The sequence below is a fragment of the Lutra lutra genome, chromosome 3, assembly GCF_902655055.1.
Source record: "Lutra lutra chromosome 3, mLutLut1.2, whole genome shotgun sequence".
NCBI lineage: Eukaryota > Metazoa > Chordata > Mammalia > Carnivora > Mustelidae > Lutra > Lutra lutra.
In genome coordinates, this window is record NC_062280.1 from 140,818,725 (window position 1) to 141,107,082 (window position 288,358).

General features: G+C 37.5%; 1 protein-coding gene, 1 long non-coding RNA gene and 1 other non-coding gene across 7 annotated transcripts; 1 reads left to right on the forward strand and 2 right to left on the reverse strand.

The window, feature by feature from the left end:
* Positions 1-2,111: 2,111 nt before the first annotated feature.
* FNDC3A (fibronectin type III domain containing 3A) lies at positions 2,112-182,343 on the reverse strand. Of its 5 annotated transcripts, none has more exons than XM_047723391.1 (26): positions 182,086-182,343; positions 150,279-150,416; positions 122,728-122,803; positions 84,586-84,662; positions 72,081-72,318; positions 67,745-68,014; positions 65,704-65,762; positions 56,912-57,069; positions 48,210-48,269; positions 46,766-46,904; positions 36,528-36,581; positions 33,229-33,353; positions 32,681-32,855; positions 31,113-31,199; positions 24,447-24,585; positions 23,705-23,773; positions 22,542-22,660; positions 20,665-20,770; positions 20,402-20,577; positions 17,890-18,003; positions 17,012-17,161; positions 16,626-16,909; positions 16,313-16,525; positions 13,428-13,594; positions 11,901-12,028; positions 2,112-4,648 (listed from the first exon to the last, which is right to left on the reverse strand). In XM_047723391.1, the coding sequence occupies exons 2-26, from the start codon at positions 150,375-150,377 to the stop codon at positions 4,334-4,336; spliced, it is 3,597 nt and encodes a 1,198-aa protein (XP_047579347.1). In that variant the 5' UTR covers positions 150,378-150,416; positions 182,086-182,343; the 3' UTR covers positions 2,112-4,333. The 5 variants fall into 5 exon arrangements, with proteins under 5 accessions (XP_047579347.1, XP_047579348.1, XP_047579351.1 ...); XM_047723392.1 differs by lacking the exon at positions 182,086-182,343 and adding an exon at positions 181,393-181,979; XM_047723395.1 differs by lacking the exons at positions 150,279-150,416; positions 182,086-182,343 and adding exons at positions 130,979-130,981; positions 134,802-134,809.
* Positions 79,062-89,836, forward strand: LOC125096417 (uncharacterized). The gene is made up of 3 exons (XR_007126180.1): positions 79,062-79,213; positions 83,042-83,285; positions 89,224-89,836. It is a non-coding gene; the product is annotated as an uncharacterized LOC125096417 (long non-coding RNA).
* Positions 182,344-255,525: 73,182 nt separating the features above from the next.
* On the reverse strand, positions 255,526-255,628 carry LOC125096617 (U6 spliceosomal RNA). Its single transcript, XR_007126292.1, has one exon. It is a non-coding gene; the product is annotated as a U6 spliceosomal RNA (small nuclear RNA).
* Positions 255,629-288,358: the final 32,730 nt, after the last annotated feature.

The following is a 288,358-nucleotide window of genomic DNA, read 5'->3' on the forward strand; positions in this document are numbered from 1 at the left end:
CTATCTGATAAAGAGTTAGCACTTAATATACACAAGAACTTATAAAACACAACACCCCCAAAGTTAATAATCCAATTAAAAAATGGGCAGAAGACATGAATAGACATTTTTCCAAAGGCAGCATATAGCATAGAGATGGCTAACAGAAACATGAGAAGATGCTCAATATCACTGATCACCAGGGAAATGCAAACCAAAGCTACACTGAGATACCACTCCACACCTGTCAGAATGGCTAAAATCAACAACACAAGCAACAAAATGTGTTGGTGAGGAAGTGGAGAAAAAGGAACCCTTTTGCACTGTTGGTAGGAATGCAAACTGGTGCAACCATTCCAGAAAATAGTATGGCGTTTCCTTACAATGTTAAAATAGAACTACCCTACACTTCAGCAATCCAACTGCTAGGTATTAACCTAAAGAATACAAAAGAAAAACAAATATAAATATATATGATGGACTATTACTCAGCCATAAAAAAGAATGAAATCTTGCCATTAGCAACAACATGGATAGAACCAGAGATTATTATGCTGAGCAGAATCAGTCAGAAAAAGACAAATACCATATGATTTCAATCCTATGTGGAATTTAAGAAAAACAAGCAAAGGGTGGAAGGGGGAAAGAGAGAAGCAAACCAAGAAAGAGACTCTCAACTATAGAGAACTGATGGTTACCAGATGGGTGGTGGGTGGGAGGATGGGTTAAATAGGTGACGGGGATGAAAGAGTGCACTTGTGATGAGCAGCAGGTGATGTACTGAAGTGTTGAGTCACTATGTTGTACACCTAAAACTAGTAGTACACTGTACATTAATTGGAATTTAAATAAAAACTTTAAAAAAGGGGCACCTGGGGGCTCAGTGGGTTGAGCCTCTGCCTTCGGCATGGGTCCTGGGATCGAGCCCCGCATCGGGCTCTCTGATCGGCAGGGAGCCTGCTTCCCTCTCTCTCTCTGCCTGCCTCTCTGTCTACTTGTTATTTCTCTCTGTCAAATAAATAAATAAAATCTTAAAAAAAAAAAAAAAACTTTAAAAAAGGGTGCCTGGGTGGTTCAGTTGGTTAAGCGACTGCCTTTAGCTCAGGTCAAGATCCTGGAGTCCCAGGATCCAGCCCCACATCCGGCTCCCTCCTCATCAGGGAGTTTGTTTCTCCCTCTGACCCTCCCCACTCTCACAGTCTTTCTCTCAAATAAATTTTTTTTTTTTAAAGATTTTATTTATTTGACAGACAGAGATCACAAGTAGGCAGAGAGGCAGGCAGAGAGAGGAGGGGAAGCAGGCTCCCTGCTGAGCAGAGAGCCTGATGACCTGAGCGGAAGGCAGAGGCTTTAACCCACTGAGCGACCCAGGCGCCCCTCAAATAAATAAATCTTAAAAGGGGCGCCTGGGTGGCTCAGTGGGTTAAAGCCTCTGCCTTCAGCTGTCATGATCCCAGGGTTCTGGGATCAAGCTCCACATCAGCCTCTCTGGCCGGCAGGGAGCCTGCTTCCTCCTCTCTCTGCCTACTTGTGATCTCTGTCAAATAAATAAATAAAATATTAAAAAAAAAAAAGGCAATGTATCCCCATTTGAGATCTATGGATGGAAATTTTAGCAAGGGGTGAGAAGGGACATTGAATTTTCTGACACGTGAGAATTTTCAGGCATAGGTTGAACTTTCTGGCATGGTACTGTAGGTGTATGTGCTGCCGAAGCGAGCACTGGCATGGTACTGTAGGTGGACAAGTTAAACCTCCTAGTGGAGGGCTGACCTGGGGTCACATAGCAGGAAGGTTCTAGGTCCCTGAAGGAGAAGGAAGATACTGGGAAACAGATGAATGCAGGTACGGAGGTCAGATTTCCTTTCCAATGAAAACTTCACCTCAGAGCTATCTTTATTCATATATGTGAAAGCAGCAAGATATCTAGAGAACTGCATAAAATCAAGTCACTAGGATAAAACTTACTTCATTCTTTAATCTACTGGATATTATCTTCTTGAAAATGGGTCCTCTCACACTGAAGTTTTGAATACTGCTAAAAAACCTGTTGTAAGCCCACCGCAAGGAGACCTTAACATTTCATTCTCTAAGAGGCAGCAAATAATGAGTGTATAGGAATACAATAAACATATCTCAAAAAAGAATGATACAACTTTTATTTTCCATGGATTTTAAAGATACTTTTGCTACATAGTTATGTATTTTTATGAGATTATATTTTTTTCATTTGTATGAAGTTCAGCCTTATACAATTTTAAGATGGTATGTTTGGTAGTGTATCTATAATCTTTAAAAAGTTTAGAGTTTTTGGAATGTACAGTATATGAGGTAAAATCAAGATTACATTAAAAATTGTTTTCTCCTCTGCATTGATTTTGCAGTGAGGCTCAAGTGGCAAGTACACTATTAAATGACATTTACTATCAAAAATAGGAGTTCATTTGAGTTACTATGAAAAACATAGGCCACTGTAACTCCCACAGCGGCAATATTTTACCATTTTAGACATTCAACTATATAGAAATCTCTGGGCTATTACACTCAAACTCATTTGTACTGCCAAATGTGGCACTTTTAAGAAGTTTCTAGAAAATAATCGCAATCACTGTTGTTTTGGGGGAAAGTTAACCTATACATAAGATATTAAATTTAAATAAAATGTAAACATACAGTATATTATAGTGACAGATCATTCTTACCACTTGGAAAGGCCAAGTTTATCCGTTTCTTTTTTGAACAAGGGTTAATGTTTTTTCTACAGCACAGATCATTTGACATAAAACAATTACAATACATGCCCATTCTAATATAAGAGAAATTCTTCAGAGATCTTCAAAGCACAAAACATATGTCCTTTTTTCAAAGACTGACAGAAGTGCTTAGTAATCACTAAAATGCTAACTTCAGCAACTAAAAATTAGTGATTCACTATCCTAAAATTCAAATAATAAATTAAAAAGGCTAGTTACAAGTGTTTTACAGATAACAGATGTGATAAAACAAGAATTTTAGATAGTTTCATTACAAACTGTATTACTGGCAGTCATCGACATCTATGCAAGATGTACAATGTGATACTTGACAAAATTCAATCTGATCATCCAATAACTCACAAATGCAAGCTCACAAAACATTAATGAATTATGCAATTGCAAAGTGCTCTAATGCAACATTAACCACATGCAATCAACAATTTGGAACAGTATCCAGACAGACATTACATTAAACATTAGTTTTCCAAGAAAGAAAGCAGCTTGAAGTTTACTGGTGCAAATTAATTTTGTCTTCAGATTTGGTGTCCCAAACAAAAAGGTTAGGTTTGATTATGAATTCTGATGGTGATGGCAGTAGTTATGGGAGAAGCAGCAAAACTTATGGGAGTTCTTCAAAAATCAGTCTATTCCAGATAGATGGAGTGAGTGTATGTGTGTGTGTGTGTGTGTGTATATTTCTACACTTGGTAGGTATAGTTTATATATATGCCATATATATATATGCATGTCCTTATACACATACATATAGTTCAGAGGCTCACAAAAACCAAATTAAATAGGTTAGAAATTCAGAGTTTAATATGACTACTTTTAAAAAGTATAATCCCCTCTGTTCTTTTCTTTTCTCAAGACCTGAAGAAGTGCTTTTTGAGTAAACATTAAAATATTTTTAGGCCAAGTAAACTGTCTGTGCTTTCTTTAAGTGATTTATCTGTGAATTCATGAATATATACTTGTAATGAAGAACTCCACATTTATCAAACAAGAAGTTTCTTTTTTCATGCATATTCTTTCATCCAGTTTTTGTCTGCTAAGCCCCTCCAGTTATTCATCATAATCCCACTTACCAAATAATTAAGACAAATGAGGAGGTAGAAATATAGCACTAGATTGCTTTCACAGCATCAGACTTTAACATTTTTTTAATAGCATGTTAGTGTAAATTTTAATCATTCTGACTTTTTCACTAGGTAATATCTTTAAAACAGATCAGGTTGTCACTGTTACACTCATGCTGACTGGTCAAAATTATCAATTACATATTGTTGCCTCTTTGAAAGTTTGTTTTACAAGAAGGCATATTAAAAAAAAAAAGGGGAAAAAAAAGAAAAAGGGAAAAAAAGGAAAGAAAAAAGTCCCAACCAAACAAAAAACCAAAAATGTCTATTTCTGTGGCTTGCATTCTAATAAGGTGCCAGCCTCTACCTAATGATATAAGCATGGAAAATGGCAAAAATGATGTATTATAGTCTCAATGCCAGTGCTAAATGCCACTGTTTTTGTAAAAGCAATACAGAAATAATTTTAGTACATGACAAAATAAAATGTAATACAGTATTAAAAATAAAGTTATATTTTCACTTGATTACAAAGTACTGAATGATAAAGGCAATCAAAATGGAAAAGAAAGCAAACAGCACAAGGATGACGGCAGCACACTGCTCGTCACTTAGTGCGCGCCGGGTCCTTGTGCTTTCCACAGTGTCTCTGTTGGTACTGGCTGGTGGGTCAGTCCTCTGAGAGATGAAGAGCACTGTTGTGCTATACGGACCTACTAGGTCCTGATGCCCCACAGGGTCTTGGCACTGGCGAATGGCACACACACGGAAACGATATTCACAGTTCAGCTGAAGACTTGAATACCGGAATGAAGAGTCAGGACCTTTGTAAATCTATTAATAAGAGAGTGGAAAAAGAATTATGTATGAAGGACAGGCAGAAAATATTTTACAACTGGCTAGTTTTAGAATTATTTTTGACATGGAAGCTAGTGAGTGCCACTGCTTTTATTATTATTTTTTAAAAAGATTTTATTTATTTATCTGACAGAGGGCGAGAGATCACAAGTAGGCAGAGAAGCAGGCAGAGATAGAGACGGGGAAGCAGGCTCCCTGCTGAGCAGAGAGCCTGATTCGGGGCTTGATCCCAGGACCCTGAGATCGTGACCCGAGCCAAAGGCAGAGGCTTAACCCAGTGAGCCACCCCGGTGCCCCTGCTTTTATCTTTTAAATGACATTTTAAAAATACCTATCTTTACATTAAAGAGCTTATCTGCTGTATAAGGACAGGAGAAATTGGAAAAGTGAGGATGTGAGATATATGGTCACAGAGCAAGCAAAATCAGCCCACAGGCATTTCCTTGGTTTTCTCAAATGTAAGAAGTCAAACTTCTGTGAAATCATTCCGTGAAAAGAGAAACTACATCTAATTATGTTTCCACATTATATATAAATCTATGTAAAACTGGCTTCTGTACAATTTCAAACATCTGCTGAAACAATGAATGAATTAATAAGGGGAGCTTTCTACAGCTGTCTATGGCAAATTATTTTATAAACTTTAAAGAAATTACCTACAATCACAGAACTGGATTTTAAACCCAAGTCCTCTGCCCATCCCTTAGAAAGGAAATAACAAGAATGGAATTCCTTGAATTTTCAAGAGAGTGCTAGCAATTAAGAGTGGTCACTCCTGGGTCCAAGCACTACTCTGCCAGTTCAAACTTCCTTTATCTTAGACCAATTAATTACCTTAGTACAATGAAAATAATAGTTATGTTGTATGGTAATTATGAGACTGAAATAAATAAATACTTGTTGAAGGACTTAACACAGTCCCCAGCACATGGCAACTGTTCAGTATATGGAAGCCATAATTTCTGTTAATGAGCACCCCCCACCCCATTCTATAAATAAGAAAATGAAGGCTCATAGTGACTGCTCAGTTGAGTTCTTCCAGCTAGTTGGTGGGCTATAAGTGAGATAACTCAAACCTGGGCTAGTCTTCTTTCAAGCAATTTTACCTGCTTTTACCTGTACAACTGTGTTGTACATCTGAATTTTTATATACTGGTTTGCTCCTGAAGGAGCAAGGTTAAGAGCTTTGTTTCATTTTTTGTCTTCAGAATCCAGCATATAATTGGTACTTAAGCCACTAAATTAGTGAATTATTGACTATGTATATGTCAAAATGTGTGTCAGTGGGTGGTGAGAATATATAAAGAAGCTTTTACTGAAGGAAGTAAAACTTATAGTGAAACAGAAAATGGTAAATATGCATTTGTTCTGAGGATGCAGTCCGGGGAGTGGGAATGTAGTAATGTTCACATCTGGAACATGGTAAAAGCAGTGATGTCAGTAAATCAGAAGGCTGTATTAGAAAGCAGTGTGAAAGAGTACACATACAATGAACCCAAAATAGAAAAATTAAAAAAAATGTATTTGTCATACGGATGTAGTAGGTGATATTTGTCTTTAAAGTTTTCTTCACTTTACCTCCAAATGGGCATGGTAACCTCAACAAATGGTATGAGGATGATAGGTGAAGAGATCTGACAGAGGGGAAGAATATGTTCCTAATACTGATTGGAAATTTAGGTCTTACTTCACAGGGGCCACTTTAGGTGTGTGGTATTTACAACAGTGTCTAAGGAATCCTGATCATAAAGCTGAATGAGCGACTGAGGAAGTTGGGTACAATAGGGGCTCCGGCTGTATAAAAGCACAAGGATATGACGCTTTGGTATAGGTTTTATGGATCATTTTTAAAAATGATTTTTATTTGAATAAGTAGGCAGGCAAAAAAAAATCTTTCAAGAGTTTAAAGCTTGGGGACCAAAACGATATTAGCATTTATGTCACCGATGAAGTAAAGAGTTTGGAGAGGAGAGATTGGGAGGGAAGATAATGAGGTCAAGTTTTCAGTTTTGTGTTTCAGATGTTGGAAGGCAAACAAGGAGACACCTTAGATAACTGTAGGTACGGACTTAAGAAAACAGATAAACTTGCTAAAGCTAATTTATAAAAATGATCATACATCTAAGCGAAGCTATTCAAAACAAGCCTCAAGCTTGAGATAAGGTGGATTTGGTCTGAGACTGAGAAATAACACCATTTCCACTCCTCCATTTCATACTGACAAGATAAAATTGTTGCGATCTTAGTAAACAGAAAAGGGCAAATAACACTCTAATAAATTCATAATTTTTTTTAGCTTGTAGCTATTGCTCACAGATGACTTAGAATTACATATAATTAAAACAAAACAAAAAATAAAACAGCTCTTTATATTTGCTACCAATCAACTATCTATTTATAGGCAGGGTATGGCAAATACCAAATAAGGCAGATTTGCAGATAAGAGATTACAATTTTCACTTTGCATTTTAGTAGAGAAATGCAGACTAAACTTATGTTTGTCAAGTTTGTGCATGTTTAGCTAAGAACTTTGAAATAGTATGCCAACTGTAACAGAATTTTATAGGAAAACTTTAAAAGAAAGTTTAGATTTTTATACATTGGTATTTGTCCTTATTTTAGTTTTTTTTTTTTTAAAGACTGTATTTATTTGAGAGAGAGAAAGAGAGAGAAAGAGCACGAGCAGCAGGGAGAGGCAGACGGAGAGGAAGAAGCAGACTCCTCACTGAGCAGAGAGCCCGACATGGGGCTCAATCTCAGGACCTTGGTATCATGACCTGAGCAGAAGGCAGACGCTTAACCGACTGAGCCACCCAAGATCCTCGTCCTTAAATTGTGAATATGTTACAGCATGAAAAAAATAGTAAGTGTAGAAGAGGGGCCAATAAAAATGAAACCAGTAACTTACCTATTTCTCTCTCTCCATATCCACACATTCTAGAAACCTATTTGGTTGGCTAGATTAATTTACCAAGTACTCATACAAAAAAGCAAAATAGTCCTTTTTTATCCTTTAAGGATAAGTGAACATGTTTACTATCAAGCATAACCACTTTGAAGTTGTCAAAAGGAACAAATTCCGTTTAACTATTTCTACTTTCAGTGTATGTTTCACATCCACATCTAATTTTACAATGAGTAATATGCACCGTATATATTATTTATAGCAGTTAGTATAAGAATGATTTTAACAATATGTTACTTTTAGACTAAGTGCAGACTTGTTTATACCTTAAGGTTTATTCTGCATTGATTACATTTAAAAGTAATGATTCATTATGATATATAATAAGGCATATCTTGTCACATAATATATATGTAATATGACACATATGGTCACACATATGTACATAACATGGCGCATATGGTCATATATCCTCCTTCTGTAATTTATGAATATGTTATTGCAAATACTTATTTCATAGTGATCAATACATAAAAAAAAAACCCTCAAAACAATGGAATATAGACAAATAGCCGCATGGCTCTTGTCTATACCATTCTTTTTGATTACTGCTAAGGGAGTTATATATGAACTTGGAATTTTAGAGCAGTTCTTAGGTTTATTGTGCATAAGCAGCACTAAGAACTTGAAAAAAGAAGAAACAATCATGGGCCCTCTTCTTAGACATTCAGGTTCATTAGGTCTGCAGGCCACTCAGAGAGGCAATGTTTTTGGAAATCTAAGTTCAGAAGTTTAAGAAAAAAAAAAAAAGTTGTAGAGAGTCCAACAAGCCACTGTCCCTGTACCCATTCTCTGACACTGTCAACAGTACTGATTTTTGATGGGGTATCAAACTCTCCCTTACCCAATTCTTGTATTTGGAAAAGCTTGCCTCGTTATTATACTGCAGAAGAGGCCTCTGCTCTGGTTGGCTTAAATCCTGAAATAATCATTGGTTCAGGGATGGGTTTGCAATCTAAGTGCTTTCTCTTCTCTGAAAGTGAATGAGGTAGAGTAAGTTCCTCCTGGCTAAGGGGAGTGACTGAAGACTGCTGAGAAAAACCAGGTCCCTGAAGAATTCACAGAGCTTCTGAATCAAGCAATCCTGAAGCATGCTTATCTTCAGGCTTCTCCCTAAGAGGATTTACACTTAATTGTGCTAGTCTGAGTTGTTTTTTTTGGTACTTGCAACATATTGAGCTGTGACACAGAAGTGCCTTAGGTACAGATTCCCAGATGGGGTGATCTGCTTTGATAATGGCTTTATTGTCCACCAGTATTTTTACTTCACCTTTCTGTACTACTTGAAATGCCATTTTGGAAAAAAGGACTTGCTTTTTAAAATGTATACACTTCCCCGAGGGGATTATAGAGCCAGTAGATGCTTACCTTTGGTATGAATGTTCCCATGCAAATAGTCTTTCTCTTAATGCCAATAAGGACAGTTATACTTTGTATATGGGAGCTATGATGTGTCAGATCCGGAGGCAAGAGTCAAAGGGAGAGCGTGACTTTAGAGAATGTGGTCAATTTTAGGTGAGGTTTTACAGAACGGTGCATGGGGCAGCGAGAAGGCAGCAAAGAATTTTCTCAAAGCGGATCAAAAAGGGACAAAGGAAGGACAAATGTAAAGAAATCAATTTGTTTCTATTTTTTCCTTCTATGTCCCTCCAACTTTGACCCAGGATCATGAGTCCTTGCTGCTGCCACGGGAATTTGTTTCCAGATCCCTAATACCAGCAACGTTATAGGTTAAACGGGTTTTTATAGGCTAGTTTAGAAACTCTACCACCAACTTATAAGAACTAACCCTGTTTTAAAAACATCAGCCATTCCTACTACTATGGAATACAGACCACAGGACCTGGCTTCCTTAACTACACACTCCATTTGTGAGGTTTACTCAAGTCACACTTCAGAGTTCATGGCTCCTTCTAAGCTCACCAGTGCCACCATGTTCCCCTCTGCCTGCCCTCACTTAAATGGCACTCCTTTTAGAGAACATTCCAAGGTCCAGCTGGAATAAATACTTCCTTTTCATAAAGTAGGTTTTATATTTATTATGACCTTTTGTTTGGCAATGTAAAGTGTCACAATTATAAAATTTCTGCTTGCTTGTAAAATTCTAAACAACTTTGAAATCAGAACAGTAACTTATTAATATTGTAGCTCCTATAATTCTTTATATATGGTGTTTAATAGATGTGTGCTGAGTATTAAATAAATTTTAAAACATTTAAGAGATTTAGATGAGCAAATATACTATGAGGGTCTAAGGAAATCAGTATTTCAAGTTTTTTTTTTTTTTTAAAGATTTTATTTATTTATTTGACAGACAGAGATCACAAGTAGGCAGAGAGGCAGGCAGAGACAGAGGGGTAAGCAGGCTCCCTGCTGAGCAGAGAGCCAGATGTGGGACTTGATCTCAGGACCCTGGGATCACGACCCCAGCCAAAGGCAGAGGCTTTAACCCACTGAGCCACCCAGGTGCCCCAGTATTTCAAGTTTTATGGCATGCTTACAATCTTAAGTGAAAGTGATGACAGGGTTAATTTAGCTTTTAAGTTAAATTAGAATTAGCATTTGCTGTTTCATGTAGTGATACGTTTATTAAAATTCATATACTACTCAAATGTGGGGTCCCTATTTCCTTTAAACATGTAATGCAATTACACTTTTTTAATAGTAATTTTGTTTCCTCCTTGGAAGGAAACGTGCTTATCTATAAATTATATTCAAATTTGATTATGTCAATTTGCAGATGGCTTAATAAAGAAAAACAACTACATGCCAACTTTAATCTGACTCTTTGGGGCTTTTTGTAATTTCACTTAAGAAATAACACTTCCAGGGACGACTGGGTGGCTCAGTCGGTTAAGCGACTCCCTTTGGCTTGGGTCATGATCCCAGGGTCCTGGGATCCAGTCCCACACTGGCCTCCTTGCTCAGCTGGGAGCCTGCTTCTCCCTCTGCCTGCTGCTCCCCCTGCATGTGCTCTCTCTGACAAATAAATGAAATCCTAAAAAAGAAAAGGAAAGAGAAGAAAAGAAAAAATACTTTCATACTTAACAAAATGAAAGAAAAAATTATATTGAAAAATATTCTATTCTTAATAGCTATAACAGCATGAGAGTATAATAAAACAGATGAATGACTGATTTCCTAGTGGGAAAAGAAAATACAAGATGCTCAAATGAAAACCACCCAGCTTAAAAGCACTCAAGATCAAGAAGGTTGACAGAAAAAAAGGGAGAATCAGATGAAATGTTTATAGAAAGTAGGTTTTTGAGTTGTATAAAAATGATTTCTTTACAAAAGATAGTGAATACTGGGAACTTCCTGCTTCATCTCACTGCTGTTTACCCTCTACAAGAAAGCCTTCTCTGAAACATTTTGGCCAGGTAGGTGAACTTCTGCTAGGCTTCCATAATGACTATTATCATATTTACAACACTACCTTATAATTATGATCATTACTAATATTGTGAAAGCCTCCTTCATGCTCTCTGCTTCTACCCGTGTCCCATTCTAGCCAAAATGACCTTGTGTCTGATCCTGTGACTACTCTGGTAAAAATCCTCTACTGGTTTCTCATTTTACATGGAGTAAAAAAGTTACAGTGTGGCCTATAATGCTCTACGTGACCTTCATACCATTCATAGATCTTCTTCACAATTAACTACTTGACTTCATATACTATTTTCCCCATTGCTCACACAACCCCATATTGGTCTCCTTGTTGTTCATTAAATTTAACAAGCATGTTCCTACCTCTGGGCCTTTGCACCCATTACTTCTTAGAACACTATTCTCATATTTATCTCTTTTGGGTCTCTGACTGTCACTTCACTGTCCTATATGAGATAGCACTAGCTTTCTCTACTCCCAAGAGTACTTATTCCTTTTACCCAGTTGTATTTATCCTCCACTGTACTTATCACTATTGTATGATATACTAATGTATTTATTTGCAGTATCTTTTTCTACTGAATATAAAAGCCATAGAGGCAAGAACTTTTCATTCAGTGTTATATATCCTGAGTGCCTGGCACAAAGTTTAATAAATTCTTGTCAAATGAATGAATCATCTGTTAAATAAATAGCTCATACTTAAAAAGATTTTGAATCCTGAGATACTGTGTAGTTACTAATCTTTAGAACACAGTAAGTACTGAATAAATGTTTTTGAGTTAGAAAGATAAAGACAGTCAAATCTTGCACTGCAAATACATAAAAATGAGAAAGATAAAAATAAGTATCCACAGAATTAATCTCTGCACATACCTGTTTAAATTCTGAATCTTTTCCCAACATAACTTGAAGACTGTAAATAACTGGATCACCTTTCATTGGCTGTAAACATTCCCATGTAATTTCACAAATATGGTCATTTATTTTCTCTATTTTGGGGGCTGCAGAGAACAAATACAAATACTTGATTTTTAACTTGGCACGTCACATAGACCCTTGTTTCAACAAACCTTTAAAACTCAGTTAAATACCTGGATTTTTGAGATTCGCAGAGACATGATTAATGGTTCACTTTTACTATCTACAGACCATATAATCTACAGGTGCTACAATGGCCAGATTGACTAAAAGATCTGCCAAGGTAAGCACTGTTTTCATTGAGTTAGAAAGCCAAAAGGAGTTATCTCAGTTCTAAAACAACATTAATGGTGCTTCTAAGAGTATACCTAAAATATGAAATTTTGTAATTTAAGAAATCTCCTAAATTGAAAAAGAAGTTGAAAAATACCCCTTTCCTTGATATAAAACTGCTTCACTCAATAGTGGGGTACAAAGGGTTAAAATCAGCAATAATCATAAGGCTAAGAGACATTAAACTGGACCATAAAACAGAAACAGGACTCAGTAAAACTCCATCAACATTATTAGAAAAGTATTCAAGAACAGTCCTACTAACTGTGGATCTGCTTAACAAATGACACATTTTAAGTACACAATCCAGGACACTGTACTAAATAGAAGTCTCTTTGATTTGTCTTCAGTGTGAGGAATGTCAGTGATTTTGGCTAAATATACAAATTGCAATCCTTGCCAGGGTCATTTTAAAATAAGAACCCCTCTAAAATTAATTTTAAAGATATCTGTATATACAAACGTGTGAATGTGTGTGCAAATTTGATTAAAAAATTCAAGTTAACTAATGGGCGCCTGGGTGGCTCAGTGGGTTAAGCCGCTGCCTTCGGCTCAGGTCATGATCTCAGGGTCCTGGGATCGAGTCCCGCATCGGGCTCTCTGCTCAGCGGAGAGCCTGCTTCCTCCTCTCTCTCTCTCTCTGCCTGCCTCTCTGCCTACTTGTGATCTCTCTCTGTGAAATAAATAAATAAAATCTTTAAAAAAAAAAAAAAATTCAAGTTAACTAAGAAAGTATTTATGTTTTCCTTAACAGGCGACCTGGCTTTCTCCCTGAAATCTGAATGAATGAAATATTAACAACTCAAAACAATTCAAGTTTATGATTTTATTCTTTAAGTAACAATAGCAGAAACTGCAAGTGACCCTATTAGAAAACCAGCATCATCTAATCAATTTAGTGTTTTTATGTTAGATTAAAAAGATTAGTGACAAAATCCAGTACTTGCCTGAGTATCAATGAGCTAGATAAAATAGCTTTTATTATTGAGTGAAACTCTCAGTAGATGGGTTTGTCTATATAATTTTTTATAATTTAAATGTATACATACTGGATGATAAATTACAATAACAGCACATAAAGCTATTTATGAAGATGCATTTAAAATTAATTTATTATTAAAGAACATAATTTAAGGATGTATAACTTACCTTTCAAGGCAGCTGGGACAGATTTTGGAGTAGTAAAAATATATTCTTGGGAGAGAGGACCTTCCCCTGCTTCATTACAAGCTTGAATACAGAATTTGTAGGATGTTGACTCATTAAGTCTTTGTACTTTGTATGTATGACATGGACCTCTGTATAAGGATACAAACCTAAAATGGAAATGACTCTTGTTAAAAAAAAACCTTAACTATCTTATGAAAAATATTCAAAACTATTTAAAAAGTACAGCTTGGGGGTGCCTGGTGGCTCAGTGGGTTAAAGCCTCTGCCTTCCGCTTGGGTCATGATCTCAGTGTCCTGGGATCGAGCCCTGCATTGGGCTCTCTGCTCAGCGGGGAGCCTGCTTCCCTTCCTCTCTCTGCCTGCCTCTCTGCCTACTTGTGATCTCTGTCAAATAAATAAATAAAATCTTTAAAAAAAAAGTATAAAAAGTACAGTTTGGACATTATTTAACAATATAACTTATTCACAGAATTCAATGCCAGGAATGCTTTGTCACTCCAAATAAGTCTATTTTTTTTATGAGATGATGAAAATCACAGGACTGGTAAATTTCCTAATTTGTCATGGTTTTCTGAAAAATTACTGCTGAATTTTGTGTCTGATCATAGTAACTTTTCATGCTTTTGGTAAAGCTTTGTTTCGGATTGCTATCTTTTAATGTTCATACATTTTTAAAAATACTCAGAATACCACAATTTTCATTAGTCTTAGGCATACAATTTGTTATATTTAAAAAGAGAACCCTCAATTTCTAGGCATAATTGCAGCTGATTTGGTGATGTCTTCTAGAGATTTACACAGCAGTATGAAAGAATGTATAATTTGCCATAAATTATCCACCTGAACTGTTCAATGGAAAGTTTGACTTCATATATGTCACCCGTAAGTTCAATTGTTCCCCAATACTTTTGATTGGCTATTTTAAAGTTTTTGGAAATTGGGGAATGAGTAATGGAATAAATGCTCACATGGTTCTAATAGTCTGAAAACTATAGTCAGGTTAAAAATGAAAAAAATAGTTAATGACCTGCAGTAACAATACTTCCAAGAAGCAGTAATTAGATAAGCCTTGCCTTTTTAATCTCCCCATTTTTTTTTTTTTTTAAAGGATAGGAGGAAAAAACAACCACTACTGAAAAAGCTAAATAATGACAATACCTGTGGTCAAAAACAGCTGAAATAGTATTAAGATATTGGGGGACCTGGGTGGCTCAGTGGGTTAAAGCCTCTGCCTTTGGCTCAGGTCATGATCCCAGGGTCCTGGGATCGAGTCCTGCATTGGGCTCTCTCCTCAGCAGGGAGCCTGCTTCCCCTCTCTCTCTCTGCCTGCCTCTCAGCCTACTTGTGATCTCTGTCAAATAAATAAATAAAATCTTTAAAAAAAATAGTATTAAGATACTATCCCACAGCAAATGTAAATAGTTGTGAAAAATCAAAGGGAAAGAGTGTAACTACAGGTATTATTACCTTGATTTATTAACTTTCGATAGCAAACTTATAATATCATAGGTTTTAATTTCTTTATTTTCCACAGCCAGTACCTTACCATTCTCTAGATGATAGCTAAACACTAATTAAGCTTAATGTTCTAGCCTATTAATATAATCTATATTTAATGGAATCTTTATTCTATTACATTTCAATCAAACACGAATTAGACCCATTTCTAGTAAACCTTCTTGCAGTACCCCAAGTGTAAATGCTACAAAGGGGATGAAAATAATTTACAGAATTCACTCACTCAATGATAATAACATGTATTAATAATAATAATAATAATTAATAATAATAACATCTGTAGCAAGGCAAAGAATCTCCTTTTAGAAATAAGACTTTACAAAGTGAACATAAAATTCTGCCAATGGCAAAGGCTAATATTCATAGAGGCATAGATTTCAGAAAATGATCAATATTGTTTGCTCTGCATAATGCTCTTACTGGTGATATAGTATGCTTAATTTCGTATGTTATTTTAAATATGTAAGTACCTCTGAGAGTACTTATGTACAAGTACCATGAATATTCCATTACTGAATATTTGGCTAAGATGCAAACACAACACAAAAAACAAAGTGGGAAAACTTAGGGAAGAGCTGCTAATAGCACTCTGAATCCATAAGATATACAAATTGTTTCTCATAAGCTGAATGAAAAGTAGAAAAGTAAAATTTGAATTCTTAAAATATTAGGAGAATAACACCTGTGGAGGGTATATGGCATTGTTTACATGGGATATAATGTCAGTAAGCGGCCTCAGATTTGCATCTGAATAACTTATATTACACATATTTTGATTTATAATTAAAAATGATTTAGTGGGATAATATATGGCATGGATGTAATGAAAATGTAAAAGATGGCAGCAAAGACAAGAACCTGAGTAGCAAGGGGACTGGCTAATAATCAGAGAGTAAACAAGATCTCACAGTGAGGAACTGAACTGTATTTACTGTGTGCAGGCCCTATGACAGGGTGTGGTGGAAAGTGAGACATAATCCCTACCCTCAAGGATCTCAGAGGCCTTAAACCAATCAATCATTTACTAACAAAACTGCCTCTGCTGGAAATAAGGGTTGAAGAACTTTGTTGTAGCAAAGATTATGTTTCTTTTACCTGCATGAAGAGAGTAAATGGGTTAGAGAAGAGAGCCAAAGAATAGCCCACTTAATTTTTCTCTTGGCATCCCACTCACAAGTTATGAACAGGAAATTGTCACTATATCTTCTGGTGTTTTGAAAACAGCACATTTAAAATTATTTCTTATCAGAATTTTAATCTTGTTTTTGAAAACTAATTTTATTTACTTCTACTGTTAAAACTGATACGCGTAAGAAACTATATAAAGAAGCAATTAAGAACACCTACCTTCCATTCTTATCCTCCATCTGAAGGTGGTACTGAATAGAATCTGTTGACAGTGTTTTTGGGGTTCCTTCCCCCCATTTCAGCTTAAGGTTCTGGTGGCTGAAGGCAACACATTCCAGACGAGGTGGATCAGGAGGGAGGGGCTTAGTTTTTAATTTTATCATGTGGCTGAAAGGGCCAGCTCCAAGGCTATTCAAGGCTTGAATTCGTATTCTAAGTGCCACATTAAGAAAAAGAAAAATCAATTTATGATTATTCTATTTAAAGTTTCTCTCTGGATTAGGCAAAAATTAACATAGTTTGTAGAGTATACCTGTATGTTGTATCTGGTTGCAAATTGTCTATAATATAGCTTGTAACCTTTCCAACTGCTAAGGGCTGTTTATCTCCCAAGTCTATGCTGTAGGCAAGGATTTCTGAGCCATGGTCACAAGGCTTTTCCCAGCTTATTGCAAGGCATGTAGAAGGTGAATAATGGGGATTTTCTATATCATCATCATTTATTTCTTGAAGACAAGTCACAATAGCAGGAACTGATGGTGGAGTCACACAAGCTACTACATCACTGAAAGGCCCTGCACCCACAATACTCAGAGCCTACAAATAAACAGAGCCCGTAAATTAACAAAAACATGACCAACAAAATGCTCACAGAACACAAAACTCCGGCTAGAGTAGAAAGGCCCTGACCACCTTTACCTGGACTCTGCAATAATAGGTAGTTGCTGGTGAAAGTCCTTTTAATTCATAACTGAGACCGGGCCCACAGTAACACATCTGCATACTTCCTTCCACACCTCCCCACTCCAATCGATATTCAGTGACATCAGTTCCATTACTCAAAGGGACCTTTAAATTAAGAAAGGGAAAAGGTTAAGTCTTGACATTGATTAAATGGGTTTTGGGTAAAAATGTTCTTTGCCTGAGCATATAAAAAACCGAATTGCTTTTGAATTTCTTTAAAATGTTTAAGTAGAATTAAAACTGTTCAATATTACTTTTTTATTCATTAGGGTCACCTGAATGTGAGATTGGCCAAAAATATATATATTGGCCAAAAAAATAAAACTCTTTTCAATTAGAAGTCAAAATATGGCTGAATCACTTCAGAAAGAGAATTTTAATGTAAAATATTCTTCAAAATAATCCTATCAAGTAATATAAATGTTAAATCACGTAAGGACATTTTCTTTGTTAAATTTCAAAGGTAACTGAAAATTTATCATTACTATGATTACTATATATGATAAACAAGTGGAGATAATAAATATAAGAGAAATAGTATTATACTGATACCTACAAATGTTTGTTCTTAACATTAAACTCATCAGTAGCTAAATAATGAGACACAACCTTTGAAAAAAATACGAAGCACATCATGAACAAGAAACTACATACTTGTAATGCATATATACCTTACTTAAATGCTTTGAAGAGAAAAAAAATCCACTTTTTACCACATGAATTTTACAGGACTTAACTGTTTGCATAATTTAGGAAATGAAATAAAGAGGATCTCTATTCCTTTATATGAACTATTCTAATCATTTAAAGTAAGTCAATGGGAATTACAATACCTCCCAATTTACTTGGGCACAAGTTGCAGATCTGCATGTAACCTGAGGAGGCTTGCATTGATCTGGTGGTCCAGGGGCTGTAGTAATATCACATTTTTCTGAAAATGGTCCAAACTAGAAAACAAATATAGCCAGTGTTTTCATTTTTTACACACTGATTGCATAGCTCTCCATAAATATTCATAAAAATACGTAAGTACATTATCCATCTTCTTTAAGACTAACTGGTCATAACTCTAAAAGCATTCACAGAAAAAAAGATTTAATGATCATGGAAGTCACTGTGGGGTGTTTTAAAGTTTTGATATTTACTGTGTTTTCTTCTGCTCTTTTTCCTTCATGAACTGTTTCTGTAAGAAGGGCAGGGTATCAGGGAATTAAGAATGTGGAATGAGTCAGAAGAAATTATATGAGTAAAGACAAGGATGCCAATTAAAGGTATGGGAGATGGTAGGCATAAATTATATCTTAAAATTCAGAATAGTTTTTTTTTTCCTTAAGATGTTATTTATTTGAGAGAGAGAGTACACTAGGAGTGCAGCAGGGGGAACGGCAGAGGGGGAGGAGGAGGCAGGCCCTCTGCTGAGCAGGGAGCCGGATGTGTGGCTTGGTCCCAGGACCCTGGGATCATGACCTGAGCCGAAGGCAGATGCTTAACCAACTGAGCCACCCAGGTGCCCCAAAATTTAGAACAGGCTTTTTTTTTTTTTAAATTTTATTTTCAGCATTGCACCACACCCAGTGCTCCATGCAATCCGTGCCCTCTCTAATACCCACCACCTGGTTCCCCCAACCTCCCACCCCCCGCCGCTTCAAACCCCTCAGATTGTTTTTCGGAGTCCACAGTCTCTCATGGTTCACCTCCCCTTCCAATTTTCCCCAACTCCCTTCTCCTCTCTAACTCCCCTTGTCCTCCATGCTATTTGTTATGCTCCACAAATCAGTGAAACCGTATGATAATTGACTCTCTCTGCTTGACTTATTTCACTCAGCATAATCTCTTCCAGTCCCGTCCATGTTGCTACAAAAGCTGGGTATTCATCGTTTCTGATGGAGGCATAATACTCCATAGTGTATATGGACCACATCTTCCTTATCCATTCATCCGTTGAAGGGCATCTTGGTTCTTTCCACAGTTTGGCGACCGTGGCCATTGCTGCTATAAACATTGGGGTACAGATGGCCCTTCTTTTCACTACATAGAACGGTTTTAAAAAGAGTCTAAAATATATAGTCTCTGGAAATGCAGAAAGCAAATATTTATTTGACAAATTATCAGAATCCTGAAAATACAGATTAAGTACACTAGTATTAAAGATGCTATCCCAGTGTACTGCAGCCTTGTTGAGGCTGACAAGATGTTGACTTCAGACAGGAAACAATGACTTATGTTAGAACTGCCAACAAAGTATTGACATAAGAAATTTTAAAATAAGTTTACAGATACAGATACTGCAATCAGTTGGAGAATGGGACTAAAATATAGTTCACTAAAATATGAAATAATGGGAGAGACTTGTCAGTTTAATTTTGTGGAACTGTAATTACAGAGTAAGAAAACAGAATGTTACTCAATTGAGACAACAAACTACTGTTTTGTCCTTAGAGAACCTGCTTTAATGCAGAGATGAGATATGTCCTGGTTGAATGGAAAGGGCTTTGGTTCTGGAGTCTGACAGCCCTGAGTCTGTGGCTTATTTCTATCACTTCTTATTTGTGCGACTGTGGGCAAGGTATTTAGCTTTTCTGAGTCCTAACCTCCTTAGCTGTAAAATGTAGATTATCACCTATTTTGTCCATTTTATGGAGTTGTACAAATACATAGCTAATACTTTTAAAAAAGCCTCACAAAACAAGAAATGCTTAATGTTTTTTTTTTTCCTCCCTTAGGTAAAAATCACCTGAAAGTAAATGCTGATATAATCGGTCTCAAAAAACTTAATTATTATTCTAAGTATTTCATCTTATGGTCTTGTTTCTACTTTTAAACTTACTAAAAGTAAAACCTACTAGCACCACTGGAAAGGCAAACTTCAGGCCAGCTGAAGTCCAGAGTGTCACAAATTATAAGTGGGGTTTGAAAATATGGAGATTCTAGAACAATTAAGTTACTGTATACACTGACCTCTCTCTTCTTTATCGATATAGGCTTATTAAAAACTGTAAAATTTGGGGGCACCTGGGTGGCTCAGTTGGTAGAGTGGCCAACTCTTGATTTTGGCTCAGGTCATGAACTCAGGGTTGAGATCCAGCTCTGTGCTCAGCAGGCTCTGTTTGTCCTTCTCCCTCTGCCTTCCCCTGCTCTCTATCTTCCTCTACCCCCTTTCCCCATGCCCTCTCTTTCTCCTAAAATAGATAAATAAATCTTAAAAAAAGCTAAAAAACAAAAAACAAAAAATAACTGTAAACTTTGGAATCACATATTGAAAGCAAAATGGCTAACTAATGGGTGCAATCATATATGTCATATGAAATACCACTGTGATTATAATTCAATCAACAGTCTTCCTACCCCCATTTTGTTAGCTGCGTGCAATCTGAAGCTGTAAGTCTTTCCAGGAAGAAGGTTGCTCACTGTACATTCTACTTCAGAACCTTGGTAAACTTCTCTCGGTTCATCTTTTTCTACAGGAGACATTTCTACACCATAGCAGAAAATGGGTGATCCACCATCGACCAGAGGGGGTCCTAAAGGTGGAAAGATTTATGTAGTTTAACAAAAGGAGTATATTTAGTGCTAACTTAATAAAAATTTATTACCAAAATGGAAATTACCCCATCGTAACTGTATTTCTTTTGCTTTGGGTCTACCCTGTAATCTGGGAGGGAGGCATGGGCCAGGAGGCACAGCTGGAGTCTGCACAAGTAAAGATTCAGATACCTGCCAAAACAAAAGCAATACAAAACAAAAATGCCCCAACCAAATAATCAGACTGCTTTTGTTAAAGGAAAATAACGTGAACACAAAGACTGCACCAATAATTTGAAATTCTACTTGACTTTCAACTGAAAAGAAATAAAGTTCTAAATAAAATAAAAACCCAATTAAATCATTAAAACTCTAACTTTATAGAGATAAAGACACATTCTATGTGACAATTATACACAAAGAAAGTTACCAGAACCCCCCCGCAAAACTCCTTCTTTTCGTCTTTTCATAATTAAACAACAACAGCAAAACAGCCTTCAACAATCCTAACGGACATTATTTTTGACTCTGTCCAAATGGATTCACATACCTCTTCTAAAGAAGGATGTTTTAACATTCTGTAAATACTGTTTGCTATGTTTTCAGGAGGTTTAGACTGTTTTGCTTACTTTACCGTATACTGTATTTTTAACGTACATACTAATTATGTATATATAATCTTTCCTTTCCTCCTAAAAATAATTAAAAAATTAGGTAAGATTTTCCAAGTATTTGGTATCTCCAGGTATTTAGTATTATTTTAGTTTCTATACTATCTAAAAATATATACATTAAGTTTTACTTTATTTTTTTTTTTAAGGATTTTATTTATTTATTTGACAGAGAGAAATCACAAGTAGGCAGAGAAGCAGGCAGAGAGAAAGGAGGAAGCAGGCAGAGAGAGGGGAGGAAGCAGGCTCCCTGCTGAGCAGAAAGCCCGATGCGGGGCTCGAACCCAGGACCTGGGATCATGACCTGAGCCGAAGGCAGCGGCTTAACCCACTGAGCCACCCAGGCGCCCCCATTAAGTTTTACTTTAAAAGACTTCTCTTAAAAACACTGACACACAGTGCCATATTCCTTATCTGCACTGTATTAATTTTCTTTCTAAGCATAAAATATATCTGATCATCACCTTATTCAGAAAGGTATCTTATACAGAATGCTATAATGCTGAATCAGAAAATTAGAAGCTCTTTTGGGGTACAGTGGATTTCCTTTTTTTAATCCAAGAAGATTTTATTAGATAAAATAAAGCAATTGGATCCCAGGGCCTGTGGGCAGGACTTGCACTCAGTTTCATAATATTCACATTTTCAACACAATACTTATAAATTTATTTTTTAAAAAGGTACCTTCAAAAAAAGAGGTACCTTTATTGCATCAAATTCCATTTGAAAAATTAATATGTGTGCTCCATGAACACATTCTTGATTAAATTCATTAAAAAAAAAAATCACTCCTATGAAAAAACATACCTCTCCAGAACATGACAAATATCTCATATATAATCAATGGCACACTGAATCCATTTTGGTTAGTGGATCTCTAATAATAACTAAGAACTTTTCTGCAATAAGTAAATATCAGAATCTGTGTTTAAACAGTAAATTCTATTTTATGGTTTGTCCTGATACACATAATTTATGAAGCAATCACTCTACAATTATTTCTATCTCTGTTAGGTATGGTTATTAAGCATCATCCTAAAATTTATCTTTATAAGTTTTTCTGCAACATTTTTGTGTATTTGTTTTTCCAAAACTAAACACTAACCAGTCAATACATATTCACTGAACATGGATTATCAGCCAAGTACTATTTTTAGAAATCCTGGTCACTATAAAATTAATCACCTGGGTTACAGAAATTACTTTGGATACATTTCAAATTTTGAGGCAGCATCTGGTGATCCCATCTTATGTGACCCAAACTTGAAAAAAAATCTACATGTAAGTATTACCGCACTCTGTCCTCCATCGCTGATGCAGTAAACTCGTAAACGATAGAAACAACCTGGATTCAGTCGATCACAAAGATGTTCTCTAGTAGCTCCACTGTATATCATATCCCATTTGTTTCCTGTAAGGTGAAGAATTATGTTCAATCAGCCATGTTCAATCAGGTAATGTTTAACGTTCTGGTATCACAGACACAGCAGGTATCCTAGCTTCACTAAGTTAAGTGTTTATGTAATTTGTCAGAAACGATTTAAACTTGTTTCGAATTTCCTGGAGATAATCTAATTTTCTTTATTTTACAGCCTCCTAGACAAATCTGCATGGCTTTGTTGAAATGAAATATCTCTGTAACTCTGTACAAACTTTGGCTTACATTCATAATTTGCTTTTAATTAAGCATTTTAAATGTGTTTACTGGTCCAGTAATGACATTATAACACACAAAGAGTAGAAAAAACAAATAACATAGGAAATTTAGCCTTAATTAAAAGACATTATTTTGCAGGAAACAGTTCATTGCATAGAAATAAAGAAATAAAGAAATAAAGACTGTTAAATGTGTCATTCAAAAACAAAGTTCACGAGGCACAGAGAATATTACTAAAAGTAGTACAATGTAAGTTAAATTTTACAAGATAATTTTTCTCTGATATGTCTGGTTATAAATCTAACTGAATAAACCTTCAGAAGACTTTTTAGTTCAGATATACTGGAACTGAGCAAAGCAAACAAATGAGAAAGGAAATAAAATGTAAATGTAAATTTAATAATATAGGTGTACAGCAGTCTTAGAGATTATAACTTAAAGTGGATCATAACAGGCAAAACACTAACTGCTATAAACAAAGGAAAAATAAAAAGTGAAAGAAAAGATATATAAAATGCAAAGTCATGAAGAGCAGAGGCAGACTGGTATAAATAGAATAAATCTATTCATTTTTTTTTAAAGATTTTATTTATTTGTCAGAGAGAGAGAGAACACGCACGTGCTGAGAGAGCAACAGGCAGAGGGAGAGGGAGAAGCAGGTTCCCTGCTGAGCAAGGAGCTCAATGCAGGACTCGATCCCAGGACCCTGGGATCATGACCTGAGCTGAAGGCAGATGCTTAACTGACTGAGCCACCCAGGTATCCCTAAATCTATTAATTTTTAATAGTTATTCTTACCATTAGAACCTTCTGCCATCTCCACTACATATTTATTGATGGCTGCACCTCCACTGTCTTTTGGTGGGTCTATTCAAAAAAGTAAAAAGTGGTATTAGGCAAAGTACATATAATTAAACAGTGACAGAAATCCTAATAAACAGAATACCAAACCTCAGACTGTAAAAAAAAAAAAAAAAAAAAATCACCTGTAATGTTTTTTTTAATTAGTACCAGCATTTTAAGTAGTGTATAAACAGATGTTCAATAAATGTTTTATTTTTTTTTTTTCAAGTTTTATTTATTTAACAATCTCCACACCCAACTGTGGGGCTCATTTGGGGCTTGAATTCAGGACCATGTAAGATCAAGACTTGCATGTTCTTCTGACTGAGCCAGACAGGCACTCCAACAAATGTTTGTTTTAAGTGAATAAGTGATTTTCATTTTTCATGAGAGCTAGGATGACCCAAGTAACTTTTTAAGCTATAATTTTAGTAATCATTCATTGCACACAGTGCTACCTCTGCTCATAGTCTTAACTGCAGGTTCCAAGTTCTTCCTATAACAAATTTGAACTCTGTATTTGTGTGAGTGCAAAGTCTTCCACAAAAAAAGATACCCAAACAATGAAAGATTCTCACATTTCCTATTGAACTTGCTTGAGCTAACAAATGTACCCAACTATCCTAAGAATTATCTTAATATTCAAATCAGTTTAATCAAATATAAAAGTAATGATGTACAAATATGCATATCTTACCCCAAGTTATTTTAAAACTGTGTGAATGTATCTTTCCTTTAACTGAAGGCTTCACAGGTACTCCTGGTTTATCAGGGCATGTAGTAAATTCTACTACTTCACTTGGATTACTTTTACCTTCTGAGTTGTAAGCAATAACCTGTGACATAAAAAAAACAAAGACTTAAAACAATATTTGATACCTAATGATAATGACTTAGTGAACAAAGTGTTGAGAGATAAATAAGCTCAATCAAATTATAAAGGTAAGTTTTTAGACTGTGATGGCTTGGTATGTGAGAACTGCTTGTCTTCAACAGGGACTCAGCATATATGAAGAATATTTAGGTACAATCCCCTTTTAGAGTCAGTTCTGGGAATGTAAGTTTAAGTCTAAAATTTTGAAACTAATCAAGAATCATAGGAATAAGCTATAATCTGATGATACTTGATAGGCTTTGGGCTTGATTTACTTATTCTTTTACTATTCTTTGAGTTTTAAAAAGACGTCCACGAATTCTTTGAATTTCCTTTATTCATGTAAAGACAAATTCCTCTTACCTTTGAACTGTTCTTAATAACTTGCTTCCAATATAATGTAACAGAAATGAGAGTGTGTAGCTTCCCTACACAAAAATCCATTTGGTGACGAACTAAAGCTTCTGACCAAAAGTCAGAGAGGAACTGAGGGCTAACAACCAACTTGAGTGAACTTGGGAACAAATCCTCCAGTCCCTGTCAAGCCTTCAGATGACTGTAGCCCTAGCTGGCATCTTGACTGTAACTTCACATAAAACCTTCATGAGACCCACTCAGCTAAGCTGGTCCTGAATTCCTGATCCGCAGACCCAATACTTGTTTTTTTCAAGCTATTAAGTGGCACAGCAATAAACACAATTCATATCTAAGTCTTTTTATATCTGACTTTAGAAATTCAATATATATTTTTACCTTATCTCGTCTACTGAACTTAAAGCTCCTTAAGTCAAATATCCAACTTGATATGATTTTCTCTTTTCTAAACCTGCTCCATCTTTGCTCTTTCTCATCAGCAAAGTCTACCTAGTTGCTCAAGTCAAAAATCTAAGAAACATCCTTGATTCTTCCTTCTCTAAACCTACAACTTAAATCTATTAGCAAATCCTGTCAACTCTACCTCTACTTTTCTGTTTTCTGCTACTACTACCTCCTTAGTCAAGGTCTCTTTTATTCTATCTTTTCTGAATGACTACAATATATTACTAACTAGTTTCCTAGCTTCCATTCCTTCTCTGAATTCTATTTTCTACACAACTGCCAAAGGGACTTACTTCTTAGCTTAGAACCTTCCAACAGCTTCTCATTTTACTCAAAATAAAATCTAAATTCCCTATGGTCTACAACACCCTATGTGATTTCACCCCTGCCTACCTCCACTTTACAGTCTTCTGCATTAGCAGTTATTCGCCCTGCCCAAAATGTTCTTTTTGTTATTGACATGCTAACTTCTTCTGGTTATTCAGATTCAAGTGTCATTTCCAAAAGCACTTCCTTGACTACCCAATCATTCTGTTACCTCATCCTAATTTGATTAATCCACGTAGCACTTATCACCAACTGCTATGTGCTTGTTTACTGTCTATTCCCCTAACTAGAGTATTAGTTATTTTGATTACTGTTACATTCTTAGTGTTTAGAATTCTTATATTCTTAGTGTTTAGAATAGTGCTTTATTATAGAATAAATGCTCAATAATTACAGGATGAATGGATGACTCAAGACAAGCTCCATTATGATAGACATGATAGTATACACACGGATGTAAATAAATCTACCCCCAAATAAATCATGCAGCTCACGAGAATGCAGTAAAATTCAGCTCAATTGTTCAATTTTGCTCAGCCATCCTCAGTCCTCCCATGCACGACAATGCATTTTATTTGCTGCTTTACAAACTGGACCACAAAGAGTCAAAACACTTCTCAATATGGTACACAGTGTTTACTCAAACCTAGAACTAGAAGAAACTATTAAAGTAAGAAGAGACTCCCTAAAAACGAGAAAGATCCACTAATTATATTTTTAAGACTATATATTTTGGCACTGCCTCCTTTTACTTCAGTTAGCCATGAAGGTATTAAAGGTTATAAAGCCATATACTTATCTCCCCACCCCCACAATTTTACAAATAATCAAAAAACATTCATTCAGTTCCCCACCATAGAGGGAGCACGGTGCTGGGAACTCCAGGTTTGGTGCACTCTGTATCTTCAACAAGTTTAGAATCTTTATGCAGAAGACAAAAAAGATGTATATGAAAAGATTCAGGCAATAGGAGAAAGATTACTAAGGCATAAAATGGTCCACAAAGGCTTCTGAAAAGGTAAATAGAAGTGATATGAGGTCTTCATGGGCAAGAGCAATAAAAGGGCAAACCTGGGTAAGAGAGAATAGAAAGCCCTGGGTATAGAGCAAAAATAATAGTAAATAGCGAGTTCTGATCAAGGAAGAATAAGTAATCCATCTGGTGAGATAGCCAGTTCAAGTAAGGAGTGAAAGACAGTGCATTTTAAAAACTGAATGTGTCAGAATATAAAAAATCTTATATGAAACTAAGGGAATTATTTGTTTGTTTGTTTGTTTGTTTTTAAGGGAAAGCTGTATTTCGGAAAGATTAATCTAGGTATAAAATGGTAATTAGAAAGTAAGAATAGCTTGATAACAGCACAGAACAGGTTTGGAGATTTAGTATTCTTCAGAACAAAAAATGACAGCTGGCAGAAAGTAAAGAGATGATGTATCCAAGGGAGAAAGGGGCATATAAGTTAGGACTAAATTTGGGCACACTTAGATTAGGGCAAAGGAGAAAGGAAGACCTCATAAAATGACACTGGACAAGATGAGGAGGAGGAAAGTTTATGTACTGTCACTGATGCTGACATGTAAGTGTATAAGTGAATTTCAAAGATGGAAGACAGGAGAAGCTGATGGATCCCAGATGCTAACTGACTGATTTCTCTCCATCTGAAAAAAAAACCTCAAAAATAAGTAATAAGCTACAGTGTAGTATTTAAGGGTTCTAAGCTCAAGGTACTCAGAACTTGATCTTTAGAAGGCTTGCTGCTTAAAAAACTATTTTCCAGGAACTTTAGGAAATAAGAAATCAGCCTCCTACTGGCCCAGAGTCATAGGGAGTGGCCACTAGCTTCTGAAGCTTTAATAATAAGAAATATTATAATTATTATCATTTTAAATTTGGACAACAGGTCTCAGTCAGCTTCTAATGAACCATTTGATAGAGTCGGCATTGTACACTTGTTAACCACTCTGAATTTTAACTGATTTTAAGAATTTTGGCTGCCTTCTTATGCTTTAGATTTTTATTTTCATTTTTCTTTTGTCCTTTAAATTTTTTCATTGTTCTAATTTTGTTTTAGTATTTTGAGTGTCCTAGGATTGTCTGTAGTGTAGAAACTAGAAGTCTTGGCATTTGGTAAACTTGGTCATATTACAATTTTATGTTAATTATGTCATTATTTCTTTATAATCAGTAATATACTATCTAGTCATTGCTTTCCGGATTATAGTATTTTGGACTAGATTATAGATTTATAGTATTTTCTGAGCTTTTGCTTAGTATTCTAAGATTTCTTTAGTGTTAACAGTTTATTTTGATATGTTTTGCTTGAAAGAGGAGTCTGCAATGTCAAAATAGAAAAGAAAGTCTGAGACAGCAATAGGATTTAATGATTCAAAAGCCTGTCAGCTGGCACCCAGCACAAGCAGATTCAAAATGTCCAAGCTTCTAGAAGACCACATAGTCATCATTTTCTATTTTTTTCCCCCTTTAGATCAGTGGTTCTCAAATTTCAGCAAGCCTCAGAATCACTTGGACAGTGCTGAAACACAGATTGCTAAGTCTTATCCCAGAATTTTTGATTCAACAGAACTGAGGGGGCCAGAAAATTTACATTTCTAACAAGTTCCCAGGTGATACTGATACAATGGTCTGGTGATCACACTTGGGGAACTACTATTCTTGGTTATCACTATTACAATTGATTATTTAATAAGCTTTTATATAATCCCTTCCTATAAGCCAGTGATTTAGAGACATTGTTTTCCTATCCCCTCTCTAGTTACTTGGGGGTACTTTTTGTAAACGCCTACTGTCTCCTTGGAGATTCTGATTGTATACCTTGCAATCTGAATGTGACTGCCACAGTGAAACAATTTTAAATAAAAATCTGTAATTTTTTAAAATAGTGGATCATAAGAAATTTACTCCCTTATATGTATATATAACATTTTTGTCTCTATGTGGAAATAACACCATGGTGTTACAGGACAGTAGAATTCTAAGAATTTTAATAAACTTTACCAAATTATAAAGATCTTAACATTTCCCCTTAGAAAATGTTAATCATTTTCTAATCATTACTGAATAATCATAACAATAATCATTACTGAAGCAAAATATAATCCAACATCATCCTAAGAGGAAAACTGAATGAATGTACTTACTTCTTAAGCATTTCATAAATCTTGTAAAAATATGAAAACTCAATTTGGAAAAAATTAAAATCACTCAGTGTTATCATAAGTTTTAAAAATGAAGCTGATATATAAGACAAAGCATAATAAAGATAATTATTATGCTCTTCATAATCAAATCTCATGCTTAAAAATTTTCTAAGGTTCTCAAGGGATAAAATTTATCTTTGCTTTTTAATAGTGAAAACAATTTACAGTAGCTTCTATCATTTATTTGAAATGATTTTATTAAACAAGTACTGAGAAGACAATTCCAATGTTGAATGTATCAACTAATAAGCATCTTGTTGTATTTTTAGAAAAACTTGGGTACAAAAATGTAGGCTGGCTTATATTAATTGGTATATTGACTAATTCAAGCACTGTCTCCAAGAAATAGCAATGTATATCCCTGATCAAGTCAGAGTTAAAAATACCCAGAGAATGGATGCTATACTATGAAAGAAAGAATTTCTGGAATCTCCACAGTACATGAATTTTCAAAGCTTGCTAGTGCTTCAAGTGAGCAAGAATGATACATATAGTTTCCATGCCTCAAGCAAGCAATAAATGACATGTAGAGTCTGTCTGCTTTACACCAGAAATAATTCAGTGTAAAGGCCAAGAGGTGAGCTAAACAAGGCAAGTATCTTTGCTGGGGGATAGGTGGGTTGGCTGGAGGCAGCAGCATTTGCCTAGTAGGGACTCAAGCACCCCGTATAGAACTTTATGGGAGGGGGAGGAATTTGTTCCACAAACTAAATATAATGGACATAACTGGGGCAAAGTTTCTTTCTGATGATGAAGGGAGCTAAAAATAAGAAAAAGGAGAAAACCAGAATTAACCTGTAGTATTGGATTAAGATTGAGGTACGTGTGTAAACTCTGGTTTAAAAAAAATAGATATGTAGAAATATAGATGTAAATGTGTTTGTGCATATAAATTTTGTATGTGCACATACACATATATAGCTCATAGCTCTGTCCACTGAGAGGGTGTCCAGGAGTAGCAAAACTGTTATAGCAATAAGTATACTTACTTCCCAGATTTTGGCTTATAAATACCATTGTCTATTGAAAGGACCCAAGTGCTTTGAGAAACAAAACAATCTCAAGGCTGAAGAAGGGAAAGTACAAGATGAGACTGGAATATCATGTGCCAGAAAGGAAAGGTTTCAAAGAATGATGCGGGGCACACTTCAAAAGGATCTGAAAGCCAGCCTGAAGGGGTTCCTAAATCTCAAACAATTTGAGTCTCACAACTGACAATCATAGTAACAAAAATAACCCACTCAGTAAACAGGAATCCATGAGTTCATATTAATATAAATGAGAAAAGAAAGCTTTTCTTTATAGTATAATGCCAAATAATAAATGTAGAAGGCATAATAAAATTGAAAAATTTTATTTTTATTTTATTTATTTTAGTTGCCACTTGGCAACTACTGATCAGTAATAATGGACTCAGGCAAGAATTATCAATGGATGTTAAAACAAGTACATGAAAGTCTGACAAAAACCAAGATGTTTACATAGTATTTAGAAAATGCTATTATTAGAAAGAGAAAAGGAAAACCTTACAGTGAAGAAACATGGTAAAAATAACCTTCATCAAGTGAACACCAATAATGAGAAAATGAAATTATGTATCGCTTGATATAATGTACTTAGAAAATAAAAGCATTACTTTTTCAGATATTGCTAACAAAAAAGCACATTCTGAATGTGTTTAACAACATCTACATTTTAGAAGATGTTTGCTCACGTTATACAAATAAAACATTAAAATTGATTTGAATTTAAATATATATAGTTTGACAATGTTACATAGTAAGAAAGCAGTAATGCTCATTAGAAAAGTCAAAACTATTTTAACTTTTTATGTTTTTTTGAGTGCAGTGACTGACCATGAGTGGGGAGAGGCAGAGGGAGAGTGAGAATCCTAAGAAGGCTCCACATCCAGTGCAAGGAGCCTGATGTGGGGCTTGATCTCACAATCCCGTTATCATGACCTGAGCCAAAATCAAGATTTGGATGCCCAACTGACTGAGCCACCCAGGCTCCCCAAGCCTGAAACTATTTTAGATTTAAAACCAAGGAGTGAGGTGTATACTTAGCTTTAAGACAACAGGAACAACAAGAATGACAAATTTTATATGGGCTTTCAAAGCTTACCTTAAATTTATACTTTGTACTACGTCTGAGATTCTTTACTGTGTAAGCAAGATCTTCTCCATCATATTTAGGCTTAAAACCATATCCCTGGAAAGTGAAAATAAGCCTTTCTTAGATGTCTAAAAGCAGAAGTATGGGGAATAACAAACATGTAAAAAGACCCAGGTCTTCTTCATCTTCTACTGTGTAAAAGGTGATTAATGCTCTCTTAAGTGTAATACTCACCTTGATACTTCTATCTTGAATGGACAGATCCAGAAATGTTAATGAATGTTTGTAGGGGGATGGAGAACTCCTCCATAAATATAGTAACCAAGAGAAGATCTTTGTGTTGAAGGTAAAGTCAGTCAATGGTAACATCACCATCAGTAAGCGTATCTCTAAAACTAACAGACTTTCCTACACAGATGTTCTAAGAGCTAAACAGAGTTATAACCATTTGACATACTTAACTTGCCCTGTGATTAAGTAAATAGATAAATGGTTGGCTGTGCTGGCAGGAAGGCATGTCACTTAGGTATTGGATTGCTATTTATAGCTCCAGGGACAATGCCTCACTACTTTCCCATTGTTATTTTTAAAAGTTGATATATAATTCACATACTATAAAATTCCCACTTAAAGTATGGAATTCAATCATTTATAGTGTATTCACTATACAATTATCATTGAATCCTAATTCTACAATGAAGCCTGTACTTTACTTTTTGGTTGGCAGTCACTTCCCCTCTTTTCTCATCCACTAATATACTTTCTAATAAATTAATATACTTTCTGAGTATTCATGTTCATTCATGTCATGACTAATTCCGTTCCTTTATATGGTTCAACGATACTCCATTGTAAGGATATATCACACTTTGTTTATCCATACACAATTAATGGACATCTGGGTTGTTTCCACTTTTTGGGTATTATGAATAATGCTATGAACACTCACATACAAATTTCTGTATAAACATGTGTTTTCAAGTTCTCTTGGGTATACAGCTGGGAGTGGACCAATGTATTTTTCACTCAAATTGCTTTAAAGTAGCTCTGAAAAGCTATGAAACTATGTAGAACTAATAGAAGACACCCTAACTCATGTTAGCTACATTTTAGCTCATAGAAGACAAGCCACTGGAAACCTGATTCTGGTGGCACTATATAATGTCATGTGATGCTCTGCATATCTTCTGTGGTGCTTGGGAAAGCATTGTATGAACACAGCTGGAAAAGGTGGACATATTATTTCCTTATTTTTTAGAGCTGCTTAGGCTGAAAGGCTGTGGTGATCTTCCCCCTCTTTATTTTCCCTAAAACATATATATTTAAAAATGCAGTCTATGCTGTTCCTAGGCACAAACATATACAAACAAACATAAAAAAACAAAACTCCCTCCCACACATCAGGAAAAGACAAGACTGAGTTCTTCCTCATTCCCAATTCCTCCTAAATAATAACCAACACCAAGGACTCAAGGATCTGGGAAAGAATCTAACTACTGTGGCACTATTTACTTGTAAGGATTGATGTTACCTGAAATAGGTTTTAAACACTACTTAAAATACATATTTATACTTACTGAAGTTTCTTCCTCCATCTCTAAAATGTAAGAAATTCCTTCATCTGATGGTGTTCCTGAGGGCTTACTCCATTGTAAGGATAACCAAGTAACACCAGCCTTAGTTAATACAGGACTTGCTGGCATGGAAGGGGCACAGCCTGAAGTGTAATATAAGACTTCTTCACTAAAACCACTGTTGAAACAAATCATTTTTAAGAATGAATGAAAAAGAGCTGTTTTTATAGCTAAAGAATTCAATTTGATAAGTGACATTTTCTGAAAATGACAATTTTTGATAACTAATTATAATCCAAATAATGTGTCTTGGAGTTGATAATATTTTCATGGTTACCAGATCAGAACCTAAAAGTGTATTTACTAATACACTTTTAAAACTGTAGTTTCTGTAACTAACATCTTCTCTTACAGCTTTTGCTATGATAGTTAATATCTTTACTATACCAACATAAACTAAAGCAGAATTTTTAGTGGATAATTTGGATTCTGCATAATTTATATTAAGTGAAGTTGACTAAATAATATATTTGCATTAAAATGTATCTTACCTTGTGCCATACTCATTTTTGGCTGACAGTCTAAATTTACAACCCATTGCTGGTGACAGTTTAGTAATTTTAAATTGCTTCTGTAAGCCCATATAACATTGACAAAATTCTCCATTTCCTTTTCCCTAAAAAAAATTGGCTGATTATTATATATCATGTACATTACTGTAAAAAGATAAATCCACAAAATTCCTGCTTGATGAATGACGACATATGAGCTGGTATACATTAAAAGTCATTTTGTTACATGAATCATGGATCTCAAGAGAAAGTAGAGATAACCTACATCTTTTAAATGGTACTTACTGTTCATTAAATGCAGAATTTACAAACTAGAAAGTAGGTATCTCTGTATCTACCTTCTTGAACTAAGTACCCTGTTTTAACTGATGCTAAATGTCTGGGTTTAGTAAAAGAAATTCTTTCCATGTATGGACCCCACAATCTCTATGGGGGGACTGGTAGTAGCAGAAATAGGGTGATCTTTGATATACACAACTAGCAGTGTTCTCAATCTATGAAAAGTTCTGCACAGTTTTAAGGTCCCTAAGTGATTTCCAAACGTCCACCTTAACAGCTGCTAACATTCTATAAAATAAAGATTCTGGAAACACAACAACCTAGGTTTAACAGTAACAGAATATAAGCAGAGAGAAAAACCCGATTATAGGCAAAGAGAATGGGAGAGAGAAAAGTCTGCAGCTCAGGACAACTAAAGAATGTTAGAAGTTTAGGATGCTACATAAAGTAGACACATTTCTTATTCTCCATCCACTCTTCTCTACTGTGTTGGTAGAGGTAAACGGTGGTTTTAAGGTGACTTCTTCAAAGAAAACCTTCAATCTCTATTTGGCTGCTTTACTACACTTTCCTGTTTTAATGGTGTTTACAGTTGATTCTACTGAGTTGTCTAAACAGAAAGTTATATCATCTCTAAATAATAATAATTTTGCCCCCCAGCCCAACCATTATTTGGCTGTACCTGTATGTTCCAAAACATACTTCATTAACGTTAAGTAAAGGTGGGAATGACTGACAACTTTGTTTCAGCCTTGACTAGAAATGCTTTTATTGTTTAGTGATGGTACTTCACTTAATACAAAAATAACTATCAGATAAGGAATTATCTTCCTTTCCTAATTTAGTTTTAATTAAGTGCTAAATATTATCAAATATCTTTTCATAATTTATCAACATATTTTTTTTCTTCTAAATTACTAGGATAGATTTCCTAATTCTAAATTCTCTTAAAACTTCTGGCATAAAGCCTACTTGTTTGTGCCTCATTACTCTTTTAATATAGGCATACCTTGTTTTATTGCACTTCATTTTACTGTGCTTTGCTGATAGTGTTTTTTACAAAGTTTGGTTTGTGCAACCCTGCATCAAACAGTTCTACTGGTACCATTTCTTCAACAGCATTTGTTAACTTTGCGACTCTGTGTCATGTTTTGGTAGTTCTTGTAATATTTCAAATTTTTTCATATTATTGTATTTGTTATGGTGATTCATGGAAGAGGCCAACATATTAACATTAACAGGAGTTTGGCAGAAGCAGATTCCAACCCTCATGAATGATTTTGTGGTTTCCAAGACTTCAACAGAGGAAATAACAGCAGATGTGGTGGAAACAGCAAGAGAACTAGAATTAGAAGTGAAGCCTGAAGATGTGACTGTATTGCTGCAATCTCATGAGAAAACTTTAGTGGATGAAGAGTTGCTTCTTAAGGATGAGTAAAGAAAGTGGTTTCTTGAGAGGGAATCTACTCCTGGTGAAGATGCTGTGAAGACTGTTGAAATGACAACAAAGGATTTAGAATTTTATATCAACTTAGTTGACAGAGTAGCAGCAGGGTTTTGGGGGACTGACTCTAGTTGTGAAAGAAGTTTTAGTATTGGTAAAATGTTATCAAACAGCATCTCATGTTACAGAGAAATGGTTCATGAAAGGAAGAGTCAACTGATGGAGCAAACTTCACCGTTGTCTTATTTTTTCAAGAAGTTGCTGAAGGTACCCCAACTTTCAGCAAGCACTACACCCTCATCAGCCTGCAGCCATCAACATCGAGGTAATACCCTCCACTAGCAAAAAGATTATGACTCATTGGAAGTTCAGATGATGGTTAGCATTTTTAGCAACTAAGTATTTTTTTTAATTTAATTTTTTCAGTGACAACAAAGTATTTTTAAAATAAGGTATGTACTTTTTTTAAAAAAAGATAATGCCATTGTGCCTTTAACAGACTTACAAATATTGTGTGGTATATAACTTTTATATGCATTGGGAAACCAAAAAAATTCATGTGGCTTGCTTTGAGATATTTGCTTTATTGTGGTTGGCTGGAACCAAACCTGCAATATCTTCAAGGTATGCCTACATACTGCTGAATTCCCAAATTATCAATGGAATTTCTTCTATACTCTCTGGCTACTCCTCTTGGCTGTGGTATAAGCAGTAGGAAAAGAGAGAATGTAATAAATGATAATAAAACGAAGTACTACATAACAGAACTCAGTGTGCTTGCTGTGGTAGGCTGAATAATGGCCTACAAAGATATCCAAGTCCTAAAGCGTGGAACCTGTGAATGTTACTCTATTCAGGGACTGTACAGATGTTATTAAGTTAAAGCTCTTGAGATGGAGAGATTATCCTGTATTATCTAGGTGGACCTTAAATGGAATTGCAAATGTCCTTTTTAAAGCGAAAAAGATGTGAAGACAGAAGAGGAAAAAGGCCATGTGATAATGGCAGGAGGGGCAGAAAAGGCTATCTGATGAGGCCATGGGTTCATGGTAATGACAAAGTAATGAAGAGAGCCTCCAGAAGCTGGAAAAGTTAGGAGAATGGATTCTTCTCTAGAGTCCCTAGAAGAAGCATGGCTATAGCGACATCTTGATTTTGGACCAGTGAGAGTCATACTGGATTTCTGCCTTCCAGAAATATAGAAGAATGAGTGTGTGTTGTTTTGAACTATCAGGTTTGTAGCAATGTGTTAAAGTAGCCATAGTAAAAAATTATACTTGCTTTTAAGGCTGATGTGAAAAAAAAATTTCCTTCATTAAGGTAATTACCCAAGAGAGAACTTTGAGGGGTTTAAGTCAAAAACAAAAAATAAAACAAAACAAATAGGGAGGTCCAGTCAGTAATGTTTTCTAGGAACACCATTAATTCGCTCATGCACCACACCAAAAGCATTCATAATGTTTTTAAAGAGGAAAAAACTATTAAAACAAATTATTTCTGCTTGAGGATATATACACATAAATTCCCCCTAATTTAAAAGATCCAATTTACTTACCTCATCCCATTCTAAAATAAAGCTTTGGATTTTAGAACCATTGTCACTAGGTGCCTAAAAGAAATACCAAAAAAAAAAAAAAAAAAAAAAAAAGCACAAATTATTAGAATGTTTGTAAAAGTTACTGTGAGAATCTAATCTGAGGAATCTACTGTGTTGTAGATGTTCTCTGTGGCTTAACTCTGCAAAAATTGCACAGGGAATACAGATATATATGTATTATATAACCCCACAATCCCTTTAACTGCAAGGTAAGAAAACAAAGCAGAGTCTATTCAAGTTTTTCTGAACACTGAACAACTTCCTGTAGCAAGAACCATCTTAACTTTTTAATCCATTTAAAAAATCACTTTGCCTTTTGTCAGAAGGTTTTATCAGCTTTAAGTTCCTAGGATTGACCCTGTCATTTTCATTAAAACTCACTTTACAATCTGTAAGTAATACTGTGTGATACACCAGAGAAGGAAAGAATCAGGAAGCTTAGAAGAACTTCAAGAGGTCACACTGTCTGGATCTTTGCTTCTAGATACCATGTGCCCATTACCTAATATTGCTCATTCAACAATCTATTAATCTCCAGTGGTGAAAATTTTTCTCCCTTAACATTTTATTCTAGTATTTAATCACTCTAGAACTCAAGAATTTCAACCTTATTTCTACTTGAATTTTCTACCATTTCAACTTGCTTCCTCTTTATTCTCACTTTAGATGCAGAACAATGGATCACTTCTCTCCTTATAATAGCTTCATCCATTTGAAGACAACTGACTCTAAGACTCCTTTTATCAAAATTAAATAATCTTAACTTTTAAAATTGTTCTCCAGAGAATTCCTATAATTCTCTGGACTCTATTTGGTTTTTATATAATATTGCCAACCATATATTTTTAAAAAGATTTTATTTATTTATTTGAGAGAGGGAGTGACAGAGAGTGAGTGAGCATGAGTGGGGAAGAAAGGCAGAGGAGAGGGGGAAGCAGACTCCCCACTGAGCAGGGATCCTGATGTGGGTCTCAGTCCCTGGACTCCAGGATCATGGCCTGAGATGGCAGGTCTGCCTTAAGTGAAGGCAGATGTTTAACTGACTGAGCCACCCAGACGCCCCCATTGTGAACCATGTTAAGAGCAATCAAGAGTGGTCAACTTTTTAATAAAGAACTTTTTATAACATGGAGGTCCAAATTATTTGTTGGCCATTAACACAGATCTTGTGTTTAAAAAATTTTTTAAATTATAATTTTTAAGTGGTGAATATGACTGGAATTTGCTATGTTAAGTTACAGGTGTGGTAGTTCAAAGTAACTACAGTATGGATGGGGCAGAAAAAGAAACCTTGGGAAATTCAACTCTTATAGAGCAAAGGAAGAGAATCCCAAGGCAGAGAAGATTGCAAATCTCAGCAAGAAGTGTGTGGTATAAAAATATATTTCCCCATGATTAATGCCTCCAGATTGCTCTAGTCTAGCTGCTAAGGTTGCACATTTATTTTCCTTAATTTTTCCTACTTTATTTTGTGAGGCTTTCCAAGTCAAGGAAATGGATTCTCTTCAACTCCCTGAAGAAGCATGGCTATGGTGACACCTTCAACAACCTGTGACCATTTCTCCAAGTTAGAGGGGAAACTATTAGGTGTAAAGTGTTATTAAAGTGTTTTTACCTTATCTCATTTAATACTCAAACCAACTCTTTGTAGTATTATTATCCAAACTATACAAAAGAGGAAATGGAGGCTTTAAAGAACCCAAATAAGTTGCCCCAGATCACTCAGTCATTAAGAGAACAGAGCTGAATTTATTCAGACACAAAACCAGTGTTCCTACCCAGCAATATTCTAGAAGCTGAGCAACAGGAGGTCTGGTAGGTATTAGTAATTATGAGAGAGTAGAAGACCAAGTTCAGTTAGCTTTTTATCATCACCATGCACTGGCAACTCTAAACAATGTCAGCTGATTCAATACTTCTCTCAAGCTGCTACCTCACGTGCCACCCATGCCATGATTCTGATGCCATGTTAACCCCCAGATAATATTTTCAGATTGTATGAAGCAACAGAGTCAAAAGATCTGATACTTAAGTCATAAACTACACTAAGCCAGTTTTCCTCAATTTTAACATTACATAGCAACAATAGGTATTATGTTTATTATGTTCCAGGCACTATTCTATGGGCTATATAGGTATTATCTGATAATCCTCCCAACAACTCCAGGTATACAATACTATCCCCAGTACCAGTACAAATGATTCTCTCTTTCCCCAATCGTGCTATTACTATGGACATACAGGTCTATTTCTTGAAGAGTATAAGCCTGGGTAACCTGAGTAGGCAACTAAGAGACCTAGGGCATAAGGGCACTTTTTACATCTTATGCAGACTTGCTGGGCTACTGTTAAAGACAAATTTCAAAATTCAATGTTATTTTATCTTCAGAATAAATAGCAGTACCCTACTGAAGTCTGAACCTACATGAAAGGCACCAGGCTGCTACCCTAACGGCCCTACCAATAAAATGCTACTCTAAGTGACATGAAATAAAATTAGTCATACTTACCACAAACAAAAATGTATGTATGTACATACTTGTCTGATTTACTTGTGCTAATAGTACTTTTTAACTGTATAAACCATCTAACAAGGGACTAATAAGCCCCAAACAAGTTTTCAGAAAGAAAGCTAGCCCTGAGTTTTGCTCCTGGGGTAAGAGTAGATAATTAAATCAAGACTAGTACTTATTTTCTTAATATAAATCAACAGTTGCTAGGAGGGGTGGTACTCCCTTCTAGGGCATGTTTAGAAATTTTGTGGGGGTGTTTCTGACCATCACAATAATGGCAGGGGGAGTAAAGGCTGCTTTTTACAAGTGGGGATCAAGGATGCTATCAATTCTGCACAGTGTGGGAAAATCAATACAATGAAGAATTTTTCTCTTTCTCTAGAACTTTTGAATGTCCTCTTGGACATCCATGTAGGTGAAATATATGTTTAAAATTATCAGAGCCTAGAACCCAATTCCATTTTACAAGGTATTTTTTCTATAGTTTTAAGTTACTGGATTTTCCCAAAATGTAACTACTCTGCAATCTGAGAAAGGCTGTATTACATTTGTTTGGAAATTTACCAAGACCATATATCATTTCAGTAATTCATGTCTCCCAATGACAATGCTGTCTGTGCTATGTGAATTATCGATTCTATCTGTGGTGTGTGTTCATTTCATCATATCTTCTTGTGCAGCTGGGCACAAAAAATTTACACATTAGCAAATCTATTATTCTATTCTATTATTCTATTAAAATAGAGAGTATTTAATAGAGTATTATAAAATTATATTATTATAAAATAGAGTATTTAGTGGAATATCCCTTAAAATATTATATATATATATGTGTATATATATATATATATATATATATATATATATATATATTTATTTATTTATATATATATAAAATTAACATATAATGTATTATTAGCCCTAGGGGTACAGGTCTGTAAATCGCCAGGTTTACATACTTCACAGCATTCACCATAGCACATACCCTCCCCAATGTCCATAACCCAACCACCCTCTCCCTACCCACCTCCCCCAAGCAACCCTCAGTTTGTTTTGTGAGATTAAGTCTCTTATGGTTTGTCCTGATCCCATCCTGTTTCCTTTTTTCCTTACCCTCCAAATCCCCCATGTTGCCTCTCAAATTCTTCATATCAGGGAGATCATATGATAATTGTCTTTCTCTGATTGACTTATTTCACTCAGCATAATACCCTCTAGTTCCATCCATGTCATCGCAAATGGCAAGATTTCATTTCTTTTGATGGCTGCATAGTACTCCATTGTATATATATATATCACCTCTTCTTTATCCATTCATCTGTTGATGGACATCTAGGTTCTCTCCATAGTTTGGCTACTGTGGACATATAAATTGCTATAAACATTCGGGTGCACATGCCCCTTTGGATCACTACATTTGTATCTTTAGGGTAAATACCCAGTAGTGCAATTGCTGGGTCATAGGGTAGCTCTATTTTCAACTTTTTGAGGAACCTCCGTACTGTTTTCCAGAGTGGTTGCACCAGCTTGCATTCCCACCAATAGTGCAGGAGGGTTCTTCTTTCTCCGCATCCTTGCCAGCATCTGTCATTCCCTGACTTGTTCATTTTAGCCATTCTGACTTGTGTGAGGTGGTATCTCATTGTGGTTTTGATTTGTATTTCCCTGATGCCAATTGGTATGGAGCACTTTTTCATGTGTCTGTTGGCACTCTGGATGTCTTTTTTGCAGAAATGTCTGTTTATGCCCTCTGACCATTCCTTGATTGGATTATTTGTTCTTTGGGTGTTGAGTTTGATAAGTTCTTTATAGATTTTCGATACTAGTCCCAATAGTTCATTTTTGCCCTTGCTTCCCTTGCCTTTGGCGATGTTTCTAGGAAGTTGCTGCAGCTGAGGTTGAAGAGGTTGCTGTCTGTGTTCTCCTCAGGATTTTGATGGATTCCTTTCTCACATTGAGGTTCTTCATCCATTTGAAGTCTATTTTTGTGTGTGGTGTAAGGGAATAATCCGGTTTTATTTTTCTGCATGTGGCTGTCCAATTTTCCCAACACCACTTGCTGAAGAGACTGCCTTTTTTCCATGGACATTCTTTCCTGCTTTGTCAAAGATTAGTTGACCACAGAGTTGAGGGTTTATTTCTGGGCTCTCTATTCTATTCCACTAATCTATGTGTCTGTTTTTGTGCCAGTACCATACTGTCTTGATGATGACAGCTTTGTAACAGAGACTGAAATCTGGAATTGTGATGCCACCAACTTTGGCTTTCTTTTTCAATATTCCTCTGGCTATTCAAGGTCTTTTCTGCTTCCATATACATTTTAGGATTATTTGTTCCATTTCTTTGAAAAAAAAAAAAAAAAAAAAGGATGGGATTTTGTAGGGATTGCATTAAATGTGTAGATTGCTTTAGGTAGCATAGACATTTTCACAAGATTTGTTCTTCCAATCCATGAGCATGGAACATTTTTCCATTTCTTTGTGTTGTCCTCAATTTCTTTCATGAGTACTTTATAGTTCTCTGAGTACAGATTCTTTGCCTCTTTGGCTGGGTTTATTCCTAGGTATCTTATAGTTTTGTACAACTGTAAATGGGACTGACTCTTTAATTCTCTTTCTTCTGTCTTGTTGTAGGTGTATAGAAACGCAACGGATTTCTGTGCATTGATTTTATATCCTGACACTTTACTGAATTCTTGTACAAGTTCTAGCAGATTTGGAGTCTTTTGCATTTTCCATGTAAAGTATCATATCATCTGCAGAGTGATAATTTGACTTCTTCTTTGCATATTTGGATGCCTTTAATTTCCTTTTGTTGTCTGATTGCTGAGGCTAGGACTTCTAGTACTATGTTGAATAGCAGTGGTGATAATGGACATCCCTGCCGTGTTCCTGACCTTAGCGGAAAAGCTCTCAGTTTTTCTCCACTGAGAATGATATTTGCTGTGGGTTTTTCACAGATGGCTCTGATGATATTGAGGTATGTACCCTCTATCCCTACACTTTGAAGAGTTTTGATCAAGAAAGGATGCTGTACTTTGTCAAATGCTTTTTCAGCATCTATTGAGAGTATCATATGGTTCTTACTCTTTCTTTTATTAATGTATTGTACCACGTTGATTCATTTGCAGATGTTGAACCAACCTTGCAGCCCTGGAATAAATCCCACTTGGTTGTGGTGAATAATCCTTTTAATGTACTGTTGAATCCTATTGGCTAGTATTTTGGTGAGAATTTTTGCATCTGTGTTCATCAAGGATATTGGTCTGTAGTTCTCTTTTTTGATGGGATCCTTGTCTGGTTTTGGGATCAAGGTGATGCTGGCCTCATAAAATGAGTTTGGAAGTATTCCTTCCATTTCTATTTTTGGAAGAGTTTCAGGAGAATAGGAGAACATTCTGGAGAATGTTCCATGTGTACTACAGAAGAATGTGTATTCTGTTGCTTTGGGATAGAATGTTCTGAATATATCTGTGTTGTCCATCTGGTCCAGTGTGTCATTTAAGGCCCTTATTTCCTTGTTGATCTTTTGCTTGGATGATCTATTTCAGTGACGGGGGAGCTAAACTCCCCTACTATTATTGTATTATTGTCAATACGTTTCTTTGATTTTGTTATTAATAGAGGTTTATGTAGTTGGCTCCTCCAATGTTAGGGGCACAGATATTTAAAATTGTTAGATCTTCTTGTTGGACAGACCCTTTAAGTATGATGTAGTATCCTTCCTCATCTCTTATTATAGTCTTTGGCTTAACATCTAATTTATCTGATATAAGGGTTACCACCCCAGCTTTCTTTTGTTGTCCATTAGCATGGTAAATTGTTTTCCACCCCCTCACTTTTAAATCTGGAGGTGTCTTTGGGTCTAAAATGAGTTTCTTGTAGACAGCATATTGATTTTTTTTTTTTTTTTAATCCATTCTGATACCCTGTGTCTTTTGACTGGGACATTTAGCCCATTTACATTCAGGGTAACTACTGAGAGATATGAATTTAGTGCCATTGTATTGCCCGTAAGGTGATTGTTACTACATATCATCTCTGTTCCTTTCTGGTCTACTACTTTTAGGATCTCTCTTTGCCTAGAGGAACCGTTTCAATATTTCCTGTAGACCTGATTTGGTGTTTACAAATTCTTTTAGTTTTTGTTTGTTCTGGAAGCTTTTTATCTCTCCTATTTTCAATGCTAGCCTCACTGGATATAGTATTCTTGACTGCATGTTTTTCTCATTTAGTGCTCTGAATATATCATGCCAGTTCTTTCTGGCCTGGCAGGTCTCTGTGGATAAGTCTGCGGCCAATCTAGTATTTTTACCATTGTATGTTACAGACTTCTTGTCCCGGGCTGCTTTCAGGATTTTCTCTTTGTCACTAAGACTTGCAAGTTTTACTTTTAGATGACGGGGTGTGGACCTATTCTTATTGATTTTTGAGGGAGTTCTCTGTGCCTCCTGGATTTTGATGCTTCTTCCCTTTGCCATATTACGGAAATCCCCTACTATAATTCGCTCCAATATACCTTCTGCCTCCCTCTTTCTTCTTCTTCTGGAATCCCAATTATTCTAGTATTGTTTCATCTTATGGTATCACTTATCTCTCGATTTTTCACCTCGTGGTCCAGTAGTTGTCTCTCTTCTGCTCAGCTTCTTTATTCTCTGTCATTTGGTCTTCTATATCACTAATTCTCTCTTCTGCCTCATTTATCCTAGCAGTAAGAGCCTCCATTTTTGATTGCACCTCATTAATGGCTTTTTTTTTAATGTTGTACACGTTTTTTTTTTATCATTTTTTTAAAATTTATTTTCAGCATAACAGTATTCATTGTTTTTCTACCACACCCAGTGCTCCATGCAGTCCGTGCCCTCTCTAATACCCACCACCTGGTTCCCCCAACCTCCCACCCCCACTTCTTCAAACCCTTCAGATTGTTTTTCAGAGTCCATAGTCTCTCATTGTTCACCTCCCCTTCCAATTTCCCCCAACTGCCTTCTCCTAACTCCCCATGTCCTTCATGCTATTTGTTATGCTCCACAAATAAGTGAAACCATATGATAATTGACTCTCTCTGCTTGACTTATTTCACTCAGCATAATCATTAATGGCTTTTTAAATTTCAGCTTGGTTAGATTTTAGTTCTTTTATTTCTCCAGAAAGGGTTTTTATTTTTCCAGACAGGGTTTTTCTAATATTTTCCATGACTTTTTTGAGCCCAGCTAGCACCTTGAGAATTGTCATTCTGAACTCTAGATCTGACATATTACCAGTGTCCGTACTGATTAGTTCCCTAGCCTTTGGTACTGCCTCATGTTCTTTTTTTTGTGGTGAGTTTTTCCACCTTGCCATTTTATCCAGATAAGAATGTATGAGCGAGAGAATAAAATACTAAAACGGTCACAAAGACCCCAGAAAAATGTGTGTTAACCAAATCAGAAGAGACGCCAAATCATGGGGAGAAGAAAGTGGGTAAAAAGAAGTTAAAAAAATTAAAAAAATATATATATATATTTGACTGGTGAATAGAACAAAGCCACCCACTTGATTTTGGGTGTATTTTGGTCTCTCAGACGAAACTACCTCCCAAAATCTGTATGTATGTGTATGTGTATGTATATATATATATGGAGAGAGAGAGAGAGACACACACACACACAAAAATGAGGGTAAACATGATGAAGGGATGGAATAAGACTGTAAAGATGAAAATTTAATAAAAATTCTACAAAATGAGTTGATAAGGTAAGTTGGTTGGGGAAAGAAAGAAAAAGAAGGTAGAGAGAATCTGCTCAGGCTGGAGACTAGAACAAAGCCCTGTGCTAGATTCAGGGTATATTTTGATTTATTAGAAGAAGTTTTATCACAAAATTTTTTAGAAGAAAAAACCCTGTATGTATACAAAAAATAAAGTTAGATACAATGAAGGATAAAATATGACTATAATAATAAAGGTTCCAGAAGGATTTCTTTAAAGAAAGGTATTGTTAAGATAAACTAGTTAAAAATGTTAAAAGAGGAAAGAGTAAAAGTTAAACAAATTAGGATAAGAAAAAAAATAAAATTTAAAAATTTAATTAACTATGCAAGACTAAAGAATCACAGGGAGAAAGCCATGAATTCCATGCTTTGCTTTCCCCTCCTCTGGATTCTGCTGTTCTTGATCAGTGAGCTTGGTCTGGGAAGGATGTTCAAGCAGATCTTCTCGGGGAGGGGCCTGTTGTAGTGATTCTCAAGTGTCTGCCCAGGCGGAATTGCACCGCCCTTGCCAGAGGCTGGACTAAGTAATCTGCTCTGGTTTGCTCTTAGGAGCTTTTGTTCCCTGAACGGTTTCCGGTTTCCATAGAGCTCTGGAGGATGGGAATGAAAATGGCGACCTCCCAATCTTGGGCATGGAGGAGCCGAGAGCTTGGGGTCCCGCTCCTCAGTGCGCTCTTGGAGAAAAGTGCTCAATCACTCCTGTCTCCCTGGTCTCTGGCCACGCTCCGAGCTCACCTGGCCTGTGATTGAGCGTTTCTGTCTCTGGCTCAAGGCCCTGTTTGGAGTCTCCAAACCCAGCAGATTCCTGCTGCTCTGCTCTTCTGGGGGTTCTCCCTGGATCTGCCACTTATGGGGTCCCTACTTAAAGAGCAGTGGCCTGACTGTGCCACAGATCAGAGTTTAAGGTAGAGAGCTCACTCCTCGGCTCCATCTCTGTAGCCAGCTTCCCCACTCTAATACCTGTGAGCTCTGCTACACTCAGACACCCTGATCCTTCTGTGACCCATGGGACCTGAGACCATGCTGTCCCCGTGAGGGCTCCAGACCCATTTAACCTCTGGAGTGATGTCCCTCAGTGGAGCACTTTTAAAAGTTCTGATTTTGTGCTCCACTGCTGCACTGCTTGCTGGAAGCCAGCCCCTCCCCTTGTGGTCTATCTTCTAGTCGGTTCAGATTCACTTCTCTGCATGTCTTTCCTTTCAGAAAGTGATTGATTTTCTGTTTCTAGAATTGCTGCTCTTCTTCTCTTCGATCTCCTGTTCAATTTGTAGGTGTTCAGAATGGTTTGATAACTATATAACTGAATTCCTGCAACCTGATGTCATCTCAGCCTGCTATTCTTCTGCCATCTTGACTCCTCTCCCCCTATATTTTTATTTTTTTATTTCTTATTTTTTAAAAGTTTTTATTTATTTATTTGACAGACAAAGATCACAAGTAGACAGAGAGGCAGGTAGAGAGAGAGGGGGAAGCAGGCTCCCTGCTGAGCAGAGAGCCCAATGCGGGGCTCGATCCCAGGACACTGAGATCATGACCTGAGCCGAAGGCAGAGGCTTAACCCACTGAGCCACCCAGGCGCCCCTCCCCCTATATTTTTAAAACTATGAGTCTAGTTACTATGAACTTCATTTTATGGTAAAATTTAGGATATAAAGGCATTGTAATGAACTTCAGAAGCACTGCTGAGACTCTCAATGCCATCCCATGTCCAGTATTGTAAGGACTACTAATTATATAATAGTCTTTTCTACTGTATTTACACACAGTAAGAAAAAATCATTAAGAGTATTATTTTAAGATTTAGTATATGTAAAGAAGAAGAACAAGTTATCTTAAAGTTCTTTTTTGTCTCTAGACAAGAACAACTGAAGTTGGGGAGGAGGGAGGAAGGAGTAAATGTCCAGTTGGAAAGTACTCTAAAGAATATTCTTACCTTCCATTGCAAAGTGAGTGAATTTTTGGTCCGATTGGCTATTCTGGGTGGATTAGGTATGTCAGGTTCACAGCTTAAGGTGGTAAAGCTTTCAGCTTCTGAAGGAGTTCCCTTCATAGAATTGTATTCTGCCTGGACTCTATGGTGATAAAAAGAAATAGTTTTGAACAGTAGAATAATTGTATTCTAGCTTCAATAGGCATCAACTTTAAGTACTTCCAAATCAGTAAGGTGTCTTCCAAATGTTCTATCAAGAAAACAAGGGAGGGCACCTGGCTAGCTCCGTTGGTAAAATATGTGACTCTTGATCTCCAGGCTGGGGTTTCAAGCCCCACGTTGGGTGGAGAGATTATTTAAAAATAAAGTCTTTAAGAGAAAAAAAAAATGCGTGTCAAAGTAAAAGATGGCTCTTTAAAAAAGAAATACAGAATAGACCAGAGGCTTCATCCTATTTCTTGACTGTAACACAAAGTAAGAAATACATCTTAAGTTGTGACAACATATCACAACTATATGATATGTACTTGCTCATACACACACACAAGAAAGAAAAGTATCCTGCAACTATCCCTAAGGGATATATACAGATAACTTCTATTTTATTTGATTATTTAATTAAAAATGCTGACTATAACCCCCAAATTTCATGATTTAATAATGGTTGCAGCCTACAGTTTGAAAGTGCTAAGTTGGACAATACTTCGGCTTTATCCACAGAAAGTATAATTGAAGACTTAATTTAATAGTTTAATAGGAATAATCCCAACCACAAATGGGGTGACTAACCAAATATAGATTAATGAGTCCTAGCTGGGGAGGCTTTAGTATGTAAAATGTTGGTAAATTATAATAGAACTATGCAGAATAAAACAGTATTTAAGTTACCTCTCAGTTAAATGTTGTGAATTTTCTAAGAAGATTTTATTTTTAAGTAATCTCTATACCCAATGTGGGGCTTGAACTCACAACCCCAAGATCAAGAGTTGCATGCTCCACTGACTGAGCCAGCCAGGCACCCCTAAGTGCTGTGAAAATTTTAATTTAATATCCCAAACTCTTTCTAAAACACAATGTAGTAAAAATACATTAAGTACAAATCAACAATTATTAATGCTTCTGTTCTGCAAAAATTTCAAAAGCGGGGAGTTTTCCATGTGAATATAATATGCAGACATATTATACTTATTATCTGTATATTCATTCCAATCCCAAGGTCCTACAAACAGGATAACTAACCGTTCAACATAACATTTCAGTTAAATGTTTTTGGTTTTTTTGGGAAACGTGTTAACAACTGTACCAAAGGAAAAACCAAAGTCCACAAATTCACGATTTTAATCCAAAATTAATAATTATATTATATTCCAGGCTTTTAATGAAATTATTTAAAAAACTACCTATGCTCTATCATATCATACTAAGACAACATGTAGACATTCCTTACTTTGCATGGTAATCTGTAGCTGGTTTGAGATCATTTAAAGTGACACTTGTTTCTTCTCCTCTGGGGGAAAAAAAAGGAACATTTAATAGTCTGATAAAGAAGAATTTCCACAGGATTTACATCATATACGCTTCAGTTTGTGGCAGTTTATGAAATTACACTGTTTCTTTCTTTACCAGTTGTAACCATATTCAGATTCCATCAATATAGAATTTGTGTAATAAGAATATATACCAAACTTAAGTTATATACCTGCATACCACTTTTAAACAGAAAGGTGTCCAAACAGTGGGTGCACAGAGGAGTTAAGATGGTGGAGGAGTAGGGGCTCCTAAGCTTGCCTATTCCCTCCAATATGGCTAGATAAATATCAAATCATTCTAAACACACAAAAAATCAATGAGGACCGAGAGAACAAAATGGCCACCTTGTGGAAGGTAAGAGCTGTGGAGAGTTCATCTGGGGAGAGAACAGCTGTAGGTGCTGTGGAGGGGCAGGAGCCCTGATCATGGAAAGAGGAGAGAGAGAGAAATGAAAAAGTGAAGCAGCAGGTAGGAGACTGCACAAGAAAAAAATCTTCCCCCAAACCAGTGACTAAGAAAAGAAGAGGTGCTGACTATGGCAAATTTTTATAAGCAGCAGAGCTCAAAGTCTTTGATAAGTCTGTGCTATTGGTGGGGTTGTGCCTAGCAGACTTAGCAGTGCTCTGGTGGGGAAGAAGGGCACAGACCTGGGAGTGGGCAGTGTGGTCTAAGGATGCCCTGGGTCACACAGGGAAGAACAGTTCCCTTTTTTGGAATGCATTTGGAAATGGTGGATGGCCTCTCTGGGGGCGAAAGAACTGGCAGCACCAATGTGCATCCCTGTTCACTGGCATGGGAATACAGACACTGGCTGAGGGCAGCAAACCTTGGTGATGCTTTTTGCTGCACTTTACCATAAATTCGGAGCCACTGCAGTTGTGGGACTGCTTTACTGGGGCAAACTGGCACTGGCCACAGCATGGCAAGACCCTCCCCCAGAGGATCAGCATGAGTCCATAAAATTGGGAGTTTTGAAACCCAGCCCCGTGCCCGAGATAAAACATAGGAGGTACTGTGCCACCTGGGAGAGACAGGGTGAAGGCAGGGATCTGACAGAAGCTGAAACACAAGAGGGGTGACTGCTCTTCTGAGAGGGGTTCCTGAAGAGTGGCAGACACAAACTCCCCAGTATGGGTCAGAAAGCAGGGCAACACCATTTCCCCCATACCCATCAGCACTAACCAACTTCAGTGAGCAACACAGCACCACCCCATGCCCTCCTAGTAGAGGCTGGAGCTACTTACACCAAGCACCGCCCCCCCACCCCAGGCCCCAGTACCCTCCAAGTACATCTCCATTAGGGCAAGCCTGCCTGAGAATCAGTGCAGCAGGACCATCTGTCAGAAGACTAGCACAAACCCCACCAAGTCTACTAATCACAGAGTGCTGCAAAGCTTCAGCTCTAGGGAAAATAGGATCTAGGATCTCATTTCTTTCTTTCTTTCGTTTTTGTTTTTGTTTTTTTTTTGATGGATCTAGCTTCTTTCAACAAGCAGACCAAAACACACCTAGTTAAAACCTGCCATTTGGTAGACAAGGTCCAAATACCACCTACTGCAGGCAAAGAGAATTCTGTAGAGGACTGACATGTAGGAAGAAGCAGCCAAAACAAAACTACAGAGTGCGCACTCTGAAATACCTCCTGAATCACCAGGCCCAAGAGAGTATAAAACCTTATTTTTTCCTTTTTCTTTCTTTAAAAAAAAAAAAAATATATATATATATATATATATAGCCAATTAACTCTCAGGAGCAGGAGTACAAGAGGCTTTCCTAAGAATCACCCCCAAAATTGATAAAACAGAGGAATTCACCCCAAAAGAAAGAACAGGAAGAAGTAACAGTCAGGGACTTAACCAATACAGATATAAATAAGATGCCTGAATAAGAATTTTTTTTTTTTTAAGATTTTTAAAAAAATTTATTTGACAGATCACAAGTAGGCAGAGAGTCAGGCAGAGAGAGAGGAGGAGGAGGCAGGCTCTCCGCTGAGCAGAGAGCCCAATGCAGAACTCAATCCCAGGACCCTGAGACCATGACCTGAGCCGAAGGCAAAGGCTTCAACCACTGAGCCACCCAGGCGCCCCCTGAATAAGAATTTAAAACAACAATTATAAGGATACTAGCTGGGCTTGAGAAAAGCACAGAAGATACTAGAGAATCCCTTACTGCAAAGATAAAAGAACTAAAAACCTGTCAGGCCAAAATAAAAAATGGTATAACCAAAAGGCAAAATCCACTGGATGCAATGATAATGAGGATGGATGAAGCAGAGAATACAGATATAGAAGATAAAATTATGGAAAATAATGAAGCTGAAAAGAAGGAGGAAATAAAGGCATAGGATCATAAATGTCGAGTTAGGGTATTCATTGACTCCTTAAAAACATAGTAATATTTGATCATAGAGGAGTCCCAGAAGAAGAAGAAGAAAAAGGGCGTAAGGTTTTATTTGAGCAAATTATAGCTGAAAACTTCCTTAATCTGGAGGAAGGAAACAGACATCAAAACCCAAGAAGCACAGAGAACTCGCATTAAATTCAAGAAAAGCCAGCCATGACTAAGACACATCATAGTCAAATTCACACACACACAAAAACACAGACAAGGAAAGAACCCTCAAAGCAGCAAGGGAAAAAGAGTCCTTAACCTACAAGGGAATACAGGGTTGCAGCAGACTTGTCCACAGAAACTTAGCAGGCAGAAGAGAATGGCAGCATATATTCAACATGCTGAATGGGAAAAAAATGAAGCCAAGAATACTTCATCCAGCAAAGCTGTCTATCCACAATAGAAGGATTTCCCAGACAAACAAAAACAAAAGGAGTTTGCGACCACTAAACCAGCCCTGCAAGAGGTATTAAAGGAAACTCTTTGAATAGGGAGAAAAAGACCAAAAACAACAAAGTCCAGAAAGCAACAGAGGCCATCATCAGAAACATACCTTTACAAGTAACGCAACAGCACCTAAATTCCTTTCTATCAATAATTACTCTGAATGTAAATGGACTAAATGCTCCAATCAAAAGACACAGTACCAGAATGGATAAAAAAGTAAGACTCATCTATATGCTACCTACAAGACACTCATTTTAAACCTAAAGACAGCTGCAGGTTGAAAGTGAGGGAATGGAGAATCATCTATCATGCTACTGGACACCAAAAGAAAGCTGGAGTACCCAAATTTATATCAAACTAGATTTTGAACCAAAGACTGTAATAAGAGATGAAGAAGGGATTATACCATAATTAAGGGGTCTATTCATCAAGAAGATCTAACATTGTAAAGACTTATGCCCCCAACTTGGGAGCACCCAAATATATAAATCAATAACAAACTTAAAGAAACTCATTGATAATATAATAATAGTAGGAGACTTTAACACTCCACTTACAAATGAACAGATCATCTAAGCAGAAGATCAACAAGGAAACAGGGCTTTGAATAACACACTGGACGAGATGGACTTAACAGATACATTCAGAGCATTTCATCCTAACGCAGCAGAACATGCATTCAAGTACACATGGAACGTTCTTCAGAAAAGATCACATACTGGGTCATAAATCAGGCCTCAAGTGGTACAAAAAGACTAGGATCATACCATATGTATTTTCAGACCACCATGCTATAAAACTTGAAGTCAACCATAAGAAAAAATTTTGAAAGAATACAGATACATGGAGGTAAAAGAACACCCAACGAAAGAATGAATGGGTTAACCAGGAAATCAAAGAAGAAATAAAAAAACTTCAGTGAAATGAAATAAAAATGAAAACATGACAGTCTAAAACAAGGTGATCCTAAGAGGACCCAAGAGGTCCTTGCAATACAAGCCCACCTCAAAAAGCAAGAAAAGTCTCAGATACACAACCTAACCTTATACCTAAAAGAGCTAGAAAAGGAATAGCAGATAAAGCCTAAAGCCTGCAGAAGAAGGAAAATAATATTAGAGCAGAAATAAGCAATACAGAAAAAAGAACAAAAAACCCCAGTAGAACAGATCAATGAAACTAAGAGCTGGTTCTCTGAAATAATTAATAAAATTGATAAACTGCTAGGCCAGACTTATCAAAAAGAAAAGATAAAGGACTCAAGTAATAAAATCATGAATGAAATAGGAGTGATCACAACGAACAGCACAGACATACAAACAATTTTAAGAGAATATTATGAAAAATTATATGCCATCAAGCTAGGCAAGTGAAGAAAGAGACAAATTCCTAGAAACATACAAACTACCAAAACTGAAAGAGGAAGAAATACGAGTTTGAATGGACCCATAACCAATAAGGACATTGAATCAGTAGTTAAAAATCTCCCAACAAACAAAAGCCCAGGGCCAGATGGCTTTCCAAGGGAAATCTACCAGACATTTAAAGGAGTTAATACCTATACTTCTCACAAACTGTTCCAAAAAACATAAGTAGAAGGAAAACTTCCAAACTCATTCTACAAGGTTAGCATTACCTTGATTCCAAAACCAGACAAGGACCTCACCAAAAAGGAGAATTACAGGCCAATATCCCTCATGAACATGGATGCAAAAAATCTCAACAAGAGAAACCCAATAGTACAGTAAAAGAATTATTTGCCACAATCAAGTGGGATTTATTCCTGGGCTGCAGGGGTGGTTCAATATTTGCAAACCAATCAGGGTGATATACCACATTAATAAAAGAAAGGTTAAGAACCATATGATGCAGAAAAAGCATTTGACAAAATTTTACAACATCCGTTCTTGATAAAAACCCTCAAAACAAAATAGGTAGAGATGGAACATATCTCAACACCATAAAGGTCATATACGAAAGACCCACAGCTAATATCCTCAGTGGGGAAAAACTGAGAGCTTTTCCTCTACAGTCAGGAACAAGACAGAGATGTCCACTGTCATCATTATTATTTAAAATAGTACTGGAAGTCTTAGCTTCAGCAATCAGACAACAAAAAGAAAGAAAAGGTGCCCAAATTGGCAAGGAAGAAGTCAAACTTTCACTATTTACATACGATGCAATACTCTTATGTAAAAAACCCAAAAGACTCCACCAAAAAATTGAAAATGAATTCAGCAAAGTTGCAGAATATAAAATCAAGGTACAGAAATTTTTTGCGTTTCTATTTACCAACAATGAATCAGCAGAAAAAGAAATCAAGGAATTGATCCCATTTACAACTGCACCAAAAACTGTACGATACCTAGGAAAAAACTTAACCAAAGAGGTAAAAGATCTGTACTCTGAAAACTTTGAAAGAAACTGACAGGGATGCAAAGAAATGGAAAAACATTCCACAGTTATAGACTGGAGGAACAAACATTGTTAAAATGTCTATTCTGCCCAAAGCAATCTATACATTTAATGCAATTCCTACCAAAGTACCTCCAGCATTTTTCACAGAACTAGAACAAACAACCCTAAAATTTGTATGGAACCACAAAAGACATCAAATAGCTAAAGCAATCCTGAAAAACAAAAGCAAAGCTAGAGGCATCACGATTCTGGACTTGAAGCTCTATTACAAATCTGTTGTCATTAAGACAGTATGGTACTAGTAGAAAAAGAGACACATAGATCAATGGAACAGAAGAGAAAACCCAGAAATGGACCCACAACTATATGCTCAACTCATCTTTGACAAAGCAAGAAAGAATATCCAATGGAAAAAAGATAATCTCGTCAACAAATGGCGTTAGGAAAACTGGATAGCCACATGCATAAGAATGAAACTGGATCACTTTCTTATGCCACACAAAATTAGAAATGGATGAAAGACCTAAACATGAGATAGGAATAGAGGAGAAAACAGGCAGCAACCTCTGACCTTAGCCACAGCAATTTCTTACTAGACATGTCACTGAAGGCAAGGGAAATAAAAGCAAGCATGAACTACTGGGACTTTATCAAGATAAAAAGCTTCTGCACAGTGAAGGAAACAATCAACAGAACGAAAAGGTAGCCTATGGAATGGGAGAAGATATTTGTAAATGACATATTTGATAAAGGATTATTATCCAAAATCTATAGAGAGCTTATCAAACTCAACATCCCCAAAACAAATAATCCAGTTAAGAAATGGGCAGATGTGAATATATACTTTTCCAAAGAAGACATCTAGATGGCTAATGGACACATGAAAAGATGCTTAACATTACTCATCATCAGGGAAACAAATCATAACCACCATCTCACACCTGTCAGAATGGCTAAAATTAACAACACAGGAAACAACAGGTTTTGGCGAGGTGGCAGAGAAAGGGAAACCCTCTATACTGTTGGTGGGAATGCAAACTGGTGCAGCCACTCTGGAGAACACTGTGGAGGTTCCTCAAAAAGTTAAAATAGAACTAACCCTATGACCCAGCAATTGCACAACTAGGTATTTAACCAAAGGATACAAAAATACTGATTTGAAGGGGTACATGCATCCCAATGTTTACGGCAGCAGTATCAACTACAGCCAAATTATGGAAAGAGCCCAGATGTCCATACACTGATGGATGGATAAAGATGTTAGGCAGACAGACAGACAGACAGACACACACACACACACACACACACACACACACACACACAGGCATATTACTCAGCCATCAAAAAGAAACCTTACCATTTGCAATGACGTGGATGGAACTAGAGTGTATTACGCTAAGTGAAATAAATCAGAGAAAGATAAATACCTTATGATTTCACTCATATGTAGAATTTAAGAAACAAAGAGATGAACATTTGGGAAGGCAAAACGAGAAAGAGAGAGAAGCAGTATTCTAAGAGACTTTTAAGGATGGAGAACAAACTGAGGGTTGACGGAGGGAAGTGCAGGGATGGGCTAAATGGATGATCAGTATTAAGGAGGTGAGCTTTTATGTTCAGCACTGGGTGCTGTATATAAGTGATGAATCACTAAATTAAAAAAACAAACAAAAAACCCCCAACAAAAACAAAAGGTGTCCTAAGCAAATCAATGGTAGAAGCCAGATGTGTGTGTGTGTGTGTGTGTGTGTGTGTAGTCAGGGAAGGTATTTAGCTTATTAAAGAAATGAAACCAGTTTCAGTTATTTAAAAAGTCATTTTTCACAATTAAAATGCTAAATAACCCGTGTATCACTGAAATCAAAAGTACCAAGTTTTTACAAGGAGTGTGTCACTTCTGCATTTTGTTAGACTATAAAATGGAATCTTATGTAAAATATTAGTTTAATGAGCATATCATTAAAAAAGTGAATATTTTGAAGTAAAGCATTTCACTCATGGGTACTATTACATTTTCACATTTTTAAATATAATAGTACATTTTCCTAAAATGATCATTTGTTACAACTATTACTTATACATGTGGCCAAAAAAACCCAGCCCATTTTCTACTTTTTTAAAAAACCACTGTTCTCTGTTCCTTTTCCTTTAGCCAAGTTTCTTTCCTCTCCACTTTATGGACCTTCCCCCCCCACCACCATTTCTCAAATCAAAACCAGTAAATATAAGAAAACGGGTCCCACTGAGGAAAGAATTGGGCAGCTATAGTAGCATCCTCAGAGAGAGACCTTAATTGGTGTAAAGAAGGTGACTAATAATCCTCTTGTCTCTTTGATCAGGCTGCAAACGGAGGTAAATGCTTCCTCCTAGCAAGCAGCCATCTAACTAGAAACAGCCATTACCACAAAAAGAAACCTTCTGTTGATGATCCTTTATCCCCTATTTACCCTGTAGGTAGCTTTGTCTCTTTTAAGATATACGAATAGAATATATACAAGGAAATGTCAATAGAGAGGAGGAGACAGGATATTTTTCTAACCTTATGTAACTAGATAGTAAATACTGGAGCAGTTTCACTTTCCTTTCTTCCTTATATTAGCTATTTTTTGAAAAGATATCAAGAAGGTTGATGTGTCCAGTGTTTGTTAATTATGATCATTCAAATGACTAATCACTTCCTTTATAATATTCCCAGTGTTTAAATTATTATTAGTAATAAACTTTACTCTTTCCTTTTTCATTAGATAAGCAACTTCTATATGAATAAGGACAAAAAATTATTTATTTTACAATTGTCAGTCATAAATGTCACAGTTTTAGCCACTGACTCTTTCCAAGGCTTTTGGTGCATTATAACATTTTTCAGTCAAGGAAAGAGAACTATGACAGGTTTTCAAAATATGATTATTAACATACCAACATACAAATGAGGAACAATGGTACTAAATTCATTTTACACTAGGGTATTAGCCTGACATATTAACAATTAAATCCAACTCTTTAGAGGAGCATTATATTTCATGAGTTCATAATCTAACAGTTCCCTATTTCCATTCTGGGCTTCTACATACAACAATTTATATTAATGTCTCAGGAATATGTGAATAGTGAAATATCTACTAGGGAGCCTACTGAAAAATACTAACGCTGAATGTAGCCAATGAAAGCAATTATTTCAAGCGGTAGGAGACAGACGTTTATCAGCTGGTATTTGGACTATATACATTGAAATCAGTATCACTTGTCGATTTATAGATTCAAAATAAAAGCACTGAGAGGGAAAAACAGAACAAAATTAGTATTAAACTCTTTATGATAAATCACTAACTTACATAATGGAAGGAATAAAACATAACAAGTACTTACGCATAAACACTTTTGTATTTCCCATCTTTTCCAGTACTCGAGACCAGAATTTCGTAACTATAGAGCTCTGGTACAGTAGTCTCATCTGTTTCACCATTAATGAAACTGGAAGGAGGTGACCAGGTAAGTACTACTGTCCTTGCCTGGATGTCTGAGGCCTGCAAAAACATAATATTTAAAAGCTCTCTGAAACAACTGTAAATAATGAAATAACTGTGAATAATGAACAGTGAAAATTTAATGAGGTTTCAAGATTAAATAAAATATATCTGTATCTACTTATATAAAATGGCCCACAAATAGAAACCTGTCCATTTGTAGATGAGATATAATCTGTTATAAAAGGGCAGATGGGTTCAATAAAAATTTAAAGACCATTATGGGCCATTCAAAACTATTAGTGTAAACACCATGTACAGTTAAAAAAGAATAGAAAAAAGTCCACTTGTAATGTATTGAAAAGGGTCATTTCCTTAATGTAGAAAGTGTCTTACAATAAGATAAAGAACAGAGAAAAATGAGCAAAGGTCATGGACTGACCAAAGAAATATAAGAAATGATGTGTAAATGCATTCATAAAAATAAATGGTACACTAAAACAAGGTATCACTTTTCATCCAACAGATTAGAAGATTAAAAAGCTAGTAACATCTCCATTGTGTTAAGGTAAGGGTTTAGAGAAATGGGTTGAAGTATAATCAACATACAGTGTTATATTCTTTTCAGATGTGCAATATAGTAACTCAACAATCTGACACATTTCTAAGTGCTCACCATGATGTGCATTATTATTATTATTATTTTTTTTTTTTAGAGAGGGAGAGGGAAGGAAGGAGAGAGGGAGAAAGAGAGAGAGAGCAGAGAGGGAGGGCCAGAGGGAGAGGGAGGGAAGGAAAGAGGGAGAAAGCAAGCAAGCAAGCAGAGAGGGAGGGCCAGAGGGAGAGGGAAAGAATCTTAAGCAGGCTTCATGCTCAAATCAAGAGCCACCCAGGTGCTCCCTTAAGTGTATTCCTAATCCCCTTTATTTACTTTACCATCCCCAAACTCACATCCCCCCTGGCAACCACCAGTTTGTTCTCTGTATTTCAGAGTCTGTTATTTGGTCTCTTTACTATTTTGTTTGCTCATTGGTTTTGTTTCTTAAATTCCACATATGAGTGAAATCATATGATATCTGTCTTTCTCTGACTTATTTCACTTAGTATTATACCATCTAGGTCCATCCATGTTGTTGAAAATGGTGACATTTCATTTTTTATGACTGAGTAATATTCCACTGTATATATGGTAATATACATACCACATCTTTAGTCATTCATCTATGGATGGCTACTTGGACTGCTTCCATATCTTAGCTATTATAAATAATGCTGTAACATAGGAGTGCATATATATTTTTGAATTAGTGTTTTTGTTTTCTTTGGATAAATGCCCAGTAATGGAATTACTGCATCATATGGTAGTTCTGTTGATTTTTTGAGGAACCTCCATATGGTTTTCCACAACGGCTATACCAATTTGCATTCCCACAGAAAGCATACAAGGGCTCTCTTTTCTCCACACCCCTGCCAATGCCTGTTATTTCCTGTCTTTTTGATTTTAGCCATTCTGAGAGGTGTAAATTTTCAGCTATCTCATATTGATCTAGTCTCAACATTTTAATTTTGCTTTTGCTGCCCTTGCCTAAGGAGACAGATGCAGAAAAATGTTCTACAGCCGATGTCAAAGAAATTTCTGCCCATGTTTTCTTCTAGGAGTTTTATGTTTTTAGGTTTCAAGTTTAGGTCTTTAATGCATTTTGAGTTTATTTTTGAGTAACTATATTCATAATTAAATAAATGTAAATTAAAATAAGGTACCACCTTTCAACTAACACATTAAGAAGATTAAAGAGCTAGTAATAGCCACTGTGTTAACGGTTTGGAGAAATGGGCACTCTCTTAAATGTAGTTAAGAGTATATACTGGTAGGATCCCTGTGTAGAGCTACTTGGGAACCATTATAAAAATTTACAATGTGCTTATAGTTCAATAATTCCATTCCTGAACTTTTTTCAGGGAAATATCCTATGAACTTACATACATAAATACATGTACTTAAGAATATTTATTGCAGCACTCTTACTAATGGCAAGAAATTGGAAGTATGAGTACAGTTTCTTAACACATTACTATGCAGGAGTTCAAAAAAGAATGAGGAAAATATTTATGTGCTGACATTTAAACATGTCCTTAATATATTGATGTTATGTAATGGGGGAAAAGGGAAGCTACAAAGCAGTATGTATGCTATGATCTCAGGTTGTGTTAAAAAAATTTTTAAAATGCACACAAGTATCTGGAAATATACTATACAAATGTACTAATTCTCACCTTCGGGGATTTTGTGCATATGTGTGGTGGGATACAGGGAGAGTTGTGAGAAAAAAACAGAAGGTGTTAGTAGTATTTTGTACATTTTGGATTACTGGAATAATTTATGCATATGTATTCTTTTATAATAAAAATGTAATAAAGAGAGAAAAAAGCCTAAGGATTAAACTAAAGATTGGTAAGAAAGGTTATCAGATCACACCTAGACTCTAATGTAAAAGCTTGCTTTAAAATTATCTATATTTAGGGGTGTCTGGGTGACTCAGTCTGCCTTCAGCTCAGGTCATGAACCCAGGGTCCTGGGATCGAGCCTCCCATCGGACTCTGCTCAGCAGAGCAGACCCTCTCCCACTGGCCCTGCTTATGTTCCCTCTTTCGCTGTGTCTCTCTCTGTCAAATAAATAAAATCTTAAAAAAATTATATTTAATGACTATCCCAGTGTTTCTAAATATAAAACCACCAACCACTAGGATGAGGACCACCCCTATCTTAATCAGGCAGTATAGCAGTCTCTACACAAGTATGACATTTTCCCCTTCTCAAAGTTCTTAAAGCCTGAATAAATTTAGAAGGCTATTACGTATATATTCTGCTTCTGTTAAAACACAGAAATATATTTTACTTACTGTCATACTACCTTAAAAATGTCTTAGTACTATGTTTCATTTACAATGTGCTTAAAATGATTCCTTGTTTTAACCATGTTCATCTGGCTATTAACCTGTAATTATAGGTTACTGTAGCTTTTTTTTTTTTTTTAAAGAAACCTGTTAACATACATATATGTACAACCTTTCAAGTATACTGAATTTGCATGTACTTTCAAGCATACTGTACTTGGAATCTGATTTTATGAGATTATCCTAACTGTTAAACTATGAGAACAAGTAAGTGAACAATACTCTGAAGGTAGGTCAGCCAAAAGCATGAACTGGCACCTAATTTTTGAAGTTGACTTGAAAGTATAGGTGGTAGAGAGGAACTTAAGGAGGAAGGCAAAAGACTTGCCACTAATTTGCTTGATGATACTGAACTCTCAAACCTTAAGGGTCCCAGGTCTCACCTACAAGAGTGGCTGAGTGAGATGATTTATTTACCATAACTAATCAAATATAATATTTTTAAAAAGGCCTTCATTTTGGAATAAATCTAAATTTACAGAAAAGTTGGGAAGATAGTAAGTATACAGAGTGCTTGTATACCCAGCTTCCTCTATTAGTATCTTACATAATAATGTAATTTTGTGAAAACTAAGAAATTAACATTGGTAGAATACTATCAGCAAAATTTCTAACTAATCTATACTTCTAACATTTTGCTAAACAGACTTCCAGGATATATTGTTGAATTTAGAAAATATACTTAAAAGACAGACAGACACACTGCTAATTTCAACTTTTCTAGGAATCTGCTTTTACAGAAAAAGTCTTGATCCCAACTCAGTCTATTAAAATGGTATTTTATTACTTGCACATAAATGTTAAGGCACCAAAAAAGGAGTAATTACATTGGGGTTGCTGTGGAAAACTTCAAGAGAAATGAACTTTAAATAAAATTTTAAAGGATTTGGTTTGGGATATAATTTGGTAGAAGAAGAAATGGGTGATTATTATAGGAACGAGTAATTTGTTTTCCTAAGTTTATACTTATAACCTGGTGTCCAAAGAACATGTATGAGTGTGTATTTTGAAAAGCGCTCTAGTAATTTCACTCCCATTGGAACCACAGATTCAGGGGAAAAGAGAAACACAAAGGACCATTAAGAAGATCACAAAGGAAAGAGGAAGACAGTCAAGTCTTGAAAACAAGAGTAATGGTTTTAAGACAGTAAGTGAGGGACAGTGTCAAACAGTGCTGGGAAGCCAAGGAGAAAAATGCAATCTGAACAATGCGTAAAAATGCTGTATCTAGTGCCGGTTTCAAAGGATTATTAAAGGGTTGTAAAGAAAAGGGAGGTGGACTTCAATAAAGCTACAGTGGAATTCCTGTGTAAAGATGTAGTACCTCTGTGTGTATGTGGGAAGCTGGGGAAGAGTGGATCCTAGAAATTCGAAGTAAAAGAACTGCTAAAGCTTGGATTACAGTTTGGCATTAAAGATAAAGAGGAAATGTGGGGCACCTGGGTGGCTCAGTGGCTTAAGCCTCTGCCTTCAGCTCAGGTCATGATCTCAGGGTCCTGGGATCGAGCCCCACATCAGGCTCTCTGCCTGCTTCTCCCTCTCTCTCTGCCTGCCTCTCTGTCTACTGATTTATCTCTCTGTCAAATAAATAAATAAAATCTTTAAAATAAAAAAAAGATAAAGAGGAAATGTAAGGTGATATTGATATTGTGATCAGGAAAACTTGGGAGAGGTATGTGATAACTGATGGATATACTGAAAGGAAACAGAGAACAAAAGTGATCTATTTAATTCAATTCCTTTTTCGTTTTGAGAAACAATGGAGAAAATAACTTAGAAAAGATTAAGAAACTGATTTTCTATATAAAGTTCTAGTTGTTAGCAAAACATACAAATTTGGATATTCTTTTTTTCCCCAATTTTTTTTTTTAAAGTAAGCTCTATGGCCAATGAATGTGGGCTTGAGCTCATGACCCCAAGATTGAGTTGCATCCAGGCGACCATGAACTTGGAACATTCTTTAGGATGCCTTAGGAGATGTGGTTCTAAAGAAAGTGGTGAATAATGAGGGTAGAAAATACAGTTTGGAAATCATCTGAAATGAGTCTTTATTTGTATGCTTACTTCAGAAATAAAATTTGCCTTTTTTTTTGTTTGTTTTTGTTCCTCAAATGTGTTATGTTTAGTACTTTTCAAATGTTGGTGTCTGCAATACTGAATACTGTCCCCACACTAACCCTCACAGTCCACAATGCTCAATCACTACTTTTTCTTTAAATTTCAGTTCACCGGGGCACCTGGGTGGCTTAGTTGTTAAGCGTCTGCCTTTGGCTCAGGTCATGATCCCAGGGTCCTGGGATAGAGCCCCACATCACGCTCCCTGCTCTGCAGGAAGCCTGCTTCTCCCTCTCCCACTCTCCCTGCTTGTGTTCCCTTATTTACTTTCTCTCTCTCTCTCTGTCAAATAAATAAATAAATAATCTTATAAAAAATAAATTTCAGTTCATCATCCTTCCTTAGTGAAATATCTTTTAACATCCTGTCAAGGCCTAGTTCCCCTATTATTATATATTCTTATAGCACTATATCTGTTCTGACACTCCACAGATATAATCTTACATTTATTGCATGACTTAATCTACTAACCAAAGTTCTGAAAGCAGGGGCCATGCCTATCTATTTCCAGCATTCAGCACAGCATATGGCATTTTATTAGTGGTCAAATATTTACAGAGTAAGTGATACATTTAGTTTGGTGCTCTAAATGAACAAGAGCATGCAAAAACAACTACACACACACACACACACACACACAGATACGCACACACACCCCTAACCTATACTTCACAGCTCACAGGTAATTTAGTAAAGATAGAAACAAAATGAACAAAAAAAAAGCAAAACCAAACCAACAACATGACTTTTTTCTATGACACAAGACTTACTTTACAAAATTATGTCTTCCTTATAATACTGGGCAAGAAAATCTTTAAAAGAACTGTTTTAAGATTTATGGCCTGAAAAATAATGCTTTTGATATTATAGACTGTAACAAGTAAATGCTGCTAGTATTAACTATTATTTCATTCAAATACCAATTCTATTAAGGCTTGAAAATTCTTTTTATTAATCTAGTGATATACATTTGGACAGACATAGATTTTGGAAAGCTATTGACTGAATTTCTTATCAAACCTGGTCTTGCTTCAGTTTACTCATCTGTAAGATAGGGAAAAGAGTACACAAAAGGTTGTTCTAGAAATTAAATAATGCATATGTTTTCAAAGTACCCTGAACAGAGTCTGACACTAAGTAAACTTGTATTAGCTATTATTATGAAATAATTCTGTGTAGGTTTACATTAATTTACATGTATAAGCTTAATTTTTTCAGAGACCTCAGATTAGAACGGAAGAAAACTAGAGCATCCAAATCTATTTAGGGTTGTCCGAAAAAGTAGGACCATAATACTTATTAGATAGACTTATTAGGTAAGTGACTAGCTTATTTCAATTTCCTAACATGGTATAAAATTAAAGATAAGCTTTTGTGGAGAGGGTAGTAAGAGAGTAACAACAACTTTTCTAATTTGTTTCCATACAAGAATAAAGCAAAGTATTTTTTTTGTAACTTAGCACAAGATATTTTACCATGGATTTTTTTTTTTTTTTTTGCAGGGAAGAGATAGAAGGTTTTGTTTTGTAAATCAAGAAATATTTTTATCAATGTTTAATAAATGGGCTTATCCTGCCCGAGAAAGCCCTGTCATCTGCTTCCACTGTATTTTATACTTCTCCTTCCTCCACTGCACTATGTTCCAATAAACATAGTCTATTGGGTCTATCTGGCAAACTTGCCAGGATTATTCCTGCTTTCCCTCTTCCACTCCTTCCAACTTTTTCAACTTTTCTAACCCTTCAGAGGCTCAGAGAAGGTTTTCCTGATTGCTGTATTTAATGTAATTCCCCTCTCCTCAATAATGCATCACATTACCCTATTTCTGTAAAAGCTGTTTTTACTATTACATCTGATTTGGTTTATATTTGCTTTTTATTTATTGACATATAATAGGATCTCAATAAGTATTTTGATTGGTTGTCATTATGGCAATACTGTGACTGAATGAATGAGCAACTATGCAGCTCTTGAAAGAATAATGACACAGATTGCTAAGGCACAGCACAATGAAAAAAGCCTGCCACAGAACAAAAGGGTACAGTATGATCCCTTTTTCATAAAAAGACAATAGAAAAATTATATTCCAATGGACGAACACATACAAATAAAGTGAAATTGGAAATCCAAACTGTTAGGTAGGACTAAATCAGAGGAGTGGGTAACAGGAATTTATTTCTACTCCCTATATGCGTGTATTACTTACATATTTCACCATAAAGGAGTTCACACATAACTAATAAAATAAAAATTTAATCTTAATTACTGGCACATCTATTAGCTTACTTTTAAAATGGAGTGAAGTTACAGCTCCTAAAGCAGAGAAAGAAAAATGGTTATCTGAGTAACTGCGATATTTTGGTTTTTCCTTCTAGTTTTTTTCCTTTTTCTAAAGTCTTTCCTTAAGTGGCCGGTTAGCTCAGTTGGTTAGAGCGTGGTGCTGATAAAGTCTTTCCTTTATAAGACTGTAATCATGGTATCTAAATAATTTGATCACTAGCACTGTTCCCTACAATAGCATCTTTGAATGTTTTTGGTCTTCAAAAATCATATTTTTAAATGATTAAAATATTCTGTCTGTAAAAATATAATTTATGAATTCTTTGTTTTATTTTTATTAATATTAGTGCTGCAAAAAACATTTTTTGTTTGTGTAGCTTTTTATTAAGACATGAGACCTCATGGTTTCAGAGAAGTTTAATTTTGATTACTAGTAAAAAACACTTTGGGGTCTTAATGGGTTTAAAAAAGTTCAATTTGTATGAGTTCTTAAAATTAATCTCTTGTTAAATCTGATGCAAGTATTTTTCCTATTAAGATCTTAGCCTTTATGTAGGTTATTTAAAAAATAAGCAGAAAATTTTATGTAGCCAGGTTTGCTGCCTGCCTTTTGCTGATTTTATTTCTTCTATTACATGTACACTTATACAAAGGGTTGGGAAATACAAACCTCTTCTATAGTAACTCTTTTTGCATCTGGAGTTAACTGAATATATTTTTTATGGAAATCATATAGATGGATTTTTAAAAAACTGATAATCAGTTGTACCCACAGTATTTATTATATCTTTGTTTGTTCCAATGATTTTCAATGCCATTCAGCATACATTAAATCCTAGTTTAAAAAATGAACTGAATATTTTGTTTCACTAAAAACAATTCTTTCTTACGTTAGATCTACAGTGATCCATTATCGATATCATATTTTTACAGTTTTTCTTTTCTTTTCTTTCTTCTTATTTATTTATTTATTTATTTTTTAAAGATTTTATTTATTTATTTGACAGAGAGAGATTGCAGGTATGCAGACAGAGGAGGAAGCAGGCTCCCTGTGGAGCAGAGAGCCAGATGCAGGGCTCGAGCCCAGGACCTGAGCCAAAGGCAGAGGCTTTAACCCACTGAGCCACCCAGGTGCCCCTCTTTTTTTTAATTTAAGTAATCTCCACACTCATGTGGGGCTTGAATTTACGACCACAAGATTAAAGAGTCATGTGTTCTTCCGACTGAGCCAGTCTGGTGCCCCTGATATAATTAAGTTTTAAGCAAGGCCTGAACTAGAATACACCAAAATCCTACGTGAATACTACTTAATATAAATGTTAAGAAAATACATGCAATACTTACCACTGGCTTGACAATGTTGGAAAGAAGTGCTTCAAAAGCTTTAGTTTCTTCATCTTTTTCTAAAAGAGAAAGAAAAAAAAGATTATTTAAAAAATGAACTTAAATATAATCATCCCTCTCTTTCCACAATATGTCTTCTGAAACTATGTTGGTAATCTGAGATTTTTATTTCCTAATTTTTACTTTAGTTCATATTCAGCAGTTTGTAGTTCTTCAAGATTCTTCTGCTTTAGTTTCTATTTCCATTTTAACTGTGATCCCTAATTATAATGCCACTATATATATCTGAACCAGTCACTAAGTTTTTCTTATACAAAGTATATTTTTATTCACAGCTGTAAAAAATACTCTCCAGAATTCTCATTCCCCAATCTCCTACCTCTTAACAGTTAACAAGTTAAATGAGTAGTTCTTTCTTCCCTCCCCACCTTTTTTTTTTTTTAAAGATTTATTTATTTGAGAGAGAGAGAGTGAACACATGGGGTAGGGTTTAAGAGGCAGACAGAATCTTCAGCAGACTCCTCGCTGAGTGTGGAGCCTGACGTGGGGCTTGATCCCATGATCCCAAGGTCATGACTTGAGCTAAAACCAAGAGTTGGAAGAGTTGGACACTCAGCTGACTGAGCCACCCAAATACCCAAGTATTTGTGTCTTGGCAGGTTTTTTTTTTCTTTTTTTTTTTTAAAGATTTTATTTATTTATTTGACAGAGATCACAAGTAGGCAGAGAGGCAGGCAGAGAGAGAGGGAAGCAGTCTCCCCGCTGAGCAGAGAGCCCGATGCGGGGCTTGATCCCAGGACCCTGAGATCATGACCTGAGCCGAAGGCAGAGGCTTTAACCCACTGAGCCACCCAGGCGCCCCGTGTCTTGGCAGGTCTTAACTGTTGTTCCCAAAATAAGAATGTAATTGACTTGACTATAACTTATATTCAAACCGATAAATCTGTAACTTTATCTTAAGTCCTGTAAAATATCAGTACTGAAAAAGATTCATCAGAAGGTCTCAAAAGTATGGGAGAACATTTGTTAATATAAAGGTTAATGGGCGCCTGGGTGGCTCAGATGGTTAAGCATCTGCCTTTGGCTCAGGTCATGATCCCAGGGTCCTGGGATTGAGTCCCACATCTAGCTCCCTGCTCAGCGGGGTGTCTGCTTCTCACTCCTCCTCTGCTCCTACTGCTTGTGCTCTCTCAAATTCTCAGTCAATAAAAATAAAATCTTTAATATAAACGTTAATGTACTAACCATGAAGCTATTAAAGCATTAAAATGTATTGGTGGGGAATGGAAATTATAAAGAAAAGGAAGTAGTGCTCAGAGTTCATATGGTAGAAGTCACAGGTTAGGGGAAAGGTCCAGGGAAATAAGGGGATTTTAAGAAAAAAGAACTTCTGAAGAAAGCAATGAAGAATACTCATTCCTATAGAGTATACAGATCAATTAGTGAATGACATAATGAGTTGCTCTCAGGGACTATAAATAAAGAAGTTAGCAGAAATAAAGAGTTTTGATGAAAACCAGCAGAGCCATGTCAAAGGGACCAGAAAAAAAAAGAAAATGAATCCGGATGAACTTTACCAGGGTTTTTCTTTCAACGAATTTCTCTTAGGTAGTAAAATCTGCCATTTAGGTGAAATTACTAATTGAGCTTTCAAAAATTGTAAAAAGAAGTACCCTGGTAACAATTTAGGTTCTAAAACTTCTCACATTTAGGAAGGGTTGTTAAAAACAGTTTATCGGGGCGCCTGGGTGGCTCAGTGGGTTAAGCCGCTGCCTTCGGCTCAGGTCATGATCTCAGGGTCCTGGGATCGAGTCCCGCATCGGGCTCTCTGCTCAACGGGGGGCCTGCTTCCCTCTCTCTCTCTCTCTGCCTGCCTCTCTGTCTACTTGTGATCTCTCTCTGTCAAATAAACAAATAAAATATTAAAAAAAAAAAACAGTTTATCTGGAGCATGATGAAATAATTGAAAGAATATCCTTATAGTTGATTAAATAATGATGAAAAGTACCAACAGGAATAGATGAGTATTTTAAATAGTTACCTTCTATTTCTGTATCAATTTGTGCACCACCTTTCCCTTTTCCTGACTTATTCTTTGCTGATCCTACGTTTACACCACTAGCATTCTGCCCTTTTGTAAGCCCGTTATGTTCATTTATGGGAGAAGGGCATTTCTGGGGTGAAGATGGTGGACTGCTCATTTTATCTTTCTGTGTTCCTTGGCGATCCTTTAATTTTTTCTGCAAACGTTCATATGTTTTACTAGATCTTTCATCTCTAAAGTTGGACCTTCCATGTGTAGAGTGGGCATCTAGGAAGAAATAAAAACATTTTAAAACATTATTTACTCCAAATACATTTATGACATAAGAAAGGAATGGGAAATAAATCTATTCTATTGCATAAAAACTATTATAAAATATTTCAAAGAATAATTCTGCAAAACAAAGCTATTTCTGTTTCTCCATCTACTGACAGAACCAAATTTTTTATTATAATTATATATACCAAATACATTTACAGAGACATTGCTTTTCTTCATCTTTTTCCAATTAACTCTTAACCTCCACAGAAGCAGCTGATTACAACATCATTAAGTTATGATAATCATAATTGAGTTAAGAACTGAAATGAACTGTGCACAGTTCTTTTTCTTTTACTCTTTTGTAATCATCACTTTTAGCATCTCTTTCAATTTCAAACATATAAAGGAGGTAAAGAGAAAACCACCACCTGCCTAAATTCTCTTATGACTCAACAAAACAAAACAAAACAGCCCACAAAAAACCAAACTGGATCATCACTGAAAAATAGTTATAGGAGTTAATAAAAAGAAATAAGTAGGATTGTTTACTAAGAACAGAGTCTAGGTACAAAACACTGCATCTCTGGATATCAAAAACTCAACGTTGTGATTTAGAAGAATGTATTTATTCTAATTTAAAAGTCACACAGCACTATAATAAAATCAATACACTTCATAAATACCGTTACCTGTCCCAGAGTTTATTTTAAATTTAAAATCTGTAATGAGAAAAATATTTTTTAAAAAGCCTAAAAAATCTCAATAAAGTTTTAACTTATCAGTGTTTTAAGAAAATTAATACAATATTTTTGAAATAGTACTAGAAGGATATGTACAATAATACTAGAATAAAAAACAGAGGAATTTGAGTATCTACATATAGAAGAATGAGTCTGGACGCCTACCTCACACCATATACAAAAATTAAGATAAACCAAACACCTAAATGTAGGAGGTAAGACTATTAAGTTCATAGAAGGAAACACAGGTGTCAATTTATATGGCTTTGGTTTAGGTAATAGTTTCTTAGGACCAAAAGCATAAGCTATCCAAGAAAAATCAGATTTCACCAAAATTTTTCTTTTCTGCATTAAAGGATACCATTGAGAAAGTAAAAAGACAACGTAAGAGAAAATATCTGTATATCATATATCTGCTAAGGGACTTGAATCCGTATTTTCTCAAAACTCTTACAACTTAACAATAAAAAGGCAAATAACCCAACTAAAAAAAATGGCTGCAGGATCTGAATAGACATCTCTCCAAAGAAGATACACAAATAGCTAATAAAGCTAATGAAAAGGTGTTCAACATCAGTAATGAGAAATAAGCACATCAAAACCACAATGAGACACAAGTTCACATTCACCATAATGGTTAGAATCAAAAGACAGTAACAAGTTTTAGCAAGGATATGGAGAATTTAGAACCCTCACATATTGCTTGTGGGAATGTAAAATGGTGCAGTCACTAGGGAAAACGGTTTTTATGCCTTTTCAGTAAGTTAAACATAGAATTACTATATAAGACAGCAATTCTAGTTTTAGCAATCTCTCAGGAGAATTGAAAACATGTCTACATAAAAACTTGTATACAACTGTCAAAGCATCATTATTCATTTTTCATAATGGATAAAAAGTAGAAACAACTCAAATGTCCATCAATTAATACATGGATAAACAAAATTATATCCCTATAATGTAATATTTTCAGCCATACAGAGGAATGGAGTACTGATTATGCTAAACTCTTGAACTAAGCCTTAAAAAAATAGCCCAAGTGAAAAAAAGCTAGACATAAAAGCCAACATATTGTATGAACATTTATATTAAATATATATATTGTGCATATATTTATATGAAGGAGCCAGAATCTCCTTTTCATGAAGGCTGCTCCTAGTTACAAAACTATCATTATTAGGATCTAGTAGTAGACACTTTGGCTTATAAACTCACACACAGTAGGATTCTTGTCTTTCATCACTGGATAGCTAGTTTTTAGATTTGTACCCCCTGTGGATTTGTATTTTTCACTTTCCTTCACAACACTGTGAATCATATCCAAGTATTCTAATATCCCCTTCTGAATAACAAAGGATTTTAACAACGTGAAATAGCAACAGTTATAACATCTAGCTTTTAAAAATAATTTTCTCAAATACCTTTTTAAAAATAAGTCATAATTAACAGTAAAGAAAATAGAAGGATGAGAGTGATTTGTAATATAAACTCTTGCTACTCAAGTTTTCACCGGGCCACTTCAATGAGCCTCACCTGGGAATCTGTCAGAGATGCAAAACCCAAACCCCATCCAGACCTACAGAATCAATGTGTTACTTGGGCAAGAGAAGTTTGAAAAATATATAAGATATATGACATAATATATATTTATTACTTACAGGCTGTGCTGTAGAATTAAAATTCTGTTTTAGAGTTATTCTATAAGTTTACTAAACATTAATGATAGGTACTGCTAAGAGAGAGTGATGGGTAAGACATTTAGTTGTTAGGAGATGCGTAGTCAAATAAGGGAGAAAGACATACGAATTAAAAAAAAAACCAAATTGTGTTAAGTTCTGTGAAAGAAACAGGTTTCAGTATGAGAGACTGATAAGGTCACAGAGGATCTCTCTGAAAGTTGAAATCCAAAGGGAAAAAAAAGGAGCCTTCCACAGAAAAGGAAAAGAGTATTCCTGGCAGAGAGAACATCATGTGCAGGGCACTGAGGCAAAAAGAACTTGGAGGTTTTGAAAAACTGAAGGGGAGGGGGGTGGGACAAGTGGGACAAAGCAGTCAGAGGCCACAGGGGATGGCTTTGTGAAGGCCAGTACATTGTAAGCAAGGTCAATTTTGGCCTCCACGGTCATTCGGCAATGTCTGGAGATATTTTTAGTTGTCACAACTGGTTAAGGATGGGGGGGCGGTAGGAGTTGTATGCTATTGGCATCTGGTAGGGCATGGCTTCTCCTGAATATCCTACAATGCACAGTTTTGTATTGTGAAACACACACTTACCCATTCTCAAATATCAAGAGTGCAGACATGGAAAAATCCTGGTCTAGTAGAAGGTTCAGGATTTTATTCTAAATGTAATGAGAAGTTACTGAAATCTTTTAAATATGAGAATGGTTTGACTTATATTTTAAATAATTACTCAGGCTAAGCCTGGATGGCTGGGGGCAAGAATGACAGCAGAAAACTAACTGGAAGGCAGCTGCTGCTGCAGTTATTCTGACAAGAGCTAAGAGTGGACAAGATTTGAGTAGCAGTGGAAAAAAGTAGATAAAATTTGGAAACTTCTGAAAATAAAACTGATACCAACTGATGTGGGGGTTAAAGAAGGAAGAATAAATTTGATCATGTGGTTTTCACTTGAGCAAACTGAGTAGACAGTTCTACCATGTATCAAGATGAAGAGGACAGAAAAGCAGGCTACATAATTGAGATTTATGTTTCAGAAACAATGTAACTGATATGCATGAGGCATTTCAGTGGTTATTAAGAAGTCAGAGTTGAGGTTGTGGCTGGAGACACAAATGTGAGACCTGTCAGTATACAGATGGTATTTAAATACATAGGAAAGAATAAGATAATTATTTGGTGTATGTGTGGTTGTCTATTCTTCCCAGCAATTTATTAACTCCCTGGGGTCCATGGTTAGAGGTCTTGTTTCCTCCCCTACCTCTCTCCCCAGTCCTTTATAGAACCCAGCAACTTTGGTAAGTGGCATCACAACCTTAAATATTTAACAACAATATGATTGTTCCTAGCTGAAAATTTCCCTCAGAGTCTAGTTGGCAGAAGAGTGAAGAAAAGTTCTTGTTTGAACATGTCCCCACTAAATATTGCTGCACGATGTAAGTTATTTTTCCTCTTTGATTTTGTTTACTTTTTTGCCTTGAGGGATAATCATGAGGATGAAATACTTAACATAGTGCTTGGGTCAGAGAACATGATTGTGGTATTGTTACTGTTTGGTCAATTCTTTTATATAATAGGAGGAAAGCATCTATTACATATCCAAGTAAAGAGGAACTATCTCCACAAGACAGGAATATTTTTAGATGTCTTACCTACATCTCCATATACTTGTGAAGACTGATACTGTGGCAAATACTGTGTTGCCATGTCTCCAGCTCCAGTCACTGGTGAGTACATATGGCGTGGTGGAGGGGGCATCATGGTTGGGACAGGAATAAAACCAGGCAGAGGAGGATGTGGGGAACGGTGTATGACTGTGTGACTACCCGGATGAAACTCTGGTGCCTGAGGAACCACAACAACTCTTCGAACACCATTGTCTTCAATAACCTACAAAATGAACATTAAACATTTCTTGCATAAGATGTAAGCAATCTTTTGATATAGGTTAGAGTAAGAATTTTTATACCATTAGAAGTTAAATTAAGAAATTTTACAGAATATGAATTATTAAATACACTAAATACATATACGTAAGTACTGAGCAACATGAAGTAGTTTTTGTTATACAATGCAATATAAATCTTAAATCAATGATGAGATTAGCTAAATAATAATAAAAACAATGAGCCACAATATTAGGTATTTACTTTTGTGTTATGTGCATTTACTGATGCATTAAAAACGAAGGGAGATTCAAAGGAATTTTTGATTTTAACACAATGGGGGGGCGCCTGGGTGGCTCAGTCAGTTAAGCGGCTGCCTTGGGCTCAGGTCATATTCTCAAGAGTCCTGGGATTGAGCCCTGCAATATGTCTGGCTCCCTGCTCAGTGGGGAGTCTGCTTCTCCCCTCTCTCTGCCCCTTGCCCTGCTCCTGCACTCATGCTCTCGCTGTCTCTCAAATAAATAAATAGAATCTTAAAAAAAAACCGCACACACACAATAGGGTCAGGAATTAATTTGCTTCCCCATACTATGGATGGGGGTTGGGGGATATAAGCTATAGAAAGAACACACACTGTGAAGTAGAAATGGGGAAAAAACTGGATCCAGACTTCTAAGATCAACCATATATTGCATTTAGGAACAAAATTCTTACAAACATTACCTGGACAATTTTAACAGCTAAAGATCTTTTCAAGGAGACGAACACCTAATATATTAATTCCCAGTTAAGTATCTGTGGCTTTCAGTTTTAGAAGTTACACATCTTTAAAAGGTTTTTATTTTAATTCCAGTTGGTTAACATACAGTGTAGTATTATATTCTGGTGTAAAATAATAGTGTTTTAACACTTCCAGACAACATCCAATGCTCACTACAACACATGTACTCCTATCCCCACTACTTGTTTAACCCATCCCCCTTACCCACCTCCCCTATGGTAACCATCAGTATGTTCTCCATAATTATCTGTTTCTTGGTTTGTCTCTCTGTTCCTTTTTTCTATTTGCTCATTTGTTTAATTCCACATATGAGTGAAGGCATACAGCATTTGTCTTTCCTTGACTTATTTCACTCAGTATAATACTCTAGCTCCATCCACATCATTGCAAATGGCAAGATTTCATTCATTTTTATGGTTGGGTAATATTCCATTGTATACATATATAAAATCTTTTTGTCTCTCAGATCTAGGATTAGGATTCAGTTTGGGACAGAATAATAGTTAGGGTTAGGGACCATGTGAGGGTATGTGCTTAACCCTAACCCCTAACCTTAACCCTAAAATTATCCCTCTGGAGAGGTATCTGAACTGCATGGTAATAGGCACATACCCTCACACGGTCCCTAAACCTAACCGTTATTCTAGCCCTGAACTGAATCCTAGATATTATATATTTTTCAATAGGGGTTATACTGCAGAAAAGGAATTTTTTTTTTAAGATTTTATTTTTATTTGTCAGAGAGAGCTAGCGAGAGAGCGTGCACATAGGCAGACAGAGTGGCAGGCAGACGTAGAGGGAGAAGCAGGCTCCCTGCCAAGCAAGGAGCCCAATGTGGTTCTCAATCCGACACTGAGATCATGACCTGAGCCAAAAGCAGCCGCTTAACTGACTGAGCCACCTAGGCGTCCCAAGAAAAGGAATTCTCAAAATGACAGATTTATTCCCTTTCAATCTCACTGGAGCTGCCAGGACATACAGGAAAGCCCAATAGGATATAGGAGTTTATCTCAAAATTAGGAATCCCTCTATTAAAATAGGGTCCTTAAACTTTTAGACTTAAAAGATTACTCTCCAGGTATAATAAATGAATAATACCTTTCTCTTAAGGAAAAAGAAAATTATTAAAATATAAAGTGCTAACTTAGAGGCAAATCCTGCTATTTTCAGGAAGAACAAGTTTTACTATCCTTAAGAACAGCGAAATGTGGGGGTGCCCACCTGGCTCAGCTGGAAAAACATGCAACTCTTGATCTCGCAGTTGTAAGTTCAAGCCCCATATTGGGGATAGTGATTACAAAAATAAATAGACTTAAAAAAATGGAATAGCAAGTTTTGTATATAAACATATACATGCTTGGTAGGTATATTAGAAAACACACTTATTTAGGAACAGATAAGCCTAAATTACAAATCAATGATTATTGCTTTAGAAAGATTATGGTTACTATTAAACACCCCATTAAACTATCCTTACCTGTTGGGAGTATGAGACGAACTGTCTGTACTAGAAGACCAAATGAATTCAGTTTTTTATATACTAGCTCTAGAGCTATAATGTCTAATCCTTGCTTCCAGCAAAATAAATGCCTCATATTCTTCCTTTCTTCCCATTTAATTCAGTTCTGAATTCAAGCCTCAGACAAGTACATGTAATTGGCAGAAATGAAATATCTGGAGCCCTAGCTGGAGAAAGTCTGGAAACTATAGATTTTCAGCCTTTAACCCACAGAGGGGACATTAGAAGGAGTCTGGAATGGATTTTTAGCAAGCCAAACTACAGTGTCTGACACAACATACTACTTTCGTCTTTATCAACTCTCCAACTCACTAATCTTAAATGACTCCCATTTCTGATAAGATTATAGTCCATATTCTCTGACCTGGCCTTCAGTCTTGTTCCAACCTATCTTCTTAAATGTATTTTTTTCCTTTACCAAATCCTGAGCCCTTAACTCCAGCCAGGCTGGTATACTAAAGACCTGTCTTCATACAAACCTATACATTTCCATATCTTGGACTTCTGTTTATGACATCTTTCTTTTCACTTTGCCTCCCCTTAATATACAACTATGCAAATACCATCTATCCTTCCATATCTAGTTCTAACTTTACCTTCTCAGCTCATTTAAAAAAAGACAAAAACAGTGGTAATCTAGGTGAGAAAAAATGTTAGTGATGTCTTTGTGGGGGACACATACTAATAGAGGCAGTGAATACAAAAAGAAGAGTCAATTATTTAGCATGTTGCCAGCAGATAAGTATCATGGGGAAAAAAACAACAACAGGTGAGCGGGATCAGAAGCATTGTGGGAGTGTGACAGGTTGCAGTGTAAAACAGAGTGACTAGAATAGGCCTTACTGGCAAAATGAAATTTGAGCAGACTTAAAGTAACTGAATGAATTATCCATGTAAAAATCTGGAAGAGTGTTCTGGGCAGAGAAAACAGAACAAAGTCCCTAACAAATAAAAGTAGTTTTAGAAGGAAGCCAATGTGCCTGGTTCAGCATAAGGAAGAAGGGTAGGTAGAAGCAGATAAGGTCAAAGAGATAAAGGGAGTGGCCAGATCAGGAAGGACCATATGAGCTATCAATAAGCACCTAAACTTCAGCATTTACATCAGTGAAACGAGGAACCACCAAAGAGTTTTGGGCAGAAAAGTGAGGTCACTCGTTCCCAGCCAGGGATGATTTTGCCCCCTATCAGACATTTGGCAGTACCTAGGGACATTTTTGGTTGTCACAACTGGGAGTGGGTATTACCAGCATCTAGTGGGTAGAGAGGTCAGGGAAGTTGCTAGCTACCTACAACACAGAGGACAATTTCTTACAACAAAAATTACTGGGCCTAAAATGTCTGTAGTGCTGAGGTTGAGAAATCCTGACATAACCTTATACTTAATAGGATTACTTTGGTTGCTGAGTTGAGAACAGATTGTAACACAAGGGAACAACAACAACAACAGGAAAACCAGAAAGCTATAGTAGTATCTAGGCAAGAAATGGTGGTGGCTTGGACCATGGTGGTAAAAAGAGGTTCACATTCTCCATATATTTAAAAGTAGAACAAGATTAGCTGATGATGCCACTGGAGAAGTTAGAAAAAGAAGTTATGGAAGGCTGGTGTTCTATCAACTGTGAAGGGGGAAGGCTATAAGGCAGAATAAGTTATTTCAGGGGGAAAGACCTGAAGTTTTAGGTTTTAGACATGTGAATTTAGTTAAGTCTATAAGACATTTAAGTGGAAACGTTGAGTAGGCAGTTAGATATACTAGCTTGAAGTTCTGAAAAGATTGGAAAAGGACAACCAAGTAAAGTAGGAAGACTAAGAAGAGTGTGGAGTCTGGAAGTTCAGTAAAGCATATCAAGGAAGAAGGATCACCTTTGTCAAATACTGCTGAAAGGTCAAATAAGATGAAGATGAAGAACTGACCACTGGATTTAGCAATGTGGAAGTTATTGTGACTTTGATGAGAACAGTTTTGGTGTAATCATAGGGGCAAACCCTAACTGAAGTGGGTTTAGAGAGGAAAGTGGGGAGCAGAATTAGAGAGCTAAAAGCCCAATTTGGGCAAGTATTCCTGCAGAGGGGAATATGGAAATAAGGTGGTGGCTGGTAGCAGTGGAGTGAAGAAACTAAAAAATGTGTTGTTTTTTTGTGAGAACAATGACAATGCTGATAGAATGAGAACGACCCATCAGACAGTAAGAAATTGATGATGTAGAAGACAGAAAAATGCAGGCAAAAGGGAATGGGATCCAAGACTCTACTGGGGGGACTGGGTCTAGAGAGAAGCAGGAAAGTCTGTCTCCATTCTAGATGAAAAGGAAGAGTGGTGAGTTGACATGAGACGGCAAAGCACGTAACCCCAGATGCTGGTAGAGATTCTGGGGCTAAGGGTCTGTGGAAGGTTTCTTTTGATTGCTTTCCATGAACCCTATCCTGGGCACCACAATCTTAATGACTTCTCCTTCCTATCATTTCTATTACATTTATTCTGTATCACTTGTTAGGTATTTATAACACTGAGTATTTGTTAACTTTTAAAACGCATAGGTCTTACCCTACAACTTAACTCTTAAGTTCCTAAAGGGACATGTATTAACTTTTTAATCCTCATAACAATATTACAAATAGGTAGATTATCTCCATTTTTCAGATGGGGAAACTGAGGCATGCAGATGTTAAGTAACTTGCTAAGGTCACATAAGCAGCAAATGGAGGAGCTAATATTTGAACTCTTGCACTTTGGCTTTAATTCGATGTCTATCCACAGGTACCTGTTTCTCTAATGTCTTTTTAAAAAAAATTAATTTTATTTTTTCAGTGTTCCAAGATTCATTGTTTAATGTACCACACCCAGTGCTCCATGCAATATGTGCCCTCCTTAATACCCACCACCAGGTTCACCCATCCCCCCCATCCCTTCCCAAACCCTCAGTTTGTTTTCTCAGAGTCCACAGTCTCTCAGGGTTCATCTCCCCCTCCGATTTACCCCAATTCATTTCTCCTTTCCTTCACCTATGTCCTCCATGTTATTCCTTAAGTTCCACAAGTAAACGCAACTGTATGATAACTGACTTTCTCTGCTTGACTTATTTTGCTCAGCATAATCCTCTCCAGATTTTAGTGTCTTTTAAAATGTCACAACATAAGCAAGATCTCACTGGTTAAAAAGAAACAGCTAAATTATTTATGAAATTAAAACCACTTTTCTACTGAAAAAGAACATTTAAAATATAAAGATAAGCCAGGAGAAGGAAGAACAAGAAGTTATTTTTTATTAGGTACAGAGTTTCAGTTTTGCAAAAAATAGAGTTCTGTAGATGGATGGTAGTGAAGGTAGTGCAACAGTGAATACATTTAATGACACTAAACTGTACATTTAAAGTTACAATGGTAAATTTTTTGTTATGTATATTTTATCACAATTAAAAAAAAGAAAGCTAGGAAACATAAAAAAGAAAAAAAGAGCCAGATCAAGACCAAGAATGTGGAGAACTGTACCACTTCAAGTAACCTTCTGAGAAGCCAGGAGTGAGGCTGGGGGCCTCAAAACTATCCGCTAAGTCCAGTTGCCGACAAATGGTTAACCATGCAGACAATGAATTTTATACTAACAGGGTACACCAATGGTGATTATTAAAATAGAATCAGTAAGTTGTGAAAAGATAAAATTTAATCCAAATTAGTCTATGTTAAAAAAATTAAAACAAAGAGAAGACAGTAAAATAGAATTAATAGGGCTATCAGCATCGATCCAACTACCTAACCACATATGGCACACAATTTCTAACTAGGCAAAGCCCTGTTTTTTCCTTTACTAAACACAGACAGAATTAAAAGGGGCTACAAAAAGAGGAATTTGTGTTTATATTTTCTATTGTGTGTCTATTCTCCACCAGAATATACATTCCATGACAAATCTGTTCTGCTTCCTATTTTCTTCCCAACACCTGAAACAACTCCTAGCATAGGGCAGATGCTCAAAGAAAACTGCTGAATCAATGATACAACCAGTTATAAATGTATTCCATTAGTTCTACTAGAATGCCACATAATTTCCCCCCTTTTAACACCATATTATTAGAATTCTGTGATTTCCTCAATTCTTACAACCTTTGCTTCTGCCTAACTTTTAGCAACCTACTTATATGGCCTTACCCTAAACCCAACACTGTTCCCACTTTAAGCTACTAAATAATAATATAAGTATTTCTGGCCATTCATTCAACAGATATTTATTTTATATTTACAACTGTACATACACACACAATAATGCCCATGTCTTTTGGCAGCATTACTGCTGCCGAAATTTTGACAGAAAAGACTGAGATCAGACTGGTACGTAGAATCTCTGAAAAACATACTGACCTCATTGCTGTGTGCTGACATAAAGGCAAAGTGAAATACAAAGTCTAGCTCAAAGGAGTAATCTCAGACTTTTCCTGAAGGTGATATAGCTCCCTTCCCCACATTATGAGATCTACAATCCCCTTCCTGTTAGGTACCCTCTCATCACCATAACAACCCACATTCCATAAAAAAACAGGGGAGCCATTAAAGAGAGGCAGAAGGACAGAACTTTTGATGCTGCTTTTTAGGTGTCCCATTCAGGTAGTCTCTAATCTTTTCTTGATAAGTCATTAATTTCATCACTAAAATATGAAGTGTTATTCTGTGCTGCAACGCTCTTAAGAGACTGTAAGTTAGTATTATTTGCCAGTAAATTAAGTTCCTTCTACTCCTATCACCATTTGCTTTCTGTGTTTTACAGTTTTTATTTTCCCATTTGGTAACTTAGTTTAGTTGGTACATATTCCTGCTTCTATTGAAGCAGGTCAATCTCTCACAAACCTCCCTTTCTTTTTAAACTACAAAAATACAACTCATTAAGGCTACGTCTAAAATTATGTTTGTAATTTTGTAGTTAAAGGCTACAGGGATACTTATTATATGTTTACAGAGAGTACCTTTAGGTTATAAACATTCAATGTAATTTTTTCCCTACCCTTTCCACGTTTTCTACATACTCATGATTAGAAAAATACACAACTATATTTAAAGTACACAACTATATTTGTTCTTTACCACAAAAATATTTTTTTCCACTGGCTTGTTTGCAAAATTAATATTCCTTTATGTTTAAGCATGTAATGAACAAGTTTTTCTTTCTGCATATCATTTGAACTAGCTTTAAGTCTATCATACTGGACAGTAACTTTCAGAGTTTCATGGTTAACAAAAAAATTATTTCTTAAGAAATAATGATTTCTAAAAACGATGATTCATTTTCTAATCCAACAATAAAAGCTATGTAACCAAAAAATTAAGTCTATTTTTAAAAAGATTATTATTTATTTATTTATTTGACAGAGAGAGAGAGAGAGAGAGAGAGATCCCAAGCAGGCAGAGAGGCAGGCAAAGAGAGAGAGGAGGAAGCAGGCTCCCCTGCTGAGCAGAGAGCCCAATGCGGGGCACGATCCCAGGATCCTGGGATCATGACCCAAGCCGAAGGCAGAGGCTTTAACCCACTGAGCCACCCAGGCACCCCAAATTAAGTCTATTTTAAGAGCTATTTTTGTTCACTAGTGGCAAAGGGGGGAAAACTGTCCTTAGTAACTCTACCCTTTTGATGGCAAGGGCATTTTACATCTTTATAAAGCAACCTTCTCTTCAAAACTTAAGGTCAACACGGGGCGCCTGGGTGGCTCAGTAGGTTAAGCCTCTGCCTCCGGCTCGGGTCATGATCCCAGGGTCCTGGGATAGAGCCCCGCATCGGGCTCTCTGCTCAGCGGGGAGCCCGCTTCCTCCTCTCTCTCTGCCTGCCTCTCTGCTTACTTGTGATCTCTGTCTGTCAGATAAATAAATAAAATCTTAAAAAAAAACAAACAAAAAACTTAAGGTCAACAGAATAGAATCATCCAGGTTCCCTCCCGTTACTTTTGACAAGAATGCTAAAATACAGAGCAATAAAGTATAAATATTGTAAAATAAACAATATTGCAGAACTCTGAATAAATTCACAAAGGAAGTATAATACAATATTAGCAACTTTAATATTAACAGAGGATTTGGATTTTACAAATCTTAAATAAGAAAAACAATTACTCCTTTAAAGTTACTGATACCCTGTCCTTGTCTAATTATTACTCTTAAAATGAAGTTAAGTATATGTACGAGTTAATGATGAGTCAGTATCTGAAGTGGTTCTAAACTTAATAGGGACATGCCATTGGTATAAACATTACAAATTTGAAGGTTGGTATATCCTAGGTAAATCATGATTTTTTTCATATTTTTCTCTTTAAAGTACTTTCATTAAATCTCGATCTGAATCTTAAATTAAGATCTATCTTTGGGATCTTTCACTTTTCTGCCCCACTATTCTCTTACGTACATATTACTATTTCCTCACTGATAAAGCTAAACAGTCCCAAAACTGGATTTTTATTTCTGCCGTATTTGCTTGCCTGACCTAACTTTTTAGGATGCATAAATTTGCTGAATCCTATCAGCACGGACTTATTACATAATAATATGGCAAAAGTATTATGTGACCTCCACCTATGCCCCTTAGATCACTGCTTTTCACCAAAAGATATACATTCATATACTTGGCAAGAGAGAGAGGTGAGGAGCCACAAGAGGAGGTAAGTACATTAAAGTCTAAAGGAAGACCATGGGTGATAGGTATTCATGCGTTTAGTATTTGTGCTATGTATGCAGGCGTTGAACTCACGACCTTGAGCTAAGACTTCTCTCTATTGAGAGAAATACCACCTGTACTTTATTATAGCCACCTATATGTCTTAGCATTTGGCTCAACTCCCAGCTTCTAGATTTGCTAAGATAATTATGTTTCCTTATATGTCAAGTTTTGGACAATGATTAAGTGCTTAGCTGTGCCCAGAACCTGATTCTTAAGTATTTTCTAAATTAGAAATTGTGTATGCTAGAAATGGTGGGTTATTTCCACAATGATGTCAAAATGCTAGAATACCCACTTACATAGTGGGTATTTAAATTATTTCAATGATGATGAGACTGCATCTTTGTTTATTGATTACTCCTGTGTACCTGAAAATGATATGTTTCCTACAGACAGTCTTAATCTTAAATTAAGGTAGGTAATAGTAGCCCACTAGCCTCACATAATCCTTCCAGTAAGATTACTATTAAAATTCATTCACTTGGGCGCCTGGGTGGCTCAGTGGGTTAAAGCCTCTGCCTTCAGCTCGGGTCATGATCCCAGGGTCCTGGGATCAAGCCCCACATAGGGCTCTCTGCTCAACAGGGAGCCTGCTTCCCCCTCTCTCTCTGCCTGTCTCTCTGCCTACTTGTGATCTCTGTCAAATAAATAAATAAAATCTTAAAAAAAAATTCATTCACTTATTTGACAAATATTTATGAAATATCTACTGTATTTGGGTTACCATAGAATAAAAAAAAATCAAAAGGCAGCGCCTATGCTCAAGGAACTTAAAATCCCGTAAAATTCCACAATTATGATACTAGGTGGCATTTAATTTATAACCAAGAGATGGTACAAATAACTTGATCTAGGTCCTCAAGGATGGGTAAACTTCTAAAAGGGAGAAATGAGCAAATGAGTAACATTCCCCAGATTACAGCATTAACAAAACCATGGAGAAAGGAAAACATCAAAGGAGCATATGAATACAGGCATACTTTATTTTACTGTGCTTTGCCTTACTAAGCTTTGCAAATACTGCATTTTTAAAAAAATTCAAAGTTTGTGGCAACCTTGTGTTGTGCAAGTCTACTGGTGCCATTTTTCAACAGCATTTGCTCATTTGGTGTTTCTGTGTCACATTTTGGTAATCCTCACAATACTTCACAATACTCCCTCCCCCGTTCCCTCCCTCTTCTTCTTCTTCTTCTTTTTTTTTTTTTAAAGCAGGCTCAATGTAGGGCTTGAACTCATGACCTTAAGACTGAATCCCAAGTTCTCCCAACTGAGCCAGCCAGGTGTCCCTCAAACCTTTTCATTATTATTTTATTTGTTAAGGTGACCTGTGATATTATTACTGTATTGTTTTAGGTGCTATAAACTGCACCCATATAAGACGGTGGACTTAACTAGTAAGTGTGTGTGTTCTAACTGCTCCATCAAATGGCTATTCCCCCATCTCTTTCCATTTCCTCAGGTCTATTTCCCAAGACCTGTAGCAGTAGCAACAATACTGAAATTAAGCCATGTAGACTCCTACTTGACCTTCAAATGTCACTTTTCCAAAGAGGCCTATTTTGACTACCCTATTTTAAAATGTAACCAAGGTCTATTTTCTTTCCTTTTCCACCCCCACTGCTTACTACCTAACGTACTACATAATTTATCCATGTGTTATATGCTTATGGTTTTCTTCTCCCCACAAGAATGTTAACTACAGAGAGACAGATGTTTTTGCCTTTTATTTACAGATACATCACAATCATCTAGAAGACTGCCTGACATACATGAGCACTCAATACATATCTGTTGAACACTGCTGAGTACAGGAACTGTAAGAGTTCAAAAATCTTCTCAGAAGAAAAAAATTATTAAACTGTGAGAAATTCATTAAAAGGATATACATAGTGTGCCATGAGAACCCACAGGAGAGACATCTGGAAACATTCAAGGAAAGCTACTTCATGAAGGTCATGACTGAATGAAATGAGAAGGGTAGGAATCTGCCATAAAAATAAAAGTACTGCTAGGTGTGAGAAAAGCTGGATACTCTTTAGTTGCACTGAAATAAATTGTCAGTAGCACCAAATACAGAGCTTAGTGGAGAAAGGTCTGAGAAGGAGCAACCACGTAAAGTAGAAAGAATCAGAACAGTGTTATGTCAAGGAAATTTGGGGTAAACTGTATCAGTAGTGTCAAATGTTTAGGGGGTCACAAAAAGGGTAAGGCTGGAAAAAAGGCCTTTTGAGTTTGGACCATATCAGAGAGCAGATTTAGTAGGATAACACAGAACCTTCAGTATGTCAAACAAAAGTAGAGATAGCTTCTGAAAAGCTTACAGATACTTTGAAATGTTACATGTTATCATCCTATCTTCTGGTTAGGACACAGAAGACTTAAGGAAGTTGATTTGTCTAAGGCCACACAGCCAGCAAGGGCTTGAAATAAGAAATGGATCCAGCTTTTCTGACTCTAATTCTCATATGACTTCTATTCTCCTCACCAACATGGTCTTCTTTTGCTGTCATTCACAGTGGTGGGCTTCATAGTATGGGCAGTTAATCTATCACAATATCCCACCAATATTCTGACATAATCATGAAGGAAGTAAAAGAGGACCTGAAGAAAATTTCAAGTGTAACTTCAGTGCTTAAAAAAAAGAAACTGAATTATTTCTAAAAAGGATATGAGGCAATGAAAGCAGACTACACAGAATCTTAGTACCAGATGATACTCAGAATACCTGAGCCCTTACATTTAATTCAGTTTGCCTGTGCAAATAAGTTAGCTGTATTTTATTCTTTAAGTCAGGGCTTCCCAAGTGGTGCATAGGAAAGGACTGTAAATGTGTGATGATACTGATTCCCTTACCCTTTAGGGCTGATGGTCTATAGGTCTAAATTTTCTTCTATGTACCACAATGTGCCATATAATTATTATGGGTGTTCATGAGATATTTTATGAATACAGATGGAACACTGTCTAGGGTTACTTCCAAGCACCTTTAAACCTTAAGATATTACTTACATTATCACATATTCAGGGAAATAAAGCTCCAGAATTAATTTTCTATAATAATTCAACACCCAAAGCCAAGGCCAAATGATAATGCTGTCAATTTCATTTCTCCTCCTTTCCAAATACACTAAATATGTACTAGAAGTGAAATAGATACCAAAAGATATATTGTACCAGGTAAGCTTCAGTACTGAAATGGTATTTTTTATCTAAATTAAACAGTAATATTTGCTCCCTACTATATAGATAGATAAAGAAAAAAACCACAAACACATACCTGTGGGGCGTATCCAGGAGGCACATAAATAGGAGGCACAGAACCATTTGGGGACATCATTGGAACCTGAGCAGGACCTGAATGGATCACAGAAATGATGTGTTAATCCAGGATTACTTAGCAAGCTAACATTGAAAACAATCTGAATTCCACTTTGAATACTTCGTCTAAACTACATGCTTGGGGAGCCTGGGTGGCTCAGGCATTAAGCGCCCGCCTTTGGCTCAGGCTGGGATCCAACCCCATGTCAGGCTCCCTGTTCAGTGAGAAGCTTGCTTCTCTCGTTCCCACACTCCTTGCTTCTGTTCCCTCTCTCGCGGTCTCTCTCTGTCAAATAAATAAAATCTTTTAAAAAAATGAAAATTAAAAAAAGATAAACCGAATGCTCAAGTTAACAGTAACTATATTACTATGAAAAGAAATTCAGATGATTCAACTGCTATAAAACATAAGAATATATTTTGTAAAGTGCACTGATTATTTTTTACCTGCAATTGTGTTTTTTTTTTTAACCTGTCTGATCATCAAAAGAGTCACCTGGGGAGCTTTTTAAAACACAGATTTCCAGGCTCCTAGAGATTCTTTATTATACTTACAGAGGGGTCTTGAGTCACTATACTTAGTTACAAATACATCTGGTGAATCTTATGATTACGCAAATTAAGAAACACTGACCTAGAGGGAATCAACCTAAACTTTGCATATAAAAATCAATGAAAGATACAAAAAAGCAAAATTCTAAAAAGCAATAGGAAAAAAAAAAGTCAAGATGGACGAGCAATAAGAGAAAGAAGAGTCAGAAATTTGGGACTTCTCTGTTAGTTTTCAAAACCTCTTGTGTAATATGTAAGTAATATTTGTGGGGACTTGAGAACAAAATTAGAAAAATACTGAACATGCATATTTAGCCAAGGAACAATTCTTGTTTCTTAAACCAAAAAGTTCCCCCCAAAAAGAGAAAGTTCAGCTTATCTTATTCTACATTTTCTTTCACTTTTACTGTTATCCTTTCCAGATAACTTTTATAAATATTATCTCATTTATCTTCTCTCAACATTTGTGGGATAAAATAGGCATTTTGGGAAGGTGTGTTTTATTTTTTCTAGTAACAAGTCTTACTTGCTTTATGTAACTTTTTTTAAAAAAGAAGAATCTCACCTTCAGATCCTTTTTACTTTGTAACTTCAGACTGCACTGTCCCCTCACCCATTAGTTTTTAGTAGCTTGAAATTAAACCCTCTCAAGGAGCCTCACTCATTTTTTAGGAATAAATGTACCCAAGAGTCTAATGAAGAATGTAATGGAGGAAGAGTTCTTTTTATATGTGGAATTTCAATCTGCAGAGTACATATAATGGATATCAGTTATAAAAGAAAAGAAAGAAGAAAAGCTAAATCATAGAGCAGAAAAGAAATAAATTTCACTGGTAATATTACACATACTTCAGGAAAACAGAATGAAGAGCATGGAGGTTAGAGCAAAACCGGAATACAGCCACTCTCCTCTTTTCAGGGAAGGAAAGGAGTGACAAGCAAGCAACAAAGTAGTTGATGGTTGGGGTAGGGGAAAGACGGTGAGACACAGGGAAGGAAAGAGAAAAGAGCATGTACGAAAAGGTGGGTGTGGATGGGGCACCTGGGTGGCTCAGTGGGTTAAGCTGCTGCCTTCAACTCAGGTCATGATCTCAGGGTCATGGGATCGAGTCCCGCATCGGGCTCTCTCCTCAGCAGGGAGCCTGCTTCCCTCTCTCTCTCTGCCTGCCTCTCTGTCTACTTGTGATCTCTCTGTCAAATAAATAAAATCTTAGGAAAAAAAAAAAAGGTGGGTGTGGGAGGGTAAATGCTGAACAGTGGTGAGGGAAGAAGAAAAGGACAGAGGAGGAGAAAACACAGGCAAGAAAGGAGGGGAGGGGACAGAGGAGGAGAGGTAACTGGAGAAAGGGAAGGGTGAAGAAGCGTGAGTGAGGAGGGTTGGAACAGAGGAAGAGAAGGGGGGGAAGAGAGAAAAGTGGAGGGAGAGGAATGAAAGAAGAGATAGGGAGGGGAAGAGAGGGAATAGGTTTAAGACTCAAATGGGCATGAGGAAGTAAGGAGCTTATTATGTGTGTGTGTCTGTGTAGGGGCAACTACCGAATTATGCTATATATGGCTATAAAATAGCTTTTCTTTTTTAAGAAGATTTTATTTATTTATTTAGCAGAGTGTGAGCATGAACAGGAGGCAGGGAGGTGGGCAGAAGAAGACATAGACTCCTCACTAAGCAGGAGGCCCGATGTGGGATTCAATCCCAGGACTCTGGGATTACGACCTGAGCTGAAGGCACAGCTTAACCGACTGAGCCACCCAGGTGCCCCTAAAAATAACTTTTCAACAAAATATTCTTCCCATTCCAAACAGCCCACCAAATACATGAAGTTGTTTGTAATATTTTCTTAAAATAGCTAATTATATATAGTTAATACTAACTTACTATATATGCTAGGCCGTGTTCTTTTTTCTCCAAATAATCATTCTACCAGCAGGTAAGTATTATTATTATTACTCCCATTTTTTCCATGTGGAAATTAAGGCAGAGAGGTTAAGCTTGCCCTAGTGGTAGCAAGAGGATTTAAAACCAGACAGTTTCATTTAAGAATACTATGCATTACTGGAAACTGATGTAATTTGAGGCTCCAAAGCTTCTAAGGAAAATTAAGGTCTTTGTTATCTTTAAAAAAAAAAAAAAAAAAAAAAAGAAAGGCAAAACAAAATTTTCCTACATTTAAGCCAACATTAACCTATTAACTTACAAAATAAAACTTGAGAGGTGCTTTATACCTCTAGGCAAGAAAGGGTTTATCCAAAACTTACTTTTAACTTCTCTATACTGGACTCAAGAGAAAATGAGAACAGTTTTAAGAAAATTCTAGTTTGCATCTATTAGCTATTTTACATAAACCTACAGTAAACTAGCTTTATGAATCCTGAAACTGGCTTAAATATTATTCATAATATGTGAAATTTAGCTGGGAACCAGAAAGAGAATTCATCAAAATCCTATTTGTAATCTTAGTAAAGAAAATCAGTATTTTTGAGCTTCTACTAAATGTGCCACAGACTGTGCTTCCTTTCAAATGTTGTCAAATTTAATTCTTACAGCAAGTCATCAGAATAGGTTTTTGTTATTTTTCAGCCTCCAGAATAAAAAATAAGTTACTGCTGATTATATTTAAAATTGCAAAACTACATAACTGCTTGGATTGCCCTTCTTTTACTAAAAATATAAATACATAAATACTATATAATTACAATTCAAACCATATACTTTGAAAGCTGCTTTATAGCTTATATTTTAGTAGAACAAAATTCTACTCTATTCTTTAAATATATTTAAGTGTGATACTGAAAACAGAACAGAACAAACCCAACCTAAAATAAACCAGCAGTAAATACATTACTAGTTGCAGTCCAGGAATAACTATTAACTCATTTCCCTAAGAAGTAATCATTTCACTCTAGCAAGTAAATTTTCTTATCCTGAGGCAGAAATGGTACATGGTTCATTTTTTTAGAGACAATTCACGGATACTGTTTTTAATTTCCAAAATACTGGCGTGAAATAACATCCAACACTGAACACATAAAACTCCCATTATGTAAACCTAGTAAATACAATTTAGAACTACAATATTTACAGCACCACTTCAGTTGCTATTTCTACCTACAAGAGCAAACCCCTAAAACCTTGCATGCTTAATGATGCAAATGTTCATCTACCCGCTTAGCTTCGCCAATACTTTTATTGTTGGCATAAAATACTGAAAATACTAAAAGATTAACTACAAACCCTGTAAATGCAGTGAAGCGGGGGGTGGGGGATGAGGGGGTTATTCTGTCCTAGTAAAGAAGCCAAATCTGTTACAGATTGTACCACAAAATGCACATCTGGAACAAGAGTAGCTTTATCTGAACAACTGTAGATACACCCAGGAGCTCCTTAATAATCTACATGATCTAAACAAAATCTACCCCCAAACATAAAGCTATTAAAATCATTTTAAGGGCATTATTTCCTATTCTAAAACCCTGCAGAGGAGCAAACAATGCTTATTCACCAAATGTCTTAGGAAATTTGAGAAGCCCCTCACGTCCATTCCTTAAAAAGTGCCATCAATAACTTAATAAAGATGATATTTCATCTACTGTAAGTTAAATTCTTTATTTTTCTTTAGCATACATTCACATTTAAAGAGGGTTTTTTTTTTTTTTGATGAAACTACAAATCTGAGTTTAAATTCTTAAAATGCAACGGGCTGCTGACGTGCTACACATTCTCTTTATAAGCAAGCTTTCACAATGGCTTCCAAATAATCTGGTGCCAATATTCATTACTTCAGTGGTAAAAAGAAAAACCTAGTAAAATAAAAGCGCTGGAAAGGAATACTCCATGGAATATAAAATCAGCCCATCTCCAAACAGAGTCTAATCTTTTTATAACTACATGGCCACAATTTAAATTATTTTTACTGCCACAGATTTGGCATCTATTGAAAAAACACACACGGCACGACTTTAGATTAATACAATGCTTTCTATGTTTTAAAATAGAAGAATGTTCAAAAATAGTCAGCAAATCTTACCACTCATTTTGTTTTTACAGTAGCAGCAGAGAACAAAATCCAACAAGGAAACAGCGTAGCACACGTTAACAGCTTTAATTGGAGAACAGTTCCGCTGTTTTTTTTTTTTTTTTTTTTGCAAAGCAGTGAGAGGAAAAGATCCTTTGACCGAGTCACGTGATGCTTCTCACGTGACTTGCAGTGACCCGCGGAAAGGGAAAGGGGAAAAAAGCAAACATTCCCGCTGTCAGCGTTTGGGATATAGTAAATGATTAAATGGTTTCTACTGCTAATGCCTTGAATTTTGCGATCATTCAGACTTCCCCGTGAACTAACCCAAAAGCTCATCAAAATACATGTACAGAAATATGTATCTGCTGTAAAACCATCCTTTTTGTTTTCACTTCCCTCCTATATGATAGGCATTATCTTCTAATTCAGTTTTTATTATTCAGTCTGCTACTTTCATTTATAAAATTTGTTATTTGTAACATTTATTAATTGAGGATTCGCTCTGAAATGTCCTTCTGTAACTTGATCCACTCTCCATGCTTAACCATTAAAGAATGCCCACAGCACAATTGTCTATAGAATATTGGCTTGATCAATGTGTTCCTCAAACCTGGGTTTTATGTCTCAGGCTGGCCTTTGCCTCTCAAGTTAATAAAGGCTACCACTTTAAGGGCTGTTTTTACTTTATTTCTAATTTTGTTTTGTTGTTGTATGTTTATTTTAAGATTTAACATGGACATTAATACGGATACTTGATGGATGGCATTCTTGCTCAAGTCCACAAAATCTTAAAAGACAGGCCACACACTTCGGGATTAAGGCACTCTACCAAAGCTCCCCTGGAGACCAGGAAAGAGACTAAAGATGTTACAAGTGAGGGGAAGAAGACTGAGGTCTTTTCATTACTTTATGGTGCTATGTAAACTAAGGAAATTTATTAGTAGCTAATACAAATGTATAGGTAATGATAATGATTGTGATTTGTTTACAAGTTGCACAGTGGAAAGAAAATAAATTTTGGTGTCAAAAGATTTAAGTTTTAATAAAAGCTTCAATATTTTTTAGCAAGGCGATTTACTGCTCTTCTTTGAGATTGTTTCCTTCTGTAGAAAGGTTAAAATAATCAAGCTCACAGCATTGTTGTGAGAATCAAATTACATATATTTAAAGTACTAAGTATACTGGTTGGCACGACTCAATAAATGATAGTTATTATTATAAATAAAAGCGTGATTGCTCTGTGTTTTCAAAAATAATTATATATTGCAGAGTATGTCCAGGCACCATTTGGAGTGATTTTCATGAGTTAACTAAGTCTTTACAATAACTGAAGGAGGTATCAATGATAGGTAGGGAAAGTGAAGCAGAGTGCATGCAGTTAAGTAACTTGTCAAGGGCACACAAAGAGACAAAGCCAGGATTATCTAATGATAAGGCTATAGTTAAAAAATGTGTGTGTGTGTGTGTGTGTGTGTGTGTGTGTGTGTAATGATCAAAGCCCCACTCTCCCAAGAATGTGGAAAAGAACTAGCAAGAGATATAACCTAGAGCAACAGGTTTCAGTAAATACATGTCAGACACCTCAGAGGAGGTAAGACACTAAAGGACCATTTTCAAAAGTGGCAAAGGGTAATTGTTAATTTCAAAGTCCTTATAGAAAGGCAAGGCTCCTGAAGAACAAGGCTTGAGAGTAAAGATTGTCCTGATCTCAACAGAATCTGCTTATAAATGCTGAATTCAGCCACTCAGCAAATTTAACCATTCCTCTCATCTTCAGCCCTTAAACAAAAAGCAATCCCTGGCAGCCCACTTCCTCATTTTCACTCATGTTCTCACACAGCTATGTTTCCATTTCTTGACTTTCTTATTGATGATAGCTTTCTCAATTCTTTCCACTGAGCTCACTAGAACCTTTTTCCCTATTATAAAAAAAATTCCTTCACATCCTCAACCTTTTCACAGAAGACTTATTGATATATTTCCTTTATATGAAATCTGGCTCCCCCCCCAGGACAATTTTTCTAGTTGCCCCTGGGAGCAGGCTTCCCATTCTCTCCCGAGGCAGTTTCCAGACACCCCAAGGCTGCTTCCCATTACCACTGTTGTTCCTGTTTCATGCTTAAGTTTCTTTTTCCTTGAGATCATGTCATATGAGTAGATCACCCTCTACCTCTTTTCACTGCTGTCATATGCAGTTCTCATTTACTAAAAACTTTGGCACCGTGTTCACAGTTTTTTCCATAAGCACAATGACTTCAATGTCCAAAAAACTCAGGATCAAACTTTCTGGAACTCTTCTATTCTGTTTTTAGTAACTCATGTTCAAAGACACATCCTGGAACTTATCATTTAGAATTCCACTATCTCATCTTTGAAATCTTAGACTTTCATTCAGTCTCTGGCCACCACATCTATCTTTCATTTCTCCATTTTCTCTTCAACATTTGTTCTTTCTCATAATGATTTCCCTTTCCTCTTGATCGAACACTGCCTTCACTGCCTTATTTCCTTTCCCATGGATGTCTTCCTTTTATATCCTCTCCCCCACAAAGTCCCCAATTTTAGCCAGATAATTAACTTCTCTTAGATATGAACTGTAGAAATCAAATGGTACTCAGACTGTCATGTTTGAAAATTTAGTTATTTCCAACCTTAACTTAGCCATCAGCATTGTTTAGGAATCCTTTCAGAAATTTATCCTTGGTTAATAGCCTATCCTGTTTTCTAGAGTGATTATCAAAGATCTCCACCACCCTTTAAGGACTTGCCCAACCTGACCTCAATCACATATGTCAAAATTTTCTCACCTCTTTCTTCTATCTTCAGAAGAATCACTGTCTCTTTATTAGGTCAAAGCTTTCTCCTCACTTTATTCTTGACCTCATTTTCACTTTGTCCTTGACTAGCTCTTTGCTCTATTGTTATTTCTGTCCCATTCTCTATTTTCAACCCTTCTAATAAGATTTTAGTTCTCCACCCTCATTATCCTTACAGTTGCCATAGCGTTCTAATGATCAGGACTGGTGACATGGTCCACACCTTCAAAAATTCTTCAGTTATAATAAGGACAATGTAAAGTAGACATATTTCATATTTCCTAAAGACCCTGTTAATTCAACAATGTGCATCAAACAATTTTCCCAGAAGAATAAGCAAAGAGAAAGGATGCATCAATAATGTTACAATTATAGGAATGCATTCTGCAGTGATGAGCATATTCTTCATTTTCCCTTTCTTACCTGATTATATGAGAATTCTAGCAAACTTAAAATGCACCTGGTTTTTATTTTTTATTTTCAAAATACTGTCTCAAAACATTTTGCAGAGGGTTCTCTTAATCAATAGCCTGACATGTCATAGCAATTGTCTGGACTTTCTGATAACATTTTAACACATTAACTATTAGTATTCTTGAACTATTGATTTTCAGGTAGATTTGTCAATACAAGCACAGGTGGCATTTGGGTGAGAATGTTTATATGCACTTTTATATGCACTTATTGGGTCCCAGGCACTGGTGTAAGTGGTTTATAGATTATTTATATATAGAATACTTATAATCTCTCTATATATTATTTATAGATTATTAACTCATTTAAGTGGCATCATATCCCTCTGAAGTGGGATAACTATTATTTCCATTTTCTGTAAGGAAACTAAGATACAAAGAGATTAAGTAACTTTAAAGGTCTCACAGTTAGTAAGCTGTCAAAAGAATTGGGTGTTCTAGCTTTGAAATCTGTGTTTTTTCACCACTACATTATACTGCCCCTCTTGTTTGGATATAACTTGTATTACAAATTATAAAATGAATGAGAAAACTGCAGCATAATAATACCAAAATTTACTTGAAGATAAACTACAAATAGAAAAGCACCAAACATTTGGATAAAAGACCCCACACAATACACCTCAAATATGTGCTAGTTACACATAATGATAACAAAGCAAAATGCACCTAAATAGATCTCACTGAAACTCTTGGGAAGACTCTAAAAGTTTTTAGTTAAATGAGAGATATCTTACGGAAAACAGTGAATGACAAAACAGCCAAAACTGTTTCAAAAGTAACTTAAGGAGATTTAAAAGAAACATACGGCAACAAAAACAAAAGCTAAAAAACCCCCTTAAAATAACATAACTGAACAAAACAAAACTCAAAACAAAAGAGCTGACAAACTAAAGAAAGGGAACACTAATATAGAAAATATGTATGAGGACTAAGGCTAGTCTTACGCCCTCTAGAGGTGGGCCATAAAACCTCTCTGGTTCGTATGAATTGAAATAAGGTTAAAAATAAGACATCAAGGACCACACTGTCAAGCTAGTCCTTGCCTTCTGCTGATCAAGTGTCTCAAACTGCCATAAAGCATAGCCCCAATTATTTGGCTTGAAAAAAACTAAAGCAGGTATAGTCCAATGCTGACTTCTGCCATATATAAAATTCAGTAATGCATCAATAAATGTCTTAACTTTTAGCAATGTATCCCAAAAAGCAGTTGCAAAATAAACAGCCAAGATAGCAAGAGAGCTGAATCAGGTGATTGCAGAAAGGGATTGTTAGCTATGAGGCAAATTAAAGTTGGAAGAGTTAACTTTCATTTTATAAAAATCTTTCTGGCAATAAATAAACAAGATCAGTTGTTTATTAAGGCTGTTCTTAGATGGAAATCAGTCTGGGTCATTTGCATGTTAAAAAATTAAAGGTGCAGCCTCATTCAGCTCAGTGGTTTCAAATCATTAAGACATTAATTAAAAAAAAAGACATTAAGAGTGGGAATGTGAAATACATCTCATTCCACTCCTCTACAAATAAAAATCTAATTCTTCAAAAGACTATGATTGTGATCCTGACTCTTGAGGTAGTATTAGGCATACAGGTCCTGCATTAACATCTAAATAACATGTGTTAAGCTCATGCAGCTTAGACCGTAGCTGATGCATGTCCATGTAGTCAAGGGACCTAGGAAAGGTCAATGACATCTGCAACTAATCAAGTCCTCTATGGGAAGACTCCCTTGCTGGGGATTACCGGACAATGATAGATGCAAATAATCTCAGGAAGATAAGGGGTGCAAAGAGTCAGAACCTATAACTTTGTTTGCGGGAACAAGTCAAACTTTGTTTCTTTTAAATCTCTCTGATTTCCTTGCTTATGTTTTTCCTCTTTTCCATGTAGGGGCCTCAGTCACCTTGCAGATCTGGCCACGTCATAGCATTTTCTTTTTCTATAATTTCATAATTTCCCGCTTTAGTATATTAAACTAAGGTATCAACTTAATAAAAGTTTTACTTTACATGGTTCATGCCAATGGAAAACAAATGTGAGGATCATCCTAAAACCAGGTATGTCTTTGGACTGACTTGGGTTGAGGGCAGCTGGATGAAGAGGCTAATATTGGCTAGAGACTGGTCAACAGAACAGAGTTATGTGTGTTCTGATGCAGTATTTCCCAGGTGTTTTGATTTATGTGGCAGTAAAATTTTTTTTAAAGATTATTTATTTATTTGACAGAGAGAGAGAGAGAGAAAGAGATCACAAGTAGGCAGAGAGGCAGGCAGAGAGGAGGAAGCAGGCTCCCTGCTGAGCAGAGAGCCCGATGCGGGGCTCGATCCCAGGACCCCGAGATCATGACCCGAGCCGAAGGCAGAGGCTTAACCCACTGAGCCACCCAGGTGCCCCTATGTGGCAGTAAAATTTTAAAACAAATTCTGGGGAATCATTAAGGTAATCAGCTTTTTATAAGGCTAAATTATGACACTAAAGGGAAAGAAGAAAAATTAAGAACAGAAGGACGTCTGTTATATATTATTCCATCATTCATAAAGAATTTTTTTTTTTTTTAAGATTCTATTTATCCACTTGAGAGAGAGTGAGAGAGAGAGAGCGTGAGGGGGAGAAGGTCAGAGGGAGAAGCAGACACCCCGGGGGGCTGGGAGCCTGATGTGGAACTCGATCCTGGGACTCCGGAATCATGACCTGAGCCAAAGCAGTTGCTCAACTAACTGAGTCACCCAGGCACCCCATCATCATTCATAAAGAACATTTAACCTCAAAACAGAAGGGACTTAACTTAGAATAATAAAAAAAAAGTCTTTAAATAAATTTAGTCCAGTGAAAAACCCCTACATTATCCTAATTTTTCCCATTTCTTAGACTGGTGAAATGTCCCTAAATCTATGGACAAGGATTTGGGAATAACTCTTAGGAGTAGGAGAAATAGGATTTGTTTTTGAGTCCGGTTAAGCTCTGGTGATACAAGTGGGAGAAAAGATAGCAGAGGCAGGATAACCATATCATCGTCATCCGACCTAGGACACTCCTGAAAGTGTAAGAACAGCCTAAAAATCATTAGAATTACATTATTTGGAATAATTCTTTATTGATTGACAAACTGCTTTTATTACACTGAAGGACATGAAAAGCTCTATTGAAAATATTAAAAAATAAAATGCTTTATTAAAATCAAATATATTAAGGAATATTTTATGGACTTCTTTATATTGAATATCTCGACATTACAGTAGTGTTAATGGAACAATTATTCTTAGTACATATCCATGTATTTTAGTCAATCTGTTAGCTGTATCTGTGTCTTAACGCCCCATCTCTGGTATGTGACTGAAAATTTTCTTTTTTCAATAGTCTCATTTTTAATTTTTTCATAAAACTGCCTGCAACTGTTATATTTTATGGTTAAGAACTTTGAAATTATTGATACCGTCAATTGACTCTTTTCTGTAATATTTTAAGACTACAATATTTATATTCAGAGAATACTCTGATTCTTAGGTGCCATCTGGTAAGCTGGGAGCCAATTCTGCTAAGTAGAGGATATTCATAATACTATTTTTTTCTTACTGAAATGTATAAACATTTCACTCCAAATACTTTCACTGGAACTATAATACCTTCAAAATTTTAACAAACACAACTCACTGAATTGTCTCTATGCTTCTTTTGAATGTTTCAACAAGTTTAGGTTTTTTTTTGTTTTGTTTTGTTTTTAGCTCACTGTTGCTGAAAGGGTTTATTGCAAAATTAAAAAAGCACTGCCAATATTAAGCAGTTATAGATTTATACAATAAATGACAAAATCATTCAGAACTTTTCCCCCCATATATTCTGTGGCAGGGATATTTAGATTTTATTTCCTGCATGTATTTCATATTCATCTAACCTAAAAGCTTCCCATTGGACACCTCCAACCAGTAAGCATTGTAATGCCAAGGGGCCAGAGAGGGCAGCAGCATCACATACTTCTTCAGTAGCCACCACCACCAGGAGACTGGAAGATGTTAGCAGATCCTAGCCCTCTATATCCAAGAACATTTTATTTTACTTCTAACTACCTTAACTGCTATCCTTGACTTGTTTAGTAAGGGTCAGAAAAAAGAAACAATTTACTCTGGTTGCCTTTAAGATTTAATCATAGGTTGAAGTGAATACTAGAGATGGATATACTGCTTACCAGAGGAAATCATGGCAGAAGCTGGAAATACAAAATGGCAGACTAGATGCATCACAGCTTATTTTAATGGAACCACTAATTATATTCTGTTAAACAATGAAAAGTCTGGAACAAATGTTAAACTGCCTAGACACCAAGATAAGAGGTATAAACTGGGACTGTCCTAGACAAACTGGGACCAATAGTCATCCTATTAATAGTGGATGCCTATTTGATAAGTCTACAAAACACCTGGTAACATTTATTCACTTGAGGCAGACAATTAGTACAGGCCTTAAGTCTAGTAATTTAACAAATTGGTGATCATAATTTGGGAACAGAATAAGGCAGACAGTTACAGAAGAAAGAGAAAAGATCAAGGTCATTATTCACTGCTTAGATGTTTAAGGGCTTTTTCCATAAAAATGTATTATTCTTTTTTAAGGCTGGATAAAGTAGACTGCTTAAATTAGGGGCCTAAGCAGGATTCAGAATTATGGATAATTTCATTTATCTGGGTACAGCTAATTGAAAATTTCTATAATTAGATATACTAAGCATTTAGATTTATTAGTGATAAGCACACCAAGTAGAAAAGTTTGAAGAATAACATACCATGGTTAGACTTTATCTTTAGCACTAAATGGAACTGTATACAGATAAAAAAAATTTGAAGAAGGAAATGTATTTATTAAGTACCTGTTTCTAAAGAAGTTATTTTTAGTGCTCTTGTTTAGAAAACTACAAAGGCTGTGGTATTAATGTGCATATATGCACGTTGTGAATACTACTTTTAGTATCAGTCTAATATGAACAATGATGAATCATTCTTTGTTATTCTAGTAGGAAATAGTGCTTGGATTTTACTGCAGCACATTAGATTAACTATCTCTCAATAACTGCACACCCACACGCTGACATCACACTGGCAGTGATATAGATCAATGACGCAAATCCTGTCAGGATGAAACATTAAGGCCACAAAGGTTGAAAAAAAAATGTCCACATGACAGAGCAAACCAGTCACCCAACATGCACGGACTGCATTAAATCAGAATTGCTGATGTTAAAAGGGGTTGTGATAGGTTCTTTTCACATAATAGCTAAGCTTCTTAATTTTAATTATAGACTTCCCACATTACTGACTCTATATTTATCTTTACGTTTCCTCACAGCTTCTGTGATTTAAGATCTGGACCTTCTAAAACATGTCTTAAGGTTCTACCAGCCACATGAGTTTTCTGGAAAATGGCTTCTGTAGCCACTCTTTAGACCGATCTTCTGCAGGATATGCCACCATTTATTAAGCTTTTTATATAAAATGTCATGCCTGATAAATAAATTTACATTTAAATTCGGAGCTACACAAAATTACATTCTGTGCCCTCACAATTTACTGCTACACAGAGACTCTTACATTGTCATCTTCTTTGGGCTTTCACAACTTTTAGTTTTATTGAAATCAAAATATTGATTTTTTTAAAATAGTTTTTTAAAAAAAAGATGGATTGGAAAAGATGTTTATTATGAGTACAATATATGAGGTTTCAAAATATCTTTCTCCTGCATTAGCCCACCAAGAAACAGAGTTCTCCTATTCCCTAACAGGAATAGAACTTACCCTGGAGGCTTGCCACAGAATGTTCACATTGTCCTGTATGGTCTTCTAAGAAGAAATTAAGCCTCTAAACTTAAACACTAACATTCTTTTCCCTCAAAGACAGGAGAACTGGAAAGCCAAAGGGAGATCAGAGCTGGGGAGGTAAGTTTAATACCTTTTGTTCTATCATCATTAATCTGACATAATCAGACTAACTTGAAAACATGCCAAGGATCCTTTCCCATGCTCTCAGGCACTTGCTTTCATGTTGTTTCCTATGAGATTTTTTTTTTTTTAAAGGAAAAGCATGGGCTCTCCCTTATTCTCAGGTTGGTTTGTTTTTTAAAAACTATTAATCATCTGAAAGAAATATTTGGAAGACATAAAAATTACAGAAATAGTTGTCTTTGTGATTCTTTTTGAAGGGTAGCCTTTAAATCTACATTTTTCATAACAGAAACCAAATGCCATTTTACAACTGAAGATACTGCTGTACTTTTTCACTATACATCAATTTTCATCAGAAGACCTGGACTATAAGGTCTTATTTTTCTGTCATGATTTATATATTTTGATCATTTGCTGTTGGCCACTATTTTACCCTACTCATTCCCACCTCAGGGGAAGCCTCCACCAGCTACCATGATTTTAAATGGAAAAAATGAGAACAAAAGCTCACTATGTTGATGGCTTGCTAAAGACTATGAAGAGAGGAAAAAACTCCCACAAGAGCAAAGACAGAAACAGAGGCCTCATATCCCTTTCATTCTCTTCAGATTCAAGCATTACCAGACTGGGAAGTAAAAGAGACTTATTTATGCATATCATTTATGATGAGGTTAAGGTGAGAAAGGTAGAAAACAGCACTTTTCCTAGGCTCTTTGCTTATGGCCATAAAACATTTTGGAGATATTTAGATTGCAGGTTTGGGACCTTCCTTTTCAACCTTTTCTCCCAGCCACACAGTTTCTCCCCCAAAGCAACCATTCTTTGCCTTCTTAAGGTTCTACCAGCCACATGAGTTTTCTGGAAAATGGCTTCTGTAGCCACTCTTTAGACCAATCTTCTGCAGAATATGCCACCATTTATTAAGCTTTTTATATAAAATGTTATGCCTGATAAATAACATTTACATTTAAATTTGGAGCTACACAAAATTACATTCTGTGCCCTCACAATTTTTTTGCTATACAGAGTCTCTCTTTTTTAAAAAGATTTTATTTATTTGACAGACAGAGATCACAAGTAAGCAGAGAGGCAGGCAGAGAGAGAGTAGGAAGCAGGCTCCCTGCTGAGCAGAGACTGCCCCCCCCCCCCACCGCCCCATGCGGGGCTCGATCCCAGGACCCTGGGATCATGACCTGAACTGAAGGCAGAGGTTTTAACCCACTGAGCCATCCAGGCGCCACTACAAAAGAGTCTCTTACATTGTCATCTTCTGTGGGCTTTCACAACTTTTAGTTTTACTGAAATCAAAATATTGATTTTTTAAATAGTTTTTTATATTCTATGCATATAAAAGCAACTCCATTATATTCTTATAAAAATACAAATGATAGGGATGCCTAGTGGCTCACTTGGTTAAGCATCTGCCTTTGGCTCAGGTCACGATCTCAGGGTCTAGGGATCGAGCCGTTATCAGGCTTCTTGCTCAGCGGGGAGTCTGCTTCTCCCTCTCCATTTAGCCCCTCTCCCCTGCTCAATGCCCTCCGTCTCTCTCAAATAAATGAAATCTTCACGAAAAAGAAATACAAATGATGGTGTACTACACACACTGTTCTCCACCTTAATAATATAGCTTAAAGATCTTTCCATATTGGTACATGTAGGGCTGCTTCACTTTTTAAATTACTTACTTATTTAAAATGAACATAAAATGTATTATTTGCCCCAGGGGTACAGGTCTGTGAATCATCAGGCTTACACATTTCACAGCACTCACCATAGCACATACCCTCCCCAATGTCCATATTCCAGCCACCCTATCCCTCCCTCCACCCCCCCAGCAACCCTCAGTTTGTTTAGTGAGATTAAGAGTCTCTTACGGTTTGTCTCCCTCCTGATGGCTGTGTAATATTCCACTGTAACAACATACTATAATTTATTGAACTATTCCCTTATTGATAGACATTCAAGTTATTTTCATCCTTTTACTGTTATAAACAATGCTGAATGAGTATCTTTGTATATCATTTCATAAATATGTCAGTATATCTATAGGTTAAATTATTAGAGGTAGAACTGCCCTATCAGAGAATTTACATTTTCACATTACCAAATCTGAGAGTTTGTACTGATATATGTTCTCAACACTTCCTTACAAGTAGTTATCAAACTTTTGATATTTGCCAATGTGAAAGGTGAAAACAGCATCTCAATATAGTTTAGTTTATATTTTCTTATGAGTTAGGTTGAACACCCACATTAAACATTTAAGAAAGAACGATTTATTTTTCCTTTTCTGTCATCTGGGACTACTATCAGTCCACTGATTCTCAGACCTTTGGATTTGAACTGAGTTTTACCACCAACTTTTCTGGTTCTCCAGCTTGCAGAAGGCAGATCATGAGACTTCTTGGCCTTCATAAACACGCAAGCTAATTGCTGTAAGAAATGTCTCCTTAAATATCCTAAGTATATCCTATTGCTTCTGTTTCTCTGGACAGTCCTGACTGGGATGCATTCTAAGCCTTTCTTATAAGCAAGAGCAATAAAACCAAAAGGCATTTTGAATCTTACATGCTCATCATTTCCATCTTCCTACCCAAACCAATTCTTTTCTTCTTCTGTATTATTTAGCATAGTAAAGGGTGCTCTCATTTATCTTTCTGTTCAACTGAATAGGAAAATTGTAAATCATCCTAGTCTCTTCTCATCCCCCACATTGAACCCCCACATCTCATCATTATTACTACTCTTTTTGGTTATTTCCCTGTTTAAAATCCTCAGTGGCTCCCCATTCCTTTCAGGATAAAACCTAAAAAAAAATTATTTATGGATGTTTTATTTATTTGTCAGAGAGAGAACGTGCACATAAATAAGGGGAGTGGCAGGCAGAGGGAGAAACAGGTTCCTGTTGAGCAAGGAGCCCAATATGGTACTCGATCTCAAGACCCTGGGATCATGACCTGAGCTGAAGGCAGGTGCTAAGCCAACTGAGCCAACCAGGGATCCTGAAATCTAAAATTTTGGCATGACATATGAAGGCATTTGTAACATAGCTTATGTTTCCATTTTTAGTCTCATTTCCAGACACCCCTCTCTGTATAATGTTCTCTAATCTCTCTTTCTCATCATACCTTTCAGTTTCCTCTGACGTCTGTGCACTATGCCTTTGCACAGGTGATTTCTTCTGCCTCTAAGTTATTTCTGTTTTTTTTTTTTTGTTTTTTTTTTTTTTTTTTTTTCCCTCCTCATGGCTAAATCTTCTATTTCTTTAAGCATCAACTTTTCCTGGAAGCACTCAATGACTATTCCAAGCTGTATTAGGTATTACTTCTCTGGCCTCCCACATATATTTGGGCATACTTAATTCCACTGTAGTATATATTTTGCTCTGTTTTAACTGTGGATTACTTGCCTTTTCCCTTAGTTGGCTGTGAGGTAGGGTCTAAGTTTCTCAAATGGCTGTCAAGAGTTGAGTTGTCCTTTAGGACAGCAAAAGAGATTTAGGGAAAATTCTCTTTCCAGGAAAAGAATATGCATTTAGTTCTTCTCTTTTGTGTCCTGGCAAGTGTCTAAGTATGGGAGACTGAGTACAAAAGGGTAAGGAATTCCAACATATTAAGATTCTTAAAAATGTAACAATATTGAAATGATCTTTCAGTATAATGAAGGGATTTCCCCCCAAATGGTGAAAGATTTATATGGTAAAATGAAACAGAAGGAGATGGTGAATACAAACTTCGTTAATCCAAAGAGAATAACAATAGGGTTTGACTAAAATTTGATCTCTAAAAGTCAATCAACATTTTCAACATCAAACAGAATTTGATGTACAAATTCTGGGATCAGAATTCTACATTTAAATTATGACTCTGACAAACCCCTGGAGTCTTAGAGCAATTAATACATACCTGCAAGAAAACAGTCTACCACCACAATTATTATGTTATTGCATGACTCTTGTGGTTAATGGTGACATGTCTGGATGGGCCTTCATATAATACTATCGTCACAGTCAGGGCACAAGCCATACTTTTGTAGACATAGGAGTTTCTAAGAAATGAAATTGTATTGATTGCTATAATAGAGGAAATGAGAATTGTGAGGATGAGTCCTAGATAAGCTGAAAGAGAGAATGATTCTTCCATCTCTCTGTATCTAGGTAAGTAGTAAAAATTACATTCAACATGTTGTCGCATAAGAAAAGGAACCAGGAAAGACCTTTTCTGTTTCCTGGGATACTCCCTGCAGTTGATGGTACAAGGGTTATGTAAATTCATGGTTATCTCTATAACTTTATATATAAATGTTCTCTGAACATCCTAGCCTTGCCTTATCCCAGCTGTGCTTTGGGCAAAAATAAGAATGGTTTATGCCTTTGTTAGAATGCTTAATTAACACTTCTCTGAGTCCAAAATTGTGTCTGTAACTACTACAAGGTTAAATTAAGGTACATCTCTGTATTTGTAATTCAGTTGCCTTTCTCATCAGGGTATCTTTCTACTGAAGCTAACTTAGTCTGGTTTTTATTTAATAAGGAAGGTAATCTTTCTAAGATATTGTTTCATAGGGTTAGGAAAATGTATGCAGAACACAAAGTAGGTCTGAAGTAATACTGGTTTCTTTTTCTAGTATCCCCTCACAGAATGGTTTGGCTAATAAATAGATTCCAAGCAAATACATCTTCTTCCATAAATATGGTCTGGCTTATACTGACACATTTTGGGGGGTGAAAAAACCTTCAACATCTAAAGTTTTTTTGCCCTGGGTTTCTTATATGTCCTTCTGAAAGTCAGCTCTATATTATATTAAATTTATACACATTTCTTCTTACTCCCCCTTAACTTTCAAAAATTGTCAGACTATTATTATGTACTTAAAAGCTTGGCATCCCATGTTTTAGTTTTTACTAATTAAAACATCCACTTATCTGCACCAAAATACATTATACGGTCCAACATTTTCCTTAATGAGCATAAGGCCGCAACTTTAAAGTTTTTTATTTATTTATTTGACACACAGAGAGGGAGAGATGACAAGTAGGTAGGCAGAGAGAGAGAGGGAAGCAGGCTCGCTGCTGAGCACAGAGCCCGATGTGGGGCTCAATCCCAGGACCCTGGGATCAGGACCTGAGCCGAAGGCAGAGGATTAACCCACTGAGCCACTCAGGCACCCCAAGGCCGTAACTTTAAAGAAAATAATCTATGAATTTTTAAAACTGAAAGTTGGACTAAATAACTTAAAAGAGGCTAAAACATCATTTATATGATTATTTAAGCAATTAATATTATGATCAATATTATAATTGGTAATACTGATAATCAAAATTATCAAATTATATAGAAAGCATAAGGAAGAAAAACTCCTGTAATCCAACCATACAAGGAAACAGGCACTTGAAGGAAATGTGCCAACATTTTTTTGGATGCATGTATAGATTCATTAAAAGTAATGTTTTTCCTAATTACAAAAAAATGCTAATTCTATTCATATCTTTTTTTTAAGATTTTTTTATTTATTCATTTGATAGAGATCACAAGCAGGCAGAGAAAGAGAGGAAGGGAAGCAGGCTCTCCGCTGAGCAGAGAGCCTGATGCGGGCCTCGATCCCAGGACTCTGGGATCATGACCCGAGCTGAAGGCAGAGGCTTTAACCTTTAACCTTTAACCCAGGTGCCCCTCTGTTCATATCCTTAATGTATAATCAAATAAATGGCCTTTAAGATTCAAGTCTTAATTAAATAAAGCCACTAATTAACAATAATTTTTAATGTTCCATTTGGGGAGGTAAAAAGTAAAGAATGAAATATATCCTTTGAGTGTCCTAACCCCAGGACTGATTTGGGTGCTTTTGCTATGAGTTTCCATAGAACCCTTTCCTGTTCTTTTCCATCAGAGCACTTCTGTCATTTTATTGAATTCCTTAACTGTTTGTTTTCCCTAGAAGACTATCTTACTCATCACTAAATCTTCAGTTTTGCAACACTGACTGTACATACTAAGTTCATAATAATTTGCTATATAAAAGAATGAGTTTAAAAAGAAACCTCCAAACTATACTCCAACCTAGGGTAAGCAATTTATCAACTCAATTTTCTAAATAATCCACACTACAATACATATAATCAGTATTAATGTTTACGATGATTCTGAATTGTTTTCTGTATCTGTTTACTAAGGTTAAATGTGTTTATTTTGTAAACATTTTCAGTAAAATGACTTGGAAAAAGGCTGCTTTTCAGTTAATCAGAAAGATATTTTTTAAAGAACACCCTGAGCTATGTTCAAGTTTAAAACACACTTTTATGCCTACTGTTATTCACTCTATTAACATCATCTTTAACAAAAATATCTTAAAGCCAAGTGATGAAGATTTCTTCCCCAAAAGATGAGTAGATAGATATGTATGTACATGTCCTCATCTGCAGGCTGGAGTCCTCTTCCAAACTCACGTAGTTGTGGCAGAATTAGATTCTTGTGGCTGTAGAAGTAAGACACTCATTTCATTGCTGGCTGTCACCTGGCAGCCACTCCCAGGTTGAGGCCACCGACATTCATTGGTACATGGCCCTTTCCCAAATCTCTTACTTCTAGAAGGGTTCACCTGAATAGGTGGGGTTCAGCCCAGATCATCTCTCTTTTCTTGAAGGTCAACTGCACTCTACAATATAACCTAATTATGCAAGTAAAATTAATCATATTCATGGTCTCAGGGATTACATACGGTGTGTTTAACAGGGGGCACTGACCTGAAGGGTTGTCTTAGAATTCTGCCTACCACATCATTGAAACTCTGCCTTCAGGTATCTTCTACAGCAGACTTTTTTTTTTTTTTTTTTGGTAAAAATGAAAATAAATTTTTAATATTTATTTTTTGAAATTTGTGGCTAAAATATACATAAAATGAACTATGGTAACTGTTTTCAAATGCACAGCTTAGGGGCCTTAGGGACACTGTTGTGCAATAGTTAACCACCACTGGTAAAAAAGAATAATTACCACCACCCATCTCCAGAACCTTTGTTATCTTTCAAAACTGAAACTCTGTACCTATTAAACAGTAACTCCTCATTTGCCTCCCCCTCCACCCCCGTCCCCTAGCAATCATCATTCTACTTTCTGTCTCTATGAATCTGACTAAGAGGAATTAATTATACAGTATTTATCTTCCTGTGACTGGCTAACTTATATGCTACATACTTTTGAACTCCTATCTTGATATATATCAAAAAAGATTGAGGAACAGCTGGCAGGGCAATAGGAGAAAAATCAGGAGCATATGTAAACTATAAAAGGAAAAGTCAAGAGAAGAGTGTTCCAAGAAGAAGGGAAGGGAATAATATACTTTCCTGAGGGAAAGGTTAAGCTTGAGGAGAACCAAGCCCACTCGTATTGGCAATACAGAGGTCAGAGGTCGCTGGTGACCTTCACAAAAGTGTGACACAGTAATTCTCTAGAGGTAGTAGTATTTTAAAATCACCATGGTTACTACCTGTTGTGGATTATTTTCCCATGCTGTGAGAATTCTGAAGTAAAGCTAAGATGTACAAAGCTAAACAAAATCAATACAGCCCAAACACAATTCCATTGGCCTCAGTTTTCAAGTTACTTCATGATGAAATAGGATTTTAAAAAAGTATTTCAGGGAAAAATATGGGTAGTACCAAAAAATAAGATATTACCTATATGTTGCACATAATTATCTACTGAGGTCATTTATTCAATTAATAAATATTTACTGAGTGCCTACACAGTGCCATGAATAGACTTCATTATAACTACACATTTCCTTAATTGTTTCAGATAATAAGGTTAAAAAATGTTAAGATATTAAAGAAATTTGAATGTTCAGTAAAGGAAGTATGACTGTTCAGCTAACCTTAACCTAAGCAAACAAGTAATGATGGTAATTCTAATCAAAGGCCAATGAAATTTTTTTTATTATGTTATGGATATAGTATTCCATGATTCTTTGCATGTAACACCTAGTGCTCCATGCAATATGTGCCCTCCTTAATACCCATCACCAGGCTAACCCATACCCCAACTCCCCCACCCCTCTAAATGAAAATTTGATTCTAATAAAAATCCAATCATATTATGATCTAGGGAGAAGCAAGTATTTTAGAAATTAAGACAGCAACATTTTTCTTCTATAGAAAGCAAAGTATATCTAATTTTCTATTACCTAGATGGTCATTTAATTTTTTTTTAATTTTTTTATTTTTTAAGCATAACAGTATTCATTATTTTTGCACCACACCCAGTGCTCCATGCAATCTGTGCCCTCTACAATACCCACCACCTGGTGCCCCCAACCTCCCACCCCCCACCCCTTCAAAATTCTCAGATCGTTTTTCAGGGTCCATAGTCTCTCATGGTTCACCTCCCCTTCCAATTTCCCTCAACTCCCTTATCCTCTCCATCTCCCCTTGTCCTCCATGCTATTTGTTATGCTCCACAAATAAGTGAAACCATATGATAATTGACTCTCTCTGCTTGACTTATTTCACTCAGCATAATCTCTTCCAGTCCCGTCCATGTTGCTACAAAACTTGGGTATTCATCCTTTCTTTCTTTCTTTCTTTTTTTTTTTTTTTTTTTTACAGCTTTATAAACATATATTTTTATCCCCAGGGGTACAGGTCTGCGAATCGCCAGGTTTACACACTTCACAACACTCACCATAGCACATACCCTCCCCAATACCCATAACCCCACCCCCTCTCCCAACCCCCTCCCCCCATCAACCCTCAGTTTGTTTTGTGAGATTAAGAGTCACTTATGGTTTGTCTCCCTCCCAATCCCATCTTGTTTCATTTACTCTTCTCCTACCCCCTCAACCCCCCATGTTGCATCTCCTCTCCCTCATATCAGGGAGATCATATGATAGTTGTCTTTCTCCGATTGACTTATTTCGCTAAGCATGACACCCTCTAGTTCCATCCACGTCGTTGCAAATGGCAAGATTTCATTTCTTTTGATGGCTGCATAGTATTCCATTGTGTATATATACCACATCTTCTTTATCCATTCGTCTGTAGATGGACATCTAGGTTCTTTCCATAGTTTGGCTATTGTAGACATTGCTGCTATAAACATTCGGGTGCACGTGCCCCTTCGGATCACTACATTTGTATCTTTAGGGTAAATACCCAGCAGTGCAATTGCAGGGTCATAGGGTAGTTCTATTTTCAACATTTTGAGGAACCTCCATGTTGTTTTCCAGAGTGGTTGCACCAGCTTGCATTCCCACCAACAGTGTAGGAGGGTTCCCCTTTCTCCGCATCCTCGCCAGCATCTGTCATTTCCTGACTTGTTAATTTTAGCCATTCTGACTGGTGTGAGGTGATAGCTCATGGTGGTTTTGATTTGTATTTCCCTGATGCCGAGTGATGTGGAACACTTTTTCATGTGTCTGTTGGCCATCTGGATGTCTTCTTTGCAGAAATGTCTGTTCATGTCCTCTGCCCATTTCTTGATTGGATTATTTGTTCTTTGGGTGTTGAGTTTGCTAAGTTCTTTATAGATTTTGGACACTAGCCCTTTATCTGATATGTCATTTGCAAATATCTTCTCCCATTCTGTCAGTTGTCTTTTGGTTTTGTTAACTGTTTCCTTTGCTGTGCAAAAGCTTTTGATCTTGATAAATACCAAAAGTTCATTTTTGCCCTTGCTTCCGTTGCCTTTAGTGATGTTCCTAGGAAGATGTTGCTGCGGCTGAGGTCGAAGAGGTTACTGCCTGTGTTCTCCTCGAGGATTTTGATGGATTCCTTTCTCACATTGAGATCCTTCATCCATTTTGAGTCTATTTTCGTGTGTGGTGTAAGGAAATGATCCAATTTCATTTTTCTGCATGTGGCTGTCCAATTTTCCCAACACCATTTATTGAAGAGGCTGTCTTTTTTCCATTGGACATTCTTTCCTGCTTTGTCGAAGATGAGTTGACTATAGAGTTGAGGGTCCATTTCTGGGCTCTCTATTCTGTTCCATTGATCTATGTGTCTGTTTTTGTGCCAGTACCATGCTGTCTTGATGATGACAGCTTTGTAATAGAGCTTGAAGTCTGGAATTGTGATGCCACCAACTTTGGCTTTCTTTTTCAATATTCCTTTGGCTATTCGAGGTCTTTTCTGGTTCCATATAAATTTTAGGATTATTTGTTCCATTTCTTTGAAAAAAATGGATGTTACTTTGATAGGAATTGCATTAAATGTGTAGATTGCCTTAGGTAGCATAGACATTTTCACAATATTTATTCTTCCAATCCAGGAGCATGGAACATTTTTCCATTTCTTTGTGTCTTCCTCAATTTCTTTCATGAGTACTTTATAGTTTTCTGAGTATAGATTCTTAGTCTCTTTGGTTAGGTTTATTCCTAGGTATCTTATAGTTTTGGGTGCAATTGTAAATGGGATGGACTCCTTAATTTCTCTTTCTTCTGTCTTGTTGTTGGTGTAGAGAAATGCAACTGATTTCTGTGCATTGATTTTATATCCTGACACTTTACTGAATTCCTGTACAAGTTCTAGCAGTTTTGGAGTGGAGTCTTTTGGGTTTTCCACATAGAGTATCATATCATCTGCGAAGAGTGAGAGTTTGACTTCTTCTTTGCCGATTTGGATGCCTTTAATTTCCTTTTGTTGTCTGATTGCTGAGGCTAGGACTTCTAGTACTATGTTGAATAGCAGTGGTGATAACGGACATCCCTGCCGTGTTCCTGACATTAGTGGAAAAGCTTTCAGTTTTTCTCCATTGAGAATGATATTTGCGGTGGGTTTTTCATAGATGGCTTTGATAATATTGAGGTATGTGCCCCCTACCCCTACACTTTGAAGAGTTTTGATCAGGAAGGGATGCTGTACATTGTCAAATGCTTTTTCAGCATCTATGGAGAGTATCATATGGTTCTTGTTCTTTCTTTTATTAATGTGTTGTATCACACTGACTGATTTGCAGATGTTGAACCAACCTTGCTGCCCTGGAATAAATCCCACTTGGTCGTGGTGAATAATCCTTTTAATGTACTGTTGAATCCTATTGGCTAGTATTTTGGTGAGAATTTTCGCATCTGTGTTCATCAAGGATATTGGTCTGTAGTTCTCTTTTTTGATGGGATCCTTGTCTGGTTTTGGGATCAAGGTGATGCTGGCCTCATAAAATGAGTTTCGAAGTTTTCCTTCCATTTCTATTTTTTGGAACAGTTTCAGGAGAATAGGAATTAGTTCTTCTTTAAATGTTTGGTAGAATTCCCCCAGGAAGCCTTCTGGCCCTGGGCTTTTGTTTGTTTGGAGATATTTTTTTTTTTTATTTTTTTTTTTAAAGATTTTATTTATTTATTTGACAGAGAGAGATCACAAGCAGGCAGAGAGGCAGGCAAAGAGACAGGAGGAAGCAGGCTCCCTGCTGAGCAGAGAGCCCGATGCGGGACTCGATCCCAGGACTCCAAGATCATGACCTGAGCCGAAGGCAGCGGCTTAACCCGCTGAGCCACCCAGGCGTCCCTGTTTGGAGATTTTTGATGACTGTTTCAATCTCCTTACTGGTTAGGGGTCTGTTCAGGCTTTCTATTTCTTCCTGGTTCAGTTGTGGTAGTTTATATGTCTCTAGGAATGCATCCAATTCTTCCAGATTGTCAAATTTGTTGGTGTAGAGTTGCTCATAGTATGTTCTTATAACTGTCTGTATTTCTTTGGTATTAGTTGTGATCTCTCCTCTTTCATTCATGATTTTATTTATTTGGGTCCTTTCTCTTTTCTTTTTGATAAGTCTGGCCAGGGGTTTATCAATCTTATTAATTCTTTCAAAGAACCAGCTCCTAGTTTCGTTCATTTGTTCTATTGTTTTTTTGGTTTCTATTTCATTGATTTCTGCTCTGATCTTTATGATTTCTCTTCTCCTGCTGGGTTTAGGGTTTCTTTCTTATTCTTTCTCCAGCTCCTTTAGGTGTAGGGTTAGGTTGTGTACTTGAGACCTTTCTTGTTTCTTCAGAAAGCCTTGTACTGCTATATATTTTCCTCTCAGGACTGCCTTTGTTGTGTCCCACAGATTTTGAACCACTGTGTTTTCATTATCATTTGTTTCCATGAATTTCTTCAATTCTTCTTTAATTTCCTGGTTGACCCATTCATTCTTTAGAAGGACGCTGTTTAGTCTCCATGTATTTGGGTTCTTTCCAAATTTCCTCTTGTGATTGAGTTCTAGCTTCAGAGCATCGTGGTCTGAAAATATGCAGGGAATGATCCCAATCTTTTGATACTGGTTGAGACCTGATTTAGGACCGAAGATGTGATCTATTCTGGAGAATGTTCCATGTGCACTAGAGAAGAAGGTGTATTCTGTTGCTTTGGGATGAAATGTTCTGAATATATGTGTGATGTCCATCTGGTCCAGTGTGTCATTTAAGGCCTTTATTTCCTTATTGATCTTTTGCTTGGATGATCTGTCCATTTCAGTGAGGGGAGTGTTAAAGTCCCCTACTATTATTGTATTATTGTTGATGTGTTTCTTTGATTTTGTTATTAATTGGTTTATATAGTTGGCTGCTCCCACGTTAGGGGGAGAGATATTTAAAATTGTTAGATCTTCTTGTTGGACAGAGCCTTTGAGTATGATACAGTGTCCTTCCTCATCTCTTATTATAGTCTTTGGCTTAAAATCTAATTGATCTGATATAAGGATTGCCACTCCTGCTTTCTTCTGATGTCCATTAGCATGGTAAATTCTTTTCCACCCCCTCACTTTAAATCTGGAGGTGTCTTCGGGTCTAAAATGAGTTTCTTGTAGGCAACATAAAGATGGGTTTTGTTTTTTTATCCATTATGATACCCTGTGTCTTTTGATTGGGGCATTTAGCCCATTAACATTCAGGGTAACTATTGAGAGATATGAATTTAGTGCCATTGTATTGCCTATAAGGTGACTGTTACTGTATATTGTCTCTGTTCCCTTCTGATCTACTACTTTTAGGGTCTCTCTTTCCTTAGAGGACCCCTTTCAATATTTCCTGTAGAGCTGGTTTGGTGTTTGCAAATTCTTTCAGTTTTTGTTTGTCCTGGAAGCTTTTAATCTCTCCTTCTATTTTCAATGATAGCCTAGCTGGATATAGTATTCTTGGCTGCATGTTTTTCTCATTTAGTGCTCTGAATATATCATGCCAGCTCTTTCTGGCCTGCCAGGTCTCTGTGGATAAGTCTGCTGCCAATCTAATATTTTTACCATTGTATGTTACAGACTTCTTTTCCCGGATTGCTTTCAGGATTTTCTCTTTGTCACTAAGACTTGTAAATTTGACTATTAGGTGACGGGGTGTGGACCTATTCTTATTGATCTTGAGGGGGGTTCTCTGAACCTCTTGGATTTTGATGCTTGTTCCCTTTGCCATATTAGGGAAATTTTCTCCAATAATTCTCTCCAATATACCTTCTGCTCCCCTCTCTCTTTCTTCTTATTCTGGAATCCCAATTATTCTAATGTTGTTTCGTCTTATGGTGTCACTTATCTCTCGAATTCTCCCCTCGTGGTCCAGTAGCTGTTTGTCCCTCTTTTGCTCAGCTTCTTTATTCTCTGTCATTTGGTCTTCTATATCGCTAATTCTTTCTTCTGCCTCATTTATCCAGCAGTGAGAGCCTCGATTTTTGATTGCACCTCATTAATAGCTTTTTTTATTTCAACTTGGTTCGATTTTAGTTCTTTTATTTCTCCAGAAAGGGCTTTTATATCTCCCGAGAGGGTTTCTCTAATATCTTTCATGCCTTTTTCGAGCCCGGCTAGAACCCTGAGCATCGTCATTCTGAACTCTAGATCTGACATATTACCAATGTCTGTATTGATTAGGTCCCTAGCCTTTGGTACTGCCTCTTGTTCTTTTTTTTGTGGTGAATTTTTCCGCCTTGTCATTTTGTCCAGATAAGAGTATATGAAGGAGCAAGTAAAATACTAAAAGGGTGGCAACAACCCCTGGAAAATATGCTTTAACCAAATCAGAAGAAATCCCAAATCGTGAGAGGGGAGAAAGGGGATAAAAAGAGGTTCAGAGGGACGCCTGGGTGGCTCAGTTGGTTGGATGACTGCCTTCAGCTCAGGTCATGATCCCAGAGTCCCAGGATCGAGTCCCACATCGGGCTCCCGGCTCCATGAGGAGTCTGCTTCTCCCTCTGACCTTCTCCTCGCTCATGCTCTCTCTCACTGTCTCTCTCTCAAATAAATAAATAAAAATCTTTAAAAAAAAAAAAAAAAGAGGTTCAGAAAGAAAAAAAAAAAAGAAAAGAAAGAAAAGAAATTAAAAAGAGAAAATGAATAAAAAAAATATAAAAAAGTAAAAATATATATATTAGAAAAACTAGTTAAAAAACGTTAAAAAAGGAAAGGGTAATAGTTAAAGAAAATTTAGCAGAAGAAGAGAAAAAAAAATTGAAAAAGAAAAATAATTAAATTAACTGCAAGGCTAAAGAATCATGGGGAGAAAGCCATGAGTTCCGTGCTTTGCCTTCTCCTCCTCTGGAATTCCACTGCTCTCCTTGGTATTGAAACTGCACTCCTTGGTAGGTGAACTTGGTCCTGGCTGGATTTCTTGTTGATCTTCTGGGGGAGGGGCCTGTTGTAGTGATTCTCAAGTGTCTTTGCCCCAGGCGGAGTTGCACCGTCCTTACCTGGCCGGGCTGAGTAATCCGATCGGGTTTGCTTTCGGGAGCTTTTGTTCCCTGAGCGCTTTCTGTAGAGTTCTGGAGGGCGGGAATCAAGATGGTGGCCTCCCGGTCTCCGGCCTGGAGGAGCTGAGAGCCCGGGACCCCACTCCTCAGTGCGCCCTCAGAGAATAGCGCCCAATTACTCCCGTCACCCTGGCCTCTGGCTGCGCTCCGAGCTGACCGAGCCTGCGACCCGTTCCAGGTATCGTGGAGCTGTGAGCTCACTCCTCGGCTCTGTCTCTGTAGCCGGCTTCCCCGTTCTAATACCTGTAAGCTCTGCGACACTCAGACACCCCGATCCCTCTGTGACCCTGCAGGACCTGAGGCCACGCTGCCCCCGCGTGGGCTTCACTCCGGTTTAGCCTCTGGAGTGATGTCCCTCAGCGGAACAGACTTTTAAAAGTCCTGATTTTGTGCTCCGTTGCTCTGCAGCTTGCCGGGAGCCGGCCCCTCCCCCTGCGGTCTATCTTCCCGTCGCTTTGGATTCACTTCTCCGTCAGTCCTACCTTTCAGAAAGTGGTTGATTTTCTGTTTCTAGAGTTGCTGTTCGTCTTCTCTTCGATCTCCCCCTGGATTTGTAGGTGTTTGCAATCTTTAGATAAGCTATCTAGCTGATCTCCCGCTACCTGAAGTAGTCTCAGCCTGCTACTTCTCTACCATCTTGACTCCTCTTGTCACTTATTTGAACAGAACTCACTAATCTGCTTTAGATTTTCTACTTCCAGAAGAATAACTGTAACAGTGATATTTTATTCATTAGGAACATAAACAACTGAAGACAACGGAATTTGCCTATATTTTCCTTTTTGACATAAATGTTGCAATTTTCTCTTAACTAAGTCATATATAATAAGGTTTCTCTCAAAAAATAGCATTTAATAGGCTTTAGGGACAACCTGGGACTATTACACAATGTACGCAGGATGAGTCATAGTCATTCACTTAATCTAAAGTGGGCTGAATTTATGAATGGATGATCGGTCATGATTCATTTTCACAAACAAGACTCATTAATGTTTCAAAACTAGTATTTTAAGCCTCTCTACTAGAACTGATGTTTTTTCATCCTGGGGGAGGAATTATAAAGGGCAAAGTCTTTAACATAATAATATGATTTTCCACCAATATGAAAAATAGTAACCTATGCTTTAGAGCATTTTCTAAGGATGGTTAAGATTTTTTTTAATTTTTAAAAAAGATTTTATTTATTTATTTGACAGACAGAGACCACAAGTAGGCAGAGAGGCAGGCAGAGAGAGAGGAAAGCAGGCTCCCCGCTGAGCAAAGAGTCTGATGCGGAGCCTGATCCCAGGACTCTGAGATCAAGACCTGGGGCAAAGGCAGAGGCTTAACCCACTGAGCCACCCAGGCACCCTGGTGGTTAAGATTTTCTAAGTAATACAGAAAGGACCAAACTTTTCCATGGTTTAGTCCGGTGTACTGTAAAATAATGCCTATTCATATAGGAACAAGAATCTACTACATATGGGGGGGTCGCTTGGGTGGCTCAGGTCATGGTCTCAGGGTCCTGGAATCTAGCCCCACATCGGGCTCCTGCTCATCAGGGAGTCTACTTCTCCCTGTCCACCTCCCTCTGTGAGATCTCTTTCATAAATAAATAAATAAAATCTTAAAATAGAAAAAATCTACTACATATGGTTTTTACTTGAGTTATTTATAATTTACATAGAACCTAAAGAACTTGGTTAAGTTCAGTCAGATCTGTAGTGATGGAAAGTCAGTGGGCCAAAGATAATCAGTGGTCTTATTAAAAAAAAACAAAACTTCTTAGACTACTGATCTCCCTATTATTAAAATATATTTTAAATATGGCATATTAGCAGAGTTAAAAATACCTAAAAACTTGAGAGCTGATGGAAACTTATTACATCAAATTTGCACTTGCAAAAAAAAAAAAAATTTGCACTTGCCCACCCTTATTTCCCATATGTGCAAATTAATGATCAGAATTTAAGCGATCCATGCAAATCTACAGAATCATAAAATTTTAGATTTGGGAAGAACCTTAAAAGGCATCAACTCCATCCGTTCAATAGAAATTAAACCTCCTCTCTAATAGCATCATCAAGTGAAGAGCCAGCATATGCATTACCAGCTACAAAGATGGATGGGAACTCATCACTCCTGAGCCTTTTTGATAGTTCTGTTTATTACAAAGTTCTTCCTCATACTGAGCTAAATCTGTTTTCCTGTAACTCCCACCCCAATGTTCCTAGAACTCAGGTTCATTTACTCCCAGACCTCTGCCTTTTACAATGCACCAGTAATTGATTCACATACCTTGTTATTTCTTTGAAGTTCTGTTATTGTGACTTGAGGAAGAAAAGTTATAGGAACAGTATTTCATGATGCTAATTATAGTAACTATACCACAATATCTAAAACAATAGACATTTAACTTCTAATGAATTGCAGAGTTATTTTTAAATATCATATGCCTCACATATCTAACGAGTCATGGGGGCTGAGATATAGTGTGTACACATGTCTTGAGGATTCTAGGATATCACAGCATATCAACTAGGACTCCTATTTGCAGGACAACTCCATCTTCCTCTTTCCTCCCCCACAAAGCCCAAAGCCCATCCTGAAGGATGGGCTTTGGGCTTTGATTAGATCTGATGGACATAAGGGATTCAGACAAGAACATAAAGAACAAGGCCAGGCACTCCAACTTTTAGAGGGCAGAGAACTGACTCTTAGGTAACAAGAGTTGGGATGAACAGGATACAGGGCTTATAGGTATTTAATAAAATACTATATTTATTAAAGACTTCAAAAATCATCTGGATCAGTTCAGGAGACTTGCTAAAAAATGCTTTGCAAAGGAGACACAAATATGAAAGAGAAGACTAACTGCAAGGAAGATAGACACTTGGTTATGCTTACCATGATTCCAGAACACACAGAGAAGGACAAAGTGGTACTTACCGGTTCGGACTAACCTTACCTTAACTTCAAAAACCCCTATAATGGCAGGAAGAGTCAGAATGGGGCATAAGGAGACAGGGTGAAAACAGAAAAGCAGTGATGAAAAGCAGCAACAAGACGAGAAGAAAAAAGGTAACAAAAGTGTCAGTAATAACTGCCCCAGGGGCAACAGTGCTAATCACTTCTTGAATGAGGTGATAGTAAAAGAAACAAGAGTCAAATAAATCCCCACTGGAGTTTCCCATGCAGAATGGAAAGCAACATCAGCAACAACATGGTGAGAAACCATCAGTAACTGCTGAGAAGCTCACAGCCACTTGGAAGCAAAAAGGAAAACAGGAGGACTTGGAGGTAGAGCCTGGTGTCATATACTAACTCTAGTTGGTGAAGGGGCTCAAAATCAACACACTCTGAGACTGTTATGTTATTGGCTTCCCTATGTAAGGTGAGATATGAGAAAGTAAAGGTTAATACTTTTCAACAAAATTGAATTCACCTTGACACTTTTTCTACACATAGGAATCAGATCATGATAAGCAGAAATCCAGGATGTTAAAAATGATCAGATTCCCAGCATTATCTTTGATTCACTATTTACATATTTAAGTTAACATATCTATGTTTCCCTACAATCTTAACTGGTCTTCATATTGAAGACCAGTTCAATATGAACTAGTAATCATATATACCTAAGTATTAAAGTATATTTTTAGTATATAGTAGGTTGGAAGGCAAACGAGTATACCAATATACTTAAAAATATTTTAAGTTAATTTCAATAAATATTGACAGCATGCCTAATAACTTAAAGGCATTATTTTAGTACAGAGAATCAGAAATGAAAAAGAGACAATTTCTCTTATTAAGGAAACCAAATAGAAGAAAACTAATAATCCCTGAACACTTGAGTTAAGTGTTATGTACCGAGACAAAGACAGCATCATTGTTCCTGTCCCTATAAAATTCAGGTTAAAGTGTCTTTTTCAAGAGTTTATTTCATTAGGAATGAGGATTAATAAATTAACTAGTTGCGATCTTGTTCATAGGTCTGTTCTGAGCAATGACCATTCATTAGCTCAATCAGTTTATGAAATATGCTCATGCACAGATATACTTGTTAAATTGAAGACTCTCCGCCAGTGTACTCATTCCCAGAATTAACAAAAGCGATCTCAGTTTGATTAACAAGTAATTTTGGAATCAATGAATCTTTAGTTAGAATACCTGTTGGAGATTACCTAATCTTCTTTTCTGTGCAACACTTTCATAATGCCACTCAACCAGTGCATGAGCACATACAGTGATGGGACTCAGGTATAATAAAGTAATGACTCCATTTTTATAGAGCCATATTGTTCAACAGTTCCCTGTCAAAATTTGCTTCCCTGCAACTCTTACAAGTTAGTCTAAATTTTGCCCTCTAAAGGTTCAGAGAACAATGTCTTCAAGTCATAGCTCTCTTCTAGGTTAAACGTTCTTCAAGTATTAATAGTCTTTTACAAGAATAATTTCTTGACTCTATGCTATCCTATTACCCTCCCAGGTTCAATCTCTGTCAGTACTTCTTTCAAATATGTTAAAAGGAAATCATGAAAGAAAAAAAAAAAAGTGAGCCATACCTGTCTTTCAGGAAGGGGTGTTTTTAGAGCAAAGTGTTTGTCAATATATATTCCATTTGCTTGACATTAGTTTTTTTCTCTTCCTCATTCCACTTAATTACTCTCTATGTGCTGAGTGCTATGCAAGGCACCAGAGCTACAAACATACGTAAAACATAATTTCTGTCCTCATTTATTTCTGTATTGGCATCCAGAAGTAGATGAGGAGAGAAACTGGAAAAAAAAAAAAGGCCTTTTCTGCAAACACTTCATAGAATAGATGATGTCTGATAGATAGGTACCATTTACCACCATTAAAAGCCAGCTCTACAACAGGGATCTTAAAAGAGTTTACCATATACTCTCTATGAAGTATGCTTCCCAGTAAACCAAATTCAGAAACCTTGCCTAATTCTCTATTCTTCAGACTTCTCCACAAAACAAAACTAAGAAGAGCAGTCTTTAGCACATATTACAAAGATTTATTAATACTAAACCTGAAAACTTACTCATTCAATACATTTTTACTTTCCTATATACAATTACCAGGCAAGGATGAATTAATTTTCATAATATCTATCATCATACAAAACAATCTGTTGAAATGCTATTAAAGCACTTCATGAAGAAAACATAAAAACATCAAATTGCTGAAACGGTGTCAAAATACCTTTCAAAAGAAAAAAGATTCAAGATCATACTCTGATTTCAAAAGAAATGTATTTGTACTGAAAGCAATAATGGCTTAGGATGTAAAAAATGACATATGGGTCAGAATCAAACAGTATAAATAAACCTAACCAATGAGGAGAATGGCAACTGGAAAGTTGTAAAAGGCAGGGAACTACACTTTTAGATATTTAAGAGTGGTATAGGAACTAAAAGGACATGATATAACATAAAGAGTAAAAGGAAGACAAGACATTAGGCCCTGGATAAGACTCAGAAAAAATGGCATAGAACAATAAAAAATGATCAAATCCAATGAACAAAGTATAATCTTTTCATTATACATATGAAACATATTTTGAAAAACAAATATTGAAGAGTCCTGTTTCTGGCTCCTGACCATTTATCTCCTTCTTTTTTCTTTTTTAGGGGTAAAAGGAAGAGAGAGAAGCTCAGCACTGCATTTAGAAGAATATTTGTTCCATTTTATTGGAAGGAAACACTGCCAATCTTCTCATTTTTTTAATTTTTTTATTATGTTCAGTTAGCCAGCATAAAAGTACATCGTAAAGACATCGCCAGTCATTCCAAACTGTGAACTAGATGTTAACTCTCCAACATAATCTCCTTTGATGGCTCTTCCTCACCTTTGCAATAAAGTTAAAGTTCTTCATATGGCAGTCAAGCCATTTCAAGATCTGTCTACATTTTCAGATTCATTTACATCTATATCCCTTTTATACAACTTTTTAAGAAATTCTGAACTCTTTGTAGTTATTCAAAAAAGTCAAGCTATTCTTTCCTTCTGTTGCTTTTGTATATGTTTCCTGTCTAAAATGCTTCCTTGAGATCCTTTTGTCATTTGCTATTGTCCTTAAAGCCAGGTCATAAATCAATTTCTCCTTGACAGATTTTCTTCCTGACTATCACTCTGCATCACAGTAATCCTCCTTTGCTTCCACAACACCCTGTGCATGTCTCTTGTAGTTCTTTTTATACTGTAATACAATTGTTAATTTTCCTCCTTTCTTCCCTACTACTTTGTGTTTTTTTTTTTAACTGTCACCCTAAGCATTTATTTAAATATTAATAGTTACGGGTAAAAATTATAAATGGTCTAACAAAACTAACAGCTTTATGGTCACAGAACAGTGTCTTAGTTTTCTTTGAATTTCCAACAGCTGGCAGAGTATACCTCAGGAGAAATTTAGTAAATTCAAGGAGAAAAGCATTTAACAATTTGTCTCTCCAGTAAGTATGTTATAGTAGAGAAAGTATTATATTGAGCTCTGCCCATAACTAGCTATAACTCACAAATTATGACTTCCAGTAAAATAAGGGGATTATCTAGATCTCTAAAGTTCCCTGTGACTTGTTAACCTAGTTTTTGTTTTATAAATTCTTGACAGGTAATAAAACTACTTTAAAAAAGAACAGTCTTTAATTCAAATGTTTACTAATTTACACTGGATTTATCTCAGTTTTCAGGTTTTACTACTGAGGTTTTCTTTATTGGTCTAGTGGCTGTGAAGAGAAAAGTTTTCCTAACTTGATAGCCTTAGAGCCAAGGATCCTATTTTACTCTGAGCTTCACTGGCATATGATTTTCCTCCCTTAACATTTTCTCTTTGTTATCTGTTGCCTCTGCTTCTATTTCTCCTTAACTTTTATCTAGCTCTAGAACTAGTTCAGGAAGATGTCTGCCACGTAACAGAAACTAGTGATAGCAAAGGGGAAGAAAAGAAGAAGATGAGCTCGAGAAGTCATTAGCCTTTTCTCATCCTGTCTTCTCTTGTTTGGAGTGAGGGCACACTGGTCTTAATAAAAACTTTACCCCAGTCCCTTGTTTACTACTACTCCTTCCACCTTCATCCAGTCTTTTAATTAAAAACAAAAACAAAAACAAAACATAAAAAGGAGAGGGCTTTTTACTTTTTTTCAGGTTCTCCTTTTCCTATCCTGTGTTTTGAAAACTCTGCCTAGTAATTTTAAAACGTCTCCACTATTCTACTCTGTCATTCAGAAAGGAGTCTCCCTTTTCCTACAGAAGCAGAGAAATGTGTCCCTGTCTAAAAATATCTTCACATGGTAGTCAGTTCCTACCATTAAGAAATTGTTAGTACTACTGGCACATTATAAATTAGACTTTTTTTTTTATCCTGACTGAAGGGGTAATTACCACATAAAAATCAGATTACTATATTTTATAAGGTAGGAGATTCACAAATTACAGTTACAAATTAACTTTTATTTATTTTTTCAGTGTTCCAAGATTCATTGTTTATGCACCACACCCATGCTCCATGCAATACGTGCCCTCCTTAATACCCACCACCAGGCTCACCTAACCCCCACCCCCTCCTTCCAAAACCCTGTTTGTTTCTCAAGAGTCCATAGTCTCTCACAAATTAACTTTAGAAGTTATTTAAAATTCAAAGTCTGGATATCCAACTGCAATTAAAGTTTTTTGTATTTTAAGTCACACTCTAACAGTAATGAGGATCCTCATTTGCAGATGTATTTGAGAAGATCAATGTTATACTAGTTAAAATGCTTCCATCATAAACAATTTTTATTGAAAACAATTTTAAGTAATATATAAATAAACGTAAGATGTGTGCTCTACTAGAAACGTACATTCTAAGAGTTATCCAATATGAAAATGGAATTATTTTATAAAAGCCTAATTAACAAGTAAAGACAGGCAAAGTTCACTATACTGCTTATAAATTCTACTACCTGGTTTCTTTTAAGCTCGTAATAATTGTGTGTGAAGTTACCTTAATTGATACACAGATTTAAGTTGACTTAGAGAATAGAAGGCATGTAAGATTTGGATAGCAGGCTAAAAATTTTAATTTTAATTACTGAGCTAATTACTTCTCTGGAAAGAGTAAAGTCTGTTTCCTCTTTGATAAAATAGATTAGATTGTGCCAGTAAGATGGAGGGGTACCATAAATCTTGGTTTAACTGGGACAATCTTGGCTGATAAGTTGTTTTGTAGTAGTTGCCAGGGTCCTCCTATACTCTTCAGAAGTACCAGTTTGGAAGAGAAAGCACCTGGTCAATCTACTTATCATGCTCCTTTCAAATTAAAACAACTACTAGTTAGGCACCCAATATGTAGAAGGCCAAATACTGAAGGGAATACAAAGAAATGTAAGAAATGGTATTTGTCCTCAAAGTGCTTAGGACTTAGTTGGAGAAACTGAATAAACATTTTAAGTTAAACACACAAAATTTAAATGGCTTAAAAGATATAACTGGAACAAATATTATAAGGAAGTATGTAGTTACTTGTTAAATGAACGACACAGTAATTAGTTAAGGGTTTCCCAAGAAATCAGTCACTTTCTATTAAACAACACCACAACATCCTTTATACCATTTACTGAATGCCCTGTATGTGCTAGATGTGGTTTGGAGTGCCTTACATGCATATTAGTTAACCCTTACAATCCTAAGAGGTGTAATATTATTCATAAGAAAGGGAATTTTACTGATGAGAAATGTACCTCTTAGAGGTTAAATAGCAGAGCTGGGATTTAAACCCAGGTTCTCTAATACCAAAGTCAGTGACTATCTTTTTACTGCTCTTCTCTTTACATAGGGTGGTGGTTCTCAACTGTGCATGCTTTTGCCCCCACCACCCCCAGGGACATACGGTAATACCTGGAAACATTTTTGTTCATCATAACTGCTGGGCGGCGGGGGGGATGGCTAGTGACTTTACAAAAATTTTCTTACAGATAAGATCTGAACTCAGTCTTGAAGCATTGGTAGGATTTGGACAGGCTAGGGATGGCTGAGGTAAGGACAGATTACAGATAAGAATAGTACAGAAAGTACAAGACAGATTCAAGAAGATAGTGAATAAGCCAACTTAGCAAGATAAAGGGACACAATATTAAAGGGAAAGTGAAAGCAAGACAAGGAAGACGCAATAATTTTCTTTTTTTTTAAAAAAGATTTTATTTATTTATTTCACAGAGATCACACACAGGTAGGCAGAGAGGCAGGCAGAGAGAAAGGGGGAAGCAGGCTCCCTGTTGGGCAGAGAGCCCAATGCGGGGCTGGATCCCTGGACCTTGAGATCTTGTCCTGAGCTGAAGGCAGAGGTTTTAACCCACTGAGCCACCCAGGCGCCCCAAGATGAAATAATTTTCTTAAAAGACAGAGGAACCTGAATTGAATTCACTGAAGATTTCTGAGAAAGGGAATGTAAGATTAATCAAGAAACCAGGGAAAAGAGACTAACAAGGATGCTACTAGACTAAGTCATAAGGAATTCAGAGTCTGCGCGTTGGTGTGCCAGAAGTAGTGAGAAAGAAAGAAAGAAACCATAAGTGCATGAACTTTTATGTACCATAAATTTTTGTCATCTCAAAGGATAACAAATTACCATTCTTACCTGTAATGCACTGAAACTGTCCATCTTCTCTTCTTATTGTAAATGCTTCCCCTGGGTTAACTTGTACCAGAATGACCTTAAAATGAGAGAAAGAAATATTAAAACAAAACAAAAAAACACAAAATAATAGAGCAAACAACAATCAAAATAGGGCACATCAGTATAACAAAATACTAAATATTTCTAGAATATGTGAGCTATTTAACCTTAATGAGAACGGGAAGTAAAATGGGAATACACAGTTTACACGTTTGTTAAAAAAGTATTACTTCACTTTCCTGGAGGTCAGACTTAAGCAAAAAAAGGAAGGGAATAAAAAATACAGCGGGACACTTATTGGTAAGTTAATAAACTTCGCTCTGAAACAAAGATGGAATCAAACAATATTTGGCAGATTTATGCTTAGTTCATTTGTGCTAAGTATTTAATTTTTTTAAGATTAAGTATAAATTGATGAGAAGAGCTTGAGATGAGCATACCTGAATTAGTAGGACATTTCAAATTATATCTGGGAATATGTTAAATTAATCCCACCCTTTTTTTTTTTAAAGATTTTGTTTATTTGAGAGAGAGAGACAGTGAGAGAGAGCATGAGTGAGGAGAAGGTCAGAGGGAGAAGCAGACTCCCCATGGAGCTGGGAGCCTGACGTGGGACTCGATCCTGGAACTCCGGGATCATGACCTGAGCCAAAGGCAGTTGTCCAACTGAGCCACCCAGGCGTCCCTAATCCAACCCTTTTAAGTAGTTTTCATTATATAGATTATACATTCTAATTTTATGACATCTAAAAAACAGAAAACTGGAAAAAAAATCTGAAGTCCTTCTATCCTATAATAAATTCTGTTAATTTTTAATAAATTTCTTAGTCTTGTTCCCTATCTATAGGCTTAATTTTGCCCCTTAAAAATATATATATACACAAATAAATATTATTTATATATATTATAATTTATATATTATATTGTTATTTACATATATAAATACATATTGTATATATTTATATGTATTTATATAAGTACATATATTTATATATATTTTTAAGGGGCATATATATATGTTATATATATTCTATATTATATTATTTATATTATATATATAATTATATATATTCTAGTAATATATATTGGAGATTTTATATTATATATAAATATATATTTATATTATATATAACACATAATTAGAGATTTTATATCTAATATAATAGAATAGAATATAAATATATATAAATATATATATATTTACATATATCACATAAACATATATTATCTATATTATATTCTAAATAATATAGAATATAAATATATTTTATATATTTATATTCTATTCTATTATATTAGATATAATATCTCCATTTTGGTATCTTTCGAAGTTTAATATTTTTTTTTTAAAGATTTTATTTATTTGTCAGAGAGAGAGGGAGAGAGAGCGAGCACAGGCAGACAGAATGCCAGGCAGAGGCAGAGGGAGAAGCAGGCTCCCCGCCGAGCAAGGAGCCCGATGTGGGACTCGATCCCAGGACACTGGGATCATGACCCGAGCCGAAGGCAGCTGCTTAACCAACTGAGCCACCCAGGCGTCCCGAAGTTTAATATTTTTAAAAAGACTTTTCCATGCTACTAATCACTCAAAGTACTTCAACAAATGACCATAACATAAACTACTTAACCATTCTTTTAATATAAGGAATTTAGGTAGCTTTCAATTTTTCCATTACTAAATATCAACACAGAAGGGAACAATTTCTATGTAGTTTCTCCTCTTTAATCCATTACCAGTTAATTTTTTTGAGTGGTGTTTAAGGTCAGGGGGTCTAATTTCATTCTTTTACATGTGAATATCCAAATTTCCCAGCACCATTTATTGAAGAGACTGTCTTTTTGCATTGAGTGTTCTTGTCTCCCTTGTCAAATGTTAGCTGACCATACATGCATTGGTTTGTTTCTGGGCTCTCAATTCTCTTCCATTGGTCTAAGTCTCTGTTTTTGTGTAGAACCATACTGTTTTGATTATTATAGCTTTATAATACAGCTTGAAATCAGGAAGTGGTGATGCCTCCCACTTTTATTCTTTTTCAGGATTGTTTTGGATATTCGGGGTTCTTCTGTGGTTCCATATACACTTTGGGAGTTTTTCTACTCCTGTAAAAAATGCCATAGGAATTTTTTTTTTTTAATGTTTAAGATTTTTTTTTTTTAAAGATTTTATTTATTTATCTGACAGAGAGAAATCACAAGTAGGCAGAGAGGCAGGCAGAGAGAGAGAAGGAAGCAGGCTCCCTGCTGAGCAGAGAGCCCGACGTGGGGCTCGATCCCAGGACCCTGATATCATGACCTGAGCCAAAGGCAGTGGCTTAACCCACTGGGCCACCCAGGCGCCCCCATAGGAATTTTGATAGAGACTGCACTGAATCTTAGGATGGCTTTAGGTAGTATGGATATGTTAATAACATTACTTCCCATCCATGAACATGGGATATCTTTCCTTTTATTTGTGTCATCTTAAATTTCTTTCACCAATGTTTTAGGGTAGAAATCTTTCACCTCCTTGGCTAATATTTCAGGCAAAGACTGAAAGACCCTCACTTCAAGGGAAGTCGGTAAGAAGTAGGGGTAATGGAAAACACAAAATAAATTGTTAGAAATAATCCAAATATATTAATAAAATAAATATAAATAGACTAAGCTTGCATATTAAAAAGAGAGAAAATAAAATTAGATTTTAAAATGTTACAGAGAGGGGCACCTGGGAGGCTCAGTCATTAAGCATCTGCCTTCAACTCAGGTCATGATCCCAGGGCCCTGGGACATGATCCCAGCCTGCCTCGGGCTCTCTGCTCAGTGGGAAGCCTTCTTCCCTCTCCCACTCCCCCTGCCTGTGTTCCCTCTCTCACTGTGTCTCTCTCTGTCAAATAAATAAACAAAATCTTAAAAAAAAAAAAGTTACAGAGAGAAAATGCCAAACCCATTATTTTGATGGTCTATTTCTCAGAACAAGTAGACAATAATCACCAAGGATATGGAAGATCTTAACACCACCACCAATAATCTTGGTTTAATAGCCATGTAAAGAATATTGCACCTAATAATTAGAAAATATACATACTGTTTTGAAGCATACCGAATTGACATGAAAATGAAAAGAATGGACTATTACTGAGAACATCATAAATCAAGTCTTACAAATTTCAGTTAAATCAGAATCAGTAATATAAAAATATATTTGCAAATTTTAAAGAGCTTCAGTAATTTGTGGGTTAGGCAATCATAACAAAAAACAGAAAATAGCAGTGAAGTATAACCAAAACATTGTATGTTAAAACTCTGGAATATAGGCAAAATTGTACTGACCAAAAAACGCAGACCTTTAAATACTTACAACAGAAAAGACTGAAAATTAATATGTGTCCAAGTAAATGTGAAAAGGCAGGGTTAACTCAAAGAAAATTAAAAAAAAAAAAAAAAAGGAAACAAAAGTAAGAACAAAAATAATGAATCATAATACAAGAAATGCTGGAGGATGAACAAATAGTTTTAACAGAAATCACAGTGAAGGATAACCAAGAAAAAAAAAATTCAAGAGAAAAAAGTAGTCAGTAATCTTTTCCGGCCAGGTAATTTTTTCCCCCCAAGAAGAATCTTGAACCTTGGGAGATTTTATGCAGGTAGATGGCTTTAAAATGCATTTTATAGGGACCCCTGGGTGGCTCAGTTGGTTGAGCAGCTGCCTTCGGCTCAGGTCATGATCCCAGCGTCCTGGGATCGAGTCCCACATCGGGCTCCTTGCTTGGCAGCGAGCCTGCTTCTCCCTCTGCCTCTGCCTGCCACTCTGTCTGCCTGTGCTCACTCTCGCTTCTCTCTCTATGACAAATAAATAAATAAAATCTTTAAAAAATAAAATAAAATAAAATGCATTTTATAAAATCTAGGAAACTTATCTCTCTACATGGGTTTTATTTAGGGGACTAGCTCCTTATTATTCCATTATCTCAAATGTCATCTTTTCAGAGAAACCTTCCCTGACCAGCAAATTCTAGGGTATGTTCACATAGTTTCTACCATATCAACCTATTTTATTTTTTACCTAGCACTTGTCACTATTTGAAATTATTTTGTGCAGTTATTTGGTTAGTAGTTTACCGAGCAGTTTCTATTCCACTAGAACAAAAGCCCCCTAAAAGCCAACATCTTGTCTTACAAAATGCTATACCCTAGAGCTTGGCTCATAATAGGTTTTCAATAAACTTCCATTAAATTAATTAAATAGATAAACAGTGAGCACTGGGAGTTCATTCACTCATTTCACAAATATTTGTTGAGGTCTTATTACAGGTGAGGCTCTGTTCTAGGTAATGGGTATAGAGTAGTAAACAAAATGGACAAAAATACCTGAGTTCGTGTGCAGAGCAAGAAAGTTATAGGATTCGAATTATGCCACTGAGTAACAGCAATTAAGAAAATTATTTTTTAATTTTTAATTAATTAATTAATTAATTAGACAGACAGAGATCACAAGTAGGCAGAGAGCCCGATGTGCGGCTCGATCCCAGGATCCCAGGATCATGACCTGAGCTGAAGGCAGAGGCTTTAACCCACTGAGCCACCCAGGTGCCCCAAGAAAATTATTTTTAAGTCTTAAAAAATGTGGGGCAGAATGGCTAAAATTAACAAGTCAGGAAATGACAGATGCTGGCGAGGATGCGGATAAAGGGGAACCCTCCTACACTGTTGGTGGGAATGCAAGCTGGTGCAACCACTCTGGAAAACAGCATGGAGGTTCCTCAAAATGTTGAAAATAGAACTACCCTATGACCCTGCAATTGCACTGCTGGGTATTTACCCTAAAGATACAAACGTAGGGATCCGAAGGGGCACGTGCACCCGAATGTTTATAGCAGCAATGTCTACAATAGCCAAACTATGGAAAGAACTTAGATGTCCATCAACAGACGAATGGATAAAGAAGATGTGGTATATATACACAATGGAATACTATGCAGCCATCAAAAGAAATGAAATCTTGCCATTTGCGACGACGTGGATGGAACTAGAGGGTATCATGCTTAGCGAAATATGTCAATCGGAGAAAGACAACTATCATATGATCTCCCTGATATGAGGGAGAGGAGATGCAACATGAGGGGTTAAGGGGATAGGAGAAGAGTAAATGAAACAAGATGGGATTGGGAGAGAGACAAACCATAAGTGACTCTTAATCTCACAAAACAAACTGAGGGTTGATGGGGGGGGTGTTGGAAGGGGGGGTGGGGTTATGGACATTGGGGAGGGAATGTGCTATGGTGAGTGCTGTGAAGTGTGTAAACCCGGCGATTCACAGACCAGTACCCCTGGGGATAAAAATATATTATATGTTTATAAAAAATAAAATAAAATAAAATGGATCTGGAAAAAAAAATGTGGGGTGATTAGGAGAAATTCATATGCACACACCTTTGAAAATCACCTCACTGTTGCCAACATCACACATCAAACCAGAGCTAGTCTGTCATAAAGGTGGATGCCTGAATTCTAAGCACACTCATAGGTTTCTGGCACCTAATCAAGGTTTGTCCAGCTTTTTAATGTAGAATTTACATATCTTCAAACTATGTGGATTCCTACATCATTTTATATTCATCTGCACAAACCCAGTGTAAATTTTCCATAATCTTATTACAGACAATAGTACAATAATAAGGAGAAGAACTATGAACGACAGCTATTCCAACTGAGATAAAATATAGCCACACACAAAATTGCATAATCATAACAGCACAGCTTCTTAACACAGATCATGTAATTAGTGACCACAGAAATCTTACAAAGTAACTCTCAGAAGTGTGACAGGTGAGGAAACCTGGTAAATTATCCCTCATTTTGTGATTCATATCATTGATGACTCGATTTGCAAAGGGATATATTCGAGGCCAAATGTTATAAATGCAGTATCATAAAATAATTACCTAGTACTTTATTGGACTTTAAAAATGAAATTCTTCAAGATCTTTAAATTTCACAGAAAACAATGATTTACACTCTTGGGTTTATACTTATCTCAAATGCACTGCCAGTCCTTCAATCCCTAACCCCTTTAAGAAATCAGAGTTTAGTCCTGACAGGTTCATTATACTCGCAAAATACACTCAAACGTGTTTCTCTTCTCTAATCAGTTTCTTTCACCTCGTATTATATCCCTGATAATAGGGATATAATGGAATATAATGGGATGCCATGTTCAAGACTCTACTGATAAAATATACCAGCCAGCCAGTTTTCCTTTAACATCCTTTAGTGCAAATGCTGGGAACTTCTAATGCCTGGTTTGAGTTAACAGTGTCAACAGTGGCCGAATGGATAGTTGATAAAAGCAATTATTTGAATATCCACCAAAGGGCAATTTCCAGTATTGCGAACAGAGACATGTACAGTAGTAGTGACCATTTTAAGAATATTCTCAACTTAAATAATCAGCACTACTAATATTTACATGGCTTCTTAAATAAGAAACATATGCTTGAAACATGTTTTGGCTGAGATACCTAACCCAAAGGGCAGATTTATTGACAAAGACTGGAGATAATGTCATACACCATGTGTATTTTATTTTTATTTTCTTAAGACTTTTTAAATTTATTTATTTGACAGACAGAGATCACAAGTAGGCAAAGAGGCAGACAGAGAGAGAGGAGGAAGCAGGCTCCCTGCTGAACAGAGAGCCTGATGCGGGGCTTGATCCCAGGACCCTGGGATCATGACCTGACCCGAAGGCAGAGGCTTTAACCTACTGAGCCACCCAGGCGCCCCACACCATGTGTATTTTAAAATTATTCTCATAAGTAAGCTATGATGATACATGGGACTATTTCTACAAAAATGTTACATTAAAACACAAAAGATATGAAAATGTCACTGATTAAAGGTTTAAATATGCCTAGTATATTCATTAATGAAGACCATAAAAATCTATAAGAACATCATAAAAATTTCATGTTCCCTAAATTCCTTGATAATAAAAAAAGATAGAATGTTTTGGGGAAGAAGTTATAGAAGAGCAGTAAAATTACAAAGGATCCAATATAAAATTATTTACTCAGGGAAGGAAATACATTTCAAAAAAAGCAGAATAGCAGAAAAGACATCTCTGGTGTGAAAAAAGAAAGAGAAGGATGAAGGGCCACAGACACTAGAGAGTTCCAAGTCTGATATGAACACCTCTAAAAAAGAACAGCACACAGCTCAGGAAAAGTTGGAACTGGAGACCCAAGATATCATTTAGTCCAATCCAGGTTTATTTTTAAAAGGTAAGAAGTGATTATTAATATTACTGAAAAAGTTACTTCATTTTACAAAAACATTCAACCAACTGTACAGTAAACTCCCAGTGTATTTATTCAATTTCTATCAATTAAACACAGTGAGGCAAATTCAAATGAGCAGTTATAATAAGAAGTGTAGCACTTGGGTACCACCTTGGGATCTGAAGTGATGAATAAAAGTGCAAAAATTATTTATGCTTTGTCTATACAAATAAACTTAATTTAAATGTCAGGAATAAACACTAATAACATCTGCATATATTCTAAAAGAAACAATAATAAATGAGTGATATTTTTATTTATTTATTTTTAAAGACTTATTTTTTGAGAGAGAGCAAGTAAGTGTGGGGTAGGAGCAGAGGAAGAGGGAGAGAATCAAGCAGACTCCCCACTAAGCCTGGAGCCTGATGTGGGGGTTTGATCTTGCCACCCTGAGATCATGACCTCAGGGCCAAAATCAAAAGTCAGCCACTTAACCCATTGAGCCACCAGGCACCCTTAGCGCTATTTTAAAAGTTAAAACAACTAGGTATAAATTATATTTTACTATATATTTTTTAAAAGACTTTATTTATTTATTTGACAGAGAGAGAGAGGCATAGCGAGAGAGGGAACACAAGCAGAGAGAGAGTGAGAAGCAGGCTTTCCGCCGAGCAGAGAGCCGGATGTGGGGCTTGATCACAGGACCCTGGAACTATGACCTGAGCTGAAGGCAACCGTCTAATGACTAAGCCACCCAGGTGCCCCTATATTTTACTATCTTAATTTTCAACTGTTACTAATCATTTCATTGTTTAATATAACTTTGAAAACATTCTTTTGCATTTCAAAGATATGTATACATAACTCCATCATCATCTGTTTCAATTTTACCTAACTGCTATCAGTTTAAGTTCTTTACATGTAAATTGAGAATAGGAAAAATAGCAATCTTAGACCTGCTCCACAGCACAAATAAAGTGTATTAGATGAAATGATGAGCACTAGATGGAAGGAAAGACAACTCAACACCATCCTGGGAACTTTTCAAAATACTGTATAGATAGTTCGGTCTGTCTGGAGAGGGTGAGGAATCGGATTTCCATCAGGAAAACCATGCTATTATTTATTTTCCAGAAAGTATCACTACTTTAAAACCTAAAGGATTCGGTAAAAAATACAAGGTTGGTGGGGTGCCTGGTTGGCTCTGGCAGTAGAGCATGCAACTCTTGATCTCAGGGTCATGAGTTCAAAACACATGTTAGTTGTAGAGCTAACATAAAACAAATAAAATAAATAAGGTTGGTGGTAATATTCTGTAATCGCTAAAGGAAAAAAAGGGAAAACACCCAAGGTGTTATAAGTGCTTTGTTCTGTGAAGTTAACAAACATTTAACTTTCTGAATTTAAGAAGTACTTTTAAGGTTTCTCTAAAACTCTAGCAGTTTAAATTGTTTATTTTGAAAACTATATATATACCCAGGGCACCGGGGTGGCTCAGATGGGTAAGCGTCTGCCTTGGCTCAGGTCATGACCCTGGGGTCCTGGGATCAGGTCCTGAGTCTGGCTCCCTGTTCAGTGGGGAGCCTGCTTCTCCCTCTGCCTCTTACTTCTTCTCTCTCTGTCTCTCATGAATAAATAAAACCTTAAAAATATATATATATCTCCAATATAAAATGTTTAAGGATGTATTTAATTTCTAAAAATGTTCACCTATATTTTCGTAAGTAATAATCAACAAAACCGAATATAATCACTGAAAAAAAAATAAAGAGAAAAATGTTTACATATGGAATCAATCTTGCAGATGTAGTTTAATTTTCAACTCCCCACCCCAAAGGACACCCAACTTGCATTCTTCATTGTACAAGTCAGGTCTGAAAATGACATACCTCACATTTCTATTTCTGAAACCCAGTAGAGGGTTTAGAAGGCAAAGCAAAAAAATCAACCCAAAAGTCAAAAACATGTACTCACACTTTCCAATATTTATGAATGTATAATCTTGGCTATCATCTTAGTTTGCCATAACAAAGGGGGGTGATGGGCAGGGGGGTGATGCTTAAACCAAGATTTGTTCTTTCATAGTTCTAGAGGCTAGAAGTTCAAGATCAAGGTGTTGACAGGGTTGGTTTCTTCTGAAGGCTTTCTCCTTGGCTTGCAGATGGATACATTCTTCCTGTGTTTTCACACTGTCTCCCCTCTAGATGTTATTTATCTTAATATACTCTTATTAGAAGAATACTGGCAAAAGGGAGAATTCTACTGGATGAAGGCCTGTCCTAATGGCCTCATTCTAGCTTAATCACCTTTTAAAGATGCTATTTCCAAATTCAGTAATATCCTGAAGTACTGGGGGTTAGAACATATGAATTTCGGGGTGGATTGAGGAAAACAAAATTCAGCACAAAACAGCAACCCTCAGATTACAGAGAGTACAGGAGCAAAATTCTCTGTAATGCCTAATCCTTTCCCTGTTTTTTTTTTTTTTTTTTTAAACCAACTGCTTCTTCATGCTTACTCGAGGGTGCCAATTTAATGAGGTTGAGAGTAATAATAAAAGGGAAAATCTTTTGGGCTTTGTACCCTTGAATAATAGTTAAGATACCTTAGCAATGTAATTTCTCAATCCATGACTGAAGGCTTTCAAGTAATTCAATACTAATGGGGTTGTTTTGATGACTAAGTGAACGAACATATGTCAAGAGTTTAAGACAGTTAATGGCATACAGTAAGCACTATCTGTACATGTTAGTTACTGTTATTGTAGGCACCATGTATGTAGCTCTTAGTATTATTATTAATAGTATAGATCTGTCACTTTAAAGATTTGCCCCCAGCCTAGAAGTTGATCAATTTACACATAAGTGAGATAATATACCCATAACACAATGTTTAAGAGATCTCTCCTGAACCGGTCTGGGACCTGCCTACCTCTCCATATTTTCTCATACTGACCCTTTAGCCTACTCTACTCCTCTCAATACAGTGTTCCATGGTCAAGAGTTTCCTTCTCATCTCCTGGTTCATGACTTACTATTCTCTAGCATGGTATTTGATTCAGACTTGACTTCTGCTAACTAACATTCTCCTTTGCTGAACCTCTGTGCTTGAGGACTTCAGTCTATAAACAAAAAACTTCTACTTAATTCTACTAATTCCTTCAAGATACTGAACCCTAAAGCAGAGTTAAATTATTCCTGTAATAAAGCCTACAGCAATTGGGACATCCTCCCAGTATAATGCTTAGCACATAACTGTATTGGTCGTTTACATGTTGTCACTTCCACTACATGAGTCCTTCATAAGACTTCCAACATTTATATAGTTACAGAGTCTACAGAAGTTTAACAAATATTTGCTGAATTAACTATTGTCCATCTCTAAATAACTCCTAAATCTTTTCCTCTGGCTTTGAGACCAGGGCTAGCTGATAACACTTTCCGTAATGACAGAAATATTTTATACTTATCTGGTAGGATAGCCTCTAGCTGTGTGTACAACTCTGTGTGTACATAATCCTCTGTGTGTACATAAGTGGTACTGAGCATTTAAATTATGACCAGAGAAAATGACAGAATGAATGTGTAATCTTATTTACTTTTAATTAGTGTAATTAATTTAAATTAGTGGTTAATGGCTATCATGTCAGACAGTACCATGCTAGATTTGCCAAGCTCCAAAATTACTTTTCAGACTACTTTCTGGATTTATTTGCCTTGATAAATAGCAGGCACCTCAATCTTATTAGAATGCATTATCTGATCAGCAAAATATACTATCAATTCACAAAAATGTCTGAATTACTTACACATCAAAGTGTTATTAAAATGACTTGATTATAAGAACTTCAAATCAACCTTTATCTACATTTCACTAGAACCTGTCAATCTGTAGATACACTGGCTGATGTAACATATTTCAGCAAGAGTCTAAATAGAGCCTAATGTTTGGAAACAAAAGGACAATTATCAAATTACTGAATGTGAGTTTAGTTTTTAGTCTTCTGAAGAATAATAACTTGCAAACTTAATTAAGAATATATGCTTGACACTACCATATAGACAACTGAGATCTGTCAACCATCCACACACTTAATTAATTTAATTCAAATAATTAATGAGCAACGAGTATATGTTAGTTTGTGGAGTTGGGGAGACAAGGATGAATCCGTAAGCAAGACAGTACAGCAATTATAGTGCTAAGGTAGAATAGTACAGGGAATAATATGTGATAATTAGAAAACACTTAAAATTTTTTTTTGTTTAGGCTCATTTGTCTTCATAATTGCTTTTTAGAAATAAAAGTACTATGACAGAAAACAAATATGGATTTACCATCAAGCAATACATTCAAATCCTACTTCATGACTTAATAAATGTGTGGGTTTTTAGGCAAATTATTTAAACTCTGTGAACCTTAGTGCCTTCTTTTCTAAAATGCAGTGCTTTTGAAAGATTAAGAGAAACACTTAATGTAAAACTCTCACCCCAGTGCCTGACACACAGCAGACCCTCAAAAATAACAAGTATTTCCTTCAAATCCAGTACAAAGAGAATTCTAACTAATCATCTAGACTATGTGGAATACTTCATTTCCTGACAATGGTTAAAAAAAAATCAGGTTACGTCCCATATATAAAAATATACAGGGGCGGCTGGGTGTCTCAGTTGTGAAGCGTCTGGCTTCAGCTCAGGTCATGATCCCAGAGTCCTGGGATTGAGCCCTATCAGGTTCCTTGGTCAGTGGGAAAGTCTGCTTCTTCCTCTCCCTCTCCCCAACTTGTGTTCCCTCTCTTACCATCTCTTGCTCTGTCAAATAAATAAAATCTTAAAAAACTATATATATATGAATGCACATATGTGTATTTATAGGTGTGTGCGCATACACACATACACATCTCCGTGTGCACACATGCAACTCATGATTTGTATCTTCCCCTACTTCAGAAGGACTTGTAAGAAGATATGTCTTTTATTTTCTTATTAATCCTAGTTCAAAGGATCATACTTACACAAGTATGCCGTGTATCCCATTGATCATGTATGTGAAGGTTGGCAACAATTAAATCTTTAGTTTCTAAAGCCAGTTTTATTAAAAGGTCGTATTATAAATTTTTCCCATATTAAATAAAATAAAATTATTCTGAAGAAAGAGTATATGAACTTACTAGTATTAGACTATCACTGCCAATTCAAATATTCAGATGTCATTTGGGTTTGATGTCCATTATTTTTAATCATTCTCCTATTCTTTAAAAACTGGCATTCAAAGTAAGTCCAAGGTAGTATAACAAGAGTTATTGAATCACTATGATGGTACACCTGAAACTAAAGCAACACTGTGTGCCAATTACACTATTAAAAAAAAATACAAAGTAAATCAAAGGTATCAAGATTGCCCAAGGGGATAATTAAACATCATTAGCTAAAAGTTGTGTTGTACTTTGTTAACAAAAGCATTTTCACACTTAACACTTATTTTATTCATCTTAGGACTGAGTTTAAAATATGAATAAATTATTCAAACTGATAATACTTGAATAATAACATACATTCCTTTAACATAAATACTCTCAGTGTGAACTGCCTGCATCTGAAAATGAACTAATTACTTTTCAAAATAAAGTCTAAAAAGTAAAAGTTTACCTTAAATGCTGATAGTCTCCTCACAAAATACATTTCCTTAAATAAATCACATTAATAATCTGAAATCAATTCACTGTGTCCATTAAAACACAAACACTCAAGTTTTTATATTGAGATTTAGAATTAAAATGATGAAAAATGATTGATTATTGTGGTTTTATAGCAAGTTTTAAAATTAGAAAATGCTGAGTCCTGCAACTTTGTTGTTCTTTTTAAAGTCTGTTCAGATATTCTGGGTCCTCTGCATTTCCATATGAATTTCTGAGGTACTTTTCCATTTCTACAAATACTCAGCTGAGATTTTGGTGGGTAATGTGTTGAATCTGGACAATGTAGATAGTGCTGCCATCTTAACCATATTAACTGGCATCTTAATAATCTTAATATTCTACAATCATGAGATTTCTTTCCATTTAAGTCTTCCTTTCAATGGTGCTTTGCAATTTTCAGTGTACAAGTCTTAAACACCTTCTGTTAAATTTCTTCCTACATATTTTATTCTTTTTGATACTTTTATAAATGGAAATGTTTTCTTAATTTCATTTTCATATTGGTCATTTCTAGTTTAGAAATATAACTGATTTTTCTACAATGAGTTGTATCCTACAACCTTGCTGAACTCATTAATTCTAGTAATTTTTAAGTAGATTTTAGGATTTTCTTTTATAATATCATGTCACTTGAGAATAAAGAAAGTTTTATTCTTTTCTAATCTGGATGCCTTTAATTCCTTTACTTGCTTATTTGTCTTAGCTGGAATTTCCAGCAAAATGTTGAAAAGAAGTAGTAAGAGCAGGACATCCATGTCTTATTCTCGATCTGCAGGAAAAGCATTCAGTCTTTCACCATTAAATATGTTAGCTGTTGCTTTTTTTTTTTTTTTTAAATAGATGCCCTTTATGAGACTGAGGAAATTCCTTTCTGTTTTTAGTTTACTGATAATTTTTATCTTTATAAAAGGGTTTGAATTTTGTCAAATTCTTCTTCTGAGTCTATCAAAGAGATGACCATGTAGTTTTTGCCCCTTTTCTATTACTGATGTATTAGACTGACCACTTTATGTATGTTGAGCCCATTTTGCATTCCTGGAATAAAACTCACTTCATTGTGGTATCTAATCCATTCTATACCTTGCTGGGTTTGGGTTGCTAGTACCTTGAAGATCTTGTGTCTATACTCATAAGGAACACTGATCTGTAGTTTTCTTAGGTCTCTGTCTGGTTTAGTTTGGTACTAATTCTCCTTTAAATCTTTAGTGGTACTCATCAGTGAGGCATCTGGGTCTGGGCTTTCCTTTGCAGAAATTTTTCTGGTTATAAATTCAATCTCTTTACTTGCTATAGCTCTATTCAGATTTTTAGTATTTTTCTTAAGTCAATCTGGTAGTTGTGTCTTTCTAGGCATTTGTCTAGTTCAGACAGGTTACCTATTTGTTTGCATATAATTGTTCACAGTATTCCCTAATAATCCTTTTTGAATCTATAAGATTTATAGTTATATCTCTTTTCATTTTTTAAAAATTTATGGAAATTTAAAAAATCTTATTATTAACATATAATGTATTATTTGTTTCAGGGTTACAGGTCTGTGATTCATCAGTCTTAGACAATACACAGAGCTCACCACAACACATATGCTCCCAATGTCCATCACCCAGCCACCTGCCTCCCTTCCCTCTCTACTCCAGCAACCCTCAGTTTGTTTCTTGAGATTAATAGTCTTTTACGGCTTGTCTACCTCTCTGATTTCTTCTTGTTTCATTTTTTCCTCTTTTCCCCTATGATCCTCTGCCTTGTTTCTCAAATTCCACTTATCAGTGAGATCATACGATAATTATCTTTCTATAACTGACCATTTCCCTTAGCATAATATCCTCTAGTTCCATCTGCGTTATTGCAAATGGTAAGATTTCATTTTCTTTTTTTTTTTTTTTTAAAGATTTTATTTATTTATTTGTCAGGGACAGAGGGAGAGAGAGAGCGAGCGAGCATAGGCAGACAGAGAGGCAGGCAGAGGCAGAGGGAGAAGCAGGTTCCCTGCCGAGCAAGGAGCCCGGTGTGGGACTCGATCCCAGGATACTGGGATCATGACCCGAGCCGAAGGCAGCCGCTTAACCAACTGAGCCACCCAGGCGTCCCAAGATTTCATTTTCTTGATGGCTGTATAATATTCCACTGTCTGCGCGTGCGCGCGTGCTCACCCACACACACACACACACCCACACCCACACCCACACACCCACATCTTCTTTATCCATTCTTCTGTCAATGGACATCTGGGTTCTTTCCATAGTTTCGCTATTGTGGACATTGCTGCTATAAACATTGGGGTGCAAGTGCCCCTTTGGATGACTACATTTGTATCTTTGGGGTAAATACCCAGTAGTGCAATTAAGGAACTTAGAATTGCACCAAAAACCGTAAGATACATACGAATAAATCTAACCAAAGAGGCAAAGGAACTATACTATAGAATAATCATGAAAGAAATTGAGGAATACACAATGAAACAGCAAAACATTCCATGCTCATGGATTGAAAGAAAAATATTGTTAAAACGTCTTATGCTACCTAGAGCAATCTACACAATTCATAACAAGATAGCATCAACTTTTTTTCCACAGAGCTGGAACAAATAATCCCAAAATTTGTATGGAACCAGAAAAGACCCTGAATAGTCAGAGGAATGTTAAAAACAAACACCAAAGCTGGTGGCATCACAATTCTGGACTTCAAGCTCTATTACAAAGCCATAATCATAATCTATTCAGATTATGATCGAGACAGCAAGGTATTGGCACAAAAACAGACACACAGATTAATGGAATGGAATACAGAACTCAGAAATGGACCTTCATCTCTATGGTCAACTAATCTTCGACAAAGCCGGAAAGAATATCCAATGGAAAAAAAGACAGTCTCTTCAACAAATGGTGTTGAGAAAACTAGACAGCCACATGCATAAAAATGAAACTGGACCATTTCCTTACACCACACACAAAAACAGACTCCAAATGGATGAAAGACCTCAATGTGAGACAGGAATCCATCAAAGCACCTCTTTAACCTCAGCCTCAATTTTTTCCTGGACACATCACCAAAGGCAAGGGAAGCAAGGGCAAAAATGAACTATTGGGACTTCATCAAGATCAAAAGCTTTTGCATAGCAAAAGAAACAATCAACAAAACCAAAAGACAACAGACAGAATGGGAGAAGATATTTGCAAATGACACATTAAGTAAAGGGCTAGTATCCAAAATCTATAAGGAACTTAACAAACTCAACACCCAAGGAACAAATGATCCAAACAAGAAATGGGCAGAGGGCATGAACAGACATTTCTGCAAAGAAGATATCCAAATGGCCATCAGACACATGAAAAAGTGCTCAACATCACTCGGCATCAGGGAAATACAAATCAAAACCACAATGAGATACCACCTTCACACCAGTCAGAATGGCTAAAATTAACAAGTCAGGAAATAACAGATGTTGGCTAGGATGTGGAGAAAGGGGAGCCCTCCTACACTGTTGGTGGGAATGCAAGCTAGTGCAGCCACTCTGGAAACAGTATGGAGGTTCCTCAAAAAGTTGAAAATAGAGCTACCCTACAACCCAACAATTGCACTACTGGGTATTTACTCCAAAGCCACAAATGTAGTAATCAGCTTTCATTCTTGATTTTAGGAAAGTGAGTCTTTTCTTCTTTCCAGTCTGTCTAAAGGGCTGGCAATTTTGTGATCTTCTCAAGAATTAACTTTTGGTTTTGTTGATTTTTCTCTATTTTTCTAGTGTCTATCTCATTTCTAGTCTCTATCTCATTTATTCCTACTCCAATCTTTACTTCCTTTTGCTTGCTTTGGGTTTAGTTTGCTTTTTTTCCTAGTTTCTTAAGGTTGGGTTATTGATTTGAAATCTTTCTTTTTTGTAACATGGGCTTTCAAACCCATAAATTTCCATCTTAATACTGCTTTAGCTATAGCCATAAATTTTGATAGGTTGCTCTTTTGTTTTCATTCACCCTGAAGTATTTTCTAATTTTCCTTGCGATTTCTTTTGTAAGTTATTTAGGAATGTACTGTTTAATTTCCATTTATTTGTTAATTTCCCCAATTCTATTCTGTTACTGATTTCTAATTTTATTCCATTTTTTTAAGAGAATATACTTTGTATTATTTTTTTTCCAAATATTTTATTTATTTCACAGAGAGAAATCACAACTAGGCAGAGAGGCAGGAGGAAGTAGGCTCCCTGCAGAGCAGAGAGAGCCCAATGCGGGGCTCGATCCCAGGACCCTGGGATCATGACCTGAGCCGAAGGCAGAGGCCCTAACCCACTGAGCCACCCAGGTGCCCCTTTTGTATTATTTAAGATTTACTGATACTTGTTTTATAGCCTAGCATATAACCTATTGTGAACAGCAATCCACGTGCACTTGAGAAGGTTACAGATTCTGCTGTTGGATGGAGTGTTATACAGGTATCTGTCAGAGCTGGAAGGTTTACAGTGTTGTTCCAGTTTTCTATTTACTTATCTTCTGCCTCATTGCTCTATTCATCATTGAAAGTCTGAAGTCTCCAATTACTATTGTTCAATTGTCTATTTCTCTCTTCAATTCTGTCAATTTTTAATTCAGGCATTTTAGGGCTCAGCTGTTAGGTACAGAGTGACCCTTGTACCACTATAAATGTCCTTGTCTCTAGTAACACTTTTTGTCTTAAAAAGTCTGTTTGGGGTGCCTTGGTGGCTCAATGGGTTAAGTGTCTGCCTTCAGCTCAGGTCATGATCCAAGGGTCCTGGGATCAAGTCCTGCATTAGGCTCCCTGCTCATCGGGGAGCCTGCTTCTACCTCTCTCCTGGCTCCTACCCCCTGCTCATGCTCTCTCTCTCTGTCAAATAAATATATAAAATCCTAAAAAAAAAAAAAAAAGTCTATTGTCTGATATAAGTATAACCATTCAACTTGCTGTAGTTTATAGCTATATACTATATCTGTGTGTGTGTGTGTGTGTGTGTGTATTATATACTGTAACTCTTCTTCCACCTTTTAAATTTCAACCTATTTGTGTCTTTCATTTAAAGAGTGTCCCTTATTATAGATCCAGCACACAGATCATGGGTTTTTATCCATTATGTCAGTCTCTTGTCTTTTCATTGTCGTGTTTAATTCAATTAGATTTAATGGAATTTCTGATAAGGTAGAGTTTACATCTGCCATTTTACTCTTTGTCCTCTATGTAATTATGTCTTTTTTATTGTCCGATGCTATATTGCCTTTTTTTTGGTGTTAAACATTTCTAGTGCTCCATTTTAATTCTTTTATTGTTTCTTTTACTACATTTCTTTTTTATTTTCTTAGTTGATTTTCTTAGTTGATTTCTGGGGATCACAATTAACTTCTTTTTTTTTGTTTTGTTTTAAGATTTTACCCATTATTTGACAGACAGGGATCACAAGTAAGCAGAGAGAGAGGAGGGAGCAGGCTCCCCACTGACCAGAGAGCCCGACGTGGGGCTTGACCCCAGGACTCTGGGATCATGACCTGAGCTGAAGGTAGAGGACTTAACCCACTGAGCCACCCAGGCACCCCCACAATTAACTTCTTAATTCAATTTCAATTATATATAAAAACTTTGCTCCTCTATAGTTCAGTTTTTGCCCCCTCCTTTATGCTATTATTTTAATACTATTTACATCCCTATACACTGTAAACCAATCAATATAGTATAATTATTTACTGCAAATGTCTTTTGAATCAGAAGAGAAGAATTAAAAATAAAACATATTTATACTATCTTTTGAGCACACCTATGCAGTTACTTTTACTGGTGTTCTTTACTTCGTATGGATTCATTTACTATCTTGTGAGTAGACTTACTGAATGCAAGCAAAGAGCATTGAAAAAGCATTCACTAACCATTTCTATACGCCATTCCTAACCATTTCTGAATTGCTTTATTAGGATCAACTGAATTACTACTTACCTAGAACCAAGTGTTTTCAATTTTTGAATTAAAAATCAACTTCCTTTCTTAACCCAAAGTGACTTAGACTAGGGATCAGAAGACAGATTCTAGGGTCAACTCTGACACTAAATGTGTAACCCTGGATAAGTATTAAAACTTTAAACACTTCAGATAAAGCAAAATTTGTTCTTTCCACCTCTTTCAATTAATCCCTTTCTCCTGAAAAGAACCACTTAACAGATGGGTATGTATCTGTTCAGAGCTTTTTTTGCTGTGAGATACATATATATATATGTGCATTTTAAATCACATGGTTTTTTCTTTTTCAATTGTTAGAGTTTTTTATTGAAAAAATAATAAATTCATAACATTAAAAATTATTCAAACAATACAAAAGGGTATATGATAAAATGTAAGCTCTTCTTTCTAGGGATAGTCTCTGTTTATAATATTCTGTATATTTTCTCTGTTGTATGTTCATATGTGTGTGTATATTTCTCCCATTTTCAAATATTATTTTCTGAAAAACCACACAAATGCAGCACACAAATTTCAGGAATATGAATCTTGAGCATTCTATCTGGTGATTAAGATAATATCACAGTACTCTGAATATATAATCACTATAGTTTATCAATGAAAGAAATATGTTACGAGTTGAAAATGCAGACTACAACTTTTATTTGTATGTATTTATAATTTTGGACCAAAAAAAACTCCTCCTTTAAAAGAAATCTTGCTTTATATTAAGCTAATATAAGATCATGAGAAAAATTGTCTTTGTAAGATTTCCTTTTAATTTCTCTTATTATAGAAGTTTATAGTCAGATTCATTTTAAAGAATTTTCCAAAATTCTGTAGATGTTTCATTTGAATGTCCCTATTTACTCAGTGCTGCTTATAAACTATTCTTTATTTCCTCCTCACTTCAGCCCAAACTATATTTCTTAAGTCAATGTTTTCTAAGCATCTGCCTTAGGCTCAGGCCATGATCTCAGGGTCCTGGGAGCCTCACACTGGGATCCCTGTTCAGTTGGGAGTCTGCCCCTCTCGTCCGCCAGGATCATGCGTGCTCTCTCTTCCTCTCATTCTCTCCAAAAAAAAAAAAAAAAAAAAAAAAAAGCCAACATATTCTATAGGATTCTAAGGCACAGGGGGTGACTAGCTATAGTCACTTAACTAAAGGGTTAGGAATTATTCTAACTGTGGAATATTTAGTAGTTGATCTAAGAGAACATTATTTTTAGAACAGAATCCACCAAAAGTTCATGACCATTATATTTCATTTCTTTAAGAAATTCTTCCCTTTAGAATTTGAGGACCTATCTTTCACAACAGAATTAAATATATATGTTTCATTAAAATACAAAATATTTAATATTTTGAGTAGTAATTTTGTCATCTTAGCTTTAAATATATGAAAACATTTACTTTTCAGATGAAGTAATTTGCCAGTTTTTCTTCTTTTTTTTTTTAAAGATTGTATTTATTTATTGAGAGATTTATTTATTTATTGAAAGAGGGGGAGAGACAGCATGATTGGGGCAGAGGAAGAGGACTCCCCTGCTGAGCAGGGAGCCCGATGCAGGGCCTCCATCACAAGACTTTGCAATTATGAAATGTGCCATGCCGAAGGCAGACGCTTAACCAACTGAGCTACCCAGGCGCCCCACCAATTTTATTTTCTTGAAAACAGGAAGAGATATGTACTTTAAAAATGAACAAATGAAATGATATTGGTACAGGTAAGAATATTATTTTATTGTTTTCTGCCAAATATAAAAATAAATTCTACTTCATTTAAATACCCTGGAACTCTTGGTTTTTTTAATTGATATTTTATGATGCTTTTTTTTTTCTTTAAACAGACTACCTTAAAATTTACATCCAGTTTATAAGTCTGATTTTATTATGTCTTACAACAAGAACCAGCACAATATTCTGCATATAGATACTACAGGAATAAGTTGATTTTTTTAGTGCAACGTAGCTTAATATAGTTTTTAAAAATATGTGCTTATAAAAAATGTGATAATATAAGCAGATTTTCAGATCTGTACCTAGTGTGTAAGGCTTTTTATATCTCTATGGAAAAGTTAATAGTTAATGCTGAAATTTAAAAAAAGTATTTGACTTTCTATTGTAACATCATAGAAAGTGGCATGATATAGACATTCAGGGGAAACAAAATCTAATGGGAAATAAGAGATTGGTTTAGTGTTTAAATTCTAATCTTTCCAAAAACCTCTAAGAATGAGGATTTAACAACTAGCTATTTTCTTTGCCAGGCAAAGCTACAGAGCACTTAGGATAATTTGGGCCACAAAATTTTTGGATTAAAGGTCTAGATTAGAATTCTGAGGTCCCAAATTACTGTCACAAAGGTGTAAACTATTATTCTAGAGTCTCAGTAATCTCACCCCAACGATTACCTAATTGTTTGTAGTTTGGTCAGGAAAGGACTTGATTCAGTATCTGATACAATGTAAGGGCTCAAATGGTAGCTGTTATTGTTTTTATTATTTCTAGTTATATATCCCCCAACCTTCAAATTCAATTGAAGATCTTTCATACACTCTCAAATCTCAAACCTGCTTCTTCTGTTTTCCTTATTCTAGAAGATTTTATTATTTTTCCAAATATTTGTGGCTTCTCCCAAGAGCAAGATTATGCTTCCCCACCTTACTGATGGCATGTATGGCCATGTGACTTGCCCCGAATAATGAAACATGGGTAGAGGTCAGCATGTAGTTGACCATCATCTCTGCCACAATACCAGCAACATTCTATGTAGAGGCTAGGTCTTAAATGAAAAGTATCTGGAGTATAGCTACAGATAACTTGTTAAGGACGGGTAGTATGAGCAAAAAGCCTTTTGGTAAACTATTGAGGTTTACAGGCATTTGTCACCATGAAATAACTTTGCCTATCCCAACCAATAAGATTTATCTTAGTGACATGGCCTTGTCATCCACCTAAATATTCAACGAAAGAGTTGGGAAATTCTTATCCTCTCTCAGTTTTGTTCTATGGCTAGCTGTTCATCAATTCCAGTCAATTCCACCTCCCTAATATTTCTCAAACTGTACATCAGTAATAGGACCTTAACCCAAGTTTTCTATTTTATCTATTACTATAATATTTTCTTTTTCCAGGTTTGCTCCCCTTAAACATTTTAATCTGCATTAGTAAGATTAATGTATTTATTTTAAATACTTCAAATGTGTATCACAATTTTAAATGTTTAAATTGTTCTAATTTATAAATATAATAAAACTCAAATTTTCTTAAACACCTTAATACTGCTTAAATAACAAATATGTACAGACTATCTTGGTAATATCAATACTCATTTCCAAACTTAACACAAAAGTATTGATAGCATGAGTTTGATTTACTTCACCATTTCTATACTTAGTCAGAGAAAACTCTAGGCCCAAAAGGCTTCACTGAATAAGTTCTACCATATATTCAAGGAAGGTATCTGAGGTTTTGTTTTGTTTTTTAAGATTCTACATATAAGTGAGATTATACAATACTTGTCTTTCTCTGTTTGACTTACTTCACTTAGCATAACGCCTTCAGGTCCATCCATATTGTGGCAAATGGCAGGATTTCCTTCTTATTATGACTCCATATTATTCTACTGTACGTGTGTGTGTGTGTGTGTACACACACATACCGCAACTTCTTTTTACCCATTCAGCCAATGATGGGACACTTAAGATTGATTGTTTCCATGTTTTGGCTTCTGTAAATGATGCTGCAATGAACATGAGGGTGCAGATAACTTTTTGAGTTATTTCATTTCCTTAAATGAATATCTAGAAGTAGAACTGCTGATCATATGGTAGTTCTAGTTTTAATTTTTTGAGGAACCTCCAGACTATTTTCCAAAGCAGCTGGACCAATTTACATTCCCACCAACAGTGCATAAGAGTTCCCTTTACTCTGTGTCCTCACTAACACTTGTTTTTTGTCTGCCACAGTTACTAAAACTAGCCAGTCCTAAGCTGTTACTCTACCCTGCTTTGCCTTTCCTGCAGAAACACAATAATGGGGGCGCCTGGGTGGCTCAGTGGGTTAAAGCCTCTGCCTTCAGCTCAGGTCATGATTCCAGGGTCCTGGGATAGAGCCCCACATCCGGCTCTTTGCTCAGCAGGGAGCCTGCTTCCTCCTCTCTCTCTGCCTGCCTCTCTGCCTACTTGTAATCTCTGTCTGTCAAATAAATAAATAAAATCTTAAAAAAAAAACAAAAACAAAAAAAAGAAACACAATAATGGCTTTTGGGCTATGCTTTTCTCCTGTTCTGCTTCCTGATCAAAACCTGAAGCTTTCCCCGTGGTATGGGATAGCATTTTGCACCCCCTTCTTTAGGATACAGAAGTAAAAAAATTCTTTCAATATTAGCCTCTCCATGTTACTACCCTGCCACATTCATAAATTAAAAGCCTGCAGGTAAAGTGAGACAATTACAAAATAAAGTAATAAAGTAATGAAATGGAGAAGATTCTGGGGAAAAAAAAAGGCTAAGAGGCTGAGTTTTGACAGATCTTAATTCAAAGTTTAAATGCATTCATTCCTTTTGGGTGACAGTGATAAGTAAACAGAAATTAGAGAAGGCATACCTTAACTTAGGAAACGCTGAACCACACAAGAAACCAAAATATGTGAACTTTTCTTTTGATGGCAACAACAATGCACAGAGCTGGGAAAATTTCATGGTGCTTGAAGCTCAAATTCCCTAACACAGATGTGGAGGCTCTAACAGGGCAGCACAAGCACTTACGCATGCTTTACCTTCTCTATCAGGAAAGGATATAATCTCAAATTAAGCACATGCTTGAGAATGTGAAATAGTACAGCTGTTTTGGAAAACAGGCTGGCAATTTCTACCAAAGTTAAACATAGCCTTACCATACAATCCAGCAATCATGCTCTTAGGTATTTACCCAATTGAGTTGAAAACTTATATCCATCCAAAAACCTGCATATGAATGTTTTTTTTTAATTTTTTTAAATTTTTTTTAAGATTTTATTTAGTTATTTGACAGACAGAGATCACAAGTAGGCAGAGAGGCAGGCAAAGAGAGAGAGGAAGGGAAGCAGGCTCTCCGCTGAGCAGAGAGCCCGACACGGGGCTCGATCCAGGACCCTGAGACCATGACCTGAGCCGAAGGCAGAGGCCTAACCCACTGAGCCACCCAGGCGCCCCTGCATATGAATGTTTAAAGCGGCTGTATTTTATAATTATTAAAAACTGGAATTAAGCTGTCCTTCAACAGGTGAAAGGATCAACAAACTGATACATTCATCAATGAAGTATTATCCAATAATAAAAAAGAGATATTAAGCCACAAAAAGAAATTGTCTAGACCATATTGCTAAGAGAAAAGAAGTTGGTCTGAAAAGGCTATATACTGTATAAATGCAACAAAATGACATTCTGGAAAAGAGAAATGTACAGGAACAGTAAAAGTATTGGTGGTTGCCAAAGGAGGGGGGCACAGTTGGGGAAAGGGGGATGAAGAAAGGAATGGATAGAGCATAGGTGAATTTTTAGAGTAGGGAAGCTATTCATTATAATAATGTACTGGTGATAAAAGATATTATACATTTGTCAAAACCCACAGAACTATAAAATACCAAGAATGAACCTTAATGTAAACTGTGGAACTTTTATAAATGTTGGCTATTAACTGTAACAAATGTACCACACCAATATAACATGTTAATAGAGAAAACTGTGTGGAAGATGTGGTATGAAAGAAATTCTTTGTTCAATTTTTCTATAAACCTAAAACTGCTATAAAAATCAATTCTATTAATTAAAAGGGGGGAGGAAGGACGATTCTACAAACACAAAAAAACAGCCCAGATGTTTCCACTTAGAATGAATGATAAATGTCTATTACAACTTCCCTAAAGGCAGTACGAGTAGCAACGATGTCAGGTGGGATTCTTCTTATATGATTCATTAGCCAAAAGACCCATGTATATAATATGACATATTACCTAATATAGAATCAGAAAATATTGATGAAGTGATAATCTAAAGGGATAATCTTAAGAAGTGGAACAAAAATCATCCCATGATATATTCCCAAGAAACAGTATAATATTCCCTCCAAAAAAGTCAAGACATGGGACATTCTGTTATCCTGAATTTTTAACATCATGCATGTACATCTTCCCCCATCAAGATCTGTCTTTTAGTTTGTTTCTCTACTACAGGCCCCAAACAGGAGGTATCACACATCCACAGACAAGCTCTAACTTGGCCATGCTTGGCACACTAGTAACTTCCTAAGTTAAGACAAAGAACTGCCTGTTATCAAGTTTATTAACCTCCCACCTCCGTTACCTACTTTTGTTCGTTTTCTTACATTCAACCTGAGCTATCAGTCCACTCTTTAGTATGTATCCTTCATAACTATCTCTTAGATAGGTATATGTACCCACTATAACTATCTGTTGATTTAAGACCTGACTCCTGACTGGCATATCTATAGAGATTCCTCAGTCTTTTAAACATTTATTGAGTACTTCAATTCAGATTCAACAAACATTTACTGAGTTCCTTCAGGTTCATTTCACCCTTACAGCTGGAGCCACTCTACGAAGCTATTATTACCTCTATTTTATAGAGAAGCAAACCTATTCAGACAAGTTAGGTCACCCAAATCAAATCTATATCTATCAGTAAAGTCCACTGCTCCTTTTACTTATCTTTCTCTCTCTATCAAATTACAACACACTCTGGTGGTTAGAATCTAAGGCTTCACTCCACCTCCCAACCTGTTTTTCAAATCCTACCTAAAAACATATCCCCTAGATCCACTGACACCCCCTCCCTAGCCCACCCCCTGATCTTCAAAATCTATTCTAGTGGATTCTTCTATTCCCAGCTCTTTTCTCTATATCCATCTACACCACTACATTGTAACATGCTAGCTCTGGTGCCCTCAATATCTCAAGAAAAATTCTACCAATAGAATCTTCTTTTGGGGGAAAGAAGAGAAGTAAGTCAGGAGCATCATGGTCTTGTTTCAGCCTGTTGTCTTCCCCTTTATAGACTATCAACTATAGTAACTATGTGAATGAACTGTAATTAATTGCTTAATAGATTCTTTTATGTATTAGGTTATAAAAAACTTGAAACCAGTGACTGCCCTGAGGAAATACTGATAACTGAAGACACTCTCAGAGCTTCAAAGTAAATAGATATCTGCCACATCCATTATTTTGCAGGGAAAAAAAGTATCTTAACAAACTTAGCTCGGACTACAAAAATCAAGTTTAGTGAAATAAGCTTGCTGCTAAATGCTATTTCAGCATATGTGAAAATTAAAACCAAGATATATTGTTCATGTCATGCTTATACAAACCAGCAAAATTCAGAACCCAAGCCAACTGCTCTTGATTTTTCAATAGAAAAGTTAACAAAGTAGCCTATAATCTTGTAGGCAAACCATTTAATTGTCCACTATAGATACTAAGTTTGTAAATTAACAAGATTTATTTTTCTTAATTTCCCAAGGAGGTAGGAATAATGTTTAGGATCAAAACCTTTTTTTTTTTTTAAGATTTTATTTATTTATTTGACAGAGAGAGATCACAAGTAGATGGAGAGGCAGGCAGAGAGAGAGAGAGAGAGGGAAGCAGGCTCCCTGCTGAGCAGAGAGCCTGACGCGGGCCTCGATCCCAGGACCCTGAGATCATGACCTGAGCCGAAGGCAGCGGCTTAACCCACTGAGCCACCCAGGCGCCCTAGGATCAAAACCTTTGAGTGTGATCTTGAGACTGTCTAAAATTCATTTTGTTTCATCTGCAAAATAGGGACAGGTGTATCTACCTCATAGGATTATTGAAAGAATAAGATCATGAAGTTCCTAGTACAATGTTTTTTACACAGTGAGTACTCAAAATGTGCCTTCTTCTCATTATTATTTATTATGTCCTTAGTCTTTGTTTCCTCACCTATAATATTAAAATCTCTGTAGGGCAGTTATGAGAATTAAACACACTGCTTGGTGCATCACAGATATTTATGAAAGCCCATCATTCCCATCCTGTCAGCATTACTGGCGGAATGAGGAGTCAAAAAACTATAAAACTACTTTAATAAAGCCCTGGGTTGGAGAAAAAATATACCAGCTCTCAGGAATTACACATTTGCTTTTGGGAGGGGGAGTCTGGTGAGAAGAGAAAAGTAGGAAGAAAAAGAAGACACAGTTTTATTATTGTATAATGTAGACAGTCATGTAATGACATAATTCAGTCATAATTTTATAATGATTTGAAGTAATGATTTATAATAATCATTAAAGTGCAGAGTTAAACTTAAAAACCAATCAGGGACTAATACATTGTCTAAAGTAAAACAAAAACAACTTTAGAGGCAACTAAAGATACACACAAGAAATGTAAACATTAATTAGCAAGACATTTTAGAAGGAACTTCAAAAACAGTCTCATTATTTCATTGTTTATGAAACCAAAACAACATTTTGAACTGGAGTTTAAAAGATGAATTAACAGGAACCCACTATTGTGAAGTTTCATTTTTTTTTTTAAATTTGCATTCTTCTGAAAGAAATACTTGCGTATGAGACATAAAGAAATAAAAATTTCAGTTTCCTTACCTGTTGTGTTCCATCTGCACTTACAATAGGGGCAGACAGAAGAGAAATATCACTACTTAAAATCTGAGCTGTATCCAATAGTGGTGGATGTTCTGCCATTATCAATAAGACATTAATATACTGGATAATCTTCCAATTCTGAAAAACAAAAATATATACCCATCTGTATGTAGATCCTTAAAAATATATTAAAATATAATACATTCAAGATTTGTCTCATATCTAAAATGATATTCTTGTGAAAGGAAATTTTACAATACTCTGTTGACTATGTCTTATCTGTCAAAAAAATGTTTAAGGAAAATACATTTCTTACAACTTAGCCAACTGTATGACAATGTATACAAGAAACATTAAAGCCAGTATATGGAGAGCCTGGGTGGCTCAGTGGGTTAAGTGTTTGACTTGGTTTCAGCTCAGGTCAGGATCTCAGAGTCATGAGGTCGTGCCCTGTGTTGGGCTCTGTGCTCAGTAAGGAGTCTGCTTGAGAGTCTTTTTCCCTCTTTTGCCTTCCCTCTCTGCCTCTCTCCCCAACTGCTCCCCTCCCCGCTCATACTCCTTCTAAAGTAAATAAATAAAATCTTAAAAAAAAAATAAAACCAATATATGAGCATCTTCCATTTTAAATTCTATGTCTGTCTCTTTATCCCTTCCATCTCTATACAATATTTATTTAACCACCACTACTTTAGCTAAATACTAGATAATTCTTAGTATGGGACAGGCAGTAAAATGCAAAGACTAAATGAGCAATTCTACCAATAATTTTTTTTCTATGAGCAGAGAAGATGATTATGAAGACCTAATTTCCTCCTCCATCACCTTTATCAGTCTCCAGAAACTACACAAGAATTATGATTTGTCACTGATTTCTCAGAGCAGTATGGTAGAAAAATCTGCTCAGGGCTAGAATAAATACCTTCAAGTTTTAAGTTTTAAGCTCTGATTCTGGTCTTCTGTAGTTCTGGTTTTACTATTATTTTCTAAGTGACACCTATTTTAAAATAAACCAAATCATTACAGTGACTAAAAACACATACATTTAGAAATTTTTAACTGCAGACACAGGGCCATTTACATAAAAAGTGAAAGCCTTGGGGCACCTGGGTGGCTCAGTGAGTTAGGCCTCTGCCTTCAGCTCAGGTTATGGTCTCAGGGTCCTGGGATCAAGCCCCACATCAGGCTCTCTGCTCGGAGGGGAGCATGCTTCCCCCTTCCCTCTCTGCCTGCCTATCTGCCTACTTGTGATCTCTCTATTAAATAAATATAAAATCTTAAAAAAAAAGTAAAAGACTTGATGTAAGCAAATTATGGTATATCTACCATATACAATATCAACCAATAAAATGTCAGCTAATTACAAGAAAAGCTGAACATAACTAAACTTGATCATAAATTTTACCAAATTCATACAAAAAAGCAAAATTACAAACATTTTTGATGCTTGTAGGATTCTGAAACTCAGCAGTGTCAAGATGTTTAACTTTTGTTAGATATTAAATTCATGTTATTTATTTTATAGTCTTGAATCTTTGCAGAAACTCTCATACAGGTTGATTTAACCTAAAAAAACAAATTTCTATTTAGATATATAAAAATTGTTCTAAGATTTAAAAAAAAAATTTGATAGTTATCTACCTCAAGATTTTATATTGAAGACCACAGTATGCAATATTTTATATTACTTCATAACAGTGCATGTCATTAAACATATTACATATTGTATGTACATAGAATATACATATATTTATACTGGTTTTAAACATACATATATTATACATATGAACACATGATATATACATACATATATAAAGGGGCAAATCTAACTTCTGGCTTAATCTATATTGCTGTATTTTTTTTTTTAAAGATTTTATTTATTTATTTGACAGAGAGATCACAAGCAGGCAGAGAGGCAGGCAGAGAGAGAGGAGGAAGCAGGCTCCCCGCTGAGCAGAGAGCCCGACGCGAGGCTCGATCCCAGGACTCCGAGATCATGACCTGAGCCGAAGGCAGCGGCTTAACCCACTGAGCCACCCAGGCGCCCCATATATTGCTGTATTTCTTAAAGTCTGATAAAATCAGTGAGAAAAAAAAGTAAAAAAAAAAAAAAAAAACAGTGAATAAATCATGTCAAATAATTTCACTCTGAATATGTAGAAGTTGTTAAGACAGGAAAGAGTCAATGCATTATTTTCTCTTTTGCTTGTCAAACAGACATTTAGGGAAGCTAACAGGAGTAACCAGAGAAAGTTTACAGATAAATCACTTTGTAAAATTAGTAAATTAAAAAAAAAAACCCACCATTGAGTGCTTTTTATTTTGTCATTATGTTATTTGTAATATTTTACGTAATGTCTTTAGCTGAAACTGCAAACCACCATTATTCCTTGAATTTTAGAGAGTAATGCTGAAGATACAATCATAGTTTGGTTTCAAGAGGTGAACTGAAAGCTTACAAATACCCAAATTTCTTCTGAACCTCTAGTTAATTCCAAGAACAGTATTATTATAGATTGGATCTGAAGCCACATGCTATGTTTTAACATTATCATTCCACTTAAGGCATTATCTCTAATTTTATTCTTTTCAAAGCTCTAAAACATCAGAAGTTTCACTTATGAACTGCTTCCTTACATCGATATATCCACCACACTATGTGCAAAGGTTTTATTTAAGCCTGCAAATTAGAAACTACAGTCATGCTACTGAAATGATGCATTTAGAAACCTAAAAATTCCTTTAGTCCTGTGCAGAGAACACTGTCAGCTTTTCCTTCAAATCAATTTCTTCTAATTGTTATTTCTAATTCCTACATTCTCATCTTGTGACTACAACCACTTGTTTTAAGTTATGTATCTATTTTGTTTTTAATAATGTAATATTTGATATATATGCAAAAAAGGGGAGGAAAGACTTGATGCATCTGTAAATTTTCATGGAATAATACCCCCTATGGCTCATTTCAAGCTACCGTGGTTTAAAAACTGTCCTGAAAATTCCTGATTTTTAACAATCAACTTTGGTATACAAGATGGTTCCATCACATCACTATGTTACCTAAAATCTATATATCAATATTTAGTATCTGTAGAGCAATAATATAACAAAATATTAACATTTGGGAAATCTGGATAAAGAAAAGCTAAATATCTCTATATTACTCTCACAACTTTTAAGTCTGAAATTTTAATTAGTGTTAAATTAGACAATATAAAAAAAAAACTAATACCAGGTAGAATGCAGATCTGAATGTAAAACAAAAATCTTCTAAAAGATAATATACGAGAATATCTTCATAACCACAGAAAAAGTGTTTTTAGACAGGTTATAAATTATCTTTCTTAAATCATAAAGAAAAATGAATACTGAGCTTCATTAAAATCAAGAACTACTATTCATTTAGAAATATCTTTAAGAAAATGAAAAGGCACGCCACACAATGAAAGAAGCTATTTTCAACATATATAACTGAAAAAACAGCACATATTCTACATTTATACAGACCTCCTACAGATTGATTTAAAAAAAAAATTGAAAAATGCCAAAAGACTTGAATATGCTCTTCACAAAAGTGGAAATTCAAGAGACCAATAAACATACGAAAAGATTCGCAAGTTCATTAACTACTAGGAGAAAGTCAATTAAAAATCATAATGAAATGTCTTCATACACTCCCTAGGACCATAAAAATGAAAAAGACTGACAGTATCAAGCATCAAGGAGGCTATGGGCAACTGGCACACTCAAATGGAATGAGAGGGGAAATTCATAAAATCACTTTGGAAACTACTTTGATATTCTTTTTTTTTTTTTTTTAAAGATTTTATTTATTTATTTGACAGAGAGAAATCACAAGTAGGCAGAGAGGCAAGCAGAGAGAGAGGAGGAAGCAGGCTCCCCGCCGAGCGGAAAGCCCAATGTGGGGCTTGAACCCAGGACCTGGGATCATGACCTGAGCCAAAGGCAGCGGCTTAACCCACTGAGCCACCCAGGCGCCCCTGATATTCTTTTTTTTAAAAGAATTTTTATTTATTTCTTTGACAGACACGGATCATAAGTAGGCAGAGAGACAGGCAGACGGGTAAGCAGGATCCCTGCCAAGCAGAGAGCCCTATGTGGGGCTTGACCCCAGGACCCCGAGATCACGACCCAAGCTGAAGGCAGAGGCTCAACCCACTGAGCCACCCAGGTGTCCCTGATATTACCAAAGGTGAACATATAAATATTCTATGACCCAGTTATGATCTAGTTACTAGACTCCTAGTCTACCAAAAAGAAATGCATGCACACATGCACCAAAAAAAAGTACATGAAGGTGTATAAAGCAGCACTACTCTTCACTAGTCCTAAACTGTAAACAACTTAAATGTCCCTGGATAGTAAATGGTAAATTTTATCTAATTCATCCAATGGGCTACTATACAGCAATGAAAATTAATGAACTAGTGAACAGGAAACAACACAGATAAGTTTCAAAAATACAGTTTAAGTGAAAGACAGACAAAATACATACAGCACTTTATTTATAGAAAGTTCAAAATAGAATAAAAACCAATCTGTGGTGTTTAAAGTCAGGATTTTAAAGACTGTCTTTGAAGAAGGATGGGAACCTCGAGGGGCAGGAAGGCAGTTTCTGGGGTGCTGGTACAGTTCTATGTCTTGACTTGGGAGGCTGTTATATGATAATTACCACTCTTACCACATAATTATGTGAAAATGCCATTATTAATTGAGTTGTATATTGATATGTACATACTTCTCTGTGTCTACTTCAAGAAAATTATTTTTAGAAGTTAACATGACCACATGGTAACCTCAGTTGATGCAGAAAAAAGCATTTTACAAGATCCACCATCCTTTGATGATTAAAAAAACCCTCAACAAACTAGGAATAATAGGAAACTACTTCAACATAATAAAGGCCATAGATGAAAAGCCCACAGCTAACATCATGCTCAGAGGTAAAAGACTATCAGCTTTTCCTCTAAGACTGGGAACAAAGCAAGGATGCTGACTCTAACCGCATCCACTCACAGTATTGGACATAATACTGAAAATCCTAGCCAGAGCCATTAGGCATGAAAAACAAATAAAAGACATCCAAATCAGAAAGGAAGAAGTAAAATCATCTCTGTTCACATATGACATGATCTTGTGTGTAAAAAAAAAAAAAACTAGAGTCCATTAAAAAGCTGTTACAACTAGTAAATTCAGTAAAAGTGCATGATAGGAAACAAACACAGAAAAATCAGTTGCATTTCTATATATTAACAATGAACGATCTAAAAAAAGAAATTAAGAAAATAATTCCACTTAACGTAGCACCAAGAAGAATAAAACACTAAGGAATAAATTTAACCCCCAAAGTAGGAGATGTGTATACTGAAAACTATAAAATACTGCTAATAGAAATTTTAAAAGACACAAATAAATGAAAAGATACTGTGTTCACAGATTAGAAGATTTAATATTGTTAAGAAGTCAAGACTTCGGGGCGCCTGGGTGGCTCAGTGGGTTAAGCCGCTGCCTTCGGCTCAGGTCATAATCCCAGGTCCCGGGTTCGAGCCCCACATCGGGCTTTCTGCTCATCAGGGAGCCTGCTTCCTCCTCTCTCTCTGCCTGCCTCTCTGCCTACTTGTGATCTCTGTCTGTAAAATAAATAAATAAAATCTTAAAAAAAAAAAGTCAAGACTTCTCAATGCAATCCACAGGTTTAATGCAATCCCTATCAAAATCTCAATGGCATTTTTTTTGAAGAAATAGAAAAATTCATTCTAAATTTCCTACAGAATCTCAAGGGATCCCAAATAGCTAAAATAATTTTTAAAAAGAACAAAGTTAGAAGACTCAACTTCCTGATTTTAAAAACATTACAAAGCAACAGTAATTGAAACTGTAGTATTGGCATAACAACCGACAAATACACCAATGAAAAAGAATAGAAAACCCAGAAATAACTTTCACATGTCTAGTCAAATGATCTTCAACAAGGGTACCAATTTAATGAGGAAAGGACAGTCTGTTTAACAAATGGTGATAGGAAAACTGCATATCCACATACAAAATAATGAACTTAGATTCTTTTACAATATACAAAAATTAACTCAAAATGGATTAAACACCTAAGTATAAGATCTAAAACACAGCTCCAAGAAAACAGGGGAAAAGACTAGACATGACAATGATTTCTTAGATATGACACCTAGAGCAAAGACCACAAAAGCAAAAATAAACATATGGGACTACAACAAACTTGAAAATTTTAGTGCATCAGAGTACACATTCAGTGGAGTGAAACTGCAACCTACGGAACAGGAAAAAATATTTGCCAACTTAGCTCTGGCTGCTACAAAATACCACACACTGGGTGCCTTAACCAACAGACATTTATTTCTCACAGTTCTCTGTGGGAAGCTGGGAAGCCCAAGATCTGGGTGCAAAGGGCTGCCTTTTTGCCTTATCTCTTCTCATGGCCAAAAAGAGAAGGAGTTTGGGTCTCTCTTACTCTTCTTAAATTATAAGAGCACTAATTTCATCATGGGGTAGGTTCTACTCTCTTGACCTCAACTAAGCCTATTACCCCCACCCAAAGGCCCCACCTCTTAATGCTATCCCATTTTGGGGTAGGGCTTCATCATGAATTTTGGAAGGATAGAAACACTGAGTCCATACATTCTGCCTCTGGCCTACCAAAATTCCTGTCTTTTTTTTGCATGCAAAATACATTCATTCCAACCCAAAAGTCACAAAGTCTTAACTCGTTTCAACATAAACTTTAAAATCTCATCCAAATAAGACTTATTTGAAACTCAAAGTACAATTCATCCTGAAGCAAATTCCTCTACAGCTATAACCTGTAGAACCAGGTAAGTTGCATGCTTCCAAAATACAATGTGTTTCCAAAATACAATGGTGAGATAGGCACAGGATATTTATTCCATTCCAAGGAAGAAAGAAGGAAGAAAGGATAACATAGCCCAAGCAAGTCCAACACTAGCAAGGCAAATTTCTTAAGGCTCAAGAACAGTCTCTTTGGTTTCATACTCTGTCCTCCAGACCCAACGTGGTGGTGGCATCACGCCCACAAACATTCATATAGCTTGGTGGAGCCCTGCCCATGTGGCTCTACTGAACAGAGGTCCCATCCTTTGAGGGGAGCAGCCCTGATCCTCAGGCCTCTACTCTGGACCTGTGTTGGGAGTAGCAGCCCTGACGACAGGAGTCACCTTTGGGGTCCTCCTTCCCTTTTCCTGAAGGACAACACATGTTCACAGCCTTCCTTCATTCCCTCCCATTTTGTTTCCTTTAGTCCCAGCCAGCATTGTTTCGCAGGTATAATTCCAACTAACTTCAAGGTGGCTTCTGCGATGCTGATTAGGTACATGGTGCACACCCACACTAAAACCCATATCAACTGGCTTGTCAAACATACTCTTGGTATTCTCTTCGGAGCGTGCTTTCTCATTTTTTGCAGCCTTGATAGACTAACATTTTCCAAATCTTTAAATTCTGGTCCCTTTTTGCTTAACAAATCCTTCTTCATTTCTCTCCTCTCACATTTTATTATAAGCACATTTCTCTCCTTTCACATTTATTATGAGAAGGAACCAAGCTACTCCTTCAACACTTTGCTTTAGAAACATCCTCAGCTAAATATCCACTTTTATCACTTTCAAGTTTTACCTTCCATAAAACATTAAAACATGAACACAACTCAACCAAATTCTTTGCTTTTATAGAAAGGATCATCTTTTTTCTACTGTCCAATAACAATGGTCCTCATTCCCATCTGAGACCTCATCAGAACGGCCTTTATCATCTGTATTTCTACCAATATTCTGTTTATGATTATTTATGTACTAAGAAGATGGAGGCTTTATATCTAGTTCTCTTCTTTCCTTTCTGAGCTCTCTCCAGTTGCCATTAGTAATCCCTTAAAAGTAATCTTGGCTTTTTTCCAGCATGCACTTCAAAACTTTTCCAGCCTCTACCCATTACCCAGTTCCAAAGCTACTTCCACATTTTTAGATATTATAGTAGTAGCTCACTTATTAATATGGTCTCCGTCAATTTGGACTGCTAGAACAAACAACATGCATTTATTTCTCACAGTAATGGAGGCTGGTAAATCCAAGACCAGGGTGCCAGCATGGCCAGGTTCTTGATAAGGGCTCTCTTCCTGGCCAGCAGACAGCTACCTTCTTGCTTATCCCCACATGGGAAAGAGAGAGAAAGCTCTGGTCTCTTCTTTTGAGTGCACTAATCCATAATGGGGGTTCCACCCTCATGACCTCATAAACCTCAACAACTTCCAAAGGTCCACCTCCAAACATGATCACACTGGGGGTTAGGGTTTCAGTCTTTTGTCCATAACACTATTGGATTTAGATATAGTACTGTACTTTCTTACTCAGTCACTACCATAATTCTGAATCTATATTAGTTTCTTTACTCAAATATTCTGCCAGGTTTTCTTACTCAAACTCCTCATTCATATCCATCCGTTCTACTTAAATTTGTTTTATTCTAAGGATGTTGCTATTAGGACAATACCCTAGACATAGTAATGAGTTACACCTAGGGTTTAAAACTTCAGCTCTAGTTGTTTAAAACGTGTATGGGAAAATGCATAGGAGGATCATACGTGGATTACAGCTATAGTGTAAGTGAGGGATCCATAGGAGAAATATGTACATTTAGATTTTTTAAAAGTCCAATGTCTTTTTCTGGACTTTTGATTTGTCTAAATCAATGAAACTTAATTATAGGATTCTAAAACCGTATCTAAAATCTACTACATACTCCAAAGAGTTCTAGTATCATATTTAAAATCCAGAATTTAGGAGTACTTGAAAGTACACATATGAAAAAACATTAAGTAAAAATATTATAGTAGCAACTGTATTAAGATGATGTAATTATGGTTTTTTTTCTCTATTTCCCCAATACAGTGGAAAAAAAGTGGTTAAATCACTTTCATCAAAATTTCAATTTAAAAATAAATAGTCAGCTTGAAATGCCCTAGGCAACTATAGTCATATTTGGCTTACTGACCATCTAAATGACGTTTTAGGAAATTTCAATAAATTCTGCTTGAATTTGGACTTTATCCAAATTAATATTCATCTTACAAACTGATACCCTAACATGTTATTTTTCCAAATTAGACCTCATTTAAAAAAAATTTTGGATTTTTAAAAATTTTTCTAAATTTGACTATAATAAAAAAAGCACTTTAAGTCACCTGCGGTGGAATTTCCTGAAAGTCATGAGAATCACTCTGTGAAATCATCTTATCATTTCTTATGAAATTTAAAACAATTATTTCACAGATTTTATTTAAAAATGAGATGTTATTTTGCATTTCTCCCAAGACTAACTGTTTCAACCACACCCATGTTAACTGTACTCAGGAAAAATGGCCCTTAAAAATAGGTTATTAGTTAAATTTAACTTTGTTTCACCTGAATTTCTACGTCTTAATGTGAACTTTCACTAAGACATAAAGGACAGGTGTATTTTTTTTTTTAGTTATAAAAGAAATGTACATTCATACAGAAAGTAAGAGGGAGAAAGAATACTAAGGAAAGAGAGAATTACCAAAGATTTTAAATGATTGATATCAAATAGGAAAAACAATTCTTGATTATTCAAAAGACCTACGATTAATTCAGGCTTCTTGCTCACTCTTTCATTTCTTTGGTTATTAAAAGTATGAAAGGAATACTGGTATAATATATGGCACAAAAAAAAGATTGCAACTAAGAGTATTATGTTAAAAAAAAAAAAAAGGAGGTAGTCCTCAACTTAGAAAGAAGCTGCCTTCCAACATTACATTTAGAAATCAGAAATATTTAGGAAAGTATTTTAATATGTAGTGGTTAGATTCTAAGATCATGCTACAAATGTTCAATTTAACCTCTAAATATATCTTTCACAAATATTTTTGTTTGTGGAAAATTTCAAACATACACCAAAGCAAACATAATAGTAGGATGAACTCCCATGTCCTCATCACCTAGCTTCAACCACTTCAACTCATGGCCAGCCTGGTTTCATCTATACCATCATCCACTTCTCCGTCTTATATTATTTGGAAGTACATTATATAATTTCATCTGCAAATATTTCAGGATGTATCTCTGAAAGACAAGGACTCCCCCCTCCCTTTTTAACATAATTACAAAACCATTATCCTACATAAAAATCAGTAATTCCTTAAATTAAATACACAGTGTTCAAATTCCAAGTCAACTCATTTTGCTTGAAATTCGTTTGAAGCAGGAATCCTATTAAATGTAGACATTACTAATGGCTTGTTTTCATGTCTTTTACAAGCTCTTGTAATCTAAATTCTTTCCATTTGATTATGACTTATAAAATGCAATGTCTTAAAAATCAGTAAATGGTATCTGTCCTTAAAGGTGACAATAACTAGATTATATAGGTATAAATGATGAAGCTTTTTATCCTGATATTTCAAGAGGCATATCACTGTATGTCATTCTAAAAGGCTGTAATACACTCCAATTTTAAAAGGAGTCTGTTAACATTTTCTTTCCTGGTATCTGAGCCCCGTATCTCTTAATAGTTTCTATATATCTTTAGTAAAGGGATAACTTCTCTTTCTTTAGAAGATCTACAATGTTACAGTGAGTGAAAAAATACTGTAATACTTGGCTAAATAGAGAAATGAAAATACTGAGACAGTTTTACTGAGTAAGCATTTTGACTATACAGCTCTGTCCTCAATAAGGAAAATTTAGGAGATGTATTCAGTTCTGTCCATTACACAGATGGCATATCTTACAAAGCATGTCTCTCCATCTCTGGCATCATTACCTCAGTTCCATCCTTCAACTCTTTTTACTCAGAGGACTCCAAACCCTTTATGACAGACTATATTTTCCAAAGATGGCTGTAAGATCTCCTATCCCACATGCTCTTCTAGAATCTGGCTGCTTATTCATCAAGAGAGGCAAACTATTTCCCCTTCCCCTAAATCTGTGTGGTTTTGTGACTTGCTTATAAGTAACAGAATGTAGTGGAAGTAACTCTATGTGACTTCCAAAGCTGAATCAAAAAGTGTGATTCAGCTACCACCTGTTTGCTAAAACCCATCAGATACTTTTGGAGCCCTGAGCCACCATGTTATAAGTCAAACTACCCTCAGACAGCCACGCTGCAAGAAATTAGAGCCATATGGAGCAGCCACACATAGATACTCTACTGGGCAGTGCTAGTCTTCTATTCCAGGGATTAGCCATTTTAGTGAATAAGCTTTCATATGATCCCTGTCCCACATCATCAATACACTGACAACACCTGCAGCTGTTCAATCTTGAGGCCCCAAGCATCATGATACATAAATAAGCTACCCTTGCTGTACCCTTTCTGTATTCCTGATCTACAGAATCCATGAATATATTAACATGGTTGTTTTAAGCAACTGTGTGTGAAGCAAATTGGTTATGCAGCAATAGTAACTCAAACAGCCTCATAACAGGATGCAATGGATTGCGTATTTGTGTCCCCTCAAATTTTGAAAAAAAAAAAAAAAAAAAAAAGGGTCAACCAATGAAGGTAATCTAAAGAACATTAGTGAGATGACAATTTTAAGATGACTAGAAAAATCTCAAATGGCCCATTTCTAAGATGAATATAGCAACAATATATTGAAACAATGTATTTTATATCTACCTATAATTGTTAAGATATTAAAATTTCATTACCACCCACCATTACTTTGTCTAAGAGCATATGTGGGCATCTTTCATTCTCTTGCACAAAAATTTTAAAAGGAGTAATGTGAGCATTTTACATTTTATTATGAAAATTTCCAGATCCATAGGAAAGCTGAAATAATTAAATCATGATCATGTATGTACTTGCTATGTAGGTTCCAAGATGAACATTTTTCTTTACTGCATGCATTTCTCTATTGATCTTTTACTAAAAAATGCACTTCAAAGTGTAGATACTATTATATTCATCACCAAACACATCAGCCATGTTTCAGTAACTACTATTCATGATACTCAGTTATTTGAAAGCTAAATGTGCATATGATGAAATATACAAATCTTAAGAATGCCATTGTGTGAGACATCTTGAAACAAATTCTACCACTACTGGTATCTAAGCATCTAAAATTCCACTCCTAATCCCATTCCTCTAAGACCCTGGTTTTCAAACTTCGGTATGTATCAGAATCATCAGCAGGGCTTATTAAACAGGTTGTTGAGCTCTACACCTAGTTTTTGATTCAACAGGTATGGAGTAAGATCCCCAAATTCACATTCTAGTATGTCCCCAGGTTAACCTAATGCTGCTAGTCCCAAGACCATAGTGATCAAAACTAGTTTTTACTTACGTATTTTTTTAAGTTTTTATTTAAGTAATCTCGAACAAATGACCCCAAGATGAAGAGTGGCATGCTCCTCTGACCGAGCCAGCCAGATGCCCCACTAATTTTTACATAAGTATTAACTGATAATGAACATATCAAGCTGTTCACATTAAGGTTTACTTCATTTTTGAAGGCCCCATCCCAGATGTGAATACATTCATTTTCTTAAACAAGAAATACATTAAAATAATTTCCTTGAGGAGGAGAAAATATTTGTAAAGTAACAAGTTTGAAACTACTTTTGGATAGTTCAGCCAAATCAATATACTAGGATCCAAATCAGTTTTCCTCTCAGATTGAAACTAGTATTTCCTATAGGTTAAACAACAAAAGAAATTTTCAAATATTCTTGGGAAATGGGATAGTAGCGGTCAAATGTACTAAACAAACATACATCAAGTATATACCATGCCAACTAGATTTTTAAAATAACTTAAGGTATAATAGACATTTATCAAATGGCATGTTTATAAGTACACAATTTGATAAATACTGACACATGAATACACCCATGAAACCATTATTACATCAGATAATGAACCTATCCATCACCCTCCAAAGCTTCCTATTTGTAATCCTGCCTTTGAATTTCCATATGAATAATTATGTTCAACAACTGCTTATTTGCCTTCTGTATAGCTTTCTGGTTAAGAAGGTGTTCAATATTTTTGGCCATTTTGTTACTCAGTTTGTTAGTTATTGTTTTAATAATGCTTTATATATTTTGGATATCAGTCCTTTGTCAAGTGATTTGAAGATTTTTCTCCCAGTCTGTGGCTTGTCTTTGCATTCTCTCACCAATGTCTTTAAATGTTTTATTTTTTATTAACATATAATGTATTATTAGCCCAGGAGTACAGGTCTGTGAAGCACCAGGTTTACACACTTCACAGTACTCACCATAGCACATACCCTCCCCAATGTCCATAATGCAACCACTCTCTCCCTACCCCCCTAACCCCAGCAACCCTCAATTTGTTTTGTGAGATTAAGAGCCTCTTATGGTTTGTCTCCCTCCCGATCCCATCTTGTTTCATTTTCTCCTTCCCTACCCCCCACGCCCCCCACGTTGCCTCTCAAATTCTTCATATCAGGGAAATCATATGATTGTCTTACTCTGACTTTTTGGCTCAGCATAATACCCTCTAGTTCCATCCACATCAGTACAAAAGGCAAGATTTCATTTCTTTTGATTGCTGCATAGTATTCCATTGTATATATATACCACATCTTTATCCACTCATCTGTTGATGGGCATCTAGGCTCTTTCCATAGTTTGGCTATTGTGGACATTGCTGCTATAAACATTCGGGTGCATGTGCCCCTCTGTATCACTACATTTGTATCTTTAGGGTAAATACCCAGTAGTGCGATTGCTGGGTTGTAGGGTAGCTCTATTTTCAACTTTTGAGGAACCTCCATGCTGTTTTCCAGAGTGGTTGTACCAGCTTGCATTCCCACCAACAGTGTAGGAGGCTTCCCCTTTCTCCGTATCCTTGCCAGCATCTGTCATTTCCTGACTTGTTCATTTTAGCCATTCTGATGTGTGAGGTGATATCTCATTGTGGTTTTGATTTGTATTTCCCTGATGCCGAGTGGTGTGGAGCACTTTTTCATGTGTCTGTTGGCCATCTGGATGTCTTCTTTGCAGAAATGTCTGTTCATGCCCTCTGCCCATTTCTTGATTGGATTATTTATTCTTTGGGTGTTGAGTTTGATAAGTTCTTTATATATTTTGGATACTAGCCCTTTATCTGATATGTTGTTTGCAAATATCTCCTCCCATTCTGTCAGTTGTCTTTTGGTTTGGTTGACTGTTTCCTTTGCTATGCAAAAAGCTTTTGATCTTGATGAAGTCCCAACAGTTCATTTTTGCCCTTGCTTCCCTTGCCTTTGGCGATGCTTCTAGGAAGAAGTTGCTGTGGCCGAGGTTGAAGAAATTGCTGCCTGTGTTCTCCTCAAGGATTTTGATGGATTTCTTTTGCACACTGAGGTCCTTCATCCCTATGGAGTCCGTTCTTGTGTGTGGTGTAAGGAAATGGTCCAGTTTCATTTATCTGCATGTGGCTGTCCAATTTTCCCAACACCACTTGTTGAAGAGACTTTTTTCCATTGGACATTCATTCCTGCTTTGTCAAATATTAGTTGACCATAGAGTTGAGGGTCTATTTCTGGGCTCTCTATTCTGTTCCATTTATCTATGTGTCTGTTTTTGTGCTGTTTTGATGGTGACAGCTTTGTAATAGAGCTTGAAGTCTGGAATTGTGATGCCACCAACTTTGGCTTTCTTTTTCAACATTCTTCTGGTTATTTGAGGTCTTTTCTGGTTCCATATTAATTTTAGGGTTATTTTTTCCATTTCTTTAAAAAAATTGATGGTATTTTGATAGGGATTGCTTTAAAAGTGTAGATTGCTTTAGGTAGCACAGACATTTTCACAAGATTTGTTCTTCCAATCCATGAGCACGGAACCTTTTTCCATTTCCTTCTGTCTTCCTCAATTTCTTTCATGAGTACTTTATAGTTTTCTGAGTACAAATTCTTTGCCTCTTTGGTTAGGTTTATTCCTAGGTATCTTATGGTTTTGGGTGTAACTGTAAATGGGATTGACTACTTAATTTCTCTTTCTTCTGTCTTGTTGTTGGTGTATAGAAATGCAACTGATTTCTGTGCACGGATTTTATATCCTGACACTTTACTAAATTCCTGTACAAGTTCTGGCAGATTTGCAGTGGAGTCTTTTGGGTCTTCCACATAAAGTATCACATCATCTGCAAAGATCTCACCAATGTCTTTTGAAGAACATGAGTTCCAACTCTGAAGTCCAACTTAATGTTTTGGTTTATGGATGGTGATTTTGGTGTTGTACCTCAGAGTTCTTTGCCTAATCCAAGATTACAAAGATTTTCTCTTATGTTTTCTTCATGAAATTTTATATTTTTAAGTTTTATATTCTGCTTGTTCTATTCAATATTGAGGGATACTGGAATCTCCACTAAAATATCCGTTTGTATATTTTTCTTTGCAGTTCCATCATAATTTAAAGCTCTTTTGTTACATGCATAAAAATTCAGGATTATGTCCTCCTTTGCTTTAATCCCTTTATTATTATGAAATGACCCTCTTTATCCCTGGTAATAATAGTCTTTGCTCTGAAATCTAACTTTTTTATTGATACAAAGACCGTGAGAGAGGGAACACAAGCAGGGGCAGTTGGAGAGGGAGAAGTAGGCTTCCCTCTGAGTAGGGAGCCTGATGTGGGGCTCGATCCCAGGTTCCTGGGATCATGACCCAAGCTGAAGGCAGACACTTAATGACGACTGAGCCACCCAGGCACCCTTGAAATCTAACTTCTGATCTAATATAGTAACTCCAGCTTTCTTTTGTAAAGGCTCAACATGCCATATCTTTTGCATCCTTTTACTTTTAACATATGTATTTTATATTTAAAGTAGATTTCCTATAGATATGATATACCTGGGTCTTGATTAAAAAAAAAAATCTAATCCACTGATCTCTGCCTTTTAATTACAGGGCTTAGGCTGGGTTTAAATGTACTATCTTGGTTTTTTATTTGCTCCTTGTGTTTTTTCCTTTTTCTTCTTTATCTGCTTTATTTCAATTATTGTTACCTCATTTATCTCCCTTTTTGGCCTACAGTCCATTATTCTTTGCCACTTTAGTGGTTGCTTCAAGGCTTATAACCTGCATCTTTAACTTATCATATACTAACTTCAAGTAACATACTAATTCAGGTGTAAGTATCAGACCCTTGCAACAATATACCTGCAATTTCTCCCCTTCTTAGCTTTGTGCTATTGTTATCATATATTTTGCTTTTACATGTTTTAAACCTTACAGTCATTATTTTTACATTACACAGTCAATTGTCCTTTAATTCAATTACACAATTTTACATTACACAGTCAAATGTCCAATCATATATATTTATTTACCCAATAGCTACTATTTCCAGTGCTCTTCATTCCTTTCTGTAGGTCCAGATATCTTTATGGTTTAATTTTCCTTCTGATTAAAGGACTCCATTTAACATGTCTTTTAGTACAGGACTTAAAATAACATTCTTTCATCTTTTTTATGTTTGAGAAGTCTTTATTTTGCCTGTTTTTGAAGATACTTTTGCTTGGTAAAGAGTTCTAGGTGATGATTTTTTTTTTCTTTTAGTGTTTCAAAGATATTGCTCCACTATCTTCTACTTTAAATAGCTTCTGATGAGAAATCTGCTGTTACCCCTACCTTTGATCTGCTTTTCTTTGGTGGCTTTTAACATTTCTTTTCTCTTTGTCACTTGTTTTAACTGATTTGATTACTATGTTCCTTGATGCCATTTTGTTCATTGTCCTTACATGGTGTTTCTTGGTTTATAGATTTTATTAAATTTGGAAAAATTTTGGTGCTTATTTATTTTTTTTTTTCAGTTCATCTTCTAAACTATTCTCATTTCTGTGTATCTCATTTTGGATCCTTCCTTCTTCTTCTTTTTTTTTTTAATGGAGGCTCCACACCCAGCATGGAGCCAACAGGGCTTGAACTCACAACCCTGAGATTAAGACATGAGCTGAGATCAAAAGTCAGACACTTAACCAACTGAGCCACCCAGGTGCCCCTCATTTTGGATAAGTTCTATTGCTATGTCTTCATCTTTTCTTTGGCAATGTATAGCATGCCATTAATCTCATCCCACGTATCTTATCTCTGACACTGAAATTTTAGTCTAGAAGATCCCTCCATTTAACATGTTCAATTTTACCTCTACCTTCTCTACATATCAAATACAGTCATAACTGTTTTTTTTAAAGATTTTATTTATTTATTCGACAGAGATCACAAGTAGGCAGAGAGGCAGGCAGAGAGAGAGAAGCAGGCTCCCCGCTGAGCAGAGAGCCTGATGTGGGGCTCGATCCCAGGACTCTGGGATCATGACCTGAATTGAAGGCAGAGGCTTCAACCCACTGAGCCACCCAGGTGCCCCCAGTCATAACTGTTTTAATGTTCTTGGTCACTAATTCACCATCAATATCACTTTGGAGTCAGTTTTAAGTCAATGATTTTTCTCCTGTTATTACCTGCTTCTTCACAGGCTTAGTAGTTTTGACTGAATGCCAGATAAAAATTTTACCTTGTTGGCTATTGGATATTTTTGCATTCCTCTAAGTATTTTTGAGTTTTGTTCTGAGATGTGGTTAAGTGACTTGGGTTGTGCTTTAAGCAACAACAGAACTGTGTTTTTACATTAGACAGGAACAGAGCTGCGTTTAGTCTAGGGTTAATTTTTTTCCACTACTGAGCCAAGATCCTTCAGAGTACTCTACCAAATACCCTGTGAATTATGAGGCATTCTACTCTAGCTGGTAGAAAGCAGCACTATTTCTGGCCCTGTGTGAGCCTGGATACTGTTCTATAGAATCGTTTTAGGTGGTTCTTTTTCTAATCCTGAGTAGTTTCCTTACATGTATGCATTTACCAATACTCTGCTAAATGATCAAGGGGGACCCTCTCCAGATCTTTGAGGTCCTCTTTCTGTGTAGATTTCTGCTCTCTGGTACTCTGTTCTGCATAGTCTAGTCTCCTGGGACTGCAAGCTCCATCAACTCAGAGAGTCAGCTGTTATCCACTTGGGATTCCCCTGTGCCATGCTCTGGAAACTTTCTCCTGGCAATAATCAGGTCCAAAGATAGGGCTTGCCTTCTTTACCCCCTTACACTGCCTGCTTTCTAACATCCTAAGTGACACTCTTTCATTTTTTTCTAGTTTTTTTAAGTTCTTTCAGGCAGAAGAGTAAATTCAGTCCCTTTCACTTTTGACAGGGAATCAAATTCACTACTCCTTCTTTTTTTTTTTTTTTTTTAAGATTTTAGTTATTTATTTGACAGACAGAGATCACAAGTAGGCAGAGAGGCAGGCAGAGAGAGGAAAGGAAGCAGGCTCCCTGCTGAGCAGAGAGCCGGATGCAGGGCTCCATCCCAGGACCCTGGGTTCATGACCTGAGCCAAAGGCAGAGGTTTTAACCCACTGAGCCACCCAGGCACCAATTAGCCAACATATTATCTTATCATTACATGTCATTACAAATTCACTACTCTTATTTTTCCTTTTTTATTTTGAGAGAGTTAGCATACGTAGTTGAGGGAGGGAGAGGGGCAAAGGGAGAGAGAGAGAGAGAGAAGACTCCAAAGATTCCAAGCAGGCTCTATGCCCAGGTCAGAGCCTGATGTGGGGTTCCATCTCTAAACCCTGAGATCATGACCTGAGCCGAAATCAAGAGCTGGATGCTTAAATGACTGAGCCACCATGTGCCTCACACTACTCCTAATTTTTAATGTACCCAGTGGACATTAGAAAGGTGAGTGAATTTATTATAAATAGAAACCAAATGACCACGCTTTAAAAGCATGATTATTTAAAAATATGGTCCAGGGTTCACCAATGGCAGTGTGTTCTTGATATGTCCTGAACTAAAAGAAAAATCAATGTTCTTTTTACAGATGCTTTGGACAAATGACACACAATTTTTTAGACTTTAATTCTGTGTAAGACTAAGTGTTACTAGCCACCTGCAGAATGAGCTCTTATTAATAAAATTTGTTAACAGAATGTATAAAGTAAAATTAACACATTTCAAAAGATTACTTGGGCCTCTAATTCACTGCTAAGACATTCAGCTGCCATGCAATACAGTTAGGATTCCCACAATTTGCAGAAGGATACTTCACTATCTGTTTATCTATCATCAGTGCCCTCTTCGATTACCCTGGTTTTTGCAGTGCCTTCAGCGGGTCATGGTTCTCAAGTCCAGGAGCTTTTATTTATAAATTAATTTATGGTTAGCTTTATTATTCCCATTCAATTTGGTTTTTGGAGAAGGTTGATTAACCCAATAGTGTACAATGATGCATATATACATTAGTGATATTTTTGGCTTCTAAGTTTACCTTGTTGTTTAAGTAGATATATTTATTTAGCATATATGGTTATTTCTAATTTAGCATATATGGTTCATTGATCTGCTATTTATGAATTTATGTTATTTAAGTAACTTACAACATAGTTTTCATGCAAGTGCAATAATCTGTTTTTATATATAGGGCATTTTTCTGTAATGTACTGAACCATATGAAATTGTCATTTCTAAGGTAAAAAATATTAAAATAACATGATTTCACATGGTTTAACCTAATAAAGGCAAATACATATCTTGTATATAAAACACATTTCCTTAAAAAGTAGGTGGTAATTTATACAGATCATTAGCAACAAATTTACTATAACTTATTTTCTAATTCCTTGTCCACTGGAAAGGTGGAAGAAGTAAAATGAGTAGGATGGGTGGGTCTCAGTCTTTTATCCCACATAAATGAACAGAGGTTTAAAAAAAGAAGAAGTTGATGGCCACTACCATTATTCTCCAATGCCAGACCCATTATATATAACTTAATTTAATTAGGCCGCCAGGAGATATAACTCCCATCCCCCCCACTAGGAAATCACACCTTAATACTAACATGAAAATCTGGTTAAAATAGACTTCAAAGGCACTTCTGATGAAAAAGACATAAAAAAGATACATCCAGTCAGGAAACCATGGGAACTGAGAGCAGGAGTTGCTTCTAAGAAATCAACCCCAATCTGTTAAAGGACAGAGTGTACACATAATTAAGACCAACAATTTTTTTTTCTAAGTGCCCTTGTCTTAAATCCCATTTTACAGTTCTAGCTGATGTTTTCAGAGCACTTGGGTTACCTTTAGAGCCCAAGGTAATTATATCTGGGGCAATTCTATTTTCTTTTTTTTTTTTTTAATATTTTATTTATTTATTTGACAGAGAGAGATCACAAGTAGGCAGAGAGGCAGACAGAGAGAGAGAGAGGAGAAAGCAGGCTCCCTGCCAAGCAGAGAGCCCGATCTATTTTCATCTACAAATGCTTTATTGTCCTTTTAAAATGTGCTGTCTTATATACTATATTCACTTTGCTTTTTTAGAATTTCAAATTCTTGCTTATAGGTATCGGAATGACTTTGAATTAAAGACTAAAACCTCTTGTTTCTGAATATTTTCTGACCAGAATTAACGCCTTGGCATCTAGGTTCGCAACAGAAGGGTTTGTATTCCCCTGTAAAAGCTATTGAAGTAGCTTCACTGTAATTTCACCATATTTAACATTTCCTTCTAAATAGAGAATTTTATAAGACATCATGAGAAAATAAAAAACATTTCTGTATTTCTTATAAGAAAGATTTTTCTGTAGAACCCAGTGTTTTAACATTGCCCGTTCTGAGGTAACAGATTCTTTGTGTATAAATCTATTATTATGCCTGAGTTAAATATTATTGCCTCTAAACATCTTCCCCCATCTTTTTAAAATTTTTTTATTTTTAAAATTTTTATTGTTATGTTAGTCACCATACAATCATTAGTTTTTGACGCAGTGTTCCATGATTCATTGTTTACCTGTAACACCCAGTTCCATGCAATACGTGCCTTCCTTAAACCCACCACCAGGCTCAAAGGGAAAAGTGAAGGGGGGGGGAATCATCTTTTTTCTTTTTATTTTTTTAATTTTCCTTCTTTTTAGTCTACCTTTAGCTCAAGCTGATGACATCAATCCTAGAATTTACCACCAACTTTCTTAAAATATTAGGTTCTAATACTGAAAGGGGGTGAGGAATAAAAATATCTAGACAAATGAGACTTGAAAACTATATTCAATATTGTAATTTTACATTTGAAAAAACTGCTTTTATAATAGATATTCAGAAAATAAGTACACTAAAATTGTCTTGTTTTGCAGGTAAGGTTATAAAGGTTGAGAATCACTTATCTATAATTCTTGCTTCTTTAATCTATGGTAACAGTTTCTGACCCACTGCTATACTGAAAAGTGCTAGTTTTAAATGCACCAATGATTTCAGACACCAAATGGAAAGCTTGTGAATGAAGGGAGGTGTTATTAAAAATTACATAGAAAAAAGAGACATAAATCAAGACTGTCCAACAAGGAGGTGTGGCTCTAATGAGGACTAATCATAACTGCCAAATCCAAACTTTATTATTTTTGCTACCTCACAAAAGTTGTACATTTTATACTTAAGAACATATGTATAGTCATCATTTTAAATTCTTCCTCCTGTTCCTAATTTCAACTTCCATTCTACAGCTACCCAGAGTGGAAGGTAGACTTTTAGGCTTGTTCTCTGCACTTACCTATGTATATATAAGGTTTTCTAAATTTTTTTTTTTTGATGATGAGAATTTATGGTATTAAGTTGTTACATTCAGGAATACAGTATGCTCTCCATCCATTCAGATCTTCCTATAGTTTTCTTTATGTAGGTGTTGTATATTTTAGAAGGTTCTTAAGTATTCTATAATTTTAGCTTCTACTTTTTTGTTTTCATAGTTGGCTACTGCTGGTGTATAAGAAAGTTAAAGAATAATCTAAGTTATAGCCAGCTAGTTTACTGAAATCTCTTTGTGACTCAAATAATTTTCTGTTGACTATCTTGTATTTTCTAAGTAGGTAATCATACCAACCACAAATACCAACAGTGATAATATCTCACCTTATCCCACATACACCCCTTATTTAGAGGTTAATTATTTTTCTTGCTTCTTAATGAACTGGCTGAGACTTAAGGACAAATGTTACGTTTCTATCTTTTTACAGAAGTCCTTCTAATATTTCACTGTGACATTTAATACAGGTTTCTGATAGAGACCCATTACAAGGTTATTTCCTATTAACAGTTATTAGGAACAATTGATTTTAGAAAATGATAGTTTTAGCACTAATGAGATAATCATATAGTTTTATTCTTTCATCTATGAATATACTGAATTATGTCAATATGTTTCCTAATACTGAATCAATATTATACTCCTGGGATTTAATACATTGGAACTGGCCAAGGCTCTGGAGTCAGGTGCCTGGGTTCAAACCCCTAATCTTTCACTAACTAGTTGTGTGATATTAGTCATGTTATTTTACTTTCTACTTCAGTTTCCTCATTTTTAAAATGATGACAATATTATCGACCTCAGAGGGTTGTTTTAAGGATTAAGTAAACTGATATACATAAAGTTGTATGGAACAGCAGTCAGAACATAAAAAGTATTTAATATATGTTAATTTATTGTTTACTGAGTGCCTTATAATTTGCCAGGCATAGGGTATGCAGCATGGCAGGCAGGGGTCACCAAACTAAGGCCTGTGAGCCAAATCTGGTCCCGTTTTTGTAAAGTTTTATCAGAACACAGTCATACCCAATGTTTATAACTTATCTATGGCTGTTTTAATGCTCCTACAACACAGTTGTAGTTGTAACACAGTTTAATGCTCCTACAACACAGTTAAGTAGTTGTAACAGTCCATATAGCCAAACACCTTAAATATTTACTATCTGCCCCTTTATAAAAAAAAAATTGCCAATGACAGCAGTACTGTTCCAACTCAAGAAGTTCATAAACTAATAGCTGAGACAGATAAGAAATATATATGCTATAGTATGATATGTACACAATCATGATATTGAGTGTATTACAGAAACATGGCAGTTCAGTATTAAATGGCAAGAAGGATTCATACAAGTGAAAAAAAGGCAAGAGAAGAGGTATTTTACTTACCCTTAATTATTTTTAAATATGCATTTGTTTATATGTCTTTACCTTTCATCCCAGTTTGTGAATTACTAGAGGGAAGGAGTACAGTATTCATCTTTGTGACATTCATAGTATCTAGGACATTTCAAGAATTAACAAATGATAGATGAATAAATGGTGAAAAGAACAACAGGTTATCTAGGTGTTAGAGCCTCTTATTACCCTCTTTAAGTGAAGAAACTAAGGCCCATAGAGGTAAGTAACATGTTCATGTTTATATACAGCCAATAAGGGAGGAAGCCAATAAATAAACCTCTACTTGCCTACTGTAAAACGTATGTTCTTTCTACTACAAAGTTGGGAATAAATATAGTCACATGATATCAATGGACTATATACTTTGAAATAGAGACCAAAGACATTATAATTGATGCAGCAGAATTGTGGTATGATTTTAATATCTAAAATTGAGCAATGATTTGAATAAAACTCATGTTTTTGAAAATACTAGCCTGGGGCACCTGGGTGGCTCAGTGGGTTAAGCCGCTGCCTTCGGCTCAGGTCATGATCTCAGGGTCCTGGGATCGAGTCCCGCATCGGGCTCTCTGCTCAGCAGGGAGCCTGCTTCCCTCTCTCTCTCTCTCTCTGCCTGCCTCTCCATCTACTTGTGATCTCTCTCTGTCAAATAAATAAATAAAATCTTTAAAAAAAAAAATACTAGCCTGGTAGCAGCCTGAAAGATGGATTAGAGGGAAACTGCACCTACATTTTCTCCAAAGGCTACTCTACCACACACATTAGGCCAATTTTAACAAGGTTTAAGTAACAGATTAAAAAAATATAACTGCAGGGACTCCTGGGTGGCACAGTCAGTTAAACATCCAACTCTTGGCTTCATCTCAGGTCCCGGTTTCAGGATCCTGAGATGGAGCTCCATGTCAGGCTCAGCACTCAGCATGGAGTCTTCTTGAATTCCCTCTCCCTCTACTTCAGTCCCTCCCCTCTAAAAGAACACTAAATGTTTATAAAACATATAATTGCAAGCATACAGTGGCATTTGAAGAATAATAATGCACCTACTGATCTGAAGTATCAGAAACTGCTGGTCCCAACACTGATAGAAGAAATAAAAACTATTAACTAAAAGTAAGAAAACAGCATATACAGCAAATGAAAATATTATATGGAAAAAAATCAAGTCTTAAGAACAAAACTGCAAATTGAGAATGCCTGTCTGAAAGCAAACAAAAAAAAACCCCTAGAAATGAAATCACATACTATAAATATTTTCACTTTAAGAGTGTAAGCAAATCTAAGAAAAACTGAGTTCTGATGTAAATGACTACTCCTTCAAGCTCAATCTCAAAAGCAGTTGTTGTACAGAATATCTATTTCTGCAAAAGAAAGCATATCTTTAGTTTTTAAAGAGAAGTCTTAACTGTGCTTTAAAATGCACATGAACACCTGTATAGAATCCCCAAAGTAGGAAGATTTTTTTCTCTCCCTGAGGAATTAAATAATAAAGAAATCACCTAAATTTTCTAACTTATTCTGTTCAAATGTATATTGAAATGTGGATTCTAAAGGAGGAAAACAAAATATCTATTAGATATTTGTGATAGAGGCTGATTAATACAATCTAATTTATTAAACTTAGGTAACTTTTATATCAAGGTTTATTTCAAAGTACACATCAAATTTATTTTATTTCTGACTAAGCATAGAAGAGATCTCAAAAAGCTAGAAAGGAAGAGAGATACGAAAGTGAATCAGAAGTAACAGTTCCATCTGTAAAATAAAAGTACTACCATATATCCAGCATGTTTGTATAGGATTTAAAAAATTACCAAGTACAGGGCCTAAACACCAATGAGAGTTCAACAAGTGGATATTATTACTCCACATACAGGAATAGTCTTTCTTCCACTTGGAAAAAAAAGAAAATCTTAGGGAATTCCCTTTTGCATATTTTTATCCCACTCTAGAAAAGACTAGTTGAAGTTGCTTGGAATATAAGATCAGTACTCCCTTGCAAAAAGAACAGAGGCATTGGATATGGGCCACAATGAAAAATTATTAAGAATAGAAAGAAAGCTTTTACATGCAATCTGTTTGCCAAAAAAGCAGTTAAAACTTTTGAGTGAACTAAATGTTTAGTGGAAGCACATCTGCAGAACTTTGGAGGATAAAACTTGAATTCATTCTGGTCTTACTTAAAAAAACAAAAAACAAACAAACAAAAAAAACCACCAAAAAACCAAACTGCATTGCTTCCAATATAGCAGGATTAATATAAGTGCTTACTTGGTACTTTGGTTACATGGTTTCCAATATCTTTTTGGGTGCTCACAATATTTTTGTGGGGAAAACAGGATAGGTATTTTTCTCATTTTTTTTTAAGATTTTATTTATTTATTTGACAGAGATAGATCACAAGTAGGCAGAGAGGCAGGCAGAGAGAGATTGAGGGAAGCAGGCTCCCTGCTGAGCAGAGAGCCTGATGCGGGCTCCATCCCAGGAAACCTGAGATCATGACCTGAGCTGAAGGCAGCGGCTTAACCCACTGAGCCACCCAGGCGCCCTATTTTTCTCAATTTTAATGACTGGGAATTTAAGATGGAAAAAAGCTAATCTGAGATCATATGGCTAATAAGGGTAAAGCTGGAACTAAGATCCATGGTAATCTCCTAAAAAACAAAACAGCTGGAATGATCCAGCTGTTTTAGGCTCTGGCAAAAGGGAGGTTGGAGACCGAACTGTTAATTTCTCTTTAAAGCAAAATTTTTTTTTTAAGATTTTATTTATTTATTTGACAGAGAGAGAGATCACAAGTAGGCAGAGAGGCAGGCGGGGGGTGGGGGGAGAAGGCTCCCTGCTGAGCAGAAAGCCCCATGCAGGGCTCGATCCCAGGACCCTGAGATCACGACCTGAACCAAAGGCAGAGGCTTAACCATTGGGCCACCCAAGTGCCCCTAAAGCAAAATTTAAAAAGTCAAATTTTTTTACGTAGCAATTCATGATGTAAATTTAGTTTTAAATTTCGTTCAAAAGGTTTGTACTACCCTACAATATAAGACAGTATATACATTTACAAAGTATGAAAAATGTTAATATAAATAAATTACAAAAATTAACTTAAGTTTTGAAGTTTTGTTTGGTTGGTTTTAATGTTTTTAAGAGGGGAAAAAAGAAAACACACTGATTTTATCTAGGCCACTCTCCATCTTACTCATCCTTGCTTTTTCCAGCACCTAATACTATCCTTCATGTATAGAACATATTTACTAATGCCTTCAGATCAAAAAATGTTCTATGCCATATTCTGGCTCTCCTGATGACACAAAATTATGTCATTACTCTTGATGACTAGCCAATTCATTCATGCAACCATAACCCCGAGGCACCACTATTCACCTGGTAATGGCATATGAAACACAATGTGAAGGAAATAATTGCTTCAGAAATACACGTTTATAAATTTAGAAACTTCACAGAGCTATTCCATGTAAATGAATTTTCCAAAGTAACTGATACTTATCCTTTAAATTATCATAACTTATATTTAAATAATCTTAATGGAAAATATTAAAAAAAATTTTTTTAAAGATTTTATTTGTCAGAGAGACAGAGAGAGAGAGAGACAGCACAAGCATGGGGAGCAGCAGGCAGAGGGAGAAGCAGACTCCCTGCTGAGTTGGGAGCCCAATGTGGGACTCAATCCCAGGACTCTGGGACCATGACCTGAGCCAAAGGCAGACACTTAACTGATGAGCCACCTGGGCATCCCTTAATGGAAATATTTTAAAAGCGATTTCTAGGTCTTCTTTGCCTTAATCTGCACATGACACAACCTTTTCTTGATGACTCAAGCTCATCAATGTAAATATCAATTATTAGCCTATTCTGTGACACAGTGACTCTTGGTGTTATTGAAAGGTATCTAACTTAACTGTTTATCTCTTCATTAACTCATCCTAGACTACTTTTATTTATTTATTTTTAAAGATTTTATTTATTTATTTGACAGAGAGAAATCACAAGTAAGCAGAGAGGCAGGCAGAGAGAGAGGAGGAAGCAGGCTCCCTGCTGAGCAGAAAGCCCGACGTGGGGCTCGAACCCAGGACCTGGGATCATGACCTGAGCCGAAGGCAGCGGCTTAACCCACTGAGCCACCCAGGCGCCCCCATCCTAGACTACTTTTAAAGACAAGGTTTCCTACCACCAGATACCTATTATCACTTAAAAGCTACCAGTACCCTGGCCAAAGTTTGTAAAATGCCAGTTTCAGTTTAAACTATGTAAAATCAGAAAAGGCAGTTGATATACTTAGCTTTATAAAATTTTAAATCAAGCCATGATGTAACTATTTTCACTGCTCTAAGGCCTGGCTCAAAGGTTTTTCTTCTTTCACTTCCTAGTTCTGAGACCTAGTGGCTGTTTGTTGCTAGAAGTTTGGCCACAAAATAACAATTGCAGTAATAGTTGTTTCTGCATATTTTCTTTATTTTTACTATAACAGAGGGAACAAATATAAATGACAGTCATAACAAACAGCACCAAACAACCATGTAGATAAATGATATAAGGCATCTCACTTCATGTGCTGTAAGGACAATTACCTAGTCCAATTATTAGCCAGAAGTCTGCAAACTAGGTCCACTGGCCAAACACAGCCCACAGAGAGCTTGTTTTTGTTTGGCCCTTGAGTTAAAAATGATTCTTCTATTTATAAAAACTCATTTAAAAAATAAACAAAATGGGGTGCCTGGGTGGCTCAGCGGGTTGAGCCGCTGCCTTCGGCTCGGGTCGTGATCTCGGGGTCCTGGGATCGAGCCCTGCATCCGGCTCTCTGCTCGGCGGAGAGCCTGCTTCCTCCTCTCTCTCTGCCTGCCTCTCTGCCTGCTTGTGATCTCTCTCTGTCAAATAAATAAATTTAAAAAAATAAATAAATAAAATAAAAATAAAAAATAAACAAAAAAGAATACTCAGAAGAGACTACAAGTAAACTGCAAAGTGTAAAATACTATCTGGCAGTCTGCAGAAAAAGTTTGCTATTCTTGATCTAAGCTGTAATAAACACACACATATAAAACATATATAGCTATCCCTTACACATAAAGCTTAAGGTATTAATATGTCAAAGTAGACACATAGTTCTTTCAGTGATGAGTTCTTAAGGATACAGCCAAATTATCTTCTCCAGCCCGCCTAATCCTTTTGATCATGGCCTGGGGCTTAGCCAAAATCTGTAGGCAACCTTTTCTCTTTCTTCCTCTTAATACTTCCCTTGGATGCTCTCAGATTGGTCTCCCTGCTCCTACTTCCAGCGCTGGATGTCAATCTTTTCTGGAATGTCTTTCCTTTTGCTAAGTTTTCCCCAAGCTTCAAGTCTGACTTCTTCCAAATGCCTTCTATGATCTTCCAGCCCTCAGTGGCCTCACCTTCTCTCGAATTACAGTCCTTTCCACACAATTTAATAGTAACAGCTTATATTTTTTTTTAAAAGATTTTATTTATTTATTTGACAGACAGAGATCACAAGTAGGCAGAGAGGCAGGCAGAGAGAGAGGAAGGGAAGCAGGCTCCCTGCTGAGCAGAGAGCCCGATGCGGGGCTCAATCCCAGGACCCTGGGATCATGACCTGAGCCGAAGGCAGTGGCTTTAACCCACTGAGCCACCCAGGCGCCCCAAACAGCTTATATTTTTGCTAATGATTTTCTGTGTGTTAGTCTCGTATCCATAACTATTTTCTAACAACTTGAAGGAAAGATATCATACTGCTTTAGTATCCCCACTTTAATAATAGCTCATCATCCTCTAAGCCCATGTCATCTCCCAATTGTACCTCTCTATCTTGGAGAAAAAATAACCTGAGGACTGGTAATGGGTGATAAGTGATTGGAAATACCGAAAGATAACACCCACAAAATAACTTGATGGAAGAAGATAAGTTACACTGCAAACTTAGAAAGTGTATGTGAAAGACAAACAAAACTGTAATAGTGGAAGGACAGAGAAATAAGGATCAAGAGATTAAAAGATCACTGAATAATACTTTGAAATGAGATCAAAATATTAAGATTATAAAAGCTTACAATATAAGTTAAAAGAACAAAATTTGCCTTTCAACACTATTGGCCATTAATTTCCTTTTAACAAGCAGCTCTTGACATTGATATCCATAAGGACCTTTTTTTTTTTTTTTGCAATGTGATAACTGAAGCACTGAACGATTCAATGGGATAGACATACATTGTATTCTAACTCTTTAGATTTTTCAAAATTCTAAATTTATTTGAAGTGTGCTAGAGATGAGAAAAAAAATCCCCTATCAATTGATTAACTGGCTAATAAAATTGGAAAGCATGGGCATATCCCTACATCACTCTTAATGATAACACCTAGACTCAATTTCATAAAAAAATGCACCCAGGATATAAAAAAAAAAAATTTTAGTACTTCACCAAACTATTAAATATAAGGTACACTAGACTTGCATGTATGAACATAAAAAACAAATGTTTTAAAACAATCATATACATTACCCATGAGTGTAAACTAAAAATACTGCATATTATAAATTAAGTGCTCTTTACCTAAGTAAAGCTACAAGACAAGGAGAATATTAATCATATATTCCTTCTTTTTGTCCTGGGTTTCACAGTCTCTCAGTCCTGACCTATGCCTGGCTGGTCAGAGAAGAGGGAAACAGTTTTCTTAATTAGTAATAAAATATGCCTAATATTATACTGTAGAAATTTTACAACAAAAAATTAATTATTAAATGCATGGTAAAATGAATCAGCTCTCAGTTACTCACATGATGAGGGGAAGTGATGACACAGATGACACCAAATGATAATCCTAGCATCAGTTTTTTCAAATGCATATCATTAATTTGGAAGGAGGAAACTGCCTTTATGATTACATCTGACTCATGCCAGGGTTAACCAGAATGTTTATACTCACTAAACATTCAATGATTTTGAGGTTTTGAAAGGAGAGACAAAAGGGAAAAAGAGGGAGTCAATTCAAAAGCATACAGGTGGCTAATGGCAACCAGCCTGGGATAAAAGAATTTCTCTGTCAACCTACGTAAGAAAATTGAGAAATGATCTGTGAAGAAAATGAAAACAAACAAACAAAAAACCAGTAAAACTTACCAGGACAGTGCTAAAATTTTTAAATAGAATGTTATTTGTAAAAATTTTAATGATATTTTTTTCCTCTTAAATTATCCTTTCTTCCCACTAACTAGTATTATTAGCGATGGCAAGAACTACCAGTGGGCCAAAAAGCTGAAAGGAAATTTTAGGTCCTACGTTACAAAAGATGTGTTAAAAATCCTTCTATCACTCTTTTCTGTTAAGCTCACCATCTGTCTTAATAGGCACTTTATCTCATTACTCGAGAGAAATCAATTCAACCAAGAAAATGCCAAAAAGGCAGAGGAATCATTCCTCTGGAATATTTTTAGGTGATTCAAACAAAACTTACACGATGGCAAGAATTACAGATTTAGCAAATACACAAAAACTAAATATTTATCCAAAGACAAGATCACAGCCACAAATCTCAATTAGTTGCTACCTAACATATGGCTCCAACTTCTTGAGTGGCATATGTTTAGCTCTGGTGCTGGTAATAGCATGGTGGTAAAATAGTATAGTAACAGTTCAACTTTAGTTATTTCACTCTTAATAATACAGAAAAACACTCCAACTTTGGTTACAAGAACTAAAAACAGAGACCACAATAAGAAACAATTATGTTGCTCGGTTTTAGAAGTCCATACCGAACACATGTGAGGATTACAAGGCAAAAAGAAAAAAAAAAAATCTTACCAGCTTATTATTCTTAGTTAGAAGATGCTTAGACACAAAGGTGGCCAAAGAAACTTAAAATTTCACAAAAGAAAATCTCTGAATTCACGATCCCTAGCACCTCAGCAACCATTACACACCCCCCAATATCCCAAGGTTTTCAACGCTGTTTGATAAAGGAATGATCAACGACTACTTCAATTACAACAGCCCCCGCTGTGCTCCCGACTGTATGACAAAATTATTTGTTCATTTTCCTTTACCTAACGCATGGCGTCCCTCCACAGCCGTGTCAAAAGTTCAAAGATCCAGGTTGTTAAACAGGGCGAGCACCGCAGCCTCGAGTCAACCTCCTGACTGAACAGGTGGTTAACTCAGCCGCGTAGAGGAACAGCCAGGTACTGGCACCAGCCAAACAGGATCAAACACACCAGGGCGGGTTTTCGAGGTTTTAACCCCAAGATGAACGGGGGAAAGTCTCTTCAGAAAAAAACGTTCAAGTCCGGCGACTGCCCGGCGGCCGAAGCCTAAAGCAAGGCGGCCGCTCGGCGATCTTCTCCGGCGGGCTGCGCACTCGACCCCCTGAGCCTCCGCGAGCGGCGCTGCTCACCGCCGGCCGGGGGGGGTGGGGTGGGGGTGCGGAGGGAAGGCCGCCCGCGCCTCCTCCTCCGGCCGGTGGCGGGGCCGCAGTCGCGCCCCCCACAAGCGCCTGCGGGCGAGACTCGGGCCCGGCAGGTGGCCGACAAGTTGACGGGTCCTGTCCCCGGCCCCACTCCCTCCTGCCCACAGCGCGCCCACAGGACGGGGTGGGCCAGGCCCCTCGACGGGCCCGATCCCCGCTCGGCGCCGCGGCCCCTCAGACCCAGCCTAACGGTTTCCGTGGCGCCTGCTCCGCGACGGGAATGGGACAGCTCGGTCTCCCCCTCCTTTCCCGATGGGAGCGCCCGCGCTCTCACCTCCGAGTCACGCCGCTCTGAGGCGGAGGAAGGCGGCTACACTGGCGCCTCTTCTTCGGGTTCCTGATCGTTCTCGCTCTACCTCAGCGGCAGAGCCAGCTCTCGGGGCCGCTGCGGCCGCCGGCGCACTGACTGTTGGGGTGGTTTTCCGGCAGTGACGGCGCCGCCTCAGCCCCGCTCTTCGCTCCCTCTCCGCGTAGCTCCCGCTTTCTGTTTCACCCGAGGGACCACGAACGCCGCCGCCGCCATGCTTACTACGGAGCCGGGAGGAGGAGCCCCGAATCGGCGCGCCCAGTGCGGCTGCGCGAGCCTCGCCGACGGCGCCCCCGGCCGGCCCGGACCCCGCGTTCCCGCCCCGCGCCGGAGCCTGCTGCCCTGCGGGTCTTCCCCGGCAGCGCGAGTCGCCCGCCGAACTCCTAACGCTGGGCGTTCCAGCGCCCCCTTACCGCTCCCAGGGCTCCCACCGCCCTCCGGGGCTGCACGCTCTGTCCTGAGGCCTGGCTGCGCTAGGTTCGACTTAGCATCTGCCGCGGCCAGCCGGAGAGCAACACTAGGGAAATGTGGAGTTAATTGACTTCCTAGGGCCACTCACGCAATTCTCAGTCCAAATTGTAAAAGGCTCCCTCTGAGACGCGCCGGGTCAGCCTCTTTCGGAAAGCACAAGAACTTAACGCTGGCAGGTGCTTTTAAAGACACTCCCCCAAGGAATAGGAAGCCAAGCGAAGTGGGTTGGATATTTTCCATCCTAAACACTTAGAGCCCCGGATCTCTACGGCAAGCAAAAATATTTAGATAATTACTTCAGTTGAAAACGTGGGGCTTAGTTTCCTGGTCTGTTCCCCAGCCAAATCGCATGAAAACCCATTACCTTAATTTCTACAACAGCGCGAAGCTTACAAGTGAACGGAGCAGAGATTCCTTTAAACCTCCAGCAATGGGGGCGCTGCAATAATTCCCGAGGGCCGGTCAGGGCTGCTTACTTTTGCAGATTCCACTAAAAGTCTTGGGAAGGGGGTAGTCTTTGGGACCGAGAGTCCGACTCCAGTAACTGTCTCTTCAAAAACAGTGATGAATTTAACCAGGCTCCCTGTTGTAGCTTTATTTCACTTTATTAATTGTGCTGCATTTTAATATAGCAGTATTTTTATTTTAACCCTGCTACAGAAATCCTCTTAAAATCTACTTACTCCCTACCTTCTTAAAGAGTACAATGGTTAATGAAACCCTTTGTCCACGGTTGACCATCAAATATGATACCTTGGCCATATGCGGAAGTCCCAGGGGATTGCTGAGGTATATAGGATCCCTATTTTGGTGATGTCTTTTTTTTTTTTTCTCTGTGGAATGTTCTCATCACCTTTTCTAATAATCTGTCACTGCTTCTCATCTCCTCATCTGTCTCTTTAAACACTCTGAGCCTTCCCCTCATCCTTTCTACTCTACTGTTTATTTTTTACTCTTTTTTCTTGATGGCATTTCTCTGGCTCCAGGTGATGATTGATCAGATATTTATATCCACAGCCAGCTAAGGAGAGAATCTTTTTCTTCCCATCAGTAAATAGGGCAGTGACTCTATATCAAGTGATATTTTGAGATATTTTTATTGCTGTTCACTATCAAAAGTTCTTTCCCTGTGAGAGGTGTTTTCTTTCTTTAACTTCCAGTTTTGGCCCTCTTCCAGACAAAATTGCTGGAAAGCTGATCTCTGAGTAACTGAAGCATAACTGTATATTGTTTTAAAATATGAGTATTTATCAGAGTGTGGGCAAGTTGGGTGACTTCTCCATATTGCTACCCTAGCTCTGTTTGGTTAGAGACTAAGCTAGTGGATTCCAAACCTAATTCTAAGCTAGTAATTTCCAAAGCTTCCTTCTTGGGAGTTTTTTAAAAGGCCAGAATCTTGTAATCTACCCCTTAAGATTTTGTCTGGGGAGGGGACAGGGAACAGGAAATGGCATTTTTTAAAACACTGTATTTTTAAAAAGTATCCTGGGCATTCCTACATGTATAGGCACAACAAAGAAGAACAGCTATTTTGAAGGAGACTAAGACATAATTCCAGAATATCACTGAAGTAGATATAAAGATTGCAGTCACTGGAAGAGTGCAACACTGGAAGGTTGAGTCAAGTGAGGACTGGGGAATTTATGTCCTGTGGAGAGAATGAATCATACACATAAATAACCCTAACACAGACACCAGTATGAATTCTCTGGGAATCTAGAAAGGCACAAGAATTTACGTCAGCTTTGAACAAGTCACTTCTCAGTACTTCATTTTTCTTCTCAATAAAATAAGGGTCATTTTCAATCATCTATCTTAAACTCTCATCAATACTTAACACTTTGACCAATTATTTCTTTGAATATTACTTCTTCCTTTGGCCCTATACTCTTGGCATTTTTTCCTGCACTTCTGAGTACTATGTCTCTAATTCCTGTGCAGTTTCCTTCTCCTCTCCTTTTTGTTTTCATTATAACCTCTTGACCTAAACATCATTATCTTCACCAATGGCTTTAGTTATCTATATCCTGATAATATATGCTGGGCTAGAGACAGAGGTGTCTCTAGCCCAGACCCCCTAAATTTCAAATCTGATACATACTCTTTTATTGACATGTTTACTTAATGTCTTACAGCTACAAAGTGTGGTTTAACTGAGTTTATAAACTCTTCCTGTATTCTTTTCTCCTCATCTATCCAGTTGTAGTAGTCATCCCTGGTATCTACCTCACCCTCATTTTCCATATTCGTTGTAGCTTCAAGTCCTAGCAATTTTATCTTTCAAAACTCTCAAATTGGTCCACTTTTTACCAATTGCCACTAATGCAATCTGGCCTCATGTATACAATCTAAGCCCTTTCAATTCATTTTCCACTTTGCAGCCAAAATGATCTTTTTTGGTTATTTTATTATTACTTTTTAAGAGAGGGAATGAGAGAGAGAATGAGGGGAGGGGCAGAGGAAAGAAAGAATCCTAAGCGGGCTTCATGCCCAGCACAGAGCCCGATGTGGGGCTCAATTCCACAACCCTGAGATCATGATCTGTGCCAAAATCCAGAGTTGGGCACTTAACTGATGAGCTACCCAGGTGCCCCTGCAGCCAAAATGATCTTTCTAAAAGCGAGTACGACTATGTCACTTCCATCTAAAACCTTTAAACAAGCTTTTATTCTAAGATATGACTAGAATTCTTAAGGTGGCCTACCAGACTGCATGAGGTCTTGCTTTTTCCAGTTTCATCTCCTACCACCCTCCCCTTGCTTCCTGTATAGAAAACTTCCTGACCTCCTTTTAGTTTCTCAAATGTGCTGTGATTCCAGCAGCCACAGGCTCTCTGCACATTCCAGTCTTCTCCTTGTAACCATTTTATCTCTTACTCTGGGAGTAAGGAAAAACATTTCTGACTTCCCAGAGGAGTTCAAGACCCCTTGTTCATGTCCGCTCCCCTACAGTGGGTATACTTTCCCTCTATGACCCTATAGCTTGCAACATTTTGGTATGTGTGAATACTGAGTATATTTCCATTGCTCTCTTCAAGAAGAGAAGGACTGTGCCTATTTTTGCTTACCCAGTGCCTGGCATGTGGTAGGCCCCTTAAATACTTCCTGAATGGTTGACTTTGTTCTTGGAGGTCCCTTCAAGGATTCTAGAAGGTTATTGAATCATATAATTAGGAAGGAGATTACTGAGCACTTTTAAGACAGCCATCTTCTGTATGATTAATGGGAAGAGATTCAAGAATATGTTAGGAGACAATTCTCCATAAAACTGTCATGTTTCTGTATGTTTCACGAGCAGAGGCAGAAGCAGCTTTGGTTCCAGATTATCTGTCTTTTCCAGGATGTTTGTATAAACAGACAGCCTTGGAAGGTAGAAATAGTGTCTCCCACTGCTGCAATAGAGGGGATTTTTTTTTTCAACCATTTAGCATGAAAATATCATCTTTTGTGGTGAAGGTTAAACAGCTTTGTTTGCAGCCCATTGTAAAAGTTTGGGGAGTTCTAAGCTTGCGTTCCGCAGCTGTGATGCAGACCTACTGCATATGTGACATCCCCTGGTCCACTCCATGTTGTCCCTAGGCGAAAGCTGGGAGACAAGGGAATTGCCGTGAACATGAAGCTGGTGCTGCTTGCTGTGTCATATGTAATACAGTCCTCTGACCCAGAAGACTCAGGTCTTCTGCTAGCACCCAAGAAACTGTAGCAGGCTAAGTTATTAGCTTGCAAGGGACATAAAATCTCAGACACATCACAACACTTGACAAGATACAATGGGTTGAGGAGAAAGAAAGAAATAAAGAAGTCAAAGAGCAAGTGGAAACTTGTCTTTAAAGAAGACGGGGGGAAAGTTTGGTGAGGAAGAGAGATGGGACAGCAGATCGATGTGGAGGTGTTGTGCCGACTGAGTTCTCTGAGCAACATTTGGGGCTCTAACTCTGGGCAGAGTCAGAGAAAAGACTACTGCCTTTGCTCTTCTTTTCAGATGGAGTAGTGCTATACATCCGGTAGAAGAGAGGGAGGTGAAAGCAATTGATCAGGAGGTAGACCAGTTAAAATAGTCAGAAGCTTTTTCACCTTTTGTCTCTGAGAAGGAGTGTGGTATAAAGTCTGTGTGTTGTGGGGAGAGTCAGGTATATCTGGGCTTGAATCTCAGCTCTACTACTGACTGGTTGGTTATCCTTGGGCACGTTATTCTCTGAGTCATGTCCTCACTTGAAAAATGAAGATAAAATGCCTATTTTGCAGGATTAAATGGCATAATTCATGAAAATGCCTGGTATGTGCTTGATGCCCGGTAAATAAATGATAGGTATATAATTAGTTGTCCTGGCTAATTGTGACCTGGTGAGGTAAGGGAAGTCCAGAACCTTCCTCAATGTTTCCTAAAATACACAGGAAGGAACTTGACTATAGTCAGTCTTGCTCCAAATTCTTGATCCTGTTGTAATCTCCATTCCTCACTGTGCTTTCCCAGCCATGCTTTACTCCATGGATGGAACAGTTCTTTCCCTAAGAGCAAAGGAAACAAGGCACAAAATAGGAAGCAACTTGACACTGATCATTGGCCATTACCACTAAAGGGAATTTCTCCCACTGGCCATCATTCCCCTCAAATACCACCCTGTCACTATTTTGCTGTGGATCTACTCTAACGAGAATCTCCTCCACATTTTTCTAAATTTCTGGGACCCCTTAAAGCCACCTCCCTTTAAAGCTCCCTTTAAAGCTCCCTGAGGAAAATTCCCCAAATCTTGTGAATTTATTATTATTCAGAGCAATTTGGCTCTTTCCTTGGAAGCTTTAGTTTTCTTTTCAAAATAAAAAAAGATCCACTTGAGTGACTTTCCATACTAAAGAAGAACTCTGTTATAGAGAAGTAAATCTTAAACTTTGCTTGAATAAAAATCAACCAGGGTCCTTAGTTAAGATAAAATGGTTCTACTAGGTATCCCCCACACCAAGATTTGGATTCAGGAATCTGCAGTTATAAACACTCCCAAGAGATTCTGATGAGGGTAGTCCATGGGCCATACTTCGAGCATCTCAGAGCAGCTCAAACAGCATCAACTTTCACAAACATATGGTTTCTTTCCTTGTGACATGGAGTTAAATTAGGATGGACTCTGTTTTTCAAAAAAACTGCTCATCTGTGGTTCACGTCTTTTATATTATTTGTCTTTATAGAGTAACCAATTAGGAAAGACCAAGGAATTCTTTAATCACAAAATGATAATCCTAATAGTTCAAATTTGTCAGTGTTAATGATAGGGTTTCAAAGTAATGCTCATAGAGACAGTCTTACTTCCACAGAGGGGAAAGTCTTCTCTGGTTACTGGTCAGGACTCACTGAATAGGTTCCTGACCTGGAGGGGCTCTACAAGAATAGACAGATTATAAGGATTTTCTCTAGGTTGAAAAAATAAGGTTTCTATATCTGACTTTTAGACTGTCAACAGCTCTTTGATGTTTTGTACAGCTTTAGGAGGCTCTGAGAGCAGTCCTGGGGTTGAACGCACCAGGATCATTATCCAGCATAACCAGTTGACATACTAATCAATTTTAAAGACAGAAGAAGGAGATAGGCATCTATAAGGATAATGAGGCCGAAGATGACTTGGGATTTGAAAAAGCTATTCCCAAACTACATGTCTTTTTCTCTTTTTCCTTCAAAAGAGCAAATTTCAAAACCAGAGCAATATATTATCAACAAAATAATGAGATTTTAATCTGGAAAAAATAAAAAGAAAATTTAAATGACATAGAAAATGAGAAATCAGATAATCTAACATGTCACCAAACTTAAAGCTATTCCTCAAATTTCAGAAGTAAATATTTAAACCAAATTGCATTTTAGAATTAGTAGACAATTTATCTATGCTATGTGAATATCTTTATATAAGTTGCCTTTAACTTTCACACATAGTATACAAATAAAGCCAGGCATCATTTAGATAAAGAAAATGACTTAGGGTAATAAGAAACACTAGAGAAACTGTTTATAAATTGAATACTTTTAGTGAAGTAAAGAAAATACTAATTTTATTTATTTCAAATTTTTATGTATAAAATTCTTGAAAACCAAGGCACTTCTGAACTTTGATCTTATTTTTTCTTTACACTGTATATATAAGATATAAACCCAGCACTATTACATTGAAAAGACAAAAACTAAAATTAATTACTAATAGTGATTACCATTGTTAGAACAAAGTAAAATAAAGAAGCTTTATTTAAATATATAACAGAAGATGACCTTTGTCAAATAAATACTCAGCTTTAGATTGTAGAAATTCATGACTTAAAACATGGGAAATTGAAATGTATTCATTTTCCCAAGCTACAGCGGACTGAGAATAAAAATAGGGTTGTGGTAGAGCTCTCAAAGAGTAGCCTCACACTCTTCTCACATCCATAATCAAATTTCTTCCAGATGATTCTAAGAATCCCCAGGGATCTATATAGGTGCACTCCAAGAATTAGTCCTCTGAGCAATTCCATGACATTCACTGTCTTCTGTCCTCCTCTGGCTTATTGAGGTGTTTTCTTCTGTTGTTGCCAAAACCAACAAATTTCCCTGATTGCAGTGCTATCTGTGCTAAGACTACCAATGCCTGACTTGAAGGGCATCCATTCCTATACCAAGATACAGTTTTCCATGGACATTCTCCTGTTGCTCTTGCCTTCAGCTCCCAAATTCCCATGTATATCATAGTGAACCAGATAAATATATAATTTGTTTGTAGCTCTAGGACTCAGGCATGAATTCATGGACTAGGTAGTATGTTCCACTAAGCCTTTTCCTCTAATAGTGGGTAATTGAACTTGAAGCAAACTTTTCATATATCTCTTCACTTAGGATGAGATTTTTTTTTCTTCCTTTCTAAATAGGCCTGCTCTACCAGCTCTGTAGACATGCCCAAACATGCTCAAATCCTAGGGCAATAAAATGGTTTGAGCTCAAGCTGTGACCCCAGCTACAAAAACAATCAAGTATTTCAGAGGAGGGACCTGGATGTTAATGAAATGATTTACTATATTAATTTTCTTAATACTACTGAACATTAATACTAGGCTAGACGTCTTACTCAACATAGAATAAGAGCAAACTCCTTTCTTGTAAGAATCTAATTTAAAGTGATAATCCAAATATGCTTCCGAGAGGGGTACATAGCAAAGGAGAGAATAAATCAAGAAACATTTATAGACTTGCCTTTTATATTGAAGGCTCTGTACAAAGAACAAGTGACCTGACCCTAACAAATTTACTTTTTGTGCTGATTATTTCTCTTTTGCTCTCAGCCCCAAGTCCATCCTTTTATACTGTGTTCTGGGATCCTAGGGCTAGGTCTGCAGACTACATTCCCCAGATTCCCTCATCAGCTGCCTTCCTGTCAGGATCAGCCAATGGAGGCTGTGGTAACTAGAGAGACTGGAAGGCAGGTAAAGGAGAGACAGGACTTGCTTCTATTTGTAAATCTTGTCAAAAGCTAAGAGCTACAAAATAGCCTCAGTCTTTTGGCATATTTAGCAGTGGTTGGGCTACATCCCTTCAAGGCTACCTGTGCTACCCAGCTGTGTCACCTCATTAGCATAACCACTAGCCATGCAACACCTCCTTCAGAGACCTGAGCACTAATGTATGAGGACCCCCTTCCTCCAAACAACTAGGTTTCTCTCATTTAGTTCTCTGCCCCCTGAAACCCAGCAGATGTTAGCTACTTCCTCCAGAATCCCCCATTTACCCCTTCAGTTTTTCAGTGTCTATATGACTAATTCCTTGAATTAAATCCCTCTGTTTAAAATAACTACGTGGTTTCTGATTTCCTGCCTGGCTTTTGATCGACGGATTTTAACCAGATTTAAAATACCTGGTGAGGGAGACACAATATACTTATGCAAAAAGACATTCAGAGATACAACATTTGAAATGAATAGCTCAGATAAAATTTGCTAGAGGGGTTCAAAAAGGCAACTAATCAGTTGTTATGGGATGATCAAACATAGGCATTACGATTAAAAAAATTTTCTTTTAAAGATTTTATTTATTTATTTGACAGAGATACAGTGGGAGAGGGAACACAAGCAAGGGGAGCAGGAGAGGGAGAAGCAGGCTTCCTGCTGAGCAGGAAGCTGGATGTGGGGCTCGATCCCAGGACAAGGGGATCAGGGATCAGGCTTAATGACTGAGCCACCCAGGTGCCCCAGGCATTATGATTTTTAAATTCCACTTCTTTTATTGAATCTTCAACACTGTGATCAAATTACTACTACTTTCATTTTATAGATGAGAAACTTTGGTCTGAGAGGCTGAACATATATTCTCATACATACAGCTAAGAAAGCAGCAGAGCTGAGATTCATAGCTTGACTCTAACACAGTCTTTCTTATTAGTCCATGTTACTTCAGGAGGGTTGAAATAGGAGGTGAACCTTGAAGAATAGGCTTCAAATAAAATGGTCAGAGGAGAGCACTTTAATGGGAACAATAGCTAAAAAAGACTGAGATTGGGAAAATGCCAAGTGTGCCTGGGGGTAACAAATAAGCCTGTGCAGAAGTTTGAGTTGGAAGGTACAGAGATACAAGGCAGAAAATGTGCTGGAGCCAGATTAATAGGGACCTTGGTTGACATGTGAGGAAGTTAGTGAGCTGGACTTGGAATTCAACATGGGGCTTGAACTTGCAACCCTGAGATCAAGACCTGAGCTGAAATCAAGAGTCAGATGCTTAACTGACTGAGCCACCCAGGCACCCCAGGCACCACTTATCTTTAATCAGGGGTCAGAGATGTGAAACAGCTAAAGTGAAATGCTGTTTGGTATTGTTGATTAATGGAGTTCATCACTGATATTTGTCAAGCCACTGCTGTTTGGTAAGTGTTGTTATCAAAGGCTTTTTAAAATAACCAGCGGGGTGCCTGGGTGGCTCAGTGGGTTAAAGCCTCTGTCTTCTGCTCAGGTCATGATCCCAGGGTTCTGGGAGCGAGCCCTGCATCAGGCTCTCTGCTCAGCAGAGAGTCTGCTTCTCCCTCTCTCTCTGCCTGCCTCTCTTGTGATCTCTGTCTGTCGAATAAATAAATAAAATCTTTAAATTAACCAGAAAATTAAAACAAGAGAAAAACCTTTACGGATTACTGCCATCAAGCCAAGTGATTAGAAAGGGATTTTGACTTTGCGTAAATTTCGGGATAAGCAAAAAACCAAAACCAAAACCAAAAAACCTTTTAAAGAAAGAAACTAGGATTTTTATCACAGAGAAAAAAAGAACACTTATTTGTTCCTTGCTTTAAGATAAATCAAAGTCCTAAAATAATCGACATAGCCATGAGAAATGAAGCACTTTTTATAGAAAGGTATTATTATTTGACTAATACATCTTTAGGGGATAAAATGAAGAAATATTAAAATGACAAGCCAACAACACTAAATCGAGAGATATGGACAAGTGGACCACCAATCAGCCTGTCAGTGGACTATTATGTTCTGTTACAAACTTCTTGAAGCAATTGGATTCAAACACATTAAGGGTTGGATAGGCTTCTGTGGGCTAGCCTGGAAATTCAACTGTCATTTATAACTTTGTTTCCATGGCAAAATACCTTTGCAGGTTCTAAACAGCAGACTTTGAAATTAACTTTTGGAATATAACCCATTTGCAACTGGGGGACTGCCTGTGCTTTGCATGTAGATTGTCTATTATAACCAGGGCTTTAATTCCACTGAATCCCAAAGGATTCCAAATTAGTTAGAGGAGTTCAAGTTAGTTATCTTTCTTTCAAATCCAATACCTTATTTGGGAAAAGGGGATTTTAAAAAAAGTAACACTCTTGATGTGAAGAAAAGGCAAATCCTATAACTTTTTCCATGAAAGGCCTGATTATGAGGAGGCAAAATTTTGTCTACAAGAGGAAAGAATAAAATGATGAACTAGAAAATATGTATTTATATAATGGAAGATGGTATTTGTTGTTCCCTTTGCATACAGTTTGTCTCTACAATGCAAAGGTAACACAAAGTAAAGAACTGAGTCGACATCCTTAAGATGCCTGCTTAAACTTTCCTTAATAATGACATTTGTATACCATAGGTGAATTTTTTTCTAGACTAGAATTATAAAGATTATTGCAGTAATTTTCCATTGACAGTATACAAAAAGATGCTGGCAAAGACCTTTAAGCGATACCTAGTGTTAAAATTTGTCTCTTTTCACAAGGACAAAATGCTTGCTGCTCAGGAAAAGGATATCAGACATTTGATTGGATTTTCAGTTAATTTTACTCTTTCAAGTAATTTCTTCTTTCCTCTTTAACAAGAAATAGATACAACAAAACAAGAAATATTTCTCTCTTCCATCACCTCGTACTTTATTGAAGACTTTAGCTAAGCTCATTAAATTCATAGCTGATAGGTTCAGGAGGCACTCTGTATTATGTAAAATTCTGGTTTTCTGTCAGCTAGGTAAGCTAATATGTGCTGATTTTCTTAACGAAGGGTCCCTTATTTTACTCCTGGAATTTGTGTTTGTTTGCTTATTTTATAAACAAGATTTCTTCTTGGACCATTTATCATATAGCTAGTAGGAATAATACCATTTACAGTGAGGCCTTAAAAAGATTTTTCTTTTAGACATCCTAAGTATCTTTTGAAGTTTTAGCCTGACAGGTTGAAAATTATTATTATTATTTTTTTAAGATTTTATTTATTTATTTGACAGAGAGAGATCACAAGTAGACAGAGAGTCAGGCAGAGAGAGAGAGAGGGAAGCAGGCTCCCTACTGAGCAGAGAGCCTGCTGCGGGACTCGATCCCAGGACCCTGAGACCATGACCTGAGCCAAAGGCAGCAGCTTAACCCATGGAGCCACCCAGGCGCCCCGAAAATTATTATTTTCATTTAGAGTTTACCTGGTCTTTTATTTTTATAGTTTTTCATGTACTTCAATTTGATATTCTTCATAATGACAGTTGAAAGCCATCAGCCTGGGAGTCAAAAGCTCTGGATGCTAGTTTACTCATTTAATAAGTACTTCCTGAGAGCCTTATGTGTAATGCATTTATTGCCGTTCGATTCGCTGCAAGTGTTTCAATTTCTATCATGCTTTTCTCTATTACCCACAGAGTTATTTAGGTACATTTTTTTTTTTCTTTCCAAACATTCTAAAGTTACATTTTACTCTTGAATTTCAATTTTTTAAAAAATCATGATCAGAGAACATATTTTATGAAATAGCTGTTCTTTTAAGTTGTTGAGCTCTCTTTGGTGATATGATACCTGGTCAGTTTTTAAAAGAATGTATATTGAATGTATACTGAAAAGAAGGTGTATTTTCTATTTGGTGCACAAGTCTATTCATATTTATTGGATCAAGCTGGTTAATTTTGTTGTTCCACTCTTCAATAGTAATCATTCTTATTAATCATTAATCATCTTATTAATCATTAATCAATTTGAACTTTCAGTTTATTTTATTTTATGTTGATTTTTTTGAGCTCTCAGTCTAAGATCTCTCACTGAGATTGTTAGTTCGTCCATTTCTCTTAGTAATTCAGTAAGGTAAATGTTTTCTATGTCTTGGGGGGCTATGTTTTTAAGTATATACTTCAAAGATGGGCAGATTTTCTTGCTGAATCATTCTTTCTTAGTATTATTCACTGTTTCTCTTTATCTTGTTAATGCTTTTTGCCTTAAATTCAATTTTGGTTCATTTTATTTTTGCAATTACAATTTTTTTCTATCCATCTGATTTAGCATTTATCATGTTTTATCTTTTTATTTTTAGTCTTTCTGTGCGGTTATATTTTAGATGGGTCATATATAGGTAGCATAGAGTTAGACTTTGTTTTTATGCATTCTGATAATCTCTATTGTTTTATAGCTATAATCTGCTTATATTTATTGTGATTCCCCATCTATTTAGACATACTTCTACACTTTTAGTTGTATTTTCTTTCCACTTCTGCTTCCTAATGGTTAAATAAAGAGTTCCACGTGAACTATAATTTTCTCTGCTGGCCTAGAAATTATATATTATTTTTCTGTTCTTTTAATGGATTTAATTTTTAAAAGATTTTATTTATTTATGACAGGGAGTTCACAAGTAGGCAGAGAGGCAGGAACAGAGAGAGAGAAGGGGGAAGCAGGCTCCCCACCAAGCAGAGAGCCTGATGTGGGGCTCGATCCCAGGATCCTGGGATCATGACCCGAGCTGAAGGCAGAGGCTTAACCCACTGAGCCTCCCAGGTGCCCCTAATGGATTTATTTATTTATTTGTTTCTATTGCTATTCTCCTGCTGAACACAATATCAGTTTGGCATACTCTGTTCTGTTGTATATACAACTCCACTGTTTCCTCAAAGGCACTGAAGTGTTACATCTGAAGTGCTAATGTATTTTTAAATAAAATGTTTAAACAAACATAAAAATATACTCGTATATTAATAATATATACTCATTTATGTTTACTAACATACTTTTTAACTATTTCTGTGTTCCTTGTTACTTCCCCTTTCCTCGACTTTCCTTCCAGTTTCACTTTTCTTTTTGTGAAATGAAGCATATACTCCAGTAGCTTTTTAAGGGAAGGTTTGTGAAGATTTTAAACTGGATTAAATGGTTCCTAACCATATTGGACCCAGATACATCTTTCCATGGTAAACATTTTGTAATGCCTTCCTTTTATCATGAAGTACATATATGTTTTATATATATAATAACAATATATAAAATTTCTAAGCAATCAATACAATGCTATAGCTGCTATATAATGTATTGGTAAAAGGAAATTAAGTTATCAAAAATAATGTACATTTTGATGTGTAAATAAACGTTTGAACATGACCACACTAGAAGACACAGTGAAGCAGTGTCACGTGTATATCTACTTACAATGTTGAAGTTTGGATTTAGGAGAAGTAAAGCAATATTCAATATTATCAGTATTTTTACTTTACATTTTATTGTTTATCTAACTTATCACTTATTTTATCTTTTACTTTATATTTGACATTTTATAAAGAGGTTAAATATGTATATACACACCCATATACACACATCTGTACATAGAATCACCATGAATACAATAGATACAAGGTACAGGTGTGTTGTTATTTGAGACTCAAATTCCTTGCATGGCCTTGCTGTTGGTGACATAATTTTCTAAAATGGTGAACTGGGGTGTCTGGGTGGCACAATCGGTTAAACATCTGACTCTTGGCTCTCAGTTCCTGATCTCAGGGTCCTGAGATTGAGCCCTCTCTTGGGCAGTCTGCTTCAGACTCCCTCTCGCCCACCCTCTCCTTCTGCCCCTTCTTCCCACAGATATTCTCTCTCTCTAAAATAAATAATAAAACAAAACCTTAAAAAAATAAAATGGCAAACAACGCTTCGTAAAGTTTTAAACAAAGCAAATTATAATTGTCTCTCAATCTGCATCAGAGTTGCATTCCTGGATAATTTGGCTTGTATTATTTTGTGTTCCTATGTAAAATGGAGACAGATTTTAGGTTAAAATGATTGATGATGGAGAGGATTTTCACCTACCTGTATATATGGCAAGACACTGGAGAGTCATGTAGGTCAGAACACTGGTTTATGGGCATTCCCTAGCATATTGCAGGCCATTAGCTTTCCTGGCCCTCCTTCCCTCTAATGGCCAGTAGCATCCCCCCCCAGTTATGGTGATAACTCAAATTGCCTCCAGATGCACAGTACTCTTCCATTTAAGGACAACTGTTCCATTTGAAAGTAATCTCCCTGATGGGGTTCTTAATGTGGGGTCCACAGAAACCCATATGTCTTCAGGAGGGGAGGTCCATGAATGTGGATGGAAAAAAAAACATGCTTCTATGTTTGATATGACAAACATGTTGCTTTGTTAAAGAACACCATTAATGCTCATATTCAAGCTAAGCAACAGAAACCTCATGTTAACCTATCTCTGCCTATAATATATATATTTGCTTGTTATTTAGTGCATTAAGAAAGAAGCACATAATAGTGCAAATTTATTTCATTTTTTTCAATATGTTGATAAATGTGTTTCAATATAGTTGGTTTGCTTTGTTTTATGTATATTATTTTATGCATTTAAAAACATTATTTTTAGAAGTGAGGTCCATAGCTTCACTAGATTGCTGAAGGGGTCTTGTACACAAATAATGAATAAAATCTCAGACCCAGGGCTTCAACATCTTTGTGTTGTTCTAACTTGGCCTCATGGGATAGGTAAAGAGCCAGAACTTCAGTGAGGGTGTGGCCAAGAGAAGTGTCTGAGAAAGAGTCGTAAATCAACATAACTCAGAAATACAGTTAAACTATATTTCTGGAGAAATACAGTTGAAGTGATACAGCTGAACTGCCAGAAGCTAATGATAGCATCCTGGACAGTCTCTTTGACCCAGTTTCTCTTGCCTCAAGTTACACATGGGGTTCTCAAACTTTGGTGTGCCTAAGAATTCTGAAGAGCATATTCAGAAACACGGATTTAACTGAATCAGAATTAGTAGGGATGGAGTATCTTATTTGGGATGCATATGGATTCATAGACCAAACTCTGAGCAACCTGAGCTGTGCATGCTCCTCTCGCTAGTCAGCTCCTGATACACGTTGAAATTTACTGCTCCATTGCTCTAAAAGTTCCTTCCCTTGTTTCATCCCCCTTGTGTACTTTTATTTAACTGTTAAGCCTAGAGCACATGTAGACTCCTCTACTTTTACTCCTTCCCACAGCTCTCCCATCCCTCCCATACTCCTTTATGCTTTCTCAGCACAACTGGGATTTTATGTTATTTTAAAATTACTTATTTAAACATCTGCATCACTAGGCTGAATTCCTTAGGGGCAGGAACTATTTCATCTATCATGAATCCCACCCACAATCTTATTAACTTGGAATGAAAATGAATAAGTTCTCTTTTCACTGAGAATTCTCATAGCCTTATTCTAAAATCAATCACTTATAGATGAAAACCTCATTATCTGTATAAAAGTTTTGCTTGGGACACCTGGGTGGCTCAGTGTGTTAAGCGTCTGGTTTGGCTCAGGTCATGATCCCAGGGTCCTGGGATCAAGGCCCACTTTGAGTTCCCTGCTCAGCGGGGAGTCTGCTTCTCCCTCTCCCTGTTGCTCCGCTCCCCTGCTTCTGCTCTCTCTCTGTCTTGCAAATAAAAAAAAAATCTTCTAAAAAAGTTTTGCTCATTTTATCTTTTCCTCTCTTAGATCAAGCTTCTTGGGAATGTGTAACATACATACTTGCATGTATCAAAAATGCCCCATATTAGTTATTCTGGCAGAGATAGTTACCTACCTAATGCATATTCTCCTCTTCTTACATACATGGCACAAAAACAAAACAGAATAAAAATTTATGTTTTCCAGTTGTCCTTGCAGACAAGGTCAATCCTGTCCTAATTCTGAGATGTGAACCAAAATTATTGGATAAGATCTCCAGGAAAACCCTTAAAAGGAGGACAGGCTTAGCTGGTTGGAACATGTTTACCCTTTTCCCCTCAATCTTCACCTTTCTATCTAGAATATGCTAAACTTTTTTCCCTGTACCCCAAATTTATATAGTGTTTCTCTTCAGGGTAAAATTTATATTATATGAGGTATTAAATATGAGGTATTGTAATTAGCTTCTCAAGGGAAAAAGCAGGTCTATGTAGTTCAGGTAAGGCTCAAGTGGTATGAAAATAGACCCTTAAATTAGCTTGATCTAGAATCTGTTGTGAAATATTACATTTATAAATGAAATAAGAGAAATCTGAAATCCTTAAAGGGTTTTATTTTCTAAGTACATGTTTAAATCTGTCTTTCAAATATTGGCATTAGTTACATACACCGTTAGAAATCAGATGAATCCAACTCAGAAACCAAGAAGTGAGGTTCTCGGGCTTTTCTCTGATTAAATACTTTTTTTAGCTCCTAGTGCAAAACTGTTCAAATATTATCTTCTCAATACTTAATTGCTGAATGAATAAATATATGAATAAAGAATAAGAATGATTTAGAAGAAAAAAATAAGCAAAAACTGACTAACAATTTGGTAATTATTTTGGCTGTCAAAAGTGAAACAAAACTGTCTTAAGAATAGATGACTTGGGACACCTGGGTGGCTCAGTTGGTTAAGTGGCTGCCTTCGGCTCAGGTCATGATCCCAGCGTCCTGGGATCGAGTCCCACATCGGGCTCCTTGCTTGGCAGGGAGCCTGCTTCTCCCTCTGCCTCTGCCTGCCACTCTGTCTGCCTGTGCTTGCTCTCACTTCTCTCTCTATGACAAATAAGCAAATAAAATCTTTAAAAAAAAAAAAGAATAGATGACTTAAAATTAAAAACAAACAAAAAAATCCAGTTGCTTGATTTAAATGTACCTTGCTATTTTTCATTTCTTTGCAGATTCATCATGTTCTCTAGTTATGCTAGCACTGCTTTCAGGTTTAAACTTCCAATATTTCACTGTGACCCATTGCACTCTGTAAAAACAAAGAACTGATAAAGGTTAGAGGGCCACCATCACAACCTATGAAATGAATTAGCAATTAACTAAACTGCTTTTCCCCCCTTGCTCATATTTTCCAGGCCTTTTGTGATGAACATATATTCCTTTTGTAATAAGGAAAGAAGGAATATTAAATTTTATTGAAAAATGTGGGCGGTCTTAAAAGATATAAAAGGGCTCAGAATTTTAACCTGTCACTGTTTGATCTTATGGTATGGGTGATAGTGGATCAATTTTTTTCTTCCTATTTTCTCCACTAGTTCTGTGTTTTAACATGGGCCATTCAGCAGTTTAGCTGGGTTTGAGGTAAGACACGCTTCTGGCCTGCTGGGAACAGAATCTAGCAGGTAGTTACTGTATTTAAAACTCTTTGAAGAAGAAAGGTGTTATTTAAGTATTAAGCATTATTATGAACATCCTGCCTTTTAAAAGCTCAAAGGGAAAGACAAAGGGACCTGTCCTTATTAGTATTTCCAATTAAACTGGAAAGGATAAATTATTTCCAAACCATCTAATCTTTCCTACATGTCCCCATTGCCCTCACCACTACATTTCAGTCAAATCTACACACAGAGAGACAGGAATCCAACCTCTAATTTTCCTTTTAGCTCTGATAAACACGTTTATTACAGGGCTTCCCTTCATGTTTGTTTGTACACATAATCTTAGGGAAACCAGTTTGCTTCTGCGAATGGGTTTCACAATATTCCCATAAGCAGCACTACCTGCCCCCCAAATTGAATGGATAATATAAGAACATGGGGCTGTTCAGTTTGGGGCCTCATAAGGCATTGTGCCGCATCCTTTAACTCTGATATGGTGGTGTAAGTTTCTCTGAGCATAATAACCATTCCAGGAAGAGTCATCAAATATACCATTAGAGTTTAGTTACTGAGAAGTTTTTATTCTTTTTCAGGGAATTAGTAACAGTCTTAATACAATTGTCAGTTGAATTAATTGAATTATCAGACCCTGCGCATGAAGTCGATTTTTATGACTTGTATGCTTGATGCTTTTCCAGCCATCTTCCATACTTTTCAACTTCCTGAGTAAGAATTCCAAACTCATTTAGCTTTAAATTGGCCAAAGAGCTTGCGAGTTGATATGATTGATATTTTAAGGGTTACAAATTGAATTTCAAAATGATGTTAAGGAGTCCCAAACAACAATTTTGAATATCTGTCACAAGTACAATGATTTGAAAAAGAATATGTCTAAACAGATTAGAGACTCAACTAAGACCATCATAAACTTAGACTGTATAATTAGAGGATATAATTTATTTTTGGCCCAGTGGGATGTGTTTTGAATTCAACACTGGTTATTTTTGGTAGACGGTTGAGTCTGAATATTTCAAATGAAATGGCATCATGTTAAATTACCTGTTCTAAAATGCAGACCTTCGTGCTCTTTCTGAGATTTACTTCTAGGGGTATATTGTGATAAATTAAAATTGAGACCATGTACTAAGTTGAAAGCATGCAATTCCATCTTTAATTACTTGAGGAAGCAAGGGTTTGCAAAATCATGGTTATTCAGAAGGCTGTTTTGCTTCCATGTGTGTAAGTGTATAGATTCTATAAAGACTGGGCTTCTTGTTTCATTACAAGGGTAATAAAAATATAATTTCCTTCTGAATGTATAGTTTAAAAACCTGAACTCATTGTATGCTAGTATTTTTGCAGCTGTAACAGCAGTCTCAAATTAAGAGTTTAGTGGATCCCTCAAGAAGGTCATCAAGAACTTGATGGCATCCTTTAGGCTAGTAGGGAGTCCCTTACACTATGTTCTTATCACCTGGGGGCTCTGTTAAGGTGATCAAGACAACTATCTTGAGTTACCAAACTTAGTTCATTGATCATAGAATGAATGTATCTAGTTTTATATCTGTATAGATACATATATACAGGATATACATAATAGATATGTGCATATACATATTGATTTAACTGCTAATCATTTGAAGAACATATGGTAGGTATAGGGAATAATATAAATTTCCTTTCTGTTACTGTAGAGATCTGGTCCTAAAAATAACTTGGGAGTTAAGGGAAACTTAATATTAACAGATACTCCCCCAAACTTGCCTTCATACTTTGGTCCCCTTTGAGATTCTTCAGGAATAACACTTCCATCCCCCAGCAACTGGGCATATTGGCTGCTGTCAGCTCACACTGTGTTTCTTCCAGGAAATTGCCCTCCAGTGTAGGAGAACCGAGGAACCTCTACCTCTAAGGGGCAGCTTGTGGCCAATGACTGGATGATATGGGGATAAAAGGTCCACCCTCCATGCCTCAATTTGGGACAATGCTGAGGGGTCAGCCCCAGGGCTCCTCAAAGGATTGGCCGAGGCCCAAACTGCAACAGTGAAAGTCAGCTCCTTTGTCCTCGATCAGTTCTTCACTGCCCTGCATGTGTATCTCCTGAGAGCATGCTCCAAGTGAGGTCTTTGCAATCAATACCTCATCTATTATAATCAACATCTCATCTATCCCTACTTTCAGGAAAGCCAGTTTGACACGGAAATCATCATAGTGGGCTATGCCTTGGTAGAACACGTGGCTATCCGGATTGTCCTTCTGGTCAAAGATATTACTACCACCACCCCACCTAAGCTGGTGTTCAAACTATTTCCTTATCGAACCATTTCCTTGAATTATTCCCCAAAGCATATGATACTAGGTAAATGTACACCTTTCATTAATATATGAGTCTGGTAGCGGAAAACAGGACCCCAAGGAGAAGACTTACTGCATAGGTAAGATCGGATGAGCAATGGGAAAAGGAGAAAGGAGAAAAGATCTTATGTGTCCTGCTTGGTAGGAGAAGTTCAAATTAGTCTTGGTTTTCTGGACTAACTGGTGTTGTGTTTTTATGTGTCTAAGGAAGGAATGAGGAAGGTCAAGGGAAGACAGTGAGGACCTAGAGTCAGAGATGCTGAAAGGAAGGAAGTGGGAGGGAGCTACTTGACAATTTTTCCTTTAAGATGACTCAAAAATGAAGCTACTCTAGATGATTACTGCCCACGCAGATAGTTTTCTCTCTTGAACTCCTTTTCTTACTGATGTTGGTGCTAAACCTTATTTTGTATCATTCCATTTAAATATTTAAGAGAGTATGCCTTTTCTCATACCTCTCTTGAACACTGCATAGTACTAACACGGAACTGAGCACATAATAGAGGTTCCATAAGTACCTGCCAAATGAATGAATAAATGACCTGATAGACATAATCTGGAAAGATTACGGAGTTAGAAAAGAAAAAAAAATTAGTGACCTAAAGGTCCTAAATCTTTGGGTTTCAAAAGCCTTTAAAATGTGGGATTTAACGCAATGTTTTCTGAGAGGAAGCAATGGATAGATACAGTTTTATGTTGACTGAATCCAAGTGATATTTTTGAGATAGTACTTTTTTATCTCAGATGGTTAATGATATAAGCATCTTGTCTTACAAGAGAATAGACTTCATGTAATTTCAGTACATGTCATAGCTCAGTGAGAGCAAAGAGACCTACTAGTAGGTTACATGCATTATGTAAACTCTGAGCCATAAATGACTTCTTTTTGTTCACAGGGATCCAGACACCCCCTCCTCTGGTTGAGCACAAGGTCCTGCCCTGTGGCAGAGAACAAAGATGTGGACTGTAGAGCACTTCTGTGTCTAGGGGCCTAAATGACTGTAAAACGACTCCATTTCCAATCCATCAGAATCCTAGAGGAGAATATAGGCAATAACCTCTTTGATATCAGCCACAGCAACTTCTTTCAAGATACGCCTCCAAAGGCAAAGGAAACAAAAGTGAAAATGGACTTTTGGGACTTCATCAAAATCAAAAGCTTCTGCACAGCAAAGGAAACAGTCAACAAAACAAAAAGGCAACCCACGGAATGGGAGAAGATATTTGCAAATGACAGTACAGACAAAAGGTTGATATCCAGGATCTATAAAGAACTCCTCAAACTCAACACACACAAAACAGACAATCATATAAAAAAATGGGCAGAAGATATGAACAGACACTTCTCCAATGAAGACATACAAATGGCTATCAGACACATGAAAAAATGTTCATCATCACTAGCCATCAGGGAGATTCAAATTAAAACCACATTGAGATACCACCTTACACCAGTTAGAATGGCCAAAATTAGCAAGACAGGAAACAACATGTGTTGGAGGGGATGTGGAGAAAGGGGAACCCTCTTACACTGTTGGTGGGAATGCAAGTTGGTGCAGCCACTTTGAAGAACAGTGTGGAGATTCCTCAAGAAATTAAAAATAGAGCTTCCCTATGACCCTGCAATTGCACTACTGGGTATTTACCCCAAAGATACAGATGTAGTGAAAAGAAGGGCCATCTGTACCCCAGTGTTTATAGCAGCAATGGCCATGGTCACCAAACTGTGGAAAGAACCATGATGCTCTTCAATGGACGAATGGATAAGGAAGATGTGGTCCATATACACTATGGAGTATTATGCCTCCATCAGAAAGGATGAATACCCAACCTTTGTAGCAACATGGACGGGACTGGAAGAGATTATGCTGAGTGAAATAAGTCGAGCAGAGAGAGTCAATTATCATATGGTTTCACTTATTTGTGGAGCATAACAAATAGCATGGAGGACAAGGGGAGTTAGAGAGGAGAAGGGAGTTGAGGGAAATTGGAAGGGGAGGTGAACCATGAGAGACTATGGACTCTGAAAAACAATCTGAGGGTTGAAGGGGCAGGGGGTGGGAGGTTGGGGGAACCAGGTGGTGGGTATTGGAGAGGGCACGGATTGCATGGAGCACTGGGTATGGTGCAAAAACAATGAATATTGTTACGCTGAAAATAAATTTAAAAAATTAAAAAAAAAAAAAAACAAAAAACGACTCCATTTCCAGACGAAATGACCAGGCTCCTATTTCTCCTGGACAAAGTTTGAAACAATCTTTTCCCCCCCTTAAATCCACTAACCAGAATACTCAGGTAAAACATATCTAGGAATAGTTTGAAGTGAGAATGATAGCCATTTCCTTTTACCACATTCTACTTTTCCAAGAAAGGTAACTTGCTCTTTAACTGATCCTTATGAAGACCCCCCCACAGTTACTTCTTTGTCCAAATCAAATATCTCACTAAAAATATAAAATTATTTTTGTGTATACATAAAGTCAAACTGGTGGGCTAGATCCTTGCCTATAACAGATACAAACATGAGTGAATGTAACAGTGAACCAAATAACTATCTCTTTCTAAAAGGCTGAAGCATTTATATTTGTGGTTTCTCTCTTGAGTTCATAGCCACAGCTCTGGAGGTGGTCTGCAATGACATTATTCATTTGAAAGGGGACAAGCTATTTTTAAAAGGGCATATTTAAAGTCACAGTTGATAAATGGAACCTATGTCAAAAAGTTATTAGTCATTGATGTGAGTAAGAGCTTATCTAGAAACATCAGTTAACCTCAAGTGCATGTGTTGAACTCCAGTTAAGAGAGACCAACAAGTGACCGAAAAAGTTGGTGATGCTGATGACTCAGTATCAAAAGAAACTTCCAGGGAAAATGTTTTCTTCAAGAAGGAGTGTGTCCTCTTTGGCCCATGAACAAATATAGGATTGAATTCCTAAGTTTTACCCCACTGAGTATGACTGAAGTAATTTTGGCTAAGAAAAATCTCAATAACACTCCCATGGAATATTTCTTCTTCTTCTTCTTCTTTTTTTTTTTGAACAAAATACTTTCTGGTGAACTCACCATGTAATTCAAGTTACTAAATGGATTAATGTTTCATTTGAAATTGGGACATATAAGTCAATTACCTCTTAGAGGATGTATTAAGGATGCTTTTTAGTTTCAAAGACTTCTAAGGAAATCTGCTTTTCTGAAGGTAATCAGACACGAGAAACATTTAAGTAGAATAAGTAAGTAAACAAGTGGAATAAAGCAAAACAAAATAAAAATATCGGAGGCATTATTGGAGGACAGTGGAGGCCACCCATTCAAATAATTGGAATATAAGTTAAATTCTCTTGTGCAAACTCTAAGGGGATTTTCCATTTTACTAGTAATATTAAAATGCAGACTGTATATAAGGATCAATAACCAGTATTGTGTTCATGTTGCATGGTCCTTAACCAGCTCTTTGTTTTCTTAAACCAAGGCAAGATGAAGACAAGAAAAAAGTTTATAGATTTATATTATTCTTTTTTTTTTTAAGATTTTATTTATTTATTTGAGAGAGAGTGAGAGAGAGCATGAGCAAGGAGAAGGTCAGAGAGAGAAGCAGACTCCCCGTGGAGCTGGGAGCCCGATGCGGGACTCGATCCTGGGACTCCAGGATCATGACCTGAGCCGAAGGCAGTCGTCCAACCAACTGAGCCACCCAAGCGTCCCAAGATTTATATTATTCTTGACAGATTTCTCAACAAGGTAAATAATATGACAATAATCAATAAATGTCTAATTGTACATGAATCCTTTTACCCCCCAAACAAGAAAAATAATGAACTGAGAAACACCGATCTGTAGCTTGAGAAGGGATGTTGGTCTAGGTTTTTGACAGAATGTCCAACAAACTGAGAAATTGGAATTTTGATGGGAATAGAGAATTTCGCCTTTGAAGAACAGAGTGACCACATTTGCATCCTTATATGTGAAATTATACTTGTAAAGGTAAGTGAGGGAAACAGGTAGGTAAGTACCACAGTGCATTAATTAGGGCAGGCTTTGAATAATTCTGAGAGAAGTCTTCAGCTACATGTGCTGTTTAATTTCAAAACTTTAATCAAATGAGCAATTAAAATAGCTCTATTTAAAAACTGAACTTATTATTTGCCAAAAATCTTCAATTCTTGCTTATGTGATTCCTCTGAGTTTCAGTATGTTATGTTGATGATAAGCAAATGAAATTACTTCCCTTCACTATGATCTATAAAACGCCTTCTGCTACTTATTAGTCATTACCTGGGAATAGTTATCGTCTCTGTGTGGCTCTCCACCTCTTCTGTCTTAAATTGTTCTGGCCAGCTGCTGTGATCTGCTGCATTGTGGGAATGGGTAGAATAATTTCTTAATTGGGGTCTGAACTGAAAACAGCTCTTCCATTAGGAAGGAACGAGGATGCCACAGTAACTTCTGGGTCAGATTATTAAAGGCAGTTGTGATTAGCCAGGGACATTTATGCTTAAACTTGTCCATGGCCAGTGTCAGTCACAAAGTCAGTATGTTAGAACCTTTCCTTTTGAAGCCATATCCCAAAAAACAGTATCTCGAAATCTGGTTCATTAACTCCTTTCAGTGGTCAAAACAAGGACCTCCCGTACTGACTTGCTACAGATCTTTGCAGAAGATAATGAGATTTAAATTTTATTCATTTATTAAATACGAAGCATGGCCCATATACTCTTCACCAACAAGAAGCTGGGCACCCAGAGATGGAAAGGCATGCCTTGAGTTGTTTCTTTCAATTTCCATTTTGCCAGCCCTTTGCTATCCTGACTTCCCAACAGGCTTTATACAATGAAGAGATAGGTCTGCAAGACTTATGTTTGGGCCTAAGGAGGGAAGCCTCTTTCTCAAGGAAAGCAAAAGGAGACTTCAAAACAAGTGCCTCTGAATTCATATTCTTACAATGTTCTGATGGGAATGGAGAGCTCTTCATTTCAAGTCAATGAGTGTAAAGTATTGCGAGATAATCAATGAAGGATTCAGTTATATTTCCTGTTTACTCAGAAAGAAAATCATATACACATAAAATCCCGAGTCTCTATCTTCTCTCAAATCTGCTCTTCTCCCCCATAATTCTTAGGTAATGACACCAGGACCATGTGGTACCCAAGTCATCACACTAGTACTGACCCCCAAATCACATTGATCCCACCACCCAAACATCTTTGCAACCTGTGTGCTGCTCATAGACATTGAAGAGGCTCCCAGTCTTTATTACCTCTGGCCTGGATCACCGTGCAGACTCCGATTTCCTAACTAGCTCCATTTACCTCCAGGGCCTCCCTCTTCAGTCCATTCTCTGCACAGATGAATCCTTTCAAAACACAAGTGTGATCATGTCCCTTCCCTGTTTTAGAGCCTTCATCACTGATGATGTAGCCCTCCATTTTATCTTCCATCTTCATTTCCCATCTGTACTTTGTATGCCCCAGTCACATAATATGTCCTTTGTCTTTCTTTGCCCTTCCATGTAAGACTCTATCTGCATAGAAAGATTTTCACCTTGTTTGCCTTGCTTTAAGACACTATTCCAGTATCATATCCTCTAATTCTTTTGCTGTTTTGTTTTTTTTTTCTTTTCCAGGCAGAGCAGGTTGTACTTTTCTCTGTCCTTCCAGGGTACTTTGTATATATTTTCTTTTTATCTTCTTATTTGGTTACATTTGTTTTTTTTTCCTTCTACATGTTAAGCTACTGGAAGTAGGGCTGTCTTACTTATCATTATATCTACAGGCTAAGCACATCAACTGATCCAGAATTACTGCTCAATAAATGTTTGGTGAATGAAAAAACGAGAATTGATATGTACCTGCAATTTATTTATTAGGTTTACGTGAGATTGGCATCATCAGCAATGTGCTGGCGGTGCACGATATTTATAGCAATAACATAACCAGAATTTTCTTACTACTTTGTACTTCACACAGGAAAGCCATGGGTATACATCTACTTTGCTAGAATTCTGGACTTGAGGTAGCATAATTCCCCAAAATACTGCATGAGAAAATTGTACGTGGCTCAGGAGAACAATGTATTTTTTGACATTAGCCGTGAAACTTTCAAAACAGAAATATAAATTCTCCTTCCTCTGACCTGTTTTCTCTGGTCCCTTTCCTACAAGAGATCACATTTTTCTTCCTTGTACACAGAATATTTTTAGAGCACTCTGCTGTTACGAAGCATTCCGCAACCCCTAGTTAACCTATTTAGATCTCAGTGTTCTTATCTGTATAATGAGGCTAATGGTACTAAACTGTTCTCCCAGGGATGTTTGATTAAATATGTTTCTTGACATTGCACAGACCCTGCATACATCAGCAAGGATTTTGAAAATAAAATGTTCTATATGCACAGAAAATTGTTTTATTTGGCATTGTTTTAAAAGCAAGCACATTTTTGAGAGGAACGTTTGCACCATCAGCAAACATTTCAAAATGGATCTAAGGTAAAAACCATTATGACTGCCGTGAATGTTTTATTTGTGGTTGATAAGATAGGCAAATATTTCAAAACATCTCCACCCATAATTTTTAAGGGGAAAAGCAAGGCTTGGCGGAATATGAGATAATTTTATCTTTGCTCAGGATACTGACTGTTATAGGGGATTTTCTAATGCATATTTTCCCCTCCAAGACAGCACCATGTTGCGTTGTATCTTTTTACAGTGCCTTCCTTACCATTTCAAGTAGAAGTAGAGCTCAGAATTCCTAACGTAAGGCCTTGCCATGGCAATTTTCCTGTTATTTTATGTGGCAAGAAGGGCTGCGTTAATCTCTCACCCAGGCAGAGCTAGACTGGTTTAGTTGGATGGAGTCTTTTTTTCCACAGCTCTAATTTTCCTGTCCATTTGACCTTTCCCTTACTTGTACCACTTTTTGTGATGATGGCTGGTTTCTCTCCCAGCGATAAGTGGACCCAGAAACAGAGAAGAGAAGCCAGTAGGGAAGCAAGGAAATGATTGGAAACCAAGAGGAAAATATAAACAAAACATATCCTGGAATGCTTCTGAGATGCTGAAAAGTAGTGGGATAAATTAAGATTTTACCAAAAAAAAAAATGATAGGATAATATTTCATCTCATATCCTCTTCTCATCTGTCCCAAACCTAGATTCAGTTGTTAACAGGTGAACAAATGAATGCTTCCTTTGGTGAAGTTGGTGTAAAAAATTATGGCAGTCTAGCCAGGGGAAATAATATATGGAAAGTTTCTGACTCTAGAAACTGGGTAAAATCAAGCTCTGGTCAAATTTCTTTCCTCTGCTCCCAGAGCTTGATGTGCAAGAGAATCATCTGGAAATATTTTTTAACATGAAAACCCCCTTTTTAAAATTGAAGCATAACACACATAATGAAAAATTCATATATTGTAGGTATAAACTCAATTAATTTGTACAAACTGAACTCACACACATTAAACAGCATCATTTGGGGAGTTTTTGGATTTTGCTTTTAAGACACAGCTTTCAGGACACTTTTTCAGATGCACTGAATCAGAATCTCAAATTTTGAGGCCCCAGGATCTGTATTTTAAATAGCTTCCTCAAGAGATTGTTTTGAAGCCAAGTGGGGACTGAGTTCCAGTCACTGGTTTGTAAAGGGCTCTGTGGGTCCCAGGATACAAGAATTGGATAGGAGAGAAATCTTAGAGTAAGATGTGGAATCCTGGAGGAAGGAAGAGTAAGGAATCCTGCTGTTTGGAGAGGAGTTCTAATAGTTTTTTGAGGAAGGAACTAAGGCAAAAAAAAAAAAAAAAAAAGCGGAACAAAAAACAAAAAAACCCTTCCATTCACCTTCCAGTATCCATATACCTTTTCTGATTAGTAACAGAATCCTAATTTTCAGCGAGACACATAGGGACCTACAATAAAGACTAAATCTTGGCCTCCCTTGCAGCTAGATGTGGCCATGTAACTACATTTTAGCCAGTGGGATATAAGTGGAAGTGTCATATGTGACTTCTGGGAAGTCTCTGAAGTTGAAGTAGACACTTCTTGATCTTTTCCTTCTAGTTAGTGGCTGGAATATGGAAGTGTTGGCTGGAGCTCAAGCAGCCATTGTGATCCAGGTGGACAAAGACCATACATTAGGGATGGCAGAAGAGAAAGCTGGAGGAACTTAGGTTCCTTAGAACTTTATGGATTCCATACCAACTCTATAGTGCCAATTATGAACTTTTAATATAAAAAGATGTTTTGTGTTTTGGCTACTACTAATTTTTCTAATATTACAGCAGAACCTAATCTGACCAGATACAGAGGGTTTTCCTGCTCTATATATGTATGTCTGAAGGATCTCAGTAAGAGATGGCAATCTCTCAAGAACATGGTGGTCTATTATTTGCCAAGAAACAACTGAGAGCAAGTTTCAGTTTTCATGATCAACTCTTAAATTTTATTTATTTATTTGACAGAGAGAGATCACAAGCAGGCAGAGAGGCAGGCAGAGAGAGAGGAGGAAGCAGGCTCCCCGCTGAGCAGAGAGCCTGATGCGGGGCTCGATCCCAGGACTCTGAGATCATGATCTGAGCCGAAGGCAGCGGCTTAACCCACTGAGCCACCCAGGCGCCCCTCATGATCAACTCTTAAACAAGAGGAATATGTTCAATATTGTGTGGTAAAAACTTGTTTTCTAGGAGCTATTAATATAGTTAGTCTTTTTCCCCAGGCTTCTCCTGGACCAGGTCTCATCTGGTATCTGGAATACTCTAGCAAGATTCTCCAGAGAGTGTCTTGTTCAGTACATGTGAGCATTAGCCTTATTGTGTCATAGTTTTAGAGGAATACTATGGATTAGGGCGTTTCCAGCCAACAGCTAAGGGAGAGCTTCGGGTCCAATTCCTAAAGATGTGAAGCTGGAACAGGCTAGGTGTGTTTTCAGGTCTTAAGCCAAGATAAGAAGAAATGGACTTTCACTATAGCTCCAGTGCCTGTGAGAAAATTGAGACATAAACTACTTTTGGGGTTGAGGCTAAGGCAGAGGTTAGGGATGAGCAGTAGGCCCAAGGGCATTGGTGTGCTCAGATCTAGCTGACTCAGATCTGCAGTTAAGACCAGCTACGAGGCCCTACTATCTAGTGCCTAGGGTTCCTAATGCATGGGGTGTTATGTTCTCTGCCTTGCTCAGAAACTGGACAGGGCTGAGTACTGGTGAAAGATAGCACTGCCCAAGGCTGAAATAGATAGGAGCATGGTCATTGTCTAACTTCTTGCAAATTACTTGACTCTTCTTAGCCTCAATTCCCTCATCTGTAAAAGTGGGGCTAATAATAGGTATTCCATCACAGAGTAAAAGAAAACATTTTGTGAGCCAGGAATTTGCAAATTGTGAGGAGTTAAACAAATGCAAATTACTACTACTATCTGGGGAGAAGGATGGTGGCAATTTAACTGTGCAGAGCAGATCTTCGTCGCATTGAAGATGAGAAGAGTATAATTCACTGCTTTGAAATGAGAGGGGGTAGATTTATAGAGTCAGGATATAATTACTAGGTTTGTAATCTGGTCAGGAAACTTATATCAGAGAGATGCTGTATTTTTATTTGAGAAAAATGCAAGGCTTTTTAAGAGATCATGTGACAGACTTGTTTACTTTTTAATCATTTCATAGGCGATACAGTTTATCTTAGGGAAGCCACAATTCATAAAAGTACAGTTTACGATCTACCAGAATTATTGAATTCTGTGTGTTATCAAACATTGTGTGTTATTCTAGAGTTATTGAGATTTTTCAAATGTTGTGTGTCGTTCTAGTCAACCATTAAGAAACAGATACAAGAGGCAAGAGTGCTTGCTTTTTGTTATGAAAGCAGCATTGGGCTATATAGGTTTACAATTGTATTTGTTGTAATAAACCACATTTTATAGGCAACAGGTGTAGCTGACTTATATCCCAAATTGTGTGAGGCTGTGCTGTCAGGCTGGCTCTAAAGGGATTTAGAAAGATTTAGGAGATTGAATGACAGTCAAGGTGATTCTTGAAATTGACTTTTTAAGGTGTCATTTTGGTGAATGACAGGTTATAGTTACTAAAAAAAAAAATCCTCATAATAATAAGGAGTTTGTCTTTAAATGGTGGGTAGGCTATTTAGTTAAAAAAAAAAAAAGCTTATTATTTAACTATAGGTTGCTAAATTTTGGACATTCAGCAAATCTAATTGGCTGTGAGCCTGTGACCTCACACCCTCGGCCGTTCAGAGTCACCTCTTCCCCAAACCAAAGGCCACAGGTTCCTTCAAACAGGGTTGTAATGTACTCACACTGCTTGAAACAGAATTTGTTTTTAATTAGTGTCTTTTCTAACTATTGAAATTAATTTTAAGACAAAGACATCAGCTATGTTTCAAGGGAAGAGAGAGAGGAGGAAAACTTGATTCTCTACTCTCATCAGATGAGCTTCTCTTTCTTTCGCTGTTTCTTTACCAGCCCTCCTGCCCAGGGGCTCCCATGCTCGCCCCTCTCCCCAACATAAATCATTTAATCTCTACCCTCCTCTCAAGTTTCAAACCAGTCAGCCAGTCTCATAAAGGCTGTCAGCATCTGCACTTAGCGTTATAACAATAAAAGACAGTAAGCATTCTTTTCTTTCATTTTTATTTGCTGTTAAGTTCCGTATTATAATCATGTTAAAGAAAATCTTAGAGGAAAAGAGTTTATCATTCTACTTGACACAACTGTTTCTTTTGTGTTTACTTTGGCTATGTTGTTAATTTCTTAATCTGACATATCCTTATTGAGAGGTTCCAAAGGCCCAAGCTCCATTCTAGATACACGGGCCATAGCAGGGAGCAAACAAACCTGTCTTCATAGAATTTTCCTCTGAAGGTGGAGGTAGAAAAACATAAACAAATATTATGTCAGATGGTGTTAAGTTCTAAGGAGACAAACAAAACAGGGTAGGGTTGGAAATGTGCGATTGAGTGGGAGAGCTATTATTTTCTGTCTTTTCCCAGCTGCACACATGTTCTTCTTCTCCTTTTTTTTTTTTAAGATTTTATTTATGTATTTATTTGACAGAGATCACAAGTAGGCAGAGAGACAGGCAGAGAGAGAGGGGGATGCAGGCTCCCTGCTGAGCAGAGAGCCTGATGTGGGACTCGATCCCAGAATCCTGGGATCATGACCTGAGCCGAAGGCAGAGGCTTTAACCCACTGAGCCACCCAGGCGCCCCTGCACACATGTTCTGATTCTGTACTCTGTAAGACCATGTATTCTTCCCCTTGAAAAATGCCAATTCCCCACCCCTTGCCAAAAAACAAAAGCAGAAACAAAAAAACCCAACAACCCATGAATAAACATTTAATGATGTGGTCTAAACTTTTTCACAGCATTCACACAACCAATACTAACAGAAGTCTGAGGCTAACTCTTAAATGGAGAAAATTAGGGGAAATACAGAGATAAGAAATATCAAATATGAGAGAAAACTAACTGGCTAGAGACAGAAAAAAAACATTCTTGTCATTAAAACTTGTACTCATACACCAAACTGGGAATTTTTGGTAAGACCAGATTTGGGTAGAGAAATCCTGAGATGAAATTAGAAAGAAATTGAGTAAAATTAAAACCAGTTTGTTGTTTCAGATTGGACTGTCTTAGTCAGTTGCATACCATTGGCTGTCTCTGTTTTGCCTAAAATCCCTGGATTCTCTCTTTCATTCTCTTGTCCTAGAAAACCGTTACAGATTTAAAATTGAGAAGTCCTGCTGGCCTGAAGGTGTCAGGACTATTCACAATAGGAGAGCTACAGAAACACCTTAATGGAAAAGTCTAACCCAGAAGGAACTGGGCTCTAATTAGAGCTCTATCAGGAGTCTACTCCAAGTTGAAAATAAGTGGTTCAATTCTCCCTGCCCCCTTTATATAATGTGAATGGCTAATTTTTAATGAAGATAATAGTTAGAATCATTATGTGTAAAATTCAAGAGCCCCATTTACCATGAGATCTCACTGGGCCAATAGAATGAGCTCAGCATTGCAATAAGCAGATTTGAGATTCGAATTCTGGTTTACCAGGTACTCATTGACCTTAGGCAACTCAATTAATCTTGTTGGGCCTGTTTCCTAGCTGGCAAGGACATTTCTGGTGTTTCAAATGATAAACATTCAGGGGCTTGGTCTTGAGTTAGTTCACTCATTTGAAATTGCCATTTTTGTATCTTAAAGACAGCCAAATGTCAACAATTTTATTTGGTCCAGATTGGTATATAGTGCATGATAAATTAAAAGTAGCCATTATTATTGCTGTGTTCAATCAATATTTAAAAGATTTGCTTACTGAAAATATTAGAATATTTATATACTGATGAAGGCCTTTAAGTGTCCAAAGGACAATCATAAAAAGTACTTTATTCTTTTTTTTTTAGTAATAGCTTTTCTGAGATGTAATTCACGTTTCATAAAATTGATTATTTTATTTTATTTTTTAAGGTTTACTCATTTATGAGTGAGAAGGAGAGAGACTGTGAGGGGAAAAGGCAGAGGGAGAGAATCTCAAGCAGGCTCCACACTGAGGGCAGAGACAAATGTGGGGCTCAATACCATGACCCTGAGATCATGATCTGCACTGAAATCAAGAGTCAGACAGTTAACCAACTGAGCCACCCAGGCATCCCTAAAATTGATCATTTTAAAGTGTGCAATTCAGTAGTTTTTAGCATATTCACAAAAGTATGCCACTTATCCCCACTATCTAATTTTGGAAATTCACATCGCCCCAAAGAAACCCTATAATTACTAGCAGTCACTCCCTGTTTTTCCTTTCCCTAGCTCATCTCAAGTGCTTTTCCACTCTCTGTGTTTGTGGATTTACCTATTCTGGAAATTTCTTATAAATAGCAGACAATACATGGCCTTTTGTGACTGATTTCTTTCACTTAGTATAATGTTTTCAAGGTTTATACATGTTATAGCATTTATCAGTACTTCATGCCTTTTCATGACTGCATAATGTTCCATTGTATAGGTATACCATATTTGATTTATCCATTTGTCAGCTGATAAACATGTGGATTATTTACACTTTTTGGCTATCATGAATTATGCTTCTATGAGCATTTGTGTACAAGTTTTTGTGTAGAAATATATTTTTGATTCTCTTAGGAAGGAAATTGCTAGGTCATGTGATAACCATATGTTTAACACTTGAAGCAATTGCCAAACTGTTTCCTTTATTTGAAATGGCTAAAACATGGGTGATTCTAGCAGAGAAGATGCAAGATGAGCTTGTGATGTCTGTCGTGCAAGAAAGCAATGAAGTGCTAAATATATAAAAGATGGCAGCACACGGGAGCTAACCCTAAAGTAGCTACCAAGGAGCAAACCTGGAACAATCTGAATAACAAAGAGAACAACATTGTATTGGGTTACAACTCAAATATAAAATAAATATGCAGTAGTCCACACTGATATAAATAAATGATTGAAGAAACAAATGAATGGGGGAGAAGAGACAAATTCTCTTCTAGATTTCCAAATAAGTAGTTATTGCCCCGAAAGTGGGTGGAGCTTACTTCCCTTGAGTGTGGACTGGATGGCGACTCACTGACAAAGAATAGAAGAGGAAAGGAGGGGAATAATAACTCCACAGAGAAATCTGGCAATGCTACCTTAACCAAATGATCAAGGTTGACATTACTGGCAGTAAATAATGTAGATCGTGTGCCCCGTGATATGATGTGATGAGAAGGGCACTTCACCTCTGCGGTCTTCTTCCCCAAGATCCATAACCCTAATTTAATCATGAGAAAACATCATATAAATGTAAATTGAAGGACATGCTACAAAATGCCAGATCAATACTCTTCAAAACTTTCATCAATACCTTATGAAAGATAAGGTAATATTAGAAAGTGTCACAGAGGGGAGGTGAGTGAATGCAGCATAGTGTCTTGCTTGGGATTCTGGACTAGAAAAAGGACATTAGTAGGGAAACTGGTAACATCCAAATTAAGTCTAGGAATGTAGTTATTAGTAAAGTACCATGTCAGGTTTCTTAGGTTTGACAAAGGCACTGCTATCATGTTAAATGTTAACGTTAGGGTTCACTGCATGAGGGGTATATGGGAATTCTGTACTATCTTTGTAATTTTTCTGGATGCACAAAAATTATTTCAAAATTTAAAAGTTTACTTAAGAAATAAATCCATTAAGTGAAAACATAAATAATGTATTTGATTGAAATATAACTGTATCTGCCAAAACAACAAAAAATATTTAATGGAAAAAATTTAGTGGCCGTAGAACAGCTCTTCTTGAAATTCAGATAAAAGAATTTGTTACTGAAAATGAATGTTGAGATTTATCTAAACTGGTGGTTGACTTGGATTACATTTACTGGGGAGCTGCTTATCTTTCTATCAAACTGTCTAAAGTTACAAGGTTAGTTGGCTAAAACCACAGCAGCTACTGTAGGAACAAAGGTCTTAGCATTTGATTCCCAGCACTGAGCACGTAGGGCACAGTTCTGCTGTCTCCTGTGGATTAACTTATCTGCTTTCATAAGCAGCAACAGCATTTACCAAATTAGTGAGTTAGTGTCACAATGAAGAAGACAGTAGCTTACCTTGGCCTCCTTTATCTGGAGTTGCTGAAGGACACTTTACACGTGCCTGCTGGCTGATGTTCCTAGTTTAGGACTCAGCTCCTATGTAAACAGTGCCAACTCTGAATTCTGCACCTTCATGCTTCTCTCTTGAGTTTCAGTCTCGTGTGCTTGACTCTTTTCTGGACAGAAACTTGCTGTCCTGTTGGTAAACAACTGGAAAGATCCCAAAGTCACACACATTCTCTTGCCACCTTTCATGTTTGTTACAATCATTCCTCCACCTGTATTCCCTTCCTCAGGTAATGATTATCAATCACTCTGGGGTCAAAAAGAAACCTGAGAGTCTTCTGAGTGACTCCAAGTGGCATCCTTGTACAGACATTGGTTGCTTAACCTCACCCTTGCTTTTTAGGTCATGGACCAAACTCACTGCCTGCTCATTGATTTTTGACCTTGATCCTGCAGGATTTGCTCTTTGCTTCTTCCTGGTCTCCCATTGAGATAGGTGCAATAGCTTGATTTGGAGTCATCAGTGCAGAAGTGATTGTTACATCCCTGCTTTTGTAGGGGTGAGAGGGCAATCAGACAATTTGAGAAAAATTTAATTTTATGCAGTATATCCAAAAAAGTCCTTTCCTGTTGTCATCGTTTAAGAACATGATTGCACTTGGCATATTGTAGATTATAATAACACATATTCACTGAATTTACTTCTAAAGGTTTTTATTTTTTTGACTATGGAAATACACCATTCATCCTCAATGTATAAAGACTAAAGAAATCTCACATGATTAATGGTTTTGAACATAATTTTTTTACATATAATTTTAGACATAATTTTTGAAAGAAAGCTGATAGCATTCATTGCAAATCTTATCTCCTACATTTTATTCATCATTAATATGACCGATTTTTCAATTAAAAAAAATACTTAGGATGGAAATCTTGTTTTTCATCTTCCTTCTGTTTCCATGCCTATTCTTCCAGGACATAGACTTGAAAGATTAACTACCTCAGAAATGTCCTGGGACTCAAATCACAGTAATGACCAAGAAAAGCCCATGACCCTGCTACCTTTTTATTCTAGGAATTCTGCTAGAGAGTTCTTGGAAAACATGAGAAGTGGATTCATGTTACAGTCCAAGGTTTACTTGAGAGGTAAAACCAGAGACACTGAAAAAGGCCTGTGACCACTCATTTTGCCTTTTGATCAGTGGGAGTGAAGCCTGGTACTGACCATTTAACCTCATTAGTGGAACACTCTGATCACACCTCTCCCTTTAATTCTTTCCTGAGTGTATTTGTAATTTGCTTTTGGTTTCTGCTTTTAAAACAACAGATTGTGAGGGATCAAAGAGAAACTGGATAATGACAAGGAGGAAGTGGCACGTTAGTGACATCTTTGTAGAAGAAGTAGTACCTACACACAGTGTGATTCTTCAGAAGTGGTCTTCTGAGAAATGACTGCAGAATAAATTCCAGTGCAACAAAGTCCAAGACTAGCCAAGTGTCTTATTTATTCTTTAATTCTTATTTGGCCATTAACCTTTTATTGAGCATCTATTATATGTAAGACTCAGTAAAAAGAGACATATAAATAAGGGATGAGATACTGAGCACTTAAAGCCAAATAGAACTGTGTTGGAATCCCTGGTCCTACCATTTACTAAGTGTAGTGGGTTGAAGTGTGGTCCCCAAAAGATAGGTCCATTGGAAACTTCAGAATGTGACCTTATTTGGAATAAGTCTTTGCAGATATAATTAAGGTAAGGCTCTTGAGATGAGATTATCTGCTTTAGGGTGAACTCTAAATCTAACGACTAGTATTCTTATAAGAGATAGAAAAAGAGAAGACACAGATGTACAAGGGCACATGAAAATAGAGGCAGAGATTGGAGTTATGTAGCAAGCCAAAGAACATCCAGGAACGCAGGCAGCCCTAAGAAGCTAGGAGAATAGCATGGAATGGATTCTCCTTCAGATCCTCCAGAGGAATGGACTTTACTGACAACTTGATTCTGGACTGCTAGCTTCCAGAATTGTAGAAGAATAAATTTGTCTTTTAAGCCACCAAGTTTGAGTAAGTTGTTATGATAGCCCTAGGAAACTAATATACTAGCTGACATTGGATTAACCAACCTTCTGTATCTTAGTTTCTGTCTCTGTAAAATGAAGAGGATAACACTACCTACTCATAGAATTATTGTGAAGATTCAATAAAATAATATATGTAAAGTGATTAGCACAAAACCTGACACACAGTAAGAGGTCAGTAAGTATTAGCCATTATTATTAAGGTACTTCTGGTTCAGGTTGAGTTTCTAGTTTTCCCCTACTGTGATTAATTGCATAATAACCTCCCTTGCTTTTTTTTTTTTTTTTTTGCTTGGGAGTTTTATTTATCTTTAAAAGGGGAAGAAGAAGGAAAGAGAAGGAATATCATGCAGATAAATAGCCCCTCCTGATATGGGTGGTTGCAGAAATCATATGAAGCCCAGAACCTCTGCCCCTAGGACAAGAGTGTAGCAAGTTCCTCAAGTTCGTTGAGCGGCTTTTGAAGACGTGATAAAAGCAGTAGGACTTGTAAATACAGTTTACAGACGCTAATGCACTTTTATCAAATTGGGTCATTTATGTCTCTCCAAGTTCATGGGAATCCCAGCAGTCCTCCAGGGCCAAGGATATGCAGGAGAAAAAAAAAAGTCAAATAACCTTCAACATATTTAGTCTCAGAACTGTGCTTGGGGAACTACTTCTTCCTTTACATAAGTATTTTTTAATCATCTTAACAACATGTTGAAAATTTCTCCATAAAGTTCTTGTAGATTTGCATTAGATTTATTCCTAAGCTTCTTATTTTTAGTTATTACAGCTTGCATCTATTTTTAACTTATGTTTTCTAGTTTGCTGGGAAGTCTTTTTTTTAATGAATGGATAATGGATTTTTTTTAAAAGAGTTTATTTATTTATTTGACAGACAGAGATCACAAGTAGGCAGAGAGGCAGGCAGAGAGTGAGAGGGAAGCAGGCTCCCTGCTGAACAGAGAGCCCGATGCGGGGCTTGATCTCAGGACCCTGGGATCATGACCTGAGCTAAAAGCAGAGGCTTTAACCCACTGAACCACCCAGGCACCCCTGGATAATGGATTTTATCAAAGTCTTTTACTGCATCTATTAAGGTGATCATATGTGTGTACTTCCATAATCAATTAATGTGGTGAAATACATTTGCAGACTTGCCTTTCTTAAACAATCTTGTGTTCCTGGGGTACACCTATTTTGGTCATTCATTCATTTACAAAATAATATTGATGCCTATTTGTGTTCCAGGTGATTTTCAAGGTGTTGGGATACAGTAATGGGGAAAAAAAAAAAGCAACAAGAGATTACTACCTGCATGGAGCTTATAATGCCAGTGTTTTACACACAGCTGGATTGAGTTTGCTAAATTTTGTTTATAATTTCTGTGTCTATGCTTTTGAATAAAATTGGCCTGTAATTTCATTTCCTTATATTCTCTTTTCTGTTAGTTGAAAACTATTATATATGCTGCGTTATAAAGCCCTGTTGGGAGAGTAGCGGGCGCATCAGCCTAACTGGATTTAGAGCTATTTAGCCAGGGTCTGCATTTGGAACTGACAGTGTAATATGTATTTTGTAACCAAACTGATGTTTTTCTTTTTAGAGGGGAGGGATATTTTGGCATGTTCTAGATCACTGGAATCCAGAAACTTTTCTGAGATGGTGGGTCCCTGAAGTTTCAGGGAGTTTATCTCCCATCTTCTCATTTGCATTCTCATCCATTTTCTCTGGGTCTGTATCCATATAATGGTCAACCCTTGCATTTCTTCTTCTTCTTCTTCTTCTTCTTCTTTTAAAGATTTTATTTATTTATTTGACAAAGAGAGACACGGCAAGAGAAGAAACAAAGGTAGGGGGAATGGGAGAGGGAGAAGCAAGCTTTCTGCCGAGCACGGAGCCCGATGCAGGGCTTGATTCCAGGATCCTGGGATCATGACCTGAGCCGAAGGCAGATGCTTAACCGATTGAGCCACCCAGGCACCCCAACTTTCTTCTAGTTTATAAGCCATTTTTCTCCCAAATCAGACTGTGTTCTTTCCTTCTTTGAGCATGATGAGAGCAGATCTTCATTATGAACCTGGTGGCAACAAGGAACATTCAGGCTAAGTCTTCAGGAGAATGAGTGCCTCCCTGTAAGGCAATATTCAAGGTAATAACTCAGATGAGGTTATAACAGGGTATTCAAGTAAGGAATATATAGTATAGTCTCCTTAGACATGCACGACAAACTCTTTCCATTGGCGAGAGAATCTCAGAGTGATTTGGTGGTGGTGGTAGTTGAATGTGGGGGCTATTAAGATATTTAATGTCTTCTGAACCCAACTGGATGTCCCTATTCCAAGTTTCAAGTCCAACTTCTACCCAATCAATGTCCTAACTTTTATATGAGAGACTTAGGTAATGATAACAATTTACATTGTAATTATGCAACCTGTAGAGTTAAATTTTGTGTTTGGTTTTCAATAATACTTGTCCTGTGGATACAAAAAAAGATTATTTTATAGATGTAATAGAAATTCTATGGTAATTTGTCATTTAAGCCGAGTGTGTAAAGACTCGAGCTTGTACTTTTCTTTCTGTAAGTGTTCATGTACATCAGAGGAATCCATTCGATGTCACAATCCTCGTAGTCATTATTACTTTGTGAGCAGTAAAGTGAAGCAATCATTTGTTTCTCCAAAGTCCTTAATTCATTAAAAATTTCATCATAATCAACCACAGGTATAATTTGATTAGTTGTAATGCCAATGCATGGGTGACTAGCATCCCATATTCCATTGTCAAGGAGTTCAGCACTGCATTTAAGCCCAAGGACACAACCAAAACAGTCCCCAAATCATATTTTTTAAACATCCCCCCCACGAATTATTCCTGGTATTAATTCATGCATAGTTGGTGTCCACTCAGGAGGCAGAAACCATACCAGTTATTTTCACAGAGATAATTTAACATGAAGAGTTATTAATGGAGTATTAAATTACTGATTAGGTAAATGAAGAGGCAGAAAGAGAACACTAATGTATCATGAAGATAACAACTGTGGGAACCGTTACCATCCTTATGGCTGAGAGATCAAACAAAAGAAATTAGATGGAATTATCAAAACTTAAAAGTTTGGAGAAGAGACTCCCCCAGAGCTGGAACTGGAGACCTCTGAGTACAGGGCACAGCTTGACTGTCTCCGTCATCTCTGAACTTGAAGGGGAAGCCCTGTGGGGCTGGAACCCAGATCTCTGAGGTGGGAACATAGCCAGTTGGTGCTGGTGTCTCTGAGGAAGTATAATTCTGTTTATCCTGCAAGGGTTGGGAATATTGCAAACTGGCTCCATGTGCTGATGCAGGAGGGACTGCAGTGGTCAAGGTGAAGGGTGATACTCACAGGAACATAAGCAGGCAAGAAGCAGAGGAAGCAAACAAGAAGTGAAAGTCCCTCCTCAACCACCAGCCTTATAGTCTCCCTCAAGTGCTGCCTCATAGCTAAGTCTGACATGGAGGCAGCTAACAAAGCAGAAATGTGGTTTGCAGGGTCCTCACATCAGCACCGCAAAGCAGAGAATGGCATTGTGGGTATAGAGTTATAAGACAGTCCTATAACTTGACCCCTGATTGACTCTGTTTCCTCCAATTTTCTTAATACTCTGAGTATATGAGGAAACAAAGCAATGAAAGAATTAAAGAAACATTTATTTACAAACCATTAGAAACAATTATGACTTTGGTAAGGGTAGCTATTTACTCAGAAATCCAACATTAAAAAAAAAAAAGCCTTTAAAAGATTGCGTCTATTGCTGGTAAGAATTGGAATTCATATCCCAGTAATGAAAACACTGAAAGCCAGAAAAAGGTAGGATTGAATGGCTTAACTAGAAGGGAAAAATAATAAAAAAAAAATGCAATTTGAAATTTAAACAGAAAATGTACTTGTGTCCTTATTCTTTTCCTTGTAGGCATTTGATATTCTATTGATTCCTTAAAAATTCTTGACTGTTCTTGTGAGAACATTCTTTTAAAAGACAAAATTCAAATCTAATTGATATCTCACTGGTTAAAAGAAGCTCCTTCTCTTTTTAACTTAACAAACATTTGTTCCAATTCAGTGATTCATAATAGATTCATGGCTGATGAAGTTGGCCTTAAAAATAAGGAAGAAAATATGGAAACATTTTAGTTGGGATAAGTTTCCTATGGGGTCTAATTGCAAGGATTCTCTGTAATTAAACTGTTCTAAATGTTGGCTTAAGTTCTAATAGGCTGATGTCTAACTTTCCCATGATTGCCCTCATTCAAAACAAATCAGACCTAAGAAAAATACTTTTTTCCCTGAAACTGCAATGCATTTTGAAGCAGACATGCTTAAAATGCATTCAAATAACCAAATACAGTAGCAAATTTAGGCCTTAATGTGCTTAGTATTTCCAAAGTAGACTAACAGAATTTTTCTTTAGCATTGTCATAAATCATAACACAGATGGTGTTTCTTGATATCTTTGAGTTGGAATTCAGTCCTGTGCTACAGAAGCATCCTCTAGCAATATGGCTTTTGGGTAAATGGCTTCATTTTGCTGTTGACAAGGCTGATATAAACAAGTTGTGTAATTTACTCTACTACCAAATAAATCACATGTGAACATTTAAGTTTAGCTGTGTTAGCCTGATAATCTGGCAAGTATTTTTGCTGTATGGAGAGTATTTGACATTCAAGCTCAACTCAGGAAAACATAAACAAAAGCCTGATTTTGTTCTCCTGTGTCTGAAGGCTTCTTGGGGACACAAGGTGGTTTCGCTATGCCAAATAAGGAGGTTAAAAGAGGCATCAAGTACAGAAAATCCTCATGGATGTCACAAAATATTTGAAAGCTAAGAGGCATCCTTTCTAAGGGTCTTTCGGGACAAGTTGTTTTCAAAGAAATCGTGATAAATGATATTACAGGTTGATTATTTTTTAAAAAGATTTATTTATTGGACAGAGAGAGATCACAAGTAGGCAGAGAGGCAGGCAGAGAGAGAGGGGAAACAGGCTCCCTGCTGAGCAGAGAGCCCAATTCGGGGCTCGATCCCAGGACCCTGAGATCGTGACCTGAGCCGAAGGCAGAGGCTTAACCCACTGAGCCACGCAGGGGCCCCTTACAGGTTGATTTTGATGTAAGCCAGAACCTATGACCAAAACCTGAAGATGCTTGGTTTCATATTGGAAAAATGTATAAATTCTGAACTTCTGTTAAGAGAAGTTAAGCTCCTCCTGGGTGTGAGAGAGACACAGGACAGTTATGCCCTGAGTCTCCTACATTACTGAAGAGGAGAGGCTCTAACTCCTTCATTTCTTTCAATTCCAAGGTGATGGTTGGGGTGATAAGTGGGTTAAAAAGATGCACATGAAAAGGTTCTCAAGGTCCTTGGTCATTGGGAAAATGTAAACCCCAAACCATAACAAGATAACACTTCACACCAAGTCATTCAAAGGAAGGAATATAACAAGTGTTGGTAAAAATGTAGAGAAATTGAAATCCTCATTTGCTGGTAGGAATGCAAAGTGGAACAGATGCCTTGGAGAACACTTTAGCAGTTCTTCAAAAAGTTAAACATAGTTACCACACGCCCCTAGGTGTATACCCAAGAGAACTGGAAACAAATGTCCACATGAAAACTTGTACATGGATGTTCATAGCAACATTATTCATAATAGGCAAACAGTGGAAACAACCCAAATGTCCGTTATCCATGAATAGATAAACAAAAGTTATAGCCATACAATGGAACATTAATTAGCAATAAAGGAGAATGATAACATGCCACAACATGGATGAAACTGGAACGCATGCTTTCTGCCTTCAGCTCAGGTCATGATCTCAGAGTCCTGGGATCGATGAACTTAATGGTGTACAAATTGTGTCTTTTTAAAAAAAGAAAAATTTTATTTATTTATTTGAGAGAAAGATAGCAAGAGATAGAGCACAAGCAGAAGGAGAGGGAGAAGCGGGATGTTGGGGCTCAACTTGGGGCTCGATCCCAGGACTCTGAGATCATGACCTGAGCTGAAGGCAGATGCTTCACCAACTGAGCCACCCAGGCACCCTTGTAAATTGTGCCTTAAGAAAGCTATTATTTATAAGAAAAATTTAAGGAAGGCTTCATTCTCAGGTGTGAACCCTGCACTTGTATAAGTCTAAGAGTAAGTGTCTCATTAAAGTGTCTCATTAAGGGGCGCCTGGGTGGCTCAGTGGGTTAAGCCGCTGCCTTCGGCTCAGGTCATGATCTCAGGGTCCTGGGATCGAGCCCCGCGTCTGGCTCTCTGCTCAGCAGGAAGCCTGCTTCCCTCTCTCTCTCTGCCTGCCTCTCTGCCTACTTGTGATCTCTCTCTCTGTCAAATAAATAAATAAAATCTTTAAAAAAAAAAAAAAGTGTCTCATTAAACTTTGACCCCTGATTCCTTGCTTGCCTCACTCTATGTGCTGTGGAGTTCTCCCGCTGGTTGGGTCTTTTACTTCATTTACTTACACTGCTTCATTTTTGTAACCCCAGTCCCCCCACACTGCTATCTGCTCATTGGCCCTACCAAATACCTGCATCCCGCCCCCACAACGTCCTCCCCTCACCAACCGATTCTGATTGAAACAGGAAGGTGAGGTCTGTGTCTGTCTTGTTCTAAGGCAGCCACAGAGTGCCTGGTATATTGTAGCTGCTCCAATATCTGTAGAATAAATGTTGTTTTTCAAAGAACTATTACTCAATGGCTTTCAGATTAAAATTCAAACTTCTCCTTGGGATGGCATATGATGTAGTTGTTAAATATTTTAATTCTTGCTTTGTTTTAAACATTATATGATATTATTATTATCGTTTTATATGATTTTCAGGTATATTTACCCCCATATATACCATATACCATTTTCAGTGCTCTTCATTTTTTCCATTTGTAATCACTTTCTTTTGGTCTGAAGTATATCCTTTAGGATTTCTTTCCATGAAGGCTGACTGGTGGCAAATTATCCTTGCTTGTTTGTATGAAGATGTCTTCACTTTGACTTCCTTCTTGATAGATAATTTAAACTAGGTCTTCAATTCCAGGATGGTAGTTATTTTCAGTGACTTAAGGATAGTGGGAAAAGGAGAGCTACAAATGCACATTAGATATTCTTCAAGCTCAGTTGTTACCTTCTTGGACCCTGAATTTATACAACAGACAAGGTGCCTTCTAGGTGGATTAAAGATGTAAAAGACAAATCTATTAACTTAATAAAAGAACATGTAAGAGATTATCTTTTTGACACAAACACACCTAAACCGTGAAGCAATATGATAGATTTAACTATGTAAAAATTATCTAACACAGGACCACTTTGATAGATTTAATAGAACTGATGCCAAACCAAGGGAAGGCAATTGCAATGTCAAAAACCATCAATGAATTATTATTTGCTAACCAATAAGAAAGACAATTGAAAAATGATCAAAGGATATGAACAGAAATTGAAATGCAACTGGATGACAAGTATACGAAGAGGGGTTCAATCTCATTAATAATCACAAAAATATAAATTGAAACAATAATGAAATGCTACCTTTTTAATGTTTTAGCAAAAAATTGAAAACATGGGTAATAGCAAGTGTTGACAAAGATGTGGAGACATGGGAACCATTTTGTTCTCTTGGTGGGTTAAACTCAGCTATTCTGGAGAGCAGCTTGGCAGTTTTTAGTGAAATAAGTATGCATAGGTCTTCTGACACTGCAGTTCACTTCTTGGTGTGTAGTCCAGAGAAATCTGCGTAGCAGTCTTTAAGGGACAGGTATGGAACTATTTATGGCACTGCTGTTTGAGGTAGTGAGGAGCTGGAAGCAAACTGTGTCCTACAGGGAAATGAAAGTTTTGTGGCTGAATATCATACAACAATTAGAAGCAACGACCTAGATGTACCATGCAGCATTACTGATAGGTCTTAAAAAGACATAGTTGAGTAAAAAAAAGTACAAAACAGGATAGATTAATGGCATAAAGCCATTTATGTAAGTTATAAGCATGTATACACACAAAATTATACTTCCAATTTTACAGGTATGCATATATATTCAAGAACAAATATCAAATACCTTAAAGTGAATACTCAGAGAAGAATGTGGGAATAATTAATGGGAATAAAGGAGAGAAAGCAAAACAAGAAAGGAGTCATAATCTGATGGGAACAATCAATTCATCTCCTTGTGACTGAGGTCCAGTACTCAGCTCTGTGTTCCTCAAATCACCAAATATCACCTCCTCTGTCAGATCTTGCTTGACTCCTCCATGAAGATAGAATTCATTGTTGCTTTCTCTGGTCTCTTCCATGTTCCTCCCATTATACTGTGCTTCAGGCTCTATTTTAATACACATCATTCTCTATCATCATTATTGCTTCACTGTTTTTCTTCCCTAACTAGGTGGTGAGAATTTTGAAGGTGGAAACTGGGTCTTTTGCCTTCGTATTCTTAGCAACCAGCTCAATGCTTGGCACATTAAATACTTGCTGAGTGAACTGAACCAGTGACGCAAGGGAATCATGATGGAGAAAAGTGGTTGAAATCAAGGAAAATCAACAGGGTCAGCAGCTGGAAATGGGGGGAAGGGAGGTTACAAGTCTGAGTTGCTGTGGGCAGGTAAGAAGAAACTGGTTGGCCTTGGGTGGCTGAAGAAAGAGGGTCAAAGTATATTAGTAAGAGATTCCTATCTATTCTTAGAGTGGGGAGATAAGACCCCAGCTTGAACTCCTATCAAGGCCAACCTCTCAGCTGCACAAAGCCCTCATCTCCTCATTCGTACTCCTGGACATTGTTCCAGAAATCTTCCCCTTTCCTCATGCATCATTAATTTTCCCCTTTCCGCTGGATCATTCTCATCAGCATGTGAATGTCCTCCCTACAAATAATCTTCCTGCAACCTTCACAGCCCCTCCAACTATCATTGCATTTCTCTGCTCCCATTTTCAGCAGTTACTTGGCAGAGTTATCTCCACTCACTTCTCTATGGTAGAAACTCCATAATTTTTTGTGAAATTTTTAGTACCCCCTGCTGTTAAAAAGGTTGTTAGACATTGAAGTGCATCTCTACAGAGGAGAGTGGTTCTTTCTTTGGGATTTTGTAATCTTGAGTTGATAAATCATTACTCAAAATTTTCTTGTTTCTTCCTAATTTTGTTAGGAATCTATCAACTTTTTTGGACCTATCTGTAACCATTTAATATATTTTTCAGACACATCAAGAGGATTTCTAGAGATTCTACCAAGGTCTTTCTTTCCTGAAGCTGTTAATAAATAATCTAAGTAACAACATAAACAAACCACATGGCTAGCTCCTTGGGTTCCCACAGAAAGCTTTAAGGATAGATAAAAATCTCATCTAGTGAGGCAAAGAAAAAAAAAATTGAGTCTTGAAGCAGGGCAGTAGCTAGCTATCACCTGAATTAAAAAAAATATGCCCCCAGGGTGAGCCAATTAGAAAAAAAGGTACCCTTCCTCCAAGACTGACAGAGCCCTCACTAGAGCACACAGCTTAGCATGTAGAACCAGACCTGGATTTTGTACTCTTTTATACCCTTTCTGGGTTCTGTTGACATCCCCTAGGCTGGGCGGCCTCATGTGGTGCTGGAGAGTTTGAGTAGAGCTAGAGAAAGTTCTGGATAGTAAGTTGCAAATTGAAGATCCTTTACCATACTTCTCTCTTAGGGAATCTTGTACCTGAAGTGGGGAAACTTCCCAAGTTTTAGGGCCTCACTGTGTCCAACACATGATATAGTGATTGAGGGCGTAAAATGAGTGTTTTGTTCTCAACACTTGCATTTAATTATTTTTAACTTAAATTCCTTAGCTGATATATAGTACATCATTAGTTTCAGATGTAGAGTTCAGTAACTCATCAGTTGCATCACCCAGTGATCACCCATATCACCCATATCACCCATATCACCCAGTGCTTATCACATCACAGGCCCACTTTAATGCCTGTAACTTAGGTAACCCAGCTCCCGACACACCTTGTTTCCAGCAAGCCTCAGTTTCTTTCCCATAGTTAAGAGTCTCTCACGGTTTTTCTCCCTCTCTGATTTTTTCCCGTTCCATTTTTCTGCACTTGCATTTCAATAAGGATGTCAGCTATTCTCTTCTCTTAATCTTTCTTATGACATCTCTCTTTTCTTTCTTTTTTTCTAGAGAGAGCGAGCGAGAGAGAGAGAGCATGAGTGGGGTGGGTGGGCAGGGGGAGAAGGAGAGAGAGAATGTGAATCAGGCTCTGCGCTGAGTGTGAATCTGCACGCAGAACTCAGTCTCACAACCCTGAGATCATGACTTGAGCCTAAATCAAGAGGTGGATGCTTAACCCACTGAGCCACCTGGGTGCCCCCTCATTCAGTGCCCCACCACATTGGTTAAGAGTTATAGCCTGTGATGTTTTTTCCCCCCTTCAGTTTCCTTAGAACCCTGAGTAAGTAGATTTCAACTGATAAACACAGGGTTTGTGATGGCTGGATACCAGATGATTGATAAGGCTCCTCCCAAGCCCATCCATACGAACAGGTGCCTTCCAGTGTCTTACTCAGAATACTAGGATGTATTTGACCTAAGAGCCAGGGTTTTTGACTTGAATTTAAGTCTCAGGTTTGCCCCTTACTGTGTGACTTTTGGAAGCTGCTTAGTTAGGCAACTAGAGCCTCACTTTCTTCATTATGAGGATTAAGTAAGAATGCAGGCAAATGCTTGTACTCAGGGCCTACTGCACAGCAAGCCTTCAAACCTTAGAAGCTCAGATGATGGTTGGCATCATCATTATTCCTAAAATTATGCTGGTATGCTATGATGCTGTGATTTATAATGAGAAATTTGTATTTGGTCTTCCTCCCCATTTTTGGTGCAAAGCTCCTAAAATCCTTGGAATTTCCTAAGTGATAAGAGCAACAAAGATGTCATTTGTTATGTTAATGAGGTGAATTTTGGACCCCACCTAGGGATGGGGACTGATCACCAAGAAAACAACCATGTGATTAGGGATGGAATTTGTTAGGGATTAGGGATGGAAGGTCTCTGACCTCCAACCTTCTGGGAGGGGAAAGGGATTGGAGACTGAGTTCAACCACCGACAGCAATGTCTCCATCAACCAAGTCTATGCAATGAAGTCTCCATAAAACCCCAAAAAGACAGGGTTTGAAGAGCTTCCAGGTTGGTGAACGTGTAAGTGGAGGTGCTGGGAGAGGATGCATCCAGAGCGTGGAAGCTCCTCCCTCTTTCCCTATACCTTCCCTGAGCATCTGCCCCTTCCAGCTGTTCCTGTGTTGTATCCTTTTATAATAAACCAGTAATCTAGTAAGCAAAATGTTTCTCTGAGTTCTATGAGCTGCTTTGGTAAATTAATGGAACCTGGGGGGGGTCTTGGGAACTTCCAACCTGTAGTTGGTCAGTCAGAAGCGTTGGTAACAATCTGGGCTTGCAACTGGCATCTGGTGTGCATGGGAGCAGAGCTGTCTTACAGGACTGAACCCTTAACCTGTGGGGTCTAATGCTATCCCTGGAGAGATGGTTTTGGAATTTAGTTGAATCGTAGGTGTCTGGAGCATTGCTTGTTGGAAGTGTGGGGACCCCTCCTCCATCATCAAGTGGAAATGGGTCCAGAACTCAATTTATAGACATCACAGTTTAGCCTCAGAATACTTTCCAAAAGTGGATTTTGAGCAGTCACTACTAAGCGGTTGGCTTTGTCACATGACAGTGCCCCCATTGTCATCCCTTGTTTGGAAAGTTACATTAACTTGTGCAAATATAAGATCTGATTGTGGGGACAGTGGGGTAGGGTGGGCCAAGCCAGGAGAGGTGGGAGCTGGAAGCTCACTCAGGGACAAAGGTTGGTAAGAATGAGGAGGAGGATATGAAATCAGTACAATGAATCAAGAATATGAATCCATGACTGGGGCCAAACCAGAAGAAATAAATTAAGCAGGAATCTGAGAAGTTTAAAACTTCCAATGGCTAAGGGGATCCTGAATGTTCAGAGTTGGATCCAGGTCCAGAGGAAAAGGAGAGAAGTGCCCATCTAGACATAAGTCCAAAAATCTGTGGCTGTTGACAGAATAGTGAATCCTTCTAATAGTACTCCAAGTTATAACTTGACCGGTGTTAGTCCTTTGACCTGGTTTTTGAGTATCCTTTTAAGGACCATGAGTTACTCAACACTGTAGGACCAGTCTACTCACATGATGGTACTATTTTTAGTCAATTTCCTCATACATTGGTGAAGATAGTGTTTGTTTAAGGTAAATATTTCCTTATCTACCTGGATCTTCAGCTCCAAAAGTAATCTGTAAACTGATGAAGCAATCCCACTGCAAGTTTTGTAGGGGATAGAAATGTGTTTTGGTGTTTGAGCTGGATTACAGTGCATTTTCCTATAATCATGTGTTCTGTTTGTTGGGAGCAATGTAATGTTGGAGCAAGATCTTTAACATTTTCAAGAACTGTATGATTTCAAATATTTTGTTCCATTGCCCTTGAGGATTCTAATATCTTGAATATTCTAGATTATATTAAATCCTGAAGAGGCACAAAATTCCTTTGAAAGACCCCATGAAGGGTATCTGGGTGGCCCAGTCAGTTAAGCGTTTTACTTTGGCTCAGGTCATGATCCCAGGGTCCTGGGATTGAATCCTGTGTTGGGGGTGGGGGGAGGCTGCTCTGCAGGGAGTCTGTTTCTCCTTCTGCCCCTCCTTGCACTCGTTCTCTCAGTCTCTCTCTCTCAAATAAATAAATAAAATCTTTTAAAAAAAAGGACCCCATGCTTTGGAAAATATGGTTATTGTAATTTATAGTTTCAAAGGGCTCTTGCATATTTATTTGGCAAATGAACCATTATATAATATGAAATCATCAACAACAGATTTTCAAAGAAGCATGATAAAGATAATCTGTACATTTAGCGAAGACAAATTGTTTATAAAAGTCCCCTCATAAGCTTATAATTCCATCTGAGGCCAGTTTATTGAAAAATGATGCTACATCACATAAGAAGCTTCCAGTCTGTGTGTCCTTGTCTGTCTTCAGGACAGTCTCTTCCCTTATAAGCTATTTAGGTGGTTCATAGGAACTGACCAGGACACATGGCTTGAATGTGTCCTCGACTGGCTGGCTCTTCTCTTTCTCTGTCCTTCTCTGTATCATAGAGAGTGATCCCTGAAGGCTGCATCTCCCGGCTTTCTTGTAAGCGGGGCTTTGGTTCGGTTTGGCCAATGGGAGGGAGTGGTGGGAGATAGAAGAGCAGGAGGAAGGAGAACCCAGGATATTTCTCCCATCTCTATCCTGACAGTGTCTCTCCAAGTGGCTGCATCTCTCCAGCCTCTACAGGACAGGCCTGGAGTGGTTGCAGTTCCCACTGGCTCCCCCTCCTTCTGTGCCTCCAGGCTAGGGCTGGTGGCAGTTTCTCATTGCTGCTAATCGCTGGTTGCATCACTCTTCCTTGGTTGAATTCCCAGTCTCCTTTGTCACGTATTAACCAATTTAATCTGTTAAATTCCCTCTGTTTTAAATTGTTTCCTGGCTAGACTCTGACTGACATGGCTGCGGCGTCGTTGTCTTCTTCTTCTTCTCCTCCTCCTTCTCCTCCTTCTCCTCCTTCTCCTTCTTCTTCTCTCTCTCTCTTCTGGTTTTACCCATATAGATTAAGCACCCAGGTGCTGCTGCCCAGGTGAGTCCAGAGCCACATTTATTTTTTTATTTTATTTTATTTTTTTTTATTTATTTGTCAGAGAGAGAGAGAGAGCACAGGCAGACAGAGTGGCAGGCAGAGGCAGAGGGAGAAGCAGGCTCCCCACAGAACAAGGAGCCCGATGCGGGACTCGATCCCAGGACGCTGGGATCATGACCTGAGCCGAAGGCAGCGGCTTAACCAACTGAGCCACCCAGGCGTCCCAGAGCCACATTTAAAGGGTAGGTCAAAACAGGAGAGGAGATTATTGCAAATAAAAATAAAGGAAAACTGCCAAGTCAGCAGTTGCTTTTGTTCCCTTTCCCCCATCTTTCTCTCCATCTTTCTTCATTATCCTCCTTCCCAATTACTCTGACCACCTGAACTCGTCTCTGTGCATCCACTTCTCTCACTGCTGTCACCGCTCTTCCCTGACTCTGGCTTGTCTCATTTTCCAAAGTAACCCCTGGAGCCTAGCAGGTCAGGGAAGGGGGCAAGGCTGTGCTGTGGACCTACAGAGAAGTCCCCAGAAAAGACCCACCCTTTGACCTCTTTTGTTTCCTGATCTTTCTTCAGATGTTTCACTGTGTGCTTTACTGTGTCATCTGACATTTTTCTATCATCTTAAGGGTAGCAGGAGCTTGCCTACAGTACTTAGCTTGGTGAATGGGTATTAAGAACCTGCCACTACAAGGCAGTCTGCCAAGTTCAAAGTGAGGTTGTGAAAGGAGGACTGTGTCATGCTTCAGGGAACACCCAGGGGGTGGGAGAGACCACTCCTCCCTCTTCCCCCAGACTGTGCCTCTGTCCAACCACCTTTCCAATTGGTCATTACATAAGTGCCCCAATTAAAAATGATTGTCAGTAAAACCTTACATTCGCAGACCAGTATCAGTTTTGAAGTTATTCATATCCTGAAATCTTGTCCTCTCCTCAAATTCTTCTTAGAAAAAACTGGAGCATAAATTCATATTCACCCCTATGGAACCTGCTGCCTCGTGGAGTCCTCAAATGAAGTCAGGGTGACGGTTCGTGAAGCTCATAGATCTGTAGGAGTGCGCTTTGGCCCCATGGTTCAGATGCTGTTAAGGGAGCAACACTGTAAGCAGCCCAGCTCAAACCAGTGAAAATTCCCTTCTTCTGTTGCAATATTTTCATATTTTCCTCTTTGTTTCTTTTCCCACCCACACCCCTCTTCATTACCATAACAAATGTCAAAGGAGAATTCTGAGACTAAACCATTTAAGAAGGAAATAAATTCACTCACAAAGAAACCAACAAAGAAGGTTCTAAAAGAACCAGCTTATTGAATTTTTTAAAGACCCAGCTATTTAAAGGAGAAAAGCTACAATATCATTACCATTATATACTTGACAGTGAGTCTGTTTGAAGTTGACAGTAGGAAAATTTCTCACACGGTTATCATAGCCACAAAGGTGGTGATGAACTATGGCAGTTGTGAAGGCATGGCGGTTGTGGAGGGATACCGTGTCTCTCTTTGAGAGAGACCCTATTAGGAAAAAAGTAATTAGCAGAGAGTCTCCAGCTTTGCCACCTGTTTGGGATCTGCTGCAGCCTTCCCACCAAGGCCAAGTTCTCCCTGGGTTGCTCCCAGCAGATGACTAAGCACAGTTGGGGAATTAGAATCTGGCCATTGTTCTCAAGAGCCATCTTTCTTGGGAGCTCCCTCTTGGCTGGCCTGGCTGAGACTTTCCCATAGCTGTACTGAAGCTAATGTTCTGTCTACACAATACTCCCTCCTTCCTCCTCTCCTTTTGTAATGTCTCCCAGCCTCCTCTTGCTCCCTTGCCTCCCAAGCCTTCACAAGCATCTCCTCCAGTTAATACTTGCACCTCCAATTCTGTCGTAACATCTGCTTCCCTGCAAACTGATGTCTTCAGATGTCAGCACAATGTCAGAGCTGAGATTTTTGCTGAGAAAAAGAAAATGTTAACATCACCATTTTTTTTTTTTTTTTTAGAGAAAGGCTTAAGTTTTCATTTATTTTAGTGGTTGACCTAGATAATGTGATCCACTCTTTTATTTAGGGTTTATCTCAGGTCCCCAAGTGTTTTGTGTATTTTTCCTCTGACTATTGCTTGTGCCGAGTACACTCCTGCATAAAGGCATGACGGCACTGTGCCGTGTCAGTTCTGCTTTCCCACTCCAGTTGCAAGAGAAATTAGGAGCAGACATGAGTGGAGAAAACCTGCCAGGTCAGTGCTATTTGTCCTGAAAGCCTTCGTGGTAGGGAGGAAGAAAAAAAAAATAGTCCCTCGAAGAGGTCCTGTCCTAATCCCTGAAACCTGTGAATGTTACTTTACATGGTAGGCGGGACTTTACAGATAGATGTGAGCATGTCAAGGATCCTGGGATGGGGAGATTATCCTGGATTATCCAGGTAGGCCAATGTAATTACCAAGAATTTACTAGAGAGAAGCAGGAGGATCAATCAGGGAGAGAGAGATTGGAAGGTGCAAAGCTGCTGATTTGGGGGATGGAAAAATGGGCCATGGCCAAGGGATGCAGGGAACCTTTAAAAAGAGGAAAAGGCAAGGAAAGAGATTCTCTTCTAGATACTCTAGAATGAATGCAGCCCTGCCGACACCTTGATTTCAGCATAATGAGAGTGATTTCCTGAACTCTGACCTCCAGAAGTTTAAGATAATTGTGTTGCTTTGAGCCACTAAGTTTGTGGCAGTGTGTTATGGCAGCAATAGCAAACTAACACACTCTCATTCAGAATTGTAGTTTTATCTTCCTTGGCACATTCGGACATTGAGCATCTACCCATAGACTCTGAAAATTTTCATACCAAAGATATTGCTTGGGTCATTCTCTGTCATCATTTCATTTAAAAAAATACCATTGTGGGGGCGCCTGGGTGGCTCAGTGGGTTAAAGCCTCTGCCTTCAGCTCAGGTCATGATCCCAGGGTCCTGGGATCGAGCCCCACATCGTGCTCTCTGCTTAGCAGGGAGCCTGCTTCTTCCTTTCTCTCTCTCTGCCTGCCTCTCTGCCTACCTGTGATCTCTGTCTGTCAAATAAATAAATAAAATCTTAAAAAAAAATACCAGTGTGCCATAGCAATTAAGAATGAGACTCAAGAACCAGGATTGAACCTCTATGCTGCCATTTATCAGCTCTGTGGTCTTGGGCAAATTACATAACCTTCCTGGGATTTAATTTCCCATCTTCAAATTACGAAACAGGTTGGCAAATTTTGGTCTTTGGGCCAAACCTGTCCTGCTGCCTGTTATTAGAAGTCAAGTTTAATTGGAAAACATCCATGCCATTTGTTTACGTATTATCTATGCAACATGTACAACGGTACGTATCACAGTACGCTACAACAGTACAGTAGTTATAACAGACACAAAGCCTAAATTATTTACTATCTTATCCTTATAGGAAAAGCTTGCAGGCCCCTGAACTAGGAAAATAATATCTACTTCACGGCATTTTTATAAGGATAAACAGAGAGCTGAAAAGAGTTCTTGACATAAAACAAATACTAGCTATTGCTATTATCATTAAGTAATTTATTACTCATTATTATTATTAGTCACTTGAGTACCAACTATATACTAGGCATTATGAGCCCCCACTATATCGGCTGTCACTGTCCAGAGACCCATACCCTTTCCTGAGCCTGGACTGTGGGGCTTCTCCTGGAGCTCTCTTGGTCCACGTCAATGTCCACATCCAGGTTTGGGACTGCCTTGAATCTAGGCCACAGGAGAAAGGAGGGGGAAAAATATAGGAAACTCACTGTGGGTCTGATGGTATTTTCATATCTATCTTCTTCCCTAATCTGCCTGCTACTGTTACAGAAGATTCAAACTGCAGCCCCATGCATTCCATAGCTATATTTTGTGGGAAACACAGGTAGAGTGTTGTTTACTCCACATTACCTGGAACTGGAACCTCTCAATATGGTTTAGCATTATAAATTTCAAGGCAGGATGCTTGGGGATTATAAGGATTATACTATGGGATTATAGGGATTATACTGTGGGATTATAAAAAAATATAATGTGACTTGGTCTCTGCTTTAAACAAGCTTGGTCAAAAGTAGGTGGAAAGTAATCCCACATGTCAGAGTTTGGTCTTTTTCTTCTACATACAGATGGAGGGAGAACAAAGAGCAGATTGAGATTTCTTTCAAATGGATCTGGTGGGGAGCAGGTTGAAGTAGGGGCAAGAAAGGTTGGAGCAACTGAAGTCAGGGAAGTTACCTTTAGAAGGGGGAGCACCTGAATTGGCCAGGTACATTGGGGAAGGTTCAGGGGATCTAGTTCCAGATCTGAAGGTGGTGCCCTGAAATACTGAGTTATGGGTATGCGTTAGCACAGGAGAATTCATGAAATGGTGGACTGCTTGGGAGTCAGGCAGTCTGCATGGTGTGATTCAGGAAAATCTGTTTATAGGCTGTGGCATGTCAGACAGGGGGTAGGATCTGGCCCCCAAGAGATTTGTGTTTTAATGTCATGCCTTCAACCTAGAATTGGGTAGAGTATGAGGCAGGACAAGAAGGGGTAGTAAAGAGAGAAGGAGATTGGTTAGGAAATCTAGTCTTTTAGACAAATTTACACTGGTGGTAGGGAATACTACACATTGGGAAGCTACATAAAGAATAGGGACCAGCCCAGACTGGTTGGCAAGAAGGAAGACAGGCTGGGGAGACCAGTACTGACTGGACCACCTGTTCTCAAGAAGATGATTTAAATTGAAGCCCTCCCAACAGAGCTATAATTCTCAAAGTTAACGCACACGGAAGTCGTTTGGGCATCTGTTTTTAAAAAAATATAAACTCCTGGGAGCGCCTGGGTGGCTCAGTTATTTAAGGGGCTGGCTCTTGATTTCAGCTCAGGCCATATCTCAGGGTCCTGGGATTGATTCCTGCTTTGGGCTCTGTGCTCAGCACGTGGAGTCTGCTTGAGATTCTCTCTCTGCCTCTCCCCTCGCTTGCGCTGTCTCTCAAATGAATGAATGAATGAATGAATGAATGAATGAATGAATAAAATCTTTATAAAATGTAGACTCCTGGAACTTACCATCCTGATTAGTCCATTTGGGGTGAGACCTGGAAATGTGCACTTTTGCCAGATGATTCCCACGTGGCTGGGCCACAGACCACACGGTGTTTTCCTTCTCCGTTCTGATTGGCTAATGCATCTGCACTGTCGGTGAGGCTTGTCAGGGTGGTAATCTGTGATAAGCAAGTAACTGGAGGGACGAAATGGGGCGGTAGAGGGTGATTACATGTCTGTTCAAGGATGTTGGAATTTAGGGCTTGCTCCGCCTCCCACCCCCCGACCCCGGCCCCACTCATCACACTTCTACCCCAAGAACCTGCATTGCCCAGACAATTGCCCAAAGAAAGACAAAGTACTGCTTATTAACAGAGGAACAAGCACCAAATACTCTCCAAGGGTTTCCAGTAAAAAGCTGCATCTTTGAACGTGGCTTAGGCTAGGAAGCTCCAACAAAGCTTTTGTTTCATTTCTCCTCGACAATCGAAAGGCCAAGTCTATGGTTATCTAGAATAGACCTGAGAGAGGTCTTGGCTAGGCTGCTCCAGAGGCGAGCCTTGCACACTAGCTTACACCAAGGAAGCAGTAAGGGAAGAAGCAGGCTGCAGTTGTGTCTTTCATGAAGTGCACCTAAAACACAGCCCAATCAGTATTCAGTCTCTAATCAGATTGGCAGTGCGCCTTCCCTTTGGGGAGGAGCTTATAATGATACCTTGGAGAGAAGAACAAGAAGTGTTATTGGACACTCCTTCATCTATGGGAGAATCTGACTTCCCAAAAGGTCTGAAAGTGATTTTGTATGTTAGAATGGAGAAGCTCCGAAGGATATTTACCCACGTTAATACTTCCTGGATCTACGGCAATAAACACGTAAGTGGATGTCCTTTAGGCAGTTTTGAACAGAGTCCAAAGCTTCATCTTTAATACAGAGCTTGCTAGGGGAAATTTTCACAATGAATAAGAGAATGACAAAACACATCCTCTGAGCAGTTTTCTCGAAAGCCCTCAGGTGACTTTAGGTTACCTCTGCAAGTCTCCTTCGAGACAGTTGTGAAACACTTAAGCCCTTCTAGAGTTCCCTATGGCCAAATTGAGCCACTCTGAACAACAAAATAAATAATGACACCACCAACAAAATAGTAGATACAGGACCCATAGAATAAAATAAATATCCAAGGGTCTATATTCCTGTAAACAAGTAACTGAATAATAATAATAAGTGAGAGAGAAAGGATTGTACTTCCTTACAGTGGAATACCAATTTAAAAATGTAGAATGAATGATGGAAATAGATCACTCTTTCTCAAACACCACCATAATAGTTGTATCCAATGTCATCCGGGGACGCCAGAATTAGTGGTGGAAACTTGTTGTGAGAAACAGGTATTTGTATAGTTTTCAAATATATCCACCTCAAGATATTCTTAATTAAAATGGAAAATAGTAAATTTATAGAATAGGAACCTGGTGGACATCCCTGTGACCAAGGGACCAAAGTCAACCTCACCATAATAAAACAGATATCACCTACCTCCTGCTGTGACGAACTGAGGTGGTTGAACTTCCATGGGGTTCTCAGCAAAAATGCATAACGTCAGCTAATCATGAGAAAAAAAAATTAGACAAATTCTAACTGAGAGATACTCTGCAAAATAACTGGCCTGTCCTGTTCATAAACGACTGAATGGCTGTTTCAAACTGAGGAGACTAGGAGACAGGACAACCAAATATAATGTGGGATCCTGAATTCGATCCTGGGCCAGAGAAACAGCATAGTAGAACAGATGAGATTAAAATAAGATCTGGAGGTTACTTAGTCTTAACTTGTTAATATTAATTTTCTGGTTTTAACAATTGTACCGTGGTTATGTAAAAAAAAAAACCAAAAAACAAAAAAAAACAGGAGAGACTGGATGAAAGGCATCTATAACTCCACGTAGTATTTTTGCAACTTTTTTATAAGTCTAAAATTGTTTCAAAATAAAATGTAGAAAAGAAAGAGCCCTTGTGAATTCAATGAAGGTATTCCTTCACCTTTAGATTTATGTGATAAAGGAAGGCAGATATTACACAGAAGGTAAAATTTGGCACATGACATTTTGTATCATGTATTTGGTATATAATTCCTAATTGACTAAATACAGTTTTTAGGTCTGTTTGAGTAAGAAGGTAGACATTGAACATTTGATTAGGAATTTAATACCCTAATATGACTTTAAGTCTGTTGAAAAATAATTTTCAGCTTACGTAATTTTGACTTATGATGCTTTTTCTAGAAAAGCAATCAATCCTCCATGAAAGCAAACAAAACTAATCACATTTATCAGAGACAAAACAGATGAAAGAATCCGACTTTGAGGGAGGTGTTCTTGCCATCTTGATTTTTTTTTCTGATTACAAATCATCATTAGTTTAAATGGTAAGTTTAATTGCCGCGAAAATATAGTCACCATCCTGAAGTTTTTTCCAGCACCTATCTGGCATTATTCAAGAATGCAGTGAATAAAAATAATAGAAAAGAAAGACAAAGCCTAACTCAATTCTGGATTCTGAAAATAACTTTCAATCCCAACGTCTCGGAATCAACAGGGACATTCTTTGAGAAAACGCATTACCTGAAAGAACACTTTTGTGCACTCAGAAGCCTGTATTATGGAGCCAAGGAAGATGTATGGGAACATGCATGAGTCTCCTAAAGGAAAAGAAGTTGGGAGCAGAGGTGATTCCTGTCCAATTTGCGTGATGGATGTATTCCCACCTCCCAAGCTGTAAAATAAAAGTCCACTGATTTTGGAAAGCACAGAGACCTTAGTACTCAGAAATGAGCACCAAAAATGGTGTGATATACAGTGTGATGGTCAGCATGTGTGGTGGTGCAAGTCATCTGTAGGAACTCAGGTGAATATGTGAGTATCACTTTTCTTTGGCAACACTAACGATAGGTAGAAGCCAACATTTATGTAGTGCTTGCTACGTGCCAGGGTCTGCGTGACACACTTCGCACATTAACTCCTGTAATTGTCACAACAGCCCTGTGAGGTGGATACTAATGATAATTCCCACTTTGCAGATGGAGAAACTGAGGCACAGTGGCACATCTGGGCAGTCTGGCTTCAGAGTTAGGCTGCTAACCGCCACACCATATTCAGTGTGGTTTAGCGGTTGCTTCTTGCTGGGTTACGTTCACTTTTCTTTTCTGACCACGTGCTGTCCGTTTTCTGTTGGTTCTGGATATAAAGTAATTATAGGCAGCATTTTATAAGCACTTTGTATGAACTAAATCACTTAATCCCTGTAACCAATGTGTGAATTTTAACGTCTCTGTTTTGCAAACCGAGGTTAAGTAACAGTCTTAGGTTAGACAGTTTAATGATTAGCCAAGGTGGGAGTTGCTATTAGAAAGCCGCTGAGGCGGAGCTTCTCTTCTCAAACACCGTGCTCTGTGCTAACCTTGGAGGATATGGCAGACTGCTGCCCATCCCCCCACACCCCAGTTTATTCTCTCCTTCTGCCATATCATGGAGTTTTTGGTGACTCCAGGGCTACTCTGCTTGGACTTCATTTTCCGGATGCCCTTGAAACTAGATTCGGCCGTGAAACTGAACTCTAACCAAGGACATGTGAGCAGAAGGCATGTCTGCAACTTCTATCAAAAATTGCTTACCCTAGATCTCCCTTCTTCCTGTGGGGGAGCATAGAGCTGCCAAGCCAGCATGGATTTGCCAGACAGAGCTACCAAATTTCTTCTGGTAGCTTTTCAACTTATTCACAATTTCAGCTTATCAACAAGGATAAGTTGTGGTCCTTAAACAACCACTCCCTCCTACCCCATCTGAAGGATTTTGATGACAGGAATAATTCCTGCATTCTGACAAAGATTTTTGTTGTTGTTATAGTACCTTAACTTCTACCATAATACCAAATGTTTCAAAAGTTGTGTACCAGAACCAAATATGATTTTCTAAGTGTCACCTATTAATACAGTATCTAAGCATCTTGAGAACAACTGTTTCTAGAGATATTCTAGATTCAATGGTTGGTGAACAGAAATAGTGCTATTTATTCAATTGTTACTTTCCAATGAGCTGTGTAACTTTTATCATGCATTGACTAAAAATTATGTGGCAGAGTACTACTTAATGACACAGAAGGAAGACATTCATGATACTTTTAAGTGAAAAAAGTGTCCTCCAAAATGGTTAATAAAGTGTGATCCCTGTTTTGTTATAGTGTATCTCATGTTGGATAATTACAGATTTTTATTTCCTCTGTTTTGACTTATCTGTATTTACATTTTTTAATGAGTCTGTATTATTTTTATTTAAAAATTTTAAAAGATGAAATAATACACACACACACACACACACACACACACATCAATGTAGTCTTTTCTAACAAATAGAACTCCAGAATGCAATGACATAGAGAATAGAAGGTCAGCTGCTGCTCATGTAACAGCTCAGAATCCAGGTTCCAGGTTGGTTGGTGGGGGCTCTACTCCATGCAGTCATTCAGGGGCTCATGCTGATGGAAGCTCTGCCATTGTGAACAAGTGGCTTCCAAGTCACCAGTCATCTTCATCCCCATGAATAGAAATGAAGAAAGGACATGGAGGAATGTGCACGGCAGGCTTTTCAGGGTCGGGCCTTGAAGGGCATACATTCTACTCACATTCCATAGTCAGGAACTCAGTCTTGCCATACCCACCTGCACACCATCATCATTAATTAACCTATGAGGTAATATCATTGCTCCCAGCTATTCATTCAGGTTAAACAAATGATTGAGTATGAATTTTTATTGTTCATTCTTGGACTATTCTTTGGTTCAAACTTAGTGCTACTAAAGGATAATTTTTCAATTTTCCTGTCAAAAATTTTTTTCCCTAAAGAGCAGGGAATGAGAATCTCTCTCTCCCCAAAGATTCAGGACTTAGCCTGCTATCTTTTTTTTTTTTTTTTTTTTTAGCGTTGTAACAATCATATTGATTCTCTTTGTTATTATGCCCTAACTAGGTTTCATTTCCAAGCGTGCGGCACCTATTATTTATAGGTCAGGAAAATAGTTGACATTCAATCTTGTGTCTGGGGGAAGCTAATGAATGATAAGATTGGCTCATGGTGAATAAATTAGTTTTGAAACCATGTAATTCATAAGTTTGATATTTTCTTTCTTTAAATCCCAGATTGCGGGGCGCCTGGGTGGCTCAGTGGGTTAAGCCGCTGCCTTCGGCTCAGGTCATGATCTCAGGGTCCTGGGATCGAGTCCCGCATCGGGCTCTCTGCTCAGCGGGGAGCCTGCTTCCCTCTCTCTCTCTCTCTCTGCCTGCCTCTCTGTCTACTTGTGATCTCTCTCTGTCAAATAAATAAATAAAATCTTTTAAAAAAAATAAATCCCAGATTGCTCTCTGTGACTCTCTGCTGTTTGCTTTTTGAATTTATATCATGTGAAATAAGCTCTTTGATACTTCATCCCCCCTTCCTTTCTATCCTTCTCTTCAAGCAAGGGGGTGATTTGTTTTTGTTTTTTTTAAAAGGTTCCTAGATGTTGGGGTGCCTGGGTGGCTCAGTGGGTTAAAGCCTCTTCTCAGCGGGGAGCCTTCTTCCTTTCCTCTCTCTCTGCCTGCCTCTCTGCCTATTTGTAATCTCTGTCTGTCAAATAAATAAATAAAATCTTAAAAAAAAATAAAAGGTTCCTAGATGTTAATTGCTTTTTTTTTTTTAAGGGAAAAAGAGAAAGGTGCGAGCATGGGGGAAGAGGCAGAGGGTGAAGGAGAGGGATCCCAAGCAGGCACCATGCCCAACGCAGAGTATGACCTGGGGCTCGATCTCACAACCCAGAGATCATGACCTGAGCAGAAATCAAGAGTCTGATGCTTAACGGACTGAGCCATCTGGGCACCCCAAAGGGGTAACTTGTTGAATACTGAATACATATCAAAGAATTATGTGAGACTTATTTCCTCTGGTGATGGTAACAACAAATTTCTTCTGATCAAGGATGAGCCACAAGTCCTTAAGTAATTTCTCCATCTCATCCCATCTGAAATATTCTAAGTACAGAAATGTTTCCTGCAGTTCGACATACTACTCTGGTGATAACCCAGAAGAGCTGGGTTAAAAGACTTGGAACTCTGAGTCACAAGAGTAGACGTGAGGGGTAAATAGCCTTGAAGCTTTAGGAATTAAGGTTAGGAAAAATGAAAGATTATGAACAATGTTTTGAAAGAAAAGTAGCATCGCAAAGGACAGGCAAGAAAAGAACTAGAGTCAGAAATGGATGGCTTAGGGGCACCTGCATGGCTCAGTGGGTTAAAGCCTCTGCCTTTGGCTCAGGTCATGATCTCAGGGTCCTGGGATCGAGCCCTGCATCGGGCTCTCTGCTCAGCAAGAAGCCCGTTTCCCTTCCTCTCTCTCTGCCTGCCTCTCTGCCTACTTGTAATCTCTGTCTGTCAAATAGATAAATAAAATGTTAAAAAAAAAAAAAAGAAATGGATGGCTTAAACAAATGGAAGTCACTCAGAGTGGGAAATCTAATGGTCTAGAACCTGTCAAATCTGGTACTCCTCAGCACAGCCCCTTTATTCATGTTCTCTTTTTCCTTCTCTATCCCCTGACTTTCTTGCCCATTTCCCTTTCACACCTATTTTTTCCTGGTACCCTTCTGAACTATTTATACATCTTTGTCACACCTTTAAAATGGCCACAAAATGGAATAATCTAAAACACAGACATTTGTTCACAAATATTGTAAGCACTGAGTAGCAGTGCTGATATTAGGTCCTGGGTGTTCAAAGATGAATAAAACATACATCCAGATCTCAAATAGCTTACAGTCTACTTGGTCAAATATTTCCATTCTTTGGGACTATGAAGGGTAGAAAAGTTCATTTTGCCAAGAAGAATCAGGGAAGATATCCCAAAGGAGATGGCCCTCGGGCTTGGGCCTTAAAAGATAAGTAGACTTTTGCCAGCTAGAAAAAAGAGAAACCTTTCAGGCGGAGGGAACAGTATGTAAACTTTCTTTTCTTAAAGAAGATTTCCGAGTACTAAACAAACATTATCAAGAATTATCAAAGAAAGAATTTCCTTTCTCATTTATCATGAGATATAACCTGACTAATGATGTCAAAGTAAGCTTTTCCCATCCAGATTCCAGTTCACTTGGATTCCAGTCATCTGAACACCAAGAACCAGTGAACAAAGGAATCTGAGTAGTCAAAAATGTTATTGCAAAGTTTCTCTGTTTTTTGAAGAATCACTCAGTGCTTCTTTCTAGGTATTATGGACATTGTCCTAACAAAGCAATTCAAAGGCTGTCATACGGGAATGAGAGTAAGGAAAGGCTGTGAAGCGAGAAGCTGTTCAAGCAGGCTTAGCAGGAGTAGTAAGAAAGTTCTAGTATGCTGGAAGTATGGAAGGAGCCAGAAAAACCAGCAGTGGCTCAGCAGCTCCAGTCACAACTGTCCAGGAACAGTGAGTGAAAATGCAAAGAATTTGGCGTGCCTTGGTCGGCTCTACACAGTTAACTAACTGCATTGATGTTCATGGTGATGATAACAGGTTGTTTACAAAGGAGATTAAATTCAGTTCCGTGTGCTCTTAGAAAGCAGTTTATAATTAACTTTAGAAAGATTGCTACCTAAAGTAGCTGCACAGTTTTTTTTTTTTTTTGAAAGATCCTGTTGTAACCTCAAATAGGCTGCAATCCAGCTCTGTTAATTCAGGTTTTATGGTTTTATTGAATGTTATTGAAAATCATTACTACTTACATTTTGCCTTTTTAAAAGATAATATTTTAAAAACTCTTTTAATGATCTTTACTTCTTACCCCAAGCAGTTAGCCAGCAGGACCCACAGAGGTACAGGCCCAGAGCCTCGTTCCTGCCCATCTGAGCCATCTCCAAGCTCGAGGCTGTAGTGAGCACATTGCTGAGCTGGGGTCTGCTGCTGGACAGTGGAATCACGTTCAAGAGGAAGGCTTGCATTAAACCAGACAGTTCTATGTTTAGCTTCAAATGAAAATTTAAAGCATTTTCAAAGTCATGTTTATACTTAACTACCATTTGTTTATGTAAAAGAATCATTGCTAATGGGAAAGAGGCTGGCAAGCAACATCTTACATTAGAATGAATAATTAAAGCCTTGGCATGACCACTTCTGAACACGTTGCTGAAAGCCAGAGCCACCTTTACCACCTCTTTTTGAATTGTTCTGCATTGCTCAGGCTCTTGCCTTGACTAATTTAATGGGCCATGCAACAGATACTTACTCAGTACTCAATGGGAGAAACATGCAAGGAAATCGGGGCTAGGCAGAGATGAAGAATGCATTTCCTTGCTCCCCAAAGACTTTGGTAGGGAGAGAAGGATGTTTGCAGAGAATTCAGGTCAAGGTATAATGTGAAGACTGTGATAAATGCTACAAGCAAAATGCTATTGGAATAGTTGGAGTAAGATTATTTTCAGCTAGACATCTGGGCTTAGAGGCCCAAGGAAACTTTTGTTATCAAAGAGTACTGAAGCTGGGTTTTGAGGATAGGTATGATTTCAACAGGGCAAGACGTTAAGGAAGGCTCTTCTGGATAGAGAGGACAGTGAGTCTGAAGGTATAGGGTTGAGCAGACACAGGACAGATGTCAAGAAGATGGTTTGGAGGGGCACCTGGGTGGCTCAGTGGGTTAAGCCTCTGCCTTCGGCTCAGGTCATGCTCTCAGGGTCGTGGGATCGAGACCCTCATTGGGCTCTCTGCTCGGCAAGGAACCTGCTTCCCACTCCCCCTCTGCCTCTCTGCCTACTTGTGATCTCTCTCTGTCAAATAAGTAAATAAAATCTAAAAAAAAAAAAAAAAGGAGATGGTTTGGAGGCATGCAAGGATATGGAGGGATGTCCTTGGGAAGACCATCTGAATAGGCAGGCTTGGGGCTGGTCACTGAGGCTCTTGGGTGCTATGTTTGGGGCTTCACAGGTGGGCAGTGAGGTGAAGGGGAGGGACCACTTACTGTTCCTGAATCATATCCAGTGTTGGAGCCCAAAGCTGAAAATCATTTGCTTCATCCACGGGATTGAAGAAAGGGGGAGCCACGAGCCACGGGCTCTGCACAAAAAGCTCTCTCCAGCTTCCCTGTCATCCAGGGAAGTCACAGTAACCAGAGCCTGTGGCTGAAGCCCCAGGGGTCTGGGTGACCCAGCCTGGCCTGTGTTCAGCTGATGTGGAAGCTTCTTCACCATCACCTTATCCCCTTCTACACAACAGGACACACAGTCACCTTCATTCTTGAGCCCCAGTGGCATTGGCCACCTTGACCATTCTTTGGAAGGTTTTGCCTAACGGACAAGCTGCTTCCAGCCCCTTAAGCTGGACTATACATCCTGGAAGGCCTGAGTTAATTACTGTTTCCTTTGTTTATCCCCTATGGTGATAAATACATAGTAGGCTTGCAAAACAAAAGGCCTTATTAATGATACCAGCCTGCTTTCTTCTTCATCAAATGGCTGAATGAAGAGTATTAAAATAGTAAACTACTTTAGCAAACTAAATTAGCAAAATCTTTTAAAGATTCCTAAGAAGAAAGCTGTAAGTAGTCAAATAACTTAGATGTTTTCTTTAAATTAGCATAATTGGTTACATGAGTATTTTTAGCTGCTAACAAGGTACAGAAATCTCCAGAACGCCAGTGGCTGCTTACACCCACTTCTTGGCCAATATTTTACCAGGCCCTGAGTCATAGCTCTGAAATCAATTCTGCCCTTTGCTGCAAAATCATTACAGGGCCAGGAAAAATGATCCTAGCTGTTTAATCAGTGGGGGTGCTGGAAAATCAGCAGACATTGATACTGCGCTGTGTGATAAGGGTCTGAATGAAGTATACCAACCAGGAGTGTGGAGAATGCGATCATATTCAATCCCACACCCAGCTGCAAAACGAACTCAAGAGAAAGGATATACTGAGGCACTCTCTGTATTTCACAGAGTCACAAAAGTTTTGCCCACTCACTTTCTCACAGTCTTTCAAATCTTTCTCCCAACCCCCCAAAAGAGCATTCTACAGCTGAAACATTTGTGATATAAGAAACTGAATCTAGATATAAAATGTCAACCTCTTGCCATTTTTTTGGTGTGTGTTTTTCTTCCACTTTAAAAAAAACAAAATTTGGGGGCGCCTGGGTGGCTCAGTGGGTTAAGCCGCTGCCTTCGGCTCAGGTCATGATCTCAGGGTCCTGGGATCGAGCCCCGCATCGGGCTCTCTGCTCGGCAGGGAGCCTGCTTCCTCCTCTCTCTCTGCCTGCCTCTCTGCCTGCTTGTGATCTCTCTCTGTCAAATAAATAAATAAAATCTTAAAAAAAAAAAAAAACCAGGGACGCCTGGGTGGCTCAGTTGGTTAAGCAGCTGCCTTCGGCTCAGGTCATGATCCCAGCGTCCTGGGATCGAGTCCCACATCGGGCTCCTTGCTTGGCAGCGAGCCTGCTTCTCCCTCTGCCTCTGCCTGCCACTCTGTCTGCCTGTGCTCACTCTCACTTCTCTCTCTATGACAAATAAATAAATAAAATCTTAAAAAAAAATAAAAAAAATAATAAAAAAAAACAACAAAATTTGAGTTCAAGAAAATGATGGGAGAAAATAAAGAGAAAATATTTACCATGCAATCAGCAGAAGTGCAGAACTGAAGAGATTCCAGAAGGAAGAGGTTACTCTTCCTGCCATTTCGCACATGCCAAGGAATGTAAAGCTGTGGCTCCCAGACAGAAGGCAATGTAGGAGCTGTGGGGGTGGAGATGGGTCTTTCCTTCATCTTTTCCTGGAGATCCCAAAAGTGGCTCTTTACTAGAGTTCCTAGCCCACGGGGTCACTTCCTTACTCATTTGCATATCCTCAGACTTGGTCAAGGACCCTCAGGTCTGGTGTGTGGGAGCCAGGATGGAAGGGTCACATGATACTAAGCCTGATCATTTAAGCGAGGACCTGCTCCTGGCCTCTTTGTTAGGGGACAGTTTGGGGGCAGGTAGAATCAGAACTTCTGCACCTATGGTAAGACCAGGACTCCCTCGAGCCTGTGGGATCGCCATGCTATTTTCACAGTGAATTACTCAGACTCAAGCCTCCTTTACCACCAATTTCTAGATTGTTCTCCACTGTTCAGTCCACTGCTGTGACTAACTTAGGGCCACGGAGCCGATATTCATTTAGTTCTCCATGGGACATGCGTGCTAGGGACTGGAAGGAACAGAGATTAAAAGACATTTTCTTGTTGTTGTTGTTTTCTTCAGTACTTTTAAAGGGGAAAATGGGATTTTGCAAAGAATTTAGTGCAAGTTCTTCTGTAACTTGTCCTTATCATGTGTATCCTCTCTTACTGGCCAGCAGCCTAGTAAGTATCCAGGAGGGAACATTTGCCCCAAAGGAATAGTTTTTTCAAGGAGCTTATCCATGAGGCTCAGGGAGGGAGTGACGCCTGGGAGGGTGACCCAGCAGCTTGTTTACTTCCCCTACTGGAGGTGAGGTTCTAGTCTTGCTTGTCTTTGTTGATCAGGTCGGTGGGTGGTGACTGCACATAGTGGGCTCTCAGTCATAGCAGTTGCTAACAACAACAACAACCATTAAATGAAAATTCACTATGTACCCAGAATTTTGCATACATTATATCAGTAAGTCATTATCACAACTCTCTTAGGTACATACCATTATTTTCATTTTCTAGATAAGTCTCTGAGAAGTCAGGCACCCAACAGTATCTGAAGAGTATGTCCTTTTCATCATGGACAAACCAAAGGCATGCTTTAGATAATAAAAAAAGCTTTTAGGAAAATGTTCTTTCATCCATTTATTCATATAGCAAACCTTCATTGAGCACCCACACCTGCAAAGGAGACCAGTGCATGAACCAAAAATTTTATTTCAGTACCCTAACAGGATTATTGATCAGATCTATCTGCCTAATTAAGAAGTTACAAAACACAGTACTCGAAAATGTTTGGGATGCTAATTACAAGACTGTTTACAAAAGCATGTGGAAATGGTTTCAGACATAAGGACACGATAAGGCTCTATTTTCACAAGGAATGTTTTTGCTGTGGAATTTTCTAAGATGCTAGCACCTCTGTTGCTATTCAGTTCATCACAGAGTTTTTGCTTTGGAGAAAGAATCTGATGGAAACCCAATAGTTCTATTGCATCACTCACTATTTAAATTTTCTTCTTGTCATTCTTCCAAATACTTTCTCTCAGCACATTTATTCCCTTAGATACTTTACAGTCAGCGTTTTAGAAACAGCTTCCTTTTTAATTTGGATCTTGGCACCTTAAAAATAGAGCTTGATCAAGGAAAGCGCTACATTCCTTCCCCAATCTTCAACTGCCTAAGACTGCCCCCTTAACAATACTTTACATTGATTTCAGTGCTTTGGAGTTTTCAAGGTGTTCTTATACATCATTTTAATTAATCTTCTTAATTACTTGATGGAATGGGCCAGAAAATATTCTTATTGCCATTTTTGTTGGTATGACGAAAACAAAGCAATACATGTGGAGGACAGAAAACACTGCAACCATACCTATGGTTACAAAATTAAAAGGAAAATTTACTCTCCCTGGTATCCACTGCCAGTGTTGCAGTCTCCTATGTGGGTCCTGGACTGTGACTTCCTTTCTCAACATGAGCCATTTCAAGGCTTACAAGTTTGAGTACTGTTATGGGTGTGTCCCCTCTCATATATCTTTACTGTTGATTGATAGGATGTCTGGGAGGGGAGTGAGGTAAGCCCACATGCGTAGTCTGTCCCCTTGAGCCAAAGCTCCATTATTGTCATTTTATAGTTTCTGAATCTTGGACACAGAAGGAGTGAACACTTGGTCAAATGACTGTTACACGGTGGGGCTGGAAACTAGAATTCTGGTCTTCTGTCACCTACTCGAATGTTCTCTCCATCTCCGGATCTCTATACCACCTCTTGTCCTCAGTTCCTATCAGAGGAATTCAATACAGCTGAGCAGGAATGTCGACAATCCCTTTTTGATCACGTCCCTCAGTAAGGCCAAATGTAAGGACAGACAGTGCATTTGTATTTGCTTTGAATGTTTTTCCCAGCTCAGGATCACTCTCATTCTCATCTTTGGTTTTCGCAGAAATGTCATAGGTAAAAAGATTGGGGAACTTTTAAAACCTAGTGTAAGTCATTTTCAGTAAGAGCTTTAAAATAAATTCATTGACTGGGGTGGGGGCGGGGGAGAGAAGCGCTTTTAAAAATTTCATTACGACCTGTGAACATCACACTTATTAGTGCTTAGTTTGACTCCAATTTCTGAAACCAAATGACGTGTGGATGAAGAGAAGACATATAAATTACTTTTGTCTACTGTGGAGTCAAAACACATACCTTCCTTAGCCTCTCTCACATCCACCTTTATCTTCCCTCTCGTTGCCAGTTTTTGTATCCATTAATTATTTTTTTTTTAAAGCTGGAACTTGGAATTATGGCTGTTGTTACATACAGAGGACCTGTTTAACAAAGTGGCTTAAAATTTCTCACCTTCATTTTCAGAAGGCCATAGTCAATATGAGAGAGAAAGAGGCATAAAGTAGGGATTCTCTTTTAATTAGGGGGATCTGGGGGCCGAAAATAGCAATCCATTCATTCAATGTACAATTATCTATTAATTACCTCCTACTATGTCCAGGCACTCTTGGCAACTTGGGATAAACACCTAGATAAAATAGTGAACATTTAGAGGAGGAGGCAGGCATGAACCAAGTAATAGAACTGTATAGTAAAATAATGAACTGGGAGAAGCACCAGGAAGGGCAAGTCCATGCACAGTACCACTGACAATTGGGGGAAGACAGTCAGGGAAGGCATTGATGAAGGACAGATATTGGAGATGAGTTCTAGACACAAGAAAGCAGGGTCAAAGGAATCCCACATGGCCTTGTAAGGGAGCACAGAAAACAGGGGGCCCGTGGTAGCTGTCAAAGGGGGACACGCCTGGTACCTTAAACTCCTTTGGGTAGCTTATGGGAACGAGAAAGGGAATTTTTGGAGGACATGATTTGATTTCTTTCAGTTCAACAGATATTTCTTGGAAATGTATCCAAAGGACAAGCTGGATGCTCGTCAGTAGGTAACTTGCTGGCTGCACCAGTTGAAGAACATATATGGCCACATACATGAGATATATTTGTATTTCCCTGTATATTCTAGAAATGGAAATTAAAGAGCATGGGCTCTGCTGCAGCACCTTTCTGCCATTCCTCATTAAGCATATAACTACAGCTCCGGGTCTCCATAGGAAGGGCACAGATATGGGGATTGGGAAGACGAGGGTTGAAATCTCTACTCTGCATCTGCTAGTATGACCCTGGGCATATTAATTCACTTCCCTGGGTCTCAGATTCATCATCTAAAAGCAGGAGGTAATATGTTGATGACTCATGAGTCCACCTTTCAGTCCAGCTTTCTCTCCTGAGGTCCCTATCCTTATGTTCAACTACTCTTGGACACTATGGAGGTGTTTTATGGACAACTCAAATTCATTTGGTCCAAAACCAAACCCATCTCCACCCCTATCTCCAATAAAACAAAACATTACTCTTTGTGCAGTTTTCCTGGATAACAGGTGCCCCTCTCGGCTACACCATAAGCTGGAAGCTTGGGCAGTATCTTGACTTTACCTTCTGCCTCCCTATATTTTCCGTTTATCACCATGTTCTGGGAATGCCAACCTCTAACTGTCTCGTCATCCTTGCTCTTGACACACTACCGATATCTTTCTGTGTAGGCCTCTCATCTCCTGCCACTTGCCCTACTGTATCTTATACCACAACCTCACTGAGCTGCTCTAAGTGCTTGAGATGTGCCATGGACCTGCTTTACACTCAGGCTTTAAAAGAGCAGTTCCCTTACCCCAGCTTTACTGTCTTTTACTTAAATGCCATTTCTGCTGGGATCTTCTCCTCCTTCCCACCCTCCTCTGAACCAGGTGAGCTGCTTCTGCCCAGCAGTCCCATAATGCCCCATACTTCCCCAAGTACAGTAGTCTTCCTGACCCCATTCATGGAGCATGTGTGTCAAGACTCCTGGTGGAAGCCTGAAACCACAGATAGTACTAGACCCCATATATATATATACATACACACCTATGCAATGTTTATGAACTAGGCAGAGTAAGAATTTAACAGCAATCACCAATAATAAAATAGAATAATTAGAACATAAACTATAACAAAAACTGGTAAATATGGTCTCTTTTAAAATATCTTACTGTGCTGTACTCACCCTTCTTCTTGTGATGGTGTGAGATGAAAAATGCCTGTGTGCTGAGAAGAAGTGAGGTGAAATGTGAGGCATTGTGACAGAGTTAGGCTATTACTGACCTTCTGGCAGTATGTCGGGAGGATCATCTGCCAGTGACTGAAACTGTGGGGACCTGAGACCACAGAGAACAAAACTGCAGCTAAGGGAGCGGGGGACTACCGTAAAGCACTTATTTTGGAGACTTGTTTGATTGCTGATTTTCCTCCCGCACTCTTAGCTCCTTAAAATAGGGACTGTAGCCATTTTGTTTATTAGTATATCCCTGGCACTCAACCTGTGGAAAGAAGACAGAAAAGAAATAAGCAAGCAAGAATTGACTAAAAATAGTATAAGAAAGGTGCTTGGTAAAAGAATCTATTATTATTGCCATTCCAGGCCCCAGAGGTTCCAGAAGGAGATTCTTGTAAATTAGGGCATGTTACCTGCTGGGAAGGGGATCTGGGGATGGAGCAGTCCCTGAATTCAGGATGGAGAGGTCCTTTCTCACCCTATGTGAAGATGAGGCTGTATGGGAAGTAAGGGATTTCTCCGCCCTCTCTGCCCCCCAACACACTCCTGCCACCTCCATTGGCATGTGAGGAAATTGCCAAAAGCCATTGACTATGTACTTTGGGGAAGTTGCTTAATTTCTTTGAAGCTTAGTTTGGTCATGTATAATGTGAGGGGATTAGACAGGACCATGTCTAGGGTCTCTTCCAACTCCAGCATAGTTTGATTTTTGCCTTGTAATATACTCCTTTTCTCTTTCAGACTTATGCATCACATTTATTTCTTTCAATCAACCCAACAATCTGAGTATATCAGCTGGTGGTGAAAAATAAGGGTTGAAAGATTTGGGGGAAAGTAGACAAGAGTATATAGGCTATCTTTTGAATAATTTGGTCTTCATTCTACTGCTTCTATTTTCATATGTTTTATTTGATCTTCCAGATAGTCTAGAATATTTTTAGAATGGCCCCAATTCAGGCCTAGTTTTTAACTTGGAGGTGTCAGTTTCAGCCACACCATCATTGGCAATTCCATTGATTTTTTTTGCCAGAAAGATTGGCTCTGGACAGTAACTTTAGCCAAATGTCCTTATGCAGATGAAGCATCAAAGGCACACAGGTCTTCAAACAAAATGTCAAAGACTTTAATGAACAATGAATGAGTTTAATGAATTCCATCAGAATGAGGCTGTCTGATGGCTCCATCTTGTCATGTTAGTACATTTCTATGAATTCCTTTCTCATTTCCTGATATGGCTGGTTTCTTCTCATTACTTCTGTCTCAGTTCAAGTATCATCTCCTTGAGGAAGACACTCTTGACCACTCTTATTAAATCAGCCCCCTTACTCCTTACTTTACCACATTGCTGTGTTTGGTTACTATCATAGCACTTCTTGGTGCCTGAAATTGTGGTGTTCATTTATTTGTTTAGTCCATGTTTCTCCTTCACAAAAGGAGAAGGTGGGACTCTATCTGTCTTGTTCACTGCTTATACCCAGCAGTTAGGACAGTGCATGTCCAAAACACAGGCTTGTATAAATGCAATGGTGAATGGACAAACCTTCCAGATGTGCAGGAGTTTACTCCATCTGTTCATCTGGGAGCCTTAAATCAGCACTTCCACGTGATTGCTGTGGGGAAAATGAGTGGCTTAACCATCTTAAGGTTTTTAACATTGGAGTAGGTGGTCTCCTATGGGATTTTCAATTTGATATTTTCTGCTTTCCAGTCACATTATAGCTCTATTAGCTAGGTAATTTTATCTATATGGAAATTTTATCTCTCTCTCTCTATCTACATCTCTCTCTATATATAGATATAGATATGCAAATATTTGTATACATATTTGTCTATTGTACATGTATCTATACATATGTGTGAGTATATTCATACATATATACATATTTATCTATCCTACAGTTCTTAGTATTTGCAATAAATATGACTTACAGCAATGCTTTTTTTTTTTTTTAAGCTGGAGAATCCTTTCTTCAAGTGAAAATCTTATGAGGAGGCCCAATATATATGAGAGAAAATGAAGTCCACCAGAAGAAGTAAAAATGGGGGGACGAAGGAGGGAGTTTATACTCTAGCTACTGCCCAGAATAACATTTTCTTCCTCAGGACTGTCCCTGGAATCTTTTAATAACTACTACTGGCTTTTAATAATACTAAGTAATGTTTTTGAATACTGACATACCAAGTACTTTAAATAAATATTTTTTATTTAAAAATTTTTATTTATTTTCTAAATTCAAGTTTACTTATCATTCAGTGTTACATTAGTTTTAGATGTGCAATATAGTGATTCAACAGTTCTATACGTTACTCAGAGCTCAGACTAAGTACTTCACATGCATCATCTCATCTAATTCTTATACAACCTTATGAGGGGAGTATATTGACTGCAGGAGACAAATTGGAGACTAAGGCCTAAAAAGTCTTGGTCTGAGTTCTTTGCAGTAGTTATTTTCCAAGATAACTGCCAGCAATCCATACCTCCTGATGTCTGTGCCCTTGTGCAGTCCCCTCTCACGTTAGGTTAGGGCGGCCAGCATGACCAATGGAACAGAGGTGATGGTACATAACTTGCAAGGCAAGGTCATAAAGGCTTCACAGCCTCTGCTTTGCTCTCTTGGATCACTCATTCTGGAGTAAGCCAGGTGCAAATTCATCAGGACACTGAAAGAGCTTAAGGAGCCCACATGGAAGGAAACTGAATATTCCTGCCTATAGCCTGCACCAACTTGTCATTTGAGGGAGCTGTCTTGGAGGTTGATTTCCCAGTCTCAGTCTAGTCTTTATCTATCTGTGACCCTTCCCAACATCTGACTGCAACCTCATCAGAGACCTGGCCAAACATAAAACTCTCACATTTCTGACCTTACAGAAACCGTGGAAGGTAAAAAATGATTATTACTGTCATAATCCGGAAAGTTTTGGAGTGACTTGTTACATGGTGTGGGATAACAAGTATAACTGGTAGGCAGTTCAATGGCAGAATCAGGATTCTGATTCCAGGTCTGACTCTACAGCCTATGCTCTTTGCCACGAATGCTCTATTTTCTTACATACTCATTTTTTTTTTTTAATATGGATGCTTCACGAAATGCATATCATCCTTGTGCAGGGGCCATGCTAATCTTTTCCTATCATTTCAATTTTAGTTTATGTGTTCCTCTTATGAACTTATTTATTTTTTAATTAAAAAATTTTATATATACTTATATATTAACACAAAGTTAAAATAAAAGTTATGCAAGTATCTTATAAACTCCATGTCACAGATGAAAAACCGAGGCATAGAGAGGTTAGAAATTAATTGGTGAATCCAGGATTTGAAGTCAAATGGTCTAATTCCAAGACCTGTGGTCATTGTCATCATGCTAAGCTATTGTCATAATCCAAAAAAACTCTTAGGAAAATCAATCTGGAGTTGGAATGCCAGATGGAATGGAAAGGAAAGCGCTAAAGAGAAGAGTTGCTTGAGGGAAATCAAGACCTCTGCCATGGAGACTAAACTATTTCTCAAAATATCTTTGATGCTACTATTGGCTACTGAAGATTTGGATAAGCAGGTCATTGGCCTGTAACCATAAGGCACGTCTCATAGTGCAATCATCTCTAGTCATTGGTCAATGTTCAGGAAGGAAATTAACCCTGTTCATTTCCCAATGTGGCCTTGCAAATGGTGGGAGTTAGGCCTGTTGAAGTTTGGTTTCGGTATTCATTATGATGTTTAGTCTCTGTTTTCCTGCAGCACTTCAATATTTATTTTTTATATTACCATTGTTTTTAAAAAAGGAAGGAGAGTGAACCAAGACTCTCTGTCTTTGAAGTAAACTAACAAATGAGTGATAATTGAGACAAGAAATCCTAGTGTAGGAAGAGAGAACTGACTGTGCTCTGTCCTTGGTTGAATTTTGAGTCATTCATGCTGTATAGTGTCTGGAGAGTTCTAGTGAGTCATGCATTGCTAACTATGGAAGAAAAATGTATTTTCTAAAGCTGTCTGTTATTACTCATGTCTTTCACTCGGCATCAGCAGATGCTGCTACCCTATTGACTGGTGATCTAATAGAAAGTTTCTCAGAGGCAGGCAGATCCAACACAATTTCCCTCTAACTCTGATAAATTTGGCACAAGTTCTTTTAGTTGGCTTGCAAGATGTTTGCATTAACATTGTGACTTATTTTTGGCTTGGTGTTAAAAGGATTGTTTAGTAACAAAATAGAGCATTTGAATTTGTGGCAGCTGGGAGGAATGCTCTTATTTTATAATGAAACAACTGAACAAATGTTCTTTACAGTGATTCATTCCTCACGTGGGAAAAACTTCTTCTTATATATATTCTCTCTCTATTGGATACATGGAGCCATTTTACCTTCAATATTTAAGCAGAATTTCCAGTGAGCAATTTGGGAACAATATCTATAAATTATAAAGATAGGTTGTGTGGCAAAAGGAATAGGACTGAAACTATAGGATTGAATGTTGGGAACCACTTGGGTTCCATTCCTAACTGGGCCAGAGTTTGTGTATAACCTTGAGCTATTCACTTCATCTTTTTTTAAACTTAGGTTCTCTGTCTGAAATAGAAAGAAAATTGCTTACCTATTTAGCTAAGGCAGAAACAATTTCCTGATAGGAAGGTGACTCAGCAGCCCAGGGAGGCTGTACAGCCTCTTGTCCTGGAAGTCTTCAGGGAGCCAGAGGCGGCCAGCTGCCTGGATGGATTAAAGCGTGGCGCTTGAAGACTGGAGACCAGACCACACAAATGAAACCTGACATTTAGAAACAGTAAAGAGACCCAGTCACAGAGGGCTTGTTATTTGCCAGGTACTATGCTAGATCCTGGGAGACAACAGTAGGTGAACCAGATATGCCCCCAAGTTTCTGCCCTTATGAAGTATACTGTTGAGTCCACTTTCTGCACGTTTGCAATTATTCAAAGAGGGGTTCTATGATTTTGTTATCTGGATCTGAGTTTTGTTTTGTTTTTTTTTTTTTTAAATATGGGATCATGCAGGATTACTGCTTAGAAAATGCAATCATGAGAGTCTTTCATAAGAGGAGTCTGATATAGTAGGTATTGTTATTGTTAAAATAGGCCTTGTTAAGACAGAGCTTGACCCACCAAGTCAGAGGAGAGCAATAGATTCATATTGACATCATCCATCACTTGGGAGGAAAGTGTGGGGAAAATTTTAAGATGTCTCACATGGACTTTCTGGTCCAAGTTACAGGCCTTCCTTTCCACTGCTCCCAGAAGGGCTTCTCACCAATCCGATGGTGTCCAACTTGGATGATGATTGATGGGTCTGTGGAAACTGAACAATGGATTCTGAACATATGAGCTGCTCCTGATCTTCTGCGGACAGCATCACATCCAATGGTAATGTTTAGGCAGTGAAAGGGCATCCTTGGTCTTGCACCAATGTTTGTTTTCAGCTCACATTCTTTCAAAGCAATGGTTGTTCCTGCCACAAGGATTTGGAAATGACCCTCCTCTTGCCACTGTAAATATTACCCCTGCAGGGGAAATGCAGCTGCGAGTGCCAAGATAAGGGGTAAAGAGGTCGCTGCAGCATCGCATGGGGGGGGGGGTTCCTTTGAGCAGATGTCAACCCTTAAATTAACATGGTTCAAGTTCCTGTCCTACTTATGGGTGGGGTGGTGTCCTAGCAGCCTTGAAATATCTCTCATGATTCTTATGGGTTTACATTTCTTCAAGTCATTTCTGAATCAAAGTTTCTCATTCAACTGAATTCTTCATTACTACTTTTTTTTTTTTTAAATGAAGGATAACTGATATACAATATTGTATTCATTTCAGGTGTACAACAGAGTGATTTGATATTTAAATACAGTATGAAATCTGTCACCATACAAAGTTGTACAATATTATGGACAATGTTCCCTATGCTGTACATTCCATCCCCATGTCTTATTTTTTTTTATATAACTGGAAGATTATACATTTAATCCCCTTCACCTATTCCATCCATCTCCCAACCATCAGTTCATTCTCTGTATCTGTGAGTCTGTTTTGTTTTTTAGATTCCACATGTAAGTGAAATGATACAGTCTTTGTCTTTCTCTGTCTGACTTATTTCACTTGCATATAATACCCTTTAGGTCCATCCATGTTGTCACAAATGGCAAGATTTCAGTCTTTTAATGGCTGAGTAAAATTCCCTTGTATATATACCATATCTTCTTCATCTATTCACCTATTGATAGACATTTAGGTCACTTCTATATCTTGGATATTGTAAATAATGCTACAATAAAGATAGGAGTGCATATGTTTTTTGAATGAGTGTTTTCAGTTTCTTCAGGTAAAATATCTAGAGGTGGATTTGCCGGATCGCATAGTAGTTCTATTTTTAATTTTTTGAGGAACCGCCATACTTTTTCTGCACCAATTTACATTCCTACCAAGAGTTCATGCGGATTCCCTTTTCTCCTCATTCTTGCCAGTATTTGTTATGTCTTGTCTTTTTGGTACTAGCTATTCTGACAGGTGTGCGGTGATATCTCACTGTGGTTTTGAGTTGCATTTCCCTAATATTTAGTGACACTGAGCATCTTCTCCTGTGCCTGTTGGCCATCTGCATGTCTTTACAAAAATATCTGTTCAGATCCTCTGCCCATTTTTAATCAGATTTTTTAATATTAAGTAGTATGACTTCTTCATAGATTTTGGATGTTAACCCCTTATTGGACATACTGTTTGTAAATATCTTTTCCCATTCAGTAGGTTGCTCCTTTGTTTTATTGATGATTTCCTTCTCTGTGCAAAAGTTTTTAGTTTGATGTAGACCCATTGGTATATTTTTGCTTTTGTTGTTCTAGCCTACGGAGCCAGACCCCAAAAATATTGCTAGACCGATGTCAAAGAGTTTACTGACTCTATTTTCTTCTAGGAGTTTTGGTTTCAGGTCTTACATTTAAGTCTTTAATCCATTTTGAGTTTATTTTTGTGTATGGTATAAGAAAGTGGTCCAGTTTCATTCTTTTGCATGTGGCTGTCCATGCTTTCTCTGGTGTGTATTCTTGCCTCCTTTGCTGTAGAGTAATTGACCAAATATGCATGGGTTTACTTCTGGGCTCTAGTCTGTTCATTGATCTATGTGTCTGTTTTACCATCATTGCTACCACTCTCTATGGGTGTTGTCCACCTCCTCAGTGTTATACCATATTAGGAAATGCCGGATTCCTTCACACCCTAAAGAACCACTGATCTTGGGCAGGGAGGGACAGTACCTCAAGGCAAACAACTTAAAACTGGTATTATTTAATCCTGAGCTTAGAAGTCCTTGGGTCATCTTGCTCAAGTAAATTTTTCAGTGGCTCTGTCCTCTACAAGCCTCAAGTTTTCCCCACCTTGCTGAACTCTTGTCCCTAAAGCTCAGCTTCCCTCTCACACTGTTATTCTTTCTTGTCCCCATTCCAAAACTCAGCTCTGGGCCTCGTATCAGAGAGCTGAGAGAAATTCACTAAGCTACTCAGCCAAACTCATCTGTCCCGGCACTCAAAGCACTATTGCACTCTTCTCTTTAATAAAATCAAGACTTAGGTGTGGTTTCCTTTCTCATGGGTCTCTGTACATGGAAGGAAGTAGGACGGCAGGAATTTATCTTCCCTCTGGGATGATTATGCCACCTCGATGCCTCTGGGAAAGCAGAGCATTTTTTCATTTTTACTACACAAGGACAAAGGCAGTCAGCCTTTTGTAAAGCTCACTGATGGAAAACTAACTGATTCCTCAGAAATCCACTGGCAAAGTTTCAGCACTTAAAGAAGGAGTCTTGGCCAATTTCACAAGCAAAGATAACAAAAGCAGCGTCATGATCTCTGAAATAAAAAGCGAGCATTCTAGTAAGCAATACAGGGCTCAGAACAAGATGGCAGGAGTGAGACACACACAGGGGATCTCTGGGACCAGAACAAGAGGGATCCAAATTGGAATAAAATATATTCCTTCAGGAGTTGAGGGAAATTGGAAGGGGAGGTGAACCATGAGAGACTATGGACTCTGAAAAACGATCTGAGAATTTTGAAGGGGTGGGGGGTGGGAGGTTGGGGGCACCAGGTGGTGGGTATTGTAGAGGGCACAGATTGCATGGAGCACTGGGTGTGGTGCAAAAATAATGAATACTGTTATGCTGAAAAAATAAAAAAATTAAAAAAAATATATTCCTTCAGCCAAGCTGTGGAGAAGTGAGATCAATGTCAGAATCTTCTCCCTAGTCTTTGTTATTCATAGACATGCACATGTAAGTGTTTAGAGTGAACTGTATCTCATTCTCACTGTGCCTTCGTTCTCGACAAGTACTCTGCTTGTCTTCAGAAAATCACCTGTCTTTGTATAGGTCTCACCTGTCAAGAGGAGCATTTACAGAATGCTATCTTAACTAGGCTTATTTATTTATTTACCTACTTTAAAAAAAAATTTAAATTCAGTTAGCCAACATATAGTACATCATCAGTTTAAGATGTAGTGTTCAATAACTTATCAGTTGCGTATAACACCCAATGAACTAGGCTTATTTATAAAGACCCTATTTATAAAGACCTTATTTATAGAGACCCTATAATAAGGCCTGAACTTTCTTTGCATCTAGAGAAATATGATAAAGTGTAGCATTTAAAAAACAAGCAAACACGTTTTAGAAGAGCTATATATTCACTGTTCCTTTTCCAGTGGTGTAGGAAAGTCTTATTATTTTTCTTGCATCATATAGAGTGTAAGTTCTATGGAAGAATGCACATAAATGAAATATAGGAGGTATGTTGGTTGGAAGAGTGGGGTATTACATGGCCCTCTCCATAGGCAGCTAACTCCATGGCTGTTTGCTTTCTTTCAGGCCAGAAGAATATATGTGTGCTACTTCACCTTCTCAGAAAAGGCTTGCAAAGAGGGGCGCCTGGGTGGCTCAGTCAGTTAAGCATCTGCCTTTGGCTCTGGTCATGATCCCACGGTCCTGGGATCAGGCCTTGCATCCACCTCCCCGCTCAGCAGGGAGCCTGCTTCTCTTCTCCCCCTGCCACTCTCCCTGCTTGTGATCTCTCTCTGTGTGTCAAATAATTTTTTTTAAAAAAAGCAAGGATATTTTCTCTTTTAATTAGCTCAGTGGCAACTGATTAGAACCTAATCACAGTTGTGACTATCCCAACATACTCACTGCTCCTGCCCATGCCAAAGGGGAGGGGATTATCTAGACCCCTATGCCAGGGGACAGGGGAGGAATTGGGGGGCCATCTTAGAATTCTGCCTACCACAAACGGTGAATTTCATCTTTCAGAACATGAAGATATGGGAATTAAAAAAATATATAAAAGCTCATACCAGGGATCAAATATCAAAGTTGAACCAAATCTTTATTCTGTAGTGTCTTCCTGTTTGTTTTCCTGGCTTCAATTCCCAGATAACAGAGCACTCTTCACTTGAATTTGGTTTTCTAGATATCACACAGGGTTTTTCTGACCAAGGGGCATAAGGAATTCGGTGTTCTTGATGATTGTATTTCTCAGTGAGAAATAATACACATTCTAGATTATATATTATTTTTGTAAATGTGATGGATGTTGATCAGCATTCTAGAGTCAAACTGTCTCTAGACATACCAATGGAACTGACCCCCTAGCCATAAAGTTGAGGACTGCACTCTAAATGTGATGACCAAGGGCACTGCCATCCTCTGAGACCCTGAATGGCTCCCAGCCTAGACAACAGCTGTTTTAGCTTTCTCTTACTGCAGCATGTTGGACTGATAACATGCTTTGAGAAAGCAATGTCAGTGACCTTAATGCTTGAAGCCAAAATCATCTGGTGGCACAGGCTGACACTAGGAATATGTTTTTCAGCTGAAATGAGCAAGCAGTTGCAACAGTCACCACAGCAACGGTGTGGCTGGAACCCTTGGGAGCTTTCAGCTGAGGAGTAAGGGCGGCTGTGAGGACAGCTTCATTTGGAATTAATAGTGACTAACTTTTAGGATTAGCCTGCTGGGAATCCTTTATGTTTTTCTTAGTAAACATGTGCAGTGATTGTTCTTCAATGTGAAACACTTTTCTTGACTCTTATGCTGTACTTCCACTCTTTTTCCTCTCCTGGATTTTATAAATGCTGAGTAAATCTTCACAAGAGCCCCCAATTTAAAGAGTGGGAGGGGCACCTGGCTGACTCAGTCAGTGGGGCGGGTGACTCTTGATCCTGGATTGTGTGTTTGAGCCCCCATGATGGAATAGAGATTACTTAAAAAATAAAATCTTTAAAAAATAAAACAAAGAGCAGGAGAAAGAGGGAAAAAGTGAAGAAGTTATTTTAGGCTGCAGAAAAACATAGGTTTTATGTAATTTTCATTTCTGTATTCTTGAATTTTTCCTTTGTTATCTATCTACTAAGCTGAATTCTTCAGGTTGAAAGAAAGGAAAAGTAAGATGCTAAGGGGGAAAGAATAGTGAACTTAAGCTGTTTTGATTGATTATAAAGTCTATCTTTTTTATTATTATTTCTCACACTATGAATATACCAATGCCAAAGTCAATACGGTAAGTTCATGTTAGGAACTGAAGACTGGGAAAAAAAAAACCCTGTGTGGAATGTTTAGCACACAATTCAGCCCTGTATTTATAGCTTCCCATAATGGCCCATTACTGAAATAAAGGCGAATAAACAAGATAGGATTGTGAAGTGGTCTGAGAGTGGTGAATGCAGAATTATTTGACAATAAGCAATATTAAAAAATTTTAATATGTGTGAAGTAAATCATAATCTTGTTATTATTGGACTCAAGAGAAAATGACTCCCCCCCGCCCCGGTAACTTTCTCGAGGTAAAAATTAGCAAATGAAAATTATCTATTTCAGTTGTACGGTGTGGTGTTTTGATACATGTATACATTGTGAAGTGATTGCCACAATCAAACTAATCCACAAATCCACCATTTCACCGTTTTTGCATGTGTGGTGGGAACATGAAAGATCTACGCTCAGCAAGTTTCAAGTATACAATAGTATATTTATCAACTGTAGTCACCATGCTATACGTTAGAACTCTAGAAATGAGGTCAGAATTTTAACCACTTGTTTATTGATTGCATTTAGAAGTCAGTCACAACATTACCTGCCTGGTTGTAGGGGAAAGTGATGTTAGTATTCCTCTAGTAAATGTGAGTCAGATATACTTGGCTTCTCTAGGAGTTATTCAAGTTGTTAAGACAATTGAAAGGAGGGCAGGTTTGAAATGAAAGACAAGGTTACTCATTTATTTATTTATAAGACAAGGTTTCTTGACCTGTTCATCACATGCAGATCTGAGGTCATAGACTGAAGTTGAGGTGCCATCTTGGTGAAATAGACTATGGCCAAGGGAGTAGAGCCAAATGTGGTACATATTTTAAGGTACTTGGAATTTAAAGCAAATATTAGGTTTCTCTTTGGGGTAATCAATCCATCAAGCTGTAAATTTTTTTTCACAAACATGTACAGGTTAAAGTCACACAGATTTCTTTGCAATCAGACCTTCTCAGGGTCTTTACTATGTCTTACAGAATGTTTGGGCTACCTTCCCCAAATTCATATATTAAAGCCCTAACTCCCAATATGATGGTCTTTGTAGGTAAGACCTTTGGGAGGTAATTAGGTTTAGATGAGACCATAAGCATCGGGACCCCAGAGGAGATCCATGTTCCTGTAAGCGAAGGAAGGAATACTAGAGCCCTTTCTTTCTGCCATGTGCAGACGCAGTGAAAAGAGAGCTATCTGCCTGTCTGGTAGGCCAGGAGGAGAGCCCTAACAAGGGAACTGAATCAGTTGTACTTTGATCTTGGACTTCCCAGCTCCTAGAATTCTGAGAAATAAGGTACTATTGCTTAAGCCATCTAGTCTATGGTGTTTTGTTATGGCCACTTGACCTAACACTCTTAAGTTTACTATGATACTAATGTTCACTGTAAGTTTCTAAGAGAAGTACGTGATATTTAGTATTTTTCCAACTTATTAGAATAGGGATTATTTTTTCCCCACGGTATCTGGAAGAGGGTGTGGGAAGAATTGTCCTTAGACAAGGCAAGAAAGCCCCCTGCCCTTTCTCTATCCTTTAGAGACCCCAGGATAGCACTCCTCTGGCTGTGCCCCTTCCTGCAGGGACATGGGGCTCTTTGCACCTAGAATCACAGTTCATCCCTATATACCACGCTCTGGGCCTGCATGACTTTCTATTCTGGCTTGTCCTCCTGCAAGTGGACCCCCCTTACTCCCAAGCCCGGGGATGACCAAGAGATAGCTTTGGATGTGTGGACTACTGTTTCCACACATGAGATCTCCCTTGGTGTGGTCTGGAACCAAGGATGGAAAGAGAGGGGAAGGGAGATGATGGGACCAATTTCACCCTCCATGATTAAGTTCCAATGCAGAATGCTGTGGAGTCTAAGAATCTTAAATTTGAATCTGACCTTCCAAGTTGCTGTGAACATGTATTTGCAAAGGTAGGAGGATACTTATTTAATAGTTCACTAGTTTGATTTATAACTTAAAAATACTTAGACATATGGTAAGTGGGTCTCTATTTGTGTGTAACTTCAAGCCTCATGAAATTTAGGAGACCCTAGGTTGTTGTACCCTAGGACATGGGTCTGAGAAGTTTGCTCTAAGCTTCCCTCTGCTCTGTTTCTCATCTACTACTCTATTTACCTGTGGCAGCCAGAATTACCCACACTGAATAGTATGCTGGGAAGGTTTTATAGATTACAGTGGGGGGCAGATTCCCGTAGTGGACTGAGTAACTTAGTGCATTTAGCACTGTGTTTGGTACACCTTGCGAAAACACAGGTTACTGGACCCCACCTCCCCGCACCACCCCCAAGCTTCTGATTCAGTAGGGATTCAGTAGGCCTGGGACGAAGCCCAAGAACTTTCATTCCTAACAAGTTCCTGGGTGATGTTGATGCTGCTGGCCTGGGGACAACACTTTGAGAACCACCAATCTAGGGCATTGGGTACTGTTTTGAAAGGCCACAGTTTTGTGAGTGAAGAGATAGCAGTGGGTGAGGATAAAGGTGCTGTGCATCAGGACTAGCGCTTATGATGAATGTGGCCCACTTCCTAGCGTAGCCTGGCAAAGTGGCTTTCAAGTCTCGTGTCTTATTTAGTGTTTGCTTATTATAGCTCTGCAGCAAAACCTCTCTTAGCTGCCAGCATAGTGGATCTCAGTCAACATTTGTTGAATCAAGTGTTGCTCAAACAGAATTCCCAGAGATCAAGGAATCTGCACAAATATGGAATTAATAGGCATATCTACTGAAAAGTTAATTTGTCTGGCTCCTCCAGATAATGAGATGGGTTTATTAAGGAACTGAAGTCCAGGCCTTTCTAAAGGGTGAAAAGCCTTGGGCAGCCAGTCAGTGTGGGTTCCTAAGATAATCAATCGCACTTGAAAGGAGACACTGTCAGCATCTTTCAGAGGCCCCTTGGGTTATCTTTATTCAAGAAGGAAATTTTAGAATTGAATTTTAATAGTATTCCAAAATAGGAGCGAGATGCAGCACCGTCATGGAGGCTGGGATAGCTGCGTCCATTGTTCTATGCAAGGGATGGGTCTTACTGGAACTTGCCATTTAAAACATTAGCCTCATTTTACTTTAGCCCTTTCAGGGCCAGATATGATAGCTGTTTATTTTATGCTTCATCATAACCCAGTGCAGTTGTAGGTCAGGTGGAGGCAGTAGTAGTGTGTATGTCTCTGTGTGTGTGTGCGCGCGCGCGTGTGTGTGTTGGGAGCAGGAGGCAGGAGGTACGTGGTCTGACAGAGTCTCTATCATCTTCTATGCTAGCTTTCCAAGGTCACCATGAATGTCAACATTCAAGCAACAAAGGAGTAAAGACCATGAAGGATTGTGACTGGGAATCTCAGTCACAATCTGGTGAACATTACTTCCACTCGACTTCCTTTGGCTGAGGATTTAATTACTGGCTGCTCTACCTGCAAAAGTGGGTCAGAAATATAGTCTTTAGCTGGACGGTCACTTGTCAGTGACAAGCTTACACACAGGAAAAGAAGAGCACGGATGTTCAGCATACAGATAGCTATGTCGATACAAATGGAAATCTTAAAATTTGTGATTCCTGTTTCTGAGATAATCTTTTCTTAAAAACTTAGTGCAATGCCTCCTAGGGCATATTCCCACTTAACCTAATTCTGTGAGTTTTTTTTTTTTTTTAAAAGCAAGGGACACCTGTGTGTCTCAGTTGGTTAAACGTCTGCCTTCTGCTCATGTCATGATCCCAGTCGTGGGTTCTAGCCCCTCACTGGGCTCCTTGCTCAGTGGGGAGTTTGCTTCTCCCTCTGCCTGCTGCCCTCCTGGCTTGTGCATGCTCCCTCTCTCTCTCTCTGACAAATAAATAAAGAAAATCTTTAAAAAAAATAAACAAGGGGTGCCTGGGTGGCTCAGTGGGTTAAGCCTCTGCCTTCGGCTTGGGTAATGATCTCAGGGTCCTGGGATCAAGTCTCGCATCGGGCTCTCTGCTTAGTGGGGAGTCTGCTTCCCCTTTTACCTCTGCCTGCCTCTCTGCTTACTTGTGATCTCTGTCTGTCAAATAAATAAATAAAATCTTTAAAAAAAATAAAAAATAAGACAAAAATTTTGTCGTCAGAAAGTTTAGAAAACCATGGTATGTTTTAGAAAACCATAGCATCCTAAGGGGTATGAAAAGCTGTTAAGAAACTATTTTAATTTAATTCAGTATTTTTCACACTTACTTTACCACAGAGTAAATGCAACATGCATTGATATCCTAGGGTCATCATTATTGACAGTGATTGTCTTCTGCTTTGACACAGTTGAGAAGCTATTCCCCCACACCCAAATGATCTGGATGATTATAAGTTTAAGCTTGTCTGTCTTTTTCTTTTCTTTTTTTCAATTTGTGTTTGTGTTTCTACTGCTTCTATGTTGGGTTATTAGGCTCTCCCTTTTACACAGTTAGTGTGCCTCTGTGTTTATCCCATCCTGGCCCTCTCTTTGGCTTCTTTTAATCTTCTTTGGGCTGAGAAGACAGTCATCAAGCTTGCCCAAATATATTAAAAATAAATTCCTATTAATATATAGTTTTTGCACATAGACAATAATATTGTACTGTAAGTATGTAACATGATAAAGACGGTTATGATGGCAACCATATTACAATATGTAATGTAGGAAAGTAACAAGATGCACCCCTTAAATTTACAGTGTTACATGTCAAATTTATCCAGGTTTAAATACAAACTTCTTTTTTTAAATTTTTTTAAAAGATTTTATTTATTTATTTGACAGAGAGAGAGATCACAAACAGGCAGACAGGCAGAGAGAGGGGGAAGCAGGCTCCCTGCTGAGCAGAGAGCCTGATGTGGGGCTTGATCCCAGGACCCTGAGATCATGACCTTAGCCGAAGGCAGAGAGGCTTAACCCAGTGAGCCACCCAGGCACCCTAAAACACAAACTTCTAAGAGAACCTTGCAATGACTGGGGATGTATTTCTTTTGCATATGTTAATGGGCTTAAGTCAATATATTTTGTAAAATCTATTTTTGTTGTTTTGATGTTTCCTCCTTACTTCCTGGTTGTTTTTTTGTTTTGTTTTGTTTTGTTTTGTTTTGCCTCTATTTTAGAAAGAAGTGTCCTGAGAAGCTGAAGCAAGTACTACTGTTCTCACCTGCTCAATGGATCCAGTTTCAGCACCATAACCTAGCTGTACTCAAGACATACGCCAACCAGCCTCACCTCCAGCAGCTCTGCCCATTGATTCTTCCATAATTCCAGTTTCCAAACAGAGAACACTTGCAGATGCCAATTGCATTTTCACAATGGCGACTCTTTTTATTCATCTCCGATTACTTAAAAGAATAGATCCTGCAAATACACTTTTATCTGTTCTTCTTCATCTTCCCCAGCTGCATCTAGAGCTGTGAGGTGTGAAAATGAAATGTTTTGTGGGTGATGACTTTTAGTTCTCTGCTTCCTTTTAATCTGGCCCTACTTTTCCATACATCACAGGGTCGAAAAACAAGCTTGGGGAAAAGAAGAAATGAGCCTTGTTTGTTTTAGGTATTTAATCGCTCTTTGTTGGTTTGCACGATGAAGGATGTCTAACCACTGTTATATATTTACAAAGAAGATCTCTAAAGAGTTGGAGAAACTGTTTGATCCCGGGGGTGGGGAAGCCTGCTGGTACTCACTCCTTCTGAGGAATGCGTATTTTAGATTCCTACACATTGCACTGTCTATGATTTAAGAGTCTCAGATGACAGGAAGAGAAAGAAAAGCTTCTGTTCTTTTCTATCAGGTATTCTTAGAAATGCCAGTTCATTTTTCTGAAGTATATATAGCACAGATTAACGAGAAAATGAGTCACTTCCAGCTCTGTGTGGGAACTGTGACACTATAGTAACACAGCCTACTTTACTGTAGCTTGACAGCAATATCCTCTGAGTTTTTTGGGTTACAATTGGATTGCCAACCTGAGAGAGCAAGCCTATGATGAAGGCTTATACCTCAGCTGACTTTAGGGGTGTCACCAGAGTTAATCGGACACCTGTTTAAAAACAATGCATGACTGTAATTGTACTGAATGGTAATTTGGTATAAATGGTGCTCAGTAGCACATAGGGACTGTTTTCTTGCTGTCAAACCAAACGTTTCTAGCATTCTGGTGGGTGTCAGGTCCTTGAACCCCTGTCAAGAGAACTGGAGCTGGATACTCATTAAACAGTGAAGATAAAATATTATTTGGAAAAAAAAAAAAAAACCCAAAACCATTGTAATGGGGGAAAAGATCCTCCAATACAGAACTGAGCTCAGTGCTGAGTACGGCGTGGACAAGGGGGGATTTACAGCCAAGGGGCAGGCTGGGGTTTGGGGGGTCAGAATGGAAAATCACTAGGAGGAAGCCTCATTCTAGCTAGACCCACTTGATAAGATTCTTGCTGAAGGCAGGCCATGGTGATTAGATACGGAGGTTGGGGGATGAGGAATTTGACCAGATACTGCTAAATGGATCTAGCAAGATTTTTGCTGAAACTGAGTTATGCACAGATAGACACAGAAGTCCAATGGTTGGGGCCTAGCTGAGATGAGGGTCTGGGGAGCCTGAACCTGAAACTAATGTACCACTGTACATTAATTATACAGGCATTTAAAAAATAAATTCAAAAAATAAAATAAAATTAATTAATGTATTGTTTCTTTTTTTAAATAAATTTTTAATTTTTTTATTTTTTCAGCATAACAGTATTCATTATTTTTGCACCACACCCAGTGCTCCATGCAATCCGTGCCCTCTACAATACCCACCACCTGGTGCCCCCAACCTCCCACCCCCACCCCTTCAAAATTCTCAGATCGTTTTTCAGAGTCCATAGTCTCTCATGGTTCACCTCCCCTTCCAATTTCCCTCAACTCCCTTCTCCTCTCCATCTCCCCTTGTCCTCCATGCTATTTGTTATGCTCCACAAATAAGTGAAACCATATGATAATTGACTCTCTCTGCTTGACTTATTTCACTCAGCATAATCTCTTCCAGTCCCGTCCGTCCATGTTGCTACAAAACTTGGGTATTCATCCTTTCTTTTTTTTTTTTTTTTTTTTTTACAGCTTTATAAACATATATTTTTATCCCCAGGAGTACAGGTCTGCGAATCGCCAGGTTTACACACTTCACAGCACTCACCATAGCACATACCCTCCCCAATATCCATAACCCCACCCCCCTCTCCCAACCCCCTCCCCCCATCAACCCTCAGTTTGTTTTGTGAGATTAAGAGTCACTTATGGTTTGTCTCCCTCCCAATCCCATCTTGTTTCATTTACTCTTCTCCTACCCCCTCAACCCCCCATGTTGCATCTCCTCTCCCTCATATCAGGGAGATCATATGATAGTTGTCTTTCTCCGATTGACTTATTTCGCTAAGCATGACACCCTCTAGTTCCATCCACGTCGTTGCAAATGGCAAGATTTCATTTCTTTTGATGGCTGCATAGTATTCCATTGTGTATATATACCACATCTTCTTTATCCATTCGTCTGTAGATGGACATCTAGGTTCTTTCCATAGTTTGGCTATTGTAGACATTGCTGCTATAAACATTCGGGTGCACGTGCCCCTTCGGATCACTTAATGTATTGTTTCTAATAGTTTGTAGATTCTCTTGGATTTTACATGTGCACACTCATGTCATCTAACAGTAATGTTGTGTCTCTAGCTTTATGTAACTTTTGCCTTTTACTTATTTTTTTGTATTTTACTGGCTAGAACCTCAAGAAAAATGTTGAATCACCTTTCTTTCATTTCCAAATAGAGGAGGAAAACTTTCTATAATCTATTGTTTAATATTACGGTTGATGTAGGATTTTTGTAGATATTCTTTATCAGATTAAAGAAAGTTTATTTTATTCCTAGTTTGTTGACACTTTCATCCCAAACAGGTATTGATTGTGTCAAATGCCTTTTCCACATCTATCAAGATGATCACAATTTTGTTTGTTTTAATCTGTAAATATTATGAACGACATTGACTTTAAAATATTAAACAACCCTGGCATTCTAGGAATAAACTCAATTTGTTTGTGCTATAGTACCCTTTTATGTATCACCGGATTCTCTTAACTAAAATTTTGTTCAGGATTTTTGGATCTATATTCTTGAGAGTAAGTGGTTTGTCAGTCCTGTCAGGTTTTATTTATTTTTTAATTATTATGTTCAGTTAGCCAGCATATAGTACATCATAAGTTTTTGTTGTAGTGTTCAACGACTCGTCAGGTCTTAGAATCAAATTATGCTGGCCTCATAAAAATCTCCTGTTCTATTTTTATAGAAAAGTTAGTACAGAATTGGTATTATTTCTTCCTGAAATGCTAAGAATAATTCACAGGCAAAGCCATTGAGGACTAGAATTCCTTTTTTTGTTTTTAATTGTTATCAGAAGGTATTTAAAAATTTAATTAAGATTTTCTAGTTGTTTTGTCAGTTTTGGTAACTTATGTTTTTAAAGGATTTTTCTGTATGCCCCCAAATTGTCAAATTAATTGACATTAAGGGTTTCATAATATTTATAATGTATTTTTAATGGTTTTTGACATCTATCAAGTCTATAATGATGTCCCCTTTTTCATTCTTGATTTTAGTAATTTGTATTTTCACTCTTTCCCCTCCTCAGTTTGCTAGAGGTTCATTTACTATATTAATCTTTTCAAAGAACTAATTTTGCTGGCTGGTTTTCTTTATTGAACTTTTGTTTCTATTTCACTGATTTCTGTTCTTATCATTATTATTTTATTTCCTGCCTTCTCATTTGTTTGCTTTTGATTAGTGTGTTTTCCTAGCTCTTTGAGACAGAAACAGGGAACATTGACTTTTAGTCTTTCTTCTTTTCTAACACATGTATGAAATGTGTTAAATATGGCAATATATTTCCCTCTACCACAGCTCTACTTACTTCTTACAAGTTTTGATATGGTCAGAATGTCATACGAGTTTTCATTCAGTTAAAATATTTTCCAACTTTTAGGATTCTTATTTGTGGGATTTCTTGTTTGCTCTTATTTATAAGTGTATGGCTTACTTCCCAAGAAGTCGAGATTGTCTGGTTCATTTTGTTAATAATTTTTATCTTAATTTGATGTTAGTCAGAGACTATATGCTTCATGATTCCAATCCTTTGAAATTCGTTGACATTTTTTATGACCAATTTTGACATGTTCCCTGTGTACTTGGAATGAATGTGTATTCTGTCACTGTTGAATGTGGTGTCCTATATATGGCAGTTAGGCCAATATTTTTAACTGTGTTGTTTAAATCTTCTATATTCTTACTAATTTTTGTCTTAAAAAACTATCTAGCCATGGAGACAGGTATTTTAAAGTCTCTCTTGTAATTTTGTTGATTTCTACTCTCTGTATTTTTGAAGCTATGTCATCGAGTGCATACAGATTTAGAATTGTGTTCCCTTTCTGGTGGACCGACCCCTTGTTCGCTATAAAATATCCCTCTATGACTCTAGAATTGATTCTTGCCATTGTGCTTGTTTTCTATAAAGTTCTCATATGTCTAATGTACACAGAACAAAAAAGACTAGATGATTAGAAAATAGGTTAAACCTGGATTGCTGTGGGAGTCCTAACTGTAGATGATTATTTTCTTCTTTGACCATATTTTTAGTTTTCCCATTTCTTAAAGTGAGCAAGGGTAACTTTTCTAATTGTAAGCAATATGGAACATATTTTAAAAAAACAAGTAGCTTCAGGTTTCTACTGTACATAAGCAATTACTTACGGGGCTGTTTGGGCAAGAGAACATAGAGCAGGAATTCCTTGGTTTAAATCTCAGCAATTCCCGTTCTGCTCCTCCAGGGAAAACCTTCTCTATGTTTATCTCATCTAGATGCTTATATATGAAACTCTGACAGATATAAAGTTTGGGCATGGGCACACACAAACATCTCGTCCTAAAATTTTTAGTTTTTAGGTGTTTGTAGATGTTTAGGATGGCTGACAATAAGATTTAAAATGTCATTATTAGGTATTGTGTCCTTTCTTTATTAATGGGTATTCTGGAATCATTTGATTGATCTTTAGGAACTATCCAAACAAACAAAAATTCCCAAACAGAACTCTCAACTATCTCATGCTTGAGAGAAGGTGGAATGAAAACTGATCATTGAAATATGCAAATAATCTCACAATTCATATAACAGTTGTAACATATTTCTCGCACTTAGCATTTACCAGAATTGTCATTTTTGAAAGGGGAAAAATCTTAGTAACAGTTAAATTCTGAACACTTAAATTCTGTGCCAGCCACAGTTGTAAGCTCCTAGTTAATCTTCACAAAAACCTGTGTTATTGATAATATTTTTGTACCCATTTTACAGATGGGGCAACTGAGGTACAGAGGATAAGTAACTTGTTCATGGTTAAATACCTAGTCAGTGACAGAGCCAGAATTTGAGCTTGGGACACCCAGGGCAATCCTCTTTAATATATTTAATACATTATATTTAATTATAATATTTAATTTATTATTTTTTATTTTATTTATATATTTATTTATATATTATTTTATATAACATATAACTTAATTATAATATTTAATATATTATACCACAGCAGAATGTTAGCAATAAAATTAGAGTTCAAGAGTTGGAAATTCAGGTCTCAGACTGGGTGCTCTGGGGAAGGAGACATGGCCTGAGACACAGGACTTCAGTCTGTGGCAGGAATCCGTAAGAAGCCATTGGTGAGTCAGAGAGTGGCCAATGTACTGGAGAGGAGCTCAATGTTGGTCTGTTCTGGTGGACAGTCAGGGTGACTGGGCAGCTTGGTAACGTCATTATTGCCCAATGAGGAGACATAACTTGTCTTGGGAACCACTACACTTCAGGAATCCAGCTTTGCTGCCTTCTAAGGAATGCTGAAGCTCCACCCTCTTCTCCCAACCTGTGGCTCCCCAGCTTATCACAGATTCCTTGGCTTCTAGCTGGAGTCATGAATTAGATAAAAATTCTCTTGATCCCCCATCATCCTTCTTCCTTTCCAATCCCCTTCCTTGACTCCAATCCACATATCTAATTGTCATCATTTCCACCACCACCACCACCACCATCCTCCTATTATTTATTAAGATCTTGCTGTACACCTGATGAGGTATTAAGAACTTCTAATGCATGATCTCATTTAGCTCTCACAACCGCCTTAAATGCCAGATCCCACTCCTATCATCGCTGGACTGAGGACGGTACTGAGGCTTAGAATGGTCAACGATTTTTTCAAGGTCAACTTGCTCAAGAACCAGTAAGTGTCAGAGCCAAGTTTTAAACCCAGGCCTGTCTGACCCAAAGCCCAAGCTCTTCATCCACTATGTTTTGCCAAAAGAATTGGTCTAGAGTTTTGGAGTTTAGTGCAAGAGCTTGAAGGCAGGAGACATGTACTATGTCCGAAGTCCTTTCTCACCCCTCCATTAGTGGCTGCTTCCTCATGAGACTGCTTGACTACACTGGAAATTTAGAGAACTTTTCTACCTTGAATCCCAGTTATGGCTTACATCCATTTAGTATTATAGCTTCAGTTTGTGTCTGACCCTTTTGATAGGTCTTAAGCTCTTGAAGGAAAGACCTACATTTAAAAAAATCTAAGTGGATTATCTAAGTGGAAGATCTGGCACCCAGTAGTAGTCAATAAAATTTTGCTGTAAGAAGGCAGTGTGGGAGTACATAAGTATTGCCAGCAGAACATCTGGCTTTGATATTTAATCTTGCTACCTCCAGACTTTGTGATACTGGACAAGACACTTAACCTCTCTGAGGGTCTGTGCACCAATTCCGAAATACAGGTGATTATTATTTTTTTTTTGTAGTGCTAGAAGGTCTAAATGACCACAGGCATGTGAAGACCCTTTGAAATTTGTAAAACTCACTGCCTCTGTGAGGTATACTGTGAGTACCTCTACTGTTTCTGCTGCGAGCTCTGCCTCAGCCTTGCAGCATCCTGGGCTGTTTGACAGTTGTCTAAGCTCATTTGTCTCCCCAGCACCCAGCCGTGTTCCTCCCGGGTAGAAGGTGTTACTAATCGGTATTGCCCATGTCGAAAAGATAATCTGCTTCATTTAGAGTTGACTGTAACAAAATTGGTGGATTTGAGGTTTATATTCTTTCATGTCTTCTGCCCACGTTTGTTCCAGGTCCTAAGGAGATGTTAAATGAACATAAATCTGGGTAACTATTAGGAAGAGGAAGGAAAGTAAGGGTCTACACAGCTGAGGTTGCAGGTAATTGGCTCCCCAGCTATTGAAGGTTAAGTGTGGTGACTCATCAAAGCACAATGTTCTTCCTAAGGGTCTTTATCATCCACATTTAACCTGGTTTGCTCTATGTGGCAGAGAACGTAAAGACCTCATGAAGCTGACATCTTAAAAAGCTTTTAGAAACTAATGAATCAAAGATTCAAGAATCTCTTTAAATTTAACATTTGATTCAAATTCAACATTCTCTTGCTTATTATCAAATTCTTAATTTTAGAGAAAGATCTCTTTTTTTTTTAAAATTCCTATATACTTTATCTTCAGTCATAACAAATTCTCCCAAGATTTTTGAAGCCTTAAACACCTACTACTCCACAAAGGTAGATATTATTTCCAGCTGTTTTCTTTTCTTCTTCTTCTTTTTTTAAAAAGATTTTATTTATTTATTTATTTATTTATTTATTAGACAGAGAGAGAGACACAGCAAGAGAGGAAACACAGGCAGAGGGAGTCGGTGAGGAAGAAGCAGGCATCCTGCCAAGCAGGAAGCCCAACTCAGGGCTCGATCCCAGGACCCTGGGATCATGACCTGAGCTGAAGCCAGATGCTTAACGACTGACCTACCCAGGCACCATTTCTTCTTCTTCTTTTTTTTTTTTTTTTAAGATTTATTCATTCAAGTCAAGGTGACAATTTTACCAAAACGGTTTTAGCCATACAATGCTAACAAGGACATATTTCATACAATTTCATTTCAACATTTTCTTTCAGCCATCTATATAAAGAACTACTTAGAATCATTAAATTGTTTATAGGAATAAATGTTTTAAGAGCTTTAAAAAGTTCTCTTCAGGGGCACCTGGGTGGCTCAGTGGGTTAAGCCTCTACCTTTAGCTCAGGTCATGATCTCAGGGTCCTGGGATTGAGCCCTACATCGGGCTCTCTGCCTGGTAGGGAGCCTGTCTCCCCCCTCTCTCTGCCTTCCTCTCTGCCTTCCTCTCTGCCTACTTGTGATCTCTCTCTCTCTGTCAAATAAATAGATAAAATCTTAAAAAAAAAAAAAAGTTCTGTTCGCCATTTCACTTCCAGTAAACAATCTTGGGAAAGTAATGTGAGAGACAGTATTTCTTATATTAGTGAAAAACTGGGAAAAACTCTAAGTTCCAACTTTAGGGAGATGGTTAAATAAATTATTACTTATTGAATAATTTGCAGTCATTAAAGATGATAATTTAAAAATATATGGAAAGATGTTGGCTAACATAATATTCAGTGAACACCCAGGTATACATATTTTAATATCCCAGGCATCCCACTTTGAAAATATATTCATATTTATAGAGAGAGGAAACTCACCAATATATTTACCAGGTTACCTATAGGTGATGGAAATATATGTAAGATTCATTTTTATTTTAATTCTTTTCTATTTTCCAAAGGTTCTACAAGGGGAACATTTAAATTTTATAATCAGGAAATGTATTACTTTAAATATGCCTAACATAATATTCATGTTATTACTCTGCCAAATTTTTACACTATGATAAAACATTGAAAGCATTATATTTCTAATGACTTCAAAGAATGAAAATAAAGAACTTGGGCTGCAGAGTTCAATAGTCTTTAACCTGCTTTTAACCTTCTTACACATGTTTATTTCCTTGATTTTGTAGGCCCATTTGACTGGGCAGACAACAGAACTTTCTGGAAGAGTTTCTGAAATCCTTCAGACTATAAAGTATTTTGTGATGTTCTCCTTCATTGGATTCTGCTTAAGCACAACAGGCTGGGGTTGTAGGTGGGGTGGGGCAGAAAGAACTGATGACCTCATTTAGTGCAAAGTCTAGTGTGGTTATGGTTATAAGCAAGTCATGGATTTTGATCCCAGCCAGGTCTATCAATAACTGCTAGCTCCCTTACATGGATTAACTGACATTACTGAGGTTAGCGTGATGCCTGGCCCCATAGTTAGCTCTCAGTAAAAATTACCTCTCACTGAACTTCAAAAGAGGTAGAACACTTTCATCAACTCTGCAGGCATAAGTTGTTACAATCTCAGCAGGTGTAGTCAACTGGCTGCCTTCTTGGTAGGAAGGAAACAATTAACAGGCTGAGACTTGTGTTTTGTTGTTGTTGGACATGGGGAGGAGGGGAGGATTTAAAAACCCCAAAAGGGCTGTATCAGGGAAACAGAGTTGGAGGCAGCAGATCTAAGGGTTTAATTTTGGAGGAGTAGGTTGGGGACAGAAGTGCAATGACCTGGCTAATAACTATCTTCGGAGCAGCCGATTGGGGTGTGTGAGAGCTGCTGTTGCTCCTGGACCTCCCAGACACCTCAGCCCAATGGACAAGGAGAGGAGGCCATCATGGCTCCTGTCACTGTCACCTCCCTTCCAGCACAGTGGTCAAATGCCTCCTTCCCCTGAACCTGCAACCCAGGGAGGATGAAGAATAGATAGTTCTGGACACATTGATGAACAACTCAACAATCACTATGATGAACAATCAGTACCCACCTTCCCCACCACTCACTGGTGTCAAGTGTCAGGGGCAACCAGTGGAAAGTGAGACTTCTCTCTCTTCTGACTCCTCCATTTTTGGCTGCCAAGGGTGACAGAAACTATTGTATTGGTTCAAACAGGGGCTCACATGTACTCAGGGAAAATGAGGCAGGGAGAAGTGCCCGGGGTGGCAGAAAAATCAAGAATTTGACATTTGGGGCTTTGAATTACTTAGAAGTTACTTTGGGAAATTACTTAGAAAGCAGTTACTCTGGGAATGGTTTGTAAGAGAGGATCTGTGTCCTGTCGGATGAGGAAATTTGAATTAAAAAGAAAAGTAAGCTGCTTTCGTATTACCAGATTGGTGAGTGATTCCTAGAGAAACACAGACAGAATTTCCCTTTCAAAGACCTCTGGGTGGTTCCCCTGGTTCTTAGGAGACTTGAGTGGCAGAATGAGGCTAAAATCAGTTCCAGTCCTCTGCCACCTGACTGGCAACTCACCTGAGAAGAGAAAGTTGGTTAGTTCAAAGCCACCAGATGGCTTGGCCTGTGAGGGGGAGGGCAGCCTAGACTGACTTTCAATAGCCTCTCTTGCAGTTCCCTGGGACTGATGCTTGTTGTCCAATCTGCATTTAGATGTAGTATCTTGCTACTTCTGGCAAATGTGAATTGTTTTTTCAGTAATAATCTGATATCCTGGACCAGGATGATCACCCAGGATATGTCAGGCCTCTGATGGAAATGATGGATAAATGGTAGAAGGAGGGTGCCTTTACTTAGAGAAAATACCTCCTTTCTGTGGTCTGTAAATTTTGAGACAGTCATAGTCTCCACATTCCTGCCTCCTGGCTCACCTACTGGCTCTTCCTTTCATCTAGAACTCTCCAGATTGTAATAAAATACTGTGCATTTGAAAAAGATGTATCCTATTGGAGACTATCTTCTTTGGGCTTTGAAGGTCTTTTTTCTTTCCTTTCCTTCCTTCCTTCCTTCCTTCCTTCCTTCCTTCCTTCCTTCCTTCCTTTCTTTCTTAGCTTTAGAGTTCTTTATTAAAATGCAAACATTCAAGGAAGGAGTAATATCTGCAGCATTTTTCAGCTAATACCTTACCACCATCCCTTATTATCACTGTGAAAGCATTTACTGAGTCCTTACCGCCTATGTATTTATGTGTTTGTTTCTTCATTTGTTCATTTGTCTGTTATTTAAAGTTGGGTTTACTGAGATATACTTTACATATGGTCAAATTTATGCTTTGCAGTGTACATTTCCATGACTTTGGAAAAAACATGGCGGTCATGTAACCAATGTCACAACCAAGCTATAGAACATTTCTATCACATCCAAAGGTATGATGTCACACTTATCACACACACACATAGGCCTTTATCCTCCAACCCCAGGCCCTGGCCATTATGGACTTGTTTTCTGTCCCTATAGGTTTGCCTTTTCCAGCTCTTATTATTTACAAAAATAAAAGACCCTCTCCTCAAAAAATATTGAGTTCCAAACTATATTGATTTCTGTTTGCAATCTAGTTTAATAGCCATTTCCCTTGGGGAGGGCATGTATAATCTTTCAGACTCATTTCCAGTCTCGGCTGCCAGCCAAGCACTTGATAATGGAAGCCATGAATGTGAGCTGGAAAAGAAGAAAGAGAACTAGGCAGGATGGCCATTTAGGTGGCGGTAGGGAGGGTGGAAATTGCTTTAAGAAGCGCTCATCTGGCTGTAAGCCCTGATGGTGGGTGAGTCCTAGAACACCTTTCACCTGGGTTTCTGTTTGCCTGCTTTTTCCAAAAGTAAATCCAGGTCAGAGGCAAACTGTAAACTCTGTGAGGATTACTTCCCGACTTTTGATCTTTTGACCTTCCCCTTTCCTTACTCAGTGTCATCTGCTTTGGGTAGATGGTTGTGAAGGGCAAAGGACAGAGGAGACTAGAATTACTCTCATATTTCTGGCTTCAGCCACTGGATAGGTAATGGTGCCAGTAATAAGGGAGAATAATATTTCTTGCACTTCTACTATGTGCCAGGCATACGTGATTTCGTTTAGTTCTCTCAGTAATCAAATTAGCCTCTAAGGGAGAGATCCCTGTCCCCAACAATGTCAGGGACATTTTCCACACCCCTGATGCCCAGCATCCATTGATTACCCTTTCACACCTTCCCTAACGCTCCCTCCCTCTCCTTCACACTGCTTTGCCTTAATTCAACATCATCATCTCTGGCCTGCATGTTTGCAATCCTCTATTAGGATTCTCTCCATTCCAATCTGGTTCTAATTTATCCCCCTCATGGCTACCAAAGTTATTTTTCTCAAATGTAAATCGGGTCATACTTGTCCCCTGCTTAAATTCCCTCTGTGACTTTCCATTGTCTTCAGCACAGAAGTGCAATGGTAGCTCCTGGTAAACAAGGATCCTTGATCCAACCCAAGTTCCTCTCCTTACCTCCTCTGTTGTGCCCAGAAATCTGCTGGTGGCCCGAGGTGACCCTGTTAGTTCATGCTAATCTTCTCTCCCTTGCTCTGTCCTAGCCATGCCCTGGGATGCACAGCATCTCCTATTCTAGATGCTGCGCCAACATTAACCCTTCCTGAGAAGGCTCTCCTGTTCCCTTGCCAAAGACAACCTTGACCTTTCCTTTCCTGGTTCTTCACTACAACCTGACATCATTCTATCACAGCCGTTTCCCAGACTTTGTTGCACTCATGTGCTTACGCCTCTGGCTGGTGAGCACTCTTTTCTTTGCCTTCCTGCACTGCAATTCTTAGTAAATGACAAAGTCCTATTTTAAATTCTTATTTTCCACAACATGACTAACTCAGAGTTGAAATTTGAACCTAGAAAATTGGCTGATACCCAAACCCATGTTATTTCTACTGCACATTTGGGAAGAAAGAGGATTTCATTTTGAGATGCATTGTATTTGAGATTCCTATGGTCACTGAGGTGACTGTGTGTAGTAGGCAATTAGAAAGGAGGGTATGGATCTCAGGAAGTTTTGGGCTGGATTATCAGTAAATAATTGTTTGGTAGTTTCTAAACACTCTTACTTTTAGAAGCTCCTCTCCACATCAATTAAACATATATCAAAATATTTTGTGTGCAATATATTATTACATGGATAATCATATGAGTTAAATTGCAGATGACTATTTGGCATGATTATCAAACATTTCCTTGTTCAATTTCCCTTTCTTCCTTATTCTTTCTCTTCATCCTTTCCTTTCCTTCTCAAATATTTCTTTGACCTTTGAAAAGATAGCAAACTTTTAGTACCCCTTTAGTACTTGTTTGGTAGAATATCCCTCATGTCAGTGGCAATTGAAGCCCTGATCCCAGAAGAGCAAGGGATGGCTGGAGGTGGGGAGATTAAGGCCTCTGAGAACCTACCTCTGCACCCAACAAGCCGTTCTAAATAGAGACCACAAATAAAAATAGCTAGCCTACTCTGTAAGCTCAGCTTCAAGACAAATCTCCTAGTTTTCCTTGTGTAGAAATTCTGAATTTGGATAAGTGATATTCCCTTCTCAAATGGATAGATGGCCAAAAAAGCCCAACAGAACACTTGTTCCTGTAGAGGACAGGAGCCTGGGGAGAGGGCCCACATGGTAGGCAAAGGATAGAGGTACACCATATAGTAGAGAGCAAGGATTATTTATTTATTTATTTATTTATTAATATTTTATTTATTTATTTAACAGACAGATCACAAGTAGGCAGAGAGGCAGGCAGAGAAGGGGGAAGCACACTCCCCACTGAGCAGAGAACCTGACGAGGGGCTCGATCCCAGGACCCTGAGATCATGACCTGAGCCGAAGGCAGAGGCTTAACTTCCTGAGCCACCCAGGCACCCCGAGAGCAAGGATTTTTAAAAGGGAAGAAGATGATGGTGAGAGGGGTTCAGTAAAATAGAAAATAGTCCATTAAAATAGGCAATTCAGGAGCTATTGGTGGCAGAGTCAGCCTGTCTCAGGCTAAGTGAGAGGGAGCTAAGGGAAGAGAGCAAGTATAGACAATGTTTTAAAGATACTAGACCTTTAAGGGGAGGAAGGAGAGATGGAGGGCACAGGTAGAGACAATTGGAGTTTGTTTGGTTTTATAATAGGGGAGCTGATAGATGCTAAAGGAGGCTAAAGGGAAGGAGCCAGTGGAAAATGTGGGCTGTTGTCCATACTCCTGGCTAAAGTTAATTCCTTTACTTCCATTCAATTCTGTCACTCTGTCTCCTCAAGTCCATAGCTCCAGCAATTTTCTCTTTTTCTCTAATCTGATGAGTTTTTCCTTTCTACTGGATCTTTTCTGTCAGCAGACAAACCCACTAAGATTTCTCTCAACTTGAAAACAGAAAAATACTGACCAAACAAAAATCTTTTGAACTCATTTCCCCCCTTCAAGCCATTGCCTGCTTTCCCCCTTCCATTCTCAACGAAACAACTTGAAAGAGGTTTCCGTATTAGTTGTCTCTAATTTCTCATCTCTCATTTTCTCCTTGATTAATTCCTGTGAGGAGTGGCAGGATGGAGGGCTATGCTCACCTGTTCTATTGAAAGTTCCCTGTCAAAGTTCTCAAAGAACTTAGATGGCTAAACTAAGGTCAGTGAACAGTCCTCATTTTCTGTGACGTAAATGCAGCATTTGACACATGCGATCACCCCTATCTCTTGACGTACTTTCCTCACTTGACCTCCAGTCATCAGTCCTCTTGTCTTTTTTATATATAGCTTGCACCCTATCTCATGACTTGGACCTCTCCCCAGAACTACAGGCTGTATATCCAACTGCACATTCAATGTCTCCACTTGGATGTCTAGTTAGCATTCAAAACCAAGCTCCTAATAGTTCACTCCAATACCTGATCCTTCCAAAAATCTTCATCCCAACAAATAACCCCATGTTTGTAGTTGCCAAGATCCAGTGCTTCAGAATTATCCTCAACTCTTCTCTTGTTCTCTTACCCTACATCTGATTTCTTAGCAACAACTGTTGGCTCCACCTTCAAAATAGAGCCAGAATCTGGTTACTTCCTACCACCTCCACTGCCAACTCCCTAGAGACCAGGGCCTTTCCAGACCACCATCATCTTTTACCTGGATTTGCTACATCAGCCTCCTAACTACTCTGTACTTCTACCCTTGTACCCTTAATCTAGTCGCAGAACAGCAACCAAGATGCTGGATGGAATCCAGATCACATCAATCCTCTGGTCAAAATCCGCCAGTGGCTTCCCAGCTCACTCAGAATAAAAGCCCGTTGCTATGACCTATAAGACCTCACTGATCTCCTTTCATTGGGCCCTTGATATACCTTGGGCACACACATGCTATTCCAGGCATGTCACATCTCAGGGCCTTTTCACTTGTTTTTTCTGCCTGGAATCCTCATCCCCTTGTCTCCTTCAAGTTTTTGTTCAAATGTTATTTTCTAAGTGTGACACCAACCATTCTATTTAAAATTATAGCATTTTTTGCTTGAGGCATCACTTCTGATTCTGTGCTTTCTCTCTCTTATTGGGGTAAGGACTTTTGTCTGTTTTATCCACTGTGATATCCCCAGTGTCTAGGACAGTTGACAATACCAGAAAGCGGAGGGGTTATTGATGGATCGAGTTTCAGAAGGGAGCATGTAGAAGGACAGATGCCAAAAATACTAAATTCTTATTTTAGGAAGCAGGGCAGAGTAGGGAACCAAGAAAGCTCCTGATACCATCATTTGCACGTTGACTAAAGCAAATCAATACCAGTGTGTCACCTTTCCTACATATTTACATTTTCAAGGCTTTTATCTCTAATTGTGGTGAGGGAAAATAAACTTTGTCCCTGTGTTAAAGGAATTGCCTGTAATATCAAGAACATTGGTGAATATTTACTCAGAAAGTGCAGAAGCCTCTCTTGACCTTGAAATTGTCTTATACCTGAGATAATGATGTTTTGCTGTTGAAGGCATATGATTTCTGAAGCATCAAATGAAATTATTATTAGCAATAATGTTATTAGTAGCTGTAATAGTAGTAGAAGTATTGTCTTGCTTGGCTGTGATGCTGGTCCTGTTGTGTCTTCTTCCATCCCTTGGACCCAACACTCATCATATCCTAAGTATCCAAAGCCAATGTTGCTGAACTCTTCCTTGAGGACCCTTTCTTCCTCTTCAGCATGAAAATTCTGCTGGTCATCCCAGCAAATAATCTGACCCCAAGTCACAGATTTTCCCCAGCTTTACATCCTTAATGCTTAACCTGGGCGAAGTGGGTAATTTCATTAACTGCTCAAGGACAAGTACAGGGGTAAGATGTGGCAAAAATGGAAGAAGAAAAGACAAGGAAGGAGACTGGATACTGAGGGGAATAGGTAAGAATATAGAAAAGTTTGGCTGTACTTCAGGGCATGGGTACTGGTCATAATGCTGATTGCCAGATTAGTCTTGTTTATTAGTTTTATCTAAGTATAACATGAACGTTCTATAAGAACTAAGTGTCCATGAGCCACATGGGATACTTGGTTTCATTATTTTGTACCTAAATCTTCATATTCTTGAATCTGCATAGTTTTGCAACCAGAAAATAGAGGGAACATTTGCAGGAAAGCAAAGACAAACATGGTTTTTCATGGTTGTGAACTCATGAAGTTCAAGGGATTCATGAAGTTCAAGAGATCCTCCTTAATTAATCAGAAGATTACTATTTAGCAGGTTTCTGCAGTGAATGGCTTGTTTTGTCATTTAGGGTAGATCATTTTTACCACTTTATGCTTCAGTTTGTTCGAACCCAGGAGTAACAACTAAGGATAATATGAATGTGAGAAGGAATGGTGGTAAAATAAAACAAGAGATACTGATAGGTACCCAGGTTTAAATTGGTGAGAACTGAATTATATATACAACATCCAAGTTCTACAATCTTCACTGTATTTCATTCATGTACCACAGGGATCTATATTAAAGAACTTTTTCATAGACCTGGTTTGGGGTCCACTCTAGTAGTTTTTGAGGCCAAATAGATTTTGACCTTTAGGCTTCTCAGTTTCAGAGAAGAGAATTCTTAGCAGAAGAAGTGCCTTCGTAAGGGTCATTTAGATAAGACAAGTTTCATTACGCAGACCTTCTTTAGATTCCAGCAACGTCATCAGAGCACCCTGCAATTGCTACTTGCCTATCCAAAATCTGCCTGGGGGACCTAAGAAGATTTTTCTACTGACAGTAAAATGTGGCTATCCTAATTAAATACCTTAAAAATGTAACAGGTCAGGGTTTTATGTAACCTACATTTTCTTATTGCTTTCTTATGGAAAATGAGAAGTTTATTTTAAAAACTCCTCAGGGGGCGCCTGGGTGGCTCAGTGGGTTAAAGACTCTGCCTTCGGCTCAGGTCGTGATCTCAGGGTCCTGGGATCGAGCCCCACGTTTGGGGTCTCTGCTCGGCAGGGAGCCTGCTTCCTCCTCTCTCTCTGCCTGCCTCTCTGCCTACTTGTAATCTCTGTCCTTCAAATAAATAAATAAAATCTTAAAAAAAAAATAAAACCTCTTCAGTATAAAGGATTGTACATCTTGTGTATTTCAGTTTTAAGTACTTAGATTTTACTCTGTAAGGATAGAATCCAGAACAATGGTTTGTCATCTGTAATTGTATAAAACGGAGACATACTGAAGATTAATGTCATTTGCATGACGAATTGTGGTCCATGTTTTATTTCTAATATTTCTTCTTATTTGTATGTGCTCAAAATATTAGAATTCATTCGACAGCATGTAGCTGTAAGTTCCATGCATTCCTACTGCTGGTGGTTGCCTCTATGTGGCTGTTCTTAGTTCCCTCATATTTATGCATAAGCTGTATTATTAATGTAAGGAGGAGATGGGGTCAAACACACATTTAATGTTGGACTTGGATCTTAGAGTCATCATAGGATTTGAAATATGAAATTTAATCTTTTAGTATTCTATAAAGAAAAAAGCGTTTTTAGTAAAAATACAGCCTGAATAAAATTTGAAACCTCAGCTTCCTACCATAAAGTTTCTTTTCTCCATTAAAACATGGTTTCTTATCAAAAGAAATAAACTTTGAGAAGTCAATTGGTTCTAGAGAAATCCTGTGGTTTCTTTTTATATTGTATACATGTTGAGTAAGGGCACTTGTTGAAAGGTATTAGATACAAAATGACAAAAGAAAAACAGAAAAGAATTTATTATTTCTGGTATTCTCTTCACTCTTCTTTGCAAGAGTGGGAGGCAGGGACAGTATCAAATAGGTGAATTAGTTGGACATTCTTGCTCCTTTTTTTAAAAGATTTTATTTATTTATTTTAGAGAGAGAGAATGAGCATGAGTGAAGGGAGATGCAGAGGGAGAGGGAGAGAGAATCTGAAGCAGATTCCGAGTTAAGTGTGGAGCCTGACGGGGGGCCCTATCCCTTGACTGGGAGACCATGACCTGAACTGAAACCAAGAGTCATATTTTTTTTTAAAGATTTTTTATTTATTTATTTGACAGAATGAGAGATCACGAGTAGGCAGAGAGGCAGGTGCTGGGGGGGAGGCGGGAAGTAGGCTCCCTGCTGAGCAGAGAGCCCAACGTGGGGCTCGATCCCAGGATACTGGGATCATGAACTGAGCTGAAGGCAGATGCTTTAACCCACTGAACCACCCAGGTGCCCAAGAGTCAGATGTTTAATCGACTGGGCCGACTGCCCCACTCGCTCCTTGAAAGTAGCCCAAAGTCTGCATTTTTTTGGAGGAGGTATATCCCAGAGAATATGCTAGAATTCTAGAAACTTTTCAAGTAAAATAACCTGGAGATTTCCTTCTCATGGCTTTAGTCACATAAGATAGATTCTTAGATACAAGAATAAGCAGCTGGTTCTTGTCCCATTTTTCCAGTGGCTATATGAAGGCTTATGAATCTCTCTTTTTTAATTGCTGAAGTATAGTTGACATAGAATGTTATATTAGTTCCAGGTACACAACAATTACTGGGCAATTCCATACATTGCTCAAAGCCCACCACAATAAGTCACCATCTGCCACCATACAACATTATCACAATAATACTGACTATATTCTAAACACTGTACTTTTCATATCCATGATAAAGAAGAGGTGGAGTGTGTGTGTGTGTGTGTGTGTGCGCGCGTGCGCGCGTGTGCGATGGAGAATTACTCAGCCATGAAAAAAAGAATGAAATCTTGCCATTTGGCACAACATGGGAAGACCTAGAGGGTATGATGCTAAGTGAAATAAGTCAGACAGAGAAATTCCACTTATATATGGAATAACAAAACAAAACAAACAAACAAAAAACCAAATAGACCCTTAAATATAGAGAACAAACTTGTAGTTACCAGCAGGGATGTGGGATGGGGAGGGTGGGTGAAATAGATAAAGGGGATAAAGAGGTACAAACTTCCAATTATCAACTAGTAAGCCCTGGAAATCATCTCTTCTCTCTAGCTCAGGCATAGCACCAGCACTGTAATGGCCACTTCCCTGAGCAGTCTGCCCTCTCACTCCTATGGTTGCTACTGACCCCAAAGAAGTATTTGAGGGGTGAGTAGTTAGTGTAAAAACAATGGACTTTCCAGTGAAAAGGAAACTAACTTATCCTTACAAATAAATTTGGATTTTCCTTTCCTCTCCCCTCTCGCTGACTGTTGAGAAATACGTTTAGTTTATTTCAAGAAACTTTACAGTTGTGCTCCAATAATAATAACTTCACTTTAGACTCGAGAAATGCTTCTATGTCCCAAATTTTAGAGAAAAATGAGACTCGACTCTCTGTTAATCTGGACATAAGGAGGTAGTGCCGCGCTCCCCAGGCTTCTCAGACTCAAAGCCTCTCTTTATAGAACACATATTTTGAGATGCCTCTTTCCTTTTCTGAAATGAAATTTTCAGATAGTGTAACCTACGTACACACAGAGTAAAAAATAAATTTGAGATCCCAACTATCATATAAAAGAGGAATATAAATAATGTAACTTAAAACAATCTGCATGTCCATTTGGAAATGGCTAGAGTGCTAAATGAACGGTACAAATTTCCAAAACATTTCACAGGAAGTGGAACTAATCTGGGTGAGAAGCTCTGGTGACCTGCCCTGTCTGGTGTCAGGGGGGTTTTAATAAGTGAGTTTAGAAGTGAGCGCTCTGTGACTTAGAGCAAGTTCCCTATTTCTGCTGAGCCTTAGTGCCCTCATATAAAGGAGGACACGATTCCACAGGAATATTCTTTACATTTCATACCGTATTACATATGTAGTGCCTGGTACAATATCCAGCTCAAACTAGGACCTCGAAAAAGTTGATTCCTGTCATTTCTTTGCCAGAGAAGTCTAAGTGACTGCGGGTCCCAGTCTTCTTTGCTCACTGTGCAAGGTTCAGTCCGTTGGGCTTAGTTTCTTTCTCCTGGGGCAAATGACAAGTGGGAGTAGTTCAAAGATTGAGCTGTTAGAGAAATGCTGACTTTTAGTGCTCTGCGCTCCTTCTTCAAGTAGATGGAATAAATACAGGTCAAATTTCTTGTTCTCAGCGGAGTCTCTGCAGGCTTGTGGCTTTATGCACATTCCAACTACCTGTCATTGCAAGTAAGGGCACTTTGCAAGCTGTTGCTAGGTGTGTCAAGGACTGGACTGTTACTCAGAAAGC

Coding starts and splice junctions, on each gene's coding strand:
- FNDC3A (XM_047723391.1), bottom strand. CDS start 150,377: ATGGCAGAACATCCACCACTATTGGATACAGCTCAGATTTTAAGTAGT. Junction 48,270..56,911: donor AAATACAAAAGTGTTTATGC/GTAAGTACTTGT, acceptor TTTTTCCCCCAG/AGGAGAAGAAACAAGTGTCA. Junction 33,354..36,527: donor TTATTTTAGAATGGGATGAG/GTAAGTAAATTG, acceptor AATTTTTTTTAG/GGAAAAGGAAATGGAGAATT.